At 45.8% G+C, this 288,358-nt stretch overlaps 1 protein-coding gene and 1 long non-coding RNA gene across 3 annotated transcripts; one reads left to right on the plus strand and one right to left on the minus strand.

Moving 5' to 3' along the window:
• The first annotated feature begins 25,397 nt into the window (after nt 1-25,397).
• Nucleotides 25,398-223,049, plus strand: STIM2 (stromal interaction molecule 2). Of its 2 annotated transcripts, none has more exons than XM_063922212.1 (12): nt 25,398-26,059; nt 124,011-124,141; nt 166,402-166,516; nt 196,679-196,790; nt 199,961-200,076; nt 200,160-200,337; nt 208,833-209,010; nt 212,002-212,169; nt 217,066-217,166; nt 218,376-218,614; nt 219,297-219,534; nt 221,103-223,049. In XM_063922212.1, the coding sequence occupies exons 1-12, from the start codon at nt 25,807-25,809 to the stop codon at nt 221,575-221,577; spliced, it is 2,304 nt and encodes a 767-aa protein (XP_063778282.1). In that variant the 5' UTR covers nt 25,398-25,806; the 3' UTR covers nt 221,578-223,049. The 2 variants fall into 2 exon arrangements, with proteins under 2 accessions (XP_063778282.1, XP_063778291.1); XM_063922221.1 differs by having other exon boundaries at nt 25,401-26,059; nt 219,297-219,498.
• LOC134927570 (uncharacterized) lies at nt 139,106-189,982 on the minus strand. The gene is made up of 3 exons (XR_010177674.1): nt 189,894-189,982; nt 153,992-154,097; nt 139,106-139,726 (listed from the first exon to the last, which is right to left on the minus strand). It is a non-coding gene; the product is annotated as an uncharacterized LOC134927570 (long non-coding RNA).
• Nucleotides 223,050-288,358: the final 65,309 nt, after the last annotated feature.

Raw genomic sequence — 288,358 nt, forward strand, 5'->3', positions numbered from 1 at the left:
CTCCTACCGCAGGACACAGTGGCCCACGGGTGGAACAGCGGACCAATTAAAAAAAAAAAATGGGACTGTCCAGCGAAAATCTGGACAGTTAGGAGGTATGTAATGTATGATCTGTGCTCCTTGTGCGGCCCTGACAGCTGGCACTAAGGAATATGCTCCATTGTGTCTATGCATTCAGCCACTGTGACCTTTAGTTAATTTGCCCCTTAGTCCTCAATCAGGTCACTAACTAATGATAGCCAGAATGCCGGCAACTAGTCCCCTCGTGCGCTCACTATGCATCGGGCCCGGTGGAAAGCTTTGCTCGCCACACTATTATATTCCCCCTCGGGTAGTGGCATGGACCACCACCTGAGTGGGAATTCCGGGCTTCGGACGGCATTCCGACTGGCGGCATTTCACTGGGTGTCGGGATCCTAAACGCCGGGATCCTGACAGCCGGTAATTTAACCACATCCCAGTGTTACCATCTGAGGAAATAATTTACTTGACGGGTGTGACGACATATTTATGTAGTCCTTTCCTCCATTACAGCAGGCATTAATATACCGTTAGGTCCGTCCATGTTTCTTTTTTCTTCTCCCACTATCAGTTCAGTGAACCTTTTTGTGGCAATAAATTTGAGGAAATTAAAAAAGGTGACGTCAGCACTTGGAGAAAGTTGAAGCTTTTCTAATCAGCTATATTTTTTATCTCTACCAGTGTCTCTGCATGTTCTGTATAATTTGGGATTTCCAGTTTATTTTTTTATATTATTCTGAAATTGTGGCTAATGGACATAGGCCCTCATTCCGAGTTGCTCGCTCGCTAGCTGCTTTTAGCAGCATTGCACACACTAGGCCGCCGCCCTCTGGGAGTGTATCTTAGCTTAGCCGAATTGCGAACGAAAGAGTAGCAGAATTGCTACTAAATAATTCTTTTCAGTTTCTGAGTAGCTCCAGACCTACTCACAAATTGCGATCAGCTCGGTCCGTTTAGTTCCTGGTTTGACGTCACAAAAACGCCCTGCGTTCGGCCAGCCACTCCCCCGTTTCTCCAGACACTCCCGCGTTTTTCCCTGTCACGCCTGCATTTTTTAGCACACTCCCGGAAAATGCTCAGTTACCTCCCAGAAACGCCCCTTTCCTGTCAATCATTTACCGATCAGCAGTGCGACTGAAAAGCGTCGTACGAACACCAGCAAAACTGCTAAGTTTTTAGTTAAATAACTTAGCGCATGCGCGCTGCGTACCATGCGCATTTAGCAGCAAATCGCAGCATAGCGAAAATCAGCAACGAGCGAACAACTCGGAATGACCCCCAATGTACACGGTCGACTCACAACATTGTGACCACCTCCTACATTTAACACCGGCAGCGAGTAGCCCATGAAGTACATCACGTGTCATGCGCTGGCTTGGTGGGTATATAAGATGTGCGATAGGCCATCTGCACACATAGCACTTGTTGCTGTCATGGGTAAAAGGGACTATTTATCCAATTTGCAAAAAGGGATAATTATCGGCTTTCGGGCCAAGGGTGGCAGTATTTCTGAAAGCGCAGTTTGCGAACTGTGCGTGTGTTGCTGTGGTGAAGTTGTATCATGACTGGACAAATGGCACCCTTGGAAACTGCGGAGCACCGCGTGCTATTGATGCGAGAGGTGAACGTCGGCTACGAAGGTGCGTGAGGGCTGCAGTGGAGCAGCTCACCGTCAAAATAACCCTGGGGCTACCAAACATGTGTCTTAAACGACAGTTAAGCCTATCTAGCTGCTGTCTGTGCGTCACATGAGGGCTACTCTGGCTATTAGGTAATGGTCATAATAATTTGACTCGACCATGTATAAGCAAGTCTCTGCATCTGTTTAGGGTGTGTGTGTCGGTGTGTTAAACCGCAGGAAAACTGGTACAATTTAATAACCTGGGACCTAATTCAGACCTGATCGCATCTCTGCAAATTTTCAGAGGTTTGCGATCGGATAGTCACCATCTAGAGTGAAAATCTGCCCTGTGTAAGTCTGCGTATGCCATGCGAAAAGCTTTGCAATCGCCAGTCAGCTGCAAATCCTTCGCAATTCACTCACCATCTAATGATTTTTCCAGTCTGTGTGTAGCCCAGGACTTGCTCCTACAGTGCAATACAAACAGGCTGATTTGGCCGGAGCCGACGTCACTCACCCTCCCTGAAAACGTTTGGGAACACCTGTGTTTTTACTGACACTCCCATAAAATGGCCAGTTACCACCCACAGATGCAGGATTTTTTCGCAGTTTGGCCTTGCGCATGTGTACTACGATCCGTATGCATACGCAGTAATTGGATAAATGGCCGATGTGCGATTTCACAAAACAGCGATCATGTCTATATTAGGCCCCTGGTTCCGTTTTCTATGTGTGGCTCACTGCTATCAGTCTGTATAATCACCAACTTAAAAGGCTTGACTGTAAACTCGTACAAGCAGGGCCCTCTACTCTCTAGATTCTCACCCTGCATTATCACCAGCCCCAGTGTTCCCCCCAGCTTACAATCGGGTGTGGATCACCTAGTCAACCCTGTGTAGGTCTACAGTCACTAGGTTGGCCACTTTTGGTCGACATGCACTAGGTCAATGCCTGAAAAAGTTCGACATAAAAAAGGTTGACGTAGAAAAAGGACATGAGCTTTTTAAAATGTAGGTGTTGTTTACTCTGTAACATCGACGAGAACTACTATTAGTGCACCGCTTCACTCGCCATGCTTCAGGCAAGGTGCCTCGCTCCGCTACTACTACGCTCAGCACAAGTTACTATTCCCAATCGTACTCCACGTGAATCGCAAAGTATGAAAAAGTAAAAAAAAAACCTTAAAGTGAAAAACTCGTATTCACCATTTCCTGTGTTGACCTTTGTCATGTCGACATTGGAACCATGTCGACCAATAGTGGTCGACCTGATGACTGTCGACCTAACAACTGCATACCATTACAATTAGGGACTCTGATCCCCTTTGTCTGCCCTTAGCATTTTCAATGCATTTTTCCCCAGCATTGTCTACCTAGAACTGCATCATATGTAAAGTCATGTTCAGTTTGATTGACCGCCGGACGGGATGCTGGTAGTCACAATACAGACACCGGAATCCCAATCTGTGAAATCCCGCGAGGTAAGAATGTTCACCCCTCTCCCCTACCTTCCTGCAGTAGTTGCATCACACTTCCACCAAAATACTGACTACTTTGCAGTGACAGGAGCTGGGTGCTGCAGTGTGGCATTAAGGTTGATTCTATACCGGAGTGGGAGAAGGGACCTTCTGACGTACCTAGGGGAGGAGACACGTCACCAGGGGGAGGAGCTACGGCCGAACAGGGTACCCGAAAAGTACCCTTGCGGGCTCGCTTCGCTCGCCACGCTTTGGGCTGATTACTAAAGGTAATAGTTGGTGGCGTGGATAGTAGAGCAACTATCCCGCTGGCCTAGCTCCTTCCCCTTGTGTCGTGACTCCTCCCCCTGACGGAAAAGGTCCCTTAGCCCACTTGGATCTAGCTTCAACCGTGGCATTAAGCTCCAGCACTCTGTTCCTGTCAATGAGAAGAAGGCGGCAGTACTGGAAGAGTCTCCGGGGTCAGCTCACATGCACCCAGAGTGAGGAAATTGTGGGCTTCCCCCACGAAACCACTCTACTATTAGTTATGTCAACAAGGCTCCCACAAGGCCACACCTCCTTTTCAGGTCCTCGCAAGGCGATTCTTGGCCGCACCAGGTGTCACCACTGCCCCTGACTATGATGCCATTTGTCCATTCAGCGGTGAGGTCAGTGTTGGCAGTCCCTCTAGCCGGTGTGTCGCCTGTACAGACTCTCAGATATATCGGCATCAGCTGTACTACAGGGCGATCTGAAAGACGTTCACAGACATATTGGGTATACCTACCTGCTGATCCGCTTGCAACATATCATTCGCAAGTATAAATAGAGGCCCAAATGTAATAAGCCTTAACAAGAGATAAAGTGGAGATGGATAAATGACCAGCAAATCAGCTTCCTGTCACATAACAGGCTTTGTTTAAAAAAAATGAAAGGAGACGGTTGGCTGGTACTTTATCACTCTTTATCCGCCTCCACTTTATCTCTTGTTAACGCTTAATACATTTGGGCCCTTATATCAACCAGTGTGTACCCAGCACATAAAAGGCTGACACATTCTTTTTGTGGTATTTTAATCATAACCGTCCCTTCCAGCAGCCTGGCTGAATCTGCAGCAATAAATCTGAATATACAACATACAACCCGCAGGCCCGCACATCGGATTGCAGTCGTTCCAAAACACATCACGATTTGCAAAAATACAAAAAAAACACAATGTATCTTTTGAGGCATCGAAAACGTGCCTTAGGCCTTGAAATCGCTTTAGTGTATGGCCAGCTTACCCCTTCCCAAGTGCCGGATAGCAACAGTCACAAAAAACCATCAGTAGGATGTAACGGCGTCTGAGATCACAGGAGGTGTAGGATGCCGGAATATCTCGGACGTTTTTTTAAAAGGGGCAATCACTTACAATTGAAAACCAAGCTGCACGGCAGGTGTGGCAGATGTAACATGTGCAGAGAGAGTCCCACCTGCAGTGCAACATGGTTTTGCCCATTATTGTGCTTCCTTGGTTTGCTAACAAACTTTAATATGGGGGTTATTCAGAGTTGTTAGCAAACAAAAAGATGTAGCAGTTGGGCAAAACCATGTTGCACTGCAGAGGGCAGATGTAACATGTGCAGAGAGTTAGATTTGGGCGGGGTGTGTTCAAACTGAAATCTAAATTGCAGTGTAAAAATAAAGCAGCCAGCATTTACCCTGCACAGAAACAAAATAACCCACCCAAATCTAACTCTCTCTGCACGTTACCACAACCCTACCTGCATTGCACATGGGGGGTAATTCTGAGTTGATCGCAGCAGGAACTTTGGTGGTCATTCCGAGTTGTTCGCAGCAGTTCATCGCATCGCAAACGGCGAAAAATCACAAACTGCGCATGCGCGAATACTGAAGTGCGCGTGCGCAAAGGGAGCGATACGACGCTTGTGCAAACTTACTAACTGAAAATCTGCTCGTACTACACCACCGAAAACAGGGAGTGACGGAGGCGTGACAGAGGCTCGGCTTCGCTATCTAACGAAATGGGCGTGAAAGTGGGCAGCTAGTGTGGGAGTATGCAACCAGCAGCAGGCGTGTTTTTAGCAGAAATGCGTATCTGATGGTAAAATGTACACAACAAATGTTCGCTATCTTGTCGCAGCCGAGGAGTAAGTCTGCAGCTACTCTGCACTTGCGAAGTACTGTTACAAGTGTGTGTGCCCTAATTAGCAATTAATTTGCAAATGAATTCACCTGTTGACCAATTACTTGGCAAACACTGCTCTGACAAAATACTACAAACAGCAATTGTCTGGCCACATAACATTTTTATTGTGAGCACCTATAAATGTGAAACGCTACCACATAATGCCTTTTTTTTTTAAATTTCAAAATAAACTTTGATGTTAAATGCATGTTGTAATTATTTATTTAATACTATCAAATGTAATCAAGTGTGAATAAACCAACTTCTAAACTACATCAGCTAAATCTTCTCGACATAGACATATTCCTTTGTACATACCAAATAACATGAGCGACATAATGCAGCCTACACTTAATGTTACTTAATACAATTTTTTAGAAATTTGGTGGGAATATGTGTCCATATCTAATATTATGCCATGTTGCCCCTAGTAATCCAAGGTCCTATTTTTTAATTTTTATTTATATGCCCAGTTAAGTGTTGGGCAAGGCATACATGTTTTAAATTATAATATGCAATGTTTGTATGAATATTCTTATTGTTCCCTTGTTCCACAAATGTCTATATGCCATGTTAAAGTTTACAGGGCTCAGTTTTCCATAGTGCATAACCTTTAATAAAACACACAAACAATTTTGTGATCATTATTTTTTTACTTCAAAAAATATCTTAAATCAGAAACACAACATGGCTACAGATGAGCATCACATACAAAGATGGACATAGCAACAAGCAGATGCCAGTGCCAAAATTCACATAGCAGAACCCAGTTCTATGATAACACCATCTTCTGACAAAATATGATGTTTAATATTTACTAAGTATATGTTGTGAACCCCCAGCCAGACGAAACTTTTAGGGGAACTGAGGTCGATTCTGGATCCAACACACAAATACAACCATACACAGCACGCTAGGAAGAGGAAGATGGCTCAGGTGTAGACGACAATAACTCACAGGCTACAATTTAAATAAACACAAATATACCCTTTCACTTTGAGGGAGTTGTACATTCTGGCCACACAAGCCAAAATAAAAATAAACATCGAGGCAACATGTAAAACATGGGTGCTGCCCATCTGGAGAGACATCACTTTCTCTTCTTTTTACCCGCCTGATGTAGTTCTTCACGGCTCGGTCTGCGAAGCGACCTTTGAGGGCCCTGCCCAGTGGGATGTTCTTCCTGGGCAGAGGGAGGGGAGGGAGCAGATGTGGCTGGCTCTCTGCCACTGTGGGCAAGGGAGACAGCGATGTCCTGGAGCCAATGCAGAATGGAATTGGCAATTTGTTGGAAGGAAGAGGCGAGTTGCTCTTGGCCCTGCCTGATCTCTGCCAGACCTTGGCAGAGTTGAGCTACACCTTGCTCCACACTGGTTCTGTGTTCAGTGAGCCGGACAGGTATCTGGCTTACCTCCCGGATCATCCTGTCTTGAAAAGCATTCAGGCTCTCACCATACCTTGCAATTTCAGACAGGATGTCCGGGATAGCAGAGGGTTGGGTGAGGGGGCCAGTTGGAATCTGGACGGATGGAATTTGTGGTCCCACAGTGCCAGAGACACTAGGTCCCCCCACCTCAGCCTCAGCCACATAACCCTCCTCTGACTCTACCTGCTCACTCACCTGTGCTGTGTTATGTTCAAATCAAAAATAAGAATAAATGGAAAAAGAGTAGAAAAAAACATGAGTCTTTTTGAACCACTAAATTAGTTGTTTAGGAATATGTGTGTAAACTTACCTGGCAAGTCATGTGCATTCAGTATTTCAGGCAGGTCCGTGTCCATATGAGACACCCCAACCCCCTCCTCGTAACTCACACAGTCCATCGCCATCTCCTCAAGATCTGTGTACTCCACAGTGGCAGCTGGACCTCCCCCTGTTGCCCTTGAGGCATTCCACTCCGCAGACCTCTTGCCCTTCAGGCGGGATTTGAAGTCGGCCCAACTACATATGTGATGAAAAATAGGGGCAAGGTACAGAAAAGTTATGAATACCTGCTTTAATTGATAGTACACATGTTATGTATTTGGTTGCTATAGGTAACATCACATCTAGCTAAGTTTTTAATAATACTTGGCTCAGAAAATGGTGTGTCAATATACACTTACCGTCTTCTAACGTGTGATGTGCGGACTATTGAGCCGACTTCATTAACAGAATCAGTGATGTCCCTCCAGATTCGCTCTTTGGATGCAGCACCCGTTTTTGGGTCCTCGATGAATTTTTTCCATGGCCTGTGTGACCAAAACACGTAACTCCCTCTTAGTGAAGGCGGGCTGTCTTTTTTCAATGTAGCCTGTGAGCTATCGTCCTAGCCCTCCTCACCATCTTCCTCTTCAGTAGCTGCTTGTGTACTTTGTGTTTAAGATGGTATTCCAGAGTCTCCCTCAGTTTCCACAGTATCTATGTCTGGCAGGGGATTCACTCCTAACTCCTGGGTATCAGAAGATGGAGTTTGTACAGTACTGGGTCCTGCTATTTAAAAATCCAAACTTGCAGCTTCCAGCATCTGCCTCCGCAGCGCTAGGCGCCTATGTGTCAAAGCGGACATCTGCTGCTGCACCCGGTCCATCTCTGCTGCCATCTGCTCACGAGTAACCATGTTGCTGGTGGCATGTGTGTTTGCACAGCTGTCTAGCGATTTATAGCTGCGTGTGGTTTCCAGTGCGGGAATTCGCACAGGTGTCAATTATGCTAATACTTCCATTAATTGTACAGCCTATTTAAAAGCCTGGAGTGCAGCCTGTGTGAGTGGGTGTATGATGCCAAATGCTGTTTGGACGTGTTTCATGCAAGGTGGTCGTGTTTGCTCACACATTTCTGAGTGAGTTTTTATTGCAGTATATTGCAGAAAAATGTGCGTTTGTTTGCTTGCAAAATGTTTTACTGTTGCGGAGTGCTTAATTTATGCTAATTTTTTGTTTTGAGAAAAAAAAAAATTAGGATATTAACAAACCAAGTATGTATGGGTGTGCAATGGTCCTTTGTAGTGTTTTAAACAGGGTATTAGTAGTTTGGTGGTTAATGTTTTTGCCTATAAATTTAATATCATGTACTATCTAATAGTTTTGTTACCTGTAATTACAGTGTGTCCGTTCTATTGTTGAGAGTGTATATTTGATTTCTTATAGTTCATTTCTCTCTCTTGTAGGTGTCTCTTTTCTGCTTTATTTTCAGACCTTTATTTTGTGCCAAAGTAGGCCTCATTTGCTTTTTTTTTTTACTACAAAAGCTGATTGTTTATTTCTTGAGCAGGTAAGTTGCCTGTTCCTGGGTGCCATGGTGTGTGTTTGTTGCAAGTGTGTATCTGATTTCTTATAGTCCATTTCTCTCTCTTGTAGGTGTCTCTTTTCTGCTTTATTTTCAGACCTTTATTTTGTGCCAAAGTAGGCCTCATTTGCTTTTTTTTTTACTACAAAAGCTGATTGTTTATTTCTTGAGCAGGTACGTTGCCTGTCCCTGGGTGTCATGGTGTGTGTTTGTTGCAAGTGTGTATCTGATTTCTTATAGTCCATTTCTCTCTCTTGTAGGGGTCTCTTTTCTTGTTTGTTTACAAAGCATTTACTTTTGACAAAGTTGGCCAGAATTTTGCTCTATTTGATACAAAAGGAGCACCTTTCTTTTCGGATCTGTGTTTTTGTAGGTTTTTTTTTTTTTGGCTTTATTTTTTGATAAAATAATACATACTTGGTATTTTAAAAATATATTGTTGCAGTAATTATATGGGTATTTTTTAAATCTCAAAAAGTTTGTGATTTGTGATGTTAACCTATGTTGGAGGTAATTAGCTAATTTATTATTAATTGTTTAATTTCATTTATGTGTTTGGGACCCGTATTTTCATCTTGAAGAAATGGAGTACGCTCCTGCAGTAAGTGAACACCCATACACTTTGAATTTGATTTTGTTCGCCAATGTGTGTTGGTAATTGTTTGTGGTTTTTAATGATTCTTACCTTCATTTTAAGTTGGTGATGTCCATTCATGTGGCAGCTGAAGCCCTCCCACCACAACCCACGGAACCACTCCCACCCCAACCGCCTCAAGCCCTCCAAACCCAACCGGCTCCTCATCCTCCAAGGCAACGGAGGCGTGCTAGGCCACCAATTTTCCGTACCCGTGTCCTCCTTTTTAGGATGCCTGATGATGTAGTGTTGCGCAGATACAGACTGCCACCTCATCTAATCCTAGACACTCTCTCCATAATAGAGAGTGATCTAGAACAATCCATTAGGTATCCTACAGCAATACCAGCATTGACACAATTCCTTGCTGTGTTACATTTTGTGGCCACTGGTTCGTATCAGCATGTGGTAGGAGATCTGGTTGGCATGTCGCAGGGCCAGTTCAGTAAGGTCCTGCGGCGTGTCAGTCATGCTTTCATAAAGAGAGTCAAACAATTTATAGCAATGCCTTTGGATGTTGGTGCCCTGGATGTGGTGAAGCGGCAATTTCAGGAAGGTGGTAGTCGCTTCCCACACGTTATTGGGGTTGTGGATGGAACACATGTAGCTATTGTTGCACCAAGACATAATGAAGAAATTTATAGAAACAGGAAACGGTTTCATTCTCTGAATGTAATGGTTGTTTGTGGGCCATCCCTCCAGATCCTGTCCCTGAATGCTAAGTTCCCTGGGAACTCCCATGATGCACATGTCATTAGACAATCAGGGATATGGCAGAGATTAAGAACGATGGAAGGCCAAGACATGTGGTTATTGGGTGAGTTTACTATTTTTTATGATTTGAACAGTCATATTTTTGGTATTACATTATGTTTTTTACAATTTTACTTTTGCTATTTTCATCTTCTCAAACAGGAGACCGTGGATATCCTTGCACCCCCTGGCTCATGACTCCTTACAGTAAGCCCAGGCCAGGACCACAGACGGCATTTAACTCTGCGCTTACTGCCACTAGACAGCTGGTGGAGCGCACGATTGGTGTCCTTAAAGGGCTTTTTCGTGTGCTCCACCGCACTGGTGGCGACATCATGTATTCGCCGGAGATGGTAAGTAAAATTGTGGTCCTGTGCGCTATCCTACATAACATCGCTGTAAGGAGTCACGTAGAGCTTCCTCAAATGGAGGAATTGCCTGATGAGGAGCCAGGGGTTGGCCGGACATTCGGTGGGGGGAGTGTGTCCCGGCGGGGGAATGAAGTAAGGGCAAGAATTGTCCGTGATTATTTCAGGTATTTTTTTTTTACTTTCTTTATTTTGGTTTTCCAAAGCTCTCTGTATTTTTATTGTAATTTTGGCCTGATGTCATTTAGGTAGCTTGGTAAAGTTCATAGTGTGTTGGTGTTGTTTTGTGAGTCTTTTTTTTTTTGGTTTAAAAAATTAATCTGTAATGTTCTCCTTATCATGTTTTTTTTTTATATTGTTGTTGACAATGTGTATTTTTTTTTTTAATTATAATTCATTTTATTTTGGTTAATTGTGTTAATGACCATTTTTTTTCTTTTTTTAAATTTATGTTTGGCTTGTGCATCTGTTTACATTACAAATGACACAACATATGATCCTAAATGTCGTAACCTTTATGACTTTGTGTAGATTGTTCTCGCAAAATGTGGTGAGTAAAGTTTTCTTTTTGTGTTTTCTCTCTCTCTCTCTCTCTCTCTCTCTCTCTCTCTCTCTCTCTCTCTATATATATATATATATATATATATATATATATATATATATATATATTTTTTTTTTATAAAAGTTAAATATATATATAATGTTTGTTTTTAGAAAAACATACATATATATATATATATATATATATATATATATATATATAATTTTTTTTAAAAACATATATATATATATATATATATATATATATATATATATATATATATATAGAGAGAGAGAGAGAGAAAGACGTATGTTTATGATTACCAAACCAAAAAAACAGGTATATGTGTGTGTATGTATATATACACTGCTCAAAAACATAAAGGGAACACTAAAATAACACATCCTAGATCTGAATGAATGAAATATTCTTATTAAATACTTTGTTCTTTACATAGTTGAATGTGCTGACAACAAAATCACACAAAAATTATTAATGGAAATCAAATTTATTAACCCATGGAGGTCTGGATTTGGAGTCACCCTCAAAATTAAAGTGGAAAAACACACTACCGGCTGATCCAACTTTGATGTAATGTCCTTAAAACAAGTCAAAATTAGGCTCAGTAGTGTGTGTGGCCTCAACCTAATTACATATGTCATTCTAGGGCAAGCACAACGGCGAGCAGTGGCTTTAAGAAGAAGAGTTCCAGCCCAAGCCCCTTCTCTGCAAACCTCCCCTTCTGTGGACCACTCCCCCTCTCCGGCCCAATCCCCCACTCCCCCTCTCCGGCCCACTCCCCCTCTCCGGCCCACTCCCCCTCTCCGGCCCAATCCCCCTCTCTTTCCCAATCCCCCTCTCCGGCCCAATCCCACTCTCTTTCCCAATTCCCCTCTCTGCCCCCCTCTGTGTCCCAAACCACCTCTCCACCACCCTCACCCTATCAATATCAAACACCCTCTGTAAGGTCCTCCCCCTTCCATCCTCTTTCACAATTCGTCCCTCCTTCCCCCATCCTGCCCCCATCCCCCATCCATTCAACCTCACCCATCCAGTCCCAATCCCCCAGCCAGCCACCTTCGCCGCCATCAGAATGGGCAGCAGAGGCCCCGGAGCCACTTGAGGGAGGTGGGCAAGTGGCAGAGGAGAGTAAGTTCACACACATTGTTTTTATTTTTTAATAAGTATTTTACGACACATTCAAATAAATGCAGTGTTGTACTGTGGCCAATCTTTTGTCAAGGTTAAATGCTTGTCTTCTTCATCATGGTATGGATGATGCATTTACATTTGTGTGAGGAACATTATATGTACAGTGTCTACATCTGCAATGTTGAGGATGCCCACTCTGGGTCGCTAATCACTATGTCGACAGGTTTGCCTGCACAACAGGGTTTGTATGTGAAACATTATATGCCAAACATTTTTTGTGTGGTTTTACTTTTACAATTGTGCCTGGTTATTGCAATATTTGCACATTAAAATCGCAGGAGTCACTTTGTTAGGCAGGCTAAGTACACAGTGATTTGTATAAAAATTAATAGAGGCGCTCATATAATCCACACACCATGTTTTCACGGGTTCAATAAACAACCAAAGAATCAATTAAATTAAAAAATATATATATTTATTGTTCACAATAATCTGATAAAAATACCCTCTAATATAAATAATTCATGAGAGTTGTTATTCATAACTATCCGGATTGCCACATACATATGTTTCAAATTGTGTAAAAATACATAAAAAATCTAGGCTATAACATTATTATATGTAGCATAAAAATTCCCACTGAACTGATGGAGTAAAAGTTCAAAGTGTAACAATATGTTACAATCCTTTTAGAAACACTGTTGCTGAAAGTTTCTGAATGTAGTTCCAGGATAAGACACAGTAACTGTAAGTTTTAAGAATGAACTTCAAAAAAGATAGATGGCATGAATTAACTGTATATAGAGAAAGGTTACCTCTCCAGAAAGGGCTGGTGAACCCGAGCGTCCCCGGGTAAGTCCAAAGTTTTGCCCCGTATGTTTGTGCAGCTGGAGGGTACGTACCGTGTATAATATATCCGCTGGCCACTAATTATTCCTCACTTGACCTCCTGTTTGGCACCCGATGTATGCCGTGCAGACAGGAACGGGCAGCGAACGTGATGCTGCTAGATGAACCGCTATCCGCAGAGATCAGGCTGCACTGTAAGATTCCTCCCAGACTACCTGGACGTGCACCGTCCGCCGGGAGTCAACGGGCTGGAGGATGATGAAGCCGGTAAATTACCGTCGCACAGATCCCACGGTTAGGGTATAGGTCAATGGAGGTCGCCCGTCATTGCCGCAGATGAATTCGGGCAGGAGAACTGTGTCCTGGAAACAACCTGGAGCAAGTGTTCAGTGGAGCAGAAAGTGGGGGAGGAGTCCAGGTAGTCTGGGAGGAATCTTACAGTGCAGCCTGATCTCTGCGGATAGAGATACAGGGTATAGGGTACATCGGGTGCCAAACAGGAGGTCAAGTGAGGAATAATTAGTGGCCAGCGGATATATTATACACGGTACGTACCCTCCAGCTGCACAAACATACGGGGCAAAACTTTGGACTTACCCGGGGACGCTCGGGTTCACCAGCCCTTTCTGGAGAGGTAACCTTTCTCTATATACAGTTAATTCATGCCATCTATCTTTTTTGAAGTTCATTCTTGAAACTTACAGTTACTGTGTCTTATCCTGGAACTACATTCAGAAACTTTCAGCAACAGTGTTTCTAAAAGGATTGTAACATATTGTTACACTTTGAACTTTTACTCCATCAGTTCAGTGGGAATTTTTATGCTACGTATAATAATGTTATAGCCTAGATTTTTTATGTATTTTTACACAATTTGAAACATATGTATGTGGCAATCCGGATAGTTATGAATAACAACTCTCATGAATTATTTATATTAGAGGGTATTTTTATCAGATTATTGTGAACAATAAATATATATATTTTTTAATTTAATTGATTCTTTGGTTGTTTATTGAACCCGTGAAAACATGGTGTGTGGATTATATGAGCGCCTCTATTAATTTTTATACTTGTCCAAATCCATAGGAGTATCGCATATCTCCCTATAGCGGCGGACGTATTTCCACACTATCAGTTCCAGGTTCATTTCATTTGAGATTGATTAATTAATTGATAAACACAGGCGCAGCAAAAGGTTTCTTCTTAGTTTCTACACAGTGATTTGTGTTGTCAAAGTTACACTCCTACTATTTAAGCATTTTACTTTTTGAAAGCTGTTAGACCTTATGTTGTAAGGCAGGCTTTCATGGAGGGTGGGCATGCTAGGATATGTGGTCCTTCTGAAGATGTGGATATGCAGTGTCATGATGCTGGACCAAAAACAACAAAGAAAAGACTGCTTCACTCCAGATGTGAATGAATCCCTGCATGAGGCTACATTCACTAAGATGGTATTACTATTTAAGTTGGGATGTTGCCCATAGCAACCAAGAAGATCATACTTTTCATTTATTTTGCACCTTCTACAAGATAATATGTGGAATTTGATTGGTTGCTATGGGTAACGTCCCATCTAAAATATAACTCCCATATTACTGTATGTACCCCATGGTGTCGTACACTTTGTTTTAATAAAAAAAAAAAAACCTTGCTGAGCAGGCTTGTGTGTTGTTCTGCTAATGATTTCTCATTAAAACATCCATGATGTAGTTACTTGGCCATTAAAGCAGGCCTGCCCAAACTGCGGACCTCCAGCTGTTGAGAAACTACATATCCCAGCATGGCCAGACACAGCTTCTGCATTCTCTGACAGCAAAACTGGGTCAAGGCATGCTGGTATATGTATTTTCAAGGGGTTCACTACGGCTGGCCGGCGGTCGGGCTCCCGGCGCCCAGCATACCGGCACCGGGAGCCCGACCGCCGGCTGACCGACAGTGTGGCGAGCGCAAATGAGCCCCTTGCGGGCTCGCTGCGCTCGCCACGCTACGGGCACGGTGGCGCGCTACGCGCGCCACACTATTTTATTCTCCCTCTATGGGGGTCGTGGACCCCCACGAGGGAAAATAAGTGTCGGTATGCCGGCGGTCGGGCTCCCGGCGCCTGTATACTGAGCGCCGGGAGCCCGACCGCCGGCATACAGAAGACCACCCATTTTCAAGACATCTGGAGGGCCGCAGTTTGGACATGCCTGCATTAAAGTGTGCTTTGTGCCTTGTTTGTATAATAGGTGATGTGAGGAAGTTAGTAATGTTTATTTTGCATCTTAATTTCAGATGTTGCGGTTGGAGATCCCATAAGTTTGGCAGGAATTCTGGCAAACATGCGCCAGCAACTTATAAATTTGCTGGAAAATGTGGATTTGCTGCAAAAATTTGTTTAAAAAAAAATAAAAGTTCTATTATTAAAAAAAAAACTATTTTTATTACAAAACTACAAATAAACATTTTTGTTTCAAGTTAATTGGGTGTTGTGTTTATTTATGCAATAAAGGAACTGCAGATTGGCTAGCAGAAATTGGTTAGCTTAAACATTTCAGACATGTAACTTAAGAATGTGAATTTAAAACTAAAACCGAAAAAAAAAAAATTAGGAGCTTATTGATTAAAAAAACATGTTAACACATTTATTCACACACTACACCTCTACACTCTAAAAAAACCCCAAAAACATTTACCACATCTATATTTTAAATTACTTATTTTTAATGTGGATGGCCAATTATGCATACAAAGTGTTCTTCAGGTATTATTTGAAGACTTAATTGGTCATGACCATTAACAATCATTACACTAATTGGATTCGTAATTGAGGATTGCTTGTGGAGCCTTATTTAACTTAAAAGAAAAAAAACCCCATTGCTGTGCGGATTTTAGCAAAAGCGTGTGCAATTTTAAGAGGAATGTGTAAATCTATGAGAAGTTAGGATTTTTATGATGAGGTTTGTGGTAATGCGATGGGTTCGCATTAGTGCGATGTCATTTGGCATACGCCTACTTTGTGTACTACTGCATACGAAATAGCAAAAATACGTTGGGGGCGGTTATTCGCTATTGTGCAACGTGTTCGCAATATTGCGAATATGTTGTGCGAACGAAAAAAATAGCGAACAACTCGGAATGAGGGCCTTTGTTAGCAGTTGGGCAAAACCATGTGCACTGCAGGGGAGGCAGATATAACATGTGCAGAGAGAGATAGATTTGGGTGTGGTGAGTTCAATCTGCAATCTAAATTGCAGTGTAGAAATAAAGCAGCCTGTATTTACCCTGCACAGAAACAAAATAACCCACCCAAATCTAACTCTCTCTGCAAATGTTATATCTTGTTATATCTGCCCCCCCCCCTGCAGTGCACATGGGGGGTCATTCCGAGTTGTTCGCTCTGTATTTTTTTCCGCAACGGAGCGATTAGTCGCTAATGCGCATGCGCAATGTCCGCAGTGCGACTGCGCCAAGTAAATTTGGTATGCAGTTAGGAATTTTACTCACGGCATTACGAGGTTTTTTCTTCGTTCTGGTGATCGGAGTGTGATTGACAGGAAGTGGATGTTTCTGGGCGGGAACAGGCCGTTTTATGGGAGTGTGCGAAAAAACGCTACCGTTTCTGGGAAAAACGCGGGAGTGGCTGGAGAAACGGAGGAGTGTCTGGGCGAACGCTGGGTGTGTTTGTGACGTCAAACCAGGAACGACAAGCACTGAACTGATCGCAGATGCCGAGTAAGTCTGGAGCTACTCAGAAACTGCTAAGAGGTGTGTGGTCGCAATTTAGAGAATCTTTCGTTTGCAATTTTAATAAGCTAAGATTCACTCCAAGTAGGCGGCGGCTTAGCGTGTGTAAAGCTTGCTAAAAGCAGCTTGCGTGCGAACAACTCGGAATGACCCCCATGGTTTTGCCCAACTGCTAAAAAATTTCCTGCTGCGATCAACTTGGAATTACCCCCACGGTTTGCCCAATTGCTAACTTTTTTGGTTTACTAACTACTATGAATAACCCCCTAACGCCAAATGTGCTACAGAAGTGTAAGAAGTCAGTAATACAGCTCCAGATGACATTAAATACTTAAAACATGTAAGTTGACAATCTGTCACTCGTGTCCCACGCACTACTGTGCCGCCATTCTCACTGACATTTTTTTTTTACATATTACACAGTGCCGACAAGGATCACACTGGCATCTGAGCAAGGCAGGAGTCTGTGAGCGCTCTGCTGAGTACACGCTTGTCCAGTGTTGCCAACTATGAAATTAAAAACAAGCAACTGATGACTAAAAAATGAGCCCAAAACAAGCCTAAAAAAGCCCCCCCCCCCCACACACACACACAAAAGTGCCCAACTTAAGTTTTTTGTTTTTCTAATTAAAATACATATAATTCTAAGTGCTATGTCTGGCTACTACTCAGTGTTATCTCACGTGCTGCTGGATGGACTGAAGACAAGATCTGGAACTTAAAGTCAAGTGGATAGCTTTCAGTTTCTTTAACTTTTTCTTCTGGTATCTGGTTCTCCGGTTGGGATGATAATGATATCCCGGCGGACAGGATGCCGGCTGTCAATATACCAAGAGCGGAATCCCGGCAGCCAGAATACCGGCAGCGATGAGAGCGCAAAGAGTCCGCTTGCGGGCTCGGTGGCTTGCTGCACTCACCACAGGTTTTATTCCCACTTTGTGGGTCTTGTGGACACCCACGAGTGGGAAAACCCGTGGCGAGTGCTGTCGGCATTACCGTCTATCAGAATTTCAGCTTTAGGATCCTGAACGCCGGGATCCCGACAGCCGGGTTAACTACATCCCCTCCAGTCTGTGGCAGACATTATGGGCCTTTTTCAGACCCTAACACAGACGGGCAAAAATAGTCGCAAACAACCGATTTTCAACCATCTGCGTACGCTATTATGATGCAATCGCATCATAATTGACAGGCGACAGGTGCCCGGGGACAGCGTTACGGCATTGTGGGGGAGTGTCACGGGAAATGCAGGCATGTCGTGGCCATTTTCAGGGCCGACCAATGATGTTGCCTGCGTTTCATGTGATTGGAAACATGGCGGCGGTGCCCCTGCTTATGCAGTTATGCTGCATAGGCAGGGGTCAACCTCTTTTTGAATTGCGATCGCATTACGGGGAGGCACCACACATGCTGGATGGCCTAGCCCTGTGTGATTTTAGTGGTTGCAAATTTTGCTAAAGTAGCAAAATCTGCAACCAACTCTGAATAATCTCCTTAGTTTGCAGAAAAGAACTTGCTTACTATCATTTTTCCAATGTTTTAGAAAAATGCAGCCATTTGACACAATTTAAGATCCCCAAATTCATCTATTCATCCACAGCTTCTCATGTAAGGATCTGTGTTGAATGAATGGATGAATGACAACTTCTGAAGGTTGGTACAATATGTTCCTAAACATTTTTTTTTTTTTAAAGCCCAAAAACAAGCAGCAAAAGAAATAATAAGCTCAAAAACAAGCGACCATCAAAAAAATAAAGCAACTTGAAAAAAAGAAGCCCAATTCCGCTTGTTATAAGCTGAATTGGCAACTATGCGCATGTCCCATACCCTCCAACATTTCACACATGAAAACCGGGACAAATTAGGAAAGGGGCGTGTTCACGTCCCTTTACCCATATTTTCAATGTTAACTTAGAGAGTCAAAAATCAGTACAAGGAACTTTTTGACAAGTACAGACCATAAAAAAGGTACTGTACCTGCCAAACAGGTACAGTTGGAAGGTATGTTGTCCAAATCTCATCCAATCCAACCTGCAATGAACCTTCCACTTGGTCACAGAGGGCCGGATGTATTAAGATACATCGCCACCCCTCGCCGGTTACCGCAGCGATGTTGATCGCATATGTGCTAACATATGCGATCAATATTGCGATGCGGTGACGGAGGCCCCCCGCAATACCTGTTAGGTGGTCTGTGGGGGGTCTCAGTCATCTCCCAGGGGTCCCCACACTGGCTAGACGCCAGGAAGCAGCAGCAGGCTGCCCCCGGCGCATCCTCCTCCCCCCTGCAGCCGGAAGGACGTCCGGCTGCGTTGCTCGGGGGAGGAGGAGACTACCTTTCGGGTCCAAGGCAGCCTGGAGAAGGTAAGTCGGGGGGGAGGGGGTCGGCATCTGCGGTGGTGTCTCGGCTATAAGAAGCCCATAGGCTTCTATAGGGTATCGCCATCCAGAGATGGTGATACCCTGGACGGCGAAAACGCGGCGGTAGGGTGTTAGTAAATTTGAAAATGCGGTAAAAATAGGATTTTAATACCTACCGGTAAATAATTTTCTCCTAGTCCGTAGAGGATGCTGGGGTCACATCAAGAACCATGGGGTATAGACGGGATCCACAGGAGACATGGGCACTTTAAGACTTTCAAAGGCGTGTGAACTGGCTCCTCCCTCTATTCCCCTCCCCCAGACTCCAGTTATAGGACCTGTGCCCAGGGAGACGGACATCTCGAGGAAAAGGATTTATTGTTAAACTAAGGCGAGATACATACCAGCTCACACCTCAAGCACGCCGTACAACATGGCATTTAACACAACGCAAGTCAACGGCATGAACAGCATCAGCAACAGGCTGACTATAAACGTAACACAACATGTGTGTAACCACAAGTAATAACTGCAGATACAGTACGCACTGGGACGGGCACCCAGCATCCTCTATGGACTAAGAGAAAAGGATTTACTGGTAGGTATTAAAATCCTATATTCTCATACGTCCTAGAGGATGCTGGGGTCACATTAAGAACCATGGGGTTATACCAAAGCTCTAGAACGGGCGGGAGAGTGCGGATGACTCTGCAGCACCGATTGACCAAACACAAGGTCCTCATTAGCCAGGTATCAAACTTATAGAACTTCGCAAAGGTGTTTGAACCCGACCAAGTAGCTGCTCGGCAAAGTTGTAATGCCGAGACCCCCCGGGCAGCTGCCCAGGACGAGACCACCTTTCTGGTAGAATGGGCCATCACCGATTTCGGTAACGGCAATCCAGCCGTAGAATGAGCCTGCTGAATCGTATGACAGATCCAGCGCGCAACAGTCTGCTTGGAAGCAGGAGCCCAAATTTTATTGTGAGCATACAGGACAAACAGAGCCTCTGTTTTCCTAAACTGAGCAAATTTTGGCGACATAAATTTTCAAAGCTCTTACTACATCGAGAAACTTTGATTCCAGCAAGGCGTCAGTAGCCACTGGCACCACAATAGGTTGGTTCAAGTGGAACGACGAAACCACTTTCAGCAGAAATTGTTGACGAGTCCTCAACTCTGCTCTATCTTCATGGAAGATCAAATAAGGGCTCCTGTGAGACAAGGCCGCCAATTCAGACACCCGCCTTGCGGATGCCAAGGCCAACAGCATGACCACTTTCCAAGTAAGGAATTTCAACTCTACCTTCTGTAAAAGGTTCAAACCAATGAGACTGAAGGAACTGCAACACCATGTTAAGATCCCATGGTGCCACAGGGTGCACAAAGGGAGGTTGGATGTGCAACACGCCTTTCACGAAGGTCTGAACTTCTGGAAGGGAGGCCAATTGTTTTTGGAAGAAAACCGATAAAGCTGAAATTTGAACTTTAATTGAGCTCAACTTTAGGCCTGCATCCACACTGGCTTGTAGAAAATGGAGAAAACGTCCTAACTGAAATTCTTCCGTAGGAGCCTTCTTGGATTCACACCAAGACACGTATTTTCTCCAAATAAAGTGCTAATGTTTAGACGTTACTCCTTTCCTGGCCTGAATAAGAGTGGGGATGACTTCCTTGGGAATACCCTTTCGGGCTAGGATCCGGCGTTCAACCTCCAAGCCGTCAAACAAAGTCGCGGTAAGTCTTGGAATAAACACGGCCTCCCTCAGAGGAAAAGGCCAGGGATCTCCTATGAGTAATTCCTGAAGATCTGGATACCAAGCCCTTCTTGGCCAGTCTGGAACAATGAGGATCGCTTGAACCTTTGTTGTTCTTATGATCTTTATCACTTTGGGAATGAGTGGAAGCGGAGAAAACACGTACACCGACTGAAACACTCACGGTGTCACTAGGGCGTCCACTGCTATTGCTTGAGGGTCTCTCGACCTGGAAAAATATCTCTGAAGTTTCTTGTTGAGGCGAGACGCCATCATGTCTATTTGAGGAATTCCCCAAAGACTTGTCACTTCTGCAAAGACCTCTTGATGAAGACCCCACTCTCCTGGATGAAGATGGTGTCTGCTGAGGAAGTCTGCTTCCCAGTTGTCCACTCCTGGTATGAAGATAGCTGACAAGAGCGCTTGTATGCCTTTCCGCCCAACGGAACACCTTTGTGGCCTCTGCCATTGCCGCTCTGCTCTTTGTTCTGCCCTGGCGGTTTATGTACGCTACTGCTGTTATGTTGTCCGACTGAATCAAGACGGGACGATTGCAAAGAAGATGTTCCGCTTGCAGAAGGCCGTTGTGAATGGCCCTTAACTCCAGGACGTTTATGTGTAGACACATTTCCTGGCTTGACCATCTTCCCTGGAAGCTTTCCCCCTGCGTGACTGCTCCCCAGCCTCGGAGACTCGCATCCGTGGTCACTAAGATCCAGTCCTGGATCCCAAACCTACGTCCCTCTAGGAGGTGAGAGCTGTGCAGCCACCACAGGAGTAAGATTCTGGTCTTGGAAGACAGGGTTATCCTTCGGTGCATGTGCAGATGGGACCCGGACCACTTGTCCAACAGGTCCCACTGAAACACTCTGGCATGGAATCTGCCAAACTGAATGGCCTCATAGGCCGCCACCATCTTTCCCAACAACCGAGTGCATTGATGGATCGATACTCTTGCTGGTTTCAGCATTTGTTTGATCAGGTTCTGAATTTCCAGAGCCTTTTCCACTGGAAGAAAAACTCTGTAATTCGGTGTCCAGAATCATTCCCAAAAATGACAGCCATCTCGTCGGAACCAACTGTGATTTTGGCAAGTTTAGGAGGCAACCATGCTGCTGCAGAATTGTCAGGGAGAGCGTAATGTTCTGCATCGATTGGTCCCTGGATCTCGCCTTTATCAGGAGATCGTCCAAGTACGGGATAATCGTGACTCCTTGCTTGCGTAGGAGAACCATAATTTCGGCCATTACTTTGGTGAAAACCCTCGGAGCCGTGGACAGACCAAACAGCAACGTCTGAAATTGGTAATGACAATCCCGAACTGCAAACCTCAGGTTAGCCTGATGTGGTGGATAAATGGGAACATGCAAGTAGGCATCCTTTATGTCTACCGACACCATAAAATCCCCCTCCTCCAGACTGGAGATCACTGCCCGGAGAGATTCCATCTTGAATTTTAATTTTTTTAGGTAGAAATTGAGGTATTTGAGGTTCAGGATTGGTCTGACTGAGCCGTCTGGCTTCGGGACCACGAACAGGCTCGAATAAAAGCCTTCTCCCTGTTGTGACGGGGGAACCCTGACAATGACTTGATTGTGACACAATTTTTGTATTGCAGCGCATACCACCTCCCTGTCTGGAAGAGAAGCTGGTTAGGCCGATTTGAAAAATCGGTGAGGGGGGACGTCTTGAAACTCCAGTTTGTACCCTTGGCACACTATTTCTAAAACCCATGGGTCCAGGGCTGAACGAGCCCAGAACTGACTGAAGAACCCGAGACGTGCCCCCACCGGTGCAGACTCCCGCAGAGGAGCCCCAGCGTCATGCGGTGGACTTGGCAGAAGCCAGGGAGGACTTCTGCTCCTGGGAACTGGCCACAGCCGGTGATCGTTTACCTTTTCCTCTAATAGCAAGGAAGGAAGACCCTCGGCCCTTTCTGTATTTATTGGGCCGAAAGGACTGCATCTGATAGTGGTGTGCTTTCTTTTGTGGTGCAGGCACATAAGGTAAAAACGATGACTTACCTGCGGTAGCCGTAGATACCAAATCAGCAAGGCCATCACCAAACACACCACCTTTATACGGTAGAGACTCCATAGCTTTCTTAGAGTCAGCATCAGCATTCCATTGATGAATCCACAATGCTCTCCTAGCTGAGACTGCCATGGCATTGGCCCGTGATTCCAAGAGGCCAATATCTCTCGCAGCTTCCTTTAGGCAGACTGCAGCATCCCCGATATGACCTAGTGTCAAAAGAATGCTATCCCTATCCAGGGTATCCATTTCAGATGACAAGTTATCTGCCCATTTTTCGATATCACTACTCACCCACACAGATGCAATGGCTGGTCTGAGTAGCGTACCCGTGGTGACATAAATGGATTTCAATGTATTTTCCTGTCTACGATCCGCAGGGTCCTTTAGGGCTGCCGTGTCAGGGGTCGGGATAGCCACCTTTTTGGATAGCCGTGACAGAGCTTTGTCCACAATGGGGGGTGACTGTCCATTTTTCCCAATCCCCAGAGGGAAATGGATACGCCACTACAATCCTTTTGGGAATCTGAAACTTTTTGTCAGGACTTTCCTAAACCTTTTCACAAAGCGTGTTAAGTTCATGAGAGGGAGGAAATGTTACCTCAGGTTTCTTCCCTTTATACATACAGACCCTAGTATCAGGAACAGTAGGGTCCTCAGTGATATGTAATACATCTTTTATAGCCACAATCATGTACTGAATGCTCTTTGCCAGTTTTGGATCTAATCTGGCATCACTATAGTCGACACTTGAGTCAGTGTCCGTGTCGGTATCCGTGTCTGCCAGCTGGGCAAATGAACGTTTTTGTGACCCGAGGGGGTCCGGACTTGAAACAACACATCCTCTACGAATTTCTTCGAAGCCTGGTTCTGAGACTCAGATTTATCCAATCTTTTATTTATCATAGCCACATTTGCATTCAAAACATTCACCCAATCAGGTGTCGGCGGTGCCGACAGGGTCACTCCCACGGCTGTTTGTGTCCCTAACATAGTCTCCTCCTGGGAAGAGCACTCCGCCTCAGACATGCCGACACACGTGCACCCACCACACGCAGATACACTGGGTCTATAGGGGACAGACCCACAGTAAAGCCTGTTAGAGACACAGAGAGGGGGATATTGCCAGCTCACACCCCAGCGCCCAAACCCGGTCTGAAAACACTACAGAAAATGTCCCAGACCTGCAGCGCTTTTATAAGTTACATATAATGCACCAAAATCACTGTGACACCCCCCCCCCCCCCTCCGTTTTGCACCCGGTTACTTGTACAGCAGTGTGAGGAAGGACCAGCATCTCTGCAGCCTTGTGTAGAGAAAATGGCGCCGGGCTGTGTGCTGTGAGGGCTAAGCCCCGCCCCCATAATGGCGCGCTTCAGACCCGCTTTTTAAAAAAAAATTATACTGGCGGGGGTCCAGACAGTGCCCTGGCACTTTGTCCGCGTTAGCCAGGTAGTTATTTGTGGCCCTGCACCCTGTAGTGCCTCTGAGTGTGGGAGCATGGCGCGCAGCGCGGCCGCTGTGCGGTACCTCAAAGCCGTCACTGAAGTCTTCTGATCTTCTTCTACTCACCTGTCTTCTGACTCTGCAAGGGGGGTGACGGCGGGCTTTGGGAACGAGCATCTAGGCGTACCTAGCCATCAGACCCTCAGGAGCTAATGGTGTCTTGTAGCCAAGAAGCAGAGCCTTTAAACTCACAGAAGTAGGTCTGACTTCTCTCCCCTAAGTCCCACAAAGCAGGGAGACTGTTGCCAGCAGTTCTCCCCGAACACAAAAAAACCTAACATAAGTCTTTTCAGAGAAACTCAGTAGAGCTCCTCAGTGTGCATCCAGTCTGCCTGGGAACAGATTCTAAACTGGAGTCTGGAGGAGGGGCATAGATGGAGGAGCCAGTTCACTTCACACCCCTTTGAAAGTCTTAACATGCCCATGTCTCCTTGGATCCCGTCTATACCCCATGGTTCTTGATGTGACACCAGCATCCTCTAGGACGTATGAAAAACACCCGTTTTCGGGGGTTTTACCGCATTTTTGTTTTAGTACATCCCGCCCAGAGGGGCAGATGTATTAACCTGGAGACGGCATAAGGAAGTGATAAACCTGTGATATGTGCAAGGGGATAAAGGCACCAGCCAATCAGATCCTAACTGTTAATTTACATAATGGAGCTGATTGGCTGGTGCCTTTATCACCATGCACATATCACTGGTTTATCACTTCCTTATGCCTTCTCCAGGTTAATACATCTGCCCCAGAGTGAGCCATTGGTAGAGTGTGTACATCCACACGACGTCAGGTCTCATCCAGTCCTGGTCATCACCATCCCCAATCACCCGAGCCCAGCATAGCGGTGTGTACTACGCTCCCGCTACTGGTGTGTCCAACTCTTCTTCAGTCATAGCCCTGTGAGTGTGGCAGCCGCTCTGCCAGAGACTGTGCAAGGACTCAATCCTTTCAGCAGATGGCTACAGCACATACAGCAGCAGAGGTGTGCGGGCCGTGGCATGGAGCGGCTGTTGTATCTGTGACCCAGGTCTCTTGTGTCAGCAGCCTGGTCTGGACGGACACACACACACGCACTTTATGACCTCACTCACCTACTGCGTGCTACTTAGTGTCAGCTTCAGGAGCCGCCGCGTCTCCAGACTCCTACAGCACAGCCCCGCCCACACCTCCCACCAGCCGCGTCACACCGAGTCTCCGCCCACCCCTGCCTGCACAGCATCTCCTAATTCCCTTTAGCGCCCCGCCCCTCTCCAGCCTCCTCACCATACCAAGCCCCTCCCACACTCCGTCCGTACAGTCTGTGCTCGCTCCGGGCTCCGCCCCCATCCTGCGGTGTCCCCGCCCTCCTGCTGATGACGCGGATGCTGTGTGGCTGGCTGGGGGAAGCCGCTGGGTGACCGACTGCTGCTGCTGCGGATCTGTGCGGCGTGCGGCGTGAGTCAGGCAGCCAGCGGGTGAGAGCGGGCGATTGGGGCTCGCGCAGTGCCTGTGTGTCTCGCGGGCAGTTTGGCGGCGGCGCGCAGCAGCGGACCAGTCCCCTCCCCTCCCGCCGGTGCCCGAGATGTGATGACCCCGGCCGCGGCTACACGGTCAGACATGAGCGGCTGGGATGCGGCAGGCAGGAAGAAGAGACAGCGGCGGCAGCAGCAACAGAACAGGGTGTCCGGCTGGTGGGCGGCCGGGGGCTGGAGGCAATGCCCCGGTGTGTGCCTGGCGCTGCTCCTCGCTCTCCTGCTCCTCCTGCCCCCGGTGTCGGTGTGTACGGTGTGTGAGGCGGACGGTCCCCGCAGGAGGAGGGATTCCACGGAGCTGCCGGCAGGTAATGCAGGGCTTGCATGGGGGGCTATGGGCACTCTCCGTAGTCAGTCAGTCAGTGGTGAACAGGGCATGGAGAGGGGCTGCAGTGTGCCACCTGGCCATGGGCACTGGCAGAGGCTGCTCAGCATGGGATGCCACTGTCCTGCATCACTGCATGGGTGTCTCACTGTCATCATGGGTGCTATGTGATGGGGCCCTGCACCCACCCTCCCTCTGACCCCTGTGTACCCCCCCTTCCCCATATGTATGTGGATGGCTGGCTCTTACTATAATGGGAGCTATGTGATGGGGTCCTGCAAGCCCCCCCCCCCCTCCCTGTGTACCCCCCCCATGTATGTGTATGGCTGGCTTTTACTATAATGGGAGCTGTGTGATGGGGGCCCGCACCCACCCCCTGGCCCCATGTACAGTCCCCACCTATCAGTGTGGATGGCTGGCTCACTATCATGGGTGCTATGTGATGGGGACCCTCACCCACCCTCTGACCCCTATGTACAGCCACCCCCACATGTGTTTGGATGGCTGTTTCATGGGTGTTATGTGATGGGGACCCTCACCTACCCCCTGACCCCTCTGTACAGTTCCCCCCTATGTATGTACCCTTACCCACCCCCTGACCCCTATGTACAGTTCCCCCCTATGTATGTACCCTCACCCACCCTTTGACCCCTATGTATGTACCCTGCTCATGCAGCTTGGTGCATTGGATGAGGAGTGAGTCTCTGTGCAATCAGCTGATAGGGGCACCCAGGAAACGCCACCTGTCCCCCATCATACCTCCCTGTCCCCAGTACACATAATACATTGTTATTGTTATGATGCTGTAGCCTGCTTGAAGTGTCTGTTATTCTTACTAATGTTAGCGCACAGTCACTGTGTTGGAGTGTAATGGAATCTCCTAGTATCAGACCTGAGTGCTCTCATCTGCTCCCATTTTTTATGATGGGGAAAATGTTGTGCTTCCATTAGATCAATTAGCAAAATAAGAAAACAATACACAAGAGCGGTTGTGATGAAATCCCACCGCTTGCCCATCTCCTGCAGTGCTTGCCGATACAGCTGATAAACCTGACAGGCCAGTTTTCACCCATGTTGCGTGTCAGCTTTAATGCTACATTATCTTTCCTTTCATATAGAACCTGTTCTAGAAATTGCATTTTCATTTCCCCTTTCCTCTGTAATGATGATAAGCCATTGCAATGTAGAAGAAGCCAGCTTAGAGCATTACCAGCCCTGCTCGGTGAGAAAATAAGCAGCATTGCGGTATAGAGCATGCTAGGTCCTCACTGAATGGGAATCTGCATGCAATACACATTTCAGCATACAGTTCTTTTTCACAATGGTTGCCACCTATTATTATATAGCGGGGATGCCTCTGCTGCTGGGCTGGTTACGCTGGGAGTACTGCAGGGATGGTGTATTATTGTATTCCCTGGCTCTCCCTGTCAGCTGGATTCTCTGCTAAGGAAACCCCTTTGTCATCTGTGTAATCCTTAGCTGTAATTGTCAGCATCCTCCTAGCGGAATGAGGAAGCAGCAGGCGGAGGGACTTCAGCAAATGATTATATTTCACACAGGGAAAGTGCTGAGTGTATACATCAGATAGCTATGCTAACAGCTTATACTACAGTTTATGTGCATATTTAGTTGCTATTTATTAACAGTTTCTTATATAGCACAGCATATTACGTTGCGCTTTACGAATAGAACAGTAATAGAACCAAACTGGGTAAAAAACAGACAGAGGTAGGAAGGCCCTGCTCGCAAGCTTATTTGCTTTTTTTTCTTCTAGGTTTTAATCAAAACAGACTTGTTTTTTCCCCCTGCTATTTGTTTCTGCATTTATTTATAAATCTCTGTTGTCAGCATGTTACACACAGGATACAATAGGCATGGTTTCTATATAAGAAAAATCTGTATTTCTATTCTTTGAGATTTGTTTTATGCATATGTTCTTCATTCACCTTCTTATAACTTCTCTTGTTTGTGAGCCAAAAGCCTGACAATCCTTTTGACACTGTTGCGTTCATTGGTTTGCATTAGTACATTCATTTCCTCCTCTTCTGTAACTTTGTTTTGGATGTTGTTATTTTTGGCTATAGATCTGTATTTTATTTTTATTACTATTGAAATATATTTTTAACTCAAGGGCATTATATAAGGGAAATAGAAGATAGCGTTCCATGCTTCTAACCACAGTTTTGCAGAATCCCTGGCCAAACCAGTTAAGAGGTGACGGTAAATGCTGTTGTGTGCTAGTATTCTCTCTCTAAAGGTTTTTTTGGGGCAGGGCGCTGATCACTCAGGAGGGCACAATATATTTTGAAGGGCAAAATAGTGTATGTGACGCCACACAGCGCTAAACCTAAAATATGCAGTTCATACATTTTAATTTGTGGTTTGACCGACTGCATACTATTTAAACCTTTTGGTATTTCATTATTAAAGGACATATTTATTTTCAATAACAATGTTAATACCAACAAACAATTACTTAATGTTCCGTGTTTTATAGAAGCTGCTCATATGGCTCTGAGTAGGCACTTGATGTACAATGAATGTCCCAGGTCTCTTTTAATGATACAGTGAAAGATCTACCTGCTATATGATTAGTAGGTGTTGGCCTGTCTGATTGCTGTGCACTGTTATGACTTCTGATGCAGATGGGGTGTTGTCATTGAAGTCTAGGGTATATCCTGGTGTTGGGTGGGGAACTTGTAGTCGCCTTGAGATCCCTCCAGTCTTGGAGGCTGTTGTCGTCGGCCACAGTCAGAAGCCCAGCTGGCAAGGGGGATATAGAGAGGGAGGTCTTACTGCAGTGTGGCTATGATGGGGAATATACCTTACGCTGGGTTAGCTGATGGTCCACAGTTAGCTTTCCTGTCAGTGCGTGAGCTATGATTGGGCACACGAGGAGAGGAACCAATCAGGGTGATCCGTATCATCACTTTGCACCTGCATCTATGAAATAATCATCACACTACTGCCATATGAAAAAGTGAGGGCGCATCTTACACCTAGTGTGAACACTAGTGCTCTTCACTAAGGATCTCAGAAATAATAGTGTTGGTTCTAGGATTATTTAATTTTTTCTTTTTTCTTCTTTTTTTACTATGCTGGACTATCAGGGCTCAGCTAAACGTGCAGAGAAGATCGGTAATGACCCATGAAAACAAACTCCTTTTAGTGATGCTTTCACTAATGCAAATATCTTAAAAGCAGAAATAGGTCATGCTGCACACTAAAACATTATATATTGCAATTGTGTGACCTCTTTTTCACCAAGATTTTTAATATGTTAAAAGTGCAAATAAAACATAAATAGCTAGCTGTCCATGAACCTTGAACCAGTTTAAGGCAGACGTTGTTTTTTTTTTTTTTTTTTGCTACGACTTTAGGTTTTATTTCAATTCTGTTAATTTAAGGCCCATACACATTAGACGATGTCGCTCTGTGAGCGACATCGTCTAACGTCTCCCCCTCCCGGGCCGGCCGGTCGGCGGCCGCCTGTACGCACTGAGCGATATGACCGCTCATATCGCTCGGTGACGTCACGCCCCCGCCAGCCCTGCATGAAGGTCGTGGACGACAGTCCACATCCTTCATGCATGCCCTACCGACAGCGACGATCGTTGCCGACCCGCGGGGCCGCGCATCGGTCGTCGCTGGCGGCATACACACTTAACGATATAATGAGCGACGTCGCTCAAGGAGGGGGAAAATGAGCGACGTCGCTCATTATATCGTTAAGTGTGTATGGACCTTTAAAGTTGCCATTTGTTCTGTTTTGGTATGTTGTAAAGCAGGAATTTGGATATCAAACAACTATATAAAGCGCAGATCTAGATAGCGCGCTTGTTTGTTCTTGACATCTGCACCCGTGAAACGATTGGCCAGTGTAACAAAAGCTATCTGTTGGGACAGAATGGAAAATCAGTCCCCACGTTCATTGTCACAAAGACCAGAAAGCGAGAAGGGGCACGTTTACATGTGTTTGGCCTTGTAAGTCTGGATCTAAGAAATGTTTGTGGCCAAGTTAGGTTCAGATGTATGTCCGTTTGGCCGCTGACAGAATTTCGTTCAGCGGGGGCATGCAAATCAGGGACTTGTGGTGGTGCTGACATTAAGAGTTTTTACCTTCACACCTCTGTTGCGGGGTAAACAATGCCATACTGGCGGACGTGATGCTGGAATGTCACATCACACAGATGTTGGGGAATTGAATTCCCCCTTATCACTTAGATTGCTCCTTTGCCAATCAGTCACCATGCTTAAAAATAATCTGAATGGGCTTTGATTTGGGGTCACATGCTGAGACCTGTGTGCATGTTTTAGAGTTGTACGTTATGACGATATACACGCATTGCAGCCTGTGTCCTTTCTCCTATGCAAGTTCTATGCACAGATGTTGCGTCTTATGGAAGTGTTGCAGGCATGGTGCTGAAAAGGGATTGCAGAAGCTGAAACGGAAGCTTAGAAGGCCATATCATACAGAAGAACTGCTCCTTCCTTAGGGCGGGAGCAAGTTTTGATGGCGCATATTATGGCGCACCAAGTGGTATTTCAGCCTCTACGGACGCTGACCGGGCGGTCTCAGTTCTTGCACAGTTGGGCACACAGATTTACATCAGAGAAATACTTTGTAGCGGCATAATATAAAACATGGCGGTGGTATTCACTTCCTGCTCAGAATCAGCCCATTGTTCTTTATAGCTTAGTGCAGGGGTGGCCAACCAGTCAGAGACAAAGAGCCTAAAAAAATGCGTTAGGTACGTCAAAGAGCCGACTTCGAGCCGAAGGCGCACATGCAATAATGGGGTGTGGCCTTGTGCCTTCTAGGCCACGCCCCTGGTATAAAATACATTGAAAAAGCCACTTCTACATAAAGTAATTGTAAAAGCCAGATCCACATAAAATATATTGACAAATCCAGATTCACATAATACACTTCAGCTCCCCCATGTGTCACTCCAACCAGCACCCTCTTGCCACTCCAACCAGCACCCTCTTGTCACTCCAGCCAGCACCCTCCTGTCACTTCAGATTCCCCCAATTCAGTCCCTTATGTGTACTCTGTTTGCTGGTGGGTGTCTCATCTCCAGTATCTGGCTCCCTCAGTTCTAAGTCCCCGTAGAGCTGCTGCGTGTTTTTCTGGAGAACACTGGTTACCGGATCTGTTGTGGTCATGTGACTTTGTGTGTTAGGAGCCACAATTGAAGAAAGAAAGAGCCACATGTGGCTCAAGAGCCACAGGTTGGCCACCGCTGGCTTAGTGTGTGTAATCCGAGCAAATTATCATGATTATAATAGTTAATATGGCACCTCCAACCAAGACTTTAGTATCAATGCAGACCCCTCAGCAAAGACTCTGTTTGTAGAGCCTTCTATCAACACATATATGCAGTTTTTAAAATGTATTTACTTTTTTTTTCTTACAGTATTAGTATAACTGATGGAAATGTGGCATTTGAATGTTGATAGAACTTTTGTGTTCGTTAATAATGTGGTGGGCTTATTTAACATGAAACATGTAAATGTTGCATATGAGAGATCATGTCTCAGTATCTTCACATCAATGAGCTGTAGAATTTACATTGACTTGCAATGTAGCTGGTTCTCCACCTAAACCAATATTAGTAAGTATTTGTAGGGCTTTATACAAACCCTCTCCCCTGCCCCCCCTCCCCTTTGGGTACACTAGTCATGAGAGCTTTGCAGCTGCTTTTTCCCACCGTCTGCTTATCATGGTGCAGAGGCCTTATGGTTACTGAGAAGCACCTAAATAGTGATCCGACAAAGGCTGGAGAGCACCTGTCCTGCAGGATATCTAGAATTCCTGTTTGTGCTAATACCACAAACAGAACACCAGGCTATACTACAGTGCATCTATACTGTAGCATAGACCAGCAGAATAGGCACAGGATGGGCACTTTCACTGCCAGTGTGTTTTTTTTTTTTATCCACATCTCTTGCAGGTCATAAAAAAAAAAATAAAAAAAAAAATATATATATATATATATATATATATATATATATAATTTTGATATAGATTGTACAATATATAACCCAGAAATTTCTTTTTTATACCAAAGTTTCTAATAAACTGTTTTGTAATCAATCTTAGGATGATATTTGTCAAAGCTTGGAGAATGTACCCACCAACTGCTTCTGTCATTTTTCAAACACAACAGCCTGTAAAAGGACAGTTATGGTGCCCATACACTTGTGAGATGATATGTACTATCCTTCGATTTCGACCGCGTCTGTGAGATAAATCGAAGGATTGCATGCACATATTAGGTACCTTGCGACATGATGCGCAGGCATGCTGGTCGAATCTCGCGTCTCAAGATAGTATGTGCTGCACTTAATATTTATCGAATCATGGTGCGATCGCATGCTGTTTTTTAACACTTTCAATTTATCACACTGAGATGTGCGATATGTGAAGACAGGAGCCGACCTCCTGGCCACTCCTCTTCCACCCCCCCCCCCTCCCCCACTGCGCACATGACTGGAGAGGAGGCTGGAAGCATGCTGCTGAGTTCCCAAACATCAAAGCAAGTCGCAAAGCAAACAGAAGTACACAGACTTAAAATGGCTGCTTGTTTATACACTGCTCAAAAAAATCAAGGGAACACTAAAATAACACATCCTAGACCTGAATGAATGAAATATTCTTATTAAATACTTTGTTCTTTACATAGTTGAATGTGCTGACAACAAAATCACACACAAATTATCAATGGAACTCAAATTTATTAACCCATGGAGGTCTGGATTTGGAGTCACCCTCAAAATTAAAGTGGAAAAACACACTACAGGCTGATCTAACTTTGATGTAATGTCCTTAAAACAAGTCAAAATGAGGCTCAGTAGTGTGTGTGGCCTCCTCGTGCCTGTATGACCTCCCTACAACGCCTGGGCATGCTCCTGATGAGGTGGCGGATGGTCTCCTGAGGGATCTTCTCCCAGACCTGGACTAAAGCATCCGCCAACTCCTGGACAGTCTGTGGTGCAATGTGGCATTGGTGGATGGAGCGAGACATGATGTCCCAGATGTGCTTAATTGGATTCCGGTCTGGGGAACGGGCGGGCCAGTCCATAGCATCAATGCCTTCGTCTTGCAGGAACTGCTGACACACTCCAGCCACATGAGGTCTAGCATTGTCTTGCATTAGGAGGAACCCAGGGCCAACCGCACCAGCATATGGTCTCACAAGGGGTCTGAGGATCTCATCTCGGTACCTAATGGCATTCAGGCTACTTCTGGCGAGCACATGGAGGGCTGTGCGGCCCCCCAAAGAAATGCCACTCCACACCATTACTGACCCACTGCCAAACCGGTCATGCTGGAGGATGTTGCAGGCAGCAGAACGTTCTCCTTGGCGTCTCCAGACTCTGTCACGTCTGTCACATGTGCTCAGTGAGAACCTGCTTTCATCTGTGAAGAGCACAGGGCGCCAGTGGCGAATTTGCCAATCTTGGTGTTGTCTGGCAAATGCCAAACGTCCTGCACGGTGTTGGGCTGTAAGCACAACCCCCACCTGTGGACGTCGGGCCCTCATACCACCCTCATGGAGTCTGTTTCTGATCGTTTGGGTAGACACATGCACATTTGTGGCTTGCTGGAGGTCATTTTGCAGGGCTCTGGCAGTGCTCCTCCTGTTCCTCCTTGCACAAAGGCGGAGGTTGCGGTCCTGCTGCTGGGTTGTTGCCCTCCTACGGCCTCCTCCACGTCTCCTGATGTACTGGCCTGTCTCCTGGTAGCGCCTCCATGCTCTGGACACTACGCTGACAGACACAGCAAACCTTCTTGCCACACCTCGCATTGATGTGCCATCCTGGATGAGCTGCACTACCTGAGCCACTTGTGTGGGTTGTAGGGAGGTCATACAGGCACGTGGAGGCCACACACACTACTGAGCCTCATTTTGACTTGTTTTAAGGACATTACATCAAAGTTGGATCAGCCTGTAGTGTGTTTTTCCACTTTAATTTTGAGGGTGACTCCAAATTTGATTTCCATTGATAATTTTTGTGTGATTTTGTTGTCAGCACATTCAACTATGTAAAGAACAAAGTATTTAATAAGAATATTTCATTCATTCAGATCTAGGATGTGTTATTTTAGTGTTCCCTTTATTTTTTTGAGCAGTGTATATTCCCCAGATACCCCAGCCCTCTATTTAAATTTTCAGAAATCTTGCAGATAAATCTGGTGCACTTTGGTCAGCATGCGATGCGCTCGCATTCAATCATCCGATAACACCCGATTTCTGGTCGTAAGGGGCAGGATTGTATGCGCATTGAATGCACAAAAAAATGCACTTTCGATGTGATTTATCTCAAGGTGAGCTTCAATGGAAGTCGGGCCTGATATCGCGTCGAACGCAATCGCACAAGTGTATGGGCACCATTAGGGGTATATTTGCTAAAGGTCATTTTCATTTATCTAAAAATGTATGTTTCAGGGGCTAAAACATACATTTACTAATAGACTATTTTTTATATTAATTTGTAAATGTGTGTGTTAGCCTCTGAAACACATCATCGATTTTCATTGATTTTTAAATCGATTAAAATCAACCTTTAGTAAATAACCCCTAAAAAGCTGGTTGGTACATTATCTCTCTCCACTTTCTCTCTCCAAGATCAAGATAAATGTGCCCTGTAAGCCTTATTTGTAGGCTGAAACCATGAAGTTTTTCATAAGCTTCTACGTACAGCACTAGGGCTTGAAGGATTGTTGTGCTGCAACATAATGGGTTTTTTTTTTTTTTTTTTAATATATTTGAACATATTCAGACAGGGCCAAGTACTGGGCTTTAATTTTTGTGTGCTAATTTGGGTATGGCTAGGAAGAGACACTGGGGCAGATGTATTAAGCGTGGATAAGTGGAAGGTGATAACGCACCAGCCAAACATGGGTTTAAAAAATGACATTTGGGAGCTGATTGGCTGGTGCCTTACCACTTATCTAGGCTTAATACATCTGCCCCAATGTGTGGTATGACCAGAAAACCATTACTATGCTTGATAATGTTACAGATCAGTTTCAGCAGGAAACTTATCAGGTATATTTATAAATAAGGTTAGTAGATGGCTTTTGTCGGGCCTGTGTATCTCGTCCTCTTCTGACTTGTAAGGCTTGTTCCAAGTGATGTCCGAAGTATATCGGCTTCATGGTCCGATTAGCAGAATGATTAGATTAGATGGCAATGTCTCTCTAAATGAAATATTATTCAAAGCTGTAATCCTTCCACTGCCAAAGATGTGTATCCATTTACACATCATGTAGTAAAAACCACTGATGCATCGATTATACATGGCTTTGTGCTGATCAACTCATTAAGTGCAGGATGTACTAAACATGAAAATGCTGACAGAACTCAGAAAATGCTGTTTCCTGTATTTACCAAGCTCTGGAATGCAATAGCTTTGCGCAGCTTGCCCCCGGTGGGAAACCCCATCCTTGTATGGCTTCTCTTCACATTCCTTCTGAGAGGGATCCTGTGTCCCCTTCAGCACGTGTCATTTTGTGTATGCGCAGAGTGACTCCCTGGTCACAAACCTGCAAGTCCTTCATACTGTACAGGTGTAATACAGTACCAGTTACGGTGATCATTGCTCCTCTAATAGGATCCCAGTTATTGAGAATTTGTGTACAGCAATATATCTGAGATGGTATGCAGTTAATATACCGACTGTTGGGATCCCGGCGTTCAGGAGGCCGACGCCGCAATCCCGACAGCTGGTAAAATACCATCGGACGGAATCCCAACATGCGCAGGGTATTTCCATTCTGTTACTGGGTCCGTGCCACCAACCTAGTGGGAATATAACCTGTGGTGAGCCCGTGAGGGGACTCGTTGCATTGCTGCCAGGATTCTAAAATACGTGATACCGCTGGCTGTATATGAACAGCCGTAATCTTGCCTGTTGGTAAAACATATCAATTTCTCTGCGAATGCTAGGATTAAATATCTTTTATTTGTAATATACATAGAGGAGATCAAGAAACAAATTAAAGCCTTGGAGGGAAATAAAGTACCAACCAGCTAGCTCCTGTCATTTTTCAAACACAGCCTGTAACAGGACATTTGGAGCTGATTGGCTGGTACTTCATCTCTCTCCAATGCGTTGTACTGTCACCCCTTAGCCATTCATGTCTGTCCGTGCCCCAGTGGAGCTTACAATCTACATTCCCTACCACATGCACACACTCACTAGGGTTAATTTTTGTCAGAAGCCTATTAACCTGCCACTATAGTTTTGGATTGTGGAAGGCAACCCATGCACAGATGGGGAGAACATACAAACTCCAGCCATATAGTGTACTGGCTGGAATTGAACCCAGGATCTTAGTGCGGAGTGGCATTAAAGCTAACCATTGTACCACCATGCTGGCACTTGATACATAAGGTAGAGGAATAACATTGTTGCTGACAATAATTAGTCGCTGACCGCTGTGATAACCGCTACTGATGGTGCTTTATGGTTGGAACAAGAAGTCAACAGAAATCATAAGCTGTGATCTACCGTCCTTTGCCGTTTACTGTAACTGATGCTGCTTTCAGATCGCAAATGCCGGATCCTACCCGGTAAGAGAAACGTGTCTTTACCGGGTGGGATCCGGCATTTGCTCTCCTCTGCTGGCTTTCCGACCCGGCAATATACCGGGTCGGTTGCCGTAGCAGCGGGGGGCGCAGCAGGGGGCGGGGGTGGAGGCGGCGCTGGGAGAGCTCATCTCCTGCGCCGCCTCTCCCTTTGCTGTGAATGGGAGCCGTGTCGCATCGAAACGGCTCCCATTCACACTGCACCTGACCCGTTATTCAACCCGGTAATAACCCTTCTTTTTTACCGGGTTGAATTACCGGGTCAGGCGACCCGCTAATTCTGCAAAGGACCTTTCACATCGCACACTGACCCGTTTCGACACGGCAATATGCCGTGTCGATACCGGGTTATTTGTGCGATGTGAAAGGGGTATGATACTCTGTCTTCTGGTGCTCACACCCATTCAGTTCTTCAGTGACCACATTCTATTTCTTGTATGTACTGTAAAAACCTCTTTTCCCTAACATTGTCTATGGATAAATGGTGTCTTAGCACAAACCTGCACACTGCTAGGGACTGGCTAAGGTACAGATGACCTGTTTTCATTCACTGACATGTTAAGCTTGGCTTTCAGCATAATTGTAATATACAGGAAGTAGTCTCCTGCTTCTGAGTGAGACCTGTTTATGTCACACTTCTGTATCCAGGATGTCCTATTGATTGTAGTATAAATAAGATCATAAAATGTTTTCTCATGCAGTGTTTGAAGTGATATGCAGTTTAAAATCTTCTCTGGGCCTCATACTTGGTTGTTTTTACATTTTTAACAAATTGGAAATGACTTATGTATTGGTGGTAACAAAAAAACCCCCAACACTTTGTTCATCGGTTAAATTCTTTGTGGGGCTTGCAAGTCCCCAAGTGTGTGTGTGTGTGTGTTGTCCTAGACATATATCTCCATGTAGTAACTGGCTGAAGTTGTGTCCTGGTCATGGATCATGTAGCTGCATAAACGGTGAACACATGATGTAGCCGATGTTTTTGCTGCAGTTTCCACGGCACCATTGTCACCCCTCAGTTACTAACTGCGTGAAAGCCATTGGGGTAAAATCAGTTACTAGTGATGCACTGCCGGACATGGCCTTTGTGTCTCCCTTTTTTATATATTCATAGCAAAAGGATGACTCTTATGAATGACCTATTTCTATGATGGGTGTATCATGTGCCAAATTAAAGGTCTTGGTCCATAGATTTGTAGAAAAATATTAGTGTTGTAATTGGTTTCTTCATTTCGGAGTCAGGTGACAAAATGTCTGCCTGCCATTTACTATGCATCGCCATTGTGCTCTGGAAAATATGACAGTTGGTGAACTCTCCCTGTGCACCTGCTGGGTGGTCTGGAAACTGTGACAGTTATTTGCCACCCACTAAGGAGGGATTTTTTGAAATTTGACTTAAATTTGACTTAAAACCAGGCACATCAGCTAGTTACCGTTTAATAAGATAGGTATTCTTTGCTGATTTTCCTGCGTGCTTCTGTGGAGTGAAGATGGTTGCTGGGGGTGTTCATCTTTCCATTCTGAAATCAGTATGCAGCACTTCGCTAGGTATTGAATTCCCCCCCACTGTTTGTTACATCAGACTATTTGTTACATCAGACTATTCTCTTGTAGGAACACTGAAAATGAATGTGGATTGGGCACGCTTATAGTTTATGGGCTTTTGCTGAAAACAAGAGGTGAATGGGGAAAGTATTGCGATGTGTGGTGCATGTATTGCAAAGTGTTCATTAGTATTCTGATCTTTGTATATACAACACTGAGACCTATTCTGTTTATGCTGCTCATGGTTTATAATTTACTCATCATCACTATTGCAGCTAGACAACTGATTAAACAGAAATGACATGACTGTGTTACATGCTAAGCATGTGTTTACAGGGCTCCCAAATCCGCAGAGTTAACCTTTAAAACATACAGCTGCACCTTTGACAACTATTGAATTAAAACTTGGATCTGGTTACTTGTTCTTTAGCTCTCCTTTGTATAGTGTTACTGCTGCAGGAAGGGGAGGGTATGTCCTGCTTTTCAGACACAGGTTCTTCCCAAGCTTGGACCTGTGACAAGAAAGTGGGCGCTAATGTTTCTTTTCTCACCACTTGTGTGCAGCCAGATGGGCAGGATTTGTAAGAAACAGGATGTCAATCGGAGTGAGCAAAAAGTACAACTCAATTTTGGAGAAGGATGTGTTTAATCGGGTAGTTGGGGATATTATTTCTGAGAGTTCCCTTATCAAGGTTTACTGTAATGCAGACCAAGAAGAGGATCTAAAACATGGGTCTTCTACCTGTGTGCCCTGCCACAGTTTTGCTACTAAGGTATGCCAAAACTGAGGCAGGGTATGCTGGGATGTTAGTTCCACAGCTGCTGTAGGACCGCAGATTGAAGACCCATGATCTAAAACAGGGCTGGGGAACCTGCCGCCCTCCAGCTGTTGTTGAACTAAACATCCCAGCATGCCCTGCAACGATTTTAGCATTGCCAAATAACAAAACTGTAAAAGGGCATGCTGGTATGTGTAGTTCAACAACAGCTGGAGGGCCGAAGGTTCCCCACTCCTGATCTAAAAGGAATAGCATAAGGTGCGCTCAACCCCTTCCCCTTCCTCGTCCTAACTTTGCTGGAGAAATGAGCACCTGTCTTTTAGTCTGACTTTGCAAAAGGTGTTGGTCATCATTCTGACTAGCGTCATCAATTTGTTCATTCTACTCACTATATTTTACATGCAATATTTCCACCAGGGGGAACTGATAATTATTAAAGAGCAACTTCTCTAGGATTTTACAGTGCTTTGGTCTGTGTTGTAGATACAATCTACTGATCACATCTATACAACAAGCATGCTTAGCCCTAGGCCGCATTAATCCTTACTGTACCTATACCATTCAGTTTATATTAATATATACTTTAACCCCTTCACTCACGTAACTAATGATGCAAAGAGCATTCCAAGTGCTCTATCCCCCACATTCTGTCACCCACGGACTCTGGGGTCCCCTCATTTTATGCGGTTGGTTGTCGGCCTTGTTGGGCTTGCCATGTAGTGCATGCACTTTTGTGTATTTCATTCAAACAATTAATTAACCAATTTTTTCTTAATTATTTTTGTTTGCAAGTGCAGATATTATTCTGAAATCTTAGGTGTTGCTATTTTGGAAAGGTGGGTGCATGCTGAAGACAGAACCACATAGTATTTCTTGATCGAATGCACTGTATGTTATTTACCGTGTAAGGCAAAACAAACGAATGCTGTTTTCTGGAAATTCAAAGTCTTTTGACAAAAAAGAAATAATACCAAGATACAATTTGTGTTGGTACTGTATAAATAAATATGTGATGTTGGAATGTGACCAGACCAAAATATAGGCTCAGCAGAGAAGGGGTTAAAAATGTTTCCAATATTGCATTACTAAACACTTTTTCATTTAATAGCATATAGCAAACTAGCTACATATTTCTTAATTTTAGAAAACCTTCAGTTATACTTATTTTCTTTTTCTCTTCTTTTTTTTGTCTGAGGTGACGGGGATAATTGTGGCGTAAATGCAACTCCTGCCACTAGGAGACCATTACATGCAGCTTACTTTGAATAATGGGGCTTTCAAAAAAAAATATCAACAGTAAAGAAAACATTTGTGTTGTAGTGAACTGTTAGATGCCAAAACAGTATATGTATACTTGTATGTGCTATATTTTTAAATAATACAGTATATATGAACTTATATTTATGGTAGAATAGTGATCCTGTGGGTGTTATTACTGATAGTTCTGGGGTCATGAGTTCGATAACCAACAAGACTGTCTGTGTGGAGTTTGCATATACCCCATATATGTCTGCATTGGTTTTATCCCAGGCTGTGAGGGGAGTCCATTTTATACTGTATATCTGCTATTTACAGTAGTGCCGGTTATTGCAAGTTTTCTCTGGCACCTCTACGGTGTCTGAGGGAAAAATTGCAGTGCTAGTGGATGCGATGTAACATTCACGTATCATCCCTCATGCGGAATTCAATTTCTCACATGTGCAGAGTGCAACCCTCCCCCCCCAATACTAGCATGTGGTAGGGAGTTCATACTGTAAATGCCATTGTAGCAGTAACTGATGGAATGATAACCTAAAAGAGCAGCTGACCACACTCGGCAGGGGGAATTCAATTGAGAGTGGGGTTTGCCGTGCGCGGAAAAGCTCCAGGTTTCACATCAGGAGCTATTCAATAAAAAAGCCTTTTCCCCACGCGGTAAACAAGGGGTTTACTACAGACACCATGGGTTTTTCCTTATGCGTTAAACCCTGTCAGGTACTTGCAGATTTCTCTGACGTCCTAGTGGATGCTGGGAACTCCGTAAGGACCATGGGGCATAGCGGGCTCCGAAGGAGGCTGGGCACTCTAGAAAGAATTGACTACCTGGTGTGCACTGGCTCCTCCCACTATGACCCTTCTCCAAGCCTCAGTTAGATTTTGTGCCCGGCCGAGGTTGGATGCACACTAGGGGCTCTCCTGAGCCTTTAGAGAGAAAGTATAGAAATTAGGTTTTTTATTTTCAGTGAGACCTGCTGGCAACAGGCTCACTGCAGCGAGGGACTAAGGGGAGAAGAAGCGAACCTGCCTGCTTGCAGCCAGCTTGGGCTTCTTAGGCTACTGGACACCATTAGCTCCAGAGGGATCGACCGCAGGCCCAGTCCTTGGTGTTCGGTCCCGGAGCCGCGCCGCCGTCCCCCTTACAGAGCCAGAAGCAAGAAGAGGTCCGGAAAAGCGGCGGTAGAAGACATCAGTCTTCACCAAGGTAGCGCACAGCACTGCAGCTGTGCGCCATTGCTCCTCACACACACTTCACACTCCGGTCACTGAGGGTGCAGGGCGCTGGGGGGGGGCGCCCTGAGAAGCAATAAATACACCTTGGCTGGCAAAAATACCACAATATATAGCCCCAGAGGCTATATATGTGGTAAATACCCCTGCCAGAATCCAGAAAAAAGCGGGAGAATAGGCTGCGGAAAAGGGGCGGAGCTATCTCCTTCAGCACACTGGCGCCATTCTTCCTCACAGCTTCGCTGGAAGGAAGCTCCCTGGCTCTCCCCTGCAGTCTACACTACAGAAAAGGGTAAAAAAGAGAGGGGGGGCACTAAATTTAGGCGCAGTATACAGTTATATAGAAAAAGCAGCTATAGGGGACATAACTCAGTTAGTCCCTGCATTATATAGCGCTCTGGTGTGTGCTGGCATACTCTCACTCTGTCCCCCCAAAGGGCTTTTGTGGGTCCTGTCCTCTGTTAGAGCATTTCCTGTGTGTGTGCGGTGTGTCGGTACGGCTGTGTCGACATGTTTGATGAGGATAATGAGGTGGAGACGGAGCAGATGCCTTTAGGAGGGATGTCACCCCCTGCGGGGCAGACACCTGAGTGGATGTGCTTATGGAAAGAAATGAGTGCACGTATAGACTCTTTACATAAGAAATTTGACGACATGCCAAATGTGGGGCAGCCGACTTCTCAGCTTGTGCCTGTCCAGGCGTCTCAAAGGTCATCAGGGGCTCTGAAACGCCCACTACATCAGACCGCAGACGCAGATGTCGACACTGATACTGACACCAGTGTCGATGACGATGAGTCTAACCTGATGCCCACTAAGGCCATTCACTGCATGATTGAGGCAATGAAAGAGGTGTTACACATTTCTGATATAAATACAGGTACCACTAAAAAGGGTATTATGTTTGGGGAGAAAAAACTACCCGTAGTTTTTCCCCCATCAGATGAATTAAATGAAGTGTGTGAAGAAGCGTGGCTTTTCCCTGATAAAAAATTGGTAATTCCTAAGAAGGTACTAATGGCGTTCCCTTTCCCGCCAGAGGATAGGTCACGTTGGGAAACACCCCCTAGGGTGGATAAAGCGCTCACACGTTTGTCTAAAAAGGTGGCACTACCGTCTCCGGATACGGCCGCCCTCAAGGAACCTGCTGATAGAAAGCAGGAGGCGATCCTGAAGTCTGTATACACACACTCAGGCATTATACTTAGGCCAGCTATTGCGTCAGCATGGATGTGCAGTGCTGCCGCTGCGTGGTCAGATAAACTGTCAGAGAATATTGACACACTAGACAGAGATACGATCCTGTTAACCATAGACCATATCAAAGACTCAGTCTTATATATGAGAGATGCACAGAGGGAAATCTGCCGGCTGGCATCAAAAGTAAGTGCATTGTCCATTTCTGCTAGGAGAGGCTTATGGACTCGCCAGTGGACAGGAGATGCAGATTCTAAAAGGCACATGGAAGTTTTGCCTTATAAAGGTGAGGAATTATTTGGGGATGGTCTCTCGGACCTAGTTTCCACAGCAACGTCTGGGAAGTCAGCATTTTTACCCCATGTCCCCTCACAGCCTAAGAAGGCGCCGTTTTATCAGGTTCAGTCCTTTTGGACCTAGAAAAACAAGCGTGGAAAAGGCGGGTCTTTTCTGTCCAGAGGCAGAGGTAGGGGAAAAAGGCTGCAACAAACAGCAGGTTCCCAGGAGCAAAAGTCCTCCCCCGCTTCTTCTTCCAAGTCCGCCGCATGACGGTGGGGCTCCATAGGCGGAGCTAGGTACGGTGGGGGGCCGCCTCAAGAATTTCAGCGATCAGTGGGCTCGCTCACAGGTGGATCCCTGGATCCTTCAAATAGTATCTCAAGGGTACAAACTGGAATTCGAGGCGTCTCCACCCCACCGGTTCCTAAAATCTGCCTTGCCGATTGCTCCCTCGGACAGGGAGGCGGTGCTAGCGGCAATTCACAAGCTGTATTCCCAGCAGGTGATAATCAAGGTACCCCTACTTCAACAAGGCCGGGGTTACTATTCCACACTATTTGTGGTGCCGAAACCGGACGGTTCGGTGAGACCCATTCTAAATTTGAAATCCTTGAACACATACATAAAAAAATTCAAGTTCAAGATGGAATCGCTCAGGGCGGTTATTGCAAGCCTGGAGGAGGGGGATTACATGGTATCCCTGGATATCAAGGATGCTTACTTGCATGTCCCCATTTACCATCCTCACCAGGAGTACCTCAGATTTGTGGTACAGGATTGCCATTACCAATTCCAGACGCTGCCGTTTGGACTGTCCACGGCACCGAGGGTATTTACCAAGGTTATGGCGGAAATGATGATACGCCTTCGAAAAAAGGGAGTTTTAATTATCCCGTACTTGGACGATCTCCTAATAAAGGCGAGGTCCAAGGAACAGTTGTTGGTGGGAGTAGCACTATCTCAGGAAGTGCTGCACCAGCACGGCTGGATTCTGAATATCCCAAAGTCACAGCTGGTTCCGACGACACGTCTACTGTTCCTGGGTATGATTCTGGATACAGTCCAGAAAAAAGTATTTCTCCCGGAGGAGAAAGCCAGGGAGTTGTCATCTCTAGTCAGAGACCTCCTGAAACCAAAACAGGTATCGGTGCATCACTGCACGAGGGTTCTGGGAAAGATGGTAGCTTCTTACGAAGCAATTCCCTTCGGCAGGTTCCATGCCAGAATCTTTCAGTGGGACCTGTTGGACAAATGGTCCGGATCGCATCTTCAGATGCATCGCTTAATAACCCTGTCTCCAAGAACCAGGGTGTCTCTACTGTGGTGGCTGCAGAGTGCCCATCTTCTAGAGGGCCGCAGGTTCGGCATACAGGACTGGGTCCTGGTGACCACGGATGCCAGCCTTCGAGGCTGGGGGGCAGTCACACGGGGAAGAAACTTCCAAGGACTATGGTCGAGTCAGGAGACTTCCCTTCACATAAATATTTTGGAACTAAGGGCCATTTACAATGCCCTAAGTCAAGCAAAATCCCTGCTCCTACACCAGCCGGTGCTGATCCAGTCAGACAACATCACGGCAGTCGCCCATGTAAATCGACAGGGCGGCACAAGAAGCAGGATGGCAATGGCAGAAGCCACAAGAATTCTCAGATGGGCGGAGAATCATGTACTAGCACTGTCAGCAGTGTTCATTCCGGGAGTGGACAACTGGGAAGCAGACTTTCTCAGCAGACACGACCTCCACCCGGGAGAGTGGGGACTTCATCCAGAAGTCTTCCAGATGCTGGTAAACCGTTGGGAAAAACCACAGGTGGACATGATGGCGTCCCGCCTCAACAAAAAGTTAAAAAGATATTGCGCCAGGTCAAGGGACCCTCAGGCGATAGCTGTGGACGCTCTAGTGACACCGTGGGTGTATCAGTCGGTTTAGGTGTTCCCTCCTCTGCCTCTCATACCGAAGGTATTGAGAATAATAAGAAAGCGAGGAGTAAACACAATTCTCGTGGTTCCGGATTGGCCAAGACGAGCGTGGTACCCGGAACTTCAAGAGATGATCTCAGATGACCCGTGGCCTCTGCCGCTCAGACAAGACCTGCTACAGCAGGGGCCCTGACTGTTCCAAGACTTACCGCGGCTGCGTTTGACGGCATGGCGGTTGAACGCCGGATCCTGAAGGAAAAAGGTATTCCGGAAGAAGTCATTCCTACGCTTATTAAAGCCAGGAAAGATGTTACGGCAAATCATTATCACCGCATATGGCGGAAATATGTTGCATGGTGCGAGGCCGAAAAGGCCCCAACAGAGGAATTTCAACTAGGTCGATTTCTGCATTTCCTGCAAGCAGGAGTGAATATGGGCCTAAAACTAGGCTCCATTAAAGTACAGATCTCGGCTCTGTCGATTTTCTTTCAAAAAGAACTAGCTTCAGTACCTGAAGTTCAGACGTTTGTGAAAGGAGTGCTGCATATTCAGCCCCCGTTTGTGCCTCCTGTGGCACCTTGGGATCTCAACGTGGTGTTGAGTTTCTTAAAATCACATTGGTTTGAGCCACTTAAAACCGTGGATCTGAAATATCTCACGTGGAAAGTGGTCATGTTATTGGCCTTGGCTTCGGCCAGGCGAGTGTCAGAATTGGCGGCTTTATCATGTAAAAGCCCTTATCTGATTTTCCATATGGATAGGGCAGAATTGAGGACTCGTCCCCAGTTTCTCCCTAAGGTGGTGTCAGCGTTTCACCTGAACCAGCCTATTGTGGTGCCTGCGGCTACTAGGGATTTGGAGGACTCCAAGTTGCTAGACGTTGTCAGGGCCCTGAAAATATGTTTCCAGGACGGCTGGAGTCAGAAAATCTGACTCGCTGTTTATCCTATATGCACCCAACAAGCTGGGTGCTCCTGCTTCTAAGCAGACTATTGCTCGTTGGATTTGTAGTACAATTCAGCTTGCACATTCTGTGGCAGGCCTGCCACAGCCAAAATCTGTAAATGCTCATTCCACAAGGAAGGTGGGCTCATCTTGGGCGGCTGCCCGAGGGGTCTCGGCTTTACAACTTTGCCGAGCTGCTACTTGGTCAGGGGCAAACACGTTTGCAAAATTTTACAAATTTGATACCCTGGCTGAGGAGGACCTGGAGTTCTCTCATTCGGTGCTGCAGAGTCACCCGCACTCTCCCGCCCATTTGGGAGCTTTGGTATAATCCCCATGGTCCTTACGGAGTTCCCAGCATCCACTAGGACGTCAGAGAAAATAAGAATTTACTCACCGGTAATTCTATTTCTCGTAGTCCGTAGTGGATGCTGGGCGCCCGTCCCAAGTGCGGATTGTCTGCAATACTTGTAAATAGTTATTGTTAACTAAAGGGTTATTGTTGAGCCATCTGTTGAGAGGCTCTGTTGTTTTCATGCTGTAAAACTGGATATAGTATCACGAGTTGTACGGTGTGATGGGTGTGGCTGGTATGAGTCTTACCCGGGATTCAAAATCCTTCCTTATTGTGTCAGCTCGTCCGGGCACAGTGTCCTAACTGAGGCTTGGAGGAGGGTCATAGTGGGAGGAGCCAGTGCACACCAGGTAGTCATAATTCTTTCTAGAGTGCCCAGCCTCCTTCGGAGCCCGCTATTCCCCATGGTCCTTACGGAGTTCCCAGCATCCACTACGGACTACGAGAAATAGAATTACTGGTGAGTAAATTCTTATTTTTTCTGTGCAGCTCCTGAAGCGGTGAGGAAAAGTCCACCTCTGGTAATCCCCACTACTGGAATTGTCTGGCAAGGGTAATTAGCAGCCGTTTTGTACGTGCTTTCACTTCGATTTGGTGAAGCCGCTATATAAAGAGTAGTTGTTATGGCTATGTCAGTAGTTTGGAGCTATGAGTACTGGCTCTCAGTATTTGCTGTTGCCAATATTTGCAACCAAACAACAAATCGTTACCTGTACATTTCCTCCTTGGCCTCTTTATGAATGGATGCATTGGCTGATCAGCATTTTCTTGCTTGTTTCAGTCCTGTCCTTGGAAACTTATCTGGTATTGAATAAGAGAACAGTAGTATGGTTTCTGATGTCAACAAAATGCCATTTCAGTCCACTCCTATAGTACTATAAAACTAAAGTACATGGAGTACCTGTCAACAGTGTGCAGTCTAGATTTATAAATGTCGACAAGTCATACCGAACCCTTCTGATCAAGGACATATTAAAGAGACCACACACCAAACTAACTTACAGACATGTTCTCATAAACTGTTGCTGCAGTCCTGCAGAACATCCCTACTTGTCATGCCCCTCGTCTTGCGCTGAGCGTCTTTTTTTTTTTTTTTTGCTGAATGTATGTTTTAATTACTTCATGAGACTGCACTGATTAATTTGGTATGCAACACGTATATCTGTGTGTGAATGAATCTGTATGCGATGCGCTATCATGTAGCGGCCGCTACGTTCATGCCAAGTTCTGTTGTACTTCATTAACAGTTTCTTATATAGCGCAGCAAATTCCGTTGCGCTTTACAATTGGAAACGGTGTTAAAATAAAACAAAACAATTGGAAACAACAGTGAAGAAACAAGACTGGCTAATAACAGAGACTCATAGAGGTAGGAAGGCCCTGCTCTCCAGTTTACAATCTATGGGGATGTAGGCATTGATACACAAGGATAGGTGCTATCTATTGCACAACGGTGTACCAGATTGTAAAGGTACTTGGGCGGTATGATATGGTCACACAGCAATGTTGGTCAGGAGGATGGGAAAGTGAAGAATGGGAAATTATGTTAGGATATGAGTGGAGTTTACAGTGGCAAAGTAATCGTATAGGAAAATTTATGAAGGTAATGTGGGTGGTTCCGGAATTTGATAAGCTTGTCTGAAGAGGTGAGTTTTCAGGGAACACTTGAAGGTTTGGAGACTAGAGGAAAGTCTATTGTGCGTAGAAGGGCATTCCACAGAGTGGGTGCGGCCCAAAGAAAGTCCTGCAATCGTGAATGAGAGCGAATGACAAGTGTGGATGAGAGACGTAGATCTTTTGTAGATTGAAGAGGTTGAGAGATATTTTGAGATAAGCAAAGAGATGTATATTGGTGGTAGTTTGATTAATGACCTTGTGTGTGAGTAAAAGTATTTTATATTGAATACGGTAGAATACAATAGTTATGCTATGCCGCACATTAGATTTTTTTTTTTAAATGTAGAAATGCTCATTAAATATCTGCTTATGACACAGTAGATAGTTTGAAAGGGCCCCACAGCTGTATGTGATACTAGCATTTGCCTGTGATTACCTTCCAAAATTATAATTTTTTCCCCTATAGTTCGAAAACAGTCCCTAGAAGTATATTTCTCACACTAAACAGTGTCTATTTTTCTGTTATTGCTCCTCTTCATGATGTAGAGAGAATTCAAACTTCAGTTTCTTTCTAGGTCACTAAGCTATCCAATAGTGAAAAACACCATCCAAATCCATCCAGTAGTTTTTGCGTGATGCCGGATTGAGCACACAAACAAAAATGACAACTTTTATTATAGATATCCGCTTTCATTTGGGTATCCATGTAAATGGGCCTGTGCTCCTCTATTTTATGATGGAAAACGTCTAATTAATACATACAAGACCTGTAGTGCTACACACAAGAACTATATCTATGCCTGTCTCGTCCACCAGTCATTTTAAAGTGTATTTGAATTAGTTCAGTGCTTTCTGGGTGTGACCCGCCTGAGCCCCTTTCACGCTGCTGTCGGCAGCCCGGCATATTGCCCGGTTGGTGACTCATGCGGAGGCGGCCTTTGAAGATCAGATGATCTCCAAGTGACGCCTATCCATACAGTGTGAACGGGAAACGTGTCGCATCGACCCAGCAACCCGTTCACACCACACAGCGACCAGGGTTGAAACAGTGTTTAACCATGGTCACTACCAGGGTTGAAATACTGTGTCGAGCCGGGATATTTCCCCTGGGCTCTTTCAGACCGCACAGCAACCCAGGTTATGCGCGCTCATTTGCAATAACACTTGTTACAAGCTGGCGGTCTGAAAGGGGTATCACTCACTGAAGGGCAGATGTATTAACCTGGAGAAGGCATAAGGAAGTGATAAACCAGTGAAATGTGCAAGGTGATAAAGACACCAGCCAATCAGCCCCAATATGTAAATTAACAGTTAGGATCTGATTGGCTGGTGCCTTTATCACCTTGTACATATCACTGGTTTATCACTTCCTTATGCCGTCTCCAGGTTAATACATCTGCCCCACTGTGTTAGGAAGCTGAAATTTAACATAGATTTTATTTAGGTGGGAAATAGGAAAACTAAGTGATTAGTATTTTAATAAACCTCCCCATAGGGGATGAATAGGGGCTTGACATAATGGGGTCGATTCAATTCGGCAACTTATGAATAGCGCCGGGAATTAGCTCCCGACGCTATTCAATTCAGCTGCTAGTTACCCGCAATTGTCGGGAATTCTTCTCTCATCCCCGGGGGATGAGAGAAGAAACCTGACAAAAGTGCTGCCTCGTGGCCGGCCCGTGGCTGATTCTATCGGGAATCAGCCTCGCGCCGGGGAGTTAAGTCGGAGAATGCCCGTTCTCACGACAATTCAACCTGTTTAGTCGTCGAGAACGGGCCATCGCCGACTTAACTGGAGCTGAATTGAATAGCGTCGGGAGCTAATTCCCGGCGCTATTCATAAGTTGCCGAATTGAATCGACCCCCAATGACGTCATTACTGGTGCGTGGCTTGCGTTGTGTGAACGATAACGCCCAAATGGACAATCGGATAAAAATTTGGATTGCACCTCCAGTGTGTAGAATTTTATAAACGACAAAAATGGTCCTGTCACTTTTTACCATATCTGCTACGGGTACTCCTTGGGTAACGTCAAGAACCATGGATTAATATTTACTTACATTAAGACATCTCAAATTTACATCTCTACAGATTTACCAAATTTTTAACAGTCCTTTATATTTACAACTGAAAATCAGAAACTACGGTGCAAAGAATGGGTAGAACAGCTAGTTTTCAATAACTGTGTTTTGGTATTCTCATCCCTGTGATTCCCACCATTTGGTAAATGTAGCAACTGTCCGTTACTTACAGCCTCTGCTTCAGCGGATACTCAGCCGAGGCACAACCCTGCTAGTTACAACAGAAAGGTAAAACAAAGCCTTTCATTCAAAAAAGGTTTTTAGTTTGAATGTGGCAAGTGCATGGTTCTGATGGTGGAGCCATTTAAAGAAATGTCTAGCATGCAGTAGCTAACTTTCAGAGAGTTCTTATGCCTTACACAATCTAACATATATACAGAAGCGTCCTCGTACATCTAGCACAAGATGATTGGCATGAGAGAGCAGCTAGGTCCCATGCAACTTTGCTAGCGTTGGGTGGCTTTTTTTTTGTGTGTGCAAAACTACATATTAGTCTTGATCTGACTAGGACACACCAGGAGACTGTGCTGGTTAATTTGATACGCGACACTTGATATCTGGGTGTGACTGAGTCTGTATGTGAAGCACAATGAGACTTGAGCTGTACATGGGAAAAAAACAGCAGCTGCTGCATCGTAGCACTTCGTATACAGGTGTCATATGTCAAATAAATCTACAGTCCTTGGTGCGTCCTAGTTGCATTGCGACTAAGGCACATTTTCGTCTAAAAAGATGCCAGACGCTAGCTGTGTCTCGTGTGACCTGGCACTCCAAGAGTGGCTGCTTGGCGCGACAGCAGCAATGGTGTGTGAGGACACATCTGTAATCTGCTAACCAGTGACTTAATGCATTTCATTCTGTATTTATTTACAATTATCATCCGTTCCTGACCCAATGGAGCTTTCAGTCTACATTAACACAAGCCGTAACTAGGGTACAGCAACCTGCAGCCGGTAGCACAGCTGTGGAGCCATCCGGAGCATCCAATGGATGCTCTAAGCAGGCGCCCTGCAGTCTGTAGAGCTGCCTGGAGCGTCCTTATCAGTGCTCTACTTCCTAGAGCTAGTGTCCCCATCGCTGACAGGTTTAGGGGGTGATGCAGGCACAGAGCAATGGAGAGCTCTGTTTCAGCCCTGACCTAACATATCCATATCTGCCAAAATACCCTCCTCCCAACAGAATACACATTTATTTTCCAATAGGTACCATCTTGCCTTGTCTTGGGCATAGCCCACCTATTTTATGTGCCTACCTAATGTATAAGAACATTGCCAATTGGTAAACTTGGAGCCAGTACCTCTATCTCGAGTTTGTCATGTTAAGCAGGCAATGAGGCTGTGCTTGACTAATATTCATGACACTTGTCCTATCCAAGTAGACTGGTTCCCAGAGCATTGACTAGCTGCATTCTTCGAAATAAGTAGTTAAGCCAGCAATATGTTTGAATCCATTGTGCAGGTGATAGGTCCACGTTACAGGCTGTGCCCTGCTGGGAGTTTGAATGAATGCGCAGCTTCCGCCTTCATAGTGTTTGACTTGTGAAATCAAAGTAATGTTGCTGAACAAAAACAGCTTGTTCTGCTCCGTAATGTTCCAGATGAACATTTGCTAACTGCTCGGTAACTGTCTAGCAGTAAATACAAGACATGAGTGTGTTTTGGTAATATTCTGCAGCGCGATTCATTAAGTATTGACTTGTGATGAGTAGGCTGTATGAGGGAATGCTTCCCATCTGCTTATTCAATTAAGACTGATTCTTTTGGCACAGCACGTTTCACAGTGTTTGATATCCTATTCCAGTTGCTGAATGCTGAAGCTACTCTTAACAATGTTTCTCTGACGTCCTAGTGGATGCTGGGGACTCCGTAAGGACCATGGGGAATAGCGGCTCCGCAGGAGACTGGGCACAACTAAGAAAGATTTAGGACTACCTGGTGTGCACTGGCTCCTCCCTCTATGCCCCTCCTCCAGACCTCAGTTAGAATTGTGTGCCCGGCCGAGCTAGTTGCACACTAGGGGCTCTCCTGAGCTCTTAGAAAAGAAAGTATATTTAGGTTTTTTTATTTTCAGTGAGATCTACTGGCAACAGACTCACTGCTACGAGGGACTGAGGGGAGAAGAAGCGAACCTACCTGCTTGCAGCTAGCTTGGGCTTCTTAGGCTACTGGACACCATTAGCTCCAGAGGGATCGAACACAGGCCCAGCCTCGGTCGTCCGGTCCCGGAGCCGCGCCGCCGTCCCCCTTGCAAAGCCAGAAGCAAGAAGAACGTCCAGGAAATCGGCGGCTGAAGACTCCGGTCTTCATTAAGGTAGCGCACAGCACTGCAGCTGTGCGCCATTGCTCCCCATGCACACCACACACTCCGGTCACTGATTGGTGCAGGGGGGGGGGGGGGGGCGCGCCCTGGGCTGCAATAAGAGTACCTTAGCTTGGCAAAAAACCCCACATAATATAGTCAGTAAGACTATATATGTGTAAAATCCCCTGCCAAGCATATCCTGAAAAAAGCGGGAGAAGTCCGCCGAGAAGGGGGTGGGGCTATCTCCCTCAGCACACTGGCGCCATTTCCTCTCTCAGCTCCGCTGGAAGGACGCTCCCAAGGCTCACCCCTGCAGTTTCCAGGCTCAATAGGGTAAAAAAGAGAGGGGGGCACTAAATTTAGGCGCAAACTGTGTATTATAGCAGCTATAGGGGAAAAATCACTGTGTGTAGTGTGTATCCCTGCATTATATAGCGCTCTGGTGTGTGCTGGCATACTCTCTCTGTCTCCCCAAAGGACTTTGTGGGGTCCTGTCCTCAGTCAGAGCATTCCCTGTGTGTGCGGTGTGTCGGTACGGCTGTGTCGACATGTTTGATGAGGAGGCTTATGTGGAGGCGGAGCAGGTGCCGATAAATGTGATGTCACCTCCTGCGGGGTCGACACCTGAATGGATGGACATGTGGAAGGAATTACGCGACAGTGTCGACTCCTTACATAAAAGGTTTGACGACATAGCAGATGTGGGACAGCCGGCTTCTCTGCCCGTGCCTGCCCAGGCGTCTCAAAAGCCATCAGGGGCTCTAAAACGCCCACTACCTCAGATGGCAGACACAGATGTCGACACGGATACTGACTCCAGTGTCGACGACGATGAGACTAGTGTACATTCCAATACAGCCACTCGTTATATGATTACGGCAATGAAAAATGTGTTGCACATTTCTGATATTACCCCAGGTACCACAAAAAAGGGTATTATGTTTGGGGAGAAAAAGCTACCAGTGGTTTTTCCCCCATCTGATGAATTAAATGAAGTGTGTGAAGAAGCGTGGGCTTCCCCCGATAAGAAACTGGTAATTTCTAAAAAGTTACTAATGGCGTACCCTTTCCCGCCAGAGGACAGGTCACGTTGGGAGACATCCCCTAGGGTGGATAAAGCGCTCACACGTCTGTCAAAAAAGGTGGCACTACCGTCTCCGGACACGGCCGCCCTAAAGGAGCCTGCGGATAGAAAGCAGGAGGCTATCCTGAAGTCTGTATATACACACTCAGGAATTATACTGAGACCGGCTATTGCTTCAGCATGGATGTGCAGTGCTGCAGCTGCGTCGTCAGATTCCCTGTCGGAAAACATTGATACCCTAGACAGGGACACTATATTGCTAACCGTAGAGCATATTAAAGACGCTGTCTTATACATGAGAGATGCACAGAGGGATATTTGCCGGCTGGCATCTAAAATAAACGCAATGTCCATTTTTGCCAGGAGATGATTGTGGACTCGGCAGTGGACAGGAGATACAGATTCTAAAAGGCACACGGAAGTTTTGCCTTACAAGGGTGAGGAGTTGTTTGGGGATGGTCTCTCGGACCTCGTTTCCACAGCGACAGCTAGGAAGTCAGCATTTTTACCCCATGTTCCCTCACAGCCAAAGAAAGCACCGTATTATCAGGTACAGTCCTTTCGGCCCCAGAAAGGCAAGCGGGTTAGAGGCGCGTCCTTTCTGCCCAGAGGCAGAGGTAGAGGGAAAAAGCTGCAACATACAGCCAGTTCCCAGGAACAAAAGTCCTCCACCGCTTCCTCTAAGTCCACCGCATGACGCTGGGGCTCCACAGGCGGAGCCAGGTACGGTGGGGGCCCGTCTCAAGAACTTCAGCGACCAGTGGGCTCGCTCACGGGTGGATCCCTGGATTCTACAAGTAGTATCTCAGGGGTACAAGCTGGAATTCGAGACGTCTCCCCCTCGCCGTTTCCTCAAATCTGCCTTGCCGACAGCTCCCCCGGACAGGGAGGCAGTGCTGGAGGCGATTCACAAGCTGTATTCTCAGCAGGTGATAATCAAGGTACCCCTCCTTCAACAAGGACGGGGTTACTATTCCACAATGTTTGTGGTACCGAAACCGGACGGTTCGGTGAGACCCATTTTAAATTTAAAATCCTTGAACACTTATATAAGAAGGTTCAAGTTCAAGATGGAATCGCTCAGGGTGGTGATTGCAAGCCTGGACGAGGGGGATTACATGGTATCACTGGACATCAAGGATGCTTACCTGCATGTCCCCATTTACCCTCCTGACCAGGAGTACCTCAGATTTGTGGTACAGGACTGTCATTACCAATTCCAGACGTTGCCGTTTGGTCTGTCCACGGCACCGAGGGTATTTACCAAGGTAATGGCCGAAATGATGATACTCCTTTGGAAAAAGGGAGTTTTAATTATCCCGTACTTGGACGATCTCCTTATAAAGGCAAGGTCCAGGGAACAGTTGTTGATCGGAGTAGCACTAGCTCGGGAAGTGCTACAACAGCACGGCTGGATTCTACAACGCAGCTGGTTCCTACAACGCGTCTACTGTTCCTGGGGATGGTTCTGGACACAAAACAGAAAAAAGTGTTTCTCCCGGAGGAGAAGGCCAAGGAGTTGTCATCTCTAGTCAGAGACCTCCTAAAACCAAAACAGGTGTCGGTGCACCACTGCACGCGAGTCCTGGGAAAGATGGTGGCTTCTTACGAAGCAATTCCATTCGGAAGGTTCCATGCAAGGATCTTTCAGTGGGATCTGTTGGACAAGTGGTCCGGATCGCATCTTCAGATGCATCGGCTGATAACCCTGTCTCCAAGGGCCAGGGTGTCGCTGCTGTGGTGGCTGCAGAGTGCTCATCTTCTAGAGGGCCGCAGATTCGGCATACAGGACTGGATCCTGGTGACCACGGATGCCAGCCTTCGAAGTTGGGGGGCAGTCACACAGGGAAGAAACTTCCAGGGACAATGGTCGAGTCAGGAGACTTCCCTACACATAAATATTCTGGAACTGAGGGCCATTTACAATGCCCTAAGTCAGGCAAGACCCCTGCTTCAACACCAGCCGGTGCTGATCCAGTCAGACAACATCACGGCGGTCGCCCATGTAAACCGACAGGGCGGCACAAGAAGCAGGATGGCGATGGCAGAAGCCACAAGGATTCTCCGATGGGCGGAAAATCATGTGTTAGCACTGTCAGCAGTGTTCATTCCCGGAGTGGACAACTGGGAAGCAGACTTTCTCAGCAGACACGACCTCCACCCGGGAGAGTGGGGACTTCATCCAGAAGTCTTCCAAATGGTGGTACACTGGTGGCAAAGGCCACAGGTGGACATGATGGCGTCCCGCCTCAACAAAAAGCGACAAAGATATTGCGCCAGGTCAAGGGACCCTCAGGCGATAGCTGTGGACGCTTTAGTGACACCGTGGGTGTACCAGTCGGTTTATGTGTTCCCTCCTCTTCCTCTCATACCCAAGGTACTGAGGATAATAAGAAGGAGAAGAGGTAAGAACTATAATCATTGTTCCGGATTGGCCAAGAAGAGCTTGGTACCCAGAACTTCAAGAAATGATATCAGAGGAACCATGGCCTCTGCCGCTCAGACAGGACCTGCTGCAGCAGGGACCCTGTCTGTTCCAAGACTTACCGCGACTGCGTTTGACGGCATGGCGGTTGAACGCCGGATCCTGAAGGAAAAGGGCATTCCGGAGGAAGTCATCCCTACGCTGATTAAAGCTAGGAAGGAGGTGACCGCAAACCATTATCACCGCATATGGCGAAAATATGTTGCGTGGTGTGAGGCCAGAAGGGCCCCAACGGAGGAATTTCAGCTGGGTCGATTTCTGCACTTCCTACAGTCAGGGGTGACTATATGCCTCAAATTAGGTTCCATTAAGGTCCAGATTTCGGCTCTGTCGATTTTCTTCCAAAAAGAACTGGCTTCACTGCCTGAAGTTCAGACGTTTGTTAAAGGAGTGCTACATATTCATCCCCCTTTCTCTAACGTCCTAAGTGGATGCTGGGGACTCCGTAAGGACCATGGGGGAATAGCGGCTCCGCAGGAGACTGGGCACATCTAAAGAAAGCTTTAGGACTATCTGGTGTGCACTGGCCCCTCCCCCTATGACCCTCCTCCAAGCCTCAGTTAGATCTCTGTGCCCGAACGAGAAGGGTGCACACTAGGGGCTCTCCTGAGCTTCTTAGTGAAAGTTTTAGTTTAGGTTTTTTATTTTCAGTGAGACCTGCTGGCAACAGGCTCACTGCATCGAGGGACTAAGGGGAGAAGAAGCGAACTCACCTGCGTGCAGAGTGGATTGGGCTTCTTGGGCTACTGGACATTAGCTCCAGAGGGACGATCACAGGCCCAGCTTGGATGGGTCCCAGAGCCGCGCCGCCGGCCCCCTTACAGAGCCAGAAGGCAGAAGAGGTCCGGAAAATCGGCGGCAGAAGACGTCCTGTCTTCAACAAGGTAGCGCACAGCACTGCAGCTGTGCGCCATTGCTCTCAGCACACTTCACACTCCGGTCACTGAGGGTGCAGGGCGCTGGGGGGGGGGGGCGCCCTGAGACGCAATAATAAACACCTTGGATGGCAAAAAATGCATCACATATAGCTCCTGGGCTATATGGATGCATTTAACCCCTGCCAAAATACATAGAAAAACGGGAGATAGGCTCCGCCCCCTTATCGGCGGCCTTATCTCCTCAGCACACTGGCGCCATTTTCCCTCACAGCTCCGTTGGAGGGAAGCTCCCTGGCTCTCCCCTGCAGTCACTACACTACAGAAAGGGTTAAAAAAGAGAGGGGGGCACAAATTAGGCGCAGTATTAACTATACAGCAGCTATAAGGGGAAAAACACTTATATAAGGTTATCCCTGTATATATATAGCGCTCTGGTGTGTGCTGGCAAACTCTCCCTCTGTCTCCCCAAAGGGCTAGTGGGGTCCTGTCCTCTATCAGAGCATTCCCTGTGTGTGTGCTGTATGTCGGTACTTTTGTGTCGACATGTATGAGGAGAAAAATGATGTGGAGACGGAGCAGATTGCCTGTAATAGTGATGTCACCCCCTAGGGGGTCGACACCTGAGTGGATGAACTGTTGGAAGGAATTACGTGACAGTGTCAGCTCTGTATAAAAGACAGTGGTTGACATGAGACAGCCGGCTACTCAGCTTGTGCCTGTCCAGACGTCTCATAGGCCGTCAGGGGCTCTAAAGCGCCCGTTCCCTCAGATGGCAGATATAGACGCCGACACGGATACTGACTCCAGTGTCGACGGTGATGAGACAAATGTGACTTCCAGTAGGGCCACATGTTACATGATTGAGGCAATGAAAAATGTTTTACACATTTCTGATAATACGAGTACCACCAAAAAGGGGTATTATGTTCGGTGAGGAAAAACTACCTGTAGTTTTCCTGAATCTGAGAAATTAAATGAGGTGTGTGTGATGCGTGGGTTCCCCCGATAACAACTGATAATTTCTAAAATGTTATTGGCATTATATTAGAGATGAGCGCCTGAAATTTTTCGGGTTTTGTGTTTTGGTTTTAGGTTCGGTTCCGCGGCCGTGTTTTGGGTTCGAACGCGTTTTGGCAAAACCTCACCGAATTATTTTTGTCGGATTCGGGTGTGTTTTGGATTCGGGTGTTTTTTTCCAAAAACACTAAAAAAACAGCTTAAATCATAGAATTTGGGGGTCATTTTGATCCCAAAGTATTATTAACCTCAAAAACCATAATTTACACTCATTTTCAGTCTATTCTGAATACCTCACACCTCACAATATTATTTTTAGTCCTAAAATTTGCACCGAGGTCGCTGTGTGAGTAAGATAAGCGACCCTAGTGGCCGACACAAACACCGGGCCCATCTAGGAGTGGCACTGCAGTGTCACGCAGGATGTCCCTTCCAAAAAACCCTCCCCAAACAGCACATGACGCAAAGAAAAAAAGAGGCGCAATGAGGTAGCTGTGTGAGTAAGATTAGCGACCCTAGTGGCCGACACAAACACCGGGCCCATCTAGGAGTGGCACTGCAGTGTCACGCAGGATGGCCCTTCCAAAAAACCCTCCCCAAACGGCACATGACGCAAAGAAAAAAAGAGGCGCAATGAGGTAGCTGACTGTGTGAGTAAGATTAGCGACCCTAGTGGCCGACACAAACACCGGGCCCATCTAGGAGTGGCACTGCAGTGTCACGCAGGATGTCCCTTCCAAAAAACCCTCCCCAAACAGCACATGACGCAAAGAAAAAAAGAGGCGCAATGAGGTAGCTGTGTGAGTAAGATTAGCGACCCTAGTGGCCGACACAAACACCGGGCCCATCTAGGAGTGGCACTGCAGTGTCACGCAGGATGTCCCTTCCAAAAAACCCTCCCCAAACAGCACATGACGCAAAGAAAAAAAGAGGCGCAATGAGGTAGCTGACTGTGTGAGTAAGATTAGCGACCCTAGTGGCCGACACAAACACCGGGCCCATTTAGGAGTGGCACTGCAGTGTCACGCAGGATGTCCCTTCCAAAAAACCCTCCCCAATCAGCACATGATGCAAAGAAAAAGAAAAGAAAAAAGAGGTGCAAGATGGAATTATCCTTGGGCCCTCCCACCCACCCTTATGTTGTATAAACAAAACAGGACATGCACACTTTAACCAACCCATCATTTCAGTGACAGGGTCTGCCACACGACTGTGACTGATATGACGGGTTGGTTTGGACCCCCCCCAAAAAAGAAGCAATTAATCTCTCCTTGCACAAACTGGCTCTACAGAGGCAAGATGTCCACCTCATCTTCACCCTCCGATATATCACCGTGTACATCCCCCTCCTCACAGATTATCAATTCGTCCCCACTGGAATCCACCATCTCAGCTCCCTGTGTACTTTGTGGAGGCAATTGCTGCTGGTCAATGTCTCCGCGGAGGAATTGATTATAATTCATTTTAATGAACATCATCTTCTCCACATTTTCTGGATGTAACCTCGTACGCCGATTGCTGACAAGGTGAGCGGCGGCACTAAACACTCTTTCGGAGTACACACTTGTGGGAGGGCAACTTAGGTAGAATAAAGCCAGTTTGTGCAAGGGCCTCCAAATTGCCTCTTTTTCCTGCCAGTATAAGTACGGACTGTGTGACGTGCCTACTTGGATGCGGTCACTGATATAATCCTCCACCATTCTATCAATGTTGAGAGAATCATATGCAGTGACAGTAGACGACATGTCCGTAATCGTTGTCAGGTCCTTCAGTCCGGACCAGATGTCAGCATCAGCAGTCGCTCCAGACTGCCCTGCATCACCGCCAGCGGGTGGGCTCGGAATTCTGAGCCTTTTCCTCGCACCCCCAGTTGCGGGAGAATGTGAAGGAGGAGATGTTGACAGGTCGCGTTCCGCTTGACTTGACAATTTTGTCACCAGCAGGTCTTTGAACCCCAGCAGACCTGTGTCTGCCGGAAAGAGAGATCCAAGGTAGGCTTTAAATCTAGGATCGAGCACGGTGGCCAAAATGTAGTGCTCTGATTTCAACAGATTGACCACCCGTGAATCCTTGTTAAGCGAATTAAGGGCTGCATCCACAAGTCCCACATGCCTAGCGGAATCGCTCCCTTTTAGCTCCTTCTTCAATGCCTCCAGCTTCTTCTGCAAAAGCCTGATGAGGGGAATGACCTGACTCAGGCTGGCAGTGTCTGAACTGACTTCACGTGTGGCAAGTTCAAAGGGCATCAGAACCTTGCACAACGTTGAAATCATTCTCCACTGCACTTGAGACAGGTGCATTCCATCTCCTATATCGTGCTCAATTGTATAGGCTTGAATGGCCTTTTGCTGCTCCTCCAACCTCTGAAGCATATAGAGGGTTGAATTCCACCTCGTTACCACTTCTTGCTTCAGATGATGGCAGGGCAGGTTCAGTAGTTTTTGGTGGTGCTCCAGTCTTCTGTACGTGGTGCCTGTACGCCGAAAGTGTCCCGCAATTTTTCTGGCCACCGACAGCATCTCTTGCACGCCCCTGTCGTTTTTTAAAAAATTCTGCACCACCAAATTCAAGGTATGTGCAAAACATGGGACGTGCTGGAATTTGCCCATATTTAATGCACACACAATATTGCTGGCGTTGTCCGATGCCACAAATCCACAGGAGAGTCCAATTGGGGTAAGCCATTCCGCGATGATCTTCCTCAGTTGCCGTAAGAGGTTTTCAGCTGTGTGCGTATTCTGGAAAGCGGTGATACAAAGCGTAGCCTGCCTAGGAAAGAGTTGGCGTTTGCGAGATGCTGCTACTGGTGCCGCCGCTGCTGTTCTTGCGGCGGGAGTCCATACATCTACCCAGTGGGCTGTCACAGTCATATAGTCCTGACCCTGCCCTGCTCCACTTGTCCACATGTCCGTGGTTAAGTGGACATTGGGTACAACTGCATTTTTTAGGAGACTGGTGAGTCTTTTTCTGACGTCCGTGTACATTCTCGGTATCGCCTGCCTAGAGAAGTGGAACCTAGATGGTATTTGGTAACGGGGGCACACTGCCTCAATAAATTGTCTAGTTCCCTGTGAACTAACGGCGGATACCGGACGCACGTCTAACACCAACATAGTTGTCAAGGACTCAGTTATCCGCTTTGCAGTAGGATGACTGCTGTGATATTTCATCTTCCTCGCAAAGGACTGTTGAACAGTCAATTGCTTACTGGAAGTAGTACAAGTGGGCTTACGACTTCCCCTCTGGGATGACCATCGACTCCCAGCGGCAACAACAGCAGCGCCAGCAGCAGTAGGCGTTACACGCAAGGATGCATCGGAGGAATCCCAGGCAGGAGAGGACTCGTCAGACTTGCCAGTGACATGGCCTGCAGGACTATTGGCATTCCTGGGGAAGGAGGAAATTGACACTGAGGGAGTTGGTGGGGTGGTTTGCGTGAGCTTGGTTACAAGAGGAAGGGATTTACTGGTCAGTGGACTGCTTCCGCTGTCACCCAAAGTTTTTGAACTTGTCACTGACTTATTATGAATGCGCTGCAGGTGACGTATAAGGGAGGATGTTCCGAGGTGGTTAACGTCCTTACCCCTACTTATTACAGCTTGACAAAGGGAACACACGGCTTGACACCTGTTGTCCGCATTTCTGGTGAAATACCTCCACACCGAAGAGCTGATTTTTTTGGTATTTTCACCTGGCATGTCAACGGCCATATTCCTCCCACGGACAACAGGTGTCTCCCCGGGTGCCTGACTTAAACAAACCACCTCACCATCAGAATCCTCCTGGTCAATTTCCTCCCCAGCGCCAGCAACACCCATATCCTCCTCATCCTGGTGTACTTCAACACTGACATCTTCAATCTGACTATCAGGAACTGGACTGCGGGTGCTCCTTCCAGCACTTGCAGGGGGCGTGCAAATGGTGGAAGGCGCATGCTCTTCACGTCCAGTGTTGGGAAGGTCAGGCATCGCAACCGACACAATTGGACTCTCCTTGTGGATTTGGGATTTCAAAGAACGCACAGTTCTTTGCGGTGCTTTTGCCAGCTTGAGTCTTTTCAGTTTTCTAGCGAGAGGCTGAGTGCTTCCATCCTCATGTGAAGCTGAACCACTAGCCATGAACATAGGCCAGGGCCTCAGCCGTTCCTTGCCACTCCGTGTGGTAAATGGCATATTGGCAAGTTTACGCTTCTCCTCCGACAATTTTATTTTAGGTTTTGGAGTCCTTTTTTTACTGATATTTGGTGTTTTGGTTTTGACATGCTCTGTACTATGCCATTGGGCATCGGCCTTGGCAGACGACGTTGCTGGCATTTCATCGTCTCGGCCATGACTAGTGGCAGCAGCTTCAGCATGAGGTGGAAGTGGATCTTGATCTTTCCCTAATTTTGGAACCTCAACATTTTTGTTCTCCATATTTTAATAGGCACAACTAAAAGGCACCTCAGGTAAACAATGCAGATGGATGGATTGGATACTAGTATACAATTATGGACGGGCTGCCGAGTGCCGACACAGAGGTAGCCACAGCCGTGAACTACCGCACTGTACTGTGTCTGCTGCTAATATATAGACTGGTTGATAAAGAGATAGTATACTCGTAACTAGTATGTATGTATAAAGAAAGAAAAAAAAACCACGGTTAGGTCACTGGTATATACAATTATGGACGGGCTGCCGAGTGCCGACACAGAGGTAGCCACAGCCGTGAACTACCGCACTGTACTGTGTCTGCTGCTAATATATAGACTGGTTGATAAAGAGATAGTATACTCGTAACTAGTATGTATGTATAAAGAAAGAAAAAAAAACCACGGTTAGGTGGTATATACAATTATGGACGGGCTGCCGAGTGCCGACACAGAGGTAGCCACAGCCGTGAACTACCGCGCTGTACTGTGTCTGCTGCTAATATATAGACTGGTTGATAAAGAGATAGTATACTCGTAACTAGTATGTATGTATAAAGAAAGAAAAAAAAACCACGGTTAGGTCACTGGTATATACAATTATGGACGGGCTGCCGAGTGCCGACACAGAGGTAGCCACAGCCGTGAACTACCGCACTGTACTGTGTCTGCTGCTAATATATAGACTGGTTGATAAAGAGATAGTATACTCGTAACTAGTATGTATGTATGTATAAAGAAAGAAAAAAAAACCACGGTTAGGTGGTATATACAATTATGGACGGGCTGCCGAGTGCCGACACAGAGGTAGCCACAGCCGTGAACTACCGCACTGTACTGTGTCTGCTGCTAATATATAGACTGGTTGATAAAGAGATAGTATACTCGTAACTAGTATGTATGTATAAAGAAAGAAAAAAAAACCACGGTTAGGTCACTGGTATATACAATTATGGACGGGCTGCCGAGTGCCGACACAGAGGTAGCCACAGCCGTGAACTACCGCACTGTACACTGGTTGATAAAGAGATAGTAGTATACTCGTAACAACTAGTATGACGACGGTATAAAAAATGAAAAAAAAACCACGGTTAGGTGGTATATAATACAATTATGGTTGGACGGACTGCCTGCCGAGTGCCGACACAGAGGTAGCCACAGCCGTGAACTACCGCACTGTACACTGGTTGATAAAGAGATAGTAGTATACTCGTAACAACTAGTATGACGACGGTATAAAGAATGAAAAAAAAACCACGGTTAGGTGGTATATAATACAATTATGGTTGGACGGACTGCCTGCCGAGTGCCGACACAGAGGTAGCCACAGCCGTGAACTACCGCACTGTACACTGGTTGATAAAGAGATAGTAGTATACTCGTAACAACTAGTATGACGACGGTATAAAGAACGAAAAAAAAAACCACGGTTAGGTGGTATATATTATAATACAATTATGGATGGACGGACTGCCTGCCGAGTTCCGACACAGAGGTAGCCACAGCCGTGAACTACCGCACTGTACACTGGTTGATAAAGAGATAGTAGTATACTCGTAACAACTAGTATGACGACGGTATAAAGAACGAAAAAAAAACCACGGTTAGGTGGTATATATTATAATACAATTATGGATGGACAGACTGCCTGCCGAGTTCCGACACAGAGGTAGCCACAGCCGTGAACTACCGCACTGTACACTGGTTGATAAAGAGATAGTAGTATACTCGTAACAACTAGTATGACTATGACGACGGTATAAAGAAAGAAAAAAAAAACCACGGTTAGGTGGTATATAATACAATTATGGATGGACGGACTGCCTGCCGAGTGCCGACACAGAGGTAGCCACAGCCGTGAACTACCGCACTGTACTGTGTCTGCTGCTAATATAGACTGGTTGATAAAGAGATAGTATACAATACTACTAATATACTGGTGGTCAGGCACTGGTCACCACTAGTCACACTGGCAGTGGCACTCCTGCAGCAAAAGTGTGCACTGTTTAATTTTAATATAATATTATTTATCATGTACTCCTGGCTCCTGCTATAACAACCTGCAGTGCTCCCCAGTCTCCCCCACAATTATAAGCTTTATATACAATACATTGATGTGCAGCACACTGGGCTGAGCAGTGCACACAGACTGAGTCACTGTGTGACTGTGTATCGTTTTTTTCAGGCAGAGAACGGATATATTAAATAAAACAAACAACTGCACTGTCTCTGGTGGTCACTGGTCACTGTGGTCGTCAGTCACTAAACTCTGTCTGCACTCTCTTCTAATCTACAGTATCACAGCAATCTCTCTCTCTCTCTCTCTTCTAAATCTAATCTAAATGGAGAGGACGCCAGCCACGTCCTCTCCCTATCAATCTCAATGCACGTGTGAAAATGGCGGCGACGCGCGGCTCCTTATATAGAATCCGAGTCTCGCGAGAATCCGACAGCGTCATGATGACGTTCGGGCGCGCTCGGGTTAACCGAGCAAGGCGGGAAGATCCGAGTCGCTCGGACCCGTGAAAAAAAAGTGAAGTTCGTGCGGGTTCGGATTCAAAGAAACCGAACCCGCTCATCTCTACATTATATCCTTTCCCGCCAAAGGTTAGGGTGCGTTGGGAAACACCCCCTAGGGTGGATAAAGCGCTCACACGCTTGTAAGGGCTCTATCCTCTCCTGAGATGGCCGCCCTTAAGGATCCTGCTGATAGAAAGCAGGAGGGTATCATAAAATGTATTTACACACATACTGGTGTTATACTGCGACCAGCAATCGCCTCAGCCTGGATGTGCAGTGCTGGGTTGGCGTGGTCGGATTCCCTGACTGAAAATATTGATACCCTAGATAGGGACAGTATATTTTTGCCTATAGAGCATTTGAAAGATGCATTTCTATATATGCGTGATGCACAGCGGAATATTTGCCGACTGGCATCAAGTCTAAGTGCGTTGTCCATTTCTACCAGTAGAGGGTTATGGACACGTCAGTGGTCAGGTGATGCGTATTCCAAACAGCATTTGGAAGTATTGCCTTATTAAGGGGAGGAGTTATTTGGGGTCGGTCTTTCAGACCTGGTGGCCACGGCAACAGCTGGGAAATCCACGTTTGTACCCCAGGTCGCCTCTCAACATGAGAAGACGCCGTATTATCAGGCGCAGTCTTTTCGTGGATAAGCGGGCAAAAGGTTCCTCATTTCTGCCCCGTGACAGAGGGAGAGGAAAAAGGCTGCAGAAATCAGCCAGTTCCCAGGAACAGAAACCCTCTCCCGCCTCTGCCAAGCCCTCAGTATACGCTGGGGCTTTACAAGCAGAATCAGGCACGGTGGGGGGCCCGTCTCAATGAATTTCAGCGCGCAGTGGGCTCACTCGCAAGTAGACCCCTGGATCCTTCAGGTGATATCTCAGGGGTACAAATTAGAATTCGAGACGTCTCCCCCTCGCCGTTTCCTAAAGTTGGCTTTACCGATGTCTCCTTCTGACAGGGAGACAGTTTTGGAAGCCATTCACAAGCTGTATTCCCAGCAGGTGATAATCAAGATACCCCTCCTGCAACAGGGAACGGGGTATTATTCCACACTGTTGTGGTACCGAAGCCGGACGGCTCGGTGAGACCGATTCTAAATCTAAAATCTTTGAACACTTACATACAGAGGTTCAAATTCAAGATTGAGTCACTCAGAGCAGTGATTGCGAACCTGGAAGAAGGGGACTACATGATGTCTCGGGACATCAAGGATGCTTACCTTCATGTCAAAATTTACCCTTCTCACCAAGAGTACCTCAGGTTTATGGTACAGAACTGTCACTATCCGTTCAGACGCTGCCGTATGGATGGTCCACGGCACCCCGGGTCTTTACCAAGGTAATGGCGAAATGATGATATTCCTTCAAAGGAAGGGAGTTTTAGTTATCCCTTACTTGGACGATTCCCTGATAAGGGTAAGATCCAGGGAACAGTTGGAGGTCGGTGTAGCACTATCTCAGGTAGTGTTGCTGCAGCACGGTTGGTTTCTCAATATTCCAAAATCGCAGCTGGTTCCAACGACTTGTCTTCTGTTCCTAGGGATGATCCTGGACACAGTCCAGAAAAAGGTGTTTCTCCCGGAGGAGAAAGCCTGGGAGTTATCCGAGCTAGTCAGGAACCTCCTAAAACCGAGCCAAGTCTCAGTGCATCAATGCACAAGGGTTCTGGGTAAAATGATGGCTTCCTACGAAGCAATCCCATTCGGCAGATTCCACGCAAGAACTTTCCAGTGGGACCTGCTGGACAAATGGTCCGGGTCGCATCTTCAGATGCATCAGCGGATAACCCTGTCACCAAGGACAAGGGTGTCCCTCCTGTGGTGGTTGCAGAGTGCTCATCTTCTAGAGGGCCGCAGATTCGGCATTCAGGACTGGGTCCTGGTAACCACGGATGCCAGCCTGCGAGGCTGGGGAGCAGTCACACAGGGAAGGAATATCCAGGACTTATGGTCAAGCCTGGAGACATCACTTCACATAAATATCCTGAAGCTAAGGGACATTTACGATGCTCTAAGCTTAGCAAGACCTCTGCTTCAAGGTCAGCCGGTGTTGATCCAGTCGGACAACATCACGGCAGTCACCCACGTAAACAGACAGGGTGGCACAAGAAGCAGGAGGGCAATGGCAGAAGCTGCAAGGATTCTTCGCGGGGCGGAAAATCATGTGATAGCACTGTCAGCAGTATTCATTCCGGGAGTGGACAACTGGGAAGCAGACTTCCTCAGCACAACCTCCACCCGGGAGAGTGGGGACTTCACCCAGAAGTCTTCCACATGATTATAAACCGTTGGGAAAAACTCGACGGGTATTGCGCCAGGTCCAGGGACCCTCAGGCAATAGCTGTAGACGCTCTGGTAACACCGTGGGGTGTACCAGTCAGGGTATGTGTTCCCTCCTCTGCCTCTCATACCCAAGGTACTGAGATTGATAAGATGGAGAGGAGTAAGCACTATATTCGTGGCTCCGGATTGGCCAAGAAGGATTTGGTAACCGGAACTTCAAGAGATGTTCACGGAGGATCCGTGGCCTCTACCTCTAAGAAGGGACCTGCTCCAGCAAGGACCCTGTCTGTTCCAAGACTTACCGCGGCTGCGTTTGACGGCATGGCGGTTGAACGCCGGATCCTGAAGGAAAAAAGGCATTCCGGATGAAGTCATCCCTATCCTGATCAAAGCCAGGAAGGATGTAACCGCAAAAAACATTATCACCGCAATTGGCGAAAATATGTTGCGTGGTGCGAGGCCAGTAAGGCCCGACGGTGGAAATTCAACTGGGTCGATTCCTACATTTCCTGCAAACAGGAGTGTCTATGGGCCTGAAATTGGGGTCCATTAAGGTTCAAATTTCGGCCCTGTCAATTTTCTTCCAAAAAGAACTAGCTTCAGTCCCTGAAGTTCAGACGTTTGTAAAAGGGGTACTGCATATACAGCCTCCTTTTGTGCCTCCAGTGGCACTTTGGGATCTCAATGTAGTTTTGGGTTCCAAAAGTCACATTGGTTTGAACCACTTAAATCTGTGGAGTTAAAATATCTTACATGGAAAGTGGTCATGCTGTTGGCCCTGGCCTGGGCCAGGCGCGTGTCAGAATTGGCGGCTTTATCCTGAAAAAGCCCTTATCTGATGTTCCATTCGGACAGGGCGGAATTGAGGACTCGTCCTCAGTTTCTCCCTAAGGTGGTTTCAGCGTTTCACCTGAACCAACCTATTTGTGGTGCCTGCGGCTACTAGGGACTTGGAGGACTCCAAGTTGCTAGACGTTGTCAGGGCCCTGAAAATATATGTTTCCAGGAGGGCTGGAGTCAGGAAATCTGACTCGCTGTTTATCCTGTATGCACCCAACAAGCTGGGTGCTCCTGCTTCTAAGCAGACTATTGCTCGTTGGATTTGTAGTACAATTCAGCTTGCACATTCTGTGGCAGGCCTGCCACAGCCAAAAATCTGTAAATGCCCACTCCACAAGGAAGGTGGGCTCATCTTGGGCGGCTGCCCGAGGGGTCTCGGCTTTACAACTTTGCCGAGCAGCTACTTGGTCAGGAGCAAATACGTTTGTAAAATTATACAAAATTGATATCCTGGCTGAGGAGGACCTGGAGTTCTCTCATTTGGTGCTGCAGAGTCATCCGCACTCTCCCGCCCGTTTGGGAGCTTTGGTATAATCCCCATGGTCCTTACGGAGTCCCCAGCATCCACTTAGGACGTTAGAGAAAATAAGAATTTACTTACCGATAATTCTATTTCTCATAGTCCGTAGTGGATGCTGGGCGCCCATCCCAAGTGCGGATTGTCTGCAATACTTGTACATAGTTATTGTTACAAAAATCGGGTTATTATTGTTGTGAGCCATCATTCAGAGGCTCCTCTGTTATCATGCTGTTAACTGGGTTCAGATCACAGGTTATACGGTGTGATTGGTGTGGCTGGTATGAGTCTTACCCGGGATTCAAAATCCTTCCTTATTGTGTACGCTCGTCCGGGCACAGTATCCTAACTGAGGCTTGGAGGAGGGTCATAGGGGGAGGGGCCAGTGCACACCAGATAGTCCTAAAGCTTTCTTTAGATGTGCCCAGTCTCCTGCGGAGCCGCTATTCCCCATGGTCCTTACGGAGTCCCCAGCATCCACTACGGACTATGAGAAATAGAATTATCGGTAAGTAAATTCTTATTTTTGTGCCTCCAGTGGCACCTTGGGATCTCAATGTGGTGTTGGATTTCCTTAAGTCACATTGGTTTGAGCCACTTAAAACCGTGGAACTAAAATATCTCACGTGGAAAGTGGTCATGCTGTTGGCCTTGGCTTCGGCCAGGCGTGTGTCAGAATTGGCGGCTTTGTCATGTAAAAGCCCTTATCTGATTTTCCATATGGATAGGGTGGAATTGAGGACTCGTCCCCAATTTCTTCCTAAGGTGGTATCAGCTTTTCATTTGAACCAACCTATTGTGGTGCCTGCGGCTACTAAGGACTTGGAGGATTCCAAGTTGCTGGACGTAGTCAGGGCCCTGAAAATCTATGTTTCCAGGACGGCTGGAGTCAGGAAAACTGACTCGCTATTTATCCTGTATGCGCCCAACAAGCTGGGTGCTCCTGCTTTAAAACAGTCTATTGCTCGCTGGATCTGTAGTACGATTCAACTTGCACATTCTGCGGCTGGACTGCCACATCCTAAATCTGTAAATGCCCATTCCACGAGGAAAGTGGGCTCTTCTTGGGCGGCTGCCCGAGGGGTCTCGGCTTTACAACTTTGCCGAGCTGCTACTTGGTCGGGTTCAAACACATTTGCTAAGTTCTACAAGTTTGATACCCTGGCTGAGGAGGACCTTGAGTTTGCTCATTCGGTGCTGCAGAGTCATCCGCACTCTCCCGCCCGTTTGGGAGCTTTGGTATAATCCCCATGGTCCTTACGGAGTCCCCAGCATCCACTAGGACGTCTGAGAAAATAAGAATTTACTCACCGGTAATTCTATTTCTCGTAGTCCGTAGTGGATGCTGGGCGCCCATCCCAAGTGCGGATTGTCTGCAATACTTGTATATAGTTATTGCCTAACTAGAGGGTTATTGTTTGGAGCCATCTATTCGAGAGGCTCAGTTGTTGTTCATACTGTTCACTGGGTATAGTATCACGAGTTGTACGGTGTGATTGGTGTGGCTGGTATGAGTCTTACCCGGGATTCCAAATCCTTTCCTTATTGTGTCAGCTCTTCCGGGCACAGTTTCCTAACTGAGGTCTGGAGGAGGGGCATAGAGGGAGGAGCCAGTGCACACCAGGTAGTCCTAAATCTTTCTTAGTTGTGCCCAGTCTCCTGCGGAGCCGCTATTCCCCATGGTCCTTACGGAGTTCCCAGCACCCACTACGGACTACGAGAAATAGAATTACCCGTGAGTAAATTCTTATTTTTTAATCCGAAGAAAAGAGTAAACCGATGCATTATCACATGTTTAGTGCCTACACATTTTTTTGAATCTAAAATAAAATGCAATTAAGCTGTTTTGCTGTAAATGACACCATATCTTCCTGTAACTGTATTCATGTTAATGCATCTTTTATTATTTAAAACATGGGTCTTCATCCTGTGGCCCTCCCAGCTGCTGTGGAACTACACATCCCAGCATGCCCTGCCACAGTTTTCTATTACGGTATGCTAAGACTGAGGCAGGGCATGCTGGGATGTGTAGTTCCACAGCAGCTGGAGGGCCACAGGTTGAAGACCCATGGTTTAAAATGTATGATTTGGCCAGCAGAACTGTGGGATTATCTGGCCTTGCGGTCAGGTCCACCCGAGAACAAAATAATTAATGTATAATTCTTTAGAACTGGATAGCGGACCCTTTTTATTGAATTTCTGCCATTAGTTACGAGATGAGGAATCAAATAAAATCTGCTAAAATATATAGATTTTTTTTCTCTCTCTAATTTCAAATAATTAATAAATAAAAACTTCTTTTGTGCGCAATACATATCAATGGGTTTGCTTTCAGTTTATGGCTAAGTCATAAAATATATTTAAAACCTGAAACTTGTGTAAAAGTAAAATAAATAAAAAAAAGAAATTCCCACGGATATCTTTTTTGTCTTTGACCCTTTAAGAGTTTCCCAGGTACAATGGACCCTGCAGCAAAAGTGTCTGGAATACTAATGTGCTGGGTTAAATACATGGCTATTAACTTGTGCTATATTAAAACACTGAAAAAAATAACTGGTTGAAGGAATGAGGCAGACAGCAGGATGCAAAATAGTATGCGGCCTAATTTTATAATGTGGCAAGTGCATGGTCCCGATGACAGGGCACTGAGCCATTTAAAGCAATCTTTAGCGTTCAGTAGCTTAACGCTTGGAATCTATAACTTTCAGAGTTCCTAGGCCCAGGAATCTAACAGCTATAACTCTGCTATAATAATCTGCTAAACAATGGCATAATGCATTGAATGCTGTCATTTTTTTTTAGTAACCATTATTTATACAGCATTACACAGCACTTTACAGAGAATACTTAATAATTCATATCAGTCACTGCCCCTGTAGAGCTTACAATCTATATCCCTTACCATGTATGCCAGTTTTTGTCAGAGGCCAGTTAATCTGGAAGTTTTTTTTTTTTATATGTGAGAGAAAACACAGGAGAACATACAAACTCAACATATACAGGTCGAGTATGCCATATCCGGAATGCTTGGGACCAGGAGCATTCTGTAAATGGTATTTTCTCTGACGTCCTAGTGGATGCTGGGACTCCGTAAGGACCATGGGGAATAGCGGCTCCGCAGGAGACAGGGCACAAAATAAAAGCTTAAGGATCAGGTGGTGTGCACTGGCTCCTCCCCTTATGACCCTCCTCCAAGCCTCAGTTAGATTTTTGTGCCCGGCCGAGAAGGGTGCAATCTAGGTGGCTCTCCTGAGCTGCTTAGAATAAAAGTTTAGTTTAGGTTTTTTTATTTTCAGTGAGTCCTGCTGGCAACAGGCTCACTGCATCGTGGGACTAAGGGGAGAAGAAACGGACTCACCTGAGTGCAGAGTGGATCGGGTTTCTTAGGCTACTGGACATTAGCTCCAGAGGGACGATCACAGGTTCAGCCTGGATGGGTCACCGGAGCCGCGCCGCCGTCCCCCTTACAGAGCCAGAAGAGACGAAGAGGTCCGGTGAAATCGGCGGCAGAAGACATCCTGTCTTCAGACTAAGGTAGCGCACAGCACCGCAGCTGTGCGCCATTGCTCTCAGCACACTTCACACTCCGGTCACTGAGGGTGCAGGGCGCTGGGGGGGAGCGCCCTGAGACGCAATATAACAGTATATACCTTAGGTGGCAAAAAGAATACATCACATATAGCTCCTGGGCTATATGGATGTATTTTAACCCCTGCCATTTTTACACAAAAAAGCGGGAGATAAGGACGTCGTGAAGGGGCGGAGCCTATCTCCTCAGCACACAAGCGCCATTTTCCCTCACAGCTCCGCTGGAAGGACGGCTCCCTGACTCTCCCCTGCAGTCCTGCTTCAGAATCAGGGTAAAAAAGAGAAGGGGGGGCATTTTTGGCAGCAAATAACGATAATAACAGCAGCTATAAGGGAATAACACTTATATAAGGTTATCCCTGTATATATATATATATAGCGCTGGGTGTGTGCTGGCAGACTCTCCCTCTGTCTCTCCAAAGGGCTAAGTGGGGTCCTGTCCTCTATCAGAGCATTCCCGGTGTGTGTGCTGTGTGTCTGTACGCGTGTGTCGACATGTATGAGGAGGAAAATGATGTGGAGGCGGAGCAGTTGCCTGTGTTGGTGATGTCACCCCCTAGGGAGTCGACACCTGACTGGATGATTGTATTTAAACAATTAAGTGATAATGTCAGCAATTTGCAAAAAACTGTTGACGACATGAGACAGCCGGCAAATCAATTAGTGCCTGTCCTGGCGTCTCAGACACCGTCAGGGGCGCTAAAACGCCCGTTACCTCAGTGGGTCGACACAGACCCTGACACAGATACTGAGTCTAGTGTCGACGGTGACAAGACAAACGTAATGTCCAGTAGGGCCACACGTTACATGATCACGGCAATGAAAGAGGCATTAAACCTTTCTGACACTACAAGTACCACAAAGAAGGGTATTATGTGGGGTGTGAAAAAACTACCAATAGTTTTTCCTGAGTCAGAGGAAATAAATGAGGTGTGTGATAAAGCGTGGGTTTCCCCCGATAAAAAACAGCTAATTTCTAAAAAATTATTAGCATTATATCCCTTCCCGCCAGAGGTTAGGGCGCGTTGGGAAACACCCCCTAGGGTAGATAAGGCGCTCACACGTTTATCTAAACAAGTAGCGTTACCGTCTCCTGATACGGCCACCCTCAAAGAACCAGCTGATAGAAGGCTGGAAAATATCCTAAAAAGTATATACACACATACTGGTGTTATACTGCGACCAGCAATCGCCTCAGCCTGGATGTGCAGTGCTGGAGTCGCATGGTCGGATTCCCTGACTGAGAATATTGATACCCTGGATAGGGACAATATTTTGTTAACTATAGAACATTTAAAGGATTCATTACTATATATGCGTGATGCACAGAGGGATATTTGCACCCTGGCATCAAGAGTAAGTGCTATGTCCATCTCTGCCAGAAGAGCGTTATGGACGCGACAGTGGTCAGGGGATGCGGATTCCAAACGGCACATGGAAGTATTGCCGTATAAAGGGGAGGAGTTATTTGGGGCTGGTCTATCGGACCTGGTGGCCACGGCAACGGCTGGAAAATCCACCTTTTTACCCCAGGTCACTTCACATCAGCAGAAAAAGACACCGTCTTTTCAAACTCAGTCCTTTCGTTCCCATAAGTACAAGCGAGCAAAAGGCCACTCCTTTCTGCCCCGGGGCAGAGGAAGAGGAAAAAGACTGCACCATGCAGCCGCTTCCCAGGAGCAGAAGCCCTCCCCTGCTTCTGCCAAGTCTTCAGCATGACGCTGGGGCTTTACAAGCAGACTCAGATATGGTGGGGGCCCGTCTCAAGAATTTCAACGCGCAGTGGGCTCACTCGCAAGTGGATCCCTGGATTCTACAGGTAGTATCGCAGGGGTACAAACTGGAATTCGAGGCGTTTCCCCCTCGTCGGTTCCTGAAGTCTGCTTTACCAAAGTCTCCCTCCGACAGGGAGGCAGTTTTGGAAGCCATTCACAAGCTGTATTCCCAGCTGGTGATAATCAAGGTACCCCTCCTGCAACAAGGAAAGGGGTATTATTCCACGCTGTTTGTGGTACCGAAGCCGGACGGCTCGGTGAGACCAATTTTAAATCTGAAATCCTTGAACACTTACATAAAAAGGTTCAAATTCAAGATGGAGTCACTCAGAGCAGTGATGGCGAACCTGGAAGAAGGGGACTATATGGTGTCTCTGGACATCAAAGATGCTTATCTCCACGTCCCAATATACCCTTCTCACCAAGGGTACCTCAGGTTTGTAGTACAAAACTGTCATTATCAGTTTCAGACGCTGCCGTTTGGATTGTCCACGGCACCTCGGGTCTTTACCAAGGTAATGGCCGAAATGATGATTCTTCTACGAAGAAAAGGCATTTTAATTATCCCTTACTTGGACGATCTCCTGATAAGGGCAAGATCCAGGGAACAGTTAGAAGTCGGAGTAGCACTATCTCAGGTAGTGTTACGTCAGCACGGGTGGATTCTAAATATTCCAAAATCGCAGCTGATTCCAACGACACGTCTACTGTTCCTAGGAATGATTCTGGACACAGTCCAGAAGAAGGTGTTTCTCCCGGAGGAGAAGGCCAGGGAGTTATCCGAGCTAGTCAGGAACCTCCTAAAACCAGGCCAGGTCTCAGTGCATCAGTGCACGAGGGTCCTGGGAAAAATGGTGGCTTCTTACGAAGCGATTCCATTCGGAAGATTCCATGCAAGAACGTTTCAGTGGGATCTACTGGACAAATGGTCCGGATCGCATCTGCAGATGCATCAGCGGATAACCCTGTCGCCAAGGACAAGGGTGTCTCTCCTGTGGTGGCTGCAGAGTGCTCATCTACTAGAGGGCCGCAGATTTGGCATTCAGGATTGGATCCTGGTAACCACGGATGCCAGCCTGAGAGGCTGGGGAGCAGTCACACAGGGAAGGAATTTCCAGGGCTTGTGGTCAAGCATGGAAACATCTCTTCATATAAACATTCTGGAACTAAGGGCCATTTACAATGCCCTAAGTCAAGCAAAACCTCTGCTTCAGGGTCAGGCGGTGTTGATCCAATCGGACAACATCACGTCAGTCGCCCACGTAAACAGACAGGGCGGCACGAGAAGCAGGAGGGCAATGGCAGAAGCTGCAAGGATTCTTCGCTGGGCGGAAAATCATGTGATAGCACTGTCAGCAGTGTTCATTCCGGGAGTGGACAACTGGGAAGCAGACTTCCTCAGCAGACACGACCTTCACCCGGGAGAGTGGGGACTTCACCCAGAAGTCTTCCACCTGATTGTAAACCGTTGGGAAAAACCAAAGGTGGACATGATGGCGTCACGTCTAAACAAAAAACTGGACAGATATTGCGCCAGGTCAAGGGACCCTCAGGCAATAGCAGTGGACGCTCTGGTAACGCTGTGGGTGTACCAGTCAGTGTATGTGTTCCCTCCTCTGCCTCTCATACCAAAAGTACTGAGAATCATAAGAAGGAGAGGAGTAAGAACTATACTCGTGGTTCCGGATTGGCCAAGAAGGACTTGGTACCCGGAACTTCAAGAGATGCTCACGGACGAACCGTGGCCTCTACCTCTAAGAAAGGACCTGCTACTGCAGGGGCCTTGTCTGTTCCAAGACTTACCGCGGCTGCGTTTGACGGCATGGCGGTTGAACGCCGGATCCTGAGGGAAAAAGGCATTCCGGATGAAGTCATCCCTACTCTGGTCAAAGCCAGGAAGGACGTAACCGCAAAACATTATCACCGCATTTGGCGTAAATATGTTGCGTGGTGTGAGGCCAAGAAGGCCCCTACAGAGGAATTTCAACTGGGTCGTTTCCTTAATTTCCTGCAAACAGGACTGTCTATGGGCCTAAAATTAGGGTCCATTAAGGTTCAAATTTCGGCCCTGTCGATTTTCTTCCAGAAAGAACTGGCTTCAGTACCTGAAGTTCAGACATTTGTAAAAGGGGTGCTGCACATACAGCCTCCTTTTGTGCCTCCAGTGGCACCTTGGGATCTCAATGTAGTGTTGAGTTTTCTAAAGTCACATTGGTTTGAACCACTTTCCACTGTGGACTTAAAATATCTCACATGGAAGGTGTCGATGCTGTTAGCCTTGGCTTCAGCAGGCGTGTGTCAGAATTGGCGGCTTTATCATATAAAAGCCCTTACTTAATTTTTCATTCTGACAGGGCGGAATTGAGGACTCGTCCTCAATTTCTACCTAAGGTGGTTCTGCATTTCACATGAACCAACCTATTGTGGTACCTGCGGCTACCAGGGACTTAGAGGACTCTAAGTTGCTTGACGTTGTCAGGGCCTTGAAAATATATGTTTCCAGGACGGCTGGAGTCAGAAAATCTGACTCGCTGTTTATCCTGTATGCACCCAACAAGCTGGGTGCTCCCTGCTTCTAAGCAGACGATTGCTCGTTGGATTTGTAGTACAATTCAGCTTGCACATTCTGTGGCAGGATTGCCACAGCCAAAATCAGTAAAAGCCCATTCCACAAGGAAAGTGGGCTCATCTTGGGCGGCTGCCCGAGGGGTCTCGGCTTTACAACTTTGCCGAGCAGCTACTTGGTCAGGGGCAAACACGTTTGCTAAATTCTACAAATTTGATACCCTGGCTGAGGAGGACCTGGAGTTCTCTCATTCGGTGCTGCAGAGTCATCCGCACTCTCCCGCCCGTTTGGGAGCTTTGGTATAATCCCCATGGTCCTTACGGAGTCCCAGCATCCACTAGGACGTCAGAGAAAATAAGATTTTACTTACCGATAAATCTATTTCTCGTAGTCCGTAGTGGATGCTGGGCGCCCATCCCTAGTGCGGATTGTCTGCAATACTTGTATATAGTTATTGTTACAAAAATTCGGGTTATTATTGTTGTGAGCCATCTTTTCAGAGGCTCCTTTGCGTTTATCATACTGTTAACTGGGTTCAGATCACAAGTTGTACGGTGTGATTGGTGTGGCTGGTATGAGTCTTACCCGGGATTCAATATCCTTTCCTTATTATGTACGCTCGTCCGGGCACAGTGTCCTAACTGAGGCTTGGAGGAGGGTCATAGGGGGAGGAGCCAGTGCACACCACCTGATCCTTAAGCTTTTATTTTGTGCCCTGTCTCCTGCGGAGCCGCTATTCCCCATGGTCCTTACGGAGTCCCAGCATCCACTACGGACTACGAGAAATAGATTTATCGGTAAGTAAAATCTTATTTTTCCGGATAACATAATACCTGTTATCGGAACGGGTCCCAAGGGTCCACGGCAGGTTAGGTGCGTTCGGGGGTGGGTGGTCCGGGGGGTTGCTTACAGGGTCAGACGTTTCAGCGGGAGTCGGCTGCGGGTCCTGTGAGTAGTAAAGGTGAGGGAATAGCTGCAAAGCATAAAAGGTGTAGCATCTGATATTTTATATTCCAAGTGTTTTATATTTATGTAGTGCACATATTCCGCAGCACTCTACAAAGTATATTTATTCCTTCACAGTAGTCGCTGCCCTAGCGGAGCTTACAGTCTATATTCCCTACCACATGCACCCCCACACGCTTTATACAATAGGGTTACTCTTTTGCCAGAAGCCAATTAACCTACCAGTATGATTTTAGACTAGGATGAAACCAGAGCAATTGGATTAAATCCACACATAATGGGAGACAAAACTTGTACTTGAATCCAAGACGTCCGTGCAGCAAGCTAATCACTGCGCCACAGTGCTGCCCTGCAGGCTGCTGTAATACAACCCTTTTGTTACCCATTTCAGGAAGTTGTTGGTTTGTCCTAGTTTTTGTCATTCTATAACTGGCCACTTTGATCTCCAGTTTTCTCCTCATAGTTCTGAGTCTTTAGTGTGCCTATGTCATGGTATGTGTTTTTCCTTATGTGGCATTGCTTATTAGGTTTGCAGTATTTGGGTGTTCCTGTGCAGGTTTCTATATAACTTTTACACGCCTAATTGTTGCCTATGCGCTAGAGTACTGCACGGAAAACCACACTGGAGATTAACAGTGGTGGTTTTTTTCCCCCCCTCTAATAATCATATCCCCCCAGGCTATATAAAACTACACATTAGGTATTGCATTCAAGTTTCTACCCCTAATTTCAAAATCCCTTTAAAAATTTAGCAAGGTATAAAAATGTAAGTAGCATAAAACACTGCAAATTAATTGTAATACACGCAAAAGCAAGCTGCGAAGGTATCTCCCAAAACCACAGCATAAGTTAATAAACCAAAACTTCTATTCAACGACCATAGCAAAAGGCTTGGTAAGCAGATTAATGTGATACTGTAATGCCTTTGCCATTGTGAAGTGAACACGGACATTGATTATTCCGCGCCAATCTACGGCGAGCTGGCACACTTCCTGCAGCTTTCTGTCAATGTTTCTCATAACCAAGCGATGCAAACACAAATTAATACTCAAGAATATTTATTCCTACCATGTAATGTGTAAAAAGGTGACTATACAGACACACACTTCTCATCAACACTTGCCTAATGTGTAGTTTTATTTTTCTCGACAGAATACCTTGTTGAATTTTTAAAGAGATTTTGAAGTTGGGGGTAGAAACATGAATGCAATAAATAAACGTGTGTATGGACTGTTCAACTTATTTATCAATGGCCTAGAAATAGGCCTGGAAAGTGCAGTGTCAATCTTTGCAGATGTTACTAAACTGTTGTCAAAGTCAGAAAAATATCACGATGCACACTGCCATATTTGCACCTCATACAGGTCCGCGCTGCGCATGCGTGCGCTCTCCCGTGCGTGCGCATACTCGCTGTTGCGGGCACCCGCGGGCGCGCAGTATGTGCATTTACGGTAGAGTTCATGTGTTCGTAGCGTGCGACTCAATCGTTACATATTTTCACTATATAATGTATTTTGTAGATTATGGTCCCTTTGATAGAATCTGAAAGTTTAGTTAATGTAGCATGTTCATGGACAGAGAAATCCCTCTTTGTTTGATACGAAGGGTCAGACAGGAGTAATACTGTGGTGTTTAGTATCCATCGGAAGAGTATTTAATTAGCAATATTCCGGTGTTGGTTTGAAGCGAATTAATCGCTCGTGCGAATAGTTATGGACATAAGAAGTTTATGTCCATTTACTATTATTTGCACTTACTTATCCATGCGGCGGGAAACCTAGTTTCCCACCCACCTGAGCAGTTGGAAATCGTCACAGCCCACCTGTATGAATCAACCTATGACCTTTTGTTATAATGCGAGGAGGAATTCCTGTGTCCAATGAACAATGAGATTGTAGGGACCATTGAATTGTATTGTGTGTGGGGCATAAATAGACAAGCCGATCACATCCAGCACTCACTCTTCAACGGTTCTCATTGCTGAAAATCGGGAGCTGGATGTCCAGAGGCGCATGCGATCGTTTCCTTTGTGCGTAAGTTTTCTCCGCAATCATATTGTCTTTCTTGTTATTATGGGCCATATCTCTCTCTCTCTCTCTTCTCTTTCTCTCGTATTCTCTTAAACGTAATTGTATTGTATTGTATTTCCTGTGTAGTTACCTGGTTAGTTAGTCTGTTATATTGTAGTGTGTGACTTGTATTGTATTATTCTTTTTGCAAGTATAACATTCATATAAGGCGTTAGACCCTAAGCACGGTATCTGTGTATTTCTTATAGTGTTAAGTATTCACAGAGCGTCGGTGACGCTCAAACAGCTTTTAAGTTAATAAGGTTACACTGTGTTGCATCTACACCCTATCTCTACACTAAGGTTTTACTGCATATTACATTGTTTATGGTTTAGATATAAAGGTTTAACATTGTGAGCGTCTGCGCCGCTGGTGATCTCCTCGTGGTCCCGAGCGTCCGCTACGCTATAGCAAACCATTACGTTAGTCAGCAGCCAATAGCGTGCCTGCCTGTGATCTCTTGGCCGTGAGCGAACGTGACGCTTGAGCGTCTCGACCACGGCTAAGCGATTGTTACGCAACGTGCGTACCCTTACGGTATTCCATACGTCAATAGCGTACAGTGTTCTTAGGCCTCTTAAAGGGTTTTAAATAAGATAAATATTTAGCTTTATCACTGTGTAGGGTAATTAATTCGGAAATAGATGTGGAGTCTCTACAGAATGACTTACCTAAACTTGAAATCTGGGCGTCTAAATGGAGAATGAGGTTCAATATAGAAAAATGCAAGGTTATGCATTTCGGGACTAAAAACAAACTTGCATCCTACATATTAAATGGGGAAAGTCTAGGAGTAACAGTATTGTAAAAAGATTTGGGGGCACTCATTGATTATTGGCATAATAACTATACAATGTCAAAGCACAGTAAAGAAGGCAAGTAAGGTGCTAGCGTGCATAAAACGGGGAATTGAGACAAGGGACGCGAGTGTAATCCTGCCGCTGTAAAAATCATTGGTACGCCTGCACCTGAAATATTGTGTTCAGTTTTGGGCACCACTGTATAAAAAAAGATATCAGTGAACTCTAAAGGGTTTAAAGGCAAGCTACTAAATTGATTAAAGGTCTAGACTCGAGGGACTGGATTACGAAGGAAAGGCTTACTAGGTTCAATATGTATTCACTGGAAAAGAGGCGTCTAAGAGGAGACATTATTAATATCTTCAAATATGTATAGGGTCATTACAAAGAGTTATCAGAGGAATTATTTATAAAAAAAACTGTTTATGACACATGGGCACTCGCTTAGGCTAGAGGAGAGAATTCCGTATGCAACGTAGGAAAGGGTTCTTCACTGTTAGGGCAATAAGGATTTGGAATTCCCTGCCAGGGAAGGCGGTAATAGCGGACTCTGTAAATGCATTTTCTCTATCGTCCTAAGTGGATGCTGGGGTTCCTGAAAGGACCATGGGGAATAGCGGCTCCGCAGGAGACAGGGCACAAAAAAGTAAAGCTTTTACCAGATCAGGTGGTGTGCACTGGCTCCTCCCCCTATGACCCTCCTCCAGACTCCAGTTAGATTTTGTGCCCGAACGAGAAGGGTGCAATCTAGGTGGCTCTCCTAAAGAGCTGCTTAGAGAAAGTTTAGCTTAGGTTTTTTACTTTACAGTGAGTCCTGCTGGCAACAGGATCACTGCAACGAGGGACTTAGGGAGAAGTAGTGAACTCACCTGCGTGCAGAGTGGATTTGCTGCTTGGCTACTGGACACTAGCTCCAGAGGGACGATCACAGGTACAGCCTGGATGGTCACCGGAGCCGCGCCGCCGGCCCCCTTGCAGACGCTGAAGAGAGAAGAGGTCCAAAATCGGCGGCTGAAGACTCCTGAGTCTTCATAAAGGTAGCGCACAGCACTGCAGCTGTGCGCCATTTTCCTCTCAGCACACTTCACACAACAGTCACTGAGGGTGCAGAGCGCTGGGGGGGGCGCTCTGAGAGGCAAATAAAAACCTTATTAGAGGCAAAAAATACCTCACATATAGCCCACAGAGGCTATATGGAGATATTTAACCCCTGCCTAACTTCAGAAATAGCGGGAGACGAGCCCGCCGAAAAAGGGGCGGGGCCTATCTCCTCAGCACACAGCGCCATTTTCTCTCACAGAAAAGCTGGAGAGAAGGCTCCCAGGCTCTCCCCTGCACTGCACTACAGAAACAGGGTTAAAACAGAGAGGGGGGGCACTGATTTTGGCGATATTGTATATATATATAAAAGATGCTATAAGGGAGAAACACTTATATAAGGTTGTCCCTATATAATTATAGCGTTTTTGGTGTGTGCTGGCAGACTCTCCCTCTGTCTCCCCAAAGGGCTAGTGGGTCCTGTCCTCTGTCAGAGCATTCCCGGTGTGTGTGCTGTGTGTCGGTACGTGTGTGTCGACATGTATGAGGACGATGCTGGTGAGGAGGCGGAGAAATTGCCTGTAATGGTGATGTCACTCTCTAGGGAGTCGACACCGGAATGGATGGCTTATTTAGAGAATTACGTGAGAATGTCAACACGCTGCAAGGTCGGTTGACGACATGAGACGGCCGACAATCTATTAGGACCGGTCCAGGCGTCTCAGAAACACCGTCAGGGGTTTTAAAAACGCCCATTTACCTCAGTCGGTCGACACAGACACAGACACGGACACTGAATACAGTGTCGACGGTGAATAAACAAACGTATTTCTCATTAGGGCCACACGTTAAGGGCAATGAAGGAGGTGTTACGTGTTTCTGATACTACAAGTACCACAAGAAAGGGTATTATGTGGGAGTGAAAAAACTACCTGTAGTTTTTCCTGAATCAGATAAAATAAAATGAAGTGTGTGAGGATGCGTAGGGTTACCCCGATAGCAAATATTGGCGTTATACCCTTTCCCGCCAGAAATTAGGGTACGTTGGGAACCACCCCTTAGGGTGATAAGGCGCTCACACGCTTATCAAGTGGCGTTACCGTCTCCAGATACGGCCGCCCTCAAGGAGCCAGCTGATAGGAAGCTGGAAAAATATCCTAAAAAGTATATACACACATACGGTGGTTATACTGCGACCAGCGATCGCCATCAGCCTGGAGATGCAGTGCTGGGTTGGCTTGGTCGGATTCCCTGACTGAAAATATTTTATTCATGTAGAGCATTTAATAGGATGCATTCTATATATATGTATGTGAGATGCACAGAGGGATATTTGCTCTCTGGCATCAAGATAAGTGCGTTGTCCATATCTCCCAGAAGATGTCAGGGACACGACAGTGGTCAGGTGATACAGATCCCATACGGCAGATGGAAGTATTGCTGTATAAAGGGAAGGAGTTATTTGGGGGTCGGTCCATCGGACCTGGGGACCACAGCAACAGCTGGGAAATCCAACCTTTTTTACCCCAAGTTACATCTCAGCTAAAAAAGACACCGTCTTTTCAGCCTCAATCTTTCCTTTCCCATGAGGGCATGCAGGCAAAAGGCCAGTCATATCTGCCCAGACATAGAGGTAAGGGAAGTAGACTGCAGCAGGCAGCCCTTTCCCAGGAAAAGAAGCCCTCCACCGCGTCTGCCAAGTCCTCAGCATGACGCTGGGGCCGTGCAAGCGGACTCAAGGTGGGGGGGTAGTCTCAAGAGTCTCAGGGTGCAGTGGGATCACTCGCAAGTTGACCCCTAGATCGTACGAGTATTATCCCAGGGGTAAAGATTGGAGAGTCGAGACATCTTCTCCTCGCAGGTTCCTGAAATCTGCTTTACCAACGGCTCCCTCCGACAGGGAGGCAGCATTGGAAACAATTCACAAGCTGTATATCCAGCAGGTGATAATCAAAGTACCCCTCCTACGACAAGGAAAAGGGTATTATTTTTCCACACTATATGGTGGTACTGAAGCCAGACGGCTTGGTGACACATAGTCTAAATCTAAAATGTTTTGAACACTTACATAAAAGGTTCAAATCGAGATAAAGTCACTCAGAGCAGTGATAGCGAACCGGAAAAAAGGGGACTATATGGTGTCCCTGGACATCAAGGATTACCTCCATGTCCAAATTTTGTCCTTCTCATCAAGGGTACCTCTGGTTCGTGGTACAGAACTGTCAATATCAGTTTCAGACGATGCCGTTTGAATTATCCACGGCACCCCGGGCCTTTTTACCAAGGTAATGGCCGAAAAGATGTTTCTTCAAAGAAAAAAGGCATCTAAATTATCCCTTACTTGCACGACCTAAAAAGGGCAAGTTCCAGAGAACAGTTGGAGGTCGGAAGAGCACTATCTAAAGTAGTTCTTCGACGGCACGACTGGATTCTAAATATTCCAAGAATCGCAGCTGTTTTCCGACGATACGTCTGCTGTTCCTAGGGATGATTCTGGACACGGTTCAGAAAAAGGTTTTTCTTCCCGAGGAAAAAGCCAAGGAGTTATCCGACCTGTCAGGAACCTCCTAAAACCAGGAAAGGTGTCTGTACATCAATGCACAAGAGTCCTGGGAAAAATGGTGGCTTTTTACGAAGCAATTCCATTCGGCAGATTCCATGCAAGAATTTTCCAAAGGGATCTGTTGGACAAATGGTCAGGGTCGCATCCTCAGATGCACCTGCGAATAACCCTGTCGCCAAGGACAAGGGTATATCTTCTGTGGTGGTTGCAAAAGGCTCATCTATTGGAGGGCCGCAGATTCGGCATACAGGATTTGATCCTGGTGACCACGGACGCCAGCCTGAGAGGCTGGGGAGCAGTCACACAAGGAAGAAACTTCCAGGGGGTATGGACGAACCTGGAAAAGTCTCTTCACATAAACATTCTGGTACTAAGAGCAATCTAAAATGCTCTAAGCCAGGCGGAACCACTCCTGCAAGGAAAACCGGTGTTGATTCAGTCGGACAACATCACGGCGGTCGCCCATGTAAACAGACAGGGCGGCACAAGAAGCAGGAGTGCAATGGCAGAAGCTGCCAAGATTCTTCGCTGGGCGGAGAATCACGTAATAGCACTGTCAGCAGTGTTCTTCCCGGGCGTGGACAACTGGGAAGCAGACTTCCTCAGCAGACACGATATTCACCCGGGAGAGTGGGGTCTTCATCCAGAAGTCTTCCACATGCTAATAAACTGTTGGGAAAGACCAATGGTAGACATGATGGCGTCTCGCCTCAACAAGAAACTGGACAAGTATTGCGCCAGGTCAAGAGATCCACAGGCAATAGCTGTGGACGCACTGGTAACACCTTGGGTGTACAAATCAGTATATGTGTTTCCTCCTCTGCCTCTCATACCAAAGGTATTGAAGATTATACGGTGAAGAGGAGTAAGAACAATACTAGTGGCTCCGGATTGGCCAAGAAGGACTTGGTACCCGGAACTTCAAGAGTTGGTCACGGACGACCCGTGCCCTCTACTTCTGAGAAGGGACCTGCTACAACAGGGTCCCTGTCTCTTTCAAGACTTACCGCGGCTGCGTTTGACGGCATGGCGGTTGAACGCCAGATCCTAAAAGGGAAAGGCATTCCAGAAGAAGTCATTCCTACCTTGATTAAGGCAAGGAAGGAAGTCACCGCGAAACATTATCACCGCATTTGGCGAAAATATGTCGCGTGGTGCGAGGATCGGAGTGTTCCGACGGAGGAATTTCAACTGGGTCGTTTCCTACATTTCCTACAATCAGGATTGTCTATGGGTCTCAAATTGAGATCTATTAAGGTTCAAATTTCGGCCCTGTCAATATTCTTCCAAAAAGAATTGGCCTCAGTTCCTGAGGTACAGACTTTTGTTAAAGGAGTACTGCATATACAGCCTCCTGTGTTGCCTCCGGTGGCACCGTGGGATCTAAATGTAGTTTAGATTTCCTCAAATCCCATTGGTTTGAACCATTGAAAAAGGTGGATTTTAAATATCTCACATGGAAAGTGACTATGTTACTGGCCCTGGCTTCCGCCAGGAGAGTATCTGAATTGGCGGCTTTATCTTATAAAAGCCCTTATCTAATCTTCCATTCGGATAGGGCAGAACTGAGGACTCGTCCGCATTTTCTCCCTAAGGTGGTATCAGCGTTTCACCTGAACCAACCTATTGTGGTGCCTGCGGCCACTGGCGACTTGGAGGACTCCAAGTTGTTGGACGTTGTCAGAGCCTTAAAAATATACATTTCAAGGACGGCTGAAGTCAGAAAATCTGACTCGCTGTTGATACTATATGCACCCAACAAGTTGGGTGCCCCTGCTTCTAAGCAGACGATTGCTCGTTGGATTTGTAACACAATTCAACTTGCTCATTCTGTGGCAGGCCTGCCACAGCCTAAATCTGTTAAGGCCCATTCCACAAGGAAGGTGGGCTCATCTTGGGCGGCTGCCCGAGGGGTCTCGGCATTACAATTCTGCCGAGCAGCTACGTGGTCGGGGGAAAACACGTTTGTAAAATTCTACAAATTTGATACCCTGGCAAAAGAGGACTTGGAATTCTCTCATTCGGTGCTGCAGAGTCATCCGCACTCTCCCGCCCGTTTGGGAGCTTTGGTATAATCCCCATGGTCCTTTCAGGAACCCCAGCATCCACTTAGGACGATAGAGAAAATAAGAATTTACTTACCGATAATTCTATTTCTCGGAGTCCGTAGTGGATGCTGGGCGCCCATCCCAAGTGCGGATTATCTGCAATACTGTACATAGTTATTGTTAACAAATTCGGGTTATATTGTTAAGGAGCCATCTTTAAGAGGCTCTTTCTGTTATCATACTGTTAACTGGGTTTAGATCACAAGTTGTACGGTGTGATTGGTGTGGCTGGTATGAGTCTTACCCGGGATTCAAATTGCCTCCCTTATTGTGTACGCTCGTCCGGGCACAGTACCTAACTGGAGTCTGGAGGAGGGTCATAGGGGGAGGAGCCAGTGCACACCACCTGATCTGGTAAAAGCTTTACTTTTTTGTGCCCTGTCTCCTGCGGAGCCGCTATTCCCCATGGTCCTTTCAGGAACCCCAGCATCCACTACGGACTCCGAGAAATAGAATTATCGGTAAGTAAATTCTTATTTAAAAAAGGATTGGATACATTTCTGATTGAAAGTGATAGTCCTAAAACATCACTTCAGCAGGTACATTATAATCCACTCAACTTAATACAGAATACAGGTTGAACACGATGGGCATCTCGCTTCTATTCAACCTCATTTACTATGATACGATTTGTTGTGACAAAGTACACTGGCTGGCTTACAGACACGACATGATTAGAGTCGTGGAAGAAAGGCCATCATAAGCGTGTAGGCCTCCATTTTTTATGTTAGCAACTGATTTGAGCCATTTACAAGAGTTTGATAAATGTCAGATTGCATAAATCTGAACAGTAGTGCACAAAAATGAGAAGTTGCTGTAATCAATTTATTAATTCATTGCAGGTGTTTGCAAGGAATGGGCTAATATCGACAAGAAAAAGAAACCACAGAAAAAAAGGAATACATGTGTACTCCAAACATTACTAATCAGAATTTTAACACATTTTGGAATGTAACCTAAAGTAAAAGTGAGGTTCTTTGCATAATTTTGGGGAAAAATGTGGGCTTACCCACCGTGTTCCAGGTACCCTCATCATCCGGTAGGTCCCTAACATTCTAATGGCCCAAATTGGGACACCCCCAGCCCGGCCCAACCAAACCAACCCAAGGCACCACACCAGTGAGAGATACTTAAGTGTTAGTAGTATCTGATTTTAATCATGTAACACTCTCTGTGTTTAGTGTTACATGGGTGTGAGGAGATAATAAAGGTATTAGGTGTTGCATTTATAAAAATAAACAAATAGGGTGCTGTAAAGTGCTAAAAGAAGTGTTACGTTGTGATGCCCTGAAGCAACCTGGTCAAACTAATTCAGGGTACTCTGTGCTCCAAACTCTCCTCATTACTCACATACTATTTTTAAGAAAAAAAAACAACACAGAATTCCACAAGCATACTGTAATGGACCAGTAAATCAGATTTACATCCTATATTATAGTAGAAATGCAGAGTTCTCCGTTACATATATTTGCAAAGATATGATTAAGCCCCCAGCCACTTTACAACATCTCTGATATGACACTACATGATAATAGTACCCACTTTTGGACATACATTTGTGTATTGCTACATGGTAATAGCACATATATTTATATGTTTCTAAATTGAGAGCTAACTCACCCCAAGATCCTCCAAATGGTACTACAAGGACCAGCATGCCCTCCACCTACTTATCCCATGTATGCCTCTCAGAACAGCGATACACAAAAGTATGTGCTTTTAAGTAGCAATACACAAATGTATGACCCAATGTGTGCACTATTATCATGTAGTGTTAGGACCACCACATCAGAGATGCCTTGAAGTGGCTTAACCATATATTTGCAAATATATGTAACTGAGATCTCTGCTATCATATTGGATGTAAATCTAATTTTCTGGGAGAATTCGGTGTTGTTGTTTTTCTTATCAATCGAAGAATGAAGAAATGTAGAGAACTGCCATAAGGATGCCTCGCCATAAGATGTTTTACAGGGCTGTGTGTAGTTATAGGTGTATAGCCAGCCATATGATTGTAAGAAGTGCTCATTTAATGTACTGTATCTCACACATGGCTAATACTAAGCATCAGGACTTACCTGTTCAGGGGACTTCTTCAGAGCATCTTGAGGTGGTGTTAGGGATAACCTGACATGCTAGAGTAAGCCTACGTGCAGTAGTGAACCCTTTGCAGGTAGCAATGTGACCATTTTCCTGTGTCGTTCTTGTATGATCGCCTCCTGCAGGTTGGGATGCCAGTTTGGAAAGGAGAGGGGGGAGTCATATTTTAAATTCATCTTATAGGGGGTATTCAATTGAAGTCGGAAAATGCCGTCTTGTCGGAAAGACGCCTGTTCTGACTGTTTTAGTTTGGTTGGGGCTCCAACCTATTCAGTGCTACCCCCTTTTTCTCTAACGTCCTAGTGGATGCTGGGAACTCTGTAAGGACCATGGGGAATAGCGGGCTCCGAAGGAGGCTGGGCACTCTAGAAAGATTTATGACTACCTGGTGTGCACTGGCTCCTCCCACTATGACCCTCCTCCAAGCCTCAGTTAGATCTTGTGCCCGGCCGAGGTTGGATGCACACTAGGGGCTCTCCTGAGCCCTTAGAAAGAAAGTATAGATTTAGGTTTTTTATTTTCAGTGAGACCTGCTGGCAACAGGCTCACTGCAGCGAGGGACTAAGGGGAGAAGAAGCGAACTCGCCTGCTTGCAGCCGGATTGGGCTTCTTAGGCTACTGGACACCATTAGCTCCAGAGGGATCGACCGCAGGCCCAGTCCTTGGTGTTCGGTCCCGGAGCCGCGCCGCCGTCCCCCTTACAGAGCCAGAAGAGGTCCGGAAAATCGGCGGCAGAAGACATCAGTCTTCACCAAGGTAGCGCACAGCACTGCAGCTGTGCGCCATTGCTCCTCATACACACTTCACACTCCGGTCACTGAGGGTGCAGGGCGCTGGGGGGGGGGGGGCGCCCTGAGAAGCAATAATAACACCTTGGCTGGCAAAAATACCACAATATATAGCCCCAGAGGCTATATATGTGGAAAATACCCCTGCCAGAATCCAGAAAAAAGCGGGAGAATAGTCCGCGGAAAAGGGGCGGAGCCATCTCCTGCAGCACACTGGCGCCATTTCTCCTTCACAGATCCGATGGAAGGAAGCTCCCTGGCTCTCCCCTGCAGTCTACACTACAGAACAGGGTTAAAACAGAGAGGGGGGGCACTAAATTTAGGCGCAGTATAAATTATATAAAAGCAGCTATAGGGGACATAACTCAGTTAGTCCCTGCATTATATAGCGCTCTGGTGTGTGCTGGCATACTCTCACTCTGTCCCCCCAAAGGGCTTTTGTGGGTCCTGTCCTCATTGGAACATTCCTTGTGTGTGTGCGGTGTGTCTGTACGGCTGTGTCGACATGTTTGATGAGGAGACTTATGTGGAGGCGGAGCAGATGCCGATAAATGAGATGTCGCCCCTGTGGGCCGACACCAGAGTGGATGGATAGGTGGAAGGTATTAACCGACAGTGTCAACTCCTTACATAAAAGGCTGGATGACGTAACAGCTATGGGACAGCCGGCTTCTCAGCCTGCGCCTGCCCAGGCGTCTCAAAGGCCATCAACGCTCCCTCAGATGGCAGACACAGATGTCGACACGGAGTCTGACTCCAGTGTCGACGAGGTTGAGACATGTACACAATCCACTAGGAACATCCGTTACATGATCCCGGCAATATAAAATGTGTTACACATTTCTGACATTAACCCAAGTACCACTAAAAACAAAGGGTTTTATGTGTGGGGAGAAAAAGCAGGCAGTGTTTTGTTCCCCCATCAAATGAGTGAATGAAGTGTGAAAAAGCGTGGGTTTCCCCGATAAGAAACTGGTAATTTCTAACAAGTTACTGATGGCGTACCCTTTACCGCCAGAGGATAAGTTACGCTGGGAGATATCCCCTAGGGTGGATAAGGCGTTCACACGTTTGTCAAGGTGGCACTGCCGTCTTAGGATACGGCCACTTTGAAGGTACCTGCTGATAAATAGCAGGAGGCTATCCTGAAGTCTGTATTTACACACTCGGGTACTAGACTGAGACCTGCAGTCTGCTGCAGCGTGGTCTGTACCCCTTTCAAACAGGGATACTATTTTTCGAACATAAGACGTCGTCTTATATATGAGGGATGCACAGAGGAATATTTTGCCGGCTGGCATCCTGAATTATTGCAATGTCCATTCTGTCAGGAGGGTATTGGAGACCCGACACTGGACAGGTGATGCTGACTTTAAAAGGCACATAGAGCCTTATAAGGGTGAGGAATTGGTTGGGGATGGTCTCTGGGACCTCGTATCCACAGCAACAGCTGGGATGAAAATATTTTACCTTCCTCACAGCCTAAGAAAAGCACTGTATTATCAGGTACAGTCCTTTCGGCTTCAAAAAAGCAGGCGGGTCAAACGAGGGAAGAGGAAAAAAGCTGCACCAGCAGCCAGTTCCCAGAATCAAAATTCTTCCCCTGCTTCCTCTGAGTACACCGCATGACGCGGGGGCTCCACAGGCGTAGCCAGGTACGGTGGGGGGCCGCCTCAAAAATTTCAGCGATCAATGGGCTCGCTCACAGGTGGATCCCTGGATCCTTCAAGTAATATCTCAGGGGTACAAGCTGGAAGTCGAGGCGTCTCCCCCCCGCCGTTTACTCAAATCTGCCTTGCCGACAACTCCCTCAGGCAGGGAGGCTGTGCTAGAGGCAATTCACAAGCTGTATTCCCAGCAGGTGATAGTCAAGGTGCCCCTACTTCAACAAGGACGGGGTTACTATTCCACACTAAGAAAAGAAAAAATTACCAGCGCTGGCTGATCATGTATATAATGAATCAATCCAATAACCAAAAGGCTTAAATATAAAATATCACATTTATTATACAAATGTAAATGAATAATTGAACAATAAAATTAAATCATAAGAATAAAAATAGGAATAAAATCGTGTATCAGTTTTCAATAGGAATGCCACAAGGTGCCTGAATTATTAAAAAGTCCACATTAGGCAATTTATTGACACTCAAAAGGACCTTGATCACTGGAGATGTCCATCACTAATCGGTTATTTTTGCATAAACCGAAAAATTGCAAATGTGAGGTAGTTACCAGTGATCCTTGGAGCAGATAGAGTCCACCTGTAGTTAACTGGATCAGTTGTCCTCTTTGGCATGGAGGGATATGTCCAGAATAGTGGATACTGCTAGATGATTGTCCCAATTGTTGTATTGCCGAGTGTCAGGAGAGCCAGTGGTGCTGATGAATATCAGGATGAAATGGTAGCTCAACGCGTTTTGCTGGTTTTAAATGGTCCAGCTTCCTCAGGAGCAAGACTTACTATTCCACACTGTTTGTGGTACCGAAACCAGCCGGTTCGGTGAGACCCATTTTAAAATGGAAATCCTTGAACACTTACATAACAAAGTTCAAGATGGAATCGCTCAGGCGGTTATTGCAAGCCTGGACGAGGGGGATTACATGGTATCCCTGGACATCAAGGATGCTTACCTGCATGTTCCTATTTACCTTCCTCACCAGGAGTACCTCAGATTGTGGTACAGGATTGCCATTACCAATTCCAGACACTACCGTTTGGACTGTCCACGGCACCGAGGGTGTTTACCAAGGTAATGGCAGAAATAATGATACTCCTTCATAAAAAGGGCGTTTTTATTTATCCCATACTTGGACGATCTCCTTATAAAGGCAAGGTCCAGGGAGCAGTTACTGGTCGGAGTAGCACTATCTCAGGAGGTGCTACAACAGCATGGCTGGATTCTGAACATTCCTAAGTCACAGCTGGTTCCTTCCACTCGCTTACTGTTCCTGGGGATGATTTTGGACACAGAACAGAAAAAAGTGTTTCTCCCGCAGGAGAAAGCCAAGGAGCTGTCATCTCTAGTCAGAGACCTCCTAAAACCAAAAAGGGTATCGGTGCATCGTTGCACACGAGTCCTGGGAAAAATGGTGGCTTCATACGAAGCAATTCCATTCGGCAGGTTCCATGCGAGGACTTTCCAGTGGGACCTCTTGGATAAGTGGTCGGGATCGCATCTTCAAATGCATCAAATGATAACCCTGTCTCCAAGGACCAGGGTGTCTCTACTGTGGTGGCTGCAGGGTGCTCATCTTCTAGAGGGCCGCAGTTTCGGCATACAGGACTGGGTCCTGGTGACCACGGATGCCAGCCTTCGAGGCTGGGGAGCAGTCACACAGGGAAGAAACTTACAGGGCCTATGGTCAAGTCAGGAGACTTCCCTACATATAAATTCTGGAACTGAGGGCCATTTACAATGCCCTAAGTCAGGCAAGACCCCTGCTTCAAAATCAGCCGGTACTGATACAGTCAGACAACCTCACGGCAGTCGCCCATGTGAACCGACAGGGCGGCACAAGAAGCAGGATGGCAATGGCAGAAGCCACAAGGATTCTCCGATGGGTGGAAAATCACGTACTAGCACTGTCAGTAGTGTTCATTCCGGGAGTGGACAACTGGGAAGCAGACTTCCTCAGCAGACACGACCTACACACGGGAGAGTGGGGACTTCATCCAGAAGTCTTCCTGCTGTTGGTAAACCGTTGGGAAAGGCCACAGGTGGACATGATGGCGTCCCGCCTCAACAAAAAGCTAAAGAGATATTGCGCCAGGTCAAGGGACCCTCAGGCGATAGCTGTGGACGCTCTAGTGACACCGTGGGTGTACTAGTCGGTTTATGTGTTCCCTCCTCTGCCTCTCATACCAAAGGTACTGAGAATAATAAGATGGCGAGGAGTAAGAACGATACTCGTGGTTCCGGATTGACCAAGAAGGGCTTGGTACCCGGAACTTCAGAAAATGATATCAGAGGACCCATGGCCTCTGCCGCTCAGACAGGACCTGCGTCAGCAGGGGCCCTGTCTGTTCCAAGACTTAGCGCGGCTGCGTTTGACGGCATGGCGATTGAACGCCGGATCCTGAAGGAAAAGGGTATTCCGGAAGAAGTCTTTCCTACGCTTATTAAAGCCAGGAAAGATGTTACAGCAAAGCATTATCACCGCATATGGCGGAAATATGTTGCATGGTGCGAGGCCAAAAAGGCCCCAACAGAGGAATTTCAACTAGGTCGATTTCTGCATTTCCTGCAAGCAGGAGTGAATATGGGCCTAAAACTAGGCTCCATTAAAGTACAGATCTCGGCTCTGTCGATTTTCTTTCAAAAAGAACTAGCTTCAGTACCTGAAGTTCAGACATTTGTGAAAGGAGTGCTGCATATTCAGCCCCCGTTTGTGCCTCCTGTGGCACCTTGGGATCTCAACGTGATGTTGAGTTTCTTAAAATCACATTGGTTTGAGCCACTGAAAACTGTGGATCTGAAATATCTCACGTGGAAAGTGGTCATGTTATTGGCCTTGGCTTCAGCCAGGCGAGTGTCAGAATTGGCGGCTTTATCATGTAAAAGCCTTTATCTGATTTTCCATATGGATAGGGCAGAATTGAGGACTCGTCCCCAATTTCTCCCTAAGGTGGTGTCAGCGTTTCACCTGAACCAGCCTATTGTGGTGCCGGCGGCTACTAGTGAATTGGAGGACTCCAAGTTGCTAGACGTTGTCAGGGCCCTGAAAATATATGTTTCCAGGACAGCTAGAGTCAGAAAATCTGACTCGCTGTTTATCCTGTATGCACCCAACAAGCTGGGTGCTCCTGCTTCTAAGCAGTCTATTGCTCGCTGGATTTGTAGTACAATTCAGCTTGCACATTCTGTGGCAGGCCTACCACAGCCACAATCTGTAAATGCCCATTCCACAAGGAAGGTGGGCTCATCTTGGGCGGCTGCCCGAGGGGTCTCGGCTTTACAACTTTGCCGAGCAGCTACTTGGTCAGGGGCAAACACGTTTGCAAAATTCTACAAATTTGATACCCTGGCTGAGGAGGACCTGGAGTTCTCTCATTCGGTGCTACAGAGTCATCCGCACTCTCCCGCCCGTTTGGGAGCTTTGGTATAATCCCCATGGTCCTTACGGAGTTCCCAGCATCCACTAGGACGTTAGAGAAAATAAGAATTTACTCACCGGTAATTCTATTTCTCGTAGTCCGTAGTGGATGCTGGGCGCCCATCCCAAGTGCGGATTGTCTGCAATACTTGTAAATAGTTATTGTTAACTAATGGGTTATTGTTGAGCCATCTGTTGAGAGGCTCAGTTGTTTTCATACTGTCAAACTGGATATAGTATCACGAGTTGTACGGTGTGATTGGTGTGGCTGGTAAGAGTCTTACCCGGGATTCTAAATCCTTCCTTATTATGTCAGCTCGTCCGGGCACAGTGTCCTAACTGAGGCTTGGAGGAGGGTCATAGTGGGAGGAGCCAGTGCACACCAGGTAGTCATAAATCTTTCTAGAGTGCCCAGCCTCCTTCGGAGCCCGTCTATTCCCCATGGTCCTTACGGAGTTCCCAGCATCCACTAGGGACTACGAGAAATAGAATTACCGGTGAGTAAATTCTTATTTTTTCCGACAAGTCGGAAACCTGTCTGAAAGTACGCGGATTGTCGGCTTAAGCCGCTGATCCACGTGTATAGTTGGAAGCGCGGCCAAACCTGGCAAGTTTTAGCCCCGTTTCCGATAATGTCAATCCGACTTTAAAGTCGGATTGGCATTGTCGGGAACGAGCCAAACCTGTCGTGTTTGGCCGGGCATTGAATACTCGCATGTCGGATCCTTTCCATCAGAAAGGCTCAGACATGAATTGAATACACCCCGTAGTTTTTGCGCTAAGATGCAGTATGAATTATGTGCCTAGTACCGCTTTCAGATCGCTAATGCCGGGTCGCACCCGGGAATTGGAAACTGGTCCTTCTCTGGTGCGAACCGGCATTGGACCATGAGAACTGGCTGGGTTGGGTTGCCATCAGGGGGCAGGGGGTAGAGGCGTTGCTAGGAGATGAGAACATCTCTGCGCCGCCTCTCCCTGTGCTGTGAACAGGTATCGGGTCGCATCCACCTGGGAAACCTGTTCACACTGCGCCTGACTTGGTAATAGCCTGAGAATAACCCTTCTTTATTCCCGGGTTGAAATTCCGGGTCAGGTGACCCCGGAATTCAGGACTGACCTTTTCCCACTGCACAGCGCCCCGCGTCGACCCGGCAATATATTGGGTCGATACCTGGTTATTTGTGCGGTGTGAAAGGGGTATCGGTAGTCTTTCACAATCACTTTATATAGAGGCAGACCCCAGGAAGATTACTACTCATTTTAGTTTTTCAATCACCGTTGATTAATCAGAGACATTTTGAAATGAGTGACCCGCTCTAAGCACTAGTTCTGTTTTTTTTTTTTTTTTTTTTGCAGAAGCTTTCTGACCTTGCGTATTGTTCAGGTATAGCTGCTGTAAGATGCACAATGTAAATGTAGTCAGGAGCCCCTGATGCTGCAGGAAATGAAGGTAGTGTTTTAGGTTTGCAGCTAGGTATTTTGGTGGAGATTTATCAAATCTTGGAGAGCAATAAGTTGCTAACCAATCGGCTCTGTCATTTTGCCGGCTGTGTTTGAAAAATTACAGCTAGGAGCTTGATAAATCTCCCCCTTTGTACCTAGATAAAGGCATGCCAAGTACTAACATAAAATGCTGTGAATCCGCAGTACGTTTGCAGGGGTGGTCTTCAGTTTGCCACCTGTCGGGATCCCGGCGCACAGTATACCGGCGCCGGAATCCCGACAGCCGGCATACCAACACTTTTTCTCCCTCTTGGTTGGTCCACGACCCCCCTGGAGGGAGAATAGATAGCGTGGCGCGCGAGCCTGCAAGGGGCTCATTTGCGCTCACTACGCTGTCGGTATGCTGGCGGTCGGGATTCCGGCACTGCTATGCTGGTTGCCGGGAGCCCGGCCGCCGGCATACCCTACTACACCCGTTTGCAGAAGTGAGCTATTGAAGTAGTTATTGAAGTATTAGATTTAGATTAAATACTACTTGTTCCATATCCTCTTGAGATCGTGTTGCAGGACCTGTGCGCTCCTGTCTGCATTGTACATTACAAGAATGCTGAGGAGTAGTCGGGCTTTGCGCATGAAAGTGCTGCTCACCGTTTTGTTATCAGCAAAAGTCTGTTTGTATAAAAGCACAATATTACTGTCTGGATTGGTCTAGAGTCCAGTCAGCAGATGGGCGCCATTTGTACATTTTTCAGCTCGTACCTTGTAAAGTCTTTGTACTACTCCCTCGGGCGGTGCGACATGACGAGAAGCCATGGCTTGCTTAGCTCATAAACACGCCTTGTAGTCAATTGTGTGAAATAGTCACACTTGTAGTATTCATTCCGAGTCCGTTTATGGGATTATGCTTCATGGCGTTGTGTGTTCTCACCCAGTTCTGCACGTACATTTTAATATTTAGTTCTCACCAGTTGCTGGAAGTTCTCAGTTACAGCACACAGCAGAGTAGCTGCTGATATTTTCATATGTTCATTTGGTGTATATAGTGTTCTTTTAGTTGGCGTGCAGTTCAGTCCAGACTGTGTGTGCAATGAAATGTTCTTTAATTGATTAATACTGTAATAGCAGCTGCGTTGCTGCAACTTGTTTTTATTTAGCATGGTAAATGCAGATGCAAAACAGATGGCAGATGATTGTAATTTGTCCGTACAGCTGTGTGGAAACCACACACAGAATGGGATCTGATTGGCACTTGTCTAGATGACCTCTTTTGATAACTAGCTATAATCTCATTTAAGGAAGACCAGCAATTTCTGCCTGTGTACAGCCGCTTGCCAATTTCTTCAACGGCTAAATTATAGCACACTGTGTGTTTCTGTGGGGACTCTTCACTTTATCAGATAGTTTAAGTATGCATTCCCTGCTCAGTCAGGATCGTCTGCTGCTTTGTAAGATAAACAGGGTATTCAATTAGCCACGGTGTTTACCACATGACTAATTGGCAGTAAAAATCCCTGCGGCATGGGTAAAGGCTATTCAGATAAATTTCTTTTTTCCTGTGACAAAAAAATTGGGATTCAGGCATGGAAACTCACTGTCTCAGAATAAACTGCGGAATTAATGGGTATTTCTCTATCGTCCTAAGTGGATGCTGGGGTTCCTGAAAGGACCATGGGGAATAGCGGCTCCGCAGGAGACAGGGCACAAAAAAGTAAAGCTTTACTAGGTCAGGTGGTGTGCACTGGCTCCTCCCCCTATGACCCTCCTCCAGACTCCAGTTAGATTTTGTGCCCGAACGAGAAGGGTGCAATCTAGGTGGCTCTCCTAAAGAGCTGCTTAGAGAAAGTTTAGTTTAGGTTTTTTTCTTTACAGTGAGTCCTGCTGGCAACAGGATCACTGCAACGTGGGACTTAGGGGGAAAGTAGTAAACTCACCTGCATGCAGAGTGGATTTGCTGCTTGGCTACTGGACACCATTAGCTCCAGAGGGATCGAACACAGGCCCAGCCGTGGAGTCCGGTCCCGGAGCCGCGCCGCCGACCCCCTTGCAGATGCTGAAGCGTGAAGAGGTCCGGAAACCGGCGGCTGAAGACTCCTCAGTCTTCATAAGGTAGCGCACAGCACTGCAGCTGTGCGCCATTTTCCTCTCAGCACACTTCACTGGGCAGTCACTGAGGGTGCAGAGCGCTGGGGGGGGCGCTCTGAGAGGCAAATATAAACCTTATACAAGGCTAAAAATACCTCACATATAGCCCATAGGGGCTATATGGAGATATTTAACCCCTGCCTGACTGGAAAAATAGCGGGAGAAGAACCCGCCGAAAAAGGGGCGGGGCCTATCTCCTCAGCACACGGCGCCATTTTCTGTCACAGCTCCGCTGGTCAGAACGGCTCCCAGGTCTCTCCCCTGCAACAGAAACAGGGTAAAACAGAGAGGGGGGGCACATTAATGGCTATATATATATATATTAAAGCAGCTATAAGGGAGCACTTAATATAAGGATATCCCTTGTATATATAGCGCTTTGTGGTGTGTGCTGGCAGACTCTCCCTCTGTCTCCCCAAAAGGGCTAGTGGGTCCTGTCTTCATTAGAGCATTCCCTGTGAGTTTGCGGTGTGTGTCGGTACGTGGTGTCGACATGTATGAGGACGATATTGGTGTGGAGGCGGAGCAATTGCCAAATATGCAGATGTCACCCCCCAGGGGGTCGACACCAGAATGGATGCCTTTATTTGTGGAATTACGTGATGGTTTATCTTCCCTTAAACAGTCAGTTGAGGACATGAGGCGGCCGGACAATCAATTAATGCCTGTCCAGGCGCCTCAAACACCGTCAGGGGCTGTAAAACGCCCTTTGCCTCAGTCGGTCGACACAGACCCAGACACGGGCACTGATTCCAGTGACGACGGTAGAAATTCAAACGTATTTTCCAGTAGGGCCACACGTTATATGATTTTGGCAATGAAGGAGACGTTACATTTAGCTGATACTACAGATACCGTAAAACAGGGTATTATGTATGGTGTGAAAAAACTACAAACAGTTTTTCCTGAATCAGAAGAATTAAATGACGTGTGTGATGAAGCGTGGGTTGCTCCTGATAAAAAGTTGATAATTTCAAAAAAGTTATTGGCATTATACCCTTTCCCGCCAGAGGTTAGGGCGCGCTGGGAAACACCCCCTAAGGTGGACAAGGCGCTCACACGCTTATCCAAACAAGTGGCGTTACCCTCTCCTGAGACGGCCGCACTTAAGGATCCATCAGATAGAAAGATGGAAGTTATTCAAAAGAATATATACACACATGCAGGTGTTATACTACGACCAGCTATAGCAACTGCCTGGATGTGCAGTGCTGGAGTAGTTTGGTCAGAATCCCTGATTGAAAATATTGATACCCTAGATAGGGACAATGTTTTACTGTCGTTAGAACAAATAAAGGATGCATTTATCTATATGCGTGATGCACAGAGGGATATTTGCACACTGGCATCTCGGGTGAGTGCTATGTCCATTTCAGCCAGAAGAGCCTTATGGACACGACAGTGGACAGGCGATGCGGATTCAAAACGTCACATGGAGGTTTTGCCGTATAAAGGGGAGGAGTTATTTGGAGTTGGTCTATCAGACTTGGTGGCCACGGCTACTGCCGGGAAATCCACTTTTTTACCTCAAGTCACTCCCCAACAGAGAAAGGCACCGACCTTTCAACCGCAGCCTTTTCGCTCCTACAAAAATAAGAGAGCAAAGGGCTTGTCGTACCTGCCACGAGGCAGAGGAAGAGGGAAGAGACACCAACAGGCAGCTCCTTCCCAGGAACAGAAGCCCTCCCCGGCTCCTGCAAAAACCTCAGCATGACGCTGGGGCCTCTCAAGCGGACTCGGGGACAGTGGGGGGCCGTCTCAAAAATTACAGCGCGCAGTGGGCTCACTCGCAGGTAGACCCCTGGATCCTGCAGATAATATCTCAGGGGTACAGGTTGGAATTAGAGACGGATCCTCCTCATCGTTTCCTGAAGTCTGCCTTACCAACCGTCTCTTCCGAAAGGGAGAGGGTGTTGGAAGCCATTCACAAGCTGTACGCTCAGCAGGTGATAGTCAAAGTACCCCTATTACAACAAGGAAAGGGGTATTATTCCACTCTATTTGTGGTACCGAAGCCGGATGGCTCGGTAAGGCCTATTCTAAATCTGAAGTCCTTGAACCTCTACATAAAAAAGTTCAAGTTCAAGATGGAGTCACTCAGAGCAGTGATAGCGAACCTGGAAGAAGGGGACTTTATGGTATCCTTGGACATCAAGGATGCGTATCTACACGTTCCGATTTACCCCGCACACCAGGGGTACCTCAGGTTCATTGTTCAAAACTGTCACTATCAGTTTCAGACGCTGCCGTTCGGATTGTCCACGGCGCCTCGGGTCTTTACCAAGGTAATGGCCGAGATGATGATTCTTCTTCGAAGAAAAGGCGTATTAGTTATCCCATACTTGGACGATCTCCTAATAAGGGCAAGGTCCAGAGAACAGCTGGAGACAGCTTTAGCACTATCTCAAGAGGTGCTAAGACAACACGGGTGGATTCTGAATATTCCAAAATCCCATTTAATCCCGACAACTCGTCTGCTGTTCCTAGGAATGATTCTGGACACGGTTCAGAAAAAGGTTTTCCTTCCAGAGGAAAAAGCCAAGGAGTTATCCGATCTGGTCAGGAACCTCCTAAAACCAGGAAAAGTGTCAGTACATCAATGCACAAGAGTCCTGGGAAAAATGGTGGCTTCTTACGAAGCAATTCCATTCGGCAGATTCCATGCAAGAATATTCCAAAGGGATCTGTTGGACAAATGGTCAGGGTCGCATCTGCAGATGCACCTGCGAATAACCCTGTCACCAAAGACAAGGGTGTCACTTCTGTGGTGGTTGCAGAAGGCTCACCTATTAGAAGGCCGCAGATTCGGCATTCAGGATTGGATCCTGGTGACCACGGACGCCAGCCTGAGAGGCTGGGGAGCAGTCACACAAGGAAGAAACTTCCAGGGAGTATGGACGAGTCTGGAAAAGTCTCTTCACATAAACATTCTGGAACTAAGAGCAATCTACAATGCTCTAAGCCAGGCGGAACTTCTCCTGCAAGGAAAGCCGGTGTTGATTCAGTCGGACAACATCACGGCGGTCGCCCATGTAAACAGGCAGGGCGGCACAAGAAGCAGGAGTGCAATGGCAGAAGCTGCCAAGATTCTTCGCTGGGCGGAGAATCACGTGATAGCACTGTCAGCAGTGTTCATCCCGGGCGTGGACAACTGGGAAGCAGACTTCCTCAGCAGACACGATCTTCATCCGGGAGAGTGGGGTCTACATCCAGAAGTCTTCAACATGTTAATAGACCGTTGGGAAAGACCAATTGTAGACATGATGGCGTCTCGCCTCAACAAGAAACTGGACAAATATTGCGCCAGGTCAAGAGATCCACAGGCAATAGCTGTGGACGCACTGGTAACTCCTTGGGTGTACCAGTCAGTGTATGTGTTTCCTCCTCTGCCGCTCATACCAAAGGTATTGAAGATCATACGGCAAGGAAGAGTAAGAACAATACTAGTGGTTCCGGATTGGCCGAGAAGGACTTGGTATCCGGAACTTCAAGAGATGCTCACGGACGAACCGTGGCCTCTACCTCTGAGAAGGGACCTGCTACAGCAGGGTCCCTGTCTTTTTCAAGACTTACCGCGGCTGCGTTTGACGGCATGGCGGTTGAACGCCAGATCCTAAAAGGGAAAGGCATTCCAGAAGAAGTCATTCCTACCTTGATTAAGGCACGGAAGGAAGTCACCGTGAAACATTATCACCGCATTTGGCGAAAATATGTAGCGTGGTGCGAGGATCGGAGGGTTCCGACGGAGGAATTCCAACTGGGTCGTTTCCTACATTTCCTGCAATCAGGATTATCTATGGGTCTCAAATTGGGATCCATTAAGGTTCAAATTTCGGCCCTGTCAATATTCTTCCAAAAAGAATTGGCCTCTGTCCCTGAGGTCCAGACTTTTGTCAAGGGAGTACTGCATATACAGCCTCCTGTGGTGCCTCCGGTGGCACCGTGGGATCTAAATGTAGTTTTAGATTTCCTCAAATCCCATTGGTTTGAACCATTGAAAAAGGTGGATTTGAAATATCTCACATTGAAAGTGACTATGTTACTAGCCCTGGCCTCTGCCAGGAGAGTATCTGAATTGGCGGCTTTATCTTATAAAAGTCCTTATCTAATCTTCCATTCGGATAGGGCAGAACTGCGGACTCGTCCGCATTTTCTCCCTAAAGTGGTATCAGCATTTCATCTGAACCAACCTATTGTGGTGCCTGCGGCCACTAGCGACTTGGAGGACTCCAAGTTGTTGGACGTTGTCAGAGCCTTAAAAATATACATTGCAAGGACGGCTGGAGTCAGAAAATCTGACTCGCTGTTTATATTGTATGCACCCAACAAGTTGGGCGCACCTGCTTCTAAGCAGTCGATTGCTCGTTGGATTTGTAACACAATTCAACTTGCACATTCTGTGGCAGGCCTGCCACAGCCTAAAACTGTAAAAGCCCACTCCACAAGGAAGGTGGGCTCATCTTGGGCGGCTGCCCGAGGGGTCTCGGCATTACAACTCTGCCGAGCAGCTACGTGGTCGGGGGAGAACACGTTTGTAAAATTTTACAAATTTGATACCCTGGCAAAGGAGGACCTGGAGTTCTCTCATTCGGTGCTGCAGAGTCATCCGCACTCTCCCGCCCGTTTGGGAGCTTTGGTATAATCCCCATGGTCCTTTCAGGAACCCCAGCATCCACTTAGGACGATAGAGAAAATAAGAATTTACTTACCGATAATTCTATTTCTCGGAGTCCGTAGTGGATGCTGGGCGCCCATCCCAAGTGCGGATTATCTGCAATACTTGTACATAGTTATTGTTAACTAATTCGGGTTATTGTTAAGGAGCCATCTTTAAGAGGCCCTTTCTGTTGTCATACTGTTAACTGGGTTTAGATCACAAGTTGTACGGTGTGATTGGTGTGGCTGGTATGAGTCTTACCCGGGATTCAAAATGCCTCCCTTATTGTGTATGCTCGTCCGGGCACAGTACCTAACTGGAGTCTGGAGGAGGGTCATAGGGGGAGGAGCCAGTGCACACCACCTGACCTAGTAAAGCTTTACTTTTTTGTGCCCTGTCTCCTGCGGAGCCGCTATTCCCCATGGTCCTTTCAGGAACCCCAGCATCCACTACGGACTCCGAGAAATAGAATTATCGGTAAGTAAATTCTTATTTTTTCCTGCGAGCTAACCCAGTATTTGTGTTTTTCCAAAGACACTACCTCACAGCTCCATGAACTGTGAGGTTCAGTCTACCTGTGGGGACTTGTGTGCTGGGTGTTCCCCTGCTATAATTGAATACCTCCGGCACGGCAATTTGTTGTGGGGTGAACTCTGCAGCTAATTGAATTCCACTCAGGGTGGAATTCAATTGTTTGAAAAGTCATTTGGGTGTCTGTGTTTTTTTCCCGGTCTATTAGATACGGAAGAGCAGACACCCAACTGACGTTTTTCAAACAATTGAATACCCGACAAAGACTTTCTTACATAAGGGATATCTGAAATGCCCCGTTCCATGTTTGGTGAGCTGAGAGCCCGATTCAGTGATGTATGCAAACCAGATGCTTCACGTATAACTCCAATGGTGGGTGGACTGCGCATGCGCAGGAGGGGTTCTCTGTCAGCGCACGAACGGCTTTCTAAACCACAACCTAATTAACAGGCTGCGGCCATATGGAGGCAGCGCTGGACAGCATTACGAAAAAACTAGGGCATGTCACCCCCTTTTCCTGGGAGTGCTGAGGCCAAGGTCTGCTTTTTCTGACACTGGGTTCTGTCACCCATCCTGAGACATAGACTTACTCAGATGGGGGTTGACATTAAATATCGCAACCGTTTGTCGCTATAGTAATTTGATGCTGCGTCTTCAGATGTAGCACTCAGACCTGCAATGCCTGTAAAAGGCGTCTTATTTTAATTTTTTCTCGTTCAGACTCCTCTTGTGACATAAACATATTTTTGCAGCGCCGGCAATGCCTCTGAATCAGGCCCAGCGTCCCTCATTGGATTAATTGTTCCCAATTCTATATACTGCATGTATGCAATATGGGCACCCTGTGTACCAGGGCTTTGTTAGTAAATAGATGTTTGAATATGCTCAGAAACATGGTTACATAGTCAGTCATTACTTGCTCTCCAATTAGCACAGGAAAGAGGGATACCACTGTGAACGGAGTATTTCAAATACAGATTAATGACTCTCATTGCCTAGCTCTAGAGGACATGTATAATAAACCCACTATAATCGCATAGATTTGAAGTGGTTTTTCATAGAAGAAAGCCTACTCCTTTTTGCATAGCAATTCATATCGTAGCAATATCTGTAAAGCTCAAGCTATTGATTGAACTGTGTCTTCTGCAGTGCTTAGCCATTATGATTAAGATGCCATACAGTGTGTGAAGGAGAGCTGCTTAGCTTTATTATGCTACAGTATGTGAGGCGCTGTGGCTAACAAGCAATGTTGTATGTATAATCGAGATATTCTATAAACATGAGCCTGAAAATGTATTGTGGGGTTCCATATCGTAATGACGACAAGCAGTGAGTTAACAATGACCACATCGAAATTCATTATGTCGACACTGATGAGATGTGGACATAATTAGAATGTCGGCAGAACATTCCTGGAGGTCCAGCAGTGACTAACCCTGAGTGTTCAGTTATTCAGTTGTCCAACCCCATGGGCCCGACGGAGCTTAAATGGCAGTGATGGGGTTGTGGGGGGGAGAGAATGTGAAACATTTCCGCTCACAGCCCACTGAGGTAGTGGGCTGAAATCTGCAATAAATCAGCCCGTTGGGCACCCGAAGCAGTATTTTAGACTGGTTTAGCGACTTTGCGCTGCTAAACGCGTTACTAATGGGCGAGTACTCGCGCCCATGGAGGGGGGGACACACACAATTTAACTACTCTGATGGGCGTCCACAAAACAATTGAATTCCCCCATATTTATCATAAGCTTTCAGCAGAATTCAATTGTTGCACACGGGAGCTGTCAGTGCCAGGAACCCAACAGAGTAATTCAATTGATGCTCCGTTCGGTTGCGAAAAGCTGGCGGCATTTCAACTTGCAGCCTCCTGATTTGGTGAGCTGAAATGAGGTAAAAATGACTTATTTGGGTGCCCAAATGGGACTTTTCACGTTGCGACCATTACTTTAGTCTGGTGTAGCTGCTCTACGCAGCTAAACCGGTCTAATAAGGCGTGATAAAGGGCCCACAAACAACTGAATTTAAACATTGGGCGCCCATTAATTATCGCAGCTAAAAAAAAACACCAATTGAATTCCACCTGTAAAGTTTAAAATGTCTTTAAGACTAAAGCTAAGATAAAAAAAGAAAAAAAATCTGTCCTCGGGAACCCCAAATAGTACATGTTTTCCAGGTTTCCTCACAGAATCACAAGTGAAATAACTAGCTCCATCTGTGGATCTTTTAAAATGAGTAATGAGTCCACCAGTGACCTAGAAAACGTGAACTGTTTGAGGACCAAGCTTGAGAACCATCATAATAGCACGTTTCCTCCTTTTCTCTAACGTCCTAGTGGATGCTGGGGACTCCGTCAGGACCATGGGGAATAGCGGCTCCGCAGGAGACAGGGCACAAAAAGTAAGCTTTTAGGATCACATGGTGTGTACTGGCTCCTCCCCCTATGACCCTCCTCCAAGCCTCAGTTAGGTTTTTGTGCCCGTCCGAGCAGGGTGCAATCTAGGTGGCTCTCTTAAAGAGTTGCTTAGAAAAAGTTTTTAGGTTCTTTATTTTCAGTGAGTCCTGCTGGCAACAGGCTCACTGCATCGAGGGACTTAGGGGAGAGAAGTGAACTCACCTGCGTGCAGGATGGATTGGCTTCTTAGGCTACTGGACACCATTAGCTCCAGAGGGAGTCGGAACACAGGTCTCGCCCTGGGGTTCGTCCCGGAGCCGCGCCGCCGACCCCCCTTGCAGATGCTGAAGATTGAAGAGGTCCGGAACCAGGCGGCAGAAGACTTTCAGTCTTCATCAGGTAGCGCACAGCACTGCAGCTGTGCGCCATTGTTGTCAGCACACTTCACACAGCGGTCACGGAGGGTGCAGGGCGCGGGGGGGGGGGGGGGGGGCGCCCTGGGCAGCAATGTATAATACCTGTATGGCGAAAAATACATCACATATAGCCCTTGAGGCTATATGGATGTATTTAACCCCTGCCAGATATCACAGACTCCGGAGAAGAAGCCCACCGAAAAGGGGGCGGGGCCTATTCTCCTCAGCACACAGCGCCATTTTCCCTCACAGAAATGCTGGTGGGAAGGCTCCCATGCTCTCCCCTGCACTGCACTACAGAAACAGGGTTAAAACAGAGAGGGGGGGCACTGATTTGGCGATATAAATATATTAAAATGCTATAAGGGAGGAACACTTATATAAAGGTTGTCCCTGTATAATTATAGCGTTTTGGTGTGTGCTGGCAAACTCTCCCTCTGTCTCCCCAAAGGGCTAGTGGGTCCTGTCCTCTATCAGAGCATTCCCTATGTGTGTGCTGTATGTCGGTACGTGTGTGTCGACATATATGAGGAAAATGTTGGTGAGGAGGCGGAGCAAATTGCCTGTAATGGTGATGTCACTCTCTAGGGAGTCGACACCGGAATGGATGGCTTATTTATGGAATTACGTGATAATGTCAACACGCTGCAAGCCGGTTGACGACATGAGACGGCCGGCGAACAAATTAGTACCTGTCCAGGCGTCTCAAACACCGTCAGGGGCTGTAAAACGCCCATTTACCTCAGTCGGTCGACACAGACCCAGACACGGACACTGATTTCAGTGTCGACGGTGAAGAAACAAACGTATTTTCCTTTAGGGCCACACGTTAAGGGCAATGAAGGAGGTGTTACATATTTCTGATACTACAAGTACCACAAAAAAGGGTATTATGTGGGATGTGAAATAACTACCTGTAGTTTTTCCTGAATCAGATAAATTAAATGAAGTGTGTGAGATGCGTGGGTTTCCCCCGATAGAAAATTATTGGCGGTATACCCTTTCCCGCCAGAAGTTAGGGCGCGTTGGGAAACACCCCTTAGGGTGGATAAGGCGCTCACATGCTTATCAGAACAAGTGGCGGTACCATCTACAGATAGGGCCGTACTTAAGGAGCCAGCTGATAGGAGGCTGGAAAATATCCTAAAAAGTATACACACACATGCTGGTGTTATACTGCGACCAGCGATCGCCTCAGCCTGGATGTGCAGAGCTGAGGTGGCTTGGTCGGATTCCCTGACTAAAAATATTGATACCCTTGACAGGGACAGTATTTTATTGACTATAAGAGCATTTAAAGGATGCATTTCTATATATGCGAGATGCGCAGAGGGATATTTGCACTCTGGCATCAAGAGTAAATGCGATGTCCATATCTGCAAGAAGATGTTTATGGACACGACAGTGGTCAGGTGATGCAGATTCCAAACGGCACAAAGATGTATTGCCGTATAAAGGGGAGGAATTATTTGGGGTCGGTCCATGGGACCTGGTGGCCACGGCAACTGCTGGAAAATCCACCGTTTTTTACCCTAAGTCACATCTCTGCAGAAAAAGACACCGTCTTTTCAGCCTCAGTCCTTTCGTCCCTATAAGAGTCATATCTGCCCAGGGATAGAGGAAAGGGAAGAAGACTGCAGCAGGCAGCCCATTCCCAGGAACAGAAGCCCTCCACCGCTTCTACCAAGTTCTCAGCATGACGCTGGGACCGTACAGGACCCCTGGATCCTACAAGTAGTATCCAAGGGGTACAGATTGGAATGTCGAGACGTTTCCCCCTCGCAGGTTCCTGTAGTCTGCTGTACCAATGTCTCCCTCCGACAGGGAGGCAGTATTGAAAACAATTCACAAGCTGTATTCCCAGCAGGTGATAATAAAATTACCCCTCCTACAACAAGGAAAGGGGTATTATTCCACACTATATGGTGGTACTGAAGCCAGAAGGCTAGGTGAGACCTATTCTAAATCTGAAATATTTGAACACTTACAAAGGTTCAAATCCAGATGCAGTCACTCAGAGCAGTGATAGCGAACCGGGAAGAAGGGGACTATATGGTGTCCCGGGACATCAGGGATGCTTACCTCCATGTCCCAAAATTTGCCTTTCTCACCAAGGGTACCTCAGGTTCGTGGTACAGAACTGTCACTATCAGTTTCAGACGATGCCGTTGGATTGTCCAAGGCACCCCGGGTCCTTACCAAGGTAATGACCGAAATGAGGATTCGTCTTAAAAGAAAATGGACGACCTCCTGATAAGAACAAGGTCCAGAGAACAGTTGGAGGTCGGAGTAGCACTATCTCAAGTAGTTCTACGACAGCACGGGTGGATTCTAAATATTCCAAAACCGCAGTTGTTCCGACGACACGTCTGCTGGTCCTAGGGATGATTCTGGACACAGTCCAGAAAAAGGTGTTTCTCCCAGAGGAGAAAGCCAGGGAGTTATCCGAGCTAATCGGGATCCTCCTAAAACCAGGAAAAGTGTCAGTGCATCATTGCACAAGAGTCCTGGTAAAAATGGTGGCTTATTACGAAGCGATTACATTCGGCAGATTTCACGCAAGAACTCTTCGGTGGGATCTGCTGGACAAATGGTCCGGATCGCATCTTCAGATGCATCAGCGGATAACCCTATATCCAAGGACAAGGGTGTCTCTCCTGTGGTGATTACAGAGTGCTCATCTTCTAGAGGGCCGCAGATTCGGCATTCAGGATTGGATGCTGGTGACCACGGAGGCCAGCCTGAGAGGCTGGGGAGCAGTCACACAGGGAAAAAATTTCCAGGGAGTGTGATCAAGTCTGGAGAATTCTCTCCACATAAATATACTGGAGCTAAGAGCAAATTTATAATGCTCTAAGCTTAGCAAGACCTCTGCTTCAAGGTCAGCCGGTATTGATCCAGTGGGATAACATCACGGCAGTCGCCCACGTAAACAGAAAGGGCGGCACAAGAAGCAGGAGGGCAGTGGCAAAACTGCAAGGATTTTTCGCTAGGCGGAAAATCATGTGATAGCACTGTCAGCAGTGTTCATTCCGGGAGTGGACGACTGGGAAGCAGATTTCCTCAGCAGACACGACCTCCACCCGGGGGAGTGGGGACTTCACCCAGAAGTCTTCCACATGATTGTGAACCGTTGGGAAAAACCAAAGGTGGACATGATGGCGTCCCGCCTCAACAAAAAACTGGACAGATATTGCGTCAGGTCAAGGGACCCTCAGGCAATAGCTGTGGACGCTCTGGTAACACCGTGGGTGTACCAGTCAGTGTATGTGTTCCCTCCTCTGCCTCTCATACCCAAGGTACTGAGAATCATAAGAAGGAGAGGAGTAAGGACTATACTCGTGGCTCCGGATTGGCCAAGAAGGACTTGGTACCCGGAACTTCAAGAGATGCTCACGGAGGACCCGTGGCCTCTGCCTCTAAGAAAGGACCTGCTCCAGCAGGGACCCTGTCTGTTCCAAGACTTACCGCGGCTGCGTTTGACGGCATGGTGGTTGAACGCCGGATCCTGAAGGAAAAAGGCATTCCGGATGAAGTCATCCCTACCCTGATCAAAGCCAGGATGGATGTAACTGTGCAACATTATCACCGTATTTGGCGTAAATATGTTGCGTGGTGTGAGGCCAGGAAGGCCCCTACAGAGGAATTTCAACTGGGTCGTTTCCTGCATTTCCTGCAAACAGGACTGTCTATGGGCCTAAAATTAGGGTCCATTAAGGTTCAAATTTCGGCCCTGTCGATATTCTTCCAGAAAGAACTAGCTTCAGTTCCTGAAGTTCAGACGTTTGTCAAGGGGGTACTGCATATACAGCCTCCTTTTGTGCCTCCAGTGGCACCTTGGGATCTCAATGTAGTTTTGGGGTTCCTAAAATCACATTGGTTTGAACCACTCACCACTGTGGACTTAAAATATCTCACATGGAAAGTGGTAATGCTGTTAGCCCTGGCTTCAGCCAGGCGTGTCTCAGAATTGGCGGCTTTATCCTATAAAAGCCCTTACCTAATTTTTCATACGGACAGGGCAGAATTGAGGACTCGTCCTCAATTTCTCCCTAAGGTGGTTTCAGCGTTTCACTTAAACCAGCCTATTGTGGTACCTGCGGCTACTAGGGACTTGGAGGATTCCAAGTTGCTGGACGTAGTCAGGGCCCTGAAAATATATGTTTCCAGGACGGCTGGAGTCAGAAAATCTGACTCTCTGTTTATCCTGTATGCACCCAACAAGCTGGGTGCTCCTGCTTCTAAGCAGACTATTGCTCGTTGGATTTGTAGTACAATTCAGCTTGCACATTCTGTGGCAGGCCTGCCACAGCCAAAATCTGTAAAAGCCCATTCCACACGGAAAGTGGGCTCATCTTGGGCGGATGCCCGAACGGTCTCGTCTTTACAACTTTGCCGAGCAGCTACTTGGTCAGGGGCAAACACGTTTGCTAAATTCTACAAATTTGATACCCTGGCTGAGGAGGACTTGGAGTTCTCTCATTCGGTGCTGCAGAGTCATCCGCACTCTCCCGCCCGTTTGGGAGCTTTGGTATAATCCCCATGGTCCTTTCGGAGTTCCCAGCATCCACTAGGACGTCAGAGAAAATAAGAATTTACTTACCGATAATTCTATTTCTCATAGTCCGTAGTGGATGCTGGGCGCCCATCCCAAGTGCGGATTGTCTGCAATACTTGTACATAGTTATTGTTACAAAAATCGGGTTATTATTGTTGTGAGCCATCTTTTCAGAGTCTCCTCTGTTATCATGCTGTTAACTGGGTTCAGATCACAAGTTGTACGGTGTGATTGGTGTGGCTGGTATGAGTCTTACCCGGGATTCAAAATCCTTCCTTATTGTGTACGCTCGTCCGAGCACAGTATCCTAACTGAGGCTTGGAGGAGGGTCATAGGGGGAGGAGCCAGTGCACACCAGGTAGTCCTAAAGCTTTTACTTTTGTGCCCAGTCTCCTGCGGAGCCGCTATTCCCCATGGTCCTTTCGGAGTTCCCAGCATCCACTACGGACTATGAGAAATAGAATTATCGGTAAGTAAATTCTTATTTTTGCTAAGTCCTCACTGACTAACTTTTTACTAATTCTCTTACTTCCCGATATGTAAAGGGTCCTACATATTACCCGACTGGCTGCCGAGCTGCCCGACGGCCGATACGATTCTAAGCTCTGCATTTTTTACGGTAACGTAACTAGAAATTTTTCTCCCCCAAGCCAAAAAATTCTTCGGCGCCCCCCCCCCCCATAATTGTCACTAGTAAAAGACTACCTTATACCCCAGTTTTGCAACCTGCATGCCCAGACTTTAGCCACCACAGGAAAGAAAAATAATCCTGATTCATGCCCCTTACATTATTTGTCATTTTTCCTCCTTATAGTAATGCCCAGTATACATTATGCCACATACTGCAATGGCCCTTAGACATTATGCCACACACAACAATGCACATGACACAATATGCACACACTGTAATGCCCCCGACACATTATGCCACACACCGTAATGCCTGTGACACATTATGACAGGAATCGCAATGCCCGTTATACATTATGCTACACACTGCAATGCCCCTGATACATTATAGCACATACAATGTCTGTGACACATTATGACACACACCGCAATGACCCTGAGACATTATACCACGTACCACAATGCTCGTGATATAGTATACAACACACCGTAATGCCTGACACATTATGACACACACCGCAATGTCCGTGATACATTATGCCACACACCGTAATGCCCATTACACATTAAGTTCTACAGTAAGGCTTCTAATTACTTTTAAATTACCTGCTCGTTGCCAGGGGTTTCATGCTCTTGGTTCCATGCACGGTGCCAGGGATTTTCATGCTCAGGGTGTCATGCTAGTTGCCAGGGGTTTCATGCACTGGGTGTCATGCTCGTTGCTAGGGGGTAGTGCTTGTTGGTAGGGTCGTGCTCCCAGTGCCAGATATTCCCCCAGTGCCAGATATTCCCCCCCCAGTGCCAGATATTCCCCCCCCAGTGCCAGATATTCCCCCCCAGTGCCAGATATTCCCCCCCAGTGCCAGATATTCCCCCCCAGTGCCAGATATTCCCCCCCCAGTGCCAGGTATACGCCCCCAGTGCCAAATATACCCCCCCAGTGCCAGATATTCCCCCACAGTGCCAGGTATATGCCCCCAGTGCTAGATATTCCCCCACAGTGCCACATATGCCCCCTCAGTGCCTGCTCCCCCCAGTGCCAGATATTCCCCCCCAGTGCCAGATATTCCCCCCCAGTGCCAGGTATTTGCCCCCAGTGCCAGATATTCCCCACAGTGCCACATATGCCCCCTCAGTGCCTGCTCCCCCCAGTGCCAGATATTCCCCCCCAGTGCCAGGTATTCCCCCACAGTGCCAGGTATTTGCCCCCAGTGCCAGATATTCCCCCACAGTGCCACATATGCCCCCTCAGTGCCTTCTCCCCCCAGTGCCAGATATTCCCCCATAGTGCCAGGTATATGCCCCCAGTGCCAGATTTTCCCCCACAGTGTCACATAAGCCCCCTCAGTGCCTGCTCCCCCCTGTGCCAGATATTGCCCCACAGTGCCAGGTATATGCCCCCAGTGCCAGATATTCCCCCACAGTGCCACCAGGTACATGCCCCCAGTGCCAGATATTACCCCACAGTGCCTGCTCCCCTATCCCCCCCCCCCCCGCTCCTTTGTGTTGGAGGGACACAGAGGGCACAGCGCGCGCCTCTCCCGTGTCCTTCCTGGCTCACCTGCGGGTCTAATAAAGGAAGTGCCGGTTCGTGAGCCAATCAGAGCTCACGAACGGCACTTCCTTTATTAGACCGGCCGGAGAGCCAGGAGGGACACTGGAGAGGCGCGCGCAGTGCCCTCCGTGTCCCTCCAACACAGCAGCGGAGGGAAGGAGACCGCAGATTGACATCATAGGGGAGGTTAACTGTAGCTGCCACCCCGTGACCTTAGCCCTAGCCACCACCCCCTGGAACTAACCATAGCCTACACCACTCCCCTGTGTCCTTTGCCCCTGCCGCCAGCCCAGGTGGCTATATTAATTTTATTTCTAAATTAATTACCCCATCCCCTGTCGGCATTCTAACAGTCAGGATGCCGTGGTCTGTCATGTGACCGCTGGCATCCTGACCACTGCCATTGCGTATCACACCCGAGCACACACGTGTCACTTTTGTAATGCTATACGGTGAGCTGCTTGGGCTAGTGTTCTTCTGTAGAATGGAAGTCTGATGATGTGCTGAACCCTTATCTACAGTACATAGAGGTCGGTAGCGATTTTCAGCCCTTTTCCAGTTTACATGCTTTTACTAATGATGATGGAAATTAAGCAGAAATTAAAACCCACAACCGATCATGCTGCTAGGTAGACATTAGTCTTCATATATAGGTGTAGCATCATCTATAAAGGGGTTTTATATTCCAGGTTTCATTTTGAAACTACATGGAACACCTTTGTTGCACAATTGAGAGCATTGTTGATTGTCCTAGTGTTTTTTTTTTCTGTAGCCATCTATGTTGACCTCCTGTTTTCTATTCCTAGTTCTCTCGTGCAGCTTTTGTCTGCCTTTGTAACGCTGTACTTTGCCTTATGTGGCAGTGCTTGTTTGGTTCTCAGCGATAGGGTGTTCCTACGCAGGCTGTTATATAACCGTTGCATGCCTGAATATTGCCCATGGGCCCTTCTCGGGAGATGCAGTGATATGCTGGAGATGAGCAGTGTTTTTTGTCGCTGGAGTTATAGGCTGTACAATTTGCATAGTCGTATTCCTTTTCATTATCGTATTTATTGGTTTGGAGACCTTTTTACTGTTTGGCAACTGTAACCGTGTGGTGTTTGAGCACTAAATATTTTGTTATCCAGAATAATGTGTTCATTATGTGTGTGATGAAACTGCTAAACTTGGTATGAAATGCTGAATTCTTTTACATCTAATTGTTCTGGTTAATAGTGCAGCTGTGCACTTGTCTGAATCACTAAGCAGATGTGACTCTTTACTGCTAATTCAGTGCATTCACATTTGTTTATGCTTTATTTCAGCATAATTACAGTTTGTCTAATGTTTTTATTCTGCAGAATCGCAAACCATGTCGCTTTGCACTACAGATACATTCGTATAACTGGGAAATGGTGAAGTACTAAAAATGCTTGCTCTGCCCTATTCTTAGTACCTGCAAATTTGGGGGTTCCCCTCGTTTAAAGGGGATGCTGCCCCCCCCCCCAAAAAAAAATAATAATAATAAAAAAAAAAAAATTACACTCACGCTTAAGCTAGGCTTGCACTATACAATTATCTGCAAAATCTGGTTGGTTGAAATGAAGAGTTGGTAATGTATGAGAGAAAATGACAATAGACCATTTGCTCCAAAACACGGGAAAACTGACAAGTGTCAAACAGACAATGGGGTCGATTTCAATTCACCGACTGTTGAATAGCAGCGACAGCGACAAGTGACCCTCATTTGTCGGGAATTCTTCTCTCACCCCCAGGGGATGAGAGAAGAAATCCGACAAAAGTGCTGCCGCAAGGCTGATTCTGTCGGGAATCAGCATTGCGGCGTGCAGTTTAGTCGGAGAATGCCTGTTCTCCCGACAATTCAACCTGTTAAGTCCGGGAGAACGGGCCTTCGCCAACTTAACTTGAGCTGAATTGAATAGCGACGGGAGCTAACTCCCGGCGATATTCAACTGTCTGTGAATTGAATCGACCCCAATGTGTCTGAATGGCGGGTTTTGTCCATTTTCCAGTGTTTTAGAGCAAATGATCGAATGTCATTTGCTCTCATCCATTACCAGATTTTAATTCCAACCAGCTTTACTCTACCGAAAGCGTTAAGAAGTCCAGAAGAGATGCGGACTTCATTTTCCAGCAGGACTTGGCACCTGCCCACACTGCCAAAAGTACCAAAACCTGGTTCAATGACCATGGGATTACTGTGCTGGATTGGCCAGCAAACCCGCCTGACCTGTACCCCGTAGAGAATCTATGGGGCGTTGCCAAGAGAAAGATGAGACATGAGACTGAACAATGCAGAAGAGCTGAAGGCCATTATTGAAGCATCGTGGTCTTCCATAACACCTCAGCAGTGCCACAGGCTGATAGAATCCATGCCACGCCGCATTGAGGCAGTAATTCATGCAATAGGGGCCCAAACCAAGTACTGAGTACATATGTATGATTATACTTTTCAGAGGGCCGACATTTCTGTTTTTAAAATCCTTTTTTCTCTATCGTCCTAAGTGGATGCTGGGGTTCCTGAAAGGACCATGGGGAATAGCGGCTCCGCAGGAGACAGGGCACAAAAAAGTAAAGCTTTTACCAGATCAGGTGGTGTGCACTGGCTCCTCCCCCTATGACCCTCCTCCAGACTCCAGTTAGATTTTGTGCCCGAACGAGAAGGGTGCAATCTAGGTGGCTCTCCTAAAGAGCTGCTTAGAGAAAGTTTAGCTTAGGTTTTTTACTTTACAGTGAGTCCTGCTGGCAACAGGATCACTGCAACGAGGGACTTAGGGGAGAAGTAGTGAACTCACCTGCGTGCAGAGTGGATTTGCTGCTTGGCTACTGGACACTAGCTCCAGAGGGACGATCACAGGTACAGCCTGGATGGTCACCGGAGCCGCGCCGCCGGCCCCCTTGCAGACGCTGAAGAGAGAAGAGGTCCAAAATCGGCGGCTGAAGACTCCTCAGTCTTCTTAAGGTAGCGCACAGCACTGCAGCTGTGCGCCATTTTCCTCTCAGCACACTTCACACAACAGTCACTGAGGGTGCAGAGCGCTGGGGGGGGCGCTCTGAGAGGCAAATAAAAACCTTATTAGAGGCAAAAAATACCTCACATATAGCCCACAGAGGCTATATGGAGATATTTAACCCCTGCCTAACTTCAAAAATAGCGGGAGACGAGCCCGCCGAAAAAGGGGCGGGGCCTATCTCCTCAGCACACAGCGCCATTTTCTCTCACAGAAAAGCTGGAGAGAAGGCTCCCAGGCTCTCCCCTGCACTGCACTACAGAAACAGGGTTAAAACAGAGAGGGGGGGCACTGATTTTGGCGATATTGTATATATATATAAAAGATGCTATAAGGGAGAAACACTTATATAAGGTTGTCCCTATATAATTATAGCGTTTTTGGTGTGTGCTGGCAGACTCTCCCTCTGTCTCCCCAAAGGGCTAGTGGGTCCTGTCCTCTGTCAGAGCATTCCCGGTGTGTGTGCTGTGTGTCGGTACGTGTGTGTCGACATGTATGAGGACGATGTTGGTGAGGAGGCGGAGAAATTGCCTGTAATGGTGATGTCACTCTCTAGGGAGTCGACACCGGAATGGATGGCTTATTTAGAGAATTACGTGAGAATGTCAACACGCTGCAAGGTCGGTTGACGACATGAGACGGCCGACAATCTATTAGGACCGGTCCAGGCGTCTCAGAAACACCGTCAGGGGTTTTAAAAACGCCCATTTACCTCAGTCGGTCGACACAGACACAGACACGGACACTGAATACAGTGTCGACGGTGAATAAACAAACGTATTTCTCATTAGGGCCACACGTTAAGGGCAATGAAGGAGGTGTTACGTGTTTCTGATACTACAAGTACCACAAGAAAGGGTATTATGTGGGAGTGAAAAAACTACCTGTAGTTTTTCCTGAATCAGATAAAATAAAATGAAGTGTGTGATGATGCGTAGGGTTACCCCGATAGCAAATATTGGCGTTATACCCTTTCCCGCCAGAAATTAGGGTACGTTGGGAAACACCCCTTAGGGTGATAAGGCGCTCACACGCTTATCAAGTGGCGTTACCGTCTCCAGATACGGCCGCCCTCAAGGAGCCAGCTGATAGGAAGCTGGAAAAATATCCTAAAAAGTATATACACACATACGGTGGTTATACTGCGACCAGCGATCGCCATCAGCCTGGAGATGCAGTGCTGGGTTGGCTTGGTCGGATTCCCTGACTGAAAATATTTTATTCATGTAGAGCATTTAATAGGATGCATTCTATATATATGTATGTGAGATGCACAGAGGGATATTTGCTCTCTGGCATCAAGATAAGTGCGTTGTCCATATCTCCCAGAAGATGTCAGGGACACGACAGTGGTCAGGTGATACAGATCCCATACGGCAGATGGAAGTATTGCTGTATAAAGGGAAGGAGTTATTTGGGGGTCGGTCCATCGGACCTGGGGACCACAGCAACAGCTGGGAAATCCAACCTTTTTTACCCCAAGTTACATCTCAGCTAAAAAAGACACCGTCTTTTCAGCCTCAATCTTTCCTTTCCCATGAGGGCATGCAGGCAAAAGGCCAGTCATATCTGCCCAGACATAGAGGTAAGGGAAGTAGACTGCAGCAGGCAGCCCTTTCCCAGGAAAAGAAGCCCTCCACCGCGTCTGCCAAGTCCTCAGCATGACGCTGGGGCCGTGCAAGCGGACTCAAGGTGGGGGGGGTAGTCTCAAGAGTCTCAGGGCGCAGTGGGATCACTCGCAAGTTGACCCCTAGATCGTACGAGTATTATCCCAGGGGTAAAGATTGGAGAGTCGAGACATCTTCTCCTCGCAGGTTCCTGAAGTCTGCTTTACCAACGGCTCCCTCCGACAGGGAGGCAGCATTGGAAACAATTCACAAGCTGTATATCCAGCAGGTGATAATCAAAGTACCCCTCCTACGACAAGGAAAAGGGTATTATTTTTCCACACTATATTGTGGTACTGAAGCCAGACGGCTTGGTGACACATAGTCTAAATCTAAAATGTTTTGAACACTTACATAAAAGGTTCAAATCGAGATAAAGTCACTCAGAGCAGTGATAGCGAACCGGAAAAAAGGGGACTATATGGTGTCCCTGGACATCAAGGATTACCTCCATGTCCAAATTTTGTCCTTCTCATCAAGGGTACCTCTGGTTCGTGGTACAGAACTGTCAATATCAGTTTCAGACGATGCCGTTTGAATTATCCACGGCACCCCGGGCCTTTTTACCAAGGTAATGGCCGAAAAGATGTTTCTTCAAAGAAAAAAGGCATCTAAATTATCCCTTACTTGCACGACCTAAAAAGGGCAAGTTCCAGAGAACAGTTGGAGGTCGGAAGAGCACTATCTAAAGTAGTTCTTCAAGGGCACGACTGGATTCTAAATATTCCAAGAATCGCAGCTGTTTTCCGACGATACGTCTGCTGTTCCTAGGGATGATTCTGGACACGGTTCAGAAAAAGGTTTTTCTTCCCGAGGAAAAAGCCAAGGAGTTATCCGACCTGTCAGGAACCTCCTAAAACCAGGAAAGGTGTCTGTACATCAATGCACAAGAGTCCTGGGAAAAATGGTGGCTTTTTACGAAGCAATTCCATTCGGCAGATTCCATGCAAGAATTTTCCAAAGGGATCTGTTGGACAAATGGTCAGGGTCGCATCCTCAGATGCACCTGCGAATAACCCTGTCGCCAAGGACAAGGGTATATCTTCTGTGGTGGTTGCAAAAGGCTCATCTATTGGAGGGCCGCAGATTCGGCATACAGGATTTGATCCTGGTGACCACGGACGCCAGCCTGAGAGGTTGGGGAGCAGTCACACAAGGAAGAAACTTCCAGGGGGTATGGACGAACCTGGAAAAGTCTCTTCACATAAACATTCTGGTACTAAGAGCAATCTAAAATGCTCTAAGCCAGGCGGAACCACTCCTGCAAGGAAAACCGGTGTTGATTCAGTCGGACAACATCACGGCGGTCGCCCATGTAAACAGACAGGGCGGCACAAGAAGCAGGAGTGCAATGGCAGAAGCTGCCAAGATTCTTCGCTGGGCGGAGAATCACGTAATAGCACTGTCAGCAGTGTTCTTCCCGGGCGTGGACAACTGGGAAGCAGACTTCCTCAGCAGACACGATATTCACCCGGGAGAGTGGGGTCTTCATCCAGAAGTCTTCCACATGCTAATAAACTGTTGGGAAAGACCAATGGTAGACATGATGGCGTCTCGCCTCAACAAGAAACTGGACAAGTATTGCGCCAGGTCAAGAGATCCACAGGCAATAGCTGTGGACGCACTGGTAACACCTTGGGTGTACAAATCAGTATATGTGTTTCCTCCTCTGCCTCTCATACCAAAGGTATTGAAGATTATACGGTGAAGAGGAGTAAGAACAATACTAGTGGCTCCGGATTGGCCAAGAAGGACTTGGTACCCGGAACTTCAAGAGTTGGTCACGGACGACCCGTGCCCTCTACTTCTGAGAAGGGACCTGCTACAACAGGGTCCCTGTCTCTTTCAAGACTTACCGCGGCTGCGTTTGACGGCATGGCGGTTGAACGCCAGATCCTAAAAGGGAAAGGCATTCCAGAAGAAGTCATTCCTACCTTGATTAAGGCAAGGAAGGAAGTCACCGCGAAACATTATCACCGCATTTGGCGAAAATATGTCGCGTGGTGCGAGGATCGGAGTGTTCCGACGGAGGAATTTCAACTGGGTCGTTTCCTACATTTCCTACAATCAGGATTGTCTATGGGTCTCAAATTGAGATCTATTAAGGTTCAAATTTCGGCCCTGTCAATATTCTTCCAAAAAGAATTGGCCTCAGTTCCTGAGGTACAGACTTTTGTTAAAGGAGTACTGCATATACAGCCTCCTGTGGTGCCTCCGGTGGCACCGTGGGATCTAAATGTAGTTTTAGATTTCCTCAAATCCCATTGGTTTGAACCATTGAAAAAGGTGGATTTTAAATATCTCACATGGAAAGTGACTATGTTACTGGCCCTGGCTTCCGCCAGGAGAGTATCTGAATTGGCGGCTTTATCTTATAAAAGCCCTTATCTAATCTTCCATTCGGATAGGGCAGAACTGAGGACTCGTCCGCATTTTCTCCCTAAGGTGGTATCAGCGTTTCACCTGAACCAACCTATTGTGGTGCCTGCGGCCACTGGCGACTTGGAGGACTCCAAGTTGTTGGACGTTGTCAGAGCCTTAAAAATATACATTTCAAGGACGGCTGAAGTCAGAAAATCTGACTCGCTGTTGATACTATATGCACCCAACAAGTTGGGTGCCCCTGCTTCTAAGCAGACGATTACTCGTTGGATTTGTAACACAATTCAACTTGCTCATTCTGTGGCAGGCCTGCCACAGCCTAAATCTGTTAAGGCCCATTCCACAAGGAAGGTGGGCTCATCTTGGGCGGCTGCCCGAGGGGTCTCGGCATTACAATTCTGCCGAGCAGCTACGTGGTCGGGGGAAAACACGTTTGTAAAATTCTACAAATTTGATACCCTGGCAAAAGAGGACTTGGAATTCTCTCATTCGGTGCTGCAGAGTCATCCGCACTCTCCCGCCCGTTTGGGAGCTTTGGTATAATCCCCATGGTCCTTTCAGGAACCCCAGCATCCACTTAGGACGATAGAGAAAATAAGAATTTACTTACCGATAATTCTATTTCTCGGAGTCCGTAGTGGATGCTGGGCGCCCATCCCAAGTGCGGATTATCTGCAATACTGTACATAGTTATTGTTAACAAATTCGGGTTATATTGTTAAGGAGCCATCTTTAAGAGGCTCTTTCTGTTATCATACTGTTAACTGGGTTTAGATCACAAGTTGTACGGTGTGATTGGTGTGGCTGGTATGAGTCTTACCCGGGATTCAAATTGCCTCCCTTATTGTGTACGCTCGTCCGGGCACAGTACCTAACTGGAGTCTGGAGGAGGGTCATAGGGGGAGGAGCCAGTGCACACCACCTGATCTGGTAAAAGCTTTACTTTTTTGTGCCCTGTCTCCTGCGGAGCCGCTATTCCCCATGGTCCTTTCAGGAACCCCAGCATCCACTACGGACTCCGAGAAATAGAATTATCGGTAAGTAAATTCTTATTTTTATTGATTTTATGGAATATTCTAATTTTCTGAGATTTAGGATTTGGGGTTTTCTTAAACTGTAAGCCACAATCATCAAAATTATAACAAATAAAGGCTTGAAATATCTCACTTTGCGTGTAATGAGTCTATATAATATTAGTTTCACCTTTTAAGTTGAATTACTGAAATAAATGAACTTTTGCATGATATTCTAATTTTCTGAGTTTTACCTGTATAGATAAAATGTAAAACTGGTGCTTATAGTTTGAGCTCACTACTATTAGATCCAGTTTGGGCGTGTCTGTCACTGGTCAGGATTCTCCCCTCATATACCTCCTTGCGTATCCAATTCTGTTGAAACTTTTCTCCTTTCAAACTGAAATTCTTGTTACACCTGCGGCCTGGCGTGTTTCGATTAGATGATGTGTCAATCTTGTGAAAGCTTTATGTACTTTTCTAACTGAATGGGAAATCAAACACCTGTACACTTAGTTGCAGGTGTAAGTGATCCTGGACAAAGTGAAAATTTGTTGAGATGACTTTGCAAAAAATGTTCTGACTTTCTTAAAGGGCTATACAGTACATGTTAGAATATCAGTTTTGCCACTCAATCAATAGGGTGAAACAGAATCAGAGGAAAAAATAGTTCAGAATAGTCTGTTTTAATTAGTTTTTTTTTTTTTATGGATAACAGTGTAAGTGTATAAAGCAGTTGACATTTTGACGACAGAAATATGTGCCGCTGTCGGGGAGGTGGGAAATAATGCTTAGTCATGTGTACATATATAGTATGTATGTGTATATATCAGGGCTTGACACATTTTTCTAAAATCTAAGAGCTGGAATGAAAGTGTAGGAGCCAGACAATCAAAAAAAATACCCCCTGGCATACCACCAGCCCTCCGCATCCACACTGCAGTTCAGCTTACCCCCGGGCAATCACCAAACTAAACCCCCACCCCCCACTTGCATTAATGAGCAGCTAACCCCCACGGCCACACAAATAAGGGAGTACCCCCGGCCAAACAATCCCTCCAACCATATGGCTACATCACTACCCCTCCGAAGCCCAGAGCAGGATGGGACATACAGTCCGGCACATGCACTCCTGTGCAAGAAATGGCCGCCGCAATACAGGCACGCCTCCAAAAATCTCTACTGGGGCTGTTGGGGATGAAGAGGATCTGCTTTCTCCCTCCAAAATCTGGTAGCCAGGCAGAAAAATCTAGGGGCCATGACTACCTGACCCCTGGGATTTGTCAAGCCCTGGTACACACATATAGATATAGATAGATATATATAGATATATAGATAGATATAATGCAGGGCGGCATATGGGGGTAAGGCTCTCAGATTGTGTACAGTTGCAGTGATTCCCCGTTTTGGTTGCAGCAGCAACCCCCATAGCTATTATAGGGCTGCGGGGTCCAGATGGCGCCTTGCCTCCCAGTCCAGCCAGCCCCTGAGTTGAGGACTAGATCATTAATTTGTCACTTTAAAATTGATTCGGATTCCTTCTTGCCTGTAGTAACTGCCTGAGGGTTCCTACACTGGCATCTGGGCTGCTTACCTCTAAGTGCTGCAGCAGCACCTCCTTGATGGTTGCTCATTTCACACTGACAGCTTACTGTGCACCAGTTTTCTGTTTAGTGAGCAAAGGACGAGTTCAAGGTACTCTGCTCAAACTCATGGCAGCCTGCTTATCTGGTAATCAAAGGATTTAGCAGATGCCGGACTCCAAGTAATTAGATATTTGCTGTAATAAAATGTCCTTAAAAGGACAAATGCCAGTTGAAGGTACCAGGAATATCACAGCATACACATTTTCTTGGAAGTTCAGATGAAATACGCCTCAAGATGTTCATGAGGATATACACACAAAGCCCTTTTATTTATACAGTACAGACACATGCAGCGAGTAGTTTGGCAGGCCCTATCCCTTATCTAGGTGATTGTATGCACTTTGTATAGGCATCATCTTCTAGGGTTTTCACGCTTGGATACAATTGGGCAGATGTATTAAGTCTGGAGAAGGGATAAAGAAGTGGTAAAGCAGTGATAAGTGCAAGGTGATAATGTACCAGCCAATCAGCTCCTAACTGACAATTCATATCTTTTTGTCTTGATTAAGGTCTATTGACCGAAATGTGTCGTCATCTGGACTGTGAATAGCATGATGAAATTTTGCCTCTTGTAATTTCTTTAAATAAAAAAAAAAAAAAAAAAAAAGGACTTTGATTTTGATTTTTTTTACTTCTTGTATTTTCATCTGTTTTTTCATTCTACATTATTGTATATATGGACATTTTTATCCTGTATTTTTGGATCACTATTTTTGTGGAATAAATTGCTTTTAAAAAATATTACTAAAGCTATTGGATTGAGAAATGAATGATCCCGCACAGAGGGCTCCAATGACACATAGAACTTGACTGGAAGCTACCTAAAGATATCATAAGAGTCCACATACGATACCTTGTTTGAGTTGGAGTACACACTCTACTTTATGGTTCCAGATTAAAGATACCTTTATAGGCGTTTTCTATCACATCTTGTGCGAGTCCTGGGTATACTGTCTCCAAAGAGTGTAATGGAGGATATCTACCACTAAAGTATACCTTTATACATGCTAATGCGCCTTATAGTGTGAGTGGGGTATGCCATCTTCAGCCTATTGAGAAGAATTCCAGTCTCCAAGTGCTTTTTTGTGTACTGACTTTTTATAGACAATATTACACATCGTTGTTACTGTTATCTTCTTTTTGCATGTGTATAAAAACCACCTCCAGACAGCATCTGGATTCCCTTGTGAAATAACAGCTGGACACATTATTCTGGTTGATCTACAGACTCTTATTTGATTCCATTAAGGAATGTATTGTAAGCGCCCTGGACACATATAGGTGTCAGTCTTTTGTACTTGGCTTAGACAAGCTGTCACCACCCCTTTTCCACTAGCTCAAAAAACACGGGTAAATGCACGGGGGCGCGCATTTACCCGTGTTTTTTGCAAGTGGAAAAGGGTAAACCCGGATCAAGTGACCCGTGAATCCTACCCGGCTATTTACCTGGGTAGGACACGGGACTGATCCGGGTAGGGTTGTAGTGTAAACGGGAGCCGTGTCGATGCGACACGGCTCCCATTTACACTGTATGGAAGGGCGGCGCTGGGAGATCATGTGATCTCCCTGCGCCGCCACTGCCGCGTCACTAGAAGCGTCACCAACCTGGCATATGCCGGGTTGTGACTGCTGATGGGAAAGGGGCCGAGCACGGGTCACAGCAGGGGGCAGCTCCCGTGTCAGGCTCCCGGCTGCGACCCGTGCTCGTAAGTGGAAAAGGGGTATTAGTAAATAAACAGCACACACTGAGAAATTATCTTTTAGCTTACTCAGTGGTGTACAGAAACCCCGCGTGATAACAGGTTTCAGATTTATAATCGGTGGTTCAGTCTCCAGTAGTCCACTGGCGATGCTTCATGGCTCGTACAAGCCTGATTTTTTCTTTTCTGCAGAACAGCAGTAAGTTCTTAACCCAATTTTTTGCCTGAAAACATTTTTTTTTTTTAATCATAACTTTGAAATTTTGCAGTTTTATTTGTGTGTTCTACTAACCTAACCTCTAGCAGCTGACCTCTCACCTTTGCACTATTTCAGGTTTTTCACTGGACTTGATTTGCTCAGATTTCAGTAAAAACTGGAAAAACAGGGCTTTTCTAAAACTTTCGGCCTGTAGTATATTTGATATATATGCACTTATCTGATGCTTTTATTTGCTGTGAATATTGAATTACATTGCATGAAATCTTTATCATGTTACTCAATAGATGATTATAACCTTTATAATGATTATACATTGTGGTATTATAACCTAGTTTTATAATTGTATTGTACACGTCTATGTCGCCACAGATCCTTTAATGTCCCTGAGCCCGCCGTGTCTTACAGAAGAGGACCACTCCAGTTTGGAAGCTATCCGAACAATTCACAAACAAATGGATGACGATAATGACGGTGGGATTGAAGTGGAGGAAAGTGTAGAGGTGAGCCCCCAGTGGGAATTTTCCTTAGATTGCTAATGGTTGTGACAGTCTAATGCATATACTGTATACAAGAATTATACTTCTCCTGTATTAAACATATGTGAAATATCCTTGTTAACTTTGACATCACTAGCCATTAGAGCTTACTGTACAATATATTTTACCACAGTTATTTGAAGAGTTTCCTTATCCACACCAGAGAGTGAGGTTATATTTCTTATACTGTATATCACTATGATAAACCATATTTACTGCACTTCATTGCTTGCCTTCCGCCATTAAATTTACCTCAGCCGCGCATTATCCTGCCCCAGCTGAACACGGAACCTCTAGCAGCTCATAACCAGCATACTTTTAATACAGTAGTATTTAGAATGTTAAAATGTTAAGTCCAGCGCTCTACAATAACTTCAACATGCCCCCTCATTTCCAGCAAAAAGTAACTGATAGTGCAACAAATGTGCATTTGTTTAATTGAACATTTATTCTATACGTAACACTCCATATGCAGATAACAACATGTAGTCTATTTTCCTTTGTACTTAAAATTAATCTTTTGTATGAAAAATGTATTAACAGGACTCTTATTTCATGTAAGTGTGTTCTTTTTAAGTAAAGTAGTATTCTTTGTGAGTTGTTAGTGTCATTAGAATTTTCTTAGTAGTAGTATTGTTATTAGTATTTTTATTAGTATTGTTATTATTGCAGTGGCTTAAAATGTTCTAGTGTTAAGTCTTTGTTTTATAATGTTTTTTTTTACATTTTAAATACTCCCATTTTGAAAGCCTTTGCCGCTTATTAGAAGCATAATGCTGCTTTCCTGTGCCCGTGGATTGTGTTGGGTTAACTTTTTACATTCAGTTTTGTGAGCTCAGCCCACTGTTACTTAGCTGAGGAAACACATCGGTGAATGCACTAGCTCAGCGCTCACTGATGTGATGATCACAATCCAGTTCCAGTAGTTCGTTGCTGTAGACCATGGGTCTTCAACCTGTGGCCCTACAGCTGTTGTGGAGCTACACATCCCAGCATGCCCTTCCCAGTTTTAGCATGCGTTAATAGCAAAACTGTGGCAGTGCATGCTGGGATGTGCAGTTCCACAGCAGCTGGAGGGCCGCAGGTTGAAGACCCATGCAGTAGGTGAAGCACATTAGTGAGTGCACTAGCTCAGCGGATGACCACAATCCCCTTCCAGTTGTTCTTTGCTGTAGACATAGGGGGCGTGACTGACAGCCCAGTTCAGAGGAAGTTGGCTGGAATGCAGCACAGGCTGACTGCATGGGTCGTAAATGTTCTCATGTCCCTAAATCTGCCAAGCATAAAGGGAAATAAAACTGGTCATGTACCCATAGCATTTTCTTCCAGCATGACCATCATTTCTTATGTTTTTTTCTAAAATACAATTTGAGCCGTCAATGAAATATGCATGAGTTAGCCTGTGATCAAGGGATTGTACGGTTATGTTCATTTGAATTTAATTTCCTTATTGACCTTGATACAATGGGATACACTGCTGATTGGCAAATGAACAACTTGTGCCTTTCTTGAGCTTGTTTTGAGGGGTTTGTTTTGACTTTCTTTTTTTTTTTTTCTACTCTGTTTCTCTAACGTCCTAGAGGATGCTGGGACTCCGTAAGGACCATGGGGAATTGACGGGCTCCGCAGGAGATAGGGCACTTTAAGAAAGCTTTGGATTCTGGGTGTGCACTGGCTCCTCCCTCTATGCCCCTCCTCCAGACCTCAGTTTTACACTGTGCCCAGAGGGAAATGGGTGCACTGCAGGGAGCTCCCCTGAGTTCTCTGCCTAGAAAGCATTTTAGCTTGGATTTTTTTCTCTATTTTTTACAGGGAGCACTGCTGGCAACAGACTCCCTGCATCGAGGGACTGAGGAGAGAGGGGCAGACCTACTTAAATGATAGGCTCTGCTTCCTCGGCTACTGGACACCATTAGCTTCAGAGGGGGTGAACACAGGTTCGTCCTGGGCGTTCACTCCCAGAGCCGCGCCGCCGTTCTCCTCACAGAGCCAGAAGAAAAGAAGTCAGAAGACGTCTCAGGCGGCAGAAGCCTTCAGAGCTTCACTGAGGTAACGCACAGCACTGCAGCTGTGCGTCATTGCTCCACGCACCTTACACACTCCGGTCACTGTAAGGGCGCAGGGGGGGGTCCCTGGGCAGCAATATAAACACCTCACTGATGGCAAAAGACTATATACATGTACAGGTGGGCACTGTACATGTATATAAAAGAGCCCCCGCCATTTTTTAATAACTTTGAGTGGTACAGAAGCCCGCCGCCGAGGGGGCGGGGCTTCTCCCTCAGCACTCACCAGCGCCATTTTCTCTCCACAGCACCGCTGAGAGGAAGCTCCCCGGACTCTCCCCTGCTTTACACACGGTGAAAGGGGGTTTTGAAGGAGAGGGGGGGGGGGGGGCACATAATTGGCGTTTTATTACTATTATTATTATTATTATTATTATCCTTTATTTATATGGCGCCACAAGGGTCCCGCAGCGCCCAATTACAGAGTACATAAACAAATAATCAAACAGGAAAACAGCAACTTACAGTTGATGACAGTATAGGACAAGCACAGGGTAAATAAACATAGTTACATCAGCAGATGACACTGGAATAAGTATCAGGTGGCAGAAGACTGATGGAATTGGTGCAGTTGAAGATTATTAAAGTAAGAAAGGATAAGCACATGAGGGAAGAGGGCCCTGCTCGTGAGAGCTTACGTTCTAAAAGGGATGGGGTAGACAGACAGGGGTGACACAGTTGGGGTACATAGAGAGCGTAGAACAGAGGGTTAGGATGAGATTTGGCTGGGTTTGCCACACATCGCTACTGGGGAAAAGCATTCTGTGTTTCTTTCCAGGGGTATAGCGCTGGGGTTGTGTGCTGGCATACTCTCTCTCTGTCTCTCCAAAGGGCCTTAAAGGGGATACTGTCTTCAGAAAAAGAGTTTCCCTGTGTGGGTGAAGTGTCGGTACGCGTGTGTCGACATGTTTGACGAGGAAGGCTCGCTTAATGTGGAGGGGGAGTGCTTGAATGTCAGGTCGCCGTCGGCAATGCCGACACCGGACTGGGTGGATATGCTGAATGTCTTAAATGCAAATGTAAATTTACTGCATAAAAGGTTAGACAAAGCTGAAGCTAGGGATCAGTCAGGTAGCCAGACCATGCCTGTCCCTGTGGCGCCAGGACCTTCGGGCTCTCAAAAGCGCACCATATCCCAGGTCGATGACACAGATACTGACACAGATACTGACTAGTGTCGACTATGAAGATGCAAAATTACAGCCGAAGGTGGCAAAGGGTATTCGTTACATGATTATTGCCATTAAAGAGGTTTTGCATATCACTGAGGAACCCCCTGTCCCTGACACGAGGGTACACATGTATAAAGGGAAAAAGCCTGAGGTCACTTTTCCGTCCTCATTTGAGCTAAGCGAATTGTGCGAAAAGGCTTGGGAATCTCCACATAGGAGACTACAAGTTCCCAAAAGAATTCTTATGGCGTATCCCTTTCCACAAAAGGATAGGATACGATGGGAATCTTCGCCTAAAGTAGACAAGGCGCTGACACGCTTATCCAAGAAAGTGGCACTACCTTCTCAGGATACAGCTTCCCTCAAGGATCCTGCTGATCGCAAGCAGGAAATTACCATGAAGCACATTTACACACATTCAGGTACTATTGTTAGACCGGCTATGGCGTCGGCCTGGGTTTGTAGTGCTGTCGTGGCATGGGCAGATTCCTTATGTACGGAGCTTGACACCTTAGATAGGGATGCCATTTTAATGGCCATAGAGCATATCAGAGATGCTGCCTTGTATATGAGAGATGCTGAAAAAGAAATTTGTTTACTAAGCTCCAGAATAAACGCTATGTATATTTCTGCTAGGCGACTTTTGTGGACCCGACAGTGGACGGGAGACGCCGACTCAAAGCGGCATATGGAGTCATTGCCTTACAAGGGGGAGGAGTTGTTTGGAGACGGCCTCTCGGACCTTGTCTCTACTGCTACGGCTGGTAAATCGAATTTTTTACCTTATGTTCCCCCGCAGCATGCTAAGAAGGTACCCCATTATCAGATGCAGTCCTTTCGTTCCAATAAGAGCAAGAAGGTACGGGATTGTCCTTTTTTGCCAGAGGTATAGGCAAGGGAAAAAAGCTGCACGCAGCTAGTTCCCAGGAGCAGAAGTCCTCCCCTGCATCTGCAAAGTCCACCGCATGACGCTGGGGCTTCCCGGGGGGAGGCAGATCAAGTGGGGGCACGTCTTCGATTTTTCAGCCACGTCTGGGTTCACTCGCAGGTGGATCCCTGGGCATTAGAGAATGTTTCTCAGGGATACAGACTGGAATTCGAAGACATGCCTCCTCGCCGGTTTTTTAAATCGGCTCTGCCGACTTCCCCGTCAGAGAGGAAGCTAGTGTTAGCTGCAATCCAAAAATTGTATATTCAACAGGTGATAGTCAAAGTTCCTCATCTCCAACAAGGAGAGGGATATTACTCAACCCTGTTTGTGGTCCCGAAACCGGACGGTTCGGTCAGACCCATTTTAAATCTAAAAACCCTGAACCTGTACTTGAAGAGAGTCAAGTTCAAAATGGAATCACTCAGGGCGGTCATCGCCAGCCTGGAGGGGGGGGGATTGGATGGTGTCCCTGGACATAAAGGATGCATACCTTCATGTTCCGATATTCCCCCCTCACCAGGCGTTCCTGAGATTTGCAGTACAGGACTGTCACTACCAATTTCAGACGTTGCCGTTTGGGCTTTCCACGGCCCGAGGAATTTTCACCAAGGTAATGGCGGAAATGATGGTGTTCCTGCGCAAGCAGGGTGTCACAATTATCCCATACTTGGACGATCTCCTCATAAAGGCGAGATCTCGGGAGAAGTTGCTGGCCAGCGTGTCTCTGTCCATGAAGACGTTGCAAATGCACGGCTGGATTCTCAATATACCGAAGTCTCAGCTAGTCTCTGCAACGCGTCTGACCTTTTTGGGCCTGATTCTAGACACAGACCAGAAGAGGGTTTTTCTTCCGATGGAAAAGGTTCAGGAGCTCATAGCCCTTGTCTGGAACATATTGAAGCCAAAAAAGGTTTCAGTGCATCATTGCACACGGGTTCTGGGGAAGATGGTGGCTTCGTACGAGGCCATCCCATTCGGCAGGTTCCATGCGAGGACCTTTCAATGGGACCTATTGGACAAATGGTCCGGGTCCCATTTACAAATGCATCAAAGGATCACCCTGTCTCCCAGGACCAGGGTATCTCTCCTGTGGTGGCTACACAGTGCTCACCTACTAGAGGGTCGCAGGTTCGGCATTCAGGACTGGGTCCTGGTGACCACGGACGCAAGCCTACGAGGCTGGGGAGCGGTCACGCTAGGAAGAAATTTCCAAGGTCTCTGGTCAAATCTAGAGACTTGTCTCCACCTCAACGTCCTGGAGTTGAGGGCCATATACAACGCCCTACGCCAGGCGGAGGAATTGCTTCGGGACAAACCGGTTCTGATTCAGTCGGACAATGTCACGGCAGTGGCTTATGTAAACCGCCAAGGCGGAACAAGGTGCAAAGTGGCCATGGCAGAAGCGACCAGGATTCTACACTGGGCGGAAGGCCATGTTAGCGCACTATCAGCAATGTTCATCCCGGAGGTGGACAACTGGGAGGCCGACGTCCTCAGCAGGCACGACCTGCATCCGGGAGAGTGGGGACTTCATCAAGAAGTCTTCGCACAGATCACGGGTCGGTGGGGACTGCCTCAGATAGACATGATGGCATCCCGTCTCAACAAAAAGCTAAAGCGGTATTGCGCCAGGTCAAGAGACTCTCAGGCGGTAGCGGTAGACGCTCTGGTGACACCTTGGGTGTTCAGATCGGTTTATGTGTTTCCTCCTCTACCTCTCATACCCAAGGTGTTGAGAATAATAAGAATAAGCAGGGTCTGAACAATCCTCATTGTTCCAGATTGGCCACGGAGGCCTTGGTATCCGGAGCTGCAAGAGTTGTTCACAGAAGATCCGTGGCCTCTTCCTCTAAGGCAGGACCTGCTGCAGCAGGGGCCCTGTCTGTTCCAAGACTTACCGCTGCTGCGTTTGACGGCATGGCAGTTGAACGCCAGATCCAAGCGGAAAAAGGGATTCCGGAAGAGGTCATTCCTACCCTGATCAAGGCTAGGAAGGACGTGACATCGAAACATTATCACCGTATATGGCGAAAATGTGTTTCTTGGTGTGATGCCAGAGCTGCTTCTACGGAGGAGTTCCATTTGGGCCGTCTACTTCACTTCCTTCAAACAGGAGTGAATTTGGGCCTTAAACTAGGGTCCATAAAGGTCCAAATTTCGGCCTTATCCATTTTCTTTCAAAGAGAATTGGCCTCTCTTCCTGAAGTACAGACTTTTGTTAAGGGGGTGCTGCATATTCAGCCTCCTTTTGTACCTCCGGTGGCGCCTTGGGATCTTAACGTGGTATTACGTTTCCTCAAGTCCCCTTGGTTTGAACCACTCAAAACAGTGGAGTTGAAATAACTCACTTGGAAAGTGGTCATGTTGTTGGCATTAGCTTCGGCAAGGCGTGTTTCAGAATTGGCGGCTTTATCACATAAAAGCCCATACCTGGTTTTTCACGTGGATAGGGCGGAGTTGAGGACTCGTCCTCAATTTCTGCCAAAAGTGGTCTCATCTTTTCATATGAACCAACCTATTGTCGTGCCTGTGGCTTCACGGGACTTGGAGGATTCCGAGTCCCTGGATGTGGTCAGGGCTTTGAAGATTTATGTGACCAGAACAGCTAGGATCAGGAAGACTGAGGCTCTGTTTGTTCTGTATGCGGCCAACAAGGTTGGCGCTCCTGCTTCAAAGCAGACTATTGCTCGCTGGATATGTAACACGATTCAGCAGGCGCATTCTACAGCAGGATTGCCATTGCCTAAATCGGTTAAGGCCCATTCCACTAGGAAGGTGGGCTCTTCTTGGGCGGCTGCCCAAGGGGTCTCGGCATTACAGTTGTGCCGAGCAGCTACTTGGTCGGGGTCAAACACCTTTGCGAAGTTTTATTAGTTTGATACCCTGGCTGAGGAGGACCTCCTGTTTGCTCAATCGGTGCTGCAGAGTCATCCGCACTCTTCCGCCCGTTTGGGAGCTTTGGTATAATCCCCATGGTCCTTACGGAGTCCCAGCATCCTCTAGGACGTTAGAGAAAATAGGATTTTACTTACCGGTAAATCTATTTCTCGTAGTCCGTAGAGGATGCTGGGCGCCCGTCCCAAGTGCGGACTACTTCTGCATGACTTGCATATAGTTATGGCTTACATAAGGGTTATGTTGTAGTTTTATCGGTTGGACCGAGGCTATGTTGTTGTTCATACTGTTAACTGGGTAGTTTATCACAAGTTATACGGTGTGATTGGTGTGGCTGGTATGAATCTCACCCTTAAATTTACACAAATCCTTCCTCGTACTGTCCATCTCCTCTGGGCACAGTTTCCCTAACTGAGGTCTGGAGGAGGGGCATAGAGGGAGGAGCCAGTGCACACCCAGAATCCGAAGCTTACTTAAAGTGCTCTATCTACTGCGGAGACAGTCTATACCCCATGGTCCTTACGGAGTCCCAGCATCCTCTACGGACTACGAGAAATAGATTTACCGGTAAGTAAAATCCTATTTTTTCCTGCCCATTCTAAGTAATTTGTTCAAATAATGTGTTGCTCACAAGAGCTTACAATCCAATATGTTTTGTTGTAAGCAGCTCTCTGCAGGCGGTGACCGGTAAATTGTAAATTCTTTTCAGATTACTGCAGTGTAGGTTGCCAAGCCTACAATATGTTTGTTCATAAGCCTTCCAAATGCGCTTATGGTTTTACATGCCTGCATTACGGAGGTTAATATTAAAGGTGCAGGAGGTATTTTGGTAGTAAATTAGATATATATTTTTTTGTTACATTGGGGACAGTAGGCTTTGTCATTTATCAACATTTACTGGTTTATCAGAACCTTTAATGCACAGCTAATGTGTTTTAATGGACTACGGAAGGCTTGATATTCACGTGCAGGTTTTTTTGGGGTGAATCTCTTTGAGAACATTTCTGAGTTTAATAAAACTGTTTAAAAAAATGCAAGTCCTCTCCAAATTACTGCCTTTATAACCATTTCTTACATGCGGTCAGCATGTTGACGGTCACAATGTGACCGTGTAATGTTGACATCTGCATTTGTTAAATTGTTCATAATATCGAAATCATAAATATTGAGAAGTGAAATTCCGACCATTTTGCAAAATGTCAACATTATGGTGATGGATAGGGAGGCGCTAGTTGCAGGCTGTGGTAATGTCACAAAATTGCATCTAAAGCCGGAACATTAGCCTTCCGGATAGAGTTAATATACATGGTGCCGGAACAGCTGCTTTAACGCACTGCCAGCTGTTGACATTGAATCAGTGTTGACATGCTGAACACTGCATGTTACATGTTAACATTCTGTCGCCAAAATGTGCCAAAACCTTTTGTACTGCTATAACTGCTATATCATCTGTTGTAGTGGCAGGAGCTGCTTCCTGGGGTACTGACCATTGCTGACATCATAAGACTGTTATCTTTCATTACATTGGCTCTGAATGATCACATGTCATTTGTGTCAAAGGAAATCTCTCCGGCCATCTCTTTTAAATACTTTCTATTTATGATTTGGTTTTGGAGGGGACCAGTTTATAGGGGTTGGGTATGTGTGACCTGCGGTCAGGAGACCGCCAGTCACAATACCGACGCTGGGATCCCGGCTGTTGGATGGCAGGGGGGGGGGGGGTTACCAGCTAGGGAGGTGCAGTTCTCCGTGAGGGCTGAAAATGCCTCCTACAACAATCAAGTGAGGGCACTTTGAGATTCGTAACATTGCAAATTTCCCCTTGAATACAGCTGCACATGAAAACTATCGTTTGGTTACTGTAATGTATTTTGATGTGCACAACCAAACATAACCATGACACTTGTCCGAGAATTGATCTGATTCCAGAGCGTGCTTAATTTCTACCCATTGCAGTTAGACGTTTTTAGCTTTTAATGTTGTTCCCTAGTGAATATAAATAGCATACACTACTGATGCTACTTTGAATTGACAATGCACAGGTGACTTTACAGAGAATTATCTGCTTTTATAAATAACTGTTCCTGAGATCAATTTTAGTAGTCCTACAAGATTTAGGGGCAGATTTAACAAGTGATATTCTTGTGATCACTCGTTATGAAGTTAACTGGTGTTCCAGCCAATCAGCTCCTGTCATTTTTTCAAACACCCATAAATAGTGGTAACAAGAATATCACTCGTTGTTAAATCTGCCCCAAAATACAAGAATTGTCGTAAACCTCTATAAATATTTCTATGTTGTCCTGAGTTACACTTTCCCCGTTTGAGGTGCCTTTAACTGAGCTCTACTGTATACAGTCTTCATCCACTCCGCATCTGATCTGTAACCAGTGTATTATCCAATCAGAACATGGGAATAGTCACAGCCAGCCACGGTACTGATCCTATGGCAGTGTAACTGTTGGTGAGGCAAGGCTGCTGGAAGGATGGCCCTAGGGCTCAGAGTACTGATGTTTGTGTTGAACGTTCCTCTATGTGAACTAACCCTCATACATCCAGTGTATATTGGTACTTTGCCCGCATTTGGTGTCCTTTTCTATGTACACGTTTTCCTTCGTCATGCCTCAGCAGGAGATTATGATTAATGCTGTCAGCTCGTAGTTCACCAAATTCTTCTAGGGCCAACTCTTTTCTCCTTTTAAGTACATCAAACGCTGCCGATTTTGTAGAATGGGCCATAATGTTTTCACTGCAGCAGCTAGGTTTCTGGATCATTAAAGTTCATACTTTCTTAAGTGACTAGTTTTAGAAAATACAGAATTAATTTGTAGTTCATGTTGCTTTGACATGGAATTTAATTAAATCATTTATTTATTTATTTATTTCCTTCAAAAAAGTGATGCTATGCTATTATCAACAAGCCAGCAATATATCCCAATGGGTGAAGTTTCATTTCTGGGGATGTTAAAAGGGTAGAATGTCTGGCGTCACCGAGGGATCTCCTTAATAATCAGTCAAGGTAATAGTGACCTTTTGTGTAGGTAGCAGTGAGTTCTAAATAAAACTCCAGATGACACAGTAATACACGAAGCATATGTACAACCTAGAAAGGAGATCTGAAAATACACATCATAGTTTAATATCTCATTTATTGGAGGTTCTTATGCGCCAGGTTAATTGGAAATATGTTACGTATGTGGTTTAAATCTGCCATTTGTAATAGTTGCAGAGCTTGAAAATGTACTAGACATAGTTATTTTATGTAACCACTATATTGTGCTGTTCTGTATTAATAATAATTTTTGTCGTGTGAAATATATTTTTCTTTAAGTAACTTTCTAAGGTTCTTTTCCAACCAAACATACTAACTTTTAATAATAACAATAACTCATTTATAGATCACACATACCTGGTGTTACTGAACTCAATAATAGAACGGCAATAACTAGCTTGGGTTTAACCCATTGGCTGCTAATGAGAAGCGTAAATCATCCTGCCCAATGTTTCAGGACTGAGCAGGTCCATTGCTTTGTAACACCCACTTAGACAGTGTTGTACGTCTCTGTTGTAGCTGTTTTGTCCATTGCTTCGTTCTATATCGGAGCTGTGGGTTACATTTCTACCTATGCAAATACAGGGAATAATAAAGTACACCTGTTCAAATGTTCACATATATGCAAACCTTTGCCTTGCTAAAATAGACTAGTCGCTAAAAACCCATCAACTATTTTCAAGGTTTCTATTTTAGGACTATTGATTTGTGAGCCAAGGGTTTTTCTGTGTATAGTAAGTACATTGGAAAAGACAGAGAGTCTTTATTATTCTAACTGTAGGAGGTCTCCTTTTCAGACACAGAATCGTTCCGGGCCAGCAAATCGGGGTCATTAAATACTTAGGGGTATATTCTATAAGAGTCGGATCCATTCCGACATGCAGTTGGCAGAATGGGTCCGACAACCCCTATTCAATGGATGGCCAAATCCGACTGTCGGATTTGACCGTACACAGGGTCCTGTCCTGCAGCTGCTGTCAGCGGGTGCGCTGACAGCAACGACCAGTAGTGCAGATGGCGGCGGCCGTGAGCGGACGATGGAGGGGGTAAGCTGGGGGGGGACGCGGGGCAGAGATTGGCGGCGGGTAGAGGCGCTGCAGGGAAAGTGGTGCCTGCCGGCGGCTGGGGGAGCTGAGATTGGCGGCCGGCGGGGGGAGCTGGCTCTGGGGGGACATGTCTGTAGTGGGGAGGGGGATGCGCTGCAGGGAGAGAGGTCTCTCCTGCAGCGTTTCCCCCCGCCGCCGCAGACATGTCCCCCCGCAGCCAGGTCTCCCCCCGCCGGCTGTCGATCTCGGCTCCGCCAGCCGCCCGCAGCACCGTTTGTCTCCTCACCTCAATCCGACTTGTTTTCAAGTCGGATTGAATTTGTCGGAAAGGGGGCCGAAACCTGTCGGAAATCAGCAGAGCTGGCAGATTTACCTTCACATTTCGAAGTTTGCCCCCAACAGCTAACACCATCTTCAGTTCCTCCGGAAACCCCCCCCAGCAGTGGCTTCCGCACAGACGAGGTCCGTAAGCTGTGCATGCGCAGAACCCTGATGGAGAAGTGAACTGATTGCGTATACGATTATTTCACTGTGTACATATCTCTGGGGCAGGCTCCTTTCAGTCCCCTCATGTGATACTTAGTACGTTCGATTGGTGTTCTGTATAATCTCTTATTGCTGCGGATAGTGACCATGATAAATTACAATGATCAGGTCTGAAACCTGATAATCCATAGATCTATCCTTATGGGGAAATATTTATCTGTTATTGTGAGAAGCTGTGTGCTATTTACTCTCCTTCCTGCTTCTCTGATTGACATGAGAAATGTCCTAGTACACATCATGAACCTCTTTAGTGTTCTGAGTAATCTCTGCCAGTAAGAATGCTGCTATGATTCAGTCACTTGTTTGGGAGTCAGAGATCAGTCTTGCTAATGGTCGGCAGGATTTTTGACATTCTCTAGACTAATAAAGTAGATGTAATAGGCAGTGCCTGTATCACTTTCTGCTAATGCCTCATTTTGTGTCAGAATCCAGTGATCAAATAATGTCTGCTGTTCCTCTATTGACCAGCTGGAAGTCTGCAAGCTGCTCTGATGCATTGCCAATGTGTCACACTCCCCATGGCAGTCGTTACCTATAAACGTAGGTGGTACTGGGAATTCGGTGATGAAGGTGGCACGGGATGATGGCTAACAGCCATGTATATGAGAACGGATTCACATAATACCTAGTTAGTTGGGAACTGCAAGTGCTTTTCAGTCTAACAATCAAAGCAATGTTCTCTGGTCATTCAGATCTCCCTGCCTGTGTTCTAAGAAGCTGGTACGTGTTTTCTTTCAGACTTATGTAATATCAAACCACTCCACACGTTTGCTTTAGCGCCTGTTCACACATACAGTATGCAGTGGGCATTGTCTGAAAAGTATTCTCTCTGTCATTTACGCCATTTAAATACATTGTAGTGGCTGCTAGGTGTGAGCCCTAAACACTCTCCCGAACCTCATGTATTCCTGGATCCTGAAGCATGAAGTGCATCAGCCTGTGGTAGAGGGAGGACAGCAGATATTGGGGCAGATGTAATAAGCCTGGAGAAGTGATAAAGTAGTGATAACGCACCAGCCAATCAGCTCCAATATGTAAATTGACATGAGCTGACTGTCTGGTGCGTTATCACCTTGCACTTATCACTGCTTTATCACTTCTCCAGGCTTCATACATCTGCCCCATAATGTCTGCTGTGTAGCACCATTTAACAGAGACATTTCCCATTAAAGTTTTGCATTCCTCTGCAATGTACATGTTGTGTCCCTCTATAGAACGTGCCATGCAAATATTGTTTCATAATCAGTATATTGGATGCTAAATTAATTAAGCTCTTTATTTTTATTTATTTAGTGACCATTGCAAATGTCACTTTCACAAAAGCTTCATGAACCATGTTACAAATGCTTGACATTATATCCGATATATAAGGCGCTGCTGCATGACCTTTGAATGCATTTTGTGATATTAAACTATTATTTTGGTTTCCCTTTCATGCTTCCCAGCTAGCTACAAAGTAAGTTTTCATTGTGTGTATGTGCTGTTCATGTCCATGCTCACTTGTGTATTGTTACACATGGTTCTACACTGCATAATACAAACTGTTTTTATTGCTGAATCACTTCCTGGTCTTTTGCACAGCAGAATTGGTTAATGGGTCACACCCAGAATTCCATATCCTCCAACTATACCTTTTTTGGCAGGTACAGTACGTTTTTTTTTTTTTTTTTTTTGTAATGGTCTGCACTTATTTTTGACACTCCAAATTTCCATTAAAAGTGTAGGAAAGAGGGAGAGGCCACGCCCCCTTTACCTGTGACCACACCCCTTTCCCCCGAATTTGCAGCGATTTTTATGTGTAAATTGTTGGAGGGTATAGAATTCCATACCAAATCCTACTGGGTATCATCATTAAAAAGCAAATGAATCTCAAATGTAAATATTTATAATATATCTGCTCACAAACTCCTTCATTGCCTGCCTTGGAGGTGTGTTTGCCAGTCCCAATATATCTATACTGATCTGTTACCATGAAGTTTATAATATGATAGTAAGAAAAATGGTATACTGCAATTGCTCTTTTCTATTAGCTGCAAATCAACATGTGTCATATACAGTTCCTCATTTGTTTGCAGCCCCAAAAACTGGGCGGGTACCATCGCTTCCAAACCATGGCAGTGACTTCTGTTTAAAGGGACTTCAAACGTGTCAATACTACCACATATAGGCTGTATATGCTTTCTTATACTTTTGGACAGGTACAGAGGTGTCCACTATTGCTGCTGTTGCGTCAAACAGCCCTCATCAGCCCGCTATAGCCGCTGCAACTCGGCTCGTGTCAAACGTATTTTACTCACATTTGCTTTTTAGCCACGATGGGTTCTATTTATTAAGCCTTGGATGGAGATAAAGTACCAGCCAATCGGCTCCTAACTGCCATGTCACAGGCTGGGTCTGAAAAATGACAGGAGCTGACTGGCTGGGACTTAATCACCTTCCACTTTACCTCCATGCAAGGCTTAGTGAGTTAGACCCCAATGTGACTAACCGCTTCACAAGACTGTTCTGATTAATTTGGTGTGCAACACTAGTGTGTCTGTGTGTGAGTCTGAATGTGTATTTGAAATGCTACCAAGCAGCGGTCTTTATTTTTTATTTTTCACGCCAAGGTCGTTGAGCTTCCTATACTGATTCAGACACTCACACAAATATACAAGTGTTGCGTATGAAATTAATTAGTGTAGTCTTCTGAAGTGGTTTTGTTTCCTACTGACTAAGACGTGAGTTTGGGAGAGATGCTTGGCAAAAGCTCACGGACTTGGTGGCTCATTCCTGCCAGGTTTCTCGCGCCGCATGGGTGAATGAGGACACACATGTTTGAGCAAATTCTCCTACCTTTTGACTATCCTAGCCACTCAGCACCTACTCCCCATAACCCCTTATGGCTGAGGCATGTTTGCTATAACACGTTGGAAGCTGCTGTGTTAGGATATGAATGAAGCTATGTATGGGGTACAGGAAGTGGTCAGCAGTGCACCACCTACAGCTACAGTCTGTATATTCCAGCCGCCACTCTAGCAAGCCGTATAAACAATTCCTTTCTGTTCAAGTGAAATCAATGTAAACCTTAATCTTGAGTTTTATATAAAAATACTATTTGTTTTTTAAACTATAGGCTTTGCTTCTCTCGCAGTATAATAATCCACCACCAGTATTTCCAAATAAAGTAAATTAGTTTTTCTACAGCAGAAATTAACATTGCAATACTGTACAACATCTATAAATAGCTTTACTTGTTAGACAGCTGCTTTATATTTCTCATCATTCAGTCTTTTGTAACCAAATTTGAAGTCTTATGCTTTCATATAGTCTGATATGTGCTACTGGGAACTCTTGTACTGTTCATTCACAGAATACCGTAGGAGGATGTTTCCGCCTGCAGCTGGAACGTAGTAGATGGTGATGTGATACAGAGACAGCCCGTACATGTCAGATGGCTTCCTGTTTTTACTGCTGAAACAGCGCTTTATAGATCTTCATACATTGTTTTGCATAAGTGCTATTGATTTTTATGTGTCTCGTAATGATTCAAAAACAGGGCATCGGTATTACCTTGTTTGCAGTATTGCGCGTTTATTCCTGTTAATGGGGTTTTCATTCAGTAAGCCAATACAAAAAGGGTTTATCAAATTCTGTAGTCCTAGGAGCTATAATCATAAAGCTACACAACTTGTATCAGATAAGATACTATGCTGCATGTCCCTTATGTAAGCACAAATTCTTCACTAAAAGCTGCTGGTTCTGTTTTATACAGTGTGCAATTATGGGGGGATAAAGACTGCTAGAAATAGCTTAGAAATAACAAATTCAGCTGCCAAATCCAGGTAAAGTCATCCAAGTCCTGTAATTAAAAAAATAAAAGTTATAAAAAACATTTTATATATATATATATATATATATATATATATATACACACACACACACACACACACACACACACACACACACACACACACACACACACACACACCCCCCCCCCCCCCACCCGGTAGGGGGTGCACTCACCAGACTTGTAGGTAAGCAGTATGTTTTATTCAAACATGACATCGACCTTTGTCAAGACAGTGGTTCTCAAAAACGGTACCCTTGCAGGGGTGCCTGAGTTTGGTGGTCCAGGACCAATTCAAATTATTTATGGTCAATGTAATAGGCAATACTAGTAATTGTGGCTTTGAATCATAAACTATGTGGACAAACTCAAGCAAATCTTGTCCCTCACCACACAGTTGAACCGAAGGATGACCTATAAATACAATTCACTTAATTTAATATTTCTTCTAAATTTCCCAATAAGAAACTTTTGGCCTAGGGGTGCCGTGCCACACAATTTGATTCACAATGGCTCTGTGATTTTAAAAAAAGTTTGAGAACCACTGCTTTAGAATCATGTTCCCATTTAATGATACTGCTTTAGTATACTTTTTAATTCTGTATTAGGTGGCAGTCATTGTTTTATGAAGTGTATAAAGCCTATGGGGTATATGCAATTGAGGTCGAATTCCCGAAATTGTCGAAAAACTGGACTTTTTCGCCAAAAAAAAAACCGACCATGCAATTCAGTACTTTCCGTCAAAAAAACGGACTTTCCAAATTCGACTTTTTGAAATTCGACATTTGTCAAATTCGACATTTCTGCAATGGTACAAATGCGGCAATTCGCCAAAAGTATATTCAATTGAAGTTTGGAAATTTGACAACAGTGCTTTTAGACAGTAAATTCGTCATTTTCAATCCGCCACACTTTGGTGGTGGAATCTAATAAAAAAAAATTAAAAACATGTTTGTTTTTTTTTTGTTTTTTTATTGGTAATAGCATATCTATTTATATTAGAAGGGATTAGGTACTTGGTTTGTCTATTTTGGAGGCACAAGTATTATTTTATATATTTGTAAAAATATTATTATTATTTTTTTTTAAATGGAATGGTAAAAATCAGAAAAAAAATTGCGTGGGGTCCCCCCTCCTAAGCATAACCAGCCTCGGGCTCTTCGAGCCGGTCCTGGTTCTAAAAATCCGGGGGGGAAAATGACAGGGGATCCCCCGTATTTTTAAAACCAGCACCGGGCTCTGCGCCTGGTGCTGGTGCAAAAAATACGGGGGACAAAAAGAGTAGGGGTCCCCCGTATTTTTTACGCCAGCATTGGGCTCCACTAGCTGGACAGATAATGCCACAGCCGGGGGTCACTTTTATACAGCGCCCTGCGGCCGTGGCATTAAATATCCAACTAGTCACCCCTGGCCGGGGTACCCTGGGGGAGTGGGGACCCCTTCAATCAAGGGGTTCCCCCCCCCCCCCCAGCCACCCAAGGGCCAGGGGTGAAGCCAGAGGCTGCCCCCCCCCATCCAAGGGCTGCAGATGGGGGGCTGATAGCCTTGAGAAAAATGAAAGAATATTGTTTTTTCCAGTAGTACTACAAGTCCCAGCAAGCCTCCCCCGCAAGCTGGTACTTGGAGAACCACAAGTACCAGCATTCGGGAGAAAAACGGGCCCGCTGGTACCTGTAGCTCTACTGGAAAAAAAATACCCAAATAAAAACAGGACACGCACACCTTGAAAGTACAACTTTATTTCACACATGTCGACACACACATACTTACCTATGTTCAGACGCCGACCTCTGGTCACTTGTCCAAGTAGAATCCACGTGTACCTGTGAATAAAATTATACTCACCTGATCCAGTGTCCAGATTATAATCCACGTACTTGGCAAAAAAAAAACACGAACACCCGGACCAAACGGACTGAAAGGGGTCCCATGTTTACACATGGGACCCCTTTCCACGAATGCAGAGATCCCCCGTGACTGCTGTCACAGAAAGGTCTCTTCAGCCAATCAGCGAGCGCAACGTCCTGGCACTCTGCTGATTGGCTATACGCGTCTGAGCTGTCAGACAGCGCATCGCAAAGCCTCTCCATTATATTCAATGGTGGGAACTTTGCGGACAGCGGTGGGGTCACCCGCGGTCAGCGGCTGACCGCGAGTAACCCCACCGCTGAATGCAAAGTTCCCACCATTGAAACTAATGGAGAGAGCTGTGCGATGCGCTGTCTGACAACAGACGCGCATACAGCCAATCAGGAGAGTGCCACGAAGTAGCGCTTCCTGATTGGCTGAAGGGACCTTCTGTGACAGCAGTCACGGGGGTCTCTGCATTCGTGGAAAAGGCTCCCATGTGTAAACATGGGACCCCTTTCAGTCCGTGTGGATCGGGTATGCGTTTTTTTGTTTTGCCAAGTACGTGGATTATAATCTGGACACTGGATCAGGTGAGTATAATTTTATTCACAGGTACACGTGGATTCTACTTGGACAAGTGACCAGAGGTCGGCGTGTGAACATAGGTAAGTATGTGTGTGTCGACATGTGTGAAATAAAGTTGTACTTTCAAGGTGTGCGTGTCCTGTTTTTATTTGGTGACTAGTTGGATATTTAATGCCACGGCCGCAGGGCGCTGTATAAAAGTGACCCCTGGCTGTGGCATTATCTGTCCAGCTAGTGGAGCCCGATGCTGGTGTAAAAAATACGGGGGACCCCTACTCTTTTTGTCCCCCGTATTTTTTGCACCAGGCGCAGAGCCTACATCTCCCCATGTGATTCTCATCCAAAACGTGCAGTGGAGCTCTGTAAATATTTTAATGAATTCAATAATTGATTAAAACTGAAGTTAAGATGTTAACACACACACACACACACACACACACACACACACACACACACACACACACACACACACACACACACACACACACACGTTAGTGTTAGCAAGTAGTCAAATAAGCAAATTCATGCGTAATGATATGCATAAATTCAGTTCTCAATGAGTTTTCTAGACTAGGAGTACTTAATTTCTTGTCCGGGCACTACAATATGGAAGATTACACAAACTGAGAAATCATGGTAACAATATGGTTTGTCCTTGGTCCTAACCCCTCAATGAGTGTGTGGAGACTTTTATCAAGAGTCAATATTAAATGTGTAAATAGTATTGTTTTGCAAAAAAGAAATACAAATTGTATAGTTATTACATTTTAGAAATGCCAATTTTGTATGTGAGTTAATTATACCATCATGTGAGGTTAATTGAGTTAAGGAAGAAAAACATGAGAGCTTACAATCTAAATGGAAGCGGCAGTTAGAGGTGACAGAGGGGAGAGACTGAAAAAGGAGCATGGAGCAGTGTGTTATGTTTGAGAGCTTGAAGGCTTTAATAAAATGGGTATTGACTGCCCATTTGAAGCTTTGCAGAGGTATGGAGAGTTGGCGAAGGTGCGAGTTTCAGTGGTGTGAAGCAGCACAGGTAAAATCTTGGAGGAGGGTGTGGGAGGAAGTAGTCAGTTGGGAGGAGAGGCAGAATTTGTTTGAGGACTGGAGTTGACATTTGGGAGTGTGAAAGGAGATGAGGTCGGAGATGTACTGCATATAGGAGAAGTCTTGGTATGTGAGTGTGAGGAATTTGAATTGGGCACTGAAGGAGAAGTCAGTGTAGGGCCTTGAAGAGAGGCAGGCCCAGCACGTTTGGAGAGGAAGATGAGCCAGGTCACAGCATTTAAGAACAGACTGGAGTGGAGAGAGGTGGGAGATGAGGCCAGGTATGAGTAGGATACAGTAGTTCAGTCTAGAAGTGACTAGTGAGTGGAGGAGGGTCTTAGTTGCCTCCATGGTGAGGAAAGGGCTGATCCTACAGCTTTTTCTGAGGTGGAAATGACAAGACTTCAAAAGGTACTGAATTTGAAGGAGACTGCTCTCTTGGGGGCTAGAAGAGATGGTGATGATGTCATTAGATAATGAAATTCAGTTTTACTCTTTCCACCCTGAATAGCCTAATCTCCCTCAATCTTAAAATGCATACACACAGCGTGATGCAGCTTAATGGCCGATACTGACTACATTGTGCCCGAGGCATGTAGTCAGTATCCGCCCTGCCTGCACCCACTATATTTTCTTGCGATGACTAACCTGCGGGACAGCGCATCGGCATCGCAGGCTTATACACACTGTGCACTATGCACAATATTTCCATGCGATATGGACTGTATAGTCCATATCGCACTGAAAATCACACCATGTGTATGCAGCTTCAGACATGTTTTATTTATGAAAGTGCTGGGACATCATGAGAAAATAGCAGAGAGATAGCTGGGCATATAAGTGAGTGGAGAGGTCAGGTCATTAACATCCTGCAACTTTGTTTTATTTATCAACTATCTATACTCGAACCCTACTTTTGAGGGTTAAGTTTTGTGATAATATATTACCATTTATTTATTAGGCATATATGTCCTTCCTATATTTTATGAATTGTGTTTTTATGTAATTATGTATATCATATAGCTGATCATTAAATTGCTTAATATATCTGTTTCTGCTTCCCAGTATTCTCTGTATATACCAGTTGGGGTCAGCTTACCTCCCACTATGTGAGCAGCACTCGGATATATCTGTATATAGACCTTAGAACACCTGGTGGTTGTTTGTCCAAAGAGTTAGATTTGCAATAGTATAGAGCTGTAATTGGAAGCCAAATGAGCTGATACTCTCACCTAAAGAGGTATAAAGTAAGAATAGAAGAAGTCCACTTAGGTTAGTGGAAGTTGGGGAGAACTGGAACAATGAGAAGAGGAAGGAGGACAACCAGGAGTGGGCAGTACCACGCAGATCAAGTGTGTGGTCCATGGTGTGAAAGCAGCAGAGCGGTCAAGGAGAATGAGCAGAGTAGTAGCACTTGGATTTGACAGCAAGAAAGTAATTGCTGAATTTAATAAGGCCAGGTTCCGAGATAGGTCCCGCAGGGAGTGGGAGGAAAGAAAGGTGGTAAGGTGGTTTTAGACAGTCTGCTCAAGGAGCTTTGGTGCAAGGAGTGAGAGAGATGGGATGGTAATTAGAGAGAGAGACTACCAGGGCTAAGGGAGGGTTTTTTTTAAGAATGGGGGAGACAATGGTATGCTTAAATGCAGTGGGGACAATGCCCGATGAGAGGGTAAGTGTGAAGAGATGGGAGCAGGCATGACATTGTCCCCAGATATTGTGGAAAAGGAGTTAAAATGGATGGGGAAGATGGGAAAAGGCGGGCTGAGAGAGAGGAGGATGGAATTAATTATGTATGTGTCGAGGGCTTAATTGAGGAGGGGGAGAAATACAGAGTAGGGAGTTGAAAGTGGTAGAGAGACAACAGGGGTTGCAGGACTTGGAGAACATGGGGCGATCAGATCCGAACTGCCATGCGTCTGAGCCACAATGCGCAGTCGCGTCGGATGACTACAGCGGGCATCAACGGTTAGCGACGGTATGGTGCAAAGGATCCAGTCGCACTGGCATTCGCAAGGTGATTGACAGGAAGAGGGAGTTTGTGGGTGGCAGCTGAACGTTTTCAGGGAGTGTCCGAAAAATGCAGGCGGGCTCAAGTGTTTTGAGGGAGGCCGTATGACGTCAGCTCAGGCCCGATAAGCAGGATTAAATCGCAAAGTCGGAAAGGCAAGTCCTGGGCTGTGCTGGGACTGCACAAACAGCTCAGCTACACATGCGATCACACACTTGCACAGCTAAAATACTCTCTCCCTGTAGGCAGCGACTATCTGATCGCAGGACAGCAAAAAATGCAGCCCAGCGATCAGATCTGAATTAGGCCCGAGAGAGAGAGCGGGAAAGGGCAGCACAGTAGGGCAATAGCATACATTTGAAATGGAGGAAGTTGACTTTAGAGCACCATTTCCTTCTCTGTCGTACAGCATTTTGAGAACACTTGCAGGTATTTGGTGCATTTGGAATGCCAAGGTTGAGACATGAATCTGTGAAGGTGAGTAGTGCCCGCCAGAACAACAGAGTCTACTGCAGAAGTAAGGGAGCCATTTTTAGGGCTATGCGCATAGTCCACGTTGAAGTTTTGTCGCATCACGCAATCTAATTTGCAGATGCACAGCCACACGCGATTCTTAAATACTACAAGTTAGACATCCACGTGAGCCAATACTTCCTATCAGCAACGCAGTAATGTGCATACCCTGTAATAAATTACGTCTGGAGTACAAGCACTCTTGTTCTGTTTAAAAGAGCTACCTGTAATAATAAATGTGCACTGTACCGTATATGCTAGAACAGTGGTTCTCAAACTCGGTCCTCAGGACCCCACACAGTGCATGTTTTGCAGGTAACCCAGCAGGTGCACAGGTGTATTAATTACTCACTGACACATTTTAAAAGGTCCACAGGTGGAGCTAATTATGTCACTTGCGATTCTGTGAGGAGACCTGCAAAACATGCACCGTGTGGGGTCCTGAGGACCGAGTTTGAGAACCTGTGTGCTAGAATATACAAAATAGGGTTAATGTGGAGCACGAAAATTTTTATTCTGCTCGTGTCCATCCTTTGTAGCCAATAATCAACAATATTTCAATATAGGTTTTAGTACTATAGAGTAAAAATGTTGACACACATGTCGTACAATATAATCCGTATGCTCCCCCTACATAGGCTTACCATACTACACCTTTAAACTGCAACACTCATGAATTACACAGGTTTTGTAGCCGATTTAATTCAAACCTGTTTCACCTGGATTTATTCAACCACAGAACCTGTGTAATTCATGAGTGTCCCAATTTAAAGGTATGGGATGATAAACCTACACATACAACATGCAAATCATAGGTCTGCAAACTTTGTCCTCATAACCCCACACAGTCAGAGCTGGATTAAGGCCTCAGGGTGCCCGGGGTACTTAAGACGGGGGGCCCTAAGATCTAAAATGTATTAGAGATATCTATCTATCTATCTATCTATCTATCTATCTATCTATCTATCTATCTATCTATCTATCTATCTATTTATCTATCTATATTCATTCCTTTGTAATGTAATTTGCGTTCTCTTTTTATATTTTCGTTATAAACAAATGCACAAATCAGCCATTTAGAGACTTGTAGAACAAGGTGAATCAGAACAGCATGTGTTTAATCAACGTTTCTGGGGTCGCACCTCCTTCTTTAAGAGAACAACACACATTCTACAAGTCTCCAAGTGCCGCCTTCTTTTCTGGACATATTGTGGCAGCAAACACCCTTTAGGAGGGCACCAGAGCCGGCATCCAGGTGGGGTGGAGAGTGCCGGACTGCACTGGGGAATAAAAAAATAAATAAATATATATATATATATATATATATATATATATATATATATATATATATATATATATATATTTCTCTGGCGTCCTAGTGGATGCTGGGACTTCCGTAAGGACCATGGGGAATAGCGGCTCCGCAGGAGACTGGGCACAAAAAGTAAAAGCTTTAGACTAGCTGGTGTGCACTGGCTCCTCCCCTATGACCCTCCTCCAAGCCTCAGTTAGATTTTTGTGCCCGAACGAGAAGGGTGCATGCTAGGTGGCTCTCCTGAGCTGCTTAGAAGTAAAAGTTTAAATAGGTTTTTTATTTTCAGTGAGTCCTGCTGGCAACAGGCTCACTGCATCGTGGGACTAAGGGGAGAAGAAGCGAACTCACCTGCGTGCAGAGTGGATTGGGCTTCTTGGCTACTGGACATTAGCTCCAGAGGGACGATCACAGGTTCAGCCTGGATGGGTCCCGGAGCCGCGCCGCCGGCCCCCTTACAGAGCCAGAAGAGCGAAGAGGTCCGGAGAAATCGGCGGCAGAAGACGTTCCTGTCTTCAGATAAGGTAGCGCACAGCACTGCAGCTGTGCGCCATTGCTCTCAGCACACTTCACACTCCGGTCACTGAGGGTGCAGGGCGCTGGGGGGGAGCGCCCTGAGACGCAATAAAACATGTTTAAACCTTATATGGCTAAAGAAATACATCACATATAGCTCCTGGGCTATATGGATGCATTTCACCCCTGCCAGTTTTCCTAAAAAAAGCGGGAGAAAAGGCCGCCGTGAAGGGGGCGGAGCCTATCTCCTCAGCACACAAGCGCCATTTTCCCTCACAGTTCCGCTGGAAGGAAGGCTCCCAGACTCTCCCCTGCAGTCCTGCTACAGAATCAGGGTAAAACAAGAGAGGGGGGGCACTATTGGCAGCTAATATAAAACAGCAGCTATAAAGGGAGTAACACTTACATAAGGTTATCCCTGTATATATATATAGCGCTCTGGTGTGTGTTGGCAAACTCTCCCTCTGTCTCCCCAAAGGGCTCGTGGGGTCCTGTCCTCTTTCAGAGCATTCCCTGTGTGTGTGCTGGGTGTCGGTACGATTGTGTCGACATGTATGAGGAGGAAAATGATGTGGAAGCAGAACAATTGCCTGTGTTAGTGATGTCACCCCCTAGGGAGTCGACACCTGACTGGATGGTCGTATTTAAAGAATTACGTGACAGTGTCAGCACTTTGCAAAAAACTGTTGACGACATGAGACAGCCGGCAAATCAATTAGTGCCTGTTCAGGCGTCTCAGACACCGTCGGGGGCGCTAAAACGCCCGTTACCTCAGATGGTCGACACAGACCCAGACACGGATACTGAATCCAGTGTCGACGGTGAGGAGACAAACGTAATGTCCAGTAGGGCCACACGTTACATGATCACGGCAATGAAGGAGGCATTGAATATTTCTGACACTACAAGTACCACAAAAAAGGGTATTATGTGGGGTGTGAAAAAACTACCAGTAGTTTTTCCTGAATCAGATGAATTAAATGAGGTGTGTGATAAAGCGTGGTTTTCCCCCGATAAAAAACTGCTGATTTCTAATAAATTATTGGCACTATACCCTTTCCCGCCAGAGGTTAGGGCGCGTTGGGAAACACCCCCTAGGGTAGATAAGGCGCTCACACGCTTATCAAACCAAGTGGCGTTACCGTCTCCCGATATGGCCGCCCTTAAGGAACCAGCTGATAGAAGGCTGGAAAATATCCTAAAAGGTATATACACACATACTGGTGTTGTTATACTGCGACCAGCAATCGCCTCAGCCTGGATGTGCAGTGCTGGAGTGGCTTGGTCGGATTCCCTGACTGAAAATATTGATACCCTGGATAGGGACAGTATATTATTAACTATAGAGCATTTAAAGGATGCATTACTATATATGCGAGATGCACAGAGGGATATTTGCACCCTGGCATCTAGAGTGAGTGCGATGTCCATTTCTGCCAGAAGAGCGTTATGGACGCGACAGTGGTCAGGGGATGTGGATTCCTAACGACATATGGAAGTATTGCCGTATAAAGGGTAGGAGTTATTTGGGGTCGGTCTATCGGACCTGGTGGCCACAGCAACGGCTGGAAAATCCACCTTTTTACCCCAGGTCACCTCTCAGCAGAAAAAGACACCGTCTTTTCAAACTCAGTCCTTTCGTTCCCATAAGGGCAAGCGGGCAAAAGGCCACTCATTTCTGCCCCGGGGCAGAGGAAGGGGAAAAAGACTGCACCAGGCAGCCTCTTCACAGGAGCAGAAGCCCTCCCCCGCTTCTGCCAAGTCTTCAGCATGACGCTGGGGCCTTACAAGCGGACTCAGGCACGGTGGGGGGCCGTCTCAAGAATTTCAGCGCGCAGTGGGCTCACTCGCAAGTGGACCCCTGGATCCTGCAGGTAGTATCACAGGGGTACAAATTGGAATTCGAGACGTCTCCCCCTCGCCGGTTCCTGAAGTCTGCTCTACCAACGTCTCCCTCCGACAGGGAGGCGGTAGTGGAAGCTATTCACAAGCTGTATTCCCAGCAGGTGATAATCAAGGTACCCCTCCTACAACAGGGAAAGGGGTATTATTCCACGCTGTTTGTGGTACCGAAGCCGGACGGCTCGGTGAGACCAATTTTAAATCTAAAATCCTTGAACACTTACATAAAAAGGTTCAAATTCAAGATGGAGTCACTCAGAGCAGTGATAGCGAACCTGGAAGAAGGGGACTATATGGTGTCTCTGGACATCAAAGATGCTTATCTCCATGTCCCAATCTACCCTTCTCACCAAGGGTACCTCAGGTTTGTGGTACAAAACTGTCATTATCAGTTTCAGACGCTGCCGTTTGGATTGTCCACGGCACCACGGGTCTTTACCAAGGTAATGGCCGAAATGATGATTCTTCTTCGAAGAAAAGGCGTCTTAATTATCCCTTACTTGGACGATCTCCTGATAAGGGCAAGGTCCAGGGAACAGTTAGAGGTCGGAGTAGCACGATCTCAGGTAGTGCTACGTCAGCACGGGTGGATCCTAAATATCCCAAAATCACAGCTGATTCCAACAACACGTCTACGTTTCCTGGGGATGATTCTGGACACAGTCCAGAAAAAGGTGTTTCTCCCGGAGGAGAAGGCCAGGGAGTTATCCGAGCTAGTCAGGAAACTCCTAAAACCAGGCCAAGTGTCAGTGCATCAATGCACGAGAGTCCTTGGAAAAATGGTGGCTTCTTACGAAGCGATTCCATTCGGAAGATTCCATGCAAGAACTTTTCAGTGGGATCTGTTGGACAAATGGTCCGGATCGCATCTTCAGATGCATCAGAGGATAACCCTATCTCCAAGGACAAGGGTGTCTCTCCTGTGGTGGTTACAGAGTGCTCATCTTCTAGAGGGCCGCAGATTCGGCATTCAGGATTGGATGCTGGTGACCACCGATGCCAGCCTGAGAGGCTGGGGAGCAGTCACACAGGGAAGAAATTTCCAGGGCTTGTGGTCAAGCACGGAAACGTCTCTTCACATAAATATCCTGGAACTAAGGGCCATTTACAATGCCCTAAGTCAAGCAAGGCCTCTGCTTCAGGGTCAGTCGGTATTGATCCAATCGGACAACATCACGGCAGTCGCCCACGTCAACAGACAGGGCGGCACAAGAAGCAGGAGGGCAATGGCAGAAGCTGCTAGGATTCTTCGCTGGGCGGAAAATCATGTGGTGGCACTGTCAGCAGTGTTCATTCCGGGAGTGGACAACTGGGAAGCAGACTTCCTCAGCAGACACGACCTCCACCCGGGGGAGTGGGGACTTCACCCAGAAGTCTTTCAAGTGATTGTAAACCGTTGGGAAAAACCAAAGGTGGACATGATGGCGTCCCGTCTCAACAAAAAACTGGACAGATATTGCGCCAGGTCAAGGGACCTTCAGGCAATAGCGGTGGACGCTCTGGTAACACCGTGGGTGTACCAGTCGGTGTATGTGTTCCCTCCTCTGCCTCTCATTCCAAAAGTACTGAGAATCATAAGAAGGAGAGGAGTGAAGACTATACTCGTGGCTCCGGATTGGCCAAGAAGAACTTGGTACCCGGAACTGCAAGAGATGCTCACGGAGGACCCGTGGCCTCTACCTCTAAGAAAGGACCTGCTCCAGCAGGGACCTTGTCTGTTCCAAGACTTTCCGCGGCTGCGTTTGACGGCATGGCGGTTGAACGCCGGATCCTGATGGAAAAAGGCATTCCAGATGAAGTCATCCCTACCCTGATCAAAGCCAGGAAGGATGTAACTGCGAAACATTATCACCGCATTTGGCGAAAATATGTTTCCTGGTGTGAGGCTAAGAAGGCCCCCACAGAGGAATTTCAACTGGGTCGTTTCCTGCATTTCCTGCAAGCAGGACTGTCTATGGGCCTAAAATTAGGATCCATTAAGGTTCAAATTTCGGCCCTGTCGATCTTCTTCCAAAAAGAACTGGCTTCATTGCCTGAAGTTCAGACGTTTGTCAAGGGGGTACTGCATATACAACCTCCTTTTGTGCCACCAGTGGCACCTTGGGATCTCAATGTAGTTTTAGGGTTCCTAAAATCACATTGGTTTGAACCACTCACCACTGTGGAATTAAAATATCTCACATGGAAGGTGGTCATGCTGTTAGCTCTGGCGTCAGCCAGGCGTGTCTCAGAAATGGCGGCTTTGTCATATAAAAGCCCTTACCTAATTTTTCATTCAGACAGGGCAGAATTGAGGACTCGTCCTCAATTTCTCCCTAAGGTGGTTTCAGCGTTTCACATGAACCAACCTATTGTGGTGCCTGCGGCTACTAGGGACTTGGAGGACTCCAAGTTGTTGGACGTAGTCAGGGCCCTGAAAATATATGTTTCCAGGACGGCTGGAGTCAGAAAATCTGACTCGCTGTTTATCCTGTATGCACCCAACAAGCTGGGTGCTCCTGCTTCTAAGCAGACGATTGCTCGTTGGATTTGTAGTACAATTCAGCTTGCACATTCTGTGGCAGGACTGCCACAGCCAAAATCTGTTAAAGCCCATTCCACAAGAAAAGTGGGCTCATCTTGGGCGGCTGCCCGAGGGGTCTCGGCTTTACAACTTTGCCGAGCAGCTACTTGGTCAGGGGCAAACACGTTTGCAAAATTTTACAAATTCGATACCCTGGCTGAGGAGGACCTGGAGTTCTCTCATTCGGTGCTGCAGAGTCATCCGCACTCTCCCGCCCGTTTGGGAGCTTTGGTATAATCCCCATGGTCCTTACGGAAGTCCCAGCATCCACTAGGACGTCAGAGAAAATAAGAATTTACTTACCGATAATTCTATTTCTCATAGTCCGTAGTGGATGCTGGGCGCCCATCCCAAGTGCGGATTGTCTGCAATACTTGTATATAGTTATTGTTACAAAAAAATCGGGTTGTTTATTGTTGTGAGCCATCTTTTCAGAGGCTCCTACGTTTATCATACTGTTAACTGGGTTCAGATCACAGGTTGTACAGTGTGATTGGTGTGGCTGGTATGAGTCTTTTCCGGGATTCAAAATCCTTCCTTATTATGTACGCTCGTCCGGGCACAGTATCCTAACTGAGGCTTGGAGGAGGGTCATAGGGGGAGGAGCCAGTGCACACCAGCTAGTCTAAAGCTTTTACTTTTTGTGCCCAGTCTCCTGCGGAGCCGCTATTCCCCATGGTCCTTACGGAAGTCCCAGCATCCACTACGGACTATGAGAAATAGAATTATCGGTAAGTAAATTCTTATAATATATATATATATATATATATACACACACACACACACACACACACACACACACACACACACACACACACACACACACACACACACGTTGAGTCTCCCTTATCCAAAATGCTTGGGACCAGAGGTATTTTGGATACGGGATTTTTCCGTATTTTGGAATAATTGCATACCATAATGAGATTTCATGGTGATGGGACCTAAATCTAAGCACAGAATGCATTTATGTTTCATATACACCTTATACACACAGCCTGAAGGTCATTTAATACAATATTTTTAATAACTTTGTGTATTAAACAAAGTTTGTGTACATTGAGCCATCAGAAAACAAAGGTTTCACTATCTCACTCTCACTCAAAAACGTCCGTATTTCGGAATATTTGGATATGGGATACTCAACCTGTATATATTGAAATCCAGAAGGTAAACTTTTTTTTAGCCAGCCTTACTTTTTTCCGCTTTCCTGGCAGGCTGCTGTCTATCCAAAACTCTCCGCTGGCCAGCTCCACACAACCCCTCATTTCACAGGCCTCCTCATAGTTCCTAGCCTGCGCGCCCACCACATGTCTTCACAGATTATTGGACAGCTGAGCCGTCGCTCAGCTGTCCTGCCTATGTAGCCCCTTACAGCCTGGCGCCAGCGTTTTGATGATGCAGAGGGGAGCCGGGACAGCCGTCGCCTAGCCGCCTTCACAGCCTGTGGCGCGTCCGCACCAGCGTCTCAGTGCACTGGAGAGCCGGAAGCACAGTACCACAGATCAGAGATGGTGCGGCCGCGGAGGTGCCACATGCTGTGAAGGCAGCTGCGCGACGGCTGTCCCGGCTCTCAGGGCTCCCCTCTACATCATCAAAACGCCGGCGCTGGCATCCGATCTGTGGATGGTGGCGTGGCTGCAGGGGGCCCTTTTATAAAGGGGGGCCCGGGGTACATACACCCAGGGCACCCCCCTTAATCCGGCTCTGCACACAGTGCATGTTTTGCAGGTCTCCCCACAGAATCACAAGTGAAATAATTAACTTCACCTGCGGACCTTTTAAAATGTGTCTTTGAGTAATTAATACACCTGTGCACCTGCTGGGTTACCTGCAAAACATGCACTGTGTGGGGTAATGAGGACAGAGTTTGCAGACCTATGATGTAAATGAATGCTCGTGGTGTTATATTTTAAATTATTAAGAACCAGAACATTACTGTAATTTTTCTAAATTATCATAGTAAGCGCGTTCTTTTACCTAAAATGTTTGGCAGCTGGGACCGACTTTGGTGGGTTGGACTGCAATCTTGATGTTCGTAAAGTGTTCTTGAATTCTCAATTCATGTGTTTCCTGTAATGAGATTCTAGTAGGGAAATCACACATTACAGGGGTTACGCTAAATAGACTTCAAGGGCCCTTACTAGTTATCATTTCTTTAAGACTCTTGCAGGTTATGTAATAGGTTCTGATTTTCTGGAACTGGATATTAGCCAGCAGAGACGTAGCTAGGGTTTTTGGAGCCCAGGGCAAGAGGGGGAAATGGCGCCCTCCCCCCCCCCCCCCCCCCCAAAAAAAAAAACAAAACACCAAAAGAAGCATGTGCGCGCTCTGAAAAAATGGGCGTGGCCATGCACCAGAAGGGGTGTGGCCACTGAAAATGGCCCACAGTGCCAGATACATTGCCCCACAGTGCCAGGTACATTGCCCCACTGTGCCCCCCCCCCACCGTTCACTCACCGCTTGTGTTGATATGTGAGGGGAGGAGAGTGCAGCGCAGCGCCTCTCCTTCCCCTCACCGCTCCAGGTCTCCGGCGGCTGTGTGGCGCTGGTTCGCTAGCCAATCAGCTCGCGGACCAGCAGCCAATCAGGAGCCGGTCCGCAAGCTCTGATTCTCTGATTGGCTAACGCCGCCGGAGACCGGACACACGCAGAGCTGCTGGCAGCGGCGGTGAGGGGAGGGAGAGACGCTGCGCTCTCCTCCCCTCACATTTCGGCGTGACGGGAGCGAGAGAGGCATGATGCCCTGGCCGCCGGCAGCGCCCCCCTCTCCTGGGCGCCCAGGGCACGTGCCCCACTCGACCTACCCTAGTTACGCCTCTGTTAGACAGCTTATTGCGATATTTAAAATGGCCATTGGCTATAAGGCTGGTTATAACTGATTGGCGCTTTAAATTTAGCAGGAATCTTGCTAAAATACATCCATTTCCATAGAATCAGAACCTATTACACAACCCTGGCCTACATAAAAACAGTATCCTGCTCACTCACAATTTCAGTTGTATTTACCTCACAATTGGACACCACTTCCTGCAAATTCACTTCATTTGGAGAAGCAGGAGGTGTTTTTTTTAATCTGATATAGGGGCAGATGTATTAAGCCTAGAGAAGGCATAAAGAAGTGATAAAGCGGTGATGAGTGCAAGTTGATAACGCACCAGCCAATCGGCTCATAACTGTCAATTTATATATTGGAGCTGATTGGCTGGTGCGTTATCACCTTGCACTTATCACCGCTTTATCACTTCTTTATGCCTACTCCAGGCTTAATACATCTGCTCCATAGTTTCAAAAAAAGCATTTTGAAAACTATTTTATATATGCTTAGGAGGTGTCTCCCACCACCCTGTGGGGCAGATGTATTTACCTGGAGAAGGCATAAGGAAGTGATAAACCAGTGATAAATGCAAGGTGATAAACGCACCAGCCAATCAGCTCCAATATGTAAATGAACAGTTAAGAGCTGATTTGCTGGTGCGTTTATCACCTTGCATTTATCACTGCTTTATCACTTCCTTATGCCTTCTCCAGGTTAATACATCTGCTCTGTGTCTGTTAGCCCCCATAATAAAATGACTTTGCCCCCCCCCCCCTCCTTCTTATGTGGCCCAATATGCAGAGCACAGCGAGACTTTTGATGCTATTCACTTATTGATTGTAACTGAATGCACAGTTTGGGAATTTGTTTCAATTAATGTGCGATGTTATATTGAATACACTTTATCATTTTATTATCGGCTTCATCACTTATAATTCCGAATTAAATGAGACTGACTGAATATAGCTTGTCTGGGTGTCGGAGAGACTAAATATGAGAAGTTAGGCTCCATTAACATTTTAAATGTGCCATCAAAAAATAGGTATCCTATTTATACACAATGACACAAGCTAGTTCTATTAAAGGGGGCTCCTCCATCCAAAGCACATTCCACCTCCAAAACTAGATTTTTCTTTTCTTTTCTATATTACTGTATTGAGTAGCGTTATATAGAATGTTATGTTGATGAGATTAGAAAACATAATGAAGTCCATTGTGGATGACAGTATGTGATCCTGCTGATGTGGAATTCAATCATTCAGATCAATCCAATTAGGTGTGAGTCTGCAAATGTAAGTTTTTCATAAAACTCAGACTGAGAAATGCGAGATCCAGTTAGAAATGTCAATTTCGCTGTAGTCTCGGCAAAGGTGTGCAAATTTCTCACCAACATGTGATCTGGGGAGCTGTGCATGAAAAAGTGGGGAGACCTTCCTGAACCCCAAATAAGTGACAAATTTGTTAGCAGAGTTATATAGAAGGCTGTTAGTGGGCATATGGAAAGTACTAGACGCCTTTAAATGGCTGATTTGTGCATTTGTTTATAACGAAAATATAAAAAGATAACGCAAATTACATTACAAAGGAAAGAATGAATATATATATATATATATATATATATATAGATAGAGATATATATATATATATATATATATATAGAGAGAGATATATAGAGATAGAGATAGAGATAGAGATAGAGATAGAGATAGAGATAGAGATAGAGATAGAGATAGAGATAGAGATAGAGATAGAGATAGAGATAGAGATAGAGATATATATATATATATATATATATATATATATATATATATATATAGATATATATATATATATATATATATATAGATAGAGATAGAGAGAGATATATATAGATATAGATATATATAGAGATATAGATATATATATATATATATATATATATAGATATATATATAGATATATATATATAGATATATATATAGATATGCACACAGGGGGGTGGGGGATATAGCGACCGTCGGTGTCTTAAAACAGTTCAGTAAATATGGATCAAAAAAGTGTGTCTAAAAACGAGTAACCAGATCAGAAAAGTGATTTTTAAAAAAGGGGGGATGTTTATTTAGACACTAAAAACAGATATTAATCACATATAGAGCTAAAATCTAAACAGCAGTTCTTCTTAAAAAATGGGATTTAAAACAACATACACAATGCTTTAAAATACCAGTTAAAATATGTTAAAAATCTGTAAAACAATTTTAACTTAACTTGGTATAAGGTCACTGCCAGGTAGCCCAACGCGTTTCGTCCTTAAGACTTCATCAAGGGGTAAAGGCATAATGAGACTAGACTCCTATTTATACTAGTATAATAATAGATTTTTAACATATTTTAACTGGTATTTTAAAGCATTGTGTATGTTGTTTTAAATCCCATTTTTTAAGAAGAACTGCTGTTTAGATTTTAGCTCTATATGTGATTAATATCTGTTTTTAGTGTCTAAATAAACATCCCCCCTTTTTAAAAAATCACTTTTCTGATCTGGTTACTCGTTTTTAGACACACTTTTTTGATCCATATTTACTGAACTGTTTTAAGACACCGACGGTCGCTATATCCCCCACCCCCCTGTGTGCATTACTCGTTGTTTCAGGGAATTACCATCCCTGTGTCTCTGGGGGACAGCTGACGCCCTGTGTTAACTCCTAGGGAGTGTCATTTATTTTCTATACGTGGATCGTGGATTATTTGGTGTTGTACACAAGTGGCGCAAATATTCTCCCCCCTATTGTTGATATATATAGATATATATAGATATATAATCCATAGTAACAGCCCGGCACTCCGCTGTCCCCATAGGGGTGTCGCTCCGGTGCCCTCCTGGGGGTATGGTAGCCCCAATATGCAGCAGAGAGAGTGATGGCGGCACTCTGGTCTTTCACAATAAAGTGAATCAAAAAGCAAACTGTTTGCAGTGTCCTGAGGAAGGGGGGCCCGAAACGTTGACAATAAATGCACTTTGCTTTTTGATTCACTTTATTGTGAAAGACTGAGTGCCGCCATCACCCTCTCTGCGTTATAGATATATATATAGATATATATATATATATATAGATATATATATATATATCTAACAAGAAGGGTGTAGCAGGCACTCACTCATATATCAGCCACCGGGGTGCCATCCCATGAATGCATACATAGAAACAGTCCACTGGTGTAGGATAACCAAATACTTCCCCCAGGCAGGAACCAGGCGGCACTCCACGGATTTTTGAAAATAGCAGCTTATTTATTTAAAGTGCAAAACAGTGCATCATAGTGAGCATAATTCTATCCCGACGTTTCAACGCCCGTAGGCGTTTTTTTCAAGGTGCTCAGAACAACACTTGTTATTCCAACGCGACGAAGTCTATTGACGAAACGCGTTGGGCGTGGCCTGTGGAGCAAAGGACTGATGGTCTGAACTTGGTCCTGGTCCCGGTGGAATAGCAAACGGTATCCGTGATCCCTGCGGTAGAAGGAGATTCATCAACGGGAGAGAGCGGTTCCGATGCTGGATAGACTGGAGGACTGAGTGCACCGTTTTAAACCATGATGTATGTGAGCATATGTTCTAAATAAATGAAATTGTGAACCTGTTGATTTATACCTGCGCCCTCCATTCTTCTTTCATTACATGCACATTGGGATTAGTGGCTCTATTCCCTAAAGGAGGAAGCGGCAGCGTACATCGCACAGAACGGGATCTAGGACATTAACAAAGGACTAAAAGCATTTTAAAGGAAAGTGTGTTGAATGCGCAGCTTTTTACCTCTATATATATATCTATATATATATCTATATATATATATATATATCTATATATATATATATATATATATATATATATATATATATAAGATTTCCAAAAGCAGATATGCAGTACAGTAATGATCTTTCATTATTCTTTTTTTGTGTTTTTGTTGCAGAACTGGAATAATGGCAGGGAGTCTGAGTAACGAACATAGGAATTGATTATGTAGTGTAGATATTGTAATATAAATATATGCTATTAATGTAATCACAATATAAATACCTATACCTACTTTTTGACCACCCTGTCATTTAATTACACTTTGGGTACATAATCTAACAAAAAAGTTGATTTTGGATAATTTGAGGACTTTTTCTTTTTTAACCCCCAAAATGACATGTAATTATTGGCTCAATAAACGTAATTGGAAATTACCAAATGCCTGTTTCTCTAGCATCCATAAGGGATATTGAGGACACATTAGTACAATGGGTATAGACGGGGCCCAAAGGAGCCAGTGCACTTTAAATTTCTTCCACTGGGTGTGCTGGCTCCTCCCCTCTATGCCCCCTCCTACAGGCAATTTAGAAAAAAGTGCCATCAGGAGAGGTTGCTCACTCTGCTAGCTCCAGAGTTTTTAGAGTTTTTCTTCAATTTTTTTGAAAACTTTTATTTTGGTTTGCTGTTTGGGCAACAGCATACCTGCGCCATGGGAGTTAGGGGGGAAACGGTCACCGGCCTCGCGAGGTGCAGAGCTGCTTCCCCGCTGCAGGACCACCGTCCTGAGGGGTTGTTTGTTCAACGGGGCACTGCGCCTTGGCTGTCAAAACCGCAGCACGCCGCACACCCCTAACATATGCCTGAAGGTGAACATCAGTGGTGTGTACACATCGGGCGCACCGCTAAGGGGATCCCCCAGTTCATGGTGCGCCTATCACACAGGTGAGGCATATGGGTCCCTCCTTGGGGGGGATCCGCTATTGCCCCTGTGTAAACTGGCTAGCGGTGGGCTTAACTGAGCATTTATGTGACGTTTTAAGCATTTTTGGAGACATTGCCAGTATAAAATCTTCAGTAGCTCTGACACCGTTAAGGGGGGCGGAGCTACATCAGAGCGGGCTCAGCTGCATTTTGGCGCCTTCCTCTGCAGATACAGCAGCAGCCTCACACAGCTCCTCCAGACGCTGACACACGCTGGATCACTGGTACAGGGGGTAGTTTGGGGTAGAGCCGCTGAAATTGTGCACATTACACATTGGGTTTTAAAACGAACAGTGGCTCTCTGGCGTGGGTGTGCTGGTACCTTCTCTTCCTCTGTGTCTCCTCTCACATACAGTAGTGCAGGCTTGCATTGTAACTGTCTGTGTTGTATTATCCTCAGGTGTTTCAACAGATTATTGACCGGTGGGGTTGCCCCCAGATCGATAAGATGGTGTCTCGCCTCAACAAGAAACTTCGCTGCTATTGCTCGCGAACCAGAGACCCTCAGGCGTGCGCAGTAGATGCACCGACGTCGCCTTGGCCTTACCAGCTTGTCTACGTATTTCCTCCGATTCCGTTGATCCCAAAGGTGCTCAAGAGGATCCGGCATCAAGGAGTACAAGCAATTCTGCTTGCCCCGGATTGGCCCTGAAGAGCGTGGTACATGGATCTTCTGGACATGTCCGTCGAAGACACTTGGCCTCTACCGCTCAGTAGAGATCTTCAACAAGGACCGTTCATCTACCCGGACTTACGGTGGCTTCGTTTGACGGCATGGAAGTTGAACTGAACATCCTAGCTCACAAGGGACTTTCCAAAATGGTCATTGCCACTATGGTGCAAGCCAGAAAACCTGTGACGTCAAAACACTATCATAATATCTGGCGGAGATATGTCTCCTGGTGCGAGGAACGCACATATCCATCTGCCGAATTTCACTTGGGAAGATTTTTTCGTTTCCTGCAGGCTGGAGTTGATCAAGGCTTACGTCTGGGATCCATTAAGGTTCAGATTTCAACTCTTTCAATCTTCTTCCAAAAGAAGTTTGCTATACTGCCTGAAGTTCAGACCTTCTTGCAAGGGGTGCTTCGCATCCAACCTCCGTTTGTGCTGCCTACGGCACCTTGGGATTTGGATGTGGCATTACGATTTCTGCAGTCCTCCTAGTTTGAACCTCTGATGACGGTAGAAGACAAATACCTCACGTGGAAGACGGTGATGTTACTGGCCCTGGCTTCTGCTACACGTGTCTCAGAATTGGGGGCCTTATCGTATAAAAGTCCATACTTGGTCTTTTACATGGACAGAGCAGAGCTCAGGACTAGGCAGCAGTTCCTGTCGAAGGTCATCTCTGCGTTCCACTTCAATCAACCTATTGTGATCCCATCAAGTTCTGGCAATTCTGCCCCTGCGGAGGCATTGGATGCTGTGCGTGCCTTGAAGATCTGTCTCAAGAGGACCGCTCGGATCAGAAAGGCAGATTCCTTGTTCGTGCTATGCGACGCACAGGAAAAGGGTTGTCCTGCTTCAAAGCAGTCCATTGCTTGTTGGCTTCAGCTCACTATTCAGCAAGCCTATGTGTCGACAGCCTTTCCTGTTCCACAGTCTCTGAAGGCCCACTCTACAAGATCAGTGGGGTCTTCTTGGTCTGCTGCCCGTGGAGTCTCGGACCTGCAGCGGTGTCGAGCGGCTACCTGCTCGGGGAAGAACACCTTTGTGAAGTTCTACAAGTTTGATACCCTGGCCAAAGAGGATATCCAGTTTAAGTGCTGCAGATGTCTCCGAACGTTCCCGCCAGTTCTGGAAGCTTTGAGACATCCCCATCGTACTAATGAGTCCCCAATATCCTTTATGGATGCTAGAGAAAATAGGATTTTAAATACCTACCGGTAAATCCTTTTCTCGTAGTCCATAAGTGATATTGGGCGCCTGCCTCTGTGCGGTGGCTTTCTCCAGGTTCTCTGTTATGTGTTACCTGTTCAGCTGTTGCTGTTTGTCAGCTGTTGCTGGCTCAGTTATGTTATGGTGTGCTGGTGTATAAATCTCACCACACTTCTCGTTATGTTTCTTCTCTCACGTATGTCTTTTCTCCTTCGGCACTGTTTTATCTATAACTGCCTGTATGAGGGGGCATAGGGGGGAGGAGCTAGCACACCCAGTGGAAGAAATTTAAAGTGCACTGGCTCCTTTGGACCCCGTCTATACCCATCGTACTAATGTGTCCCCAATATCTCTTATGGACTACGAGAAAAGGATTTACCGGTAGGTATTTAAAAATCCTATTTTAGTCATTAGGGGGAGCTGGCAAAAGGGGTTCACTAGCAATAACCGCCATTTTTACCTTCAAATAAAGATTTTCGCTACCTTTTAACACATTCAGGAGGCGCACACAAAAACCCTCCACAATTTCCTCTGAAAAAAACAGTGTGAGTTTGGCGTTGGATTGCTAGTGCAATTCACAGTGTGAATTTTCAGTGGCTCAAACAAGCGAGCTGCACAAGCTATCCCCATTACATTTGTTTTTGTGCCATTACCGAATTTGTGAAAGAAATGAAAGTTGAGTAAATACTGGTTGAATTGCGATGTGAAAAGCTTTCTAGCAGATTTTATAGTTGTATTCCTTGGTAAATACATGCTTTTTGTCTACTATACGAACTTTCATTAATCATGTCAGTTTTATCCATGGACATTTTTGAAATTGGCTCTTATATACTATATAATGCCCTCTCCTCCCTACATGACACCAATTTTCTACTCACAGGGGCAAAGTTAGTTTGTGGGCCGAACTGCTATTAATGGTTTAACTATGTAGAATCCATATCTAAACCCATCCCTGAGTCATTCATCTGTTGGATCACTATATACTGGTTGTGCTTCAGCCCACAAAGTTTTCATACGCTGTGCTTGACCAGTGCATGATCACCAGACGACAATTGTTATATGTAAACTTGCCATAATATCCCTTTAATCCGGGATACCTAGGTTTTACACAGGTTCTGTTACTGGCTTAGTTCAAGCCTGCATTTCACTTGTTTTAATCGGCCACAGAACCTTGTACATCATGGGTGTTCCGTAGTAAAGGGATATTATGGTAAAACTTATAGAAACCTGCATAGAACGCTATTGGAAATTGCTACAAGTAAAACTGTAGTATTTGATGACAAATTGCAGTTGATGCAGAACTATTTTGCTGTCCCATTTGTGTAGGGTAATGTTTGTGTAAGTTGGGATAAGGATTGCTTCGTATCACTCAAAGCCACCACCTGTTCAGATTTTAAGGGTCCAATTCAATTAAAAGTGATGGTTACCCGGTTTGCGTGTATGCACAGTACGGATATTCCCAGCAACCCTTGGCCACAAAAAAAAAATATTTTCCTTCCAAACCCATTGAGGTGTGCAACAAACTGCAATGTTCCTCTACTGTAATACTTGGCACTGAGAACTGAATCGCCCTGATAAATTATTATGGTTCATAGCCACTTTAGTGTGAGCTAATGTGACTCCTGGATAATACACTAAAGGGCCTAGTTATTGTGAATAAGCCACTTCATGCCTGTTAAGGGACAAGATATTGTCACCTGGTCGGGGACGAGAGATTGTCACCTGGTCGGGGACAAGAGATTGTCACCTGGTTGCTGGTGATAACACTTCGTGCTTTCATAAATTTCCCATTTAACTCCCACCCCCTCCCTATCGTGTGTGTGCCTGTGTTCCTGTGGGAGGGTGAACGTGTGTGTGTGCACCGTGCCTGAGGGGGGGTCTACGTATGTGTGTTCCTGTGGGGGGCATACGTGTGTGCGTGCATGTGCCTGTCTCAATGTGGGGGGGGATATATATATTTGTGTATGTAAGATTTCAACATGTCCTTTGCCTCCTATTTATTGAAGACTTTACCACTGTGTGAAATCAAAAGTAACATGTCAGCCATGTCTCTCCAGTCCTCACCTGTGTACGGAACCAGCTCAAATACACAGGACTGTGAGGTGAAGTTTATGGAAACATTTATATAATTGTATATAGCTACATAGTTTTTACTTTATGAATCATATGCACCCAAGTCTTGAGACACTTTCTTCAAAAGGTAAACGTCCTTTCCATTTGGTATTACCTTTATTATTATAATTTATTTATAGTGACAACATGGTATTCAACAGTGTAAATGTGATTGGATTAGGTTACAAGTGAGTGAATGACCCTGCCCAAATGTACAGAAAAACTGGGAGTTAGGGGAACACTTGTTACTTGGAATAGCAATTGTAGCTGCCGGAGGAGGTGCATGATCATGGGGACTGTTTAGTCCCTTGCGTGAGGCAAGTGATAACCCCAGACATGGTACATTTACCTGGCGTATACACGTATTGCACTAGTCCCTTGATCCAGGCAATTGCTATCCCCCAGCCGAGCACCAGTTTCCAGTAGCTGGTTGATACAGGTACAGTACTTTGTTCCTGGGTCTGGCCAGTTGGTAGTTACAGGCACTGATTTACTAGCAGTTGTCAGATCACTATTGGCTTTCTAATGCATTATTAATGAAGTAAATGTTGGAACATCCATTTTAAATGCAGCTGCGAGGCTAATCTTCCTCGCCAGACGTTCTTCATCTGCTGATCCGCTCTCAGTCCCTCCATTGGTTACCGGTTTTCTACCGTGTCAAATATAAAATACTTTTACTTACATACAAGGCTATTAACCAAACTGCACCATCATACATCTCCTCACTCATCTCAAAATATCTCCCTACCAGACCTCTCCGCTCTGCACAAGATCTGCGTCTCTCATCCACATTACAGTATTACCTGTTCCCACTCAAAATTACAGGACTTTACCCGGGCTTCACCCACTCTGTGGAATGCACTCCCACGCACAATAAGACTCTCCTCTAGTCTCCAAGCCTTTAAACGTTCTCCGAAAACTCATCTCTTCAGACAAGCCTACCAAATTTCAGACCCACACACACAACCTTAACAGCTTCCCTATCAAGTTACATCCCCTCTGTGCAGTCCACATAAACTCACATTTTGTCTTCCAACATTGCTGGGTGATCATATCATATACAACCCATTAAGAACCTAGCAACCTGGGAAACCATTATGTAACAGGTAGCATCTATTCTTGTGTATCAATGCCTATTTCCCTATAGATTGTAAGCTTGCGAGCAGGGCCTTCCTACCTCTGTCTGTCTTTGCCCAGTTTTGTTCTATAATTGTTGTTCTAATTGTAAAGCGCAACGGAATATGCTGCGCTATATAAGAAACTGCTAATAAATAAAATAAAGTAGCGTTCCAAAATATATATAAACAACACTACCTTGGAAAAAGCAAGTGAAATGCACTTAAACCCCCCCCCCAACTGTTTAGGAGTTCTGAATGAGAAGTCAGCATCCTTCCTTCCCTTCCTGAGCACGGGGAATTCCCCAGGTTCAATGTTGGAGGGGATGCAACAATCTGAAGCCAAAAAAATCAGAATAGCGTAGCCTAGCAATCATATCAGAATGTTTCAATCCCTTTATATACAATTATTTAACCCTACTACACTAACCATGGGTATATCAGACCCCAACATTTTTCCCATTTGTAAATAAAACATTTTATTTTTTTAATCGGATATCTTCATTACCTTACTAAATATTAGATCTGTATCAGCCATTTTATGAAAATTTTAGGAATGTTGATAGTTTAGCTGTTAAAGAGAAGTTAGTGATCGTTTGACAACAAACTCACCCTGGTTTCATTTCATCCGAAGTGACCATAGTTTGTGGTCTTTTCCAGAGTGCACTGTAGATAGCAAGACATCACTCCTACAACTGAGAAACCTGATATAATAACAACAACGTACAGCAACACCAAAGGTGGAGAAGACACGTTCAGCCAGTTGTGCCCTCTTGCAGACAAATAAACAAACAATGAAGCAGATGTTTTAAGCCTTGAGAAGTGATAAGTGGAAGGTGATAATGCACCAGTCAATCATTACGAGTTTGAAAAATGACAGGAGCTGATTGGTTGGTGCGTTATCACCTTCCACTTATCACTTCTTTATCACTTCTCCAAGCTTAATAAATCTGCCCCAATGGCCCTTATGTGTATTTCATGGTCTACTCAATTCCTTTGAGTTCTAACATGTATGTTATTAGAATAAATATTCATTGATTAGTGTCTGGACCTAAATAGTTGGATCTCGGAGTTCCATGGTTAGCGAGAACTCTTATTTTTTATTTCTTTATTAAATTTAGTGTTCCAGGGTTGAGTTCGTTTTGTAGGTATTTATGTATCTAATTTCTCGGTTTATGTAGTTATCTGACAATAAATACCAATGTTGCTTTTAGTAAATTGTGTGAGTGGCAAAAAAAAATTCTTTGTGCAAATAATGTTCAGCTTTATTACGGTTAACTTATAGAATGTCTTCTGCCAGAACTGTTATTTATTTCAAGCAAGAGTTTATCATCCTACTAATAAAAGATGTTCGGCGCTGCCCTGCAAACATGTGTTCACTATATTTCATTATTTTTTTTTTGTAATTCATAAAGCAGTGAAAAGTGTGAAAAAGTGAGCCAGTGGAGAAGTTGCCCATGGCAACCAATCAGCTGCTCTGTGTAATTTTATAGTATGCAAATTCTAAATGTTACTTTAATACTGATTGGTTGCCATGGGCAACTTCTCCACAGGCTTACTTCTCCACACTTTTCACTGCTTTGTGAATAGACCCCTTATTGATAGATGATGGTTCTCATGACTTGTGACTGTTGGGCAAGATTGCGGCTACTAGTTTTTGCACATTTCTTGCCTCACTCTAAAGAGAATGCGTTGCAATGTTTTTCAGTTCCTGCGCGAAGACATGAACTACAAGGATGCCTCACACAAGCACAACCACCTGCACAGGGAAGACAAACACATCACAGTGGAAGATCTGTGGAAGAGGTGGAAAACATCTGAAGGTGAGTTAGGAAGGCTTTTTGAAAAATTTTTTTATGGGTATACTAGTACAGTATGTAATGGTTGACTTCTATATTTCTTCCTTTTTAAAAACTGTCTCTATGAAGAACAACTTTTTCATTTATATTTAATGCACATATAGGCAGGTATCCTATTAGCAGTGGTAATTTACTGCTGATCATAGGTTCGCCAGGGGTTATCCAATTATCCCTGAGAACTGGCATTTACCGGGGATTATGCTTCAAGTGCATAATCCGCGGTAAGCAGCTGTCTGAGCCGAGGTAACACATGGGATCGGGAATTTATCCCGGATCCTTTGTGTTGTCACATGATAGTGGGTCCTTTTTCGTCTGATTAAAAATAGCCTAGAATTGGATACCCCGATAATGAACATAAATAACAAAAAACCACAGTCAAAAAGTTATCGGGGCAACTTGGGTACCACCCATAATGTTTTCTGTTTATCTGCCTACAATATTCAGTGTAAACATGTATTTTAACTAATTAATTTTACTCTTACTTCTAGCACTTATTTCTCATAAGAGGGAATTTGTGGGAGTTGGATCATTTTATTGGTAGCTCTATGGGAATAAAAGCCCTTTTTTATACCCATTACATATACAGTAATAGGCTTCTGCTAGAAGTGTCTTTATGTTACATTGTGTGCAGTATTTTCAAGTTTTTTTTTAAATTATTATTATTATTATTAGATGCATTGTGTGTCCTGAAAGACTGGACGCCATCTTCATATCAGTCACTTTGAAATTATTTATCTTAGAACTTTCTGCTTTTGTATTATTCAACAGTCTCTCGCCTTGTGTAACGAACTTGTTACACAGAAAGTTTCAGTATGAGCCTAACTGAGCCGAGCCAAATAATCCTAACTGAGCCAAACAGCCTTTAAAATGACTGGCCAGTGAATTATCAGACTTTGTTTAAAAAACAAACAAACCGTGATTGATACTCTGCCTTCGGTTTGACTGTGCTGTGCGCAGAAGTTTTAATGTTCTTCCAGCTCCTCTTGTGTAGAGTTTCCAGTTCATCCTTTTCAGGTGCCTCCGTCGGTGAGAGAAACCTTTCTATAGATGCCTTTCTGGTTGCAGCCGACCTATCACACCCTCCTTTCCAATGGTTTGAGCACGAGTCGCATATAAGAATACACAAACCACAGTCTCGCCTTTTAGTTTCTCTATTAATTCTCCCAATCCCTGAAACCATATAATCTCTGAAATAATTATACATATCTTGAATGCTGCTACATATATAATGGCTGCTTGTTGGAGAAACTGCATAGACCACATTAACAAAAGTCATTGCACATAACTGGCAGATCTGTTATATGGAACCAATACCAGCATTATCCATGACTCATTTTGGAGATGTAAAGATGTGTTCCTCTTGGACTTCTTATACAGAGCTCACACCCTAAAGATTATTAACACGACTTGTCTCCTGAAACGCTAAATGATCTAATTAGATAAGAAAACTAAAAGTGTCTACAAATATTTTTCTCTGGAGAAAATCCCACATCCGCGTTAACTTTTCCCTCAATCTTTATCTCTAATAGTGTTTTTAAAAGAGGGATTTAAAAATATAAATTAAATCCTTTAACGCAGGTTACACACTAATAAATATATCGCCCGTTATATTGGACGGGCGATTATATCTGTAGTGCATCAGCGGGTGTGTACACCGGATATGTCTGTAAACTGCGTCGTCAGCAGACATTTCGGGGCGGCCTTACAGCAATATATTTTGCATATGTACCGGCATGTCTGGCTGTGTGTCCAGGTGACCCACCAACCACCCGCAGGGACTGACATCACAGCTGGGCAAGATAATTTTAATGCCTCCCCTGTTGTGATGTCAGGACAGACATGTCGACCAACCGATTAGTAAGTGTGTATGCTTACCAAATTGTCCGCTATGTTGGCCGATGACACATAATGGAAGATATCAAAATCTTAGGAGAGATCCTTTCAAGTTCCTCTTAAGCGTACATTTTTCATTCCACGCACAGCACCAGGTGAGGCAGCCATGTTGGACGCACTTCATTGGTCACAATGTGCACATCAGCAATATATGGAGATGAATGATGCAAGGATGAACTGTACAGTGAGCATCACCACTTCCATGGGTTGCTCATACTTCCCTTGAGAGTACCAGACGAGGCAGAAGAAGCTGGCAGCATTACTTCCTGGGCAATCCTCACCACAAACTGGAGGGGTTGAAAATACATAAATATTATGCTTAAAGCATAATGTCCTTGTGCCCCATTATTTGGTGTGATCTTAATATATGACCACAGTTTGAGGCACTTTATGCAAACCTTAAGTCATGGAACCTGGCTGTCTCTGTGTCTCTCTTGTGCAGGGCTTTCTGCTGATGTAACTGTGCTGCTTTCAGCATTTGTGAATTAGTTTGGGAAGTAGTCTTTGTTCATCAGTTTTATTCAATGAGATCAGTCTATCTACTGGAAAGGATTTGCAGCCCACTAGACCCAAGAAAAAAAAATGACCCACATGTTGCAACACCCATCTCTTAACCACTTGCCTTATGTCATTGCATCAGATGTGAGCTGGTCTTTCCCTGACATAGTTGCATCTGATACAAAGGTGTCAGATCAGCTATCGGAGACTGCTGAAAGACCTTCTTGCAGGTTCCTGGCTCAGCAGGCCCATCTTTCCGTTTCGGGTACCTACTCCCAGTCTTCTCCACCAAGCCGTGGCTGCAAGAAGACTATCTTCCTGCAGCTCAAGCCTGGGTACATTCTGGCCACAACTCCACCTCTCCTATGCAGCAGTGATCGGTTATCCTCATTAACAGTCATCCCCTGATCCCCTGCTGCTGCCATCTTTTCTTCATCTGAAGTCCTCCAAGAAGTATATGTTAATGCAGTTAAAAAAAAAAACAAAAAAACAAACACACATATACACATACAAATACACAATATAAAGTCTTTCTTTAACAATATAAAACTTTCTTCCAAAAAAGACCTAAAAATTGGGGAATTTTATTCAATCAAAATATGTAAAGAGCTATTTAAACCTGATTCAGTGTAAATGTATTAAGAAATCTGCATATTTGTTAATAATATTATACTAAATCAGGTTTAAATAGCTGCTATTTACATAATTTGAGCTAAAAAAAAATATTGTGGCTAATCTTTGTAAAAAAGGTTTGTGGTTAAAGTGATTTTCCTTTTTATAGTAATCAAGTTCCTTTTCTATGGCTACTAGTACCCCTTTCACATACACTTCTACACCCCTGGTTTTTTCATGTGAATGTGCATCAATCTGGGATTTAGGTCTGTGTGAAAGCAAACTACAGTACATACCGTGTCCCCAACACCGCTCATGACCAGGGTTGGAGCTGAGAGCTGGAAATTTGCCGGCTTGCTAGACCTGGCAAATTTTTGGCATGTAATGTGAAACGGGAATAACGGTTTGCTTCATTTTCCCAGGTTCTGATGTCATCAACTTAATTACTGTATCTAAATAGTTGTCTTTTAATGTTGTCATTTGGCACAGTGTGGCTATATGTTTTTCCAGTTGAGGTGGGGTGACCAGAGAGCTTAGTTCCACTTGCAACTGTTAACTTCCTGACACCAGGAACAATTGACAAAGGGTGTTTCTCCCAGACTTGCAAAAACTCAGTGGCCGTCTTTCAGTGCAAAAAACGTATTTCATGATTAAGGGTTCTCAGTGAAGTAAATATCTTTTTCGTATGAGCACAAACACCTTCCTCGTACCTCTAATTTCCCACCTGTTCATCTGATCACCGGCCGTTTTCCAGGCTGTGATAGGCGCTCACACATCTGCGGTTACAGGTGTTACTGTTTGTGTACTTTTCTAATAATAGTTTTGCTCCTACTCCTGTTTGCAGCTTGGGTTTTCTTAGAAGTTTTGTTTTGTCTTATTCTCAGTAGCCTGGAGGGGTTGTACAGTGCATTCTGTCTGTACGTGTATCCAATCCACTTTGTTCCACTTTCTGTTGCACAGCATTAAGGATGTGGACAGACACAAAAGGGATGAAAGTTTTAGCCTGATGTTTTGTTAACGGTCCATCTTTCATAAGACTTACTCCTAATGATTTCAGTCACTATATTTTGTTATATCATTCTGTATTTGTGACTGGATGCATTAAAACTAGATAGTTTATTGCACCCACAGCTACTAAATGAAATCTCTGATTTGAATTGCATCTTTCAGAAGCTCCGTGATGGCGTTTCTCATTGACCGCAAAAACAAACTGTGCTGCTTCAGTCTGCTTCTACTCCGTCCATGCGTGCAGTGTCCTATCGCGTCCATGTATCAATTTCAGCAGACTTCCAAATCACGCAGCATGTCTAAGATGGGTCTGATCTGAAGACAGTGATGTGTTGCATTTAATGTAGATTTCTTCAGTATAGTCACCTGGCATGCTGGCTGACCTTGTTTTCTTGGTCCTTTGTTTTCTGACTTATTTTACAGCAGGTTTTTGCAAGGCAATTCTAACACAATCCCAAGCAGTGTTCCCATGGCAAGTAGTCATTTACAGACTAATGTTTTGTGAGGCTCGCAGATATGACGCAGTTATAAAACAAAGCTTTATAAAGAAAATGCATTTATTCTGTGTGTACTCAAGGTGCAGGCCAGAGCAGTAATGTTTCATACTTTGCGGTCTGTTTACTAAGCCTTGGATGGAGATAAAGGGGTCTATTCATGAAGCAGTGAAAAGAGTGGAGAAGTGAGCCAGTGAAGATGTTGCCCATGGCAACCAATCAGGGGTTCTGTACAAATTTTATAGTATGCAAATTATAAATGTTATTTCAATGCTGATTGGTTGCCATAGGCAACTTCTCCACTGGCTCACTTCTCCTCTCTTTTCACTGCTTCATGAATAGACCCCAAAGTACCAGCCAACCAGCTCCTAACTGTCATTTTTCAAACACAGCCTGTGACATGGCAGTTAGGAGCTGATAGGCTAGCACTTCATCTCCGGCCACTTTATCTCCGTGCAAGGCTTAGTAAATAGACCCCTTTCTCATACCTCCTAGAGCAGGGCTGGCCAAACCGGTCCTCGAGATCTACCAACAGTTCATGTTTCCCAGGCCTCCTGGAGATCTGTAGAATTGTCAGTTAGGAATGAATGCAGCACATCTTAATTAGTAATGACTACACCTGTGCACCAGCTAGGTGGTCTGGAAAATGTGAACTGTTGGTAGATCTCGAGGACCGGTTTGGCCAGGCCTGTCCTAGAGGATGCTGGGGATGCTTCAAGAACCATGGGGTATAGACTGGATCCGCAGGAGACACTATTAGACTTTGAATGGGTGTGAACTGGCTCCTCCCTCTATGCCCCTCCTCCAGACTTCAGTTAGATTCTGTGCCCAACGAGACTGGATGCACACTGAGGAGCTCTCCTGAGTTTCTCAGAAAAATACTTTATTTAGGTTTTTTATTTTCAGGGAGACCTACTGGCTACAGGCTCCCTGCATCATGGGACTGAGGGGAGAGAAGTCAGACCTACTTCTTAAGAGTTCAAGGGCTCTGCTTCTTAGGCTACTGGACACCATTAGCTCCAGAGGGTTCGATCACTACGGTACGCCTAGCTGCTTGTTCCCAGAGCCGCGCCGTCACCCCCCTTACAAAGCCAGAAGATAGAAGCCGGGTGAGTATGAGAAGATCAGAAGACTTCAGTGACTGCAGAAGACTGCTTGAGGTACCGCGCAGCGGTCGCGCTGGGCGCCATGCTCCCACACTGATCACGGCACTGCAGGGTGCAGGGCGCCCTGGGCAGCATGGGGGGCCGCAAATACCACTGGCATGCAATATAACAGTGCCTAGTAACCGGGTGCAAAATGGGGGAGGGGGGGCACTGATAATTGGTGAATTATATTATTTGATAAAAGCGCTAGCAGGTCTGGGCAGTTTTGTTGCTGACTTCAGAACCGGGATAGGCGCTGGGCGTTAGCTGGCTGAACTCTCTCTTTGTCTTTCTAACAGGCTCTGCTGTGGGTCTGTCCCCTATAGCCCAGTGTGTTTGTGGCTGTCTGTACGTGTGTGTCGACATGTTTGAGGCTGAATGCTCTTCCCAGGAGGAGGCTGGCGTAGGGACTGACAGTTCTGTGAGAGTGACAGTGTCGGCACCGCCGACGGATGATTGGGTCAATATGCTGAGTCTTTTAAATACAAATGTGACTAAGTTGGCTAAGAGGTTTGATAAATCTGAGTCTAAGAACCAGACATGGAGGAAATCCATGGAAGATGCTTTGTCACAGGTCCAGACTCCTTTGGGGTCGCAGAAACGTGCATTTGCCCAAATAGCAGATACAGATCCCGAGACGGACTCTGATTCCAGTGTCGACTATAATGATGCCAGATTACATCCAAAACTGGCTAAAAGTATTCAGTACATGATTGTGGCGATAAAAGACGTTTTACATATCACTGAGGGCCCTGCTGTTCCTGATACAAGAGTCTGTATGTTTAAAGGCAAGAAACCTGAGGTAACGTTTCCCCCCTCTCATGAACTGAATGCACTTTTTGAAAAAGCTTGGGAAAATCAAGACAAAAACATTCATGTTCCCAAAAGAATTCCAATGGCATATCAGTTTCCCTCTGGGGACAGGGACAGCTGGGAGTCAATCCCCACGGTAGACAAAGCTTTGTCGCGTCTATCCAAAAAGGTAGCGCTTCCGTCCCCTGACATGGCAGCCCTGAAGGATCCTGCGGATCGTAAGCAGGAAAATACCCTGAAATCCATTTATGTCACTACAGGGTCGCTACTCAGGCCCGCTGTTGCTGCGGCATGGGTGAGTAGCGCTATTGAAAAGTGGGCGGATAACTTGTCATCTGAGGTAAAGTCCCTAGACAGGGATAGTGTGCTTTTGACCTTGGGTCATATCAAGGACGCTGCAGCGTATTTAAAAGAAGCGGTAAGGGATATTGGCCTTTTGGGATCAAGGGCCAATGCCATGGCAGTCTCTGCTAGGAGAGCTTTGTGGATTCATCAATGGAATGCTGATGCTGATTCTAAGAAGGCGATGGAGTCTTTACCGTTTAACTTAAGGTCTTGTTTGGTGACGGCCTAACTGACCTGGTATCTACGGCTACCGCGGGTAAGTCATCTTTTTTACCTTATGTTCCTGCACAGCAGAAGAAATCGCCTCACTATCAGATGCAGTCCTTTCGGCCCAACAAATTCAAAAAAGGACGTGGATCCTCCTTCCTTGCTGCGAGAGGGAGAGGAAGGGGAAAAAGGTCACAGGCTGTGGCAAGTTCCCAGGAGCAGAAGCCCTCTCCGGCTTCTACCAAATCCACCGCATGACACTGGGGCTCCTCTGCGGGAGTCCGCTCCGGTGGGGGCGCGTCTCAAACTCTTCAGTCAGGTCTGGGTGCACTCGGACCTGGATCCTTGGATAGTAGAAATAGTAACCCAAGGGTACAAGTTAGTTTCAAGACGTGCCCCCTCACCGATTTTTCAAATCGGCCTTGCCAGCTTCTCTTCTAGAAAGGGAGATAGTAAGCGCTGCAATACTAAAGTTGTGTCACAATCAAATGATTGTCACGGTTACCCCGTCTCAACAGGGGGAAGGTTTTTATTCGAGCCTGTTCGTGGTCCCGAAGCCGGATGGCTCAGTCGGACCAATTCTAAACTTGAAATCCCTCAATTTCTTTCTGAAAAGATTCAAGTTCAAGATGGAGTCTCTACGAGCAGTGATCTCCAGTCTGTAGGAGGGGGATTTTATGGTATCGGTCGACATAAAAGATGCCTACGTACATGTCCCCATATATCCTCCACATCAAGCTTACCTGAGATTTGCTGTGCAGGATTGTCATTACCAATTTCAGACGCTGCCGTTTGGTCTGTCTACGGCTCCGAGGATGTTCACCAAAGTAATGGCGGAAATGATGGTTATCCTGCGCAAGCAGGGAATCACAATTATCCCGTACTTGGACGATCTCCTGATAAAGGCGAGGTCCAAGGAGAAATTGTTGAAGAATGTTGCTCTTTCACTGATGATTCTGCAACAACACGGTTGGCTCCTAAATCTGCCAAAATCACATTTGGATCCAACGACACGGCTGTCGTTCCTGGGTATGATTCTGGAAACAGAATTGCAGAGAGTTTTTCTTCCAGTGGAAAAAGCTTTGGAAATACAGAACATGGTAAAACAGATTCTGAAACCGGCAAGGGTGTCAGTTCTTCACTGCACTCTGTTGCTTGGGAAAATGGTGGCGGCCTATGAGGCCATTCTGTATGGCAGATTCCATGCCAGGGTGTTTCAGTGCAACCTGCTGGACCAGTGGTCCGGGTCTCACCTGGACATGCACCGGAAAATAATTCTATCTCCCAGGACAAGAATTTCCCTTCTGTGGTGGCTGCACAGTTCTCACCTTCTGGAGGGACGCAGGTTCGGGATTGAGGATTGGATCCTGGTGACCACGGATGCAAGCCTCCGAGGCTGGGGAGCAGTCACACAGGAAAGAAACTTTCAGGGGAAGTGGTCAAGTCAGGAAGCTTGTCTACACATAAACATTCTGGAATTAAGAGCCATCCACAACGGCATACTGCAAGCAGAACATCTTCTTCGAGGTCTGCCGGTCTTGATTCAGTCAGACAACGTGACAGCAGTGGCGTACATAAACCGCCAAGGCGGAACAAAGAGCAGAGCGGCGATGGCCGAGGCCACGAAGAATCTTCGCTGGGCAGAAAGACATGCCAGTGCCCTGGCAGCGGTCTTCATTCCAGGAGTGGACAACTGGGAAGCAGACTTCCTCAGCAGGAACGATCTCCATCCAGGAGAGTGGGGTCTTCATCAAGAGGTCTTTGCAGAAGTGACAAGTCGTTGGGGAGTTCCTCCAGTGGACATGATGGTGTCCCGCCTCAACAAGAAACTTCCGAATTATTGTTCCAGGTCAAGGGACCCTCAGGCGATAGCAGTGGACGCCCTAGTGACACCGTGGGTGTTTCAGTCGTTCTGTGTTCCCTCTACTTCCACTCATTCCAAAGGTGATAAAAATTCCTCATTGTTCCGGATTGGCCAAAAAGGGCCTGGTATCCAGATCTTCAGGAGTTGCTCATAGAAGATCCCTGGCCTCTTCCTCTTCGGGAGGACCTGTTACATGATACGTGCGTGTATCAGGACTTACCGCGGCTGCGTTTGACGGCGTGGCGGTTGAGCGCCAAATCCTAGCCCGAAAGGGTATTCTCAGTGAAGTCATTCCTACACTTCTTCAGGCTAGAAACAAGTAACGGCAAAGCATTACCACCATATTTGGAGGAAATATGTTTCTTGGTGTGAATCCAAGAAGGCTCCTACGGAAGAGTTTCACCTGGGGCGGTTGCTCCTTTTCCTACAAGCAGGTGTGGATGCGGGCCTAAAGTTTAGACTCTATTAAAGTACAGATTTCGGCCTTGTCGATCTTTTTTCAAAAAGAATTGGCCTCACTTCCAGAAGTTCAGACCTTCGTGAAAGGCGTGCTACGCATCCAACCTCCCTTTGTGCCCCCAGTGGCACCATGGGACCTTAATGTGGTGTTACAGTTCTTGCAATCACATTGGTTTGAACCTTTGCGCAAGGTTGAATTAAAATTCCTTACTTGGAAAGTGGTCATGTTGTTGGCCTTGGCGTCTGCAAGGCGAGTATCTGAGTTGGTGGCTTTGTCTCACAAAAGCCCCTATTTGATTTTCCATGCTGATAGAGCGGAGTTGAGAACTCTGCAGCAGTTTCTGCCAAAAGTGGTTTCTTCATTTCATGTTAACCAGCCAATTGTGGTGCCAGTGGCTACTGACGCATTGGCGGAGTCAAAGTCTCTCGATGTGGTCAGAGTTTTGATTATCTGTCGCCAGAACGGTGCAGATCAGCAAAACAGAGGCTCTGTTTGTCCTGGGGCTCCTGCTTCTAAGCAGACTATTGCGCGCTGGATTTGTAATACGATTCAGCAGGCTCATTCTACGGCAGGATTGCCGTTACCGAAATCGGTGAAAGCCCGTTCTGCCAGAAAGGTGGGCTCATCCTGGGCAGCTGCCTGGGGAGTCTCGGCATTACAACTTTGCCGAGCTGCTACTTGGTCGGGTTCAAACACCTTTGCAAAGTTTTACAAGTTTGATACCCTGGCTGAGGAGGACCTCTTGTTTGGTCAATCGGTGCTGCAGAGTCATCCGCACTCTCCCGCCCGTTCTAGAGCTTTGGTATAAACCCCATGGTTCTTGAAGCATCTCCAGCATCCTCTAGGACGTATGAGAAAATAGGATTTTAATACCTACCGGTAAATCCTTTTCTCTTAGTCCGTAGAGGATGCTGGGCGCCTGTCCCAGTGCGGGCTGTATCTGCAGTTTGGTTATAGTTACGCTCGTGTTGCGTGGAGTTCAGTCAATATGTGACTGTTGTTGGTCATGCCGTTGCATGCGTTGTTGTTGAATGCCATGTTGTACGGCGTTTTAGTGGGGTGAGCTGGTATGTATCTCACCTTAGTTTTAAATAATTACATAAATCCTTTTCCTCGAAATGTCCGTCTCCCTGGGCACAGTTCCTATAACTGGAGTCTGGAGGAGGGGCGTAGAGGGAGCAGCCAGTTCACACCCATTCAAAGTCTTAGTGTGCCCATGTCTCCTACGGATCCCGTCTATACCCCATGGTTCTTGAAGCATCCCCAGCATCCTGTACGGACTAAGAGAAAAGGATTTACCGGTAGGTATTAAAATCCTATTTTATCACATATGATTTAACTCTGTGGTAAAGAAGACTGCCTTGAAGTTACTACTTCAGGTTCATACGGACCCTACCATACTATAAAAGTAGGCACTTACGAGAATCCGGCTTCTGCTCCCATTTGGTAAAAAGGCCTTACATTGAAAGTCTTTCCACACTGCGGTCCTCTGACCTACAGAAATACAAGCATACTCGAACTTGTAAAAGAAAAAGAAATATAAGCTATAGTATATCAGTCAGTGTTTTAACATATCCGGATGTAATAAAATGATCTAGTCTTCAAAGTCCTAATTTTGCTGACTCTAATCTTTCCTAATATCGCATAACATTTCATTATTTGTACAGTAAACATGTATAGTCCTATGCAAAAGTACATTGTATCAAATCTGTAGTTTTATGTAAGCATTAACTATTGTCGGCTATTCGCCAAGTCCTCACATGTGACTTATCATCTAGTCTTGCATAACAAATAATACTTAACATACATTTATTTGTCATTATTCAACAAAAAAGACAAATAAGTAGTGACAAAATAACAGAAAAATGCACTACATTCCTGCTTCAGGAGATTTGTTTATGCACAGATTTCTACACACACACCCGTCCCCCACCCACAGTCTCAGGGTTAAGGTCTGGACTTAGCCATTACAAAGCTTTGATTCAGTTCCATCACAGCCGTTCAGTTGTAGATTTCCTGGCGTATAGTACTTAGGATCATTGTAGTGTTTTGGCCAAGCTTCACTTGCCAGACAGATGGCCTCACATTTTACTGTAGGATTTTCTGGTGTTATAAGTTCATGGTAGACTGGTTCCGTAGTTTAGAAACCAGTTCAAATTCATAATTCAATTCAAATTCATTGTGTGAGGTTCTTGTGATTATTTACTATGTTTTGTTTTCTCCAAGTATGGTGGTGTATACTTAAACCAGCTTCAACACTGTCCATGTAATGTAGTTCCAGAGTCTTTCCTTTTTATTCAAATACAACTTTAGTCTGTAGTCTACACTTAGAGCCATGATCTATAACACGTACAGAGTTGACAGAAGTCTGTGTATCACTGCATGTAGCATTCATTTTGTTTTTCATTTCTTATTGCAGTAGATCTCAACTCCCGTCCTCCGGTACCCCTAACATGTCATGTTTTCTGGATTTCTTTAACCCCTTTGCTGCCGATGAGGAGTGTGGCTAGTCATCCAAATATAGCTTAAAACTGTGGATGACGAGTCACACAGGTCATCCACTGCAAAGTGCTTACCCCAATCTTCCTATGGTGTGTACACACGGTGAGATTTTTTTTCTTTCTATTTTGACTATATAGTCAAAATCACAAGAAAAGTTAGTGCAAATCGCAAGGTGTTATGCCACTTGCGATCCCGATTCGATCCCGATGCGTGGCCCCGCCAGGTCGGTATCGCAAGAAAAGATTGCCTGTGCAGGCAAGTCAATCCTTGCTAGATCGGTGTACTATCTAGTTCATTTCACATGTCAATTAAATCTCTCACAAGTCAAAATCTCACATAAGCCAAAATCGTAAGCACACACAGTCCATATTTCAAGAAAAGTTAGTCAAAATCAGTGGTGCTGGGCTCCAGGTAGTTAGGGGAAATCGCAAAGTGAAAATCTGGTATAGCAAGGATCTCACCGTGTGTACACACCATAAGGGTCGGGGGAACAGTTCTGGACGGCGTGAAGGTGTACAGAGATTGCCTGGCGATCAGTGTGATCACCAGGGAAAAAAAACCTGTGCTACCAAAACATCAGTCGCCCCCCCCTAAACCCCTCCCCCAATCTGGCGTTCATAAAATCAGGGCCACCTATTTTAAAAAGAGGGAGGGGGCACTCTTTCAGTGACTGGTTACCTTAGTACTTACAGTCTCGTGATCACAGGACAAGGTTATGTGTGTGTGTGTGTGTATGTATATATATATATAATATCTCAAACTAGAATGCTCCAGACTGAGCTGCCAAATGGTTATGCGAGTATGATTATATATTATTGCAGAATAAATAATTATTTGAGATTTCCGATAAGTGCTGTTTCCTATTGAATATAAGCTCTGGGGAAGTTCTGCTTTCCAGAGCTTGATGCATATGGTCAAGATGCTAATACCAGATGGTACGCAGTCACGGAATGAGACCTTTACAGTGTGGCAGAATCCGGACACTTTCTAACTAGTCATCTGTGGCTTAAGATGAAAATAGGTTTCCTGGTTTTTGCAGATTGTTATACGATCGTATATTAAAAGAAAGAATGGATTATTGTTCTCTAGTCGAGACAGTAATAAGGAATAAAGTACAAGATAAAAGAACATCCATGTTTACAAAATATACTGTGGCTAAAGTACAGCTTGTTAAGTGTTGTCCTCCAAAATGTTCTAAATATTAATCTGGTTAAATATGTTACAATGAACAATTGTAGTAATACTTCAGCTCCTATATCTGGGCAAGCTGTGGCATGTCTGTGTGATTATGTTTCACACCAAGAAGGGAAAAACATTTTTGGGTCTGTGCATATTGTTTGTGTGTAGAGAAACTATTTGCCGTAACTAGCGTTTCCCCCTTCTCTCCCATATCACAGATGGGTATTCCACTGTGCTGGACCACCCACAATTCTACGAGGTCTCCCAGGCTGACACCAGTGGACACTTGAAGGGATATACGTACATCTCAGTTATGTTAACTCATCAGGTGTTCCAAATCTGCTATGCGGAAGTAATAAGACACTGGTCTGCCCAATCATAAGAGACGTATGGTCATTGTTCAGTGGAATGGAAAGTTTTCGGATACTGAATCCTGCATGGACCTCTGGCACTCTTATTTATGGGAATGTTACTGGTACACATGGAGTGACCGCCATATACTGTAACTGATCTATTTGGACACAGTAACAAAGCACATACTGTATGGCGCTCTTCCCATTCATTTCACTGGAGATTCCATTGTGTGCGCTACATGTATAAACAGCATTAAATTCAATAGGAAAAACAAGGGTCATAAAATTGTACTGCGTTCTATCTCCAAATGCTCAGTCAGCCCACGCTACAGCTGGTTTGGCTATGTAGGGATGCCAAGATATTGAGGTGCTCCTACTTTGGCAAAAACCCTTACAAGGCTAGTCAGCACATATCTTGTACCTCTATGGGGTGACAGGGGATTCAACATAATGATTCGACACACATACTGTTTTACCTTTCATTTCAATAAGATGTTAAAAGCATGTGGAGCTCGTGTTCTAACGTTAAAAACCTGGGATCCCCAGAAGTTTTCCATAGATGGGATGGGTGCATTAAATGTGCCCCATCACCGTCATACTGGCACAAGCATGTAGGGGCATCCTTATCTGAGATCCCCTATTTCAAACCATATGCCCCCTTAGCAGTGACTATGGGGTCTATTCTTGAAGCAGTGACAACAGTGGAGAAGTGGGCCAGTGGAGAATTTGCCCATGGCAACCAATCTGCTATTAAGTAACATTTATCAAGTGCTTTCTATAACAGTATATGTATCAGGTGATTGGTTGTTATGGGAGACTTCTCCACTCTTTCACTGCTTCACGAATAGACCCCTGTTTGTGAATTGTACATTTCCCAGAGGTGAGGGATCATATTTTATTCAGCCTGGGTTAAAACAAAATAATTGTCATGTACTGGCCTGTGCATTAATACTCTCAGAACTGCAGCATTTATTAACAATCAGCATCTCAATGGATATTTTGATTTTGATTGGAATGCACAAAAGCTAACTCGCAGGGACAGCAGCAGCGCTATCTCCAGTCCCTGCGAGTTACCTTCTCAGCATATCGGAGGAGTCTTTCACATTTGTGAAGGACTCCGCAGAATGTGATTCTGGGCCTGCGCACAGTGTCAGATTTGGGAGTTGGATGGAAGCTGCTGGAGAGGGATCATAAGATCCTTCTCCTGCTAGTTGCCTCCTTAGGACTAAAGCAGTTTACACCAACTGAGGATGGTGCAAGCCTACAGACCAAGCTCCAAATATTCGTCATATCATAGGGAGTCATTCCGAGTTGATCGCTCACTAGCTATTTCTCTGACGTCCTAAGTGGATGCTGGGACTCCGTAAGGACCATGGGGAATAGCGGCTCCGCAGGAGACTGGGCACAACTAAAGAAAGCTTTAGGACTACCTGGTGTGCACTGGCTCCTCCCTCTATGACCCTCCTCCAGACCTCAGTTAGAATTTTGTGCCCGGCTGAGCTGGATGCACACTAGGGGCTCTCCTGAGCTCCTAGAAAAAGAAAGTTTATTTTAGGTTTTTTATTTTCAGTGAGATCTGCTGGCAACAGACTCACTGCTACGAGGGACTAAGGGGAGAGAAGCGAACCTACCTGCTTGCAGCTAGCTTGGGCTTCTAAGGCTACTGGACACCATTAGCTCCAGAGGGATCGAACACAGGGCCCGACCTCGATCGTCCGTTCCCGGAGCCGCGCCGCCGTCCCCCTTACAGAGCCAGAAGCAAGAAGAGTCCTGGAAATCGGCGGCAGAAGACTTCGGTCTTCAAACAAGGTAGCGCACAGCACTGCAGCTGTGCGCCATTGCTTCCCATGCACACCTCACACTCCGGTCACTGATGGGTGCAGGGCGCTGGGGGGGGGCGCCCTAGTTGCAATATTAAGTACCTTGGCTGGCAAAAAAAACACATAATATAGTCATAGAGACTATATATGTGTAAAATACCCCTGCCAGATATACATAGAATAAAGCGGGAGAAGTCCGACGAAAAAGGGGCGGGGCTATCTCCCTCAGCACACTGGCACCATTTTCCCTCACAGCTCCGCTGGAAGGATCGCTCCCAGGCTCTCCCCTGCAGTTTCCAGACTACATAGGGTAAAAAAGAGAGGGGGGGCACTAAATTTAGGCGTAATATTGTGTATACAAGCAGCTATTGGGAAAAATCACTCAGTTATAGTGTTAATCCCTGTGTTATATAGCGCTGTTGGTGTGTGCTGGCATACTCTCTCTCTGTCTCCCCAAAGGGCTTTGTGGGGTCCTGTCCTCAGTCAGAGCATTCCCTGTGTGTGTGCGGTGTCGGTACGGCTGTGTCGACATGTTTGATGAGGAGGCTTATGTGGAGGCGGAGCAAGTGCCGATAAATGTGATGTCACCCCCTGCGGGGCCGACACCTGAGTGGATGGACTTGTGGAAGGAATTACGTGAAAGTGTCAGCTCCTTACATAAAAGGTTTGACGACATATCAGATGTGGGACAGCCGGCTTCTCAGCTTGTGCCTGCCCAGCTGTCTCAAAAGCCATCAGGGGCTCTTAAACGCCCGCTACCTCAGATGGCAGACACAGATGTCGACACGGATACTGAATCCGGTGTCGACGACGATGAGACAAATGTACATTCCAATAGGGCCACACGTTACATGATTGAGGCAATGAAAAATGTGTTGCACATTTCTGATATTACCCCAGGAACCACAAAAAAGGGTATTATGTTTGGGGAGAAAAAACTACCAGTGGTTTTTCCCCCATCTGAGGAATTAAATGAGGTGTGTGAAGAAGCGTGGGCTTCCCCCGATAAGAAACTGGTAATTTCTAAAAGGTTACTAATGGCGTACCCTTTCCCGCCAGAGGATAGGTCACGTTGGGAAACATCCCCTAGGGTGGATAAAGCGCTCACACGTCTGTCAAAAAAGGTGGCACTACCGTCTCCGGACACGGCCGCCCTAAAGGAGCCTGCTGATAGGAAGCAGGAGGCTATCCTGAAGTCTGTATATACACACGCAGGTATTATAGTGAGGCCAGCTATTGCTTCAGCATGGATGTGCAGTGCTGCAGCTGCGTGGTCAGATTCCCTGTCGGAAAATATTGATACCCTAGACAGGGACGCTATATTGCTATCCATAGAGCATATAAAAGACGCAGTCTTATACATGAGAGATGCACAGAGGGATATTTGCCGGCTGGCATCTAAAATAAGTGCAATGTCCATTTCTGCCAGGAGAGGATTATGGACTCGGCAGTGGACGGGTGATGCAGATTCTAAAAGGCACATGGAAGTTTTGCCTTATAAGGGTGAGGAGTTGTTTGGGGATGGTCTATCGGACCTCGTTTCCACAGCAACAGCTGGGAAGTCAGCATTTTTACCCCATGTTCCCTCACAGCCAAAGAAAGCACCGTATTATTATTAGGTACAGTCCTTTCGGCCCCATAAAGGCAAGCGGGTTAAAGGCTCGTCCTTTCTGCCCAGAGGCAGAGGTAGAAGGAAAAAGCTGCAGCATACAGCCAGTTCCCAGGAGCAAAAGTCCTCCCCCGCTTCCTCCAAGTCCACCGCATGATGCTGGGGCTCCACAGGCGGAGCCAGGTACGGTGGGGGCCCGTCTCAAAAACTTCAGCAATCAGTGGGCTTGCTCACGGGTGGATCCTTGGATCCTTCAAGTAGTATCTCAGGGGTACAAGCTGGAATTCGAGACGTCTCCCCCCCCCGCCATTTACTCAAATCTGCCTTGCCAACAACTCCCTCAGGCAGGGAGGCAGTGCTAGAGGCAAGTCACAAGCTGTATTCCCAGCAGGTGATAGTCAAGGTGCCCCTCCTTCAACAAGGACGGGGTTACTATTCCACACTGTTTGTGGTACCGAAACCGGACGGTTCGGTGAGACCCATTTTAAATTTGAAATCCTTGAACACATATATAAAAAAATTCAAGTTCAAGATGGAATCGCTCAGGGCGGTTATTTCAAGCCTGGACGAGGGGGATTACATGGTATCACTGGACATCAAGGATGCTTACCTGCATGTCCCCATTTACCATCATCACCAGGAGTACCTCAGATTTGTGGTACAGGATTGTCATTACCAATTCCAGACGTTGCCGTTTGGTCTGTCCACGGCACCGAGGGTATTTACCAAGGCAATGGCCGAAATGATGATACTCCTTCGAAAAAAGGGAGTTTTAATTATCCCGTACTTGGACGATCTCCTGATAAAGGCGAGGTCCAGGGAGCAGTTGTTGGTCGGGGTAGCACTATCTCGGGAGGTGCTACAACAGCACGGTTGGATTGTAAATATTCCAAAGTCACAGCTGGTCCCTACGACACGTCTACTGTTCCTGGGGATGGTTCTGGACACAGAACAGAAAAAAGTGTTTCTCCCGGAGGAGAAAGCCAAGGAGCTGTCATCTCTAGTCAGAGGCCTCCTGAAACCAAAACAGGTGTCGGTGCATCACTGCACGCGAGTCCTGGGAAAAATGGTAGCTTCCTACGAAGCAATTCCATTCGGCAGGTTCCATGCAAGGACTTTTCAGTGGGACCTGTTGGACAAGTGGTCCGGATCGCATCTTCAGATGCATCGGCTGATAACCCTGTCTCCAAGGACCAGGGTGTCTCTGCTGTGGTGGCTGCAAAGTGCTCATCTTCAAGAGGGTCGCAGATTCGGCATACAGGACTGGGTCCTGGTGACCACGGATGCCAGCCTTCGAGGCTGGGGGGCAGTCACACAGGGAAGAAACTTCCAAGGACTATGGTCAAGTCAGGAGACTTCCCTACACAGAAATATTCTGGAACTGAGGGCCATTTACAATGCCCTAAGTCAGGCAAAACCCCTGCTTCAAAACCAGCCGGTACTGATCCAGTCAGACAACATCACGGCAGTCGCCCATGTAAACCGACAGGGCGGCACAAGAAGCAGGACGGCGATGGCAGAAGCCACAAGGATTCTCCGATGGGCGGAAAATCACGTGTTAGCACTGTCAGCAGTGTTCATTCCGGGAGTGGACAACTGGGAAGCAGACTTCCTCAGCAGGCACGACCTCCACCCGGGAGAGTGGGGACTTCATCCAGAAGTCTTCCAACTGATTGTAAACCGTTGGGAAAGGCCACAGGTGGACATGATGGCGTCCCGCCTAAACAAAAAGCTAGAAAGATATTGCGCCAGGTCAAGAGACCCTCAGGCGATAGCTGTGGACGCTCTAGTGACACTGTGGGTGTACCGGTCGGTTTATGTGTTCCCTCCTCTTCCTCTCATACCCTAAGTACTGAGGATAATAAGGAGAAGAGGAGTAAGAACTATACTCATTGTTCCGGATTGGCCAAGAAGAGCTTGGTACCCGGAACTTCAAGAAATGATCTCAGAGGACCCATGGCCTCTGCCGCTCAGACAGGACCTGCTGCAGCAGGGGCCCTGTCTGTTCCAGGACTTACCGCGGCTGCATTTGACGGCATGGCGGTTGAACACCGGATCCTGAAGGAGAAGGGCATTCCGGAGGAAGTCATTCCTACGCTGATTAAAGCTAGGAAAGAAGTGACCGCAAACCATTATCACCGCATTTGGCGAAAATATGTTGCGTGGTGTGAGGCCAGGAAGGCCCCAACGGAGGAATTTCAGCTGGGCCGTTTTCTGCACTTCCTACAGTCAGGGGTGACTATGGGCCTAAAATTGGGTTCCATTAAGGTCCAGATTTCGGCTCTATCGATTTTCTTCCAGAGAGAACTGGCTTCACTACCTGAAGTTCAGACTTTTGTTAAGGAAGTGCTGCATATTTAGCCCCCTTTTGTGCCTCCAGTGGCACCTTGGGATCTCAACGTGGTGTTGGATTTCTTAAAGTCACATTGGTTTGAGCCACTTAAAACCGTGGAATTAAAATATCTCACGTGGAAAGTGGTCATGCTGTTGGCCTTGGCTTCGGCCATGCGTGTGTCAGAATTGTCGGCTTTGTCATGTAAAAGCCCTTATCTGATTTTCCATATGGATAGGGCAGAATTGAGGACTCGTCCCCAGTTTCTCCCTAAGGTGGTATCAGCCTTTCATTTGAACCAACCTATCGTGGTACAAAAAATACTCTGAGAAGCGCTTCTCTGAGTATTTTTTGTTCTGTGTAATTTTCTTGGGTTGAGGATCAGCACCTCGACCTTGGGAAGCTGCTGCCAGAGAACAGTAATAGTATTCTAGGTGTCTTATAGCCATTTACCTAGCGCCCACCTACCCTCCTCTTTTTTCCTTTGCAACCTATCGTGGTGCCTGCGGGTACTAAAGACTTGGAGGCTTCCAAGTTGTTGGACGTAGTCAGGGCCCTGAGAATTTATGTTTCCAGGACAGCTAGTGTCAGGAAAACTGACTCGTTGTTTATTCTGTATGCACCCAACAAGCTGGGTGCTCCTGCTTCAAAGCAGACTATTGCTCGCTGGATCTGTAGTACGATTCAGCTTGCACATTCTGCGGCTGGACTGCCGCATCCTAAATCAGTGAAAGCCCATTCCACGAGGAAGGTGGGCTCTTCTTGGGCGGCTGCCCGAGGGGTCTCGGCTCTACAACTTTGCCGAGCAGCTACTTGGTCGGGTCAAACACATTTGCTAAATTCTACAAGTTTGACACCCTGGCTGAGGAGGACCTAGAGTTTGCCCATTCGGTGCTGCAGAGTCATCCGCACTCTCCCGCCCGTTTGGGAGCTTTGGTATAATCCCCATGGTCCTTACGGAGTCCCAGCATCCACTTAGGACGTCAGAGAAAATAAGATTTTACTCACCGGTAAATCTATTTCTCGTAGTCCGTAGTGGATGCTGGGTGCCCGTCCCAAGTGCGGATTGTCTGCAATACTTGTATATAGTTATTGTTTAACTAAAGGGTTATTGTTGAGCCATCTGTTGAGAGGCTCAGTTATTGTTCATACTGTTAACTGGGTATAGTATCACGAGTTATACGGTGTGATTGGTGTGGCTGGTATGAGTCTTACCCGGGATTCAAAATCCTTCCTTATTGTGTCAGCTCTTCCGCGCACAGTATCCTAACTGAGGTCTGGAGGAGGGTCATAGAGGGAGGAGCCAGTGCACACCAGGTAGTCCTAAAGCTTTCTTTAGTTGTGCCCAGTCTCCTGCGGAGCCGCTATTCCCCATGGTCCTTACGGAGTCCCAGCATCCACTATGGACTACGAGAAATAGATTTACCGGTGAATAAAATCTTATTTTTTTTGCAGCGCCGCGATCAGATAGTCGCCGCCTATAGGGGAGTGTATTTTTGCTTTGCAAGCGTGCGATCGCATGTGCAGCCGAGCACTACAAAAAAGTTTTGTGCAGTTTCTGAGTAGCTCAGAACTTACTCAGCCGCTGCGATCGATTCAGCCTGTCAGGCCCCTGAATTGACGTCAGACACCCGCCCTGCAAACGCTTGGACACGCATGCGTTTTTCCAACCACTCCCAGAAAACGGTCAGTTGACACCCACAAACGCCCTCTTTCTGTCAATCTCCTTGCAATCGGCTGTGCGAACAGATTCTTCGTTAAAGCCATCGCTCAGCAACAATCCACTTTGTACCCGTACGACATGCCTGTGCATTGTGGTGCATACGCATGCGCAGTTCTGACCTGATGGCAGCACAGCAAAATATCCTAGCGTGTGATCAGGTCAGAATGACCCCCATAGTTCCCATAGATAATAATGGGGTCTGCGGTCTACAGTGCTAACTAGCCATTTGCAGAAGATTTCTGTTAGTACATAGCGGAAATACACCTAAAAATGTTGTTTCTGCATACTTTTATCAAACTTGGGCTTGATAAATAGGCTCTTGAATCTAGTAGTTTTTTGTTTTTGAAATGGAATCCTTTGTTGTTACCATATTAGTCCTATACATTGGCCCTCATTCAGATGTGGCACTACCCATGCTGCAGAGTTCCGTTTTCCCTGCTCTGTGCGTGTGCAAACGGGTCCTGGGACACAGGACGGCATCAGGCTGACAGTGATTGACAGTCTGAGCCGTATGGGGGTGGGGATGGCCCCCGTATTGCAGCAGTTTATCGGATGGGTAGAGGCCAGATCTCCATTGTTGTAAGAGGCTGGATATCTCCATCCATGGATCTGCAATGGACGGCTTGTGCGACACCATGGGTGCCTGATGGTAAGTGATCTGATGCCTGCGTCCTAGGATGACTACTGCAGCAGGAGGTGTCCATTTGTAATATACGCTTCTTTACTGCATTTATATAAAAAGCTATCACTGCTGCTTCCTTGGAAGAAGCAGTGATAAGCTGCACTGTCCCCATCTGAATGAGGGCCCTTGTGTGTCCTATTCACTTGTAGAGTTTATTATAAAGATCTTCTTGGATGCATTTTATTATCCGTGTGAGAATGTATAAACACATTTTAGGGTATTTTCAGGAAATAAAGTCTTCTGATATTTTTTTTTGTCATTCTAGTGGGTACTGCATTTAAAAAATAAAATAAATGACTGATGTTGGCATGTGGCCAGCAAAAATAGGCTCAGCATAAGGGCGAGAAAAGCTTCCCCAGCACAGGGGTTGTAATTGCTACAGATAGTAAGATGGCAAAGTTGCTAGAAATAAGAAATGCATGATCCATATTCAAGTGCAGCGTTCAACCACCTAACTGGCATGGTCGGATTTCATGCAACTGCTCCGTCCCACCCTGTCCCCCCGTTTTTGACAAGGAGATCCGTTCTGCAGATGTGCATAATATAATGTTTAAATATTTAAAAAAATACTTTTTCAACTTTATTAAATAAAATAAATTTTAAAAAACAATGTTTACGCTTTTGAAGGTAAAAATCGTCAGTTAAGTGGTGGTTTAAACCTATGTATAGACTAGCTTTGTGCTATTTTAGGAAGGTAGATTCATGTGCCACAAAGTATTTCTTTGTAGTGTTTACAAAAAAAGTTTTAGTTGATTTTCTTGCAATTTAAATAAATTAATGGAAAACATTGGGGCATTTTTTGTAGATTTAAAATTGTTACAGATCAAATGAATTTGAAAGAAAATCACTAACAGAATGGTGAGTTAGAAGAATGTTTTTTTGCATGTGTTTTGTAGCAACTTTAATTGATTTAAAATACCAGGATGGTTCAATAAGAAAGGTAACAAGCCCGCTCGTGTGTGTAATGTTCTCCATTTCATTCTTATTTCCCACAAGGCCAGAGCAAGTTGACGTGTCTCTCTCCTCACGGCCATTAGACTGTGCCTCATATCAGTCATACTGTCCCAACATCCGCTGTAAGATGGTGAGGCTGACGGAAACATGGTCAAACATTGAGGTGCGTAATGTGATCAGAATTGTGGGTGTAAAGGGCACATCAGCAGCTGAAATTCATCAGATTTGGGTTTGGTGCACTGTGTTTGATAATGGCAGGACACACGTTCAAGATGAGCAACGATCCAGCCGGCCAAGCACGTCCACCACATGCAGTGCACCAAACCAAAACATGTTTCCGCGAAACGACATTCTAGCCGCACGCCTACACAAGTTGATGGTGATATTGAGCTGCTGATGTGCACTTCAGACTCAGAAATCTGATCACACTATGCAGTGTTTGACCATCTCTCCGCCAGCCCCTCCATCTTACAGCTACTGATGAGACCAAATGGGCCCGATGTACTAAGCCTTGAAAAGTGATGAAGTGGTGAGTGATAAACAACCACGCAGCTCCTGCCAGTTTTCAAACACTTCCTGTAACATGGCAGTTAGGAGCTTATTGGTTGGTATTTTATCTCAATTTGTTTTATCTCTCTCCAAGGCTTAGTACATAGACCATTATAACAGATATGAGGTGCAGCCTAATGGCTGTGAGGGGATGCAGCAGCCTGTCTGCTCTGACCTGGCTGGATTTAGAATGAAATGGAGAACATCACACATGTGAGGGGTCTTGTCTTGTTACCTTACTTATCGAACCACCCTCGTGGATGGTAAAATAACCCCATCCTCTCCCATCTTCCACCTACCTTTGTTTTTTACAGAGCACCGCTGTTTTGTGTTATTTTGAGAAGTTTGTCTCTGTGTCTGTATTGGAACCATACATAAAATGTACTGTAGCTCTGTAAAGAAACAGATTGGATAATAAAACTATTTCTTCAGTTAAAATATCTAATTATTCAAGAGTCTTTCTACTTTAAGCTTAGGTTTTTCTTTACTTGACTGCTGACCAGAGGAAATATTACTTGCAACCTTAGCTTACAATTCACTGATTTAGACAATTTAATTTAATACCAGGAGAACCTCTTATTCCTTATATGGTGCCAGTGCACGGACTCATTAAGCTTTGCTTTCCAGCTTTCTACATATCACATTCCTGATGGAAGCGCTGATAGAGATTTTAACTCTTAATGACATGTTGTAGGTTTAGTCTGACTTAGAGCCTGTCTTTGTGTGAAGACATAAGGAGCAGAACTCTATTGTGGCACATACACATACTGTTGCCTTGTGCTTAAGTATGCCTGGCTAAAATCCTAGGAGCTGGGTAGCTGTACCCGGTTCCTGTACCCATCCTACTTGGTCTGCTTGTGCCGAGTTGTTGTCACAGTACAGCTCTGCCATCTTTCAGCCGTTGGCTTCAATTGACTGCATGAGATTGGTGTTAAACATAATTTTCATTAGTAGTATGTGGTTAAGAAAAAAAAATTTGAATCAGCATTGCGAGTCAGCAGTGCTACCCACTGTGCACTTGTGCTGCCACATTACTAGCTTTATAGATGCAGCAAAAGCATGCACTTCTTTCTATTTCTTATTGCATAGTGTATTCAGCTGCATTCTTAGACCTGTATATATTCTATAGGCAGGTGTCCGGCACAGGGCATGGGCCACGTCACTGTAGGGTGGTGGTGTAGCTGTTGGCTTGCACAAATATAAAATGCATGTTGTGTCAGGTTGGCGTATCTCCGATGCTCCATCTGTGCTTCTTTAGTTACATCATCAGCTGGATCAATTCTGCTTGTTTGTAAAAGTATTTAATTATGCAAAGTCAGAGTAACTGATGACTGTACTGCGGAGCGCGATTCAACATGTATAAGCCTTAGTCATCACTGGGACACTGACATCTCCTGAGTGTATCTGATTGCTGCTGTGGTATAAGCACACAATTCTGTCTAGAAGGGGCATTTTCTTATCTGTGCATAGGAGTATCTGTGTAACCAGCCAGGCTGTGTGCCCAATACATTGTAGCTGTGTGACTTTTTAATGACTCATAAGGGAAAGTGTTATGTCTGATCTGTGTCTCTGAACTCGAAATCGATCTTTCTTTCTTTTTTTTGTCTTTCTTTTTCTTTTTTTTTTCTTTCTCTTTCATTCAAACTTTTTTAAGTTTCTTTACAACTTATTTTTTTAAATCTTTTTGAGAAATGTAGTTACATGGATAACCAAACTACGATTACTTAGATTATATATCTCATTTTAAAAGGGTCTTCTAAGCCCTGTTACAAAGCATCCAAAGTGTAAGCGATCTGTACAGTTCTGTGGTTTCTTGGTCAAAAATGCTTTTATGCTGTTTTGTTTACGAATGTGGTAAACCATTAGAGGCTACAGTACTCCCTACTTCCTAATAACGGTATTGCAGTGTTTCAGGAAGACGTAAAACCCTTTATTTGAAATGTGAATGGTTATGAAAAGACTTGGTCTATGGCTGCCTGCTTTTGTACAGTCACGTACTATACACTCATACTTCTCAGTAATAGTCTCAGCAGCTGCACAGTGATGTAGGATACTATACTCTGCAGTGTCTGTTTGCATAGGTAATCAAAACAATTACAGGTTGAGTATCCCATATCCAAATATTCCGAAATACGGACTTTTTTGATTTAGAGTGAGATAGTGAAACCTTTGTTTTTTGATGACTCAATGTACACAAACTTTGTTTAATACACAAAGTTATTAAAAATATTGTATTAAATGACCTTCAGGCTGTGTGCATAAGGTGTATATGAAACATAAATGAATTGTGTGAATGTGCACACACTTTGTTTAATGCACAAAGTTATATAAAATATTGTCTAAAATTACCTTCAGGTTGTGTGTATAAGGTGTATATAAAACATAAATGCATTCTGTGCTTAGATTTAGGTCCCATCACCATGATATCTCATTATGGTATGCAATTATTCCAAAATACGGAAAAATCCGATATCCAAAATACCTCTGGTCCCAAGCATTTTGGATAAGGAATACTCAACCTGTACTACAACTCTCAGCAGCTGCACAGTGATCTAGGATACTATACTCTGCAGGGTCTGTTTGCATAGGTAATCTGGAGTTATTGTTTTGTGCAGAATTTAGCCTGTTTAATTGTTAGATATTTGGGGAATTTGGGATGTCCTCCTCCGATATCATTATTTGTTTGTTTTAGCTTTATTGGGCAATGGGTGGGGTTTTAATCAGTGAACCTATACCTTACACATGTTAATGTTAGTTCATATTAGAGTATACTTGGCTGATTAAGCCTGGCTGATTGATCCAGGGTGTAGTACTCGAAGGGAGGAGGCTCAAAGGGAGCAGATATCTAATTTTAATATCAAAGCCTGGACTTAGCCTGGACGAAAAACCTGAAAGAAAACCTCAAACAACAGATGAACTACTTATCAATATCAACTGCATATGCAAATTTATCACCCTCCAACTTTCACTCTGTGAACACTATGCAACCCATTTGCAGAAAAGAACATATGTAAGATCTGGTTTCCATCCATAATCAGGATCACAAAGATCTTCTTTGGACAATTGTGAGTTCATCTTCTCATCTACAAACACTTGAAAAATCTAACAGAATTACCATTGCTTCTTAACCCTCTCACAATCCTTTCATTTCTTACAGCCCAAATACATTTCTGCACCCACTTTATCTACGCTTTTGACTCATTTCATACTAAATCTACACCCATTGAGCCTACACTGCTTTTCTCGCCTGCATTTCTGCAATTCTTCTGCTCTGATTCCCTTACAGTCTCCTCTCCTACTTCCACTTTCCCTACCTTACCTATTTACCTACTTAACACTATGTCAAGGCTTTCTTATACTCCCCACATCACTCAGTGTCTACCTAATAATGTATCTTTATCCTTCCCCCCTAGTCTACTACACCTCCTCCTCTGTCTCCCCTCCATCCCTCTGTTTCCTTCCCCCTCCTTTCCTGTTACCCCACTTTCATTTACCTTTGCCCCATGGTCCTGCTACCCCACAACTCAGCCCTGCTCCCTCTCTCCCTTCCCTGTCACCTCCCCATATCCCCATCCACATCACACTGACCTCCCTCCCTGCCCACCTCCTGCAGTTTCCCCTCCTAGCTCAGGCACCCGTACCATCACTACTCTCTCATCATCCCTGCCCTCAAAGTTAATCTCACCTCATCACTACAGCAACCCTGTTAATCTCATTCACATCTCTCCCACAAACTCATACCCCCTATCCTGTGCCCTCTGGAATGCCAGATCTGTTTGTAACAAACTGGTCCCCACTCATGACCTTTTCATTTCCAACTCCCTACACCTACTAGCCATTACTGAAACTTGGATTACACCCTCTGACACTACTTCTCCTGCTGCTCTCTCTGCTGGGGGCCTCACATTCACACACACACACACACACACACACACACACACACACACACACACACACACACACACACACACACACACACACACACACACACACACCCCCGACCTGGGGGTCGCCATGGGGGTGGTGTTGGGGTCCACTCCTTTTACCTTCTAGTTACTCCTACCAACTCATACCACCAGAACCATCCCTTACATTCTCTACATTTGAGGTCCATGTCATACGCCTATTCCGACCTGTCCATCTTAGAGTAGCTGTCATTTACCGCCCCCCTGGCACTGCTTCCAAATTCATCGACAACTTTGCTTCCTGGCTTCCTCACTTCCTCTCTTCTGACATTCCCTCCATTATCCTAGGCAATTTCAACATCCCTATTGACATCCCCACACAATCCCCTGCCTCTAAACTCCTTAACCTCACCTCTTCACTTGGTCTCTCCCAGTAGACCTCCTCACCCTCCCATGTTAATGGGAGCTCACTGGATCTGGTCTTCACTCACCGCTGTGATATTTCTGATTTTTCCAACTCCCCATTTCCCCTCTCTGACCACCACCTGCTCTCCTTCAACCTATCTCTCTCGACTTCCCCATCTCTACCTCCTAAGGCTACCATCACTAAGCGTAACATTGAAGCTATTGACACCACATTCCTTTCCTCCCTGTTGGACTCGCTTCTCTCTCCTATTCTCTCTCTCTCATGCCCTGAACAAGCCACTTCCACATACAATGCATCCCTTACTTCTGCTCTTGACTCTGTTGCTCCACCAACCACTATTCACCCTCGCAAATTAACACCTCAACCCTGGCACACCAAATGCACCAGATATCTGCAAAAATGCTCACGTACTGCTGAGCGACACTGGAGGAAATCACGCTCTAAGGCAGACTTCCTCCATTTCAAACTTATGCTCTCATCCTTCAGTGCTGCCCTTTCTCTTGCTAAACAGTCATACTTCAAGAACCTCATCTCCTCCCAGTCTTCCAACCCCCGGCGCCTCTTTGCCACTCTCAACTCACTCCTCTGCCCACCTCCACCTCGTCGCCCTTCCTCACTCTCTGCTCTTGACTTTGCCACTTACTTCACATCCAAAATTGACTCCATACGTCAGGACATCACACCACACCAGACCATCAGTAACCAGCTCTCTCCCATCCCTTACCAACCCTCCCCATCCGTCGCACCTACTTTGACATCTTTCTCCCATGCATCTGGAGAGGAAGTCATGGCCCTCATTCGTTCCTGTCCCCTCACCACCTCCCCACTTGACCCTATCCCGCCTCCACCGCTACCTCTCTCCTTCTGCTTGTTCCCATTTTTCCCACCTTCTCAATCTATCCCTCTCATCAGGCACTGTCCCCTCTGCCTTCAAGCATGCACTCATCTCTCCTATTCTTAAAAAACCTACACTTGATCCAAACACTCTCTCCAACTACCGAGCCATCTCTCTCCTCCCTTTTGCCTCCCGTATTGTCTACAACCGCCTTACTTCCTTTCTTTCCTCACACTCACTGCTTGACCCATTCCAGTCTGGCTTCCGTCCTCTCCACTCCACTGAAACTGCCCTTACAAAAGTATGCAATGACCTCTATGCTGCTAAATCTAAGGGACACTAGTCTATACTTATTCTACTTGATCTCTCTGCTGCTTTTGACACTATGGACCATCCTCTCCTACTGCAAATTCTTCACTCCATTGGTCTGCGTGACACTGCCCTCTCTTGGCTGTCCTCCTACCTTTCTGACCGTTCTTTCTCTGTCTCCTCTCATGACTCTACCTCCCCCTCACTTCCACTAACTGTAGGGGTACCCCAAGGTTCTGTCCTTGGTCCTCTTCTCTCTATACGTCCTCACTAGGTAAGCTCATTAGTTCTTTTGGTTTCCAATATCATCTCTATGCTGATGACACCCAAATCTATCTTTCCTCTCCAGACCTCTCCCCTGCTTTCCTCACTCGTATCTCCAACTGTCTCTCTGCTACCTCTTCCTGGATGTCCCAGCGCTTTCTTAAACTTAACATGTCTAAGACCGAGCTGATAATCTTCCCTCCCTTCCGCATAACCTCACCTCCTACAATCTCATTATCTATTGATGGCACTACTATCTCCTCTAGCCCCCAAGTGCGCTGTCTTGGAGTAATCCTTGACTCCTCCCTCTCCTTCAAACCACACATTCAGCACCTCTCACAAACCTGCCATTTTCATCTAAAAAATATTTCCAGGATCAGGCCCTTTCTGACCCAGGATGCTACTAAGACTCTTATCCACTCACTGGTCATCTCCAGACTGGACTACTGTAATCTGCTCCTGACTGGCATTCCTGACAAATACCTCTCTCCACTCCAATCTATCCTCAATGCTGCTGCCCGGCTCATCTTCCTCACCAAACGCACTACGTCCACCTCTCCTCTCTTACTAGACCTTCACTGGATCCCCTTCCCTTTCAGAATCCATTTCAAGCGTCTCACTCTCGCTTACAAAGCCCTCACCCACTCCTCTCCCATCTACATCTCTGACCTTATCTCCCTTTACACTCCCACCTGTCCTCTTCGCTCTGCTAATGCACGCCGACTCTCCTGCCTACAGATTACTTCCTCCCACTCCTACCTCCAAGATTTTTCACGTGCTGCACCACTTCTTTGGAATTCTCTACCTCTCCCCCTCAGACTCTCCACCTCTCTGCAAAACTTCAAACGGGCTCTCAAGACCCACTTCTTCACCAAACCCAGCCAAATCTCATCCTAACCCTCTGTTCTACGCTCTCTATGTACCCCATCTGTGTCACCCCTATCTGTCTACCCCTCCCCTTTAGAATGTAAGCTCTCACGAGCAGGGCCCTCTTTCCTCATGTGCTTATCCTTTCTTACTTTAATAATCTTCAACTGCACCAAATCCATCAGTCTTCTGCCACCTGATACTTATTCCAGTGTCATCTGCTGATGTAACTATGTTTATTTACCCTGTACTTGTCCTATACTGTCATCAACTGTAAGTTGCTGTTTTCCTGTTTGATTATTTGTTTATGTACTCTGTCATTGGGCACTGCGGAACCCTTGTGGCGCCATATAAATAAAGGATAATAATAATAGTTGCATTATCCCATTCATGATTACCCTTCAGAACTGTGCAAATGACCTCCATAAATCTGTTTCTATAGCACACCTGCTGTAATAGATGTGCCTTGTTTTCCAGTTCATAACTGGACAGAAGAGGAGACGTTACAGTGGCTGTTTGAGTTTGTGGAGCTCCCGCAGTACGAGATGAACTTCCGAAGAAATTCTGTCAAAGGAACAACTCTGCCAAGGTAATCGCCTCTGTTCCTCTGACTAAACGTTTCACAGAATCCCATCCTACATGCTGACCTTGAGTCACTGCACGCCCTCACGTATTAAGCTTACTATATGACACCGGATGCCAAATTCTAGTAAGCAGGTCCATGATAGGTATGGACTCCCTGTCATTTGGAAACAACTATTTTTAACACTTTCCATGCTGAGTTTTCTTAAGATCCTTTTTTAAAATCTACTTGTGTAACTTATAGAAGGCCATACAGGTCGAGTCTCCGAATTGCGAAAATGCTTGGGAACAAAAGTATTTCGGCCTTTTCCATATTTTTTTATACGGATCCTTGTAAAGATGAATCCAGAGGAAGACGTGGGCTGCACATATGCTTAGGAAGGCTTGCGGGCTCCAGATCTGTCTATTGCAGCACCGTCGTGGTCCAAGTTGGTGTTGAGAGTCCAAGCGAGCTCACCCGGTGGCTGTAGGGACCTAGATGAAGGCAATAGCCGTGTGGAGACTGTAGAGAGTGCAGCTCCCATGCACTGGTGCGGCAATGCATGATCACCGGACAGCCTGGCGCAAGCCCGGTGGGGTCAGCAAGCAAACGGGCTGTGACGGGCAGTCTTGGGAACACGGTTTGACCCGTCACATTGACGTTAGTGTAATAGGGCATGTCAGAGAACTAAATATTTAGTTTTGGGAATATTTTAAGTTTTTGGTATAACGGATATTGGAGAGACAACCTGTACTGTGTGTGCACTCTGTATAAAAAAGCTGCATTATCTTCCACGTTTCCAGTGGTTGCCAGGGGCTGTCATCTCTAATACTGGGATCCATTGTTTGTACTGAAATGGAGCTGGTATCTTGGTAAGCAGCTGACAAGTCAGGGCCTTTTCATCATGACTAACCTCAGGGTTTAAACATATTGGACAAGTGGATGTTAAGAAAGTTGGGCTTTAAAGTGAGGTATGTTATGTAAAACCTGAAGGCTTTCATGAAAACTGGAGAACATGCAGTACCTCCTGCAATAGTATTCACACCTACTGACAGTCTTAATTACTGAATAACAAATCCTACATTGAATTGTTCTCCTTTGCTGTTTGCATAGGTATTGAATCCCCATTTTTATACTTTATACAGCGCTAGCAGCAGCAATCCTTGTTGGGGGGCAGATTGGCACATTGTATAAGTGATTTTGTCTCCAGGCCAGGTAGATAAAGGCTGTACACCCCATTATTTAAATAGTGCATTCGTTTCTCAAGTAGATTGTGATCCAGGGTTTGACTTTAGCAATCAATTTTTTTTCTGCTCTTTGCCAATGTTCATTTAATCTTTCTGTAAGATGAGTGGTCAGACTCCCTCCGCCCCCCCCCCCCCCCCACCAGACAGAAATAGTGCAAGAAAACCTCTGTACTATCTCTCTCATCCTAGATTTGGAATGATCCCCGGTGCTCTGTAGAGCCAGGCCGCCAGAAACACAGGATGCCCATGAAGCAGGGCCTTACAAGGTAGATGAATGAAGTGCAGACCATAAATGAAGGGGTAGAGAGGGACGGCATCTGCTCAGGAGACTTATTGTAATCTAACTGGAAGAGAGGATAGGTGACCGGAGAGAAGCTTGTAGGTCTCACGGTGAAGATCGGGACAATTGTGAGGGTGCATTGTGTATGGTATAGGTGGTAGTAGGAGGCATTCTAATAAATGTTTGAACATTGTAAGATTTGAATGCAGAAAATGTATGTTGGGTGCAGCGTGCTGCAGCTAGTACACCATGGGATTGTGCTGATTAATGTGATATGCAATACTTGTATATTATGTTTGTGACTGAGTCTCTGAATCTGTAAATGAAGTGCTACAATGTAGCGGCTGCAGCTTCTTTCCAATGCAAGTTCTGTTCTGCTCGGTATATAGACTCAGTCACACACAGATATACAGTGTTGCATTAACCAGCAGAGTCTCCTGGTGCATCCTAGTCGCATCATGTTGCGACTAAAGGCCCATACACAATGGGCGATTTTGAGCTGAAAGCAGCTCATTTTTGGTGTGTTGAGCTGCTTTCAGCTCAAAACCGCCCAGTGTGTATGCCCCGGCGATGAGCTCTGATGCGCTTCTTCGCTGGCGGCCGCGTTCATCTGCTGTTATTACCAGTAGATGAATGGCGGGGTGAACGGCTTTCCATAGCGCCCTGCTATGGAAAGCCACTCACCCCCGCTGACATCGCTGGGCAGGGGGGAAAATCGCTCAGTGTGTATGCACTCAGCGGTTTTCAGCCCAGCCATGTCAGCCATAATCGCTGTGCATACACGCCCAGGTGCATTTTCTGCTCCCGACATTAGCACTTGACCTGGGTGGTCTTCAGTTTGCCGGTGCCCGGGCTCCCGACGACCAGCATACCGGCGCTGGAATCCCGACCGCCGGCATACAGACAGCTTTTCTCCCTCTTGGGGGTCCAAGACCCCCCTGGAGGGAGAATAGATAGCGTGGCGTGCGTAGTGCACCACCATGCCTGCAGCGTGGCGAGCGCAGCGAGCTCGCCCAGCTGTCGCTATGTCGGCGGTCAGGATTCCGGCGCCGGTATGCTGGCCGCCGGGAGCCTGACCGCCAACATAACATACTACACCCTTTGACCTCGGTTGCGCCAGGCATCTCGTGCTGCATGAATTATTGAGGCAAGATGTATGAGGGCACATCTATATTTTAGCCTAACCCAAAAAATAACACAAAAATGTATTGTCGACATTCTGTTATCAACATGTTAAATGTTGACATTATAGCCATGTAAACATTTTGACCAGATACCCTCTTTCTTTACCGAATTTGGGGGCTAAATGGTAACATTTGTATCTTGGTAATAAAACCGACGCAGTCCATTGGGACATTGGGACTTGCGTTTTAGTAATAGATCCATCGCAGTCCACTGGGATGCTCTTTAGTCTTTATTTTCACAGTCATTCTAGTCAGTCAATTTTGTCTTCATTAGAAAAGTGTCTGTACCGAGTGCAAATGTAGAACTTCCCCAGGAAAAGGATTCAATACTTATGCAAACAATATATTTGTTGGAGAAACTTGAGGATTTGATCTGAATTCCCCTCTTAAAGCACGGTTGAGTTTAAATGACGGCTCTGTAAGCAAAGGATATCAAAGATCTGTATTGCAGTGACATATGCTCTCTCCTTTCTTTCCCATGTGCAGAATAGCTGTGAATGAGCCGGCATTTATGATCACACAACTGAAAATCGTTGATCGAAGCCACAGACAGAAACTGCACCTTAAGGCGTTAGATGTCGTTTTGTTTGGACCATTAACAAGTTAGTATAAATAGTTAAAAACTATTGATGGTGAATAACTGGTGTATCTGTATTACGTGACCTACTAAACATCATCTTTCCAGGACCACCTCATAACTGGGTGAAAGACTTTGTACTGACCATTTCGATTGTCATTGGTGTTGGTGGCTGCTGGTTTGCCTATACCCAGAATAAGACGTCTAAAGAACATATATCACAGATGATGAAAGATTTAGAGGGGCTGCACAAGGCTGAAATAAGTCTCTTTGAATTACAGGAAAGGTAAGATCATTGATTTTTTTGTTAAATGGGGACGTTAATAAGCATTTCCTTCATAATATGTTAGTTTGTTAAATATATTTCATATTGGTCCTTAAACATTAGTTATGGCCCATACACACTTGCCGAGAAAATGAGCGACGTTGCTCATTTCACCCCCTTCCTGAGCGACGTTGCTCATTTCCCCCCTTCCTGAGCGACGTTGCTCATTTCCCCCCCTTCCTGAGCGACGTTGCTCATTTTCCCCTCTTCCTGAGCGACGTTGCTCATTTCCCCCCCTTCCTGAGCGACGTTGCTCATTTCCCCCCCTTCCTGAGCGACGTTGCTCATTTCCCCCCCTTCCTGAGCGACGTTGCTCATTTCCCCCCCTTCCTGAGTGACGTTGCTCATTTCCCCCCCTTCCTGAGTGACGTTGCTCATGTCCCCCCCCCCCCCCCCCCCCCCTTTCTGAGCGGCATCGCTAATTTTCTCGGCAAGTGTGTATGCCACCAGCGATGAACAATGCGTGGCCCCTTGGGTCGGCAACTATCGTCGCTGTCTGTAGTGCATGCATGCTCTATCTGGACTGTCGTCCAGGAGCTGCATGCATGGCCGGCGGCTGCGTGATTGAGCAGTAGGAGTGGTCATATCGCTCAGTTTGTGCGGGGAAACACTAGACAACGTCGCTCATAGAGCAACGTCATGTAGTGTGCATGGACCTTTAGTTTACCCATTTCAGTGATCTTTGGTCTTGCGGTCCTCAGATCTTCTATTTGTAAATAAAAACATAGGCTTTAAGTAAATACCAGATTTGCATTGGTCTAGATTTGCATTAGTGCTGTCTAGTCTTCAGAATGCTTCAGATTTGCATCAGTATATGTCGCACGCACAGATCATTCCTGACACGTGAGCTGTACATGTGCCAGAACATGCTTATAGGACGCCACACGTATATTCTGCTTTCCAGTGGCTTCTCTCGCTATGGTACTCATCAGTCTGTGACAGTAGTAGGCGGAACCCTGCCATTAGACAGGTAGAGGGGAGGCTTTCCTGGCGGGCACTAGATTTGCTCCCTGTAATATACCAAGAGCTACAGATGTGCTCACTTACATCTAGCCTCCCTGTACGTGAGTTGGTAGCGAGAGCATATTTTTGTGTGACTTTTTTCATTAAAATGCCTCTTATTTGCAAAACGATGTGAATAGGACACACAAGCAGCTTTTGCTTAATAAAATATGCTGCGTGCCTAGATTCTGTGTGCGACTGTAGCTGTGTCTGCATATGAAATGCTGCGCTACCTAGAAAACACTGTAACGTAGCATTTCATTTATAGCTACATGACACAGAACATAGGAATGCCACTTATAATTTTGATCAGCAGAGTCTCTGTGCATCCTATTCACATAGTGGTGCGAATAAGATGTATTTTCAGCAAAAAGAGATGCCTAACGCTAATAGAGTTCCATAGGACATGTCCGTTCACTCACGCAAGGGATTTCCCGCTGCGTGTTGTATTGAGGCTAGATGTATGAGGACACATCTGTATACACCCACGAGTTTCCCTGTTGGTGGGCAGTCATGGCATTCAGATCTATTGAAGCACTCTAATCTAAAGCAAATTCTTACGTTTTCTTTGACTGGGTTAAAAAAACAACAAAAAAAATGGTTTGTAAAAAAAACAAAAAACCTGGCTGTATATGTATACAAGACCTCTAATAAGTAGCCATATATGATATATCTAGTAGAACACCTTTTTGGGTTACGTTCTATGTATTGAATTTATGTATTGAATTCAATACATGGAACGTAACCCAAAAAGGTGTGTGACTAGATATATCATATATGGCTACTTTTTTTTATACAAACCAGGTGTTTTTTTGTTTTGTTTTGTTTTTTTATACGTAACCTAAAAAGGTGTTCTACTAGATATGTCATATATGGCTACTTATTAGAGGTCTTGTATACATATACAGTCAGGTTTTTTTTTTTTCCTTATACAAACCAGATGCTGGCAGGTAATTGAGTTGGCAGGTGGCTGGCGTCACTCTGTGCCTCCTTGTTTGCTGACCACACTGCCAGGTTCTCATGACATTGCCTATCACAGTTTGTCTATCAAAGTGTGAGAAAGTAGATGCAGATGAGCTAGGCTAGGGTGTGTGCACCTGTCCATTTGCGGACCTTTCACCTTTTATTACATTTATAACCATTCTCAACGGCAGCTTCTCTCATGCATTTGGTACATATGAGGCCGGCCCATATAACTTATAGCGTACACAGGGCTTTGATAACCTTTACTTATCTGGATTAATACTTATCGGATATGTGCCCTTTTAGCTGTCTAACTCTTCAGTCCCGAACTAAGAGGCTGATTTAGAGATGGAAGCAGCTGCGCGTCTATATGCAGCTGCCACGTACATCTGGTCTGCAACCCTTCTCCTTGCGGCAAGATGATTGACATCGCTGGGCACTCAGGGGATGGCGACGCAGCATATCGTTGGCGTGGCGGGCAAAACGGGGGCGTGCCAGGAACGTTTTCGGGGGCGGCTGCGTTTTGTCACATGCAGACGCTCAGAATTAAAAAATGGCGGACCACATGACAGCGCAGCCAGACTGCTCTGCCAGGAGTCAACCTTAATTCCATGCCCTGCATATGCAGCGATCTGTGTCTATTTCTGAATGACCCCCCAAATTCAGATTGAGGGCACAAAACTCAGTGCATGAGGCATCTATTCATGTATAGAAGAGATACATATTTTATATACTATACTATACTAAACTTCTATTGCAAGAAATATACCAGCACTTGGCATAATCCGGTGAGCAACGCCTGATTAATTTTCTGATAACATCTGACATGTACCGAAAGCCATTTCCTTTTTCTCGGACGTCCTAGTGGATGCTGGGAACTCCGTAAGGACCATGGGGAATAGCGGCTCCGCAGGAGACTGGGCACAAAAGAAAAGCTTTAGGACTACCTGGTGTGCACTGGCTCCTCCCCCTATGACCCTCCTCCAAGCCTCAGTTAGATTTTTGTGCCCGACCGAGCTGGGTGCAATCTAGGGGGCTCTCCTGAGCTTCTTAGGAAAAGTTAGTTTTAGGTTTTTTATTTTCAGTGAGACCTGCTGGCAACAGGCTCACTGCATCGAGGGACTAAAGGGAGAAGAAGCGAACCTGCCTGCTTGCAGCCAGCTTGGGCTTCTTAGGCTACTGGACACCATTAGCTCCAGAGGGACCGAACACAGGCCCAGCCTCGGAGTCCGGTCCCAGAGCCGCGCCGCCGGCCCCCTTACAGAGCCAGAAGCAAGAAGAAGTCCGGAAAATCGGCGGCAGAAGACATCAGTCTTCACCAAGGTAGCGCACAGCACTGCAGCTGTGCGCCATTGCTCCTCATGCACACCACACGCTCCGGTCACTGATGGGTGCAGGGCGCTGGGGGGGGGGGGCCCTGAGCAGCAATATGAACACCTTGGCTGGCTAAAATACATCACATATAACCCCCAGGGCTATATGGATGTATATTAACCCCTGCCAGATTCCTAAAAAAAGCGGGAGAAAAGTCCGCCGAGAAGGGGGCGGAGCCTTTCTCCTCAGCACACTGGCGCCATTTTCCCTCACAGCTCCGCTGGAAGGACGTCTCCCTGACTCTCCCCTGCAGTCCTGCACTACAGAAAAGGGTAAAACAAGAGGGGGGGCACTAATTAGGCGCAGTATAATATAAACAGCAGCTATAAGGGGAAAAACACTCTGTATAGTGTTATCCCAACATATATATAGCGCTCTGGTGTGTGCTGGCATACTCTCCCTCTGTCTCCCCAAAGGGCTAGTGGGGTCCTGTCCTCTATCAGAGCATTCCCTGTGTGTGTGCTGTGTGTCGGTACGACTGTGTCGACATGTATGAGGAGGAAAATGATGTGGAGGCGGAGCAATTGCCTATAATGGAGATGTCACCCCCTAGGGAGTCGACACCTGAGTGGATGGGCTTATGGAAGGAATTACGTGAAAGTGTCAGCTCTTTACAAAAGACGGTTGATGACATGAGACAGCCGGCTACTCAGCTTGTGCCTGTCCAGGCGTCTCAAAGACCATCAGGGGCTCTAAAACGCCCGCTACCTCAGGTGGCAGATACAGACGCCGACACGGATACTGACTCCAGTGTCGACGATGAAGAGACGAATGTGACTTCCAGTAGGGCCACACGTTACATGATTGAGGCAATGAAAAATGTTTTACACATTTCTGATAGTACAAGTACCACTAAAAAGGGTATTATGTTTGGTGAGAAAAAACTACCTGTAGTTTTTCCTGCATCTGAGGAATTAAATGAAGTGTGTGATGAAGCGTGGGTTTCTCCCGATAAAAAAGTGATAATCCCTAAAAGGTTATTGGCATCATACCCCTTCCCGCCAGAGGATAGGGCATGTTGGGAAACACCCCCTAGGGTGGATAAAGCGCTCACACGCTTGTCTAAACAGGTGGCACTACCGTCTCCTGATACGGCCGCCCTTAAGGAACCTGCTGACAGAAAGCAGGAGAATATCCTAAAATGTATATACACTCACACGGGTGTTATACTGCGACCAGCAATCGCCTCAGCCTGGATGTGCAGTGCTGGGGTGGCGTGGTCGGATTCCCTGACTGAAAATATTGATACCCTGGATAGGGACAGTATATTACTGACTATAGAGCATTTAAAAGATGCATTTTAATATATGCGTGATGCACAGAGGGATATTTGCCGACTGGCATCAAGAGTAAGTGCGCGGTCCATATCTGCCAGAAGAGGGTTATGGACGCGGCAGTGGTCAGGTGATGCTGATTCCAAAAGGCATATGGAAGTATTGCCTTATAAAGGGGAGGAGTTATTTGGGGTAGGTCTATCGGACCTAGTGTCCACGGCAACTGCTGGGAAATCCACATTTTTACCCCAGGTAGCCTCTCAACATAAGAAGACGCCGTATTATCAGGCGCAGTCCTTTCGGCCCCATAAGGGCAAGCGGGCAAAAGGCTCCTCATTTCTGCCCCGTGGCAGAGGGAGAGGAAAAAGGCTGCAGCAAACAGCCAGTTCCCAGGAAGCCCTCTCCCGCTTCTGCCAAGTCCTCAGCATGACGCTGGGGCTCTACACGGACTCAGGCACGGTGGGGGCCCGTCTCAAGAATTTCAGCGCGCAGTGGGCTCACTCACAAGTGGACCCCTGGATCCTTCAGGTGGTATCTCAGGGGTACAAATTGGAATTCGAGACGTCTCCCCCCCGCCGTTTCCTAAAGTCTGCCTTACCGACGTCTCCCTCCGACAGGGAGGCGGTATTGGAAGCCATTCACAAGCTGTATTCTCAGCAGGTGATAATCAAGGTACCCCTTCTGCAACAGGGAAAGGGGTATTATTCCACGCTGTTTGTGGTACCGAAGCCGGATGGCTCGGTGAGACCTATTTTAAATCTAAAATCTTTGAACACTTGCATACAGAGGTTCAAAGTCAAGATGGAGTCACTCAGAGCGGTGATCGCGAACCTGGAAGAAGGGGATTATATGGTGTCTCTGGACATCAAGGATGCTTACCTCCATGTCCCAATTTACCCTTCTCACGAAGGGTACCTCAGGTTTGTGGTACAGAACTGCCACTATCAGTTTCAGACGCTGCCGTTTGGATTGTCCACGGCGCCCCGGGTCTTTACCAAAGTAATGGCCGAAATGATGATACTCCTTCGAAGGAAAGGAGTTTTAATTATCCCTTACTTGGACGATCTCCTGATAAGGGCAAGATCCGAGGAACAGTTGGTAGTCGGAGTAGCACTATCTCAAGTAGTGCTGCGGCAGCACGGTTGGATTCTCAATATCCCAAAATCGCAGCTGATCCCGACGACACGTCTTCTATTCCTAGGGATGATCCTGGACACAGTCCAAAAAAAAGGTGTTTCTCCCGGAAGAGAGAGCCAGAGAGTTATCCGAGCTAGTCAGAAACCTCCTAAAACCAGGCCAAGTATCAGTGCATCAATGCACAAGGGTCCTGGGAAAAATGGTGGCTTCCTACGAAGCAATCCCATTCGGCAGATTCCACGCAAGAACATTCCAGTGGGACCTGCTGGACAAATGGTCCGGATCGCATCTTCAGATGCATCGGCGGATAACCCTGTCCCCAAGGACAAGGGTGTCTCTCCTGTGGTGGTTGCAGAGTGCTCATCTTCTAGAGGGCCGCAGATTCGGCATTCAGGACTGGGTCCTGGTGACCACAGATGCCAGCCTGCGAGGCTGGGGAGCAGTCACACAGGGAAGAAACTTCCAGGGCTTGTGGTCAAGCCTGGAGACATCACTTCACATAAATATCCTGGAGTTAAGAGCCATTTACAATGCTCTGAGCCAAGCAAGACCTCTGCTTCAAGGTCAGCCGGTGCTGATCCAGTCGGACAACATCACGGCAGTCGCCCACGTAAACAGACAGGGCGGCACAAGAAGCAGGAGGGCAATGGCAGAAGCTGCAAGGATTCTTCGCTGGGCGGAAAATCATGTGATAGCACTGTCAGCAGTGTTCATTCCGGGAGTGGACAACTGGGAAGCAGACTTCCTCAGCAGGCACGACCTCCACCCGGGAGAGTGGGGACTTCACCCAGAAGTCTTCCACATGATTGTAAACCGTTGGGAAAAACCAAAGGTGGACATGATGGCGTCCCGCCTCAACAAAAAACTGGACAGGTATTGCGCCAGGTCAAGGGACCCTCAAGCAATAGCTGTGGACGCTCTGGTAACACCGTGGGTGTACCAGTCAGTGTATGTGTTCCCTCCTCTGCCTCTCATACCCAAAGTGCTGAGGATTATACGGCGGGGAGGAGTAAGAACTATTCTCGTGGCTCCGGATTGGCCAAGAAGGACTTGGTACCCGGAACTTCAAGAAATGCTCACAGAGGACCCGTGGCCTCTACCTCTGAGAAGGGACCTGCTCCAGCAGGGACCCTGTCTGTTCCAAGACTTGCCGCGGCTGCGTTTGACGGCATGGCAGTTGAACGCCGGATCCTAAAGGAAAAAGGCATTCCAGACGAAGTCATCCCTACTTTGATAAAAGCCAGAAAGGATGTAATTGCAAAGCATTATCACCGCATCTGGCGGAAATATGTTGCGTGGTGCGAGGCCAAAAAGGCCCCGACGGAGGAATTTCAACTGGGTCGATTCCTGCATTTCCTGCAAGCAGGAGTGTCTATGGGCCTAAAATTAGGATCCATTAAGGTCCAGATTTCGGCCCTGTCGATTTTCTTTCAGAGAGAACTGGCTTCAGTGCCTGAAGTCCAGACGTTTGTTAAGGGAGTGCTACATATACAGCCTCCTTTTGTGCCTCCAGTGGCACCCTGGGATCTGAATGTTGTTTTGGGTTTCCTAAAATCACATTGGTTTGAACCACTCAACACTGTGGACTTAAAATATCTCACATGGAAAGTGGTCATGCTGTTGGCCCTGGCTTCAGCCAGGCGTGTGTCAGAATTGGCGGCTTTATCCTGTAAAAGCCCTTACCTGATTTTTCATACGGACAGGGCAGAATTGAGGACTCCTGCTTCTAAGCAGACTATTGCTCGCTGGATTTGTAGTACAATTCAGCTTGCGCATTCTGTGGCAGGCCTGCCACAGCCAAAATCTGTAAAAGCCCACTCCACAAGGAAGGTGGGCTCATCTTGGGCGGCTGCCCGAGGGGTCTCGGCTTTACAACTTTGCCGAGCTGCTACTTGGTCAGGGTCAAATACTTATGTGAAATTTTACAAATTTGACACTCTGGCTGAGGAGGACCTGGAGTTTTCTCACTCGGTGCTGCAGAGTCATCCGCACTCTCCCGCCCGTTTGGGAGCTTTGGTATAATCCCCATGGTCCTTACGGAGTTCCCAGCATCCACTAGGACGTCAGAGAAAATAAGAATTTACTTACCGATAATTCTATTTCTTGTAGTCCGTAGTGGATGCTGGGCGCCCATCCCAAGTGCGGATTATCTGCAATACTTGTACATGGTTATTGTTGTTGTGAGCCATCTATCCAGAGGCTCCTCTGTTATCATGCTGTTAACTGGGTTCATATCACAAGTTGTACGGTGTGATTGGTGTGGCTGGTATGAGTCTTACCCGGGATTCAAAATCCTTCCTTATTGTGTACGCTCGTCCGGGCACAGTATCCTAACTGAGGCTTGGAGGAGGGTCATAGGGGGAGGAGCCAGTGCACACCAGGTAGTCCTAAAGCTTTTCTTTTGTGCCCAGTCTCCTGCGGAGCCGCTATTCCACATGGTCCTTACGGAGTTCCCAGCATCCACTACGGACTACGAGAAATAGAATTATCGGTAAGTAAATTCTTATTTTTGACGCTTGGTTCAAGTCTTTCACAACTTTACAACTTTATCAAAATAGCATTGTATCCTTATTATGGCAGTGTTGTACATCCTGCACAGACCATGAATTATACATGTGATAAGTTTTTATTTTTCCTTGGTGAAACAGGTCTTGGCAGCAATGTGTTTTCACCTTTTCTTTGCACTTTCTTCTTTTGTACTTGAAGGCTGGATAAAGCCCAGGAAGAAAACCGAAATGTCGCCGTAGAAAAACAAAACCTAGAACGCAAATTAATGGATGAGATTAGTGATGCAAAGCGGGAAGCACAGCGGCTCCGAGAGCTGAGAGAAGGGGCAGAGTGTGAGCTCAGTAGGCTGAAATATGCAGAAGAAGAACTAGTCCAGGTACAACATCACCCCTTTACTCTTGTCCTTTCTTTACTCCTTGCACTAAAACTCTCTCTAGTGTAACCACTTACAGTAAGTCTCTAATAAGGTAACTCTTACAATGCTGGTTATATCTGAAGGGTTTCTGTACTAGAGAACTATGACATCTGGTTTATTTAGAGCACTATTTTATGTTTAGATGAAATGAAAGATCTGTACATCATTTTTAGGTGTTTTACACCAGACCCTTTCAGCGCCACTCGGGAACTGTCGCTTGTCCACAACATTCGGGTTCTACAGATAGCATTGGAGGTCAAAATGCGTCATTATGTTCTGAGTTGTTCTATGGGAAATGAGCTATCCGTGGCATGTGCCTCACTTTATATACACACTTACATAGGGAGGGAGGACTGGAGGGGCAGTGAAATTTAACCTGGCAATACAGAATAGACGGGGACTGAAGCCGTATTAATTTGCACGGTGTTGTGTGGCTCTTAGAGAAATAGGTTTAAGAGAGCTTAAAGGGAAAAATACACCAATGAATAAACAAAATGGTTAAGTTGCTAAGAAAAGGGCAATGTAATAATGCCGCTGGTTTGGGACGGGGGAGGGGGGAGGCAGGGTTTCTAGACAGTTACATAGAGGCATGTGTAGTGCAATCTGTTGCTGTGCTTTCAGTCACGAATCAACTACTCCTAATACATATTAGATTTGTTTAGAAAGAAAAGAAAACTCATCCGTTTGCTGCTTTGCTGCACGAGTACTTAATTGGTCACTTTATTGCTGCACAATAAATCTTCACTATTCTTACTGCATAGCTGTCTAGCCATTGAAGCAAGTAGATTACCTTGTAATTATTTTAGACTTTTAATTTTAACCATTAAGGGTGATTGGGAATCATTCTAAGCACTGAAGGGGTTAAAATAGGAGAAAACTTACAGGTACCAGCTTTATATAGTAGATGTTGCAGGGGGTGAGGGCTTAATAGTCTCATAGCACCAAGGATGTGATGATAACTGCAGACCTTTACGAAAGTCAGAAAGGAGATAAAGCATTAAAAGTGCTCTTTCTCCCCGATCCTGGCACCCTCAGACAGATATGTACCCCTGGTCCTCACTTTCAATTATGTGACCCATGAGACCATTTTCTCTGGTAATCACTAGAGAACACCCCTGCTCTACAGCAACCATTATGGAGTCCAGAGATAGGGGAGAGGTTTCCAATCCTGGCTTTAATAAATTCAGGTGAACCCAATACCAAAATTCATGTGCCATATAATTTACACCTGTACTTACTCATGTACATACTCGCCCTGCGTCATTTACACATGTACATACTCGCCCTGCGTCATTTACACATGTACATACTCGCCCTGCGTCATTTACACATGTACATACTCGCCCTGCGTCATTTACACATGTACATACTCGCCCTGCGTCATTTACACATGTACATACTCGCCCTGCGTCATTTACACATGTACATACTCGCCCTGCGTCATTTACACATGTACATACTCGCCCTGCGTCATTTACACATGTACATACTCGCCCTGCGTCATTTACACATGTACATACTCGCCCTGCGTCATTTACACATGTACATACTCGCCCTGCGTCATTTACACATGTACATACTCGCCCTGCGTCATTTACACATGTACATACTCGTCCTGCGTCATTTACACATGTACATACTTGTCCCGCGTCATTTACACCCGTACATACTTATATCGCGTCATTTACACCTGTACATACTTGTACCGCGTCATTTACACCCGTACATACTTGTCCCGCGTCATTTACACCCGTACATATGTGTCTCGCGTCATTTACACCCGTACATGTGTGTCTCGCGTCATTTACACCCGTACATGTGTGTCTCGCGTCATTTACACCTGTACATGTGTGTCCCGCGTCATTTACACCTGTACATGTGTGTCCCGCGTCATTTAACCCACTTTTGGGCTTCTTAGAGAAATTCACCTGAAAATTAAATTTATTTTTGGGTCAAATTCTACTATTTAAATACCCCCCAAGTGCATGATTATTTGTTAGGAGAGGTGTACTGGAGGCACACACAAAATACAAATTTGATTGGAAGTGCTGGGTAGAAAACTACCCACCTGGGCGGAAATTGGTTAAATACCCTCAAGTGCATGATTATCTGTTGGGAGAGGTGTACTAGAGACTCTGCTCTGTCCTCATATTTTTTCCTTTACCAGAAAGCCACCTTTTCAGGTACTCAGGGGGGTAACACACACAAACTACAAATTTGATTGGAAAGAGGATTGCGAGTTTGTCTTGCAGATGCAGATCTCTGTGCAGATTCACTGTGAAACGTCTCGCAGGACCCAACTCTCTCTTAATTGAATTCACCTCATGCTTCCGTTGTTGAATATATTTCTTTAATTGTGATTAATGTCTGATTAACATAGTTAGGAATGGCATAGGAGCTGATTCAGAGTTGTACGATATTGCACAGCTGCAAGGAAGCAGCAGTCGTCTGGTGTAAATAGACGCCTCCTGCTGGCTTCCGTGATCTTCTGATGCATCTGAAGACGCACCATCGGGTCCCTCTGCGGGACCAGTTGTCATCTGAGTAGCATTCAGGTAACTCAGATTTCTGTCTCCGATCTGCAGCCGAGGTCGCAGACGTTTCCGGACACGGACTACGGCACTTCCAGAAAGGGGTGGTGGACCCGGTTGTTGCCCCTTTCCTGCTCCCAAATGCCCGCAGTCTGTCAATCAGTCTGGGGTTTAGGGGGCACAGAGTGCGAGGACGTAGGACCCACTCTGCGCAGCCACTACGAGTCTTGCACATGCGCAGTGTCCCCACCATAGGACTTATAAACGATCCATGAGGTTAGCGTACAAGTCTTTATCAGCCCCATAGTTAATAATATATTAATAGTTATAACGAGCAGTTAGCAGGCTTTTACTTATATATAAATATGCTCTGTGTGTAATTTGTGCCTAGATGAAGTAAAGAAGTATGTGCTATTTGTAGGTTCGCATGGCTTTGAGAAAAGCTGAAAAGGAATTTGAGCTGAGAAGTAACTGGTCTGTCCCTGATGCTCTGCAGAAGTGGCTGCAGCTAACGCACGAGGTGGAAGTGCAGTACTATAACATTAAGAAACAGAATGCCGAAATGCAGCTTGCAATTGCCAAAGAGGAGGTAATGGCAGTTTCTACTGTATTTGCCAGTGTTTAATGTCACACACCATTATAGAGCGTGTCGTAATGAATAATTATAAGACACCATAATGCAAACATTTTATATATTGTTTCCACTGAAATGCTGAGATTTTTGCATCCTTTCGGCGGGTAAAAATATTATTTGCGGCAGATAAGTGCATGAGCCCAAACAGGTTGCTTTTTAAAAACAGATCTATCTGATATTAGCAGGGGAGATGGGCACATGTGGTTTGGGCGTGACCAGAGAATGCCTGTCTACTCGGGCATGCACATGTATGTTTGTAGCAAAATCTGACCGAGCTGCTCGGTGTATGGGCACCCTAACAGTGGGATGCAGTTAAATGCTGGTGGTCGGGATCCCGGCATTCAGGATACAGACGGCAAAATCCTGACAGCTTACAGCCAGAATCCCCGCTCACCAGGGCTATTCCCACTCGTGGGTGTCCACATCACCCAGGGAGTAGGAATATATCCGGTGGCAAGTGCAGCGAGCCACCGATCCCATAAGGGGACTCTTAGCGCTCGCCCCGCTGCCGGCATTCTGGCGGGCGGGATGCCTCTGTCTATATTATCACAGCCGACATCCGGACGGGCCGGTATAACGTATGTAACCCCTAATAGTCACTTCCATGTACTAGTAGTGTTTGTTTAGAATCCAGTGCCGATATGTACTGTAGTGCCCTATCCATTCATAACACTTACAGCTAATACAGCTTCTGTAATGGCGAGATTGCAGTTTATCAGTCTTGGGCCTACCTGATTAAATGTGTAGCAGGTAGCTCGTTGTCCTCCTGCCGTATGTTTTCTAGACCTCCTGAATCAAATAGATTTAAGGCAGTTGTTCATTTTTACTTCTCTATACACATGGTTGTGTAACCACACCACAACACTCTGCAGCACTGCATAGTCTGCATCACAAATCATCCGTAAAAGAGATCATACGTAACAAGTCATACATAAAACCGGGAAGTCCGGTCACCAGAGTTCTTAATCACACCCACTTACTGCAGAAAGTTCACCAGCTTTGTGTGAAGTGATGTAGAGCCTTCCTGCTGGAAGCTGGGAAGATCCAAGAGCTGCCCATCGGCTCCTTTGGATAGGGGAAACCTACTACCGAGAGGATGGGTGATACTTTTAAGGATTTACCAAAACATAAAATAAAAAATCATTTAATTCAAAGTTAAATGCAATAAATATCTGCGCGTCCCCTTTATGGCGGAATAGGTGAGTGTTCTGCTGCCACAAAACCTAACCAGTTCTCCCTCCTGGTAAGTAACACAGTATATAATATGAATAAAGTTTTCAGCACTGAACACTGCGGGGATGGGGTGGTTATACCTGCGGAATACACCCATCTCCACTACGTAGGGTGGCTCAGCACTAACTGGACATAAAGTGTGCGGGGGCACCAAGAACCGGACCTCTTCAATACTTTTAAATTTGAGCCATTGAGGCTAAGGATAACAGGTCTTGGGATTTTTTACACACCCTTTAGGTATTTACCTAAATCCCAACATATGGTTTTCTTGAATGTACAGTTTATTATTTATATTATGCAGAATTTTTTTTTTGTCTCTCAAACAGACCAGACGTGGTGTGTAAAACTACATTGTCATTACTATTACTGTGAATCTATTTGTGGTTATATTTATGAAGCCACAAAAACGGAGACTAGTATACTTACCATTTATATGTTTTCAAATATTTACTGTAGCAAATAAACACTAGGGTATATTCAATTAAGGTCGTAACTGCCATCTTGTCGAAAAGATGGCAATTTTTGACTTTTTCAGGTCGGAAGGGGTTCCGACCTATTCAGTCCTCAGCTTTTTTATTCGACAAGTCGGGAAATTTGACTTGTCGAATAGTACGTGAATTGGCGGTATAGCTGCCGATTCACGTGCTTCTGAGGGAAACGGGGCCAAATTCGACCGGTTTTGGCCCCGTTTCCGACCATCTCAGTTCGACTTAAAAAAAAAAGTCGAACTGAGATGAGGGACCTGAGAGGAGGAGACGGGGGACAGCAGCGCTACAGCACAGCGCTGCAGGAGGATGTGGCACAGCCTCCGCTCACGGCAGCGTCCACCCGGCTCCAGCAAGTGAGGTCCCACTTGCTGGAGCCGGGTGGACGCTGTCATGAGGTTTGGCAGCTGTGCCACATATTCCTGTTGCGCTGCTGTACCCCGACTGGCCGCGGATGTCCCCCGTCTCCCCGCTGCTCTCCCCCCGCCCTCCCCTCTCCGGTCCCTCATCTCAATTCGACTTTTTTAAAGTCGAATTGAGATGTGCATTGAATAGCCCTTGTCGGATCCATTCCGGCACATGCATGTTGGAATGGATACAACCTCAATTGAATATACCCCTATATAGAATATTCAGTACACGTAGTAATCTATTCTCTTCATATTCTTTTCTACTTATACCCAGCTTTGCCTACCCCATCTTCCTCTGCAGTGTTCAGCGCTGAAATCGGTATTCATATTATACATTTAATTCAAAGTTACTTGATGGAGTTTCCTGGCACGTGGAATAAAGGAGCACCTGTATGGGCTAACCCAGATCCACTTGTGCAGGCGTATGATTAGGCCACTCAGCGCAATTTGTGTCCTAGGGGTTGATTTATCAACAAATTTGATCATACTAAAACTCGTGTATAATAAAATGGGGCTCCAGCCAATCCGCTCCCAACTCTCCTTTTTCAAACACATGACAGTTAGGAGCTGATTATCTGGAGCATAATTTATCATCTGCATTAAAAGTTTAATTTGCTATATTGGAAGCAGTCTGTTTTCCCCAATCAATGTACCCCATTCTTACCTATGGGAAGCGGTTTAAATACCGCTAGTCCGGATCCCGGTGATCACAATACCGACGCCGGAATCCCACCGCCGCTGGAATACCAGCACCACAGGCTATTCTCCCTCTGTGGGTGTCCACGACACCCATAGAGGGAGAGCATGCACAGCGAGCCACCGTGCCCTCAAGGGGCTTTTTAGCGCTCGCCCAGCTGCTGGCATACTGGTGGCCGGGATGCAGGTGTCGGTATACTGACAGCCGGCAATTCATACCGAACCCTTACCGATAGGTCATAATACAAAATAAATCTATGCAAGGATGACATTTGCTGGAAAGTTTCAAACATTATTTTATTGTTATTTATGTAAGAGTTAATATTTGGCAGAAGCTTGTTTCAAGGTTTAACATATGTCATCAAATGATCATAAAACAGAGGGTTACTATTAATTTGGTCTGAACATGAATAAATAATGTTTTAAACTGAGAGGACTTCAACACAAATGAATGAAACTTGCTACAATTTATCTTGGTGCTGTTTATTAAGATAAATCACAGCTCTCTGTCAGTACAAACTTCTCTCTGAATCATCGTTCTCTAGGAAAGGATTAAAATCCTCATTTAAATTGACTGGCTGATTAAACTTTGTGGGTACATTATTTCTGGATAGGCTGAACAAACTTTGTTTTTTCTCTAATGCCAAGAAAATGCATTTATTTCAGAACCCCTTTTCTACTGAAGTGCCGAGTCCGGCACAATATTTGGAACACTGTTCCAATCGGGCCAAACCCCATTCGCACTTCGGTTCTGACACAGTTTATTTCCGGGTTGCCACCGTTTACACTACACGGGTACAGTCTGTCTTCTCCCAGCTCTTGGAGTTGACATCTCCAAGTGGCAGGAAATCTGGCTCTCCCTATGCTCTAACCTTACCCTTGGGTCAGATAACCCGTGTTACCCGTTTACACTTCAGCTCACCCAGGTTCTTCCCGGGCAGATCCTACTAGCTACCTGTGAAGGATTGCTGGGTCACTCGACCCAGGTTTTCTTTTTGTTTTTGAGTGTGCTGTTTCCACTGCCAAAAATCCCAGGTTGATGCGTGTTCACGTGCAAAAACCTGGGATTTTCATGTCCGTGGAAAAGGGGTATAACTTGGCTTACCATACAATCCCTTTAAACTGGAACACTCATGGATTACACAGGTTCTGTGGCTGATTAAAACCAGGTGAAATGCAGGCTTGAGGTCAGCCAGCCACAGAATCTGAGTAATTCATGACTGCCCGATTATAGAGCTGTGTGGCAAGCCTAGTTATAAGAGACCACATGTATGGAGGCCCTTTTAGACCAGTTGTCCCCAACGGCAGTCCTCAAGTACCCCCAACAGTTTATATTTTCCAGACTACACCTGTCCAACTGCTAGGTGACCTGGAACACATGAACTGTTGAAGGTGCTTGAGGACCGAGGTTGGGAACCACTGTTCCAGACCATTATCTTTACTTCATTGCAAAGATAATTGTACCAGACTGGTTAATGAAGGGTTAAATAGCGGTTGGTCATCATGGCTAAGTTTGGGGAATCAGTATGGTGTCTGCACTGTTTGAGGCTGATGGGCACACTTCATATAGCATTAAGGTGATTAGTGGCCTTTGTGTTGCCGCTGTGTTTTTTTTTTTTTTTTTAATTGATGATTTGCTCAGAAAGTTTCCTGTCCTCTTCTCGGATTAGGAGACACTGGCCATTATTTGCTGTGGTGAAAGTATAATAAAAATATATATGTAATAATTTCTTTTTATTTGTAGCAGTTTATATATTGTAGTCGTTTTGGGATGTTGTGTGAACGTACTCAGGCATGTGGTAACAATGGTGGAGTTTATTCTTGATTACCTGTCCTCTACATGCAGAGTAAGGCTCATGCAGCACATCAATGTCCCCCAATTACTATTCTACACCGTAATCATACTCAGTCCTCCCAGTTCTGCGGTGATGGTGATGGTTCTGGCTATTTGATGCTGCTGGTGAGCCTTATCAAATGAAGAGCAAGCACACCAGTAGTCTTCCTCTCAGCTATCATTTGTGTTTTAGGCAGAAAAAATCAAGAAGAAGCGAAGCACAGTTTTCGGAACACTGCACGTTGCGCACAGCTCATCTCTGGATGAGGTGGACCATAAAATTCTTGAAGCAAAGTAAGTATTTGTCACTGTACATGTAAACACTTAAGATGGATGCACACTTTAAGATTATCTGTCCAATCTGACTGGTTGGAATGAAAATCTAGCAATTGCTCCCAAAATCCAGAAAATGGACAAAAACAGTTCGTATAAATTGGTTAAATCAAACGAATTTATTCAATTTGTCTGAATGATAATTTTTGTCGGTTTTCCAGGGTATGGGAGCAAATGCTTAATTGTCATTGGCTCCCATACCTTACCAGACTTTCGTTCCATCCAGAAAGATTCTACAGATAATCTTATAGTGCAGAGCTGGCCAAACCAGTCCTCGAGATCTACCAACAGTTCACATTTTCCAGACCACCTATCTGGTGCACAGGTGTAGTCATTACTAATTAAGATGTGCTGCATTCATTCCTAACTGGCAATTCTACAGATCTCCAGGAGGCCTGGAAAGCATGAACTGTTGGTAGATCTCAAGGACCGGTTTGGACAGCCCTGTTATAGTGTGTATCCAGCTTTAATGCCAGAATCAGAGGTGGACGTAAAGTGTTTGCATTGCTCATGTCTGTGTAGTTGAGCGACTGTAGTGCAGCAAATGCATCCTGGTGATCTTGTGACAGCGGCTGTAATGCAAATTTGTACACCAATTGATTGAAGTGGTGCCCATTTGTGTATGTATACGGGGGTAGGGGGCATATTTCCTCAGATCCCCTGTCTGAATAACATTGCCACCAGTGAATCGGGTCATTAATCATGAACTGTGTAACAATTTCTGCTGCATTTCCTCTTGCGGTCACCCAACTTTCACCATCGGGGGAGAACAGTCGCAATTAAATGACCAATAACCAATCACAACATTGTTTATGATGGCAGGCTATTAACAGTCAGTATACCTTAATGAGCCGATAGCACTTACCCCACGCAGTGTAATCATGGCAATCATTTTCTCTTCTGAACCTTGTGTTATGGTGATTGTTGATGTGCGCTTATAAAGCAGAGTAAATTGTTTGGTATAAAGTGTACGGAGTACAGTCCTGCTGTTCTCAGCTGGAAGACATGTGTAGCCCTTATGTCCATACATTATATGGAAAGAGGATGCAGGAGCATAACCAGAAGTCAGCTGTGGTGTCCAACATGTGGTTGAGTGGTCATTGACCATTGTTATTACAAAGCAATGTTCATTTTTTTGTCCCTTACACAATATGCACTTTTATTCATCAGGAAAGCACTTTCTGAGTTAACCACATGTCTGCGAGAGCGGCTGTACCGGTGGCAACAGATTGAGAAGATGTGCGGTTTTCAAATAGTCCACAATTCTGGTTTACCAAACCTGACATCCACTCTGTACTCTGAACACAGCTGGGTGGTTATGCCCAGAGTTTCTATTCCTCCTTACCCGATTGCTGGGGGAGTGGATGACTTGGATGAGGATACACCTCCAATTATTTCCCAGTTCCACGGTATGTAGAGTCTCCTGTCGGCCTTTATTCATATTGACCAATAATTGCCATTCTTTCTGTTTAAAAATGGCCAAGCATCTGTTATGTGTGTTCGTAGTTAGGGGCAGCTAGATTTACTGCACGGAGTACGTAGCTCTAATTACATATTTTAAAAGCAATCTGCAGCAGAAATGTTTAGTTGTTCTTGTCTGTTCCCATAAGGGTGGTGGTTCACAGCAGCGATGCAGCTTCCTGCATGGAAAGTACAGTGCTTACAATTAAATTGTTCTTTAGACACATTGAAGTAGCAAAAAAACAAAACCAACCCATAACTTCCCTTTATTCGCGTAATGCAAATGAGTAATAGCTGTATTTTCCCAGCATTTGTACACACTGAGCGAAAAATGCTCTAGGATAGCAGCATAAAAATTGCAATGGATTTAGACCAATAATATCCTACATGTTCTATGATTTCACTTGTAAACAGAGCCACCTAGTGTCAGCACCAAGAGCCAGAGACCATCTACCATGTACATATTACCGTCCAGAACTGATAAAGTATGGAAGCCTTAGTAGTAATAAAAGTTGAAATAATGTTTTAATTTGAACCTTCTTAGGCTCCGTCCATGTACTTGCAATGTCACTAATGTGTACTACATGTTTTTGCTGTGGTACGCTTAGAATTCCTTTCCTGTCTCTAAAGGTTCCATCATAAAATCTCATGGAACATTGGCAAGGAGCAGCAGCATGTGTCGTCCTCGACGTAGTGTTATTCCACCGTCCCCCAAGTCTCCGCATGTTCTCCAGTCACCTGATCCAGATATCCTCTCGGTATCCAGCTGCCCTGCTCTATATCGCACCGAGGAGGAAGAGGATGCAATATATTTCATTGCAGAAAAGCAGTGGTATGAGAAATTTTGTCACGCTAATATACTTAAAAGGTATATTGTATACAGATTTAAGTATACATTGAGAAACACAATTGCATGTATTAAAATAACAGCGGTGGCCAATCTCTGTCCTAAGGGACCCCTGACAGTCCACGTCTTCTAGATCTCCTAGCTGGTGCACAGGTACGTTCATTACGAATGGACACTTTTTTTTTTTTTTTAAAGCTACACAGGTGGTCTGCATAAAGGGAATTGTTAAGAACCCTGAGTACAGAGTTTGGCTTCCTCTACATTACAGCATAAATAGATGTACATGTGATTCACAGACACATAAGTATGAAAGATGTACAAAGATGCAAAGACCGGCACTGAGCCCTTTAACAGAGCAATGGTCTGATTTAAAAAGACCAGACCTTTGCTTATTCATGTCACTGCCTATAGGACAATTTTGGTACATTCACAAATTACCTGTTTAGCCAATTTATACCCCTTGTATCCACCATAATCTAGAAACATTGGCACATTCCCAATTGAACATTGCTTTTCGATACGGTGTAACAGCTGTTGCGCAATAACTCAGCTCTAAACCAGTTTATAGTTATACATCCAAACACATCACACTTATAAACTTTTTAAGATACTGAGTGCCGGATTCAATTAGCCGCAGTCTATTACCGTGGACCAGTTGATCTGCCTGGTCTTTTCATTTAGAGCCTGTGGCAGTCTGCAATCAGCCTGCAGATTTCTGTTTGAGACTGAGAGAGGCTTGAACAGAAATACGCATTACGTGCCATTAGCGTGGGTAACGCAAACACGTTAGCTCATTGCTCCAGGTACTTAACCCGGATTCTGAGAGTTAATGCTCATTGAAAAGGTGCTGTAATTAAATAACCCTGGATCATGGGGCTACCAGCCTTTCCCCTGCATTGTAAATCACCATGGATAATTGAATCTGGCCCTAAATTGGCATGCTTAGGACTGACTCACAGTGAGTCTAAATGAATCAACCCCGGAGACTGACGGCAAGAGAGAGATCAATGAAATGGCTTATTTCTTTGTGACCAGTTTGGCATAAATGGTTTTTTGGGTTTTTTTTGTAATGCCCAAAACTTTGCATTTTTGCTTTAAGCCGTTCTTCACAGTTATGTTCTGTGAACATTGTTTTCCCAGGAGATGCTACCATGAAATCTTTAGCTGTAGAATCATGCTATGGCTAGTCTCTTTGAGACGAGGACATCTGGTTTTAGCACATCTGTTTGCCTGTATTCTAGAGTAACCTATTTTTTAACATTTTAGAAAACTTACACTCTACCACCGTTCTCTACTGATGGAGTCTTGCAGCGTTATAATAGCCAAACTACCATTATACCTCTGCATGAACCACCCCCCCCACTGCCCCCTCTCTCTTGTGTAGGAGCCTGAGACGAAGGACTGACTATCATGTGCTGGCCTTTTTGCATACATTAAATTAATGTAATTAGTAACACGTTGACTCAATAAACAATATGAACGTTTTTTGAGACATACCAGTTTTAAATGTATTTAAATCAAAATAATAGTATAATAAACTACTTATTTGGAATATGTAACATTAATATATTTAACATTTTTGTTCTCAGGGAAGTTCAAGACTCAGAATGTGATTCACTAAACTCGTCAATTGGAAGAAGGCAGTCCCCTCCTTCCAGCCTGGAGGTGCAGCAGGTGAGCGCCCACATCCGGAAGATCTCGCGAGAGGAGAGTTCATGTGAGGAGTCTTTATCTGCAGACTCTCCTTTATCCACGGATGTTTCTAAAGCATCCTCACCTGACAACACAGGTTTGACAGAGAGCCAGAGCATGGTATTTAGCCCAGCTAGTAAAGTATATAATGGCATTTTGGAGAAATCCTGCAGCTTACATCAACTTTCCAGTGTTTTACCCGTCTCAAAACCACCCCACCCACCGTTCTCTTCTTCTCCAAACGATGGCAAGCCAGTTCAAGAGGTCCACGGCATTCCCATGCTAAAGACCGTGCCACACGACCTGCCTCAGAACGGAGAGAAAAAAAAGCAATCTAAAATAAAAGTTCTTTTAAAAAAGATTGCAAAGTAAATCACCTGGAGGAAAGTTACAGACAATGGGCGAGGCGTTTTCTAACGTTCTAAGAATGTAACTCCGTGTGGAGTCTCCGAGACTGGATGTCCTGGCGAAATGCTCCGAAGTTTGCCTACTGTTCTGAAGGTCATGCCAACAATCACTGAATTTCATTAGAAAGTGGATCTGTTTACAGTCACTTTTATCTATTTCTGCTTTTAAGTTTTTAGTTACTATTTTTAAGAAGCTACTTTGGACTTCCAAGCTTTAATAGACTACTAAGCCTCTTTGGGCTTACCCAATCTCTTGTTTACTGGAGCATCTTCTTATCTTTCCACAGAGCTATGACATTTTACATAATGGACTAAATAACTAATTGCACTACAGTTTTCCAGACCGGAAACGGATATTTGCAAGTGAAATAGTTTGATTTGTAAAATGACAGATAAGAAGGTCTGTTTTCACTTTTAAGTCAACTGGGTTTGTAAGTAGAGCCTAGCGTTTCTATTCAACGTGATTTCCGTCGGAGCTCATACATTTTTGTATGGGAAGCTTGTTGTTTAGATTCACTTATTCTTACGGTTACAAATTAAAGTCCTGCTGTAAAGATATTTATTTTCCTTCTCCAGGGCTTTTTACTGTGATGTCACAGAGCTGTAAGCTGTATCATATATGTAGATATTATATAACAAGAGGACACGCTCTTGATACTTTATGCAAGTGATAACGATGGAACGTAACAGGAGTTAATGCGCTTAGATTGGGCTTTTAAGTGCTATTAACAAAGTAGGAGATTGTTTACAGGCAAAGGGTTAGTGACTTTGCTAAGTCTACGGAGTTAAGGTAGGAGGCGTTTACTGTATCACGGGCTGCCCCACTGATTACATTAGCATGCAGATGTGCTAAAACATAATGTTTATGGTTTGTATTTGTTCATAGCTCCCGACTGACACCAATGGGTATTATTCAATATGTACTGTATGCCATAAACCTTTCACACTACCCAGATGACTAATAACTGCAGTGGGTGCCCTTATTGCTTAAACTCACATTTTCTTTCTCTACTAGAAGAGATTTGTACATGTTGTACAATGCCACTTTTAAACTAATACTTTTGCTACTACGGACACGTATGTCTTTCCCTTTTGCCAATACTTCTACATGTTCTCTTGTTTTGCCTGTTGAAATCTTAATCACTAGATCTGTTACATTTCATAATGTAAAATTTTCCAATAAACTAATTTATTCGGTTTCTGGAAAGTGATTTGTTTTGCAAGACACGCCTGAGGTCAGATGGTTAAAATGATTCCCATTCAATACATTAAGGCAATGTTCACTATATAAAGTGTTATTTATGGATGGGTGACTGGTGCGTGCGTGCGTGCGTATGTATATATTAGTGTCTTGCTAAAGTATTCACCTCCTTGGCTTTTTACCTATTTTGTTACATTACAGCCTGTAATTAAAAATAAATAAAAAATTATTCTGAATTTTATGTGATGGATCTGCACAAAATAGTCTAAGTTGGTGAAGTGAAATGAGAAAAATTTATATAAAAATTTATTTTCATAAATAAAAATGTGAAAATTGGCATGTGCATATGTATTCACCCCCTTTGCTATGAAGCCGCTCAAAAGTTCTGGTGCAACCAAATACCTTCAGAAGTCACATAATTAGTGAAATGAAGTCCACCTGTGTGCAATCCAGGTGTCACATGATCTGTCAGTAAAAACACACCTTTTCTGAAAGGCCCCAGTGGCTGCAACACCGCTAAGCAAGAGGCATCACACCATGAAGACCAAGGAGCTCTCCAAATAAGTCAGGGACAAAGTTGTTGAGAAGTACAAGTTGGGGGGGGGGGGGGGGGGGATTCCTGCCTAAGGAGGTGCAGCTCATAATTGAGGCCATTAGAGATGTGTTAAACATTTCTGACGCAACACCTGAGCAGGTTGTGGAGGCTTACTTCACAGAAAATAAAGCCTCGCTAACCTTCCCTGCGTCTAAAGAATTAAACGCTTTATTTGAAAAATCCAGGGAGAACCCGGAGAAAAAATTCCAGATTCCCAAAAAGGTTTTGATGGTCTTTCCTTTCCCTGAGGAGGATAGAAAAAAATGGGAAAACCCACCCATAGTTGACGCATCTGTTTCCAGACTGTCATAGAAGGGTCTACCGCGTTAAAAGAACCGGCTGATCGTAAGATTGACAGTACGCTCAAATCCATATACACTGCTTCAGGGGTGTTGTTGAGGCCTACTATTGCCTGTGCATGGATCCCTAAAGCTATAGTTAAGTGGTCAGGCACATTACTAGAGGACTTAGATACAATGGACAGAAGTGACATTGAACTGTTTTTACGTAACATACAGGATTCTGCGGGGTTCATGGTGGAATCCATGAAGTACCTGGGTACGCTGACTGCAAGGTTATCTTCCATGTCTCTCAGCTCGCAGGGGACTCTGGCTACGCCAATTGTCTGCAGACGCGGAATCCAGGAGAAGTGTGGAGAACCTACCCTACACAGGTCAGGCTTTATTTGGTGAAGCATTGGATGCGTGGATTTCCACAGCAACCGCGGGTAAATCACCTTTTCTTCCCTCAGCTACACCTTCTATGAAGAAACAATTTTCTTCCTCTGCATCGCAGTCCTTTCGGACCGCTAAGACAAAAAATGTCCAAACCTCCTACCACCTTCTTTAGTGGTGCTCATGCAAAATCCAAAAAGCCTGCTCCCGCAGGCTCCCAGGACCAGAAATCTGCTTCTGGTTCCTCAAAATGCTCAGCATGACGGTGGACCGCGAAGCCTGGAGGACAGGCTGGTGGGTGCGAGGCTCAGACGTTTCAGCCGCGTCTGGGTGTCGTCCGTCCTGGATTCCTGGGTACAGGAAATTGTGTTCCAGGGGTACAGCCTGGATTTTTAGGAACTGCTGCCTCACCGTTCTTCAAATCAGGCTTGCCGGCTTTGACGACAGACAGAGCTATCCGTCGGGAGGACATCCAAAAATTGGAAAAGTCAGAGGTCATTGTTCCAGTTCCACCTCTTATGCAAAATATGGGTTTCTACTCAAACCTTTTCGTGGTTCCGAAACCGTATGGTTCCATCAGACCAATTTTGAACTTGAAATCACTAAACCCTTATCTGAGGGTGTTCAAATTCAAAATGGAGTCTCTGAGAGCGGTAATCTCAGGTCTGGAGGAGGGAGAGTTCTTGTTATCCCTGGATATCAAGGATGCGTACCTCCACATCCTGATGTGGCCGCCGCACCAGGCCTATCTCAGATTTGCACTGTTAGACAGTCACTATCAATTTAAGGCACTGCCATTCGGCCTCTCCAAAGCACCGAGGGTGTTCACCAAGGTGATGGCAGAGATGATTGTTCTCCGCAGACAGGGGGTGAACATAATTCCATATCTGGACGATCTGCTGATAAAGGCATCGACCAGGGAGAAGTTGTTGCAGTCGATTGCTTTCACGACTCATCTGCTAAGACATGCACGTCCAAACTGCGGCCCTCCAGCTGTTGTGAAACTACATATCCCAGCATGCCCTGACACAGTTTTGCGGTCAGAAAATGCTAAAGCTGTGTCAGGGCATGCTGGGATGTGTAGTTTCTCAACAGCTGGAGGGACGCAGTTTGGACATGCCTGTGCTAAGGGAACATGGTTGGATCCTGAACCTGCCAAAGTCACATTTGGAGCCGACAAGGAGATTCTTTCCTGGGGATGATCCTCGACACGGAAGTGCAGAGGATGTTTCTGCCGGAGGAGAAAGCGTTGGTGATTCAAACAATGGTCCGGCATGTCCTGAAGCCAGCCTGGGTATCAGTTCATCAGTGCATTCGCCTTCTGGGGAAGATGGTTGCCTCCTATGAGGCTCTACAGTATGGAAGATTTCATGCTCGATCCTTCCAACTGGATCTCCTGGACAAGTGGTCGGGGTCTCATCTATTTTTGCATCTGCGGACTCGTCTGTCGCCGAAAACAAGGATTTCACTGCTCTGGTGGCTGTAGATGTCTCACCTTCTAGAGGGCCGCAGGTTCGGGATTCAGGACTGGATACTTCTAACCACGGATGCAAGTCTCCGGGGATGGGGCGCAGTTACTCAAGGGAAAACCTTCCAAGGAAGGTGGTCAAACCTGGAATCCAGTCTTCCATAAACATTCTGGAACTAAGAGCCGTGTACAACGGTCTTCTTCAAGCAGCAGATATTCTGCGAGATCGAGCCATTCAAGTGCAGTCAGACAATGTAACGACGGTGGCCTACATAAACCGACAGGGCGGAACGAAGAGCAGAACTGCAATGTCAGAGGTGACTAGAATCATCCTCTGGGTAGCAAGGCACGCGCTGGCGCTGTCAGCAATTTTCATTCTGGGAGTAGACAACTGGGAAGCTGATTACCTCAGCAGAAACTATCTCCATCCAGGGGAATGGGGCCTCCATCCAGAGGTGTTCACTGAGGTGACAAGAATTTGGGTGGTTCCTCAAATCGACATGATGGCCTCCCGCCTCAACAAGAAGCTTCGGAGGTATTGTTCCAGGTCGAGGCACCCGCAAGCAGTGGCGGTGGACGCTCTTGTGTCTCAGTGGGGGTTCCAGTCGGTGTACGTGTTTCCTCCACTTCCACTCATCCTAAAGGTTCTGAAGCTCATAAGGAGAACAAGAGTTCAGGCAATCCTCATTGCTCCGGATTGGCCAAAAAGTGCTTGATACACAGATCTTCTGGATCTACTGCTGGAAGATCCGAGGCCTCTTCCTCTTTGGGAGGACCTGTTACAACAGGGGCCGTTCGCTTATTAAGACTTACCATGGCTATGTTTACGACATGGAGGTTGAACGCCAGATATTAGCTTGGAAGGGCATTCCGAGCAAGGTTATTCCTACCCTGGTACAGGCTAGGAAAGGAGTAATGTCTAAACATTACCATCGCATTTGGACAAAATATGTCTCTTGGTGTGAATCTCCAAGAGGTTTCCTACGGTGGAGTTTCAGCTGGGACGGTTTCTCCTCTTCCTGCAAGCAGGTGTGGATATGGGCCTGAGGTTGGGATCCGTAAAGGTCCAGATTTCGGCCTTATCCATTTTCTTCTAGAAACAGCTAGCTTCCCTCCCTGAGGTTCAGACTTTTTTGAAGGGGGTTCTGCACATCCAGCCTCCCTTTGTGCCGCCTACAGCACCCTGGGATCTTAACGTGGTGTTGCAGTTCCTCCGGTCGGATTGGTTTGAGCCTCTACAGGAGGTTGAGGTCAAGTTTCCCACATGAAAGGCTTTCACTTTGTTGGCCTTAGCTTCTGCTAGACGTGTGTCGGAGTTGGGGGCTTTGTCTTGTAAAAGCCCCTACTTGATCTTCCATGAAGATAGAGCTGAGCTCCGGACACGTCAGCAATTCCTTCCAAAAGTTGTGTCGGCTTTTCATATCAACCAACTTATTGTGGTGCCAGTTGCTCCTGACTCCTCAATTCCATCAAAGTCCTTGGATGTTGTAAGGGCTCTGAAAATTTGTGAAGAGGACTGCTCATCACAGAAAATCGGACTCTGTTTGTCCTGTATGATTCCAAGAAAATTGGGTGTCCTGCTTCTAAGCAGACGATCTCTCGCTGGATCAGGTTCACTATCCAGCATGTGTATTCTACGGCAGGATTGCGGTGTCCAATATCTTTTAAGGTCCACTCTACTTGTAAGGTGGGTTCTTTCCTGGCGGCTGTCCGGGGTGTCTCGGCTTTACAGCTTTGCATAGTGGCTACTTGGTCTGCGTCGAACACGTTTGCTAAGTTCTACAAGTTTGATACTTTGGCCTCTGAGGACCTCAAGTTTGGTCAATCAGTTCTGCAAGAGCCTCCGCGCTCTCCCTCCCGTTCTGGGAGCTTTGGTACATCCCCATGGTACTAATGTGGACACCAGTATCCTTTAGGACGTCAAAGAAAATTGGATTTTAATTACCTACCGGTAAATAATTTTCTCGTAATCCGTAGAGGATGTTGGGTGCCCGCCCAGCGCTTTTTCCTGCTTTTGTTACTTAGTCCAGTACAGCCTTGTTGGTTGGGTACTGTGTTACTTGGTAAGTAATGTTTCACCAGTTACTGAGTTTCAAACTAGTTGCTTGATGTGCCTTGTTTGTGTGAGCAGGTGTGAATCTCGCCACTATCTGTGTAAAATCCTTCTTTCTAAGATGTCCGTCTCAGGCACAGTTTCTAGACTGAGTCTGGTAGGAGGGGCATAGAGGGAGGAGCCAGCCCACACTCTCAAACACTTAAAGTTCCAGTGGCTCCTAATGGACCCGTCTATACCCCATGGTACTAATGTGGACCCCAGCATCCTCTACGGACTACGAGAAAAGGATCTACTGGTAGGTAACCAAAATCCTAATTTTTTGTTTATCTTCAAAAATTAACTTACGTGGATGTTACTCTTCAGTGTGTCACTGCAGAAAAAGTTTGAAAACCACTGTTCTAGATGACATATTTTTATTTAATTCTACAGTGTATTATGTTTATGTCTAAAGATCTTCTAACTCAGTGGTCAAGGAACAGGGGTAAATTATCCCAAATTGGGTAAAAATGAAATTCCTGGGGGTAATGTACAGTCACGCTGCCGAGACACGGCCCCGTCCAGCACCGGCCGGCTCGCGATGTGACGTGCTGACGTCACACAACGCTCCCTCCCTCCTGCCCGCCCTGCACTGTGCTCCTGGCTGTCCTGTGCTGTGTTCCTGGCCGCAGTGTGACGTGCTGACATCACACCGCGCTCCCACCTGCCCGCCCTGCGCTGTCCTGTCCTCCCGCCCTGCGCTGTCCTGTCCTCCCGCCCTGCGCTGTCCTGTCCTCCCGCCCGCGGCCCGCCAACCCACACACACAACTTGAAGTGTTCTGTGGCTGACCGCTGACTGAGTTTCGCAGGATCAGACAGTGGCCCACATAACAGTGGGAAATTCCCACTGACATTACTGAGGTAAGGATGTGACCATCTGTCTCCTAAAAGTCGTGCCCCCTTCCCCCCCTCATCCATCTTTCTTACATTAATAATTGTGTTTTGGGGAGAAAGTGTTTGTTAACCCATTCATTGCCAAAAAATAATAGGCGAAAATAATAAAACATATATTTTTTTAAATGCATTTGTGTATGTATGTATGTGTGTGTGTGTGTGTGTGTGTGTGTGTGTATATATATATATATATATATATATATATATATATATATATATATATATATATATATAGAGAGAGAGAGAAAAGGAAAATGAAGAACAGGCGCCTGATGGTGCAGTCATTTCAGATTTTGATTTCTGTCACGACAACACTCATATAGGTATTAAGCGTACCAGTTGAGGAAATTTTAGCATGCACACCAAAAAAACTTGTCTTCTATTGCTCACAGCCTGGGGAGTCGGAAAACTTCCAAGAAGATGACGCGTCACGGTGAGTCTTAAATCATTCAAAGCTCAGAGTGTGGTAGAGTCAGCTCACAGCACAGGAGTTCTAAACATAAGCAAAAAATGCGCCTCTCATAGTGCAATATTGTTGTTACAATGCTGGACCATAAACCAATTTTATAGGTAATGAGTGTACCAGAAAGTAGAAGTATAAAGGCACGTCACAGGTGGTCTTTATCGTCCAAAACTCAATATGTGGTTGGATCTATAGTTTAAAGATACAAAATACACTCCTCATAGTGCAATAAGACCTAATGTGTTGCTGTTTCCAGTATTAATCAATTAATAATATGCATACCGCATCAAAAGAATATTCAGGCATAATACAAGATCTTTTTCGGAACAGATGTTATACGTCACTGCTAGTGAGCACTCTCATTCCATGGTCCAAACCAGTAGTAATAAAAAAAATGGTTTTAATTCTCGTATCAGAGATATATATAAAAAAAAGTACAGAATACAAAATAAATAAAAATGGCTTATCTGAACTAAAAAAGGAGGGGGGAGTTTTTGAACGGCAGTCCAGGAATCTGTCCACAAAGAGTGCCTTAATCTGGAGGTAGTCAGGAAAGTCCTATATATATTATTTCTCATACGTCCTAGAGGGTGTGAACTGGCTCCTCCCTCTATGCCCCTCCTCCAGACCTCAGTTAGACTGTGCCCAGGAGTGACTGGACACATACTAGGGGAGCTCTACAGAGTTTCTCTAAAGACTTTATTGTTAGGTTTTTTATTTTCAGGGAGACCTGCTGGCTACAGGCTCCCTGCATCGTGGGAGTGAGGGGAGAGAAGTCAGACCTACTTCTTCTTAGTTCAAGGGCTCTGCTTCTTATGCTACTGGACACCATTGGCTCCAGAGGGTTCGCCTAGCTGCTTGTTCCTGGAGCCGCGCCGTCAACCCCCTCACAAAAGCCAGAAGAAAGAAGCCGGGTGAGTATAGGAAGATCAGAAGACTTCAGTGACGGCAGAAGACTTCAGCAACGGAGGTACAGCGCAGCGGTCGCGCTGCGCTCCATGCTCCCACACACCAACGGCACTCGCAGGGGGGGGGGGGAGCGCCCTGGGCAGCAAGTTACTGGCAGTAGACGAATATTCGGTACCCGGGCACCGTGTACCAGACCCCCGCCAGTATTAAGCAGTGTCCCGCTGCACGCCATTGCTCCCGCGCCGACGGCTTTACAAGGGTGCAGGGCGGGGGGGGGGGGGCGCCTTGGGCAGCAGTATATACCTGTTTTTAAGGGTGGCTATGCATGTATACAGTGTGTAGACACTGTATAGGGACCCCCGCCGGCATAAAAAACGCTGAAGTGCGCCGAGAAGGGGTGGGGCTTAGCCCTCACAACTTGTTTCAGCGCCATTTTTCTCCATGTCCCCGCCATAGCAGTTAAAACAGTGCAAACGTGGGGGGGGGGGGGCGCACAGTGTTTAGTGCTATATTGACGACAATATAACACTATGTTAGATAAATGTGCTTGTAAGCTGTGTGTTCCCTGCTCAGATACCCACTATAGCTTGTTAGTCGACATATGTCTACAGGCACAAGTGCTCTGTCACAAACAGTTATGGGGATCGCCGACGCCTGTTGGTTCTTGATTCAGTGGATGCAGTGTCAGCAGGTCGGTAGTTGTTTGCTTGTCAAAGGTAAACACCGTATGGGAGACACAGTGGTATGTGAGGACCCTGTCGGCACCAACTGTTATTACTGAGTGTAAATTAACATGCTGTAACTGCCATATACCTGTATATATATATTTATACGTATATGTATGGTACAGTTCCTTGGGCCTGTAGCTCGAGCACAGATATGGTAGTACAGTAGGTGTGGGGGAGTGTTATAAAGATTATATAGGTATTCAGATGTAGCCACCTTTATCTTGACTGGCTGAGGCATTTGTCCCGATCGAGCATACGCAGCGTACCGGGTCGTAGGGAGGCGCGCCTAGTCACAGAGGCGTACCTAATCGCACGGAGGTAGACAGAGCGTTTGGCGTTACCTTTACGTGTTATACCTGCGATCTTCCACCAGATGTCGCCTTTTACAATCACCACTGCGCATGCGTGTTGTCTCCCGTAAAATACAATACTGAAATATATAACAAGGACTACTTTACTAAGCGTCTCATTATGCTGCATACAGTAAATACTCATTACGCTGCATTATTTAATACAGTAAATACTCATTATGCTGCATTATTTAATACAGTATATACGGTACAGACGCAAATAGTACAGCATACAGTATATGATCCATGTACAGTACTTTATGAATATGTGAGCGTCCAAGTCCCGCAGACAAAACAACATAAAACCAGTAGTGTACACTGTCGCAGATGAACGTGTTAGAAGTTCACTATTGCCTCTTGAGATTAGGAATTTTGTACAGTATGTTAGCGTCCTAATCCCATAGCCATTACAGCATAATCAAAACCAATGGATTTATTCATCTGTCTGCGGTGAAGTGTTCTGCTTCCTATACTCAGAGTCCTGAGTTCGATTTCTAAAGTACGAATGCATGTTAGTTTTTTCCAGACACTTTATTATTTTTTTATTCACATAAACCAGGGCGAAGCTGCAGGAGCGGTTCTACTGTTAAGGTTCTATGCATCGTACAGTACACATACAATTCTGTAGCAGGGCAGACTCAATAGAAATGGCTACCACCTATGACTCCTTGCCCCACGGGGGCCCTAGGCTACGGAGCAAATAACAGTCCAGATTTTGCAGGCTATGGGGGCAATGCTGAAGGAGCGTCACAATCCCCTAGCTAAAATACACATGGGCGATAGGAATAAGCGAGGTCTATGCAGATTACGGTACACCGGACTCAATCGCACAGCACACTGGCAAAATGGCCGCCGCCCCTGAACCCCCACCACGTGGCAGGATACGCTCTGATATGGAGTGAGAGATGGCAAAAGTTTTGCAGGCTACGGGGCAATGCTGAAGTAGCGTCACAATCCCCTAGCCAAAATACACAGGGGTGATAGAGATAAGCGAGGTCTATGCACATTACGTTACATCGGGCTCGATCGCATAGCAAACTGACCAAACACAAGTTTTACATAAAGCAGGGCAAAGCTGCAGGAGAGTTTCTACTGTCAAGGTTCTATGCACCGTACGGTACACATACAATTCTATAGCAGGGCAGACTCAATTGAAATGGCTACCGCCTGTGACTCCTAGCTCGATGGAGGCACTTGGCTATGGAGCAAGTAACAGCACAGATTTTGCAGGCTACGAGGCAATGCTGAAGGAGCGTTAGAATCCCCTAGCTAAAATACACAGGGGCGATAGGGATAAGCGAGGTCTATGCACATAACGATACACTGGACTGCATCGCAAAGTGACAAAATGTCCGAGGCACGTGAACCCCTGCCTTGTGGCAGCACTCGGCTATGGAGTGTGCAACGGCATAGGTTTTGCAGGCTATGGGGTAATGCTGAAGGAGCGTCAGAATCCCCTAGCTAAAATACACAGGGGTGATAGGGATAAGCGAGGTCTATGCACATAACGATACACCATAAATTTCCCCATGGTTTTGATTATGCCTTTTCTTTGAACACTATTTTCCACTGCCTCGCCCTACTCCCATCCCACTTTCCCCTTCCCCCCTGGGAGCCTGCAAAGTACATGCAGTAGACAGGGAGGGAGTTCCGATCAGGTTACAAGACATGTGCAACAGTATACTACTGTATGTAGGAAAATCCCCCGCCCACTCTGATTTATGTGAAACCTGTGTGCACCCTACCATTGAATGTATAACAAAGAAAAAATAATAATAAAGTGAATGTCACGGGAATATATATATATATATATATATATATATATATATAAAAAGGTTGGCACTTTGGGACTCAAACCTGGGACTCTCAGCGTTGGAGGTGGGAGCCTTCATCGCTAGGTTGGTAAGGGGAGACAATTAGCTGCCGGAGGGTACCAACCCCAAGTTTCTGTGACCCCCACAAGGCTCATGGCAAGCATCGGAACCCATGGTGGGTCTGAATTAACGGGCCCATTATAGTCTATGGGAAAATGGGTCCACTTTGTGTACTGATATCTCTGGTTCTGGGTGTCCCAGAGACTCAGGACTGGTACCATACAAAAGAGGAGATTCTTGGCTTTTGGGGAAGACCAACCACTAGTTGATGTGACATTGGAAAGGGAAACAGGAAGCAATCGTGTATCGGGTCCCCTCCAGTCGTCCGCCTAGATTGCACAGGATGCAGGGTTTCTGGCTAGATAGGAAATACTGTACAGAAATGCTAAGCATGGTAATTTGACATCCAGGAACATAGGGAGGAGTTTTTATCTCTCTCCATTATACTTAGAAAAATCACACTTGCCACTGTACGTTACAAGCTGTTCGTGCTAATTAGTACACTAGTAGAGCATACTGTACAGAGATACTAAGTACAGTGATTTGGCATCCACGAACTTAGGGAGGAGCTTTAATCTCTCTCCATTGTAATCTTTCTAGGTATAATGGAGAGAGCTAAAAGCTCCTCCCTAAATTCCTGGGTGCCAAATTGCCGTCCTTAGTATCTCTGTACACTATGTTCTACTAGTGTACTAATTAGCACGAACAGCTTGTAACGTACAGTGGCAAGTTTAATCTTTCTATGTATAATGGAGAGATAAAAGCTCCTCTTTAAGTTCCTAGATGCCAAATCACCATCCTTAGTATCTCTGTACAGTATGTTCTACTAGTGTACTAATTAGCATGAACAGCTTTTAACTGGATGCCAAATCACCGTACTTAGTATCTTTGTACAGTATGTTCTATTAGGGTACTAATTAGCACGAACAGCTTGTAACGTACAGTGGCAAGTTTAATCTTTCTATGTATAATGGAGAGCGATAAAAGCTCCTCAGTAAGTTCCTGGATGCCAAATCACTGTACTTAGTATATCTGTACAGTATGTTCTATTAGGGTACTAATTAGCTGTTAATGCTAATTAGTACCCTAATAGAAAATACTATACAGAGATACTAAGGACGGTGATTTGGCAACCAGGAACTTAGGGAGGAGTTTTTATCTCTCCACATTATACATAGAAAGATCAAACCTGCCACTGTACGTTACAAGCTGCTCGTGCTAATTAGTACACTAGTAGAACATACTGTACAAAGATACAACGGACAGTGATTTGGCATCCAGGAACTTAGGGAGGAGCTTTTATCTCTCTCCATTATACTTAGAAAGATTACAATGGAGAGAGATAAAAGCTCCTCCCTAAGTTCCTGGATGCCAAATCACTGTACTTAGTATCTCTGTACAGTATTTTCTACTAGTGTACTAATTAGCACGAACAGCTTGTAACGTACAGTGGCAAGTTTAAGCTTTCTATGTATAATATAGAGAGATAAAAGCTCCCTAAGTTTCTGGTTGCCAAGTCACCATCCTTAGTATCTGTATAGTATTTTCTATTAGGGTACTAATTAGCACAAACAGCTAATTAGTACCCTAATAGAACATACTGTACAGAGATACTAAGTACGGTGATTTGGCATCCAGTTAAAAGCTGTTCGTGCTAATTAGTACACTAGTAGAACATACTGTACAGAGATACTAAGGACGGTGATTTGGCATCTAGGAACTTAGGGAGGAGCTTTTATCTCTCCATTATGCATAGAAAGATTAAACTTGCCACTGTACGTTACAAGCTGTTCGTGCTAATTAGTACATTAGAAGAACATACTGGGGACTTGGACTCATACAGTACTTGCATTTCAAAAGCATGGTATTTTCCACCGCCTGCCGCTAGCCCATCGCCCTTCCCCCCTGGGAGCCTGCACAGGTCATGCAGTAGACAGGGAGGGAGTTATTCACATGAACCAGGGCAAAGCTGCAGGAGCGGTTGTACTGTCAAGGTTCTATGCACCATACGGTACACATACAATTCTGTAGCAGGGCAGACTCAATTGAAATGGCTACCGTCTGTGACTCCTTGCCCCATGGAGGCCCTCTGCTATGGAGCAAGTAACAGCACAGATTTTGTAGGTCACGGGGCAATGCTGAAGGAGCATCAGAATCCCCTAGCTAAAATACACAGGGTCGATAGGGATAAGCGAGGTCTATGCACTTAATGATACACCGCAAAGTTCCTCATGGTTTTGATTATGCCTTTTCTTTGAACACTGTATTTTCCACTGCCTCGCCCTACCCCAATCCCACTTTCCCCTTCCCCCCCCCCCCTGGGAGCCTGCAAAGTACATGCAGTAGACAGGGAGGGAGTTCCGATCAGGTTACAAGACATGTGCAACAGTATACTACTGTATGTAGGAAAATCCCCCGCCCACTCTGATTTATGTGAAACATGTGTGCACCCTTCCATTGAATGTATAACAAAGAAAAATAATAATAATAAAGTGAATATTACAGGAACACGTTAAAAAAAGGTTGGCACTTCCTTCCCATTGGTGTTGGTTTATGCCTTACGGGACTCGGACACAAATACTTGTATTTCAAAAGCAGTGTATTTTCCACCGCCTCTCCCTACCCCCATCGCCCTTTCCCCCTGGGAGCCTGCACAGGTCATGCAGTGGACAGGGAGGGAGTTCAGGTCAGGTACAATATACAAATGCCGACGATCTACAGTACTGTGTTGCTCAGTTGCGTCGGAATACACTAATTTATATTCATTACCGCTGTGTACCTGTATATAGCGGAATGAATCGCTGCTTCAGATTTACTTTGATTTATGTGAAACCTGTGTGCACCCTTTCATTGAATGTATAACAAAGAAAAATAATAATAAAGTGAATGTCACGGGAACATATATATAAAAAAAAAGGTTGGCACTTTGGGACTCAAACCTGGGATTCTCAGCGTGGGAGGTGGGAGCCTTCATCGCTAGGTTGGTATGGAAGAGGAGACAATTAGCTACCAGAGGGTACCAACCCCAAGTTTCTGTGACCCCCACAAGGCTCATGGCAAGCGTCGGAACCCATGGTGGGTCTGAATTAACGGGCCCATTATAGTCTATGGGAAAATGGGTCCACTTTGCGTACTGATATCTCTGGTTCTAGGTATCCCAGAGACTCAGGACTGGTACCAGTCTTTTGGGGTAGACCAACCACTTTTGGCTTTTGGGGTAGACCAACCACTAGTTTATGTGACATTGGAAAGGGAAACAGGAAGCAACCGTGTATAGGGTCCCCTCCAGTTGTCCGCCTAGCTTGCACAGGATGCAGGGTTTCTGGCTAGATAGGAAATACTGTACAGAAATGCTAAGCATGGTAATTTGACATCCAGGAACATAGGGAGGAGTTTTTATCTCTCTCCATTATACTTAGAAAAAATAAGAATTTACTTACCGATAATTCTATTTCTCGGAGTCCGTAGTGGATGCTGGGGTTCCTGAAAGGACCATGGGGAATAGCGGCTCCGCAGGAGACAGGGCACAAAAAAGTAAAGCTTTTACCAGATCAGGTGGTGTGCACTGGCTCCTCCCCCTATGACCCTCCTCCAGACTCCAGTTAGGTACTGTGCCCGGACGAGCGTACACAATAAGGGAGGCAATTTGAATCCCGGGTAAGACTCATACCAGCCACACCAATCACACCGTACAACTTGTGATCTAAACCCAGTTAACAGTATGATAACAGAAAGAGCCTCTTAAAGATGGCTCCTTAACAATATAACCCGAATTTGTTAACAATAACTATGTACAGTATTGCAGATAATCCGCACTTGGGATGGGCGCCCAGCATCCACTACGGACTCCGAGAAATAGAATTATCGGTAAGTAAATTCTTATTTTCTCTATCGTCCTAAGTGGATGCTGGGGTTCCTGAAAGGACCATGGGGATTATACCAAAGCTCCCAAACGGGCGGGAGAGTGCGGATGACTCTGCAGCACCGAATGAGAGAATTCCAAGTCCTCTTTTGCCAGGGTATCAAATTTGTAGAATTTTACAAACGTGTTTTCCCCCGACCACGTAGCTGCTCGACAGAATTGTAATGCCGAGACCCCTCGGGCAGCCGCCCAAGATGAGCCCACCTTCCTTGTGGAATGGGCCTTAACAGATTTAGGCTGTGGCAGGCCTGCCACAGAATGAGCAAGTTGAATTGTGTTACAAATCCAACGAGCAATCGTCTGCTTAGAAGCAGGGGCACCCAACTTGTTGGGTGCATATAGTATCAACAGCGAGTCAGATTTTCTGACTTCAGCCGTCCTTGAAATGTATATTTTTAAGGCTCTGACAACGTCCAACAACTTGGAGTCCTCCAAGTCGCCAGTGGCCGCAGGCACCACAATAGGTTGGTTCAGGTGAAACGCTGATACCACCTTAGGGAGAAAATGCGGACGAGTCCTCAGTTCTGCCCTATCCGAATGGAAGATTAGATAAGGGCTTTTATAAGATAAAGCCGCCAATTTAGATACTCTCCTGGCGGAAGCCAGGGCCAGTAACATAGTCACTTTCCATGTGAGATATTTAAAATCCACCTTTTTCAATGGTTCAAACCAATGGGATTTGAGGAAATCTAAAACTACATTTAGATCCCACGGTGCCACCGGAGGCACCACAGGAGGCTGTATATGCAGTACTCCTTTAACAAAAGTCTGTACCTCAGGAACTGAGGCCAATTCTTTTTGGAAGAATATTGACAGGGCCGAAATTTGAACCTTAATAGATCTCAATTTGAGACCCATAGACAATCCTGATTGTAGGAAATGTAGGAAACGACCCAGTTGAAATTCCTCCGTCGGAACACTCCGATCCTCGCACCACGCGACATATTTTCGCCAAATGCGGTGATAATGTTTCGCGGTGACTTCCTTCCTTGCCTTAATCAAGGTAGGAATGACTTCTTCTGGAATGCCTTTCCCTTTTAGGATCTGGCGTTCAACCGCCATGCCGTCAAACGCAGCCGCGGTAAGTCTTGAAAGAGACAGGGACCCTGTTGTAGCAGGTCCCTTCTCAGAAGTAGAGGGCACGGGTCGTCCGTGACCAACTCTTGAAGTTCCGGGTACCAAGTCCTTCTTGGCCAATCCGGAGCCACTAGTATTGTTCTTACTCCTCCTCACCGTATAATCTTCAATACCTTTGGTATGAGAGGCAGAGGAGGAAACACATATACTGATTTGTACACCCAAGGTGTTACCAGTGCGTCCACAGCTATTGCCTGTGGATCTCTTGACCTGGCGCAATACTTGTCCAGTTTCTTGTTGAGGCGAGACGCCATCATGTCTACCATTGGTCTTTCCCAACAGTTTATTAGCATGTGGAAGACTTCTGGATGAAGACCCCCCTCTCCCGGGTGAATATCGTGTCTGCTGAGGAAGTCTGCTTCCCAGTTGTCCACGCCCGGGAAGAACACTGCTGACAGTGCTATTACGTGATTCTCCGCCCAGCGAAGAATCTTGGCAGCTTCTGCCATTGCACTCCTGCTTCTTGTGCCGCCCTGTCTGTTTACATGGGCGACCGCCGTGATGTTGTCCGACTGAATCAACACCGGTTTTCCTTGCAGGAGTGGTTCCGCCTGGCTTAGAGCATTTTAGATTGCTCTTAGTACCAGAATGTTTATGTGAAGAGACTTTTCCAGGTTCGTCCATACCCCCTGGAAGTTTCTTCCTTGTGTGACTGCTCCCCAACCTCTCAGGCTGGCGTCCGAGGTCACCAGGATCAAATCCTGTATGCCGAATCTGCGGCCCTCCAATAGATGAGCCTTTTGCAACCACCACAGAAGATATACCCTTGTCCTTGGCGACAGGGTTATTCGCAGGTGCATCTGAGGATGCGACCCTGACCATTTGTCCAACAGATCCCTTTGGAAAATTCTTGCATGGAATCTGCCGAATGGAATTGCTTCGTAAAAAGCCACCATTTTTCCCAGGACTCTTGTGCATTGATGTACAGACACCTTTCCTGGTTTTAGGAGGTTCCTGACAGGTCGGATAACTCCTTGGCTTTTTCCTCGGGAAGAAAAACCTTTTTCTGAACCGTGTCCAGAATCATCCCTAGGAACAGCAGACGTATCGTCGGAAAACAGCTGCGATTCTTGGAATATTTAGAATCCAGTCGTGCCGTCGAAGAACTACTTTAGATAGTGCTCTTCCGACCTCCAACTGTTCTCTGGAACTTGCCCTTTTTAGGTCGTGCAAGTAAGGGATAATTTAGATGCCTTTTTTCTTTGAAGAAACATCTTTTCGGCCATTACCTTGGTAAAAAGGCCCGGGGTGCCGTGGATAATTCAAACGGCATCGTCTGAAACTGATATTGACAGTTCTGTACCACGAACCAGAGGTACCCTTGATGAGAAGGACAAAATTTGGACATGGAGGTAATCCTTGATGTCCAGGGACACCATATAGTCCCCTTTTTTCCGGTTCGCTATCACTGCTCTGAGTGACTTTATCTCGATTTGAACCTTTTATGTAAGTGTTCAAAACATTTTAGATTTAGACTATGTGTCACCAAGCCGTCTGGCTTCAGTACCACAATATAGTGTGGAAAAATAATACCCTTTTCCTTGTCGTAGGAGGGGTACTTTGATTATCACCTGCTGGATATACAGCTTGTGAATTGTTTCCAATGCTGCCTCCCTGTCGGAGGGAGCCGTTGGTAAAGCAGACTTCAGGAACCTGCGAGGAGAAGATGTCTCGACTCTCCAATCTTTACCCCTGGGATAATACTCGTACGATCTAGGGGTCAACTTGCGAGTGATCCCACTGCGCCCTGAGACTCTTGAGACTACCCCCCCACCTTGAGTCCGCTTGCACGGCCCCAGCGTCATGCTGAGGACTTGGCAGACGCGGTGGAGGGCTTCTTTTCCTGGGAAAGGGCTGCCTGCTGCAGTCTACTTCCCTTACCTCTATGTCTGGGCAGATATGACTGGCCTTTTGCCTGCATGCCCTCATGGGAAAGGAAAGATTGAGGCTGAAAAGACGGTGTCTTTTTTAGCTGAGATGTAACTTGGGGTAAAAAAGGTTGGATTTCCCAGCTGTTGCTGTGGTCCCCAGGTCCGATGGACCGACCCCCAAATAACTCCTTCCCTTTATACAGCAATACTTCCATCTGCCGTATGGGATCTGTATCACCTGACCACTGTCGTGTCCCTGACATCTTCTGGGAGATATGGACAACGCACTTATCTTGATGCCAGAGAGCAAATATCCCTCTGTGCATCTCACATACATATATATAGAATGCATCCTATTAAATGCTCTACATGAATAAAATATTTTCAGTCAGGGAATCCGACCAAGCCAACCCAGCACTGCATCTCCAGGCTGATGGCGATCGCTGGTCGCAGTATAACCACCGTATGTGTGTATATACTTTTTAGGATATTTTTCCAGCTTCCTATCAGCTGGCTCCTTGAGGGCGGCCGTATCTGGAGACGGTAACGCCACTTGATAAGCGTGTGAGCGCCTTATCACCCTAAGGGGTGTTTCCCAACGTACCCTAATTTCTGGCGGGAAAGGGTATAACGCCAATATTTGCTATCGGGGTAACCCTACGCATCATCACACACTTCATTTTATTTTATCTGATTCAGGAAAAACTACAGGTAGTTTTTTCCACTCCCACATAATACCCTTTCTTGTGGTACTTGTAGTATCAGAAACACGTAACACCTCCTTCATTGCCCTTAACGTGTGGCCCTAATGAGAAATACGTTTGTTTATTCACCGTCGACACTGTATTCAGTGTCCGTGTCTGTGTCTGTGTCGACCGACTGAGGTAAATGGGCGTTTTTAAAACCCCTGACGGTGTTTCTGAGACGCCTGGACCGGTCCTAATAGATTGTCGGCCGTCTCATGTCGTCAACCGACCTTGCAGCGTGTTGACATTCTCACGTAATTCTCTAAATAAGCCATCCATTCCGGTGTCGACTCCCTAGAGAGTGACATCACCATTACAGGCAATTTCTCCGCCTCCTCACCAACATCGTCCTCATACATGTCGACACACACGTGCCGACACACAGCACACACACCGGGAATGCTCTGACAGAGGACAGGACCCACTAGCCCTTTGGGGAGACAGAGGGAGAGTCTGCCAGCACACACCAAAAACGCTATAATTATATAGGGACAACCTTATATAAGTGTTTCTCCCTTATAGCATCTTTTATATATATACAATATCGCCAAAATCAGTGCCCCCCCTCTCTGTTTTAACCCTGTTTCTGTAGTGCAGTGCAGGGGAGAGCCTGGGAGCCTTCTCTCCAGCTTTTCTGTGAGAGAAAATGGCGCTGTGTGCTGAGGAGATAGGCCCCGCCCCTTTTACGGCGGGCTCGTCTCCCGCTATTTTTGAAGTTAGGCAGGGGTTAAATATCTCCATATAGCCTCTGTGGGCTATATGTGAGGTATTTTTTGCCTCTAATAAGGTTTTTATTTGCCTCTCAGAGCGCCCCCCCCAGCGCTCTGCACCCTCAGTGACTGTTGTGTGAAGTGTGCTGAGAGGAAAATGGCGCACAGCTGCAGTGCTGTGCGCTACCTTTATGAAGACTCAGGAGTCTTCAGCCGCCGATTTTGGACCTCTTCTCTCTTCAGCGTCTGCAAGGGGGCCGGCGGCGCGGCTCCGGTGACCATCCAGGCTGTACCTGTGATCGTCCCTCTGGAGCTAGTGTCCAGTAGCCAAGCAGCAAATCCACTCTGCACGCAGGTGAGTTCACTACTTCTCCCCTAAGTCCCTCGTTGCAGTGATCCTGTTGCCAGCAGGACTCACTGTAAAGTAAAAAACCTAAGCTAAACTTTCTCTAAGCAGCTCTTTAGGAGAGCCACCTAGATTGCACCCTTCTCGTTCGGGCACAAAATCTAACTGGAGTCTGGAGGAGGGTCATAGGGGGAGGAGCCAGTGCACACCACCTGATCTGGTAAAAGCTTTACTTTTTTGTGCCCTGTCTCCTGCGGAGCCGCTATTCCCCATGGTCCTTTCAGGAACCCCAGCATCCACTTAGGACGATAGAGAAATTACACTTGCCACTGTACGTTACAAGCTGTTCGTGCTAATTAGTACACTAGTAGAACATACTGTACAGAGATACTAAGTACAGTGATTTGGCATCCACGAATTTAGGGAGGAGCTTTAATCTCTTCATTGTAATCTTTCTAAGTATAATGGAGAGAGGTAAAAGCTCCTCCCTAAATTCCTGGGTGCGAAATTGCCGTCCTTAGTATCTCTGTACACTATGTTTTACTAGTGTACTAATTATCACGAACAGCTTGTAACATACAGTGACAAGTTTCATCTTTCTATGTATAATGGAGAGATAAAAGCTCCTCCCTAAGTTCCTAGATGCCAAATCACCATATTTAGTATCTCTGTACAGTATGTTCTATTAAGGTACTAATTAGCTGTTCGTGCTAATTAGTACCCTAATAGAAAATACTATACAGAGATACTAAGGATGGTGATTTGGCAACCAGGAACTTAGGGAGGAGCTTTTATCTCTCTCCATTATACATAGTAAGATCAAACCTGCCACTGTACGTTACAAGCTGCTCGTGCTAATTAGTACACTAGTAGAACATACTGTACAGAGATACTACGGACAGTGATTTGGCATCCAGGAACTTAGGGAGGAGCTTTTATCTCTCTCCATTATACTTAGGGAGGAGCTTTTCTCTCTCTCCATTGTAATCTTTCTAAGTATAATGGAGAGAGATAAAAGCTCCTCCCTAAGTTCCTGGATGCCAAATCACTGTAATTAGTATCTCTGTACAGTATTTTCTATTAGTGTACTAATTAGCACGAACAGCTTGTAACGTACAGTGGCAAGTTTAATCTTTCTATGTATAATATAGAGAGATAAAAGCTCCTCCCTAAGTTCCTGGTTGCCAATTCACCGTCCTTAGTATCTCTGTATAGTATTTTCTATTAGGGTACTAATTAGCACAAACAGCTAATTAGTACCCTAATAGAACATACTGTACAGAGATACTAAGTACGGTGATTTGGCATCCAGTTAAAAGCTGTTCGTGCTAATTAGTACACTAGTAGAACATACTGTACAGAGATACTAAGGACGGTGATTTTGCATCTAGGAACTTAGGGAGGAGCTTTTATCTCTCCCTTATACATAGAAAGATTAAATTTGCCACTGTACATTACAAGCTGTTCGTGCTAATTAGTACATTAGAAGAACATACTGGGGACTCGGACTCATACAGTACTTGCATTTCAAAAGCACGGTATTTTCCACCGCCTGCCGCTAGCCCATCGCCCTTCCCCCCTGGGAGCCTGCACAGGTCATGCAGTAGACAGGGAGGGAGTTATTCACATAAACTAGGGCAAAGCTGCAGGAGCGGTTGTACTGTTAAGGTTCTATGCACCATCTGGTACACATACAATTCTGTAGCAGGGCAGACTGAATTGAAATGGCTACCGCCTGTGACTCCTTGCCCCATGGAGGCCCTCGGCTATGGAGCAAGTAACAGCACAGATTTTGTAGGTCACGGGGCAATGCTGAAGGAGCGTCAGAATCCCCTAGCTAAAATACACAGGGTCGATAGGGATAAGCGAGGTCTATGCACTTAACGATACCCCAGACCCCATCGCATCACAAAGTGACAAAATGTCCAAGGCACATGAACATCCACCTTGTGTGAGCACTCGGCTATGGAGCGAGTGACGGCATAGGTTTTGCAGGCTTCGGGGCAGTGCTGAAGGAGCGTCAGAATCCCCTAGCTAAAATACACAGGGGCGATAGGGTTAAGCGAGGTCTATGCACATAATTCTACAAGGCGGGGGTTCATGTGCCTCGGACATTTTGTCACTTTGTGATGCAATGGGGTCTGGTGTATCGTTATGTGCATAGACCTCGCTTATCCCTATCGACCCTGTGTATTTTAGCTAGGGGATTCTGACGCTCCTTCAGCATTGGCCCGTTCTTTGAACACTGTATTTTCCACTGCCTCGCCCTACCCCCATCCCACTTTCCCCTTCCCCCCCCTGGGAGCCTGCACAGTTCATGCAGTAGACAGGTAGGGAGTTCCGATCACGTTACAAGACAAGATTTATGTGAAACCTGTGTGCACCCTTCCATTGAATGTATAACAAAGAAAAAAATTATAATAAAGTGAATGTTACGGGAACTCGGACGCTCATGCCGTACATGTATTTCAAAAGCACGGTGTTTATGCATTGTACATACTTCCTTTTACACAATTACTTGCGTCTCCATACACAATCTTGCGTCTGCATACACAAGTGTTTTAACATGTTCGTTTGTGTCTGTATAAACTATTTATTTATATTGAGAACTCTCACCGTCTGACCATTAGTCACCATCTATTAACATTACAGTCGTCACTGACCATTTGCCAGAGCTGTAGATCAATCCGCCGCTTTACGATCGAAAGTACTGGATTAGTGGAGCATTAGCCACCCAGTGGTGGATATGTGTAATGCATGCTGAGTATCTAGAATCGCCTCAACGCGCCTGCCTGTGATTAAACTCAGCAAGCTAAGCTATCGCCTTAGCGTGACTAAACGTCCGTCAAGGCGGAGAATCGGTCAAGATAAAGGTGGCTACATCTGTGCTTCCCTCGGACCTCTCGGGGTCGCCAGATGGTTATTTTGCCTGGTTTCTACTCCCTGTTGTCGACTAATACTAGGTTTTCTGTCGACCATAATGTTTCCTGTTTGATCTACAACTGGGGCTTTCAGTACATGGTCATACACATTCAGAATGCATTAATGTCATTAGAGACCCTACCGTTCCGGACAATCCACTTATATGTATGTTATATATATATATATATATATATATATATATATATATACCTCCAATATGTACGGCACTCAGAGACTGACATAATAGATAAAGGTTTTATAGTCACGTCATATATATATATATATATATATGGGATATGTGTGTATTACATTATGATTTATAATGACTGCTGAAGTAAAAGTATTCTTTCTCATGTGCTGGTCACTCTGTTGATAAAGCTCTAGGTCGGCCGTGAAGAGCAGATCCTCACAAGGAGTCCGAATGTTTATTCTTTTCCCGCTGCGGATAGAATACAGTGAAAGTCAACTCCTGGTCGACACGGGGCCCTGTCACAAAAGATCGTACACAGGAAGCTAAGTGATATTTTATTTCTATGCTTTGGCGTTATTTGCATTACATGCACATGGGGGAGTGTTTATATTCGGAAAAGCATCCGATAGTATTACCCTAAAGAGAGCGGGTAGGTTTCTTATGTTGAGTCTACTCTATAACATGATAAGAAATGCTGAGGCTGACTCCGAGAGATACTGGAGTGTTTCCCTGGGACAGTGTACCGCTGGGTGGGGAGGCCTCAGTTCAGTCAATCTCGGTGGATACCACTGGTGAGTCTAACTTCGTGAGTTAGATTCCCTCACAACGATTGGTGGCGCATTCTGTTGTTGGATGCAGTAATTTTAACCGTTTTGATACCGTTCTTTTTTCCCTTTCGGTGCAGATTATGGAAGGTGAAAAGGTAAGAGTTCTGCAGCCTGGTTAGGTTCGCAGAAGCGGTTGTCGTTTTATGTTCTACCACATCCACCGCAGGTCGCTGGCTTTATCTGGCTGGAGCCCACTTCGGTGGGAACTCGTCTACTACTCTTCAGTCAGTCCGAGAATGGCCTTGGACCTGTGAGTTAATAATGGAATCCAAAAGGGGACATGCTGGAGTTTACAGATGATTCCCCTCACTGATTTTTTTTGAATAGATCCTCCGATTCCCCTCTGGAAGGGGAGGTAGTACGCAACGCCATACCAGAGTTGCGTCAGGTTCAGGACATTGTCCTGCTGTCCCTGAAAAAAAAGAAAAAAAAAAGATTTCTACTTACGCTGGGAGCTCTAGCACGTAAGGGTAGAAAATGGGTTAAATGCGTTTTTCTACGCATTCGGCTTACCTGGGTTGATATCCAGAATTGTATTGGCCATTTCACCGGAGTGATGGCAGTATGATGGGTTTCTTTCAATAGTAAGAGCCATTGATATTCTGTACTGAGACGCTCTCCTGATTAAGGCGAGGTCAAGAAAAAAGTGGTGCAAATTGTTGTTTTCTCTCTGACTGTTCTTCAACACAGGGGAAGGCTGTTGATCCGAACGACGCAGACGTTGGAGGTGGGTATCAGAGTAGATACGGAACGGTTGAAGTTCTGTGTGTTCCTGTGGAAAGAGGTCTGAGGATCCGGAGTCGGATCAGATTTGCAGTGACAATCCATCAATATGTTCCGTTGATGAAGAAGATAGGTGCGGCCTAAGAGGCCTTTTCGGTCAAATGCCAGAGTGGTTTTCACGGGGCCAGTTGGAACTGTGGTCCGGGTCTCACCGGAATATAATCCTAATGGCCAGGATATCGCTCCTGTGGTGTCTGCTCAGTTCTCACCTCCTAGAGGGACGAAGGTTCGGAATCGAGTATGGGATCCTGGTGTCCATGCATGCAGATTTCCGAGACTGGGGAGCAGTCCTTGCAAGGGAAGTATTTCCAGAGGAAAAGGTCAAGCTGGGAAGCTTGTCTGCAATAAGCTTTCTTGAATTAAGAGCTATTTACAATGAACATATGCTTTGTGATCTGCCCGTGTTAATTCTGTCGGACGACTTGACAGCAGTGGTGTAATAGCAAAAATGAGAATTCCAGTGCGCAATTAAGACCAGAGTGCAGCCCAAGTGAGTGCAATAAAAGTGTAAATCCACAGACACTGAAATCAAATGGTATGAAAAGAAGTATTACACATACATGTGGCGCTCAAGGACAAATTAGTCTCCCATGTGTCATAATGGATAATAAAACAATAATCACCCTAGATATTCACAGTATTGATGATCCACTGTTTCTTTTGTCAACCTAGGGAAAAGGGGTGACCACCTCCACACAATGATTGTTAGCAGTGGGGTCAAGGATGAAAAGAAATGGATAGTGCGGTGATCCTTTATACAGTGGATTAAGTTTATGCAAATGATGCACTTACAAACATACGAAAAAAATCTGCATTTCAAAGATGGTTCCACTGGTGTAGAAGGGGAGCTTTCAGATCTCTTTGGCATATGAGATGTTTAAATCTGTAAGATAGAATGTACTTGCCTCCGTATAGTATGAAGGAGTGCAAGTAAAAGAATATAGTGCAGTAGTTTTGTAAAAACACACATTTAATACAAAAAATGCACTTACAGACATAAATGATTCAAAGGCATGGTATAAAAATCCAAAGGAAGGTACATCAACTCAGCATACAGCCCACAGACCCGCAGTTCCCAGCAGAAGATCTCTAGGTCCGGATACAGGAGATCAGGAAATGCCCTCAGAGTAATGGTGTTGAAGCTGGTGAGTTTCCTTGTAAGAAAAACAGGCACTTAACGCGTTTCTGACTTAAAAGTCCTTCGTCAGAAGTGTAGCCTGTTTGTCCTGATAGTCCTCTTTATATTCCTTGTAATCATCACAGCTGTGTGTGATGATTACTCTTTCCCGGCGTCCCGGACATTCCGCGCATGCGCGGTTTCTCCGGAAGCCGGCATTGCGTTCCATTTCGGTCCGGAAGTGCGTCATGTGCGTTCCAAAAGCCGGAAGTCCATGTTAATGATAGCGCTGATCCTGCTATCATCTCGAATGCAGCACATAGCATCATATGTCCATGGTTACAATGGTCAAATTCATCATAGAAATAAAATGAATAAAAATATAGTTAAAAGTGATCCTTATTGCATATTGCAACTATAAATAAGTGCAAAAGTGGGGATTGTGCAAAAATAATGAAAAGACAAAAAGGGGATAAGGGAATTGGGCAGCAGCAGTGAGTGAATGTCTCAAGTAAGAAAGCACTTCAGTTCAAAGTCACCGTTGAGTCCTCTCGGTATAAGAGTGCCCAAACGGTGAATCCATCTCATTTCTGACCTTGAGAGTCTTTCCTCTAAGTCCCTATTACGCCATGAAGGTAATATTAATTGTATTCCAACAAAAAATTTTATATAGCATTCTTTAGACTTATGACATTTTTTAAAATGAGCAGATACAGTATGAGTATCTAGGCCTTTACGTATATTATATACGTGTTCGGCCATCCTGACTTTAAGGCATCTGGTAGTTTTCCCCACGTAGAATAAACCACATGTACACTCCAAGATGTAAATTACATTTTTGGAGTGACACGTGATGAATTCTCTGATGGGATACACCTGATTGTTTACAGTGAATTCCACCTGTTTGCGCTGTTTATCTTTAGAGGTTTTACACATCAAACAAGACCCACACTTGTGGAAACTAGAGATGAGCGGGTTCGGTTTCTCTGAAACCGAACCCGCACGAACTTCATGTTTTTTTCACGGGTCCGAGCAGACTCGGATCCTCCCGCCTTGCTCGGTTAACCCGAGCGCGCCCGAACGTCATCATGACGCTGTCGGATTCTCGCGAGACTCGGATTCTATATAAGGAGCCGCGCGTCGCCGCCATTTTCACACGTGCATTGAGATTGATAGGGAGAGGACGTGGCTGGCGTCCTCTCCATTAGAAATTAGATTAGAAGAGAGAGAGAGATTGTGCAGAGTCAGACAGAGTTTACCACAGTGACCAGTGCAGTTGTTGTTAGTTAACTTTTATTTATTTTAATATAATATATCCGTTCTCTGCTATATCCGTTCTCTGCCTGAAAAAAAACGATACACAGCAGCAGCCAGTCACACAGTGTGACTCAGTCTGTGTGCACTCAGCTCAGCCCAGTGTGCTGCACATCAATGTATAAAAGGCAAAGCTTATAATAATTGTGGGGGAGACTGGGGAGCACTGCAGGTTGTTATAGCAGGAGCCCCCAGGAGTACATAATATTATATTAATTTAAAATTAAACAGTGCACACTTTTGCTGCAGGAGTGCCACTGCCAGTGTGACTAGTGGTGACCAGTGCCTGACCACCAGTATAGTAGTATATTGTTGTATGTATTGTATACTATCTCTTTATCAACCAGTCTATATTAGCAGCAGACACAGTACAGTGCGGTAGTTCACGGCTGTGGCTACCTCTGTGTCGGCAGTCGGAACTCGGCAGGCAGTCCGTCCATCCATAATTGTATTACAATATATACCACCTAACCGTGGTATTTTTTTTTCTTTCTTTATACCGTCGTCATAGTGTCATACTAGTTGTTACGAGTATACTACTATCTCTTTATCAACCAGTGTACAGTGCGGTAGTTCACGGCTGTGGCTACCTCTGTGTCGGCAGTCGGCAGGCAGTCCGTCCATCCATAATTGTATTATTATTATAATATATACCACCTAACCGTGTTTTTTTTTTCATTCTTTATACCGTCATAGTGTCATACTAGTTGTTACGAGTATACTACTATCTCTTTATCAACCAGTGTACAGTGCGGTAGTTCACGGCTGTGGCTACCTCTGTGTCGGCAGTCGGCAGGCAGTCCGTCCATCCATAATTGTATTATTATTATAATATATACCACCTAACCGTGGTTTTTTTTTCATTCTTTATACCGTCGTCATAGTGTCATACTAGTTGTTACGAGTATACTACTATCTCTTTATCAACCAGTGTACAGTGCGGTAGTTCACGGCTGTGGCTACCTCTGTGTCGGCAGTCGGCAGGCAGTCCGTCCATCCATAATTGTATTATTATTATAATATATACCACCTAACCGTGGTTTTTTTTTCATTCTTTATACCGTCGTCATAGTGTCATACTAGTTGTTACGAGTATACTACTATCTCTTTATCAACCAGTGTACAGTGCGGTAGTTCACGGCTGTGGCTACCTCTGTGTCGGCAGTCGGCAGGCAGTCCGTCCATCCATAATTGTATTATTATTATAATATATACCACCTAACCGTGGTTTTTTTTTCATTCTTTATACCGTCGTCATAGTGTCATACTAGTTGTTACGAGTATACTACTATCTCTTTATCAACCAGTGTACAGTGCGGTAGTTCACGGCTGTGGCTACCTCTGTGTCGGCAGTCGGCAGGCAGTCCGTCCATCCATAATTGTATTATTATTATAATATATACCACCTAACTGTGGTATTTTTTTTTCTTTCTTTATACCGTCGTCATAGTGTCATACTAGTTGTTACGAGTATACTACTATCTCTTTATCAACCAGTGTACAGTGCGGTAGTTCACGGCTGTGGCTACCTCTGTGTCGGCAGTCGGCAGGCAGTCCGTCCATCCATAATTGTATTATTATTATAATATATACCACCTAACCGTGGTTTTTTTTTCATTCTTTATACCGTCGTCATAGTGTCATACTAGTTGTTACGAGTATACTACTATCTCTTTATCAACCAGTGTACAGTGCGGTAGTTCACGGCTGTGGCTACCTCTGTGTCGGCAGTCGGCAGGCAGTCCGTCCATCCATAATTGTATTATTATTATAATATATACCACCTAACCGTGGTATTTTTTTTTCTTTCTTTATACCGTCGTCATAGTGTCATACTAGTTGTTACGAGTATACTACTATCTCTTTATCAACCAGTGTACAGTGCGGTAGTTCACGGCTGTGGCTACCTCTGTGTCGGCAGTCGGCAGGCAGTCCGTCCATCCATAATTGTATTATTATTATAATATATACCACCTAACCGTGGTTTTTTTTTCATTCTTTATACCGTCGTCATAGTGTCATACTAGTTGTTACGAGTATACTACTATCTCTTTATCAACCAGTGTACAGTGCGGTAGTTCACGGCTGTGGCTACCTCTGTGTCGGCAGGCAGTCCGTCCATCCATAATTGTATTATTATTATAATATATACCACCTAACCGTGGTTTTTTTATACCACCTAACCGTGGCAGTCCGTCCATAATTGTATACTAGTATCCAATCCATCCATCTCCATTGTTTACCTGAGGTGCCTTTTAGTTCTGCCTATAAAATATGGAGAACAAAAAAGTTGAGGTTCCAAAATTAGGGAAAGATCAAGATCCACTTCCACCTCGTGCTGAAGCTGCTGCCACTAGTCATGGCCGAGACGATGAAATGCCAGCAACGTCGTCTGCCAAGGCCGATGCCCAATGTCATAGTACAGAGCATGTCAAATCCAAAACACCAAATATCAGAAAAAAAAGGACTCCAAAACCTAAAATAAAATTGTCGGAGGAGAAGCGTAAACTTGCCAATATGCCATTTACCACACGGAGTGGCAAGGAACGGCTGAGGCCCTGGCCTATGTTCATGGCTAGTGGTTCAGCTTCACATGAGGATGGAAGCACTCAGCCTCTCGCTAGAAAACTGAAAAGACTCAAGCTGGCAAAAGCACCGCAAAGAACTGTGCGTTCTTTGAAATCCCAAATCCACAAGGAGAGTCCAATTGTGTCGTTTGCGATGCCTGACCTTCCCAACACTGGACGTGAAGAGCATGCGCCTTCCACTATTTGCATGCCCCCTGCAAGTGCTGGAAGGAGCACCCGCAGTCCAGTTCCTGATAGTCAGATTGAAGATGTCAGTGTTGAAGTACACCAGGATGAGGAGGATATGGGTGTTGCTGGCGCTGGGGAGGAAATTGACCAGGAGGATTCTGATGGTGAGGTGGTTTGTTTAAGTCAGGCACCCGGGGAGACACCTGTTGTCCGTGGGAGGAATATGGCCGTTGACATGCCAGGTGAAAATACCAAAAAAATCAGCTCTTCGGTGTGGAGGTATTTCACCAGAAATGCGGACAACAGGTGTCAAGCCGTGTGTTCCCTTTGTCAAGCTGTAATAAGTAGGGGTAAGGACGTTAACCACCTCGGAACATCCTCCCTTATACGTCACCTGCAGCGCATTCATAATAAGTCAGTGACAAGTTCAAAAACTTTGGGTGACAGCGGAAGCAGTCCACTGACCAGTAAATCCCTTCCTCTTGTAACCAAGCTCACGCAAACCACCCCACCAACTCCCTCAGTGTCAATTTCCTCCTTCCCCAGGAATGCCAATAGTCCTGCAGGCCATGTCACTGGCAAGTCTGACGAGTCCTCTCCTGCCTGGGATTCCTCCGATGCATCCTTGCGTGTAACGCCTACTGCTGCTGGCGCTGCTGTTGTTGCCGCTGGGAGTCGATGGTCATCCCAGAGGGGAAGTCGTAAGCCCACTTGTACTACTTCCAGTAAGCAATTGACTGTTCAACAGTCCTTTGCGAGGAAGATGAAATATCACAGCAGTCATCCTACTGCAAAGCGGATAACTGAGTCCTTGACAACTATGTTGGTGTTAGACGTGCGTCCGGTATCCGCCGTTAGTTCACAGGGAACTAGACAATTTATTGAGGCAGTGTGCCCCCGTTACCAAATACCATCTAGGTTCCACTTCTCTAGGCAGGCGATACCGAGAATGTACACGGACGTCAGAAAAAGACTCACCAGTGTCCTAAAAAATGCAGTTGTACCCAATGTCCACTTAACCACGGACATGTGGACAAGTGGAGCAGGGCAGGGTCAGGACTATATGACTGTGACAGCCCACTGGGTAGATGTATGGACTCCCGCCGCAAGAACAGCAGCGGCGGCACCAGTAGCAGCATCTCGCAAACGCCAACTCTTTCCTAGGCAGGCTACGCTTTGTATCACCGCTTTCCAGAATACGCACACAGCTGAAAACCTCTTACGGCAACTGAGGAAGATCATCGCGGAATGGCTTACCCCAATTGGACTCTCCTGTGGATTTGTGGCATCGGACAACGCCAGCAATATTGTGTGTGCATTAAATATGGGCAAATTCCAGCACGTCCCATGTTTTGCACATACCTTGAATTTGGTGGTGCAGATTTTTTTAAAAAACGACAGGGGCGTGCAAGAGATGCTGTCGGTGGCCAGAAAAATTGCGGGACACTTTCGGCGTACAGGCACCACGTACAGAAGACTGGAGCACCACCAAAAACTACTGAACCTGCCCTGCCATCATCTGAAGCAAGAAGTGGTAACGAGGTGGAATTCAACCCTCTATATGCTTCAGAGGTTGGAGGAGCAGCAAAAGGCCATTCAAGCCTATACAATTGAGCACGATATAGGAGATGGAATGCACCTGTCTCAAGTGCAGTGGAGAATGATTTCAACGTTGTGCAAGGTTCTGATGCCCTTTGAACTTGCCACACGTGAAGTCAGTTCAGACACTGCCAGCCTGAGTCAGGTCATTCCCCTCATCAGGCTTTTGCAGAAGAAGCTGGAGGCATTGAAGAAGGAGCTAACACGGAGCGATTCCGCTAGGCATGTGGGACTTGTGGATGCAGCCCTTAATTCGCTTAACAAGGATTCACGGGTGGTCAATCTGTTGAAATCAGAGCACTACATTTTGGCCACCGTGCTCGATCCTAGATTTAAAGCCTACCTTGGATCTCTCTTTCCGGCAGACACAGGTCTGCTGGGGTTGAAAGACCTGCTGGTGACAAAATTGTCAAGTCAAGCGGAACGCGACCTGTCAACATCTCCTCCTTCACATTCTCCCGCAACTGGGGGTGCGAGGAAAAGGCTCAGAATTCCGAGCCCACCCGCTGGCGGTGATGCAGGGCAGTCTGGAGCGACTGCTGATGCTGACATCTGGTCCGGACTGAAGGACCTGACAACGATTACGGACATGTCGTCTACTGTCACTGCATATGATTCTCTCAACATTGATAGAATGGTGGAGGATTATATGAGTGACCGCATCCAAGTAGGCACGTCACACAGTCCGTACTTATACTGGCAGGAAAAAGAGGCAATTTGGAGGCCCTTGCACAAACTGGCTTTATTCTACCTAAGTTGCCCTCCCACAAGTGTGTACTCCGAAAGAGTGTTTAGTGCCGCCGCTCACCTTGTCAGCAATCGGTGTACGAGGTTACATCCAGAAAATGTGGAGAAGATGATGTTCATTAAAATGAATTTTCTCTATCGTCCTAAGTGGATGCTGGGGTTCCTGAAAGGACCATGGGGAATAGCGGCTCCGCAGGAGACAGGGCACAAAAAAGTAAAGCTTTTACCAGATCAGGTGGTGTGCACTGGCTCCTCCCCCTATGACCCTCCTCCAGACTCCAGTTAGATTTTGTGCCCGAACGAGAAGGGTGCAATCTAGGTGGCTCTCCTAAAGAGCTGCTTAGAGAAAGTTTAGCTTAGGTTTTTTACTTTACAGTGAGTCCTGCTGGCAACAGGATCACTGCAACGAGGGACTTAGGGGAGAAGTAGTGAACTCACCTGCGTGCAGAGTGGATTTGCTGCTTGGCTACTGGACACTAGCTCCAGAGGGACGATCACAGGTACAGCCTGGATGGTCACCGGAGCCGCGCCGCCGGCCCCCTTGCAGACGCTGAAGAGAGAAGAGGTCCAAAATCGGCGGCTGAAGACTCCTGAGTCTTCATATAAGGTAGCGCACAGCACTGCAGCTGTGCGCCATTTTCCTCTCAGCACACTTCACACAACAGTCACTGAGGGTGCAGAGCGCTGGGGGGGGCGCTCTGAGAGGCAAATAAAAACCTTATTAGAGGCAAAAAATACCTCACATATAGCCCACAGAGGCTATATGGAGATATTTAACCCCTGCCTAACTTCAAAAATAGCGGGAGACGAGCCCGCCGAAAAAGGGGCGGGGCCTATCTCCTCAGCACACAGCGCCATTTTCTCTCACAGAAAAGCTGGAGAGAAGGCTCCCAGGCTCTCCCCTGCACTGCACTACAGAAACAGGGTTAAAACAGAGAGGGGGGGCACTGATTTTGGCGATATTGTATATATATAAAAGATGCTATAAGGGAGAAACACTTATATAAGGTTGTCCCTATATAATTATAGCGTTTTTGGTGTGTGCTGGCAGACTCTCCCTCTGTCTCCCCAAAGGGCTAGTGGGTCCTGTCCTCTGTCAGAGCATCCCCGGTGTGTGTGCTGTGTGTCGGTACGTGTGTGTCGACATGTATGAGGACGATGTTGGTGAGGAGGCGGAGAAATTGCCTGTAATGGTGATGTCACTCTCTAGGGAGTCGACACCGGAATGGATGGCTTATTTAGAGAATTACGTGAGAATGTCAACACGCTGCAAGGTCGGTTGACGACATGAGACGGCCGACAATCTATTAGGACCGGTCCAGGCGTCTCAGAAACACCGTCAGGGGTTTTAAAAACGCCCATTTACCTCAGTCGGTCGACACAGACACAGACACGGACACTGAATACAGTGTCGACGGTGAATAAACAAACGTATTTCTCATTAGGGCCACACGTTAAGGGCAATGAAGGAGGTGTTACGTGTTTCTGATACTACAAGTACCACAAGAAAGGGTATTATGTGGGAGTGAAAAAACTACCTGTAGTTTTTCCTGAATCAGATAAAATAAAATGAAGTGTGTGATGATGCGTAGGGTTACCCCGATAGCAAATATTGGCGTTATACCCTTTCCCGCCAGAAATTAGGGTACGTTGGGAAACACCCCTTAGGGTGATAAGGCGCTCACACGCTTATCAAGTGGCGTTACCGTCTCCAGATACGGCCGCCCTCAAGGAGCCAGCTGATAGGAAGCTGGAAAAATATCCTAAAAAGTATATACACACATACGGTGGTTATACTGCGACCAGCGATCGCCATCAGCCTGGAGATGCAGTGCTGGGTTGGCTTGGTCGGATTCCCTGACTGAAAATATTTTATTCATGTAGAGCATTTAATAGGATGCATTCTATATATATGTATGTGAGATGCACAGAGGGATATTTGCTCTCTGGCATCAAGATAAGTGCGTTGTCCATATCTCCCAGAAGATGTCAGGGACACGACAGTGGTCAGGTGATACAGATCCCATACGGCAGATGGAAGTATTGCTGTATAAAGGGAAGGAGTTATTTGGGGGTCGGTCCATCGGACCTGGGGACCACAGCAACAGCTGGGAAATCCAACCTTTTTTACCCCAAGTTACATCTCAGCTAAAAAAGACACCGTCTTTTCAGCCTCAATCTTTCCTTTCCCATGAGGGCATGCAGGCAAAAGGCCAGTCATATCTGCCCAGACATAGAGGTAAGGGAAGTAGACTGCAGCAGGCAGCCCTTTCCCAGGAAAAGAAGCCCTCCACCGCGTCTGCCAAGTCCTCAGCATGACGCTGGGGCCGTGCAAGCGGACTCAAGGTGGGGGGGTAGTCTCAAGAGTCTCAGGGCGCAGTGGGATCACTCGCAAGTTGACCCCTAGATCGTACGAGTATTATCCCAGGGGTAAAGATTGGAGAGTCGAGACATCTTCTCCTCGCAGGTTCCTGAAGTCTGCTTTACCAACGACTCCCTCCGACAGGGAGGCAGCATTGGAAACAATTCACAAGCTGTATATCCAGCAGGTGATAATCAAAGTACCCCTCCTACGACAAGGAAAAGGGTATTATTTTTCCACACTATATTGTGGTACTGAAGCCAGACGGCTTGGTGACACATAGTCTAAATCTAAAATGTTTTGAACACTTACATAAAAGGTTCAAATCGAGATAAAGTCACTCAGAGCAGTGATAGCGAACCGGAAAAAAGGGGACTATATGGTGTCCCTGGACATCAAGGATTACCTCCATGTCCAAATTTTGTCCTTCTCATCAAGGGTACCTCTGGTTCGTGGTACAGAACTGTCAATATCAGTTTCAGACGATGCCGTTTGAATTATCCACGGCACCCCGGGCCTTTTTACCAAGGTAATGGCCGAAAAGATGTTTCTTCAAAGAAAAAAGGCATCTAAATTATCCCTTACTTGCACGACCTAAAAAGGGCAAGTTCCAGAGAACAGTTGGAGGTCGGAAGAGCACTATCTAAAGTAGTTCTTCGACGGCACGACTGGATTCTAAATATTCCAAGAATCGCAGCTGTTTTCCGACGATACGTCTGCTGTTCCTAGGGATGATTCTGGACACGGTTCAGAAAAAGGTTTTTCTTCCCGAGGAAAAAGCCAAGGAGTTATCCGACCTGTCAGGAACCTCCTAAAACCAGGAAAGGTGTCTGTACATCAATGCACAAGAGTCCTGGGAAAAATGGTGGCTTTTTACGAAGCAATTCCATTCGGCAGATTCCATGCAAGAATTTTTCCAAAGGGATCTGTTGGACAAATGGTCAGGGTCGCATCCTCAGATGCACCTGCGAATAACCCTGTCGCCAAGGACAAGGGTATATCTTCTGTGGTGGTTGCAAAAGGCTCATCTATTGGAGGGCCGCAGATTCGGCATACAGGATTTGATCCTGGTGACCACGGACGCCAGCCTGAGAGGTTGGGGAGCAGTCACACAAGGAAGAAACTTCCAGGGGGTATGGACGAACCTGGAAAAGTCTCTTCACATAAACATTCTGGTACTAAGAGCAATCTAAAATGCTCTAAGCCAGGCGGAACCACTCCTGCAAGGAAAACCGGTGTTGATTCAGTCGGACAACATCACGGCGGTCGCCCATGTAAACAGACAGGGCGGCACAAGAAGCAGGAGTGCAATGGCAGAAGCTGCCAAGATTCTTCGCTGGGCGGAGAATCACGTAATAGCACTGTCAGCAGTGTTCTTCCCGGGCGTGGACAACTGGGAAGCAGACTTCCTCAGCAGACACGATATTCACCCGGGAGAGGGGGGTCTTCATCCAGAAGTCTTCCACATGCTAATAAACTGTTGGGAAAGACCAATGGTAGACATGATGGCGTCTCGCCTCAACAAGAAACTGGACAAGTATTGCGCCAGGTCAAGAGATCCACAGGCAATAGCTGTGGACGCACTGGTAACACCTTGGGTGTACAAATCAGTATATGTTTTTCCTCCTCTGCCTCTCATACCAAAGGTATTGAAGATTATACGGTGAGGAGGAGTAAGAACAATACTAGTGGCTCCGGATTGGCCAAGAAGGACTTGGTACCCGGAACTTCAAGAGTTGGTCACGGACGACCCGTGCCCTCTACTTCTGAGAAGGGACCTGCTACAACAGGGTCCCTGTCTCTTTCAAGACTTACCGCGGCTGCGTTTGACGGCATGGCGGTTGAACGCCAGATCCTAAAAGGGAAAGGCATTCCAGAAGAAGTCATTCCTACCTTGATTAAGGCAAGGAAGGAAGTCACCGCGAAACATTATCACCGCATTTGGCGAAAATATGTCGCGTGGTGCGAGGATCGGAGTGTTCCGACGGAGGAATTTCAACTGGGTCGTTTCCTACATTTCCTACAATCAGGATTGTCTATGGGTCTCAAATTGAGATCTATTAAGGTTCAAATTTCGGCCCTGTCAATATTCTTCCAAAAAGAATTGGCCTCAGTTCCTGAGGTACAGACTTTTGTTAAAGGAGTACTGCATATACAGCCTCCTGTGGTGCCTCCGGTGGCACCGTGGGATCTAAATGTAGTTTTAGATTTCCTCAAATCCCATTGGTTTGAACCATTGAAAAAGGTGGATTTTAAATATCTCACATGGAAAGTGACTATGTTACTGGCCCTGGCTTCCGCCAGGAGAGTATCTGAATTGGCGGCTTTATCTTATAAAAGCCCTTATCTAATCTTCCATTCGGATAGGGCAGAACTGAGGACTCGTCCGCATTTTCTCCCAAAGGTGGTATAAGCGTTTCACCTGAACCAACCTATTGTGGTGCCTGCGGCCACTGGCGACTTGGAGGACTCCAAGTTGTTGGACGTTGTCAGAGCCTTAAAAATATACATTTCAAGGACGGCTGAAGTCAGAAAATCTGACTCGCTGTTGATACTATATGCACCCAACAAGTTGGGTGCCCCTGCTTCTAAGCAGACGATTGCTCGTTGGATTTGTAACACAATTCAACTTGCTCATTCTGTGGCAGGCCTGCCACAGCCTAAATCTGTTAAGGCCCATTCCACAAGGAAGGTGGGCTCATCTTGGGCGGCTGCCCGAGGGGTCTCGGCATTACAATTCTGCCGAGCAGCTACGTGGTCGGGGGAAAACACGTTTGTAAAATTCTACAAATTTGATACCCTGGCAAAAGAGGACTTGGAATTCTCTCATTCGGTGCTGCAGAGTCATCCGCACTCTCCCGCCCGTTTGGGAGCTTTGGTATAATCCCCATGGTCCTTTCAGGAACCCCAGCATCCACTTAGGACGATAGAGAAAATAAGAATTTACTTACCGATAATTCTATTTCTCGGAGTCCGTAGTGGATGCTGGGCGCCCATCCCAAGTGCGGATTATCTGCAATACTGTACATAGTTATTGTTAACAAATTCGGGTTATATTGTTAAGGAGCCATCTTTAAGAGGCTCTTTCTGTTATCATACTGTTAACTGGGTTTAGATCACAAGTTGTACGGTGTGATTGGTGTGGCTGGTATGAGTCTTACCCGGGATTCAAATTGCCTCCCTTATTGTGTACGCTCGTCCGGGCACAGTACCTAACTGGAGTCTGGAGGAGGGTCATAGGGGGAGGAGCCAGTGCACACCACCTGATCTGGTAAAAGCTTTACTTTTTTGTGCCCTGTCTCCTGCGGAGCCGCTATTCCCCATGGTCCTTTCAGGAACCCCAGCATCCACTACGGACTCCGAGAAATAGAATTATCGGTAAGTAAATTCTTATTATAATCAATTCCTCCGCGGAGACATTGACCAGCAGCAATTGCCTCCACAAAGTACACAGGGAGCTGAGATGGTGGATTCCAGTGGGGACGAATTGATAATCTGTGAGGAGGGGGATGTACACGGTGATATATCGGAGGGTGAAGATGAGGTGGACATCTTGCCTCTGTAGAGCCAGTTTGTGCAAGGAGAGATTAATTGCTTCTTTTTTGGGGGGGGTCCAAACCAACCCGTCATATCAGTCACAGTCGTGTGGCAGACCCTGTCACTGAAATGATGGGTTGGTTAAAGTGTGCATGTCCTGTTTTGCTTATACAACATAAGGGTGGGTGGGAGGGCCCAAGGATAATTCCATCTTGCACCTCTTTTTTCTTTTCTTTTTCTTTGCATCATGTGCTGATTGGGGAGGGTTTTTTGGAAGGGACATCCTGCGTGACACTGCAGTGCCACTCCTAGATGGGCCCGGTGTTTGTGTCGGCCACTAGGGTCGCTTATCTTTCTCACACAGTCAGCTACCTCATTGCGCCTCTTTTTTTCTTTGCGTCATGTGCTGTTTGGGGAGGGTTTTTTGGAAGGGACATCCTGCGTGACACTGCAGTGCCACTCCTAGATGGGCCCGGTGTTTGTGTCGGCCACTAGGGTCGCTTATCTTTCTCACACAGTCAGCTACCTCATTGCGCCTCTTTTTTTCTTTGCGTCATGTGCTGTTTGGGGAGGGTTTTTTGGAAGGGACATCCTGCGTGACACTGCAGTGCCACTCCTAGATGGGCCCGGTGTTTGTGTCGGCCACTAGGGTCGCTTATCTTTCTCACACAGTCAGCTACCTCATTGCGCCTCTTTTTTTCTTTGCGTCATGTGCTGTTTGGGGAGGGTTTTTTGGAAGGGACATCCTGCGTGACACTGCAGTGCCACTCCTAGATGGGCCCGGTGTTTGTGTCGGCCACTAGGGTCGCTAATCTTACTCACACAGCTACCTCATTGCGCCTCTTTTTTTCTTTGCGTCATGTGCTGTTTGGGGAGGGTTTTTTGGAAGGGACATCCTGCGTGACACTGCAGTGCCACTCCTAGATGGGCCCGGTGTTTGTGTCGGCCACTAGGGTCGCTTATCTTACTCACACAGCGACCTCGGTGCAAATTTTAGGACTAAAAATAATATTGTGAGGTGTGATGTGTTCAGAATAGGCTGAAAATGAGTGTAAATTATGTTTTTTGAGGTTAATAATACTTTGGGATCAAAATTACCCCCAAATTCTATGATTTAAGCTGTTTTTTAGGGTTTTTTGAAAAAAACACCCGAATCCAAAACACACCCGAATCCGACAAAAAAAATTCGGTGAGGTTTTGCCAAAACGCGGTCGAACCCAAAACACGGCCGCGGAACCGAACCCAAAACCAAAACACAAAACCCGAAAAATTTCCGGCGCTCATCTCTAGTGGAAGCCCTTAGTTCTGACACTCTGTCTAATTTCAGGTTCAATACTGCTTTTAACCAGATGATCTTTTAGCGAAGGAGCTTTCCTATATATGAATGACGGTTTACTAGGAATATGTTGTGATAGAATAGCATCCAATTGTAATACTTTCCAGTTTTTCTTTATCACTCGTTCTATGTCTCTATGGCAAGAATTGAATTGAGTGATAAAGGCCCATTGAGTCCTGGAGTCAGAGCCAGATTTAACTTTCCTCTCTTCCAATAAATCTTTCCTATTAACCTGATCTATTCGATCTCTTGCTTTTGTCAAGATATCAGATGAATAACCCTTCGCTTCAAATCTTTCTGTCAGTTCATCCAGTTGTTCATTGCAGACAGTTTGGTCTGTGCAATTCCTTTTTATTCTGGTGAACTGGCCGAAAGGTATGCCATCTAGCCGGTTTTTGTGATGTTGGCTAGAGGTATCAATGAAGTTGTTACAATCAGTGGGTTTACGATATGTCATTGTATTTGAATCAGTGGTGTAAGTAAGCCGCTAGGGCGGAACAAGGAGCAAAGCGGCAATGGCAGAAGCCGAAAAAGTTTTCTGCTTGGTGGAAAGACTTGTAAACGCTATATTAGCAGTCTTCGTTCTGGATGTGAACGACGGAGAAATAGATTCCTCTGCAGACGCGATCTCCATTCGGGAGAAATACAGTCGTCATCGAGAAGTTTTCACTGAAGTGACAAGTCTTTGAGGAGTGCCTCAAGTGGACATGTTGGCGTCTCGCCTCAACGAGAAATCTCAGGGATATTGTTCCGAGTTAGGGGACACTCAAGCTACAAGCTATAGCAGTGGACGTCATCGGGACACCTTGGGTGTTTTCAGTCGGTCTATGTGTCCCCTCCGTTTTCACTCTTCGGAAGGTGATAAACGTAAGAAGAACAAAGGTTCAGGCGATCCTCATTGTTCCGGTCTAACCAAGGAGGGCTTGGTATTCAGTTCTTCAAGATTTACTCATAGAAGATCCATGGCCTCTTCCTCTACGTGAGGAACTGTTACAGCAAGACTCGGGCGTGTATCAAGACTTACCGCGGCTGCGCTTGACGGCGTGGCGGTTGAACGCCATATCCTAGCCAGAAAGGGTATTCCCAGTGAAGTCATTTCCACACTTCTTCAGGCTAGAAAAGAAGTAACGGCAAAGCCTTACCTCTGTGTTTGGAGACAATATGTGTCTTGGTGTGAATCCAAGAAGGCTACTTCGGAAGACTTTCAGCTGGGTCATTCTTCTCCATTCTTTGCAAGCATGTGTGGGTGTAGGCCTAAAGTTAGGCTCCATTTAAGTGCGGTTTTGGCCTTATAAATTTTCTTTCAAGAAAGAATTGGCAACCTTTCCGGAAGTTCGGACCTTCGTGAAAGGAGTACTGCACATCCAACCTCCATTTGTGCCCCCGTTGGCACCGTGGGACCTTGACGTGGTTTTGCGTTTTCTTGTGTCACACTGTTGGGAACCTTTTGTGAAGGGTTGTGTTAAAATTTCTCTTTTGGAAAGTGGTCATGCTATTGGCTTTGGCATCCGCAAGGCGGGTGTCCGAAGTAGCGGCTTTGTCTCACAAGAGCCCTGTTTGATCTTCCATGTGGATAGAGAGGAATTGAGAACTCGGATAATAGTTCTGCCAAATGTGGTTTCTTTGTTTCGCAGAAATCAGCCTATTTTGATGCCGGTGGTTACTTGGGCATTAGCTGATTCAAAGTCTCTCGATGTAGTCAGGGCTTTGAATATTTAGGTCGCCAATGTGGCTCAGATTAGGGAAACAGAGGCTCTGTTTGTCTGGTGTGTTTCCAGCATGATTGGGGCGCCTGCGTCTATGCAGTCTGTTACACGCTGGATCTGTGATACGATTTGGCGTACTCGTTCTACGGCTGGATTGCTGTTACCAAAGTCGGTGGAGACCCATTCTACTAGGAAGATGGGCTCTTCTTGGGCGGATGCCCGAGGAGTCTCGGCGGTTCAACTTTGCCGAGCGGCTACTTGGTTGGGTTCAAACACTTTTGCTATGCTCTACAAGTTTGATACCCTGGCTGATGGGGACCTTTTGTTTGCTCAATCGGTGCTGCAGAGTCGTCCCCCACTCTCCCGCCCGGTCTGGAGCTTTGGTATAAACCCCATGGTCCTTACGGAGTCCCCAGCATCCTCTAGGACGTATGAGAAAATAGGATTTTAATACCTACCGGTAAATCCTTTTCTCTTAGTCCGTAGAGAATTCTGGGCGCCCGTCCCAGTGCGTACTGTCTGCAGTTATTGGTTATGGTTACACTCTTGTGGTGTTTCTTTTCTGTCAGGCTGTTGCTGACGTTGTTCATGCCATGGCATGCGGTGTCTTATTATTGGTTGTGTTGACACACAGGTTGTGTTACATATTCTCTCAGCATGTGGCTGTGTATTGTTCATGCCGTTGGCTGGTATTCTATTGAATGCCACGTTCTGCGGTATGTTCGTGGTGTGAGCTGGTACGACACTCACCGTGTTTAAACAATAAATTCTTTCCTCGAAATGTCCGTCTCCCTGGGCACAGTTTTCTAACTGAGGTCTGGAGGAGGGGCATAGAGGGAGGAGCCAGTTCACACCCATTCAAAGTCTTTTAGTGTGCCCATGTCTCCTGCGGATCCCGTCTATACCCCATGGTTCTTACGGAGTCCCCAGCATCCTCTACGGACTAAGAGAAAAGGATTTACCGGTAGGTATTAAAATCCTATTTTATTTATTATACACACAGTATCTCAGAAATGCCATATAAACAGTGATAATCAGTATATATGCACAATAGTATATGATTTCCTTCCTTTCAAATCAAGGGGGTAACGTCAGCGTATCTAAATACACTGCTCAAAAAAAATAAAGGGAACACTTAAACAACACAATGTAACTCCAAGTCAATCGCACTTGTGTGAAATCAAACTGTCCACTTAGGAAGCAACACTGATTGACAATCAATTTCACATGCTGTTGTGCAAATGGAATAGACAACAGGTGGAAATTATAGGCAATTAGCAAGATACCCCAAAAAAAGGAGTTGTTCTGCAGGTGGTGACCACAGACCACTTCTCAGCTCCCATACTTTCTGGCTGATGTTTTGGTCACTTTTGAAAGCTGGTGGTGCTTTCACTCTAATGGTAGCATGAGACGGAGTCTACAACCCACACAAGTGGCTCAGGTAGTGCAGCTCATCCAGGATGGCACATCAATGCGAGCTGTGGCAAGAAGGTTTGCTGTGTCTGTCAGCGTAGTTTCCAGAGCATGGAGGCGCTACCAGGAGACAGGCCAGTACATCAGGAGAAGTGGAGGAGGCCGTAGGAGGGTAACAACCCAGCAGCAGGATCGCTACCTCCGCCTTTGTGCAAGGAGGAACAGGAGGAGCACTGCCAGAGCCCTGCAAAATGACCTCCAGAAAGCCACAAATGTGCATGTGTCTACTCAAACGATCAGAAACAGACTCCATGAGGGTGGTATGAGGGCCCGACGTCCACAGGTGGGGATTGTGCTTACAGCCCAACACCGTGCAGGACATTTGGTATTTGCCAGAGAACACCAAGATTGGCAAATTCGCCACTGGCGCCTGTGCTCTTCACAGATGAAAGCAGGTTCTCACTGAGCACATGTGACAGACGTGATAAAGTCTGGAGACGCCAAGGAGAACGTTCTGCTGCCTGCAACATCCTCCAGCATGACCAGTTTGGCAGTGGGTCAGTAATGGTGTGGGGTGGCATTTCTTTGGGGGGCCACACAGCCCTCCATGTGCTCGCCAGAGGTAGCCTGACTGCCATTAGGTACCGAGATGAGATCCTCCGACCCCTTGTGAGACAATATGCTGGTGCGGTTGGCCCTGGGTTCCTCCTAATGCAAGACAATGCTAGACCTCATGTGGCTGGAGTGTGTCAACAGTTCCTGCAAGACGAGGGCATTGATGCTATGGACTGGCCCGCCCATTCCCCAGACCTGAATCCAATTGAGCACATCTGGGACATCATGTCTCGCTCCTTCCACCAACCATTGTACCACAGACTGTCCGTGAGTTGTCGGATGCTTTAGTCCAGGTCTGGGAGGAGATCCCTCAGGAGACCATCCGCCACCTCATCAGGAGCATGCCCAGGCGTTGTAGGGAGGTCATACAGGCACGTGGAGGCCACACACACTACTGAGCCTCATTACACTTGTTTTAAGGACATTACATCAAAGTTGGATCAGCCTGTAGTGTGTTTTTCCACTTTAATTTTGAGTGTGACTCCAAATCCAGACCTCCATGGGTTAATAAATTTGCTTTTCATTGATAATTTTTGTGTGATTTTGTTGTCAGCACATTCAACTATGTAAAGAACAAAGTATTTAATAAGAATATTTCATTCATTCAGATCTAGGATGTGTTGTTTTAGTGTTCCCTTTATTTTCTTGAGCAGTGCATATTTTGGGGTAAAAGATAAAAAAGTTCCCTGACCCCTGTTCTAACTGGTTTGTATGGAGCACGGTTTCGTTTTAGTTGTCCTTTGCATACTTCAGAATCAGATATAAGTTGTTGCTGGAGATTTCATGAGGAATGGATAAACATACTATACCTAAAGTTAAATCTAAAATGCAAATTGCACAAATAAAGCTAAAGAATTACAGGGGAATGATTTTCTTTACCTCCTAAAAGAAGAAAATATATACAATAAGCATAGATCTAGAGTGATACTGCATGTAAAATTCAGCTAAGAATAACAAAACTTTTTGCTATGGTAAGAAAAATAGTAATTAAATGGCTTCAACGTCTATTAGAACCTCAAAGTTATAAATCTATTTTAGGGATAACTCTGATTGCATATTTGAGCAATTATAGCTCCCCATTGTCATCTCATGAAGTAAAAAAAATTTTGTATTAATTCAGGTTTATATAATTCAAATGAAAAAAATTAAATTATTTTTCAAAAAAGTGTCTACCTTGTTCTCAAGCCAAGAAACGCAAATTCTTTGGGGGAGATTCAAATGTTAGGAAAAAACAGACACCCAACGGACTTTTCAAACATTTGAATTACACCCTTTAAATGTTCCATTTTGAATACTATGCCGTTTCTAACACTAATTTCCATACATGATCACTGCCACCCAAACAACTTCAACCATCTGGCAACACCCGAAACATGACATACATTCATACACTGCATTACTTGCAGCCCTGTCCCTCTCCACCCACACCTCCAGACCTGGAAGCAGACAAGGTGGTGGGCTTGGACTCTTCCTTTGCCCACTCTGCGGATTCACAGTTCTAACAAATATTCCATAACTCGCATTGCCATCATTTGCAGTACATGTATCCGTATGTTCAGACCATTTCTCAGGGACCCACTAACAGAGTATGTTTTACCAACCTCCTAGTAGGCGCACTGACTTAAAGATTAATGTGTAATTATCTCAATTGTGATACAGAGGAGATCTGTAAAATATGCACTGTTAGCAGTCTCTAAGGAATGAGTTGGGAAACATTGCTCTTTTGCTCTTACTTTTGTCTATGGTCCCCTACCAACCTGTGAACATCTCTGCTTGGCTGCCATATTTCTTATCCTCTGACTCACTCATCATAATAATCGGTAATTCTAACATGCAAATGAATTTTCCATACATCCTCATGTCTCAAAACAACTCTCACAAGCCTCATCTTGTGGCCTTTCACTATGGGGTGTAGAATGAAGAGTTGCCACCAGAATGTCTACGTGCAGTTTTTATTTTTTTGGTGCATATTTTACCCTAACTCTAAACCTCTCCCTAAAATTAACACAAATGTACTGTCGGCATTGTGGTGTTGGCATGTTAAATGTCTACATGAACATTTCAACATTTTAACCATGTTGACATTTGCGGATGTTGATCTTATGAACCTGTCGACATTCTGACAAGATACCGCCCAAAGGATTTACTCCTCTGTGTTGCCATTGCCATTGCTTTAGTCCAGTTTCCTACATACTTTGGGCCTAATTCAGACCTGATCGTAGCAGCAAATTTGTTAGCAAATGGGCAAAACCATGTGCACTGAAGGGTGGGCAGATATAACATGTGCAGAGAGAGTTAGATTTGGGTGGTTTATATTGGTTCTGTGCAGGGTAAATACTGGCTGCTTTATTTTTACACTGCAATTTAGATTTCAGTTTTAACCTACCCCACCCAAATCTAACTCTCTGCACGTTATATCTGCCCCCCTGCAGTGCACATGGCTTCGTCCATCTGCTAACAAATTTGCTGCTACGATCAGGTCTGAATTAGGCCCCATGTGTACTACCTTTGTTCAGGTATTTCCTTAACACTTCAGAACATCTTATTATAACCTGCAAGCTCTCCTCCTTCACATTTATCTAATTTATTGTACTAAGCGATCTTTATACACACTCCATTCTATTAATTTTCAAAAACCTTACTCCTCTTTACAATGGATCTTGTAATGTTTTACATTCTTTGGCAAAGAAGAGACTCCAGCTAGTCTCTGCGTAAATCACAATTTTAGCCATTGCACACTAAAGATATATGCTGATATCAAATATTTTATTGCAAAGTTTTCGGAGAAACTCTTGTGCTAACACCACGTGCCACTCAAATACATTTAATTGTCTTCCTACCTAAAGAAATAACAAAAAACTTCTGTCTTAATACTATAATCCAGCTACAGGTCATCCATTCATCTTTAGATTAATTGAGGTTCATCAGGAATAATAATAATAATTATTATTATTATCCTTTATATTGCGCCACAAGGGTTCTGCAGCGCCCAATTACAGAGTACATAAATAATTAAACAGGAAAACAGCAACTTACAGTTGATGACAGTATAGGACAAGTACAGGGTAAATAAACATAGTTACATCAGCAGATGACACTGGAATAAGTATCAGGTGGCAGAAGACTGATGGATTTGGTGCAGTTGAAGATTATTAAAGTAAGAAAGGATAAGCACATGAGGGAAGAGGGCCCTGCTCGTGAGAGCTTACATTCTAAAGGGGAGGGGTAGACAGACAGGGGTGACACAGATGGGGTACATAGAGTGCATAGAGCAGAGGGTTAGGATGAGATTTGGCTGGGTTTGGTGAAGAAGTGGGTCTTGAGAGCCCGTTTGAAGTTTTGTAGAGAGGTGGAGAGTCTGAGAAGGAGAGGTAGGGAATTCCAGAGAAGTGGTGCAGCACATGAAAAATCTTGGAGGTAGGAGTGGGAGGAAGTAATCCATAGGCAGGAGAGTCTGCGTGCATTAGCAGAGCGAAGAGGACGGGTGGGAGTGTAAAGGGAGATAAGATCAGAGATGTAGATGGGAGAGGAGTGGGTGAGGGCTTTGTAAGCGAGTGTGAGAAGCTTGAAATGGATTCTGAAAGGGAAGGGGAGCCAGTGAAGGTCTAGTAAGAGAGAAGAGGTGGACGTAGTGCATTTGGTGAGGAAGATGAGCCGGGCAGCAGCATTGAGGATAGATTGGAGTGGAGAGAGGTATTTGTCAGGAATGCCAGTCAGGAGCAGATTACAGTAGTCCAGTCTGGAGATGACCATTGGGTGGATAAGAGTCTTAGTAGCACCCTGGGTCAGAAAGGATCTGATCCTGGAAATATTTTTTAGATGAAAACGGCAGGTTTGTGAGAGGTGCTGAATGTGTGGTTTGAAGGAGAGGGAGGAGTCGAGGATTACTCCAAGACAGCGCACTTGGGGGCTAGAGGAGATGATAGTGCCATCAATAGATAATGAGATTGTAGGAGGTGAGGTTATGCGGGAGGGAGGGAAGATGATCAGCTCGGTCTTAGACATGTTAAGTTTAAGAAAGCGATGGGACATCCAGGAAGAGGTAGCAGAGAGACAGTTGGAGATACGAGTGAGGAGAGCAGGGGAGAGGTCTGGAGAGGAAAGATAGATTTGGGTGTCATCAGCATAGAGATGATATTGGAAACCAAAAGAACTAATGAGCTTACCTAGTGAGGACGTATAGAGAGAGAAGAGGACCAAGGACAGAACCTTGGGGTACCCCTACAGTTAGTTGAAGTGAGGGGGAGGTAGAGTCATGAGAGGAGACAGAGAAAGAACGGTCAGAAAGGTAGGAGGACAGCCAAGAGAGGGCAGTGTCACGCAGACCAATGGAGTGAAGAATTTGCAGTAGGAGAGGATGGTCCATAGTGTCAAAAGCAGCAGAGAGATCAAGTAGAATAAGTATAGAGTAGTGTCCCTTAGATTTAGCAGCATGGAGGTCATTGCATACTTTTGTAAGGGCAGTTTCAGTGGAGTGGAGAGGACGGAAGCCAGACTGGAATGGGTCAAGCAGTGATTGTGAGGAAAGAAAGGAAGTAAGGCGGTTGTAGACAATACGCTCAAGGAGTTTGGAGGCAAAAGGGAGGAGAGAGATAGGTCGGTAGTTGGATAGTGTTTGGATCAAGGGTAGGTTTTTTAAGAGTAGGAGAGATGAGTGCATGCTTGAAGGCAGAGGGGACAGTGCCTGATGAGAGGGATAGATTGAGAAGGTGAGAAAGATGGGAACAAGCAAAAGGAGAGAGGTAGCGGAGGAGGCGGGAGGGGATAGGGTCAAGTGGGGAGGTGGTGAGGGGACAGGAACAAAATGAGGGCCATGACTTCCTTTCCAGATGCATGGTAGAAAGATGTCAGAGTAGGTGCGAGGGATAGGGAGGGTTGGTAAGGGATGGGAGAAAGCTGGTTACTGCTGGTCTGGTGTGATGTGATGTGATGTCCTGACGTATGGAGTCAATTTTGGATGTGAAGTAAGTGGCAAAGTCAAGAGCAGAGAGTGAGGAAGGGAGACAAGGTGGAGGTGGGCAGAGGAGTGAGTTGAGAGTGGCAAAGAGGCGCCGGGGGTTGGATGACTGGGAGATGAGGTTCTTGAAGTATGACTGCTTAGCAAGAGAAAGGGCAGCACTGAAGGATGAGAGCATAAGTTTGAAATGGAGGAAGTCTGCCTTAGAGCGTGATTTCCTCCAGTGTCGCTCAGCAGTACGTGAGCATTTTTGCAGATATCTGGTGCAATTGGTGTGCCAGGGTTGATGTGTTAATTTGCGAGGGTGAATAGTGGTTGGTGGAGCAACAGAGTCAAGAGCAGAAGTAAGGGATGCATTGTATGTGGAAGTGGCTTGTTCAGGGCATGAGAGAGAGAGAATAGGAGAGAGAAGTGAATCAAACAGGGAGGAAAGGAATGTGGTGTCAATAGCTTCAATGTTACGCTTAGTGATGGTAGCCTTAGGAGATAGAGATGGGGAAGTCGAGAGAGATAGGTTAAAGGAGAGCAGGTGGTAGTCAGAGAGGGGAAATGGGGAGTTGGAAAAATCAGAAATATCACAGCGGTGAGTAAAGACCAGATCCAGTGAGCTCCCATTAACATGGGAGGGTGAGGAGGTCCACTGGGAGAGACCAAGTGAAGAGGTGAGGTTAAGGAGTTTAGAGGCAAGGGATTGTGTAGGGATGTCAATAGGGATGTTGAAATCGCCTAGGATAATGGAGGGAATGTCAGAAGAGAGGAAGTGAGGAAGCCAGGAAGCAAAGTTCTCGGTGAATTTGGAAGCAGTGCCAGGGGGGCGGTAAATGACAGCTACTCTAAGATACTTTATAATTGTATCTTTCTTGAATGCACCAATATTTGGACTTTTGAAACTTTTTTTTCATTCTGTCCAATTTAACTGCCTTCCTTTTGGTCTGTCAACCTTGTCAAGAATATTTATGAAGATCCTCATAACGTTGATGGCTTGTCTAAGTTCACAGAACATAGAGATTTGGCCATATATCTATGATATTTTAATTTCAGGCAAGTCAGAGGAGTTGGTAAAGAAGAATTGAACCAGATGATACAGTTTCTGCAGTTCCATGGAAGGATTGTGAATTGAGAAAGGAGTGCCTTGATCCCAGTATAAATAATACAGTTTTTGGGGTGCAAATAGACATACTGCTATACAGAATTACTCTTTCAGAAGAAGGATGCATATCCGTTCGCGATTTGGCCATATCCTTGGCGAGAAGCGACAGGATTTAATTATGGTCAAGACTGTCTTATCAGAATTATGGCATCCACAATAGGTGTAATTCCTTGGGCTCAATGGAGAATGAGAGCTTCAGTGGAATATGCTAGAAATCAGCCAAAATAATTATTTTTGGGGGCGTCTAGTAAAAAAAATCAGTCCGCAAGAAGATCCTTATCTTGGTGGACAGACAAGGAGTTGGAGAACAGGGAAACATCGCTTTCTCAACCACAGTTTCTAGTAATGATGACGGGCGTGAGTTCTTCAGACTGGGTGGCTCACATCGCAAAACAAGAGAAGCAGGGTAGTTGGACCCTGAAAGAGAGGTTGATGTCAAATTTAAAAGAAACAAGCAATCTGGATAGCAATATGCTTTTCTCTATCGTCCTAAGTGGATGCTGGGGTTCCTGAAAGGACCATGGGGAATAGCGGCTCCGCAGGAGACAGGGCACAAAAAAGTAAAGCTTTTACCAGATCAGGTGGTGTGCACTGGCTCCTCCCCCTATGACCCTCCTCCAGACTCCAGTTAGATTTTGTGCCCGAACGAGAAGGGTGCAATCTAGGTGGCTCTCCTAAAGAGCTGCTTAGAGAAAGTTTAGCTTAGGTTTTTTACTTTACAGTGAGTCCTGCTGGCAACAGGATCACTGCAACGAGGGACTTAGGGGAGAAGTAGTGAACTCACCTGCGTGCAGAGTGGATTTGCTGCTTGGCTACTGGACACTAGCTCCAGAGGGACGATCACAGGTACAGCCTGGATGGTCACCGGAGCCGCGCCGCCGGCCCCCTTGCAGACGCTGAAGAGAGAAGAGGTCCAAAATCGGCGGCTGAAGACTCCTGAGTCTTCATAAAGGTAGCGCACAGCACTGCAGCTGTGCGCCATTTTCCTCTCAGCACACTTCACACAACAGTCACTGAGGGTGCAGAGCGCTGGGGGGGGCGCTCTGAGAGGCAAATAAAAACCTTATTAGAGGCAAAAAAAAAAAATACCTCACATATAGCCCACAGAGGCTATATGGAGATATTTAACCCCTGCCTAACTTCAAAAATAGCGGGAGACGAGCCCGCCGAAAAAGGGGCGGGGCCTATCTCCTCAGCACACAGCGCCATTTTCTCTCACAGAAAAGCTGGAGAGAAGGCTCCCAGGCTCTCCCCTGCACTGCACTACAGAAACAGGGTTAAAACAGAGAGGGGGGGCACTGATTTTGGCGATATTGTATATATATAAAAGATGCTATAAGGGAGAAACACTTATATAAGGTTGTCCCTATATAATTATAGCGTTTTTGGTGTGTGCTGGCAGACTCTCCCTCTGTCTCCCCAAAGGGCTAGTGGGTCCTGTCCTCTGTCAGAGCATTCCCGGTGTGTGTGCTGTGTGTCGGTACGTGTGTGTCGACATGTATGAGGACGATGTTGGTGAGGAGGCGGAGAAATTGCCTGTAATGGTGATGTCACTCTCTAGGGAGTCGACACCGGAATGGATGGCTTATTTAGAGAATTACGTGAGAATGTCAACACGCTGCAAGGTCGGTTGACGACATGAGACGGCCGACAATCTATTAGGACCGGTCCAGGCGTCTCAGAAACACCGTCAGGGGTTTTAAAAACGCCCATTTACCTCAGTCGGTCGACACAGACACAGACACGGACACTGAATACAGTGTCGACGGTGAATAAACAAACGTATTTCTCATTAGGGCCACACGTTAAGGGCAATGAAGGAGGTGTTACGTGTTTCTGATACTACAAGTACCACAAGAAAGGGTATTATGTGGGAGTGAAAAAACTACCTGTAGTTTTTCCTGAATCAGATAAAATAAAATGAAGTGTGTGATGATGCGTAGGGTTACCCCGATAGCAAATATTGGCGTTATACCCTTTCCCGCCAGAAATTAGGGTACGTTGGGAAACACCCCTTAGGGTGATAAGGCGCTCACACGCTTATCAAGTGGCGTTACCGTCTCCAGATACGGCCGCCCTCAAGGAGCCAGCTGATAGGAAGCTGGAAAAATATCCTAAAAAGTATATACACACATACGGTGGTTATACTGCGACCAGCGATCGCCATCAGCCTGGAGATGCAGTGCTGGGTTGGCTTGGTCGGATTCCCTGACTGAAAATATTTTATTCATGTAGAGCATTTAATAGGATGCATTCTATATATATGTATGTGAGATGCACAGAGGGATATTTGCTCTCTGGCATCAAGATAAGTGCGTTGTCCATATCTCCCAGAAGATGTCAGGGACACGACAGTGGTCAGGTGATACAGATCCCATACGGCAGATGGAAGTATTGCTGTATAAAGGGAAGGAGTTATTTGGGGGTCGGTCCATCGGACCTGGGGACCACAGCAACAGCTGGGAAATCCAACCTTTTTTACCCCAAGTTACATCTCAGCTAAAAAAGACACCGTCTTTTCAGCCTCAATCTTTCCTTTCCCATGAGGGCATGCAGGCAAAAGGCCAGTCATATCTGCCCAGACATAGAGGTAAGGGAAGTAGACTGCAGCAGGCAGCCCTTTCCCAGGAAAAGAAGCCCTCCACCGCGTCTGCCAAGTCCTCAGCATGACGCTGGGGCCGTGCAAGCGGACTCAAGGTGGGGGGGTAGTCTCAAGAGTCTCAGGGCGCAGTGGGATCACTCGCAAGTTGACCCCTAGATCGTACGAGTATTATCCCAGGGGTAAAGATTGGAGAGTCGAGACATCTTCTCCTCGCAGGTTCCTGAAGTCTGCTTTACCAACGGCTCCCTCCGACAGGGAGGCAGCATTGGAAACAATTCACAAGCTGTATATCCAGCAGGTGATAATCAAAGTACCCCTCCTACGACAAGGAAAAGGGTATTATTTTTCCACACTATATTGTGGTACTGAAGCCAGACGGCTTGGTGACACATAGTCTAAATCTAAAATGTTTTGAACACTTACATAAAAGGTTCAAATCGAGATAAAGTCACTCAGAGCAGTGATAGCGAACCGGAAAAAAGGGGACTATATGGTGTCCCTGGACATCAAGGATTACCTCCATGTCCAAATTTTGTCCTTCTCATCAAGGGTACCTCTGGTTCGTGGTACAGAACTGTCAATATCAGTTTCAGACGATGCCGTTTGAATTATCCACGGCACCCCGGGCCTTTTTACCAAGGTAATGGCCGAAAAGATGTTTCTTCAAAGAAAAAAGGCATCTAAATTATCCCTTACTTGCACGACCTAAAAAGGGCAAGTTCCAGAGAACAGTTGGAGGTCGGAAGAGCACTATCTAAAGTAGTTCTTCGACGGCACGACTGGATTCTAAATATTCCAAGAATCGCAGCTGTTTTCCGACGATACGTCTGCTGTTCCTAGGGATGATTCTGGACACGGTTCAGAAAAAGGTTTTTCTTCCCGAGGAAAAAGCCAAGGAGTTATCCGACCTGTCAGGAACCTCCTAAAACCAGGAAAGGTGTCTGTACATCAATGCACAAGAGTCCTGGGAAAAATGGTGGCTTTTTACGAAGCAATTCCATTCGGCAGATTCCATGCAAGAATTTTCCAAAGGGATCTGTTGGACAAATGGTCAGGGTCGCATCCTCAGATGCACCTGCGAATAACCCTGTCGCCAAGGACAAGGGTATATCTTCTGTGGTGGTTGCAAAAGGCTCATCTATTGGAGGGCCGCAGATTCGGCATACAGGATTTGATCCTGGTGACCACGGACGCCAGCCTGAGAGGTTGGGGAGCAGTCACACAAGGAAGAAACTTCCAGGGGGTATGGACGAACCTGGAAAAGTCTCTTCACATAAACATTCTGGTACTAAGAGCAATCTAAAATGCTCTAAGCCAGGCGGAACCACTCCTGCAAGGAAAACCGGTGTTGATTCAGTCGGACAACATCACGGCGGTCGCCCATGTAAACAGACAGGGCGGCACAAGAAGCAGGAGTGCAATGGCAGAAGCTGCCAAGATTCTTCGCTGGGCGGAGAATCACGTAATAGCACTGTCAGCAGTGTTCTTCCCGGGCGTGGACAACTGGGAAGCATACTTCCTCAGCAGACACGATATTCACCCGGGAGAGGGGGGTCTTCATCCAGAAGTCTTCCACATGCTAATAAACTGTTGGGAAAGACCAATGGTAGACATGATGGCGTCTCGCCTCAACAAGAAACTGGACAAGTATTGCGCCAGGTCAAGAGATCCACAGGCAATAGCTGTGGACGCACTGGTAACACCTTGGGTGTACAAATCAGTATATGTGTTTCCTCCTCTGCCTCTCATACCAAAGGTATTGAAGATTATACGGTGAGGAGGAGTAAGAACAATACTAGTGGCTCCGGATTGGCCAAGAAGGACTTGGTACCCGGAACTTCAAGAGTTGGTCACGGACGACCCGTGCCCTCTACTTCTGAGAAGGGACCTGCTACAACAGGGTCCCTGTCTCTTTCAAGACTTACCGCGGCTGCGTTTGACGGCATGGCGGTTGAACGCCAGATCCTAAAAGGGAAAGGCATTCCAGAAGAAGTCATTCCTACCTTGATTAAGGCAAGGAAGGAAGTCACCGCGAAACATTATCACCGCATTTGGCGAAAATATGTCGCGTGGTGCGAGGATCGGAGTGTTCCGACGGAGGAATTTCAACTGGGTCGTTTCCTACATTTCCTACAATCAGGATTGTCTATGGGTCTCAAATTGAGATCTATTAAGGTTCAAATTTCGGCCCTGTCAATATTCTTCCAAAAAAAGAATTGGCCTCAGTTCCTGAGGTACAGACTTTTGTTAAAGGAGTACTGCATATACAGCCTCCTGTGGTGCCTCCGGTGGCACCGTGGGATCTAAATGTAGTTTTAGATTTCCTCAAATCCCATTGGTTTGAACCATTGAAAAAGGTGGATTTTAAATATCTCACATGGCAAGTGACTATGTTACTGGCCCTGGCTTCCGCCAGGAGAGTATCTGAATTGGCGGCTTTATCTTATAAAAGCCCTTATCTAATCTTCCATTCGGATAGGGCAGAACTGAGGACTCGTCCGCATTTTCTCCCTAAGGTGGTATCAGCGTTTCACCTGAACCAACCTATTGTGGTGCCTGCGGCCACTGGCGACTTGGAGGACTCCAAGTTGTTGGACGTTGTCAGAGCCTTAAAAATATACATTTCAAGGACGGCTGAAGTCAGAAAATCTGACTCGCTGTTGATACTATATGCACCCAACAAGTTGGGTGCCCCTGCTTCTAAGCAGACGATTGCTCGTTGGATTTGTAACACAATTCAACTTGCTCATTCTGTGGCAGGCCTGCCACAGACTAAATCTGTTAAGGCCCATTCCACAAGGAAGGTGGGCTCATCTTGGGCGGCTGCCCGAGGGGTCTCGGCATTACAATTCTGCCGAGCAGCTACGTGGTCGGGGGAAAACACGTTTGTAAAATTCTACAAATTTGATACCCTGGCAAAAGAGGACTTGGAATTCTCTCATTCGGTGCTGCAGAGTCATCCGCACTCTCCCGCCCGTTTGGGAGCTTTGGTATAATCCCCATGGTCCTTTCAGGAACCCCAGCATCCACTTAGGACGATAGAGAAAATAAGAATTTACTTACCGATAATTCTATTTCTCGGAGTCCGTAGTGGATGCTGGGCGCCCATCCCAAGTGCGGATTATCTGCAATACTGTACATAGTTATTGTTAACAAATTCGGGTTATATTGTTAAGGAGCCATCTTTAAGAGGCTCTTTCTGTTGTCATACTGTTAACTGGGTTTAGATCACAAGTTGTACGGTGTGATTGGTGTGGCTGGTATGAGTCTTACCCGGGATTCAAATTGCCTCCCTTATTGTGTACGCTCGTCCGGGCACAGTACCTAACTGGAGTCTGGAGGAGGGTCATAGGGGGAGGAGCCAGTGCACACCACCTGATCTGGTAAAAGCTTTACTTTTTTGTGCCCTGTCTCCTGCGGAGCCGCTATTCCCCATGGTCCTTTCAGGAACCCCAGCATCCACTACGGACTCCGAGAAATAGAATTATCGGTAAGTAAATTCTTATTTTTTTCAATATCAATTGTGAGAAACACATCTCAGAGCCTTTTAAGACAATGTAACGGTGGTGGCGCATCTGAATCACCAAGGAGGTACTAGGATCCATGTTTTAATGCAAGATACAGCAACTATTATGACCATGGCAAATAACCTTGACAGCAGTGCATGTACCCGGGAAAGAAAATGTGGTAACAGATTTCATCAGCAGGAGAAAGATGCTTCCAGGAGAATGGGAATTAAACGCTGAGGTATTCCAGCAGATTGTGGACCATATGTGGATCATATGGCAACTCATTTGGACAAGAAGGTAGAGAACTTCCCAAAACAAGTGCTGTGGACGCACCCTCAATGCAGTGGAGGTTCAAACTAGGTTATGTGTTTCCACCATTTCTTTTAATAGCCTGGGTTCTGAAGAAGATAAGGGAGGATCAAGTAGAAGTTGGAGCAATTCTTCATTTTTGGCCAAGGAGAGCATTGTGTGTGACAGCTGGCCAAACAGGCCAGATCTGCTGCATCAGGGATCAATATTACACACAAGTCTATAGAAACTCCATTTAATTGTGTGGAGATTGAGTGGAGCAACACAAAGGTGTGCCTGATCAGATAATCCAAATCCTTATGCAAACATGGAAAAGGGTTTCTTCACAAGCATATTATAAGGTTTGGAAAAGATTTATTGGTTGGAAAGGATCCACTAATAATATAAAAAAGCTACAACATTGCGTGTGTTGCAATTTCTACATAACAGCTTTATGCAAAGACTGGCAGTTTCAACTATTAAAGGACAGATTGTGGCTATAAGTATCCTACAGGCCAGAACATTGGCAGATAGAGTTTCAAGATTTATTCAGGCTATTAAAAAAAATAAAAAAAATCTGTCCTATCAAATCATTTGTGGCCCCATAGTACTTGAATTTGGTCCTGAATTCCTTGATACATCCGTTTGAACCATAACAGGAGGTCCTCCTAAAACCTTGACTTGGAAAGTTGTTGTCCTTGTAGCAATCACTTCAGAATGAAAAGTAAGTGAGCTGCTTTATGTGCAAGAACCCTATTTGAATATTATGCCGGATGTGGTGGTGTTGAGAACGAAACCAAACTTTTTACCTAAGGTGGTATGATCTTTTCATTTAAATCTAGAGATCGTATTGCTGTCATTTTATCCTCAACCTAAGGATAAGAAAGAGAGAGAATGGCATACTTTTGCATCTGGTCAGAGCAATTTCCCTTTACTTGAGAGTGAAAAACTTCTGGAAATGTAAACATTTATTTGTCCTCCCAATGGGAGTGAACAAGGGTTGTTCTCCCACAAAACGGAGCTGATCATCTTCGTGTATGGGAATATAGGTCTGAAGATAACAGAAGTAATCATGGCACACTCGACCAGGACAATGGTGACATCATGGGTGAGGAAGGCTCAAGCGTCAATTAAGGTGGTTTTGTAGCATCTATCTGGTCTGCCATACATACTTTCTTTAGCCGGTATGCTTTAAATATTATGGACACCCGCTTTAGAGGTCAAGGTCTGCAGGGGGCTCTGGCAGAATAAATAGCACAATATCCACATATATTTGTGTTGGTGTCTATTTTATTATACCTCCCTGTATTCGGTTTTGGTATATCCCATTGTAATGGCTGCCATGGGGGAGCGTAGAAAAAAATTAGTAAATTATACTAACTGATAATTCCATTTCTTCATAGAAACCCCATGGCAGCCTATGAGTACCCTCTGATTCTAGTATTTTCCAGGGAATGATGAATGGAGACACTCGAAAGACAAGATGGAAGGGGAGGAGTGAGCATAAATACCAGCAGGTAGGCGGTACCTGGAAAACTTCCTGTCTAAACCAGGTAAATTGGTAGGTGACCGGTACTCACAAACACAGTCCAACTTGCCTGGGTGCCATCAAAAGAAATTGCAACAAGTCGGGGAAAGCAGCGGCACTCACAGATCTTAAATCCATGCAGTAGATAATTAAAGCATCAGGTCTCCATGTCAACGTTTCAATTTATTACATACATTTTCATCATGACAGCAAACAATCATAAACATGTCTTACATTATAGAAGAAGAAACATCCCGCCACCAAGACCATCACCGCGCACTGCTGTACCGGCGACGAGCTCCAGTGACGTCACACGATTGTAACGTGCACCTCCCGGCGCTGTTGCCATGGAAACCCGCCGCAGCGCTAAGAAAATACCACAACAGACATATTTAAAAAACGTCCACAAGATGGCAGCCAAGCACATGTGTAATACATTATAGATGTATACCAACACAACTACAACCTACAATTATAGGAAAGTTATATATACTATTAAAAATAATTATATATACTGAAATATCATATATTATTAGAGGCATTATATATCAATATATTATAATTATACTATTGATAAATTATCATTACACTATTGTAGGGGAAATTAGAGAAAACATCCTAAGTTGTTAGACTCATTTAACCCCAAAGGGGCCACTGAACGTAAGTATGTCTGGTTCCACGGTCACCCCCTCTGATATTAGGGAGGACATGATCAATGATCTTATGTCTCATAGTTGCCAATGAGTGTTTTGCCTCCTTAAAGTGGCGAGCCACAGGTTGGTCATAAGGAGTACCTTCCAATGATGCTGGAATAGCCTGCCGATGTAAGGCCATTCTTTCACAAAATTGTCTAACAGTTTTGCCTATATAGAGTAGGCCACAAGGACATTTAATGTAATAAATCACGTGTGCTAAGACATAAGACGTGCTTTATCTTGATTTTTGTACCGGATTGAGGATGTGTAAAACTGGAACCACACTCCATATACTGACACGTAGTACAACCTAAACATTTATAACACCCAGGCTGTTTGTTAAATTATCACATTTTTTCTCTAACGTCCTTGAGAATGCTGGGACTCCGTAAGGACCATGGGGAATAGGCGGGCTCCACAGGAGATAGGGCACTTTAAGAAAGCTTTGGACTCTGGGTGTGCACTGGCTCCTCCCTCTATGCCCCTCCTCCAGACCTCAGTTTTACATTGCCCAGAGCAAGATGGGTGCACTGCAGAGAGCTCTCCAGAGTTCTCTGCCTAGAAGCATTTTTGTTTGTATTTTTTTTTCTACCTTTTACTACTTTTTCACAGGGAGCACTGCTGGCAACAGGCTCCCTGCATCGAGGGACTGAGGAGAGAGGAGCAGACCTTCTTGCCAAAGATAGGCTCTGCTTCCTCGGCTACTGGACACTATTAGCTAGAGATGAGCGGGTTCGGTTTCTTTGAATCCGAACCCGCACGAACTTCACTTTTTTTTCCACGGGTCCGAGCGACTCGGATCTTCCCGCCTTGCTCGGTTAACCCGAGCGCGCCCGAACGTCATCATGACGCTGTCGGATTCTCGCGAGGCTCGGATTCTATCGCGAGACTCGGATTCTATATAAGGAGCCGCGCGTCGCCGCCATTTTCACTCGTGCATTGAGATTGATAGGGAGAGGACGTGTCTGGCGTCCTCTCCATTAGAATAGAGATAGATAGATTAGATAGAGAGAGATTGTGCAGAGTCGCAGACAGAGTTAGTTTACCACAGTCAGTGACCAGTGCAGTTGCTAGTTAACTTTTATTTAATATAATATATCCGTTCACTTCTCTCTGCTATATCCGTTCTCTGCCTGAAAAAAAAAACGATACACAGCACAGTCAGTCACACAGTGTGACTCAGTCTGTGTGCACTCAGCTCAGCCCAGTGTGCTGCACAGTCATCAATGTATAAATTAAAAGCTTATAATTAATTGTGGGGGAGACTGGGGAGCACTGCAGGTTGTTAGCAGGAGCCAGGAGTACAATTATATTAATTAACAGTGCACACTTTTGCTGCAGGAGTGGTGACCAGTGCCTGACCACCAGTATAGTATTGTTGTATACTACTAATATCTCTTTAAATATCAACCAGTCTATATTAGCAGCAGACACAGTACAGTGCGGTAGTTCACGGCTGTGGCTACCTCTGTGTCGGCACACGGCAGGCAGTCCGTCCGACCAGAATTGTATTATTTATTATTATATACCTACCACCTAACCGTGGTTTTTTTTTCATTCTTTATACCGTCATAGTGTCATCCTAATTGTTACGAGTATACTACTATCTCTTTATCAACCAGTGTACAGTGCGGTAGTTCACGGCTGTGGCTACCTCTGTGTCGGCACACGGCAGGCAGTCCGTCCGACCAGAATTGTATTATTTATTATTATATACCTACCACCTAACCGTGGTTTTTTTTTCATTCTTTATACCGTCATAGTGTCATCCTAATTGTTACGAGTATACTACTATCTCTTTATCAACCAGTGTACAGTGCGGTAGTTCACGGCTGTGGCTACCTCTGTGTCGGCACACGGCAGGCAGTCCGTCCGACCAGAATTGTATTATTTATTATTATATACCTACCACCTAACCGTGGTTTTTTTTTCATTCTTTATACCGTCATAGTGTCATCCTAATTGTTACGAGTATACTACTATCTCTTTATCAACCAGTGTACAGTGCGGTAGTTCACGGCTGTGGCTACCTCTGTGTCGGCACACGGCAGGCAGTCCGTCCGACCAGAATTGTATTATTTATTATTATATACCTACCACCTAACCGTGGTTTTTTTTTCATTCTTTATACCGTCATAGTGTCATCCTAATTGTTACGAGTATACTACTATCTCTTTATCAACCAGTGTACAGTGCGGTAGTTCACGGCTGTGGCTACCTCTGTGTCGGCACACGGCAGGCAGTCCGTCCGACCAGAATTGTATTATTTATTATTATATACCTACCACCTAACCGTGGTTTTTTTTTCATTCTTTATACCGTCATAGTGTCATCCTAATTGTTACGAGTATACTACTATCTCTTTATCAACCAGTGTACAGTGCGGTAGTTCACGGCTGTGGCTACCTCTGTGTCGGCAGTCGGCAGGCAGTCCGTCCATCCATAATTGTATTATTATTATAATATATACCACCTAACCGTGGTTTTTTTTTCATTCTTTATACCGTCATAGTGTCATACTAGTTGTTACGAGTATACTACTATCTCTTTATCAACCAGTGTACAGTGCGGTAGTTCACGGCTGTGGCTACCTCTGTGTCGGCAGTCGGCAGGCAGTCCGTCCATCCATAATTGTATTATTATTATAATATATACCACCTAACTGTGGTTTTTTTTGCATTCTTTATACCGTCGTCATAGTGTCATACTAGTTGTTACGAGTATACTACTATCTCTTTATCAACCAGTGTACAGTGCGGTAGTTCACGGCTGTGGCTACCTCTGTGTCGGCAGTCGGCAGGCAGTCCGTCCATCCATAATTGTATTATTATTATAATATATACCACCTAACCGTGGTTTTTTTTTCATTCTTTATACCGTCGTCATAGTGTCATACTAGTTGTTACGAGTATACTACTATCTCTTTATCAACCAGTGTACAGTGCGGTAGTTCACGGCTGTGGCTACCTCTGTGTCGGCAGTCGGCAGGCAGTCCGTCCATCCATAATTGTATTATTATTATAATATATACCACCTAACCGTGGTTTTTTTTTCATTCTTTATACCGTCGTCATAGTGTCATACTAGTTGTTACGAGTATACTACTATCTCTTTATCAACCAGTGTACAGTGCGGTAGTTCACGGCTGTGGCTACCTCTGTGTCGGCAGTCGGCAGGCAGTCCGTCCATCCATAATTGTATTATTATTATAATATATACCACCTAACCGTGGTTTTTTTATACCACCTAACCGTGGCAGTCCGTCCATAATTGTATACTAGTATCCAATCCATCCATCTCCATTGTTTACCTGAGGTGCCTTTTAGTTCTGCCTATAAAATATGGAGAACAAAAAAGTTGAGGTTCCAAAATTAGGGAAAGATCAAGATCCACTTCCACCTCGTGCTGAAGCTGCTGCCACTAGTCATGGCCGAGACGATGAAATGCCAGCAACGTCGTCTGCCAAGGCCGATGCCCAATGTCATAGTACAGAGCATGTCAAATCCAAAACACCAAATATCAGAAAAAAAAGGACTCCAAAACCTAAAATAAAATTGTCGGAGGAGAAGCGTAAACTTGCCAATATGCCATTTACCACACGGAGTGGCAAGGAACGGCTGAGGCCCTGGCCTATGTTCATGGCTAGTGGTTCAGCTTCACATGAGGATGGAAGCACTCAGCCTCTCGCTAGAAAACTGAAAAGACTCAAGCTGGCAAAAGCACCGCAAAGAACTGTGCGTTCTTTGAAATCCCAAATCCACAAGGAGAGTCCAATTGTGTCGTTTGCGATGCCTGACCTTCCCAACACTGGACGTGAAGAGCATGCGCCTTCCACTATTTGCATGCCCCCTGCAAGTGCTGGAAGGAGCACCCGCAGTCCAGTTCCTGATAGTCAGATTGAAGATGTCAGTGTTGAAGTACACCAGGATGAGGAGGATATGGGTGTTGCTGGCGCTGGGGAGGAAATTGACCAGGAGGATTCTGATGGTGAGGTGGTTTGTTTAAGTCAGGCACCCGGGGAGACACCTGTTGTCCGTGGGAGGAATATGGCCGTTGACATGCCAGGTGAAAATACCAAAAAAATCAGCTCTTCGGTGTGGAGGTATTTCACCAGAAATGCGGACAACAGGTGTCAAGCCGTGTGTTCCCTTTGTCAAGCTGTAATAAGTAGGGGTAAGGACGTTAACCACCTCGGAACATCCTCCCTTATACGTCACCTGCAGCGCATTCATAATAAGTCAGTGACAAGTTCAAAAACTTTGGGTTACAGCGGAAGCAGTCCACTGACCAGTAAATCCCTTCCTCTTGTAACCAAGCTCACGCAAACCACCCCACCAACTCCCTCAGTGTCAATTTCCTCCTTCCCCAGGAATGCCAATAGTCCTGCAGGCCATGTCACTGGCAAGTCTGACGAGTCCTCTCCTGCCTGGGATTCCTCCGATGCATCCTTGCGTGTAACGCCTACTGCTGCTGGCGCTGCTGTTGTTGCCGCTGGGAGTCGATGGTCATCCCAGAGGGGAAGTCGTAAGCCCACTTGTACTACTTCCAGTAAGCAATTGACTGTTCAACAGTCCTTTGCGAGGAAGATGAAATATCACAGCAGTCATCCTACTGCAAAGCGGATAACTGAGTCCTTGACAACTATGTTGGTGTTAGACGTGCGTCCGGTATCCGCCGTTAGTTCACAGGGAACTAGACAATTTATTGAGGCAGTGTGCCCCCGTTACCAAATACCATCTAGGTTCCACTTCTCTAGGCAGGCGATACCGAGAATGTACACGGACGTCAGAAAAAGACTCACCAGTCTCCTAAAAAATGCAGTTGTACCCAATGTCCACTTAACCACGGACATGTGGACAAGTGGAGCAGGGCAGGGTCAGGACTATATGACTGTGACAGCCCACTGGGTAGATGTATGGACTCCCGCCGCAAGAACAGCAGCGGCGGCACCAGTAGCAGCATCTCGCAAACGCCAACTCTTTCCTAGGCAGGCTACGCTTTGTATCACCGCTTTCCAGAATACGCACACAGCTGAAAACCTCTTACGGCAACTGAGGAAGATCATCGCGGAATGGCTTACCCCAATTGGACTCTCCTGTGGATTTGTGGCATCGGACAACGCCAGCAATATTGTGTGTGCATTAAATATGGGCAAATTCCAGCACGTCCCATGTTTTGCACATACCTTGAATTTGGTGGTGCAGAATTTTTTAAAAAACGACAGGGGCGTGCAAGAGATGCTGTCGGTGGCCAGAAAAATTGCGGGACACTTTCGGCGTACAGGCACCACGTACAGAAGACTGGAGCACCACCAAAAACTACTGAACCTGCCCTGCCATCATCTGAAGCAAGAAGTGGTAACGAGGTGGAATTCAACCCTCTATATGCTTCAGAGGTTGGAGGAGCAGCAAAAGGCCATTCAAGCCTATACAATTGAGCACGATATAGGAGATGGAATGCACCTGTCTCAAGTGCAGTGGAGAATGATTTCAACGTTGTGCAAGGTTCTGATGCCCTTTGAACTTGCCACACGTGAAGTCAGTTCAGACACTGCCAGCCTGAGTCAGGTCATTCCCCTCATCAGGCTTTTGCAGAAGAAGCTGGAGGCATTGAAGAAGGAGCTAACACGGAGCGATTCCGCTAGGCATGTGGGACTTGTGGATGCAGCCCTTAATTCGCTTAACAAGGATTCACGGGTGGTCAATCTGTTGAAATCAGAGCACTACATTTTGGCCACCGTGCTCGATCCTAGATTTAAAGCCTACCTTGGATCTCTCTTTCCGGCAGACACAGGTCTGCTGGGGTTGAAAGACCTGCTGGTGACAAAATTGTCAAGTCAAGCGGAACGCGACCTGTCAACATCTCCTCCTTCACATTCTCCCGCAACTGGGGGTGCGAGGAAAAGGCTCAGAATTCCGAGCCCACCCGCTGGCGGTGATGCAGGGCAGTCTGGAGCGACTGCTGATGCTGACATCTGGTCCGGACTGAAGGACCTGACAACGATTACGGACATGTCGTCTACTGTCACTGCATATGATTCTCTCAACATTGATAGAATGGTGGAGGATTATATGAGTGACCGCATCCAAGTAGGCACGTCACACAGTCCGTACTTATACTGGCAGGAAAAAGAGGCAATTTGGAGGCCCTTGCACAAACTGGCTTTATTCTACCTAAGTTGCCCTCCCACAAGTGTGTACTCCGAAAGAGTGTTTAGTGCCGCCGCTCACCTTGTCAGCAATCGGCGTACGAGGTTACATCCAGAAAATGTGGAGAAGATGATGTTCATTAAAATGAATTATAATCAATTCCTCCGCGGAGACATTGACCAGCAGCAATTGCCTCCACAAAGTACACAGGGAGCTGAGATGGTGGATTCCAGTGGGGACGAATTGATAATCTGTGAGGAGGGGGATGTACACGGTGATATATCGGAGGGTGAAGATGAGGTGGACATCTTGCCTCTGTAGAGCCAGTTTGTGCAAGGAGAGATTAATTGCTTCTTTTTTGGGGGGGGTCCAAACCAACCCGTCATATCAGTCACAGTCGTGTGGCAGACCCTGTCACTGAAATGATGGGTTGGTTAAAGTGTGCATGTCCTGTTTTGTTTATACAACATAAGGGTGGGTGGGAGGGCCCAAGGATAATTCCATCTTGCACCTCTTTTTTCTTTTCTTTTTCTTTGCATCATGTGCTGATTGGGGAGGGTTTTTTGGAAGGGACATCCTGCGTGACACTGCAGTGCCACTCCTAGATGGGCCCGGTGTTTGTGTCGGCCACTAGGGTCGCTAATCTTACTCACACAGCTACCTCATTGCGCCTCTTTTTTTCTTTGCGTCATGTGCTGTTTGGGGAGGGTTTTTTGGAAGGGACATCCTGCGTGACACTGCAGTGCCACTCCTAGATGTGCCCGGTGTTTGTGTCGGCCACTAGGGTCGCTAATCTTACTCACACAGTCAGCTACCTCATTGCGCCTCTTTTTTTCTTTGCGTCATGTGCTGTTTGGGGAGGGTTTTTTGGAAGGGCCATCCTGCGTGACACTGCAGTGCCACTCCTAGATGGGCCCGGTGTTTGTGTCGGCCACTAGGGTCGCTTATCTTACTCACACAGCGACCTCGGTGCAAATTTTAGGACTAAAAATAATATTGTGAGGTGTGATGTGTTCAGAATAGGCTGAAAATGAGTGTAAATTATGTTTTTTGAGGTTAATAATACTTTGGGATCAAAATTACCCCCAAATTCTATGATTTAAGCTGTTTTTTAGGGTTTTTTTAAAAAAACACCCGAATCCAAAACACACCCGAATCCGACAAAAAAAATTCGGTGAGGTTTTGCCAAAACGCGGTCGAACCCAAAACACGGCCGCGGAACCGAACCCAAAACCAAAACACAAAACCCGAAAAATTTCCGGCGCTCATCTCTACTATTAGCTCCAGAGGGGGTGAACGCAGGGGCGCGCGCCCTGGGCAGCAATATAAACCTCTGCATGGCAAAAATACTATATACATGTACAGGTGGGCTCTGTACATGTATATAAAAGAGCCCCCGCCATATTTTACTAATTTAGAGCGGGACAGAAGCCCGCCGCTGAGGGGGCGGGGCTTCTCCCTCAGCACTCACCAGTGCCATTTTCTCTCCACAGCACTGCTGAGAGGAAGCTCCCCGGACTCTCCCCAGCTTACACACGGTGAAAGGGTGCTTAAAAGAGAGGGGGGGGGGGCATAATTGGCAGTTTACATATTATACAGCGCTGCTGGGGAAAAACATTTTGTGTTGGTCTCCAGGGTTATTGCGCTGGGGTGTGTGCTGGCATACTCTCTCTCTCTGTCTCTCCAAAGGGCCTTGACAGGGATACTGTCTTCAGGAAAGGGGTTCAGTGTGTGTGTGTGTGTGCAGTGTGTCGGTACGCATGTGTCGACATGTTTGACGAGGAAGGCTCGCTTATTGTTGAGGGGGAGTGCTTGAGATCAGTCAGGTAGCCAGTCCATGCCTGTCCCTGGGGCGCCAGGTCCTTCGGGGTCTCAGAAGCGCACCATATCCCAGATCGATGACACAGATACCGACACAGATACTGACTCTAGTGTCGACTATGAAGATGCAAAATTACAGCCGAAGGTGGCTAAGGGTATACGGTACATGATTATTGCCATTAAAGAGGTTTTGCATATTACTGAGGAACCCCCTGTCCCTGACACGAGGGTACACATGTATAAAGGGGAAAAGCCTGAAGTCACTTTTCCATCCTCATTTGAATTAAGTGACTTGTGCGAAAAGGCTTGGGAATCTCCGGATAGGAGACCACAAGTTCCCAAAAGGATTCTCATGGCGTATCCTTTTCCACAAACTGATTGGATACGCTGGGAATCTTCGCCAAAAGTTGACAAGGCGCTGACACATTTGTCCAAAAAAGTGGCACTGCCTTCTCAGGATACGGCTTCCCTCAAGGAACCTGCTGATCGCAGGCAGGAAATTACCTTAAAGCACATTTACAATCATTCCGGTACTATTGCTCGACCGGCTATGGCGTCGGCCTGGGTTTGTAGTGCGGTTGTGGCATGGGCAGATTCCTTATCTACGGAAATTGACACCTTAGATAGGGACGCCATTCAAATGACCATAGAGCACATCAGAGATGCTGCCTTGTATATGAATGATGCTCAGAGAGACATTTGTTTATTAAGCTCCAGAATAAATGCTATGTCTATTTCTGCTAGGCGGCTCTTGTGGACCCGACAGTGGACGGGAGATGCCGATTCAAAGCGGCATATGGAGTCCTTGCCTTACAAAGGGGTGGAGTTGTTTGGAGACGGCCTCTCGGATCTTGTCTCTATGGCTATGGCTGGTAAGTCAAATTTCTTACCTTATGTCCCCCCACAGCATACAAAAAAGGCACCTCATTATCAAATGCAGTCCTTTCGTTCCAATAACAACAAGAAGGTACGTGGATCATCCTTTGTTGCCAGAGGGAAAGGCAGGGGGAAAAAGCTGCACACAGCTAGTTCCCAAGAGCAGAAGTCCTCCCCTGCGTCTGC

This window comes from Pseudophryne corroboree, chromosome 1 (genome assembly GCF_028390025.1).
Source record: "Pseudophryne corroboree isolate aPseCor3 chromosome 1, aPseCor3.hap2, whole genome shotgun sequence".
Lineage (NCBI taxonomy): Eukaryota > Metazoa > Chordata > Amphibia > Anura > Myobatrachidae > Pseudophryne > Pseudophryne corroboree.

Coding starts and splice junctions, on each gene's coding strand:
- STIM2 (XM_063922212.1), top strand. CDS start 25,807: ATGACCCCGGCCGCGGCTACACGGTCAGACATGAGCGGCTGGGATGCG. Junction 26,060..124,010: donor TTCCACGGAGCTGCCGGCAG/GTAATGCAGGGC, acceptor ATGTCGCCACAG/ATCCTTTAATGTCCCTGAGC. Junction 217,167..218,375: donor CATAAAATTCTTGAAGCAAA/GTAAGTATTTGT, acceptor TTTATTCATCAG/GAAAGCACTTTCTGAGTTAA.